This window comes from Sarcophilus harrisii, chromosome 2 (assembly GCF_902635505.1).
Source record: "Sarcophilus harrisii chromosome 2, mSarHar1.11, whole genome shotgun sequence".
NCBI lineage: Eukaryota > Metazoa > Chordata > Mammalia > Dasyuromorphia > Dasyuridae > Sarcophilus > Sarcophilus harrisii.
In genome coordinates this window covers 617,314,208-617,595,196 of record NC_045427.1, presented here as the reverse complement: position 1 = coordinate 617,595,196, position 280,989 = coordinate 617,314,208, and the positions used below count along the sequence as shown (strand labels likewise).

General features: G+C 45.5%; 7 protein-coding genes across 12 annotated transcripts; 3 read left to right on the top strand and 4 right to left on the bottom strand.

Annotated features, from left to right (window-relative positions):
* Window positions 1-37,464: 37,464 nt before the first annotated feature.
* On the bottom strand, window positions 37,465-57,259 carry UBL7 (ubiquitin like 7). 3 transcript variants are annotated; one of them, XM_023500765.2, is made up of 11 exons: window positions 56,898-57,259; window positions 55,912-56,124; window positions 54,980-55,099; window positions 51,309-51,391; window positions 50,419-50,503; window positions 48,644-48,701; window positions 44,371-44,504; window positions 44,054-44,103; window positions 43,561-43,728; window positions 42,788-42,910; window positions 37,465-39,115 (listed from the first exon to the last, which is right to left on the bottom strand). In XM_023500765.2, the coding sequence occupies exons 2-11, from the start codon at window positions 56,093-56,095 to the stop codon at window positions 38,978-38,980; spliced, it is 1,143 nt and encodes a 380-aa protein (XP_023356533.1). In that variant the 5' UTR covers window positions 56,096-56,124; window positions 56,898-57,259; the 3' UTR covers window positions 37,465-38,977. The 3 variants fall into 3 exon arrangements, with proteins under 3 accessions (XP_023356533.1, XP_003755020.1, XP_012401482.1); XM_003754972.4 differs by lacking the exon at window positions 56,898-57,259 and adding an exon at window positions 56,713-56,891; XM_012546028.3 differs by lacking the exon at window positions 56,898-57,259 and adding an exon at window positions 56,662-56,874.
* An 18,393-nt stretch (window positions 57,260-75,652) lies between these two features.
* LOC100923807 (actin, cytoplasmic type 5) lies at window positions 75,653-77,763 on the bottom strand. Its single transcript, XM_031956618.1, has 2 exons — window positions 77,617-77,763; window positions 75,653-77,176 (listed from the first exon to the last, which is right to left on the bottom strand). The coding sequence occupies exon 2, from the start codon at window positions 77,154-77,156 to the stop codon at window positions 76,026-76,028; it is 1,131 nt and encodes a 376-aa protein (XP_031812478.1). The 5' UTR covers window positions 77,157-77,176; window positions 77,617-77,763; the 3' UTR covers window positions 75,653-76,025.
* A 339-nt stretch (window positions 77,764-78,102) lies between these two features.
* ARID3B (AT-rich interaction domain 3B) lies at window positions 78,103-127,700 on the top strand. Its single transcript, XM_031956617.1, has 9 exons — window positions 78,103-78,213; window positions 81,809-82,435; window positions 105,469-105,540; window positions 105,765-105,837; window positions 121,765-121,948; window positions 122,078-122,346; window positions 122,479-122,733; window positions 124,654-124,746; window positions 125,370-127,700. Exons 2-9 carry the CDS (start codon window positions 81,893-81,895, stop codon window positions 125,531-125,533), a joined length of 1,653 nt encoding a protein of 550 aa, XP_031812477.1. The 5' UTR covers window positions 78,103-78,213; window positions 81,809-81,892; the 3' UTR covers window positions 125,534-127,700.
* LOC105750130 lies at window positions 127,322-141,360 on the top strand. Its single transcript, XM_031949377.1, is given in 11 exon segments — window positions 127,322-127,407; window positions 127,699-127,981; window positions 128,112-128,250; window positions 128,364-128,538; window positions 129,472-129,551; window positions 131,868-132,188; window positions 137,289-138,037; window positions 139,249-139,417; window positions 140,339-140,505; window positions 141,130-141,288; window positions 141,290-141,360. Coding segments are annotated over 11 exon segments (2,373 nt in total). The 3' UTR covers window positions 141,335-141,360.
* A 1,496-nt stretch (window positions 141,361-142,856) lies between these two features.
* On the bottom strand, window positions 142,857-171,260 carry LOC100927448. Its single transcript, XM_031949376.1, has 18 exons — window positions 170,988-171,260; window positions 170,282-170,417; window positions 169,848-170,160; window positions 160,003-160,100; window positions 159,778-159,903; window positions 159,131-159,248; window positions 157,854-158,119; window positions 157,174-157,368; window positions 154,425-154,664; window positions 154,063-154,242; window positions 151,020-151,308; window positions 150,341-150,558; window positions 149,532-149,565; window positions 149,057-149,204; window positions 148,602-148,672; window positions 148,022-148,120; window positions 147,482-147,598; window positions 142,857-144,758 (listed from the first exon to the last, which is right to left on the bottom strand). Exons 1-18 carry the CDS (start codon window positions 171,199-171,201, stop codon window positions 144,750-144,752), a joined length of 2,871 nt encoding a protein of 956 aa, XP_031805236.1. The 5' UTR covers window positions 171,202-171,260; the 3' UTR covers window positions 142,857-144,749.
* Window positions 171,261-191,813: 20,553 nt separating this feature from the next.
* On the top strand, window positions 191,814-216,465 carry CLK3 (CDC like kinase 3). Of its 2 annotated transcripts, XM_031956602.1 has the most exons (14): window positions 191,814-191,922; window positions 197,157-197,311; window positions 203,703-203,916; window positions 206,160-206,256; window positions 206,538-206,604; window positions 209,436-209,552; window positions 210,185-210,351; window positions 210,968-211,062; window positions 211,173-211,302; window positions 212,322-212,404; window positions 214,470-214,549; window positions 215,629-215,719; window positions 216,062-216,241; window positions 216,362-216,465. In XM_031956602.1, the coding sequence occupies exons 2-13, from the start codon at window positions 197,157-197,159 to the stop codon at window positions 216,236-216,238; spliced, it is 1,473 nt and encodes a 490-aa protein (XP_031812462.1). In that variant the 5' UTR covers window positions 191,814-191,922; the 3' UTR covers window positions 216,239-216,241; window positions 216,362-216,465. The 2 variants fall into 2 exon arrangements, with proteins under 2 accessions (XP_031812462.1, XP_031812461.1); XM_031956601.1 differs by having other exon boundaries at window positions 216,062-216,465.
* Window positions 216,466-217,404: 939 nt separating this feature from the next.
* On the bottom strand, window positions 217,405-274,522 carry EDC3 (enhancer of mRNA decapping 3). Of its 3 annotated transcripts, XM_031956598.1 has the most exons (8): window positions 274,439-274,520; window positions 268,375-268,556; window positions 261,762-262,075; window positions 249,882-250,217; window positions 224,886-225,039; window positions 222,288-222,505; window positions 220,440-220,711; window positions 217,405-217,575 (listed from the first exon to the last, which is right to left on the bottom strand). In XM_031956598.1, the coding sequence occupies exons 2-8, from the start codon at window positions 268,536-268,538 to the stop codon at window positions 217,492-217,494; spliced, it is 1,542 nt and encodes a 513-aa protein (XP_031812458.1). In that variant the 5' UTR covers window positions 268,539-268,556; window positions 274,439-274,520; the 3' UTR covers window positions 217,405-217,491. The 3 variants fall into 3 exon arrangements, with proteins under 3 accessions (XP_031812458.1, XP_031812459.1, XP_031812460.1); XM_031956599.1 differs by having other exon boundaries at window positions 217,405-220,711; XM_031956600.1 differs by lacking the exons at window positions 217,405-217,575; window positions 220,440-220,711 and adding an exon at window positions 221,862-222,155 and having other exon boundaries at window positions 274,439-274,522.
* Between the last annotated feature and the right edge of the window lie 6,467 nt (window positions 274,523-280,989).

The following is a 280,989-nucleotide window of genomic DNA, read 5'->3' as shown; positions in this document are numbered from 1 at the left end:
CCTGCTCCTTCCCCCATCACTGCTCCATGAAAGAGGCCGACTGCTTAGGCTCAGAAAGCAGGGGAGCATTTCCTCTGTTCATTCAGGCTTTCTCCAGCATTTTGACTTTCCTCAAATCCCTATCCATATATAATTTTCTTTGTATGAAACAGATTGTTGCCTTTCTATAAAATGTAAATTCCTTGAGAGCAGAGGTGGTTTCTTTTGTTGTCCCAGACTTAGCAGAGAGCATGTATTTAATAGATCTTTTTAAATGAATTCATTTAATGCAACAAATATTAAGTCCTTGCTGTATGCGATGTATTGTGCTTGGTGATGGGAAAGATCTGACGTGTAGATAAAGCAAGATTCTTATTCTCTTGGAGTTTGTAGTTGAGGAGGGAAGAAAAGCTCCTTGGTGGTAGTTGAAGATAGATGGGAAAGGAATAGTGTATTACAGGATGCAGAATCAAGTAGCCTGGATTTGAGTCTAGGGTCCAACACATAACTAATTATGTGACCTCAGAGAAATCATTTTCTCTTTCTAACCCTCAGTTTCCTCACCAATGGAGCACCAGGGTGGATGGAGAGATGGCCACATAGTCAGGAAGTCCTGGGCTCAGGTACTACCCCTGAGACTTGTTGGCTGTGTGACCAAGGTAAAGTCCCTTAACCTCTCAGGGCCCCAGGCAGCCTCTGAGCCTCTTAATCGCTGAGAAGGTGCTTACCTCTGGTCCAGGGAGATCCTTAGTGGAAGTTCCCAACCCTGATGAAGTGGCATCTGATCTAAATCCATTTAGAGAGAATGATTCTTCCACTAGGCACCTCACAGATTGGCTGTAGGCGATGGGAGTATTTTGAGCTTGCTCCTGATAAGGTCAGACTTAGCTAGTTGCCTGCCACCTATATATACATAGGCCTGGGACCTCGAGAAGGCCCTCTGAGCTGCCACTCCACAATGAAGAGAAATAGTCATCGAATCAGAGGCTTCCATCGAGAAATAAGCTTAAAGGTGAAGGAATCCAACTCTCTCATTTTGTAGATGGGAAAAGTCTAAAAGACGGTATGGGATTGGTCCAGGTCACGCAGCTGGTAGGTATCTGATGTAACAGGATCTAAGTCCAGGTCTTCTGATTAAAAAGACAAAGGAAACGAAGAGTGAGGGTTAAGGCTGTCGAAGGTTTAGGGTTAGGGTTATTGCACCCATCCCGCCACCTAGTGGTCAGTCGGTATCCTGCCTCTCTCCCCAGATTGCTGGGACTTTTCAAAGAGATCTTAGGAAGCCATGCACACACATCGCCTCTCCTGTTCTCTCTCCAGGTCCTCCAATAAACGGGGGACTTGGGAAAGAAGAGGAGGGATCCACTCAACAGAGTCGACGCCTTCCTAACATTTTTCCTGACCTCCCAGGAATTCCACAGAAGCTTACGGATCTCCCAGTGCTCTCCTTTAGAACCACTTCAGAGGGATGAGTTGTTAAGCTCCGAGAACCATCATTTACAAAGGTTGTTGATAAAATAGAAGAAAGCAATCAGAATGACGAAAGGCCTTGACACCATGGTGGGTTGAAGAAACCCAGGGATATCTATCCCTGGAAGGAAGAAAGGACCAGGAGAAGAGAGTGGAAATTGCAAAGGGGATCCATTTAATCTTGATGTCAGGAGATCCTTCCTGGTTGTCCAAAAGTGGAATATTCTGCCTCAGGCTGCGGCAGCCCCACTGGAGGTCTTCAAGCAAATACTGGCTGACCCCTTGTCTATAATGCTCTTTTCTAGGGAAAAAAGGCGGTTGGGGTTGTTTCTAGCTCTGAAGTTCTTTGCTTCATTGAAAAGCTACCCCACACAGGTCAAGCAGAAGGGTGGTTGTTGTTTAAATATATAGCCATGTTTTCTAACCATATTGTTCTAGAAATTTTGCCCAGTCACTCCCCACCACCATATGGAGTTAGAGGGTCAAAAAGGCTAGGAGGCAAATCCTGAAAAGCTAAAGAGCACGGCGCAGGATGGGGCTTTGGATGTGATTTCCCCAACAGACCAAGATCAGAGAAAGGAACCAGTCTGTACATGAGGAGAAAGTCTTAGAATCATAGGCTTCAATCAGAAATAATCTTAAAGGTCATGGAATTCAACTCTCTCATTTTGTAGATGGAAAAACTGAGTCTATAAGAGTTTATGGGATTTGTCCAAGTCACACAGCTGGTAGGTATCCGAAGTAATAGGATAGACTGGTTCCCAATCAAGAATCTCTATTTGAATTTTAGTTAATGTTAGGATATCTGGCTCTTGGAGACTCCTAACTCAGGAGACAGCATGGGGTGTTGGCTAGAAAGTAGGGCTGAGAACTGGGGAAATTTGAATATGACTCCTGCCTGTGATATATCTTAGTTCTGTGAGTGTCTAGGAGAGTGTCAAAGGCAAAAATCTGTTAGGTCCATATTGTACATCATGCAGGCAACTCTCTTAAACTATAAATTACTGAGAAGGCTATGATTTTCTTGGTCAAGGCTATAAGCATTTATTTAGCACTTGCTGTATGCAAGGCACTGCCCTAAACTAAAGATGCAAAAATAATCCCTGCCCTCAAGAAGCTCTCAATCTAATGGAAGAAATAGCATGCAAATAACAACGCTATAAAAAGACAACATCCACACGTATTAATTTGGAAATAGTCTCAGTGGGAAGGCACTACTCAGTGGGAACTTCCTACAAGGATAAAATCAATCAGTCAATGAATACTTTTTAAACAGATCTGATCAAAAAAAGAAGGAAGTTAGTTAATGAAGAGATGAAGGATGCATTTAAGAAAGCTGAAGAAGAGCAGAGGGCTAAAGAAATCTGTTAGGATGCTATTTACAATAATCCAGCAAGCTCTCTAAAACCCTGGATTGGGAAAATGGCAGTGAGAACAGAGAAGAGGGAATAAATGTGGATGATATTACAGAGACAAAAGTAACAGGCCTTGGTGATTGATTGAAGAGGAGAAGAAAAGGAAAAAATCCAAGATAAAATTAAGCCTCAGTTTTAGCCATGAGCGATATAGTGAACAATGTCACCATTGGCAGAAATTTGAAGTTAGAAGGGATAGTAGATCTAAGGGGGGGGAGGGGAGAAATAAACCTAATTTTAGATCTTTTGAGATTGAGATGTCAATTACTGGAAAGCCAGCAATGATCTTTAGCATAGGAAAGTGGTCAAGATCAGATGGATAAAGAGTGGAAAGTAAGCATCACAGAGTGGGAGGTAATAAGTTGCTGAGGGAGAGGGAGGAGAGAAAAGAGACCAGAATCCCAAACTCTAGGGAGTTCTTCATCTTAAAGAAGGAGGAGGCAACAGCAAGATGGTCAATTCTGATGGACGTGGCTCTCGTCAACAATGAGGTGATTTAAACCATTTCCAATGGTCTTGTGCTGAAGAAAGCCATCTGCATCTAGAGAGAAGATGCGTGGGGCCTGAGTGTGGATCACAACATAGTATTTTCACTCTTCTTGTATTTGCCAGCATCTTGTTTTCTTTCCCATTTTTTTTCCCTTTTTGATCTGATTTTTCTTATGCAGCAAGAGAACTGTATAAATATGTATAGACAAATTGCACATGTTCACTTGCCGACTAGGGGAAGAGGTAGGGGGAAGGGAAGGAAAAAATTAGAACACAGGGTTTTGTAGAGGTGAATGTCAAAAAATTATCCATGTATATACTTTGAAAATAAAAAGCTTTGGGGCAGCTAGATAGTGCTTAACACTTCCTAGCTGTGTGACCCTGGGCAAGTCACTTAACCCCAATTGCCTCAGCAAAAAGAAAGAAAGAAAGAAAGAAAGAAAGAAAGAAAGAAAGAAAGAAAGAAAGAAAGAAAGAAAGAGAGAAAGAGAGAAAGAAAGAAAGAAAAAAGAAAAGAAAAGAAAAAGCTTTAATAAGAAAAAGAGTGAGGAGGCAACAAAGAATCCAGGGAAGGAGACAGGAAAGGGAATGTCTCTGCAGGCAAAGAAAAAAAAGAAAATCATACTAAAAGTTCATAAAATTTTATTAATACTTCCTAGGATCATAAAATCATAAGATCCTAAAAGTTATGGAGTTAAACCCTCTCATTTTACAGATGGAGAAACTGAGTCTAAGAAAGGTTAAGTTACTCAGGGTCACACAAATAGCAAGTGTTTTAGATTAGATTTAAAATTGAGATTTCTTGCTATCAAGGTCAACTCTCCAAAATAATTTCCCCAAAAGTACTCAGGTAGTGAGGAAGGAGAAATGCAGAAGGGGGCATGGTGAACTATGGGTTTGACAGCTAGTAGGTCCTTTTTTTTGGACCCAATGGGGTGGTCATGAGGGAAAGAAGACAGCAAGGGGCTAAGGAGAGTCAGAGGTGTGAAGGAGTGGAGAGCTTGGGTACAGACAACTTTTCCAAGAAAATTCCTTGCTCAGGAGAAGAAAGAGGTCGAAGCAGGCTGGATGAGGCAGGAGAGTCGAGGGAAAGCTATTTTGGGCCTGGGGAATCTCAAGCACATAGGCCAATGAGAAGCCAGAGCACCTAAGAAACAGAGATGTTTGAAAGAGAGACCGTGACTGCTGGAGGGTTTGTGTGGCTCAGAGGAAGGGCAGAAGAAGAGGAGAAAGGAGATCCATCTTCCTCTGATACCGGAGAGGTTCTGCGGAGTGGAGGAGGGGACTTGGTGAAATATGCACTGTGGCTTATTCAGAGGGAATTTTTAATCTCAGGCTGGCTTCCTTTCACCAGCCAGCCGGCTCCTGGGCCATCTCCCCCCTCCCCCTCCCCATCCTCAGCCGCCCAGCTGGTGTACACGGAGAGAAGCCCAACTCATTTTAATATCAGTCTAAGACATACTTAGGAAGAGAACTCGAGTGTAAAAAAACCCCACTCAGATTGCTGCAGGCCTTCCCCTGCCCGCCAGAGACTGCTCCTTGGCGTGAGCCAGTGTTTCAGATGGCCTTTGTCCTGCCGCTGGCGGCTACTGCCGAGATCACCCAAGCTGGTAGCACCCGGCCCGCAACAGCCTACTTAGGTAAGCTGGTCACACAGTCCCCCAGCCCTGCCTCCTGAGCATCTTCATTAGCAATGTCACTCTCCATTAGCAGGATCATGGTCATTAGCAGAGATCAAGAGGGCCCTCTTCTGAATCTCTGGTTAACAGGGATCAAGAGCAGCCCTTGCAATTCCTCTCCACAGATAGCTGTGCAATCCTAGAATGTCAAAGATATAGGGGATTTAAATACTCTGTGTCTCTCTGTCTCTGTCTCACACACACTTTCTCTGATGCCCAGAGAAGGGCAACTGCCCATCCAAGGTCACCCAGTCAATGAGTCGTTGGGAAGTAGCTCTAGAACTCATGCCCTCTGACCCCAAGTTCAGCAATCCTTCCCCGGCACATTGTTGCCTCCTGAATGATCCCCGGATAGTCCCAGGACTCTTTTTTGGAGATTAATTCAACGTGAGAATGTTCAGAATCATTCACCATTGTCTGCCCTGTGAACCATACCATGAAGGAGAAAAAAAAAGATCCATCACTGTCTTTTGGGGGTTCCAACCTTAGTTGAGGCGACAAGAAACCGTTTAAAAGCAATAAAAGGAAATGGTTTGGGCAGCTGAAGCAGGAAATGATGATGATGGTGGCGGTGGTGGTGGTGACGATGCTGATAATGATGGTAACCAACATATTTATTAACACAGCAAGGCTTACAAAATGCTTTACTTACACAATCTAATTTGATCTTCAAAACAATCTTATGAGGTAGTTACTATTATCTCCATTTGACAGAAAAGGTTCTGAGGTTCAGAGAAATTAAGTGACTCAGATCACCAAACTAGTAAATGTGTGAGAAAGATTGAACTAAGGTCTTCTTGATCCTAATCCCAGTATTCTATCCATTATTCTGCTCTGTATTATTTCTATAATAAAAATAATTTATATATATATATACATATATGTGATATATGTATAATAAAAAATAATGTATACTCCCCCACTTCCACTGTTTCCTTTCTGTGCACACCCTAAGACAATGAACTAGATTTTGTCCAATCATTCTCTTCCTTGAAAATCTTCAATAACAGCAATTTCATAGAATCTCAGAATTGGAAAGGGTTGTTGAATCCTTTCAATATCTTTTCAAGGATTTCCTCTCTAACATTCCTAACTCAATTTTATACACTCACACAGTTACATATATTAAAAATGGCCACTAACTAGTGGCCATCCAGTCTCTGCCCAAAGACTCCAGGTAAGGAGGATCCCATCACTCTTTGGGCAGCTCATTCCACTCTGGAAGCTCTAATTATTAGCAAGCTTTCCTCTCATGTTGAGCCTAATTCCACCCCTCTACAACTTCCATCCATCACTACGAGTTCTGTTTCAAGTCTAAGCCATTTTTCATGTGACAACCCTTCAAATACTTGAAAATAGGAATCATTTTTCCCTGAGCCTTCTCTTGTAACTAATCATTCAACTGTTCCTCAAATGACATGACCTCCAGTGTCCTGCCCATTCTGGTCCTTTTCTGTGTCCTTGCTAAAATGTAGTGCCCAGAACTCAACTCAATCGCTCAGATGTAGTTTAGTCTGATCAGGTGCTTCCCCCTCATTTGTTCTATTCCTCCTACCATCTCTAATCTAAACACATCAGCTTGGCACTGAAAGCCCTCCACAATTTGGTCCCACTCTACTTATGCAACCTTAACTCCTACTGTCCCTCCAAATGAATAGCTTCCCCACATCAAATGCCTTTCCATTCTCCCTCTGCATAATAAAATCACAACAGCATCTGCACATATTCAAAAGATAATTGATCCATGACGCATCATTCCTTCAGTTGAAAGAAAAGAAGTTTGACTTTTTATGGGTTTATAACTTCTATCTCAATCTCTTCCAGGAACCTCCAATCCACAGAATGAGAAATGCTGCAGTTGACATCTGACTTGGGTTTTAAAGGATGGGTAGGAGTTCTGAAGACCGAGAAGGGCAAAAGAGCATTCCAGATGCAGACAATGGCGTGAGTTAGGATAAGGAGATGAGGATATGATACAACCAGGGGACAAAAACAGGCTTCTTGGAGAAGGTAAATTTGGAAGTCATGAAGAAAGGGGATTTCCATTCTGGGCACGGAGAATAGTGTAAACAAAGGTACACTAAGAGAGGGAAAGACAACAGTAATTTCTAATCTTTTGGCTCAAATTTAGAGAATATGGAAAGGAATAGCATGAGATTAGACCTCAAAGGTAGAGTGGCGCCATATTGTAAAAGAACTTGAATAACAACCCATGGAGGAGAGACTTCATTCAGTAGGGAGCTGGGGAGTGACATGATCAAAGCAGTACATTAAAAAGAGGAATCTAATAGCAATATTTAGAATGAGTTGTTAGGAGGAAACCAATTAGGAGACCAATACAATAATTTAGAGAAAACTAATGAGATCCCATTTTAGGATGGTGGCTCTAAGAGCTATAAAGAACTATATTAGAGATAGAACAGAAGGGACTTGTCAACTTATGGGACATGGTGGGTGATGGAGAAATCTCTTTCACCCAGCATTTGTGGAATACTATATTTAAGGTTTATCCGAACATTTGAAGCCAGAGAGCCAGAGAAATGAGAATTTCTGAGAGTTTTTAGAGGAAGATTATTATTTGTTTTTGTGCTCCAGCCCTGTGCCTTGAGAGTTATTTCAATCAAGGGGAGTTATTTGTGGCAATTCCAATTTAAAATGCAGGCTCTCCATTGCTGTTAAGTCATCAAGATGATGATTACTCAGCTTTCTGCCTGGTGCTTCCAGAATTACTGAGCGTCAGAGCCTGTTGCCAGAGTTTAGGTCTGGGCGCTTCATTTGGAGATGGGACTCTGTGCTTCAAGGAAGAAAAGCTCCAGATAAAGTCATAAGATCTGGGTGAGAATGCTGTGAGTCAGGCAGAGAGCTAGATTAGTAGAATGGATAATATTAGATCTATAGTCAAGAAGAGCAGGGGTCTACTTCCCCTCTGGGCACCCATGGGCAAGTCACTTTACCTCTCAATTTCTTCATCTAGAAAATGGGCATTACAGAATCTGTCATACCTCAAATGAAATAAAGAATCTTACCTTCCATGGGAAACTTTCCTAATCCCTCTTCACTGTTGTACCTACCATTTGTTAATGATTTCCTATTCATTTTACTAAAATTTATCTGTACCTATTTATTTGCATGTCACCTCCCCCACTAGATTGTAAATTCCTTGCAGACAGGGATTGTCTTTTGCCTTTTTTTTTTTTTTTTGAATACCCAGCATTTAGCATAGTTCCTGGCACATAGTAGGCACTTAATAAATGTTTACTAACTGACTAATCTATGTAAGGCAATTTGCAAACTAACAGTGTTACATAAAGATCAGTTATTGCAGCAGTGTCCAAACTGGTTTCCTGCCTCTAACACATCCTATTGTTGGATTCCTCCACCAAATCTGTGTGACTTTAGGCGAGGAACTTGACATCTCTGGGAGGAATTGGGCTAAGTGCTTCAGCATCCTTCCCAACTCTAGAGCTATGATGTTATAAATGAACATTGATGACCATCATGCTGTTAATTTTATGGGCCTGAAGTGGCTGTAGGATCATCAAAAGTTGATTTCCATGTTTTATTAGAAAAAGTGCTTTCATCAGACATCAGATTCCAGGAGTTTGAGAGTGAGGATATGGAGTTGTGGATATGGGTGATCTTTCCTATAAAGTTGGACAATAAAGAGGAGGAAGTGTGATGGAGGGAAGGTTTGGGGGGAATTGGGAAGGCGTTAGGCCACGGGAAACCTGAACTTCCAAGTTTTAAGTCTTGCCCAAATAGTCTGGAAACTGAAAACAACTCTGAAAGCCCTGCATGGAGGTCACTGAGGGCCAACACCGGGAGAGAAGAAAGAAAGAGGCGTGTGAATGTTTAATAGCAATCCAAGAACTATCCCTCATATCTGTACGAGTCTCTATGCTTTCCAAAACATTTTCACACCCATTACCTCATTGGACCCTCCTGACACCCTGGGGAGATAGGCAGGGCCATGATTATTCTCATATTTCCAAGCACAGAAGGGGAATGGCAAAAAAACAAAAAACAAAACAAAATACAGTCGAGTGGACCAGGCAAAGTTGGTGACAGGGCCTGCATTAAAACTTAGCTCTCACCAGCTAGGGAACAGCTAAATAAGTGATATGGTATGGAATATTATTGTTCTGTAAAAAATGATCAGCAGCCTGATTTCAGAAAAGCCTGGAGAGCCTTATATGAACTGATGCTGAGTGAAGTGAGTAGAATCAGAAGAACATTGTACATGACAACAAGAAGATTATACGATGATCAGTTCTGATGGACGTGGCTCTCTTCAACAATGGGATGATTCAAACCAATTCTGATAGACTTGTGATGGAGAGAGCCATCTATACCCAAAGAGAGGCTGTGGGGACCGAGTGTAGATCACAACATAGCATTTTCACTCTTTTTGATGTTTGCTTTTTTTCTTTCTTATTTTTTCCTTTTTGATTTGATTTTTCTTATGCAGCAGGACAAATGTGGAAATACATATAGAAGAATTGCACATGTGTTGGAATACACAGGAGACCTGCTGAAATACACGGGAACCACCTGACAGTGGCTGCTGGAGATCCAACCCAGAAGGGATCTCCTTTTGTGAGAGGATGATACAAGGAGACTGAGAGGCAGTTGCTGTTCTCTGACCTCTCTGACTGAGAGGCTGTTGCATTGTCCGACCTGTCTCCTCCTCCCTCTGCCTCCAATTTATCTCATTCCCACTCCCCAGCACCTGTATCAGCAAAGGATGCCCTGCTACTCTTTTAGATACTGTGGTCCACAGCTGTGGAGGCTCTCGGAGAACTGACCTGCCCCTTAACATACATGTTTGACATATATTGGATTACTTGCCATCTAAGGGGATGGGGGAAAGAGAGGGAGAAAAAAATATGGGGCACAAAGTTTTGCAAGAGTGAATGTTGAAAACTATGCATACATTTTAAAAATAAAAAGCTTTAAAAAATACAAATTTGAATTTAAAAAAAAACAGCTCTTCTTCCTCCCCACAGTTTGGAGGGGAAATTGTAGGAGAGTGCTTCTGGAAAGGCTATCCCTGGAAAAGGATTGGTCCCACGGGGCAGAACCAGAGGCATGGGTGGAAGTTATAGAGAGCTAGATTTAGACTAGGATGTATGGAAGAACTCTTAACAATTAGAGCTATCCAACAGAGAAAAGGTCACTTCTGCAGAGAAGAGTCCTTCCTCCCTAAAAGTCTCCAATGAACCCAGTTGATTATTTACTGGGATTGTGGTAGAGAGAATTTTTGTTCAAACAGGGACTAAATGAAATAACTACTGAATTCTCTTTCTGAAATGAGTGCAGAGAGCACACTCAATGTGGCTTGAGGTACTGAATTTAGAATCTGGGAGACCTGAGTTCAAATCTTCCCTCTAACACTATGTGACCCCAGGAAAAGACCTTGATCTCCTCATGTCTCAGTTTAATGAAAGAATATGAGCAGGAGACTTCCCTTTTACTAGGAGGGCTGGCTCAACAGAAAGGTATCAGGCCTTTGGAGAAACCAGTTACAATGCATTAAACATTCTCTTTCCCAAATACCTTGTAGCCTGAACTTTTCAAGAACTTGATGACCTCATCCATGACCAGGGTGGGGCCCAAAACTCCCAATATTTTCCCAGAAATGAAAAAGTAGAGAGAAAGGAAGTGACCTTGCGACTAATCCACCGGGAGGTATGAGGAATCCAGCCTTGAAAAGATGGGTCAGGAAATCTTTTAAAGATCTTGAAAATCGCTTCCACCAGCACTTGGAGGAAATTGGTGCCCAAAGAAGAGAAGAATTTTGTCATAGCAGTGGCTGCAGTTATGAAAAACTGAAACTTAGTGTAAGAAAATTTAAGATGATAAGAGAAATGAAACTTCCTCTCCCACAAATGTGCTCTCTATGTTCCAATGGTTTGGGTTCCTTCCCAGTTTTCTGCTTCTGATATAGCTTGTGACCTCGAGGAAAGTATCCTTTTTCCTCATGGACCATATATTTCTAGAACAGAAGAAACAAGGAGTCAGAATTGAGGAAAATAGGAGCCTTGTCTTTAGTCGTGTGACCAGTTCTTTGTAACCCCATTTGATGTTCTCTTGGCAAAGACTCCGGAGCAGTTTGCCATTTCCTTCTCCAGCTCATTTTACACATAAGGAAACTTAGGCAAACAGGGTCACACAGTAAGTGTCTGAGGACAGATTTGAACTTAGAAAAATGAGGTATAGAAAAACCCAGGTATAGGGTCCTATTCACTGGGCCATCAATCTACCAGGGGCTTACCTGGATTGCAGATCAGCTGAAAAGGTTTCAAATGTGATCTTCTTGAAGTTTTCTGTTGCCCAAAAAATAGCCAAGCTAAGTTTCTAGAGCAGGACTCTCAATTGGTCTGTGGATAGATTTCAGTGGGCTCATGAACTTGAAAAAAAAAAATCTTTATTATGGCTTCCTTTATAATCACATAGACTTTATTTTATGAATTAAAAAATAATTATTCTGAAAAGAGGTCCATAGATTTTACCAGATCCTGCCAAAGGGGTCCATGACATGGAAAGAGGTAATACCTACCACCAAGCTGTCTCAGCACACTGCCAGCTACAGCAGCCAGGACTGGAGCTCGGAATCAATGAAGAAAGAACAAGAATTTAGCAGTCACTCAATAAGCATATATTAAGCACTAGCTATAAGCTAGGTACTGGGGGGAAAATGAAACCTCCCATTTCTCGGGAAGTTTCCATTGCAAAGCAAAAATAGGTTTGTTTTTTTTGTTTGTTTGTTTGTTTGTTTTTGTGTGAATGTGTCTCATTCCCAGAGCTATAATGAGAGGATTTTGTACCACAAACTAGGCCCAGAGAAAGTGACAGGAAGCAAGCCATCACTTGGTGGGGAAATGAAGCTAAAGAACACCCCCTTGGCCTGAAAACAGAGACCCCAGGACACTGGCTCGAGGCTGTCACTGGGAAGGCTGCCATGTGCATGGGAGAGGCTGGGAAGGTAAAGAGGTAGAATGGGGAAGAGCTCACCTCCAGCCTGCCATCTGGTAGCTTCTCTTTTTAACTAATTATTCTTGCTAATTAGGTGCTAAATTCTGTTGCTTCCACTTAGCTGAAGGACTATTAGCACTCTCCATGTCCTTTAAATGCAGCCTTTGGAGGCGAAACTCCATGTGCCCTGTCCTAGTTACAGCTCGGTCTATTCCCCCATGGAAGTGTGTCCTTCACAAGGGTGTGACTGTGCTTCTCTGAGCTTGGTATGTCACTTAATCCAAGTCACTTAATCCTTCTGGTAAAATAAAAAACCCTTTTGGGACCTAACACGGTCCTACTGACAGGGCCGATGTAGACACCGAAAGTCGGGGTTCGGTCACGTGAAGAATTCCCAAGGGCCGTTCTCCCGGCAAAAAGTAGATTTAGGGGAATAAGTCACAGACCAAATGAAGGGATACAATAGGTACAGGAAAGGTAAATATGAACTAGAGCTGGGAGAGCCCACAAAGGAGTTTTAATAATTAATGATGGAAAGGGCAAGTTTCCTAGTGGAACGTGCCATTTAGCAAGAGAAAGGAACACCCCATGGGGTTGGAGCATGCCCTTAGCTGGCAGGCTGGATCCTGAAAGGGACATAGCAGCCCAGAGCTAAAAGGAGACACCACAAAGCATGGTGGGATTGAAAAGCAGAGTAGGATTAGGGGAGACACCACAAAGATGGAGGGTTTTCGTAGAATTCATCTCCGAGGTCACTGGAGCTGATCCCTAAAGTGGCAGGGGACCTGTTGGGCTGAGAGGAGGGAGTCCAGTGGGGAGGATGAAGGGGGGATGAGAATAGATTAACCAGACCAATGAGAAGGGAATAATGAGAATGGGCAGATAAAGGCTGAGGCCTTCTCTATTCCTCCGGGCTACATCTCTTAACAAAGAGTTAGAACTGCCAAGAACTGGAAACCAGGTGGGTGCCCATTGACTGGAGGAATGTCTAGACAAATGATAGTAAACAAATGTAATGGGGTGTTATTGGGCCCTCAGAAATGCTGCATTGGAACAACTTGGGAAGATGTGCATGAACTAATTCACAGTGACGGGAACAGTACCAGGAAGGCTTAAATGGGATGAATGCAGCAATTTAAACAAAAAGAACAATGAAATGAGAACCTTACTATGAAACTAGAATGACTAATCTCAGCCCCGAGAAGAGATGAGGAAATGCATCTCCCTCCTTTCAATGGAAAAAGAGACCCTGGGTGGGGAATGTTGTCCATGCTGTCAGATTGGGTCATTTTGTTGTTTAACTGCATTCTGCAGAGGAAGGTTCATGGCTGGGGCAGGGAGGAGCATATCTGAAAATGACTGTGATATTTAAAACAAAAGCATCAATGCAACTTTTAAAAATTCAGTTATGATTTCAAAATATTTTTTTTTAATCTGCCCCTCAACAATTCAAAATAGAAACTTGAACAGATGCCTGCGGCTATGTCCTTTCTTTCTTATAAGTTTGGGGACTGCAGAGTTACCCTCCCCCTAATATATTTATTATTCCTCAAGAAGTCTCTCAAGCTCCCTTTTAACTTTGGAATAACCCTTTGGGTTACACTGAGTCTGGGTAAAATAGGGTTCCACAATCTCTCTGGCTTAGGAAGGCTGCCCAGAACTGGCACAATCCTCAAGAAGACTCTGTAGAAATCATCAATTCAGGCCCCATTCACATACAAGTCTTGTTTTCCTGGAATTGAACAATTGAACTCTGTATTGTCCTTCTTTAGGTGATGGGAACTAGATTGTTATTAGAACGATGACTTCATGAAGGTAAAGAGAGATGGGGGGAGGGGAGAGGGAGAGGGAGAGAGAAGAAAAGAGAGAGACAGACAGAGAGAGGGAAGGAAGAGGGAGAGGAAGGGGAGAGGGAAAGGGAGAGAGAGAGAAAGACAGGAAGGAGAGAAGGAAGGGAGGGAAGGAAGGAAGGCAGGAAGGAAAGAAGGGAAAGGAGGGAGGAAAGGAAGAAAAGAGGGGAGAGTGGGAAGGCAGAGAGAGGGAAGGGTAGGAAGAGAAAGAAAGGGAAAGGAAGGAAGGAAGGAAGGAAGGAAGGGAAGATGGGAAGGAAGGGAGGAAAGGAAGAAGAGAGAGAAACAGAGAGGGAAGGAGGGAGGAAAAGAAAGAAGGAAGGAAGGAAAAAGCCTGGTCAATAAATTGCAGTGGCCACAAAATCACTGAACAACTTGAAAGTCATAATCAAAAGGAGGATCTGGAGAGCCTCTTTCAAGAAATTATTAAGGAAAACTTCCCTGATATCCTGGAACCAGAAGGTAAAATAGGTATTAATAGAATCCATTAATCACCTCAGGAAAGAGAACCCCAAATAAAAACTCTAAAGAACATTATTTTCAAATTACAGAACTCTCAGGTAAAGGAAAAAATATTGCAAGTACTGCAGAAAGAAACACAAGTATCAGGGAACCACAATCAGGATTACACAGGACTTAGCAGCTGTGACATTAAAGGATCAGAGGTCATGGAATATAATATTCCAGAAAACAAAGGAGCTAGAACTATAATAAAGAATTGCCTACCCGCGAAATTAAGCATAATACTCCAAGTTGGGGGGGGGGGGGGGGAATGGTCATTCAAATGAAATAGAAGGATTTCAAGCTTTAATTTGATCTCCAATATCAAGACCCAAAAGAAGCCTAAAAAGATAAAAAGAAAATATAAGGGATTCAGTGGAGCGAGTTGTTTACATCTCTGTATCTAAAGATATTTGTAATTCTTAAAAATTTTACTACTAATAGTACAGCTAGAATGAATATTCAGAGAAGAAGGATATGACGTGAATTTGAGGGAATCACATCATTACAATCATTACAGGGTGAGAAACAAGGGTACACTGACTGTAGAAGGAAGGGAGGAGCAAATTATTTCACAAGAAGAGGAGCGGAAAAAGCTATTACAGGGAGGGTGGGCAATGGGCTTGAACTTTAATTTCATCAGTTGAATACAATCAATTGAATATAGAAATCTAGCTTACCTGACAGAAAAGTAGGAACGGAGGAGATTAAATAAAAGGGTGGGGTAGGGACTGACAGAAGAGTAGACAGAAACAAAACACTGTCAATAAGGAGGAAAAGAGTGAAAGGAGAGAAAAGACAAACAGGAAGAAAAATAGGATGGAGGAAAATACACAAAGTAGTAATCATGACTGTGGATGTGAACTAAATAATCTCTCTCCTAATGGAGAAATGGATAGCAGGGTGGATCAAACACTAGAATTCTACAGTATGTTGTGTACAAGAAAATGCAGTGGCCAGCAATGGTGGAGGTCAGGGTTGAGTTAGGGTGATGATGGAGAGGTCCACATCAAAGCCAGGAAAGGGTGGGAGATGTGGACTGAGATTTGGGATGCTTCTAAAAAGCATCAATGGAAAAACCCAGATCAAAGAAGAGGATGCAGAATGAGCAATTGACAGATGACCAGGACAAATCCAGGAAGGTCCAGGAAGAGTAGGATTCCTGGTCTTCTCTAGCCCATGTCCACTCTCCCCTCCAGCCCTGCTTGGAAAGGGTAAGGGATGAGGCTAAAATGCTGCATCACCTTCCCTCCAGGAAGGAGTGGAACAGGGAAGTTGGCTGGGATGGAGTCATTTCCTGAGCTTCCTGAGGGCACAAGATGAGGTATTGAGGGCAAGAAGGGCCCGGAAGAACAGCAGAGTTTGCTAGACATAATCCCTGGGACACCGAGTTGGACAGACCCTCAGAAGGCCCTTCAGACAAGAAGCCCCAGCATGCACAGCATCCCCAGTCAAGGTCAGCCAGCATTGGGAGGAGCTGACTCCATAATACGTGCTCAGGCTCTGGCAAACTTTCAAGGACTGAATAATGGCATTATTATGACCATTACTATCAATATCCCATTTTTCTTTTCTCTTTTCCATAGGATCCTGTGTCTAGAGGAAGAAGGAGCCTCAGAGGCTGTTTAGTCCAAACCCTGAATTTTATAGATGAGGAAACTGAGGTTGAGGGAGGTGAGTTACCTTACCCAAGCTGACACAGGGGCTGAGAGCTAGGGAAAAGGTTCAAGGATAAGTTGTTGTGATCTGTAGCCTTTTGCAGAGTTGGAAAGAAATTCACCATTATTTCTAAATACTAATAAACTAAAAAACAAACACTGGGATGTAAGCTAAAAATAGAAATATGAAGAGGTAAGGAAACATGCATTTATTAAGCACTTACTATATTCCAGGTACCATATTTACAAAAATTATCTACTTTGATCCTCATATAACCCTAGGAGATGATGTTACTATTATCTCTATTTTAAATTTGAGGAAACTCAGTCAAACAGGAATAAGTGACTTGGTACACAACTGGTAAGTGTTTGAGGCTGGATTTGATCCAAGTCCTCTCTGAATGCATCAAAAGTATCCTCAGGGCAGGCAGAAGTACAGAAATGAGATGCATCTTAGCCTGCCCCCATAGGGCTTTGATATCTTCCATTAAGTCTACATGTTTTTAGAGCTTTTCTTTCCCATTTGATTCATGGATTGTAAGCATTCAATATAACATTATTGTTGTTCAATCTTGTCCAACTCTTCATGACCCTACTTGGAGTTTTCTTGGCAGAGATACTGGAGTGGTTTTCCATTTTCTTCTCCAGCTCATTTTGCAGATGAGGAAACTGAGGCAAAAAGGGTGAAGTGACATTCCCAAGGTCATATAGTTGGTTGAGTGTCTGAGGCCAGAATTTAAGAAGATGAATCTTTCTGATTCCAGGTCCAGCCCTCAATCCATTGCATCATAAAGCTGCTTTCAATATGACAACATCTATCAAAAACTTTATTCTTAAATTTTTATATAGCAATGTTATATTCAAGTTGTTGTGGACAACAGTTCTTTCTATAATAATCCTCAGTACAGTTAACTTGCTGAATTCTCAAGGCTTTGTTGGGGATTTATTTATAATTTGAATATAATATTCTACTGTTATGTTCATCTTTTTTTATTGAGACTTGGACAGAAACAATTCCAGGAAAAGTCACTGCCATGGTTTTATTATTTAATATTTAATGTTCCACGGACTATCATCCAGGCAGAAATAACTTCTTTCTGGAGCTGAATAAAAGTTTTAGGGTATAAGCTCTTTGGTAGGATCACTGAAAGTATCTTTAATATAATTCCTGTAGTAGACAGGATAATAGGGATGGCCTGAACCGCTTCTTGTTCCCACATGATTTTAATACAATATTATTGTTATCATTAATCCTCAGAAAATAAATTATATGACCTCTAAGGTCTTTTCTGGCTCAAAATCTATGATCCTATGATTATGATAGTCAACTTCCAATGGATGGGAACTCATTCCCTTCCAAGACAGCCCGGCCTATTTGAATTATGGATAGCTCTAACTGTTGGAAAATGTTTAATTTGGTCAATCCTAAAATTTCCTCTTAATATTTTCAACCCATTACTCCAAATTTTCTTTCCAGGTTCAAACAGAACAAGCTTGATTCCTCTTGCATCTAAGAGCTCTCTTAGTATCTTTATCCCATTACTCCTAATTCTCCTTCATGATTCCTCCTACGTCTAAGAGCTAGCATTTCCTCCAAGTGAGAATCTTCTCTCTGAGGGAGAGTAAGGTCCCCAAGGACGAAACAGTGTTTTCCAGCCCTCAAGAGACCAAGGCCAGATACCAGGCTAATACTCTGGCTCTCAGAAAACCCAACTAATGGGATCTTAATTAAGCAAAAAGCTTGGTGGAGTCGTAGAAAGAATTCTGGGTCCGGAATCAGAGTTGCCCTCAGATCCCAACTCTGCTACTTATTATCTATGTGCTTTTGGGAAAACCATTTCACTTTTCTGGACATCTGTTTTTCTCATCTGAAACTGGGAGCTTCGGGCTCAGTCTCTTCCAGTTCTAAACCTATGATCCTGGGGTCCCTGACACAACCTGAGAAGGCAAGTCGAGAAGATTTGTCTGACCTGGAACCAACTGGTGATAGTGACTCAAGGCTTTGGCTGGCAAGGTCCCACCATAACTGCCCCTTCTCTTCTCCCCTCTCCAGGTCTCCATCACTCTTGCTTTGGCTCTTTTGCCCTATTCCACACCTAGAATGCCCTCCTCTCTTCCTTTTAGCCGAATCCTGTCCGGCTTCAATCCTACCTTTACTCAAAAGCCTTCCCTGATGGCCCATCCACAGAAATTCTTCCCTCCTCCCAAAACCAACAGTCTAGCTTCTGCAATCAGCATTTAGGATTAACATTCACTTCGTATTATGTTTTTCCATATCTAAGTCTTACCTCATTCCCCTCCACCCACAAGCAGTTTTGAAACTCCCAGAAGGAAAGGAAGAATCTTCTTTTGTCTTTCCTTCCAAACTAATAGCTCTTAGAGGGCAAGGAATAAGTATCAACAATAATTGTGAAAGTAGTTGTAGAGGTAGCAGCAGCAGCATTAGTATGAGTAAAAATCTGATATTTATACAGTGACTTACCATTTACAGAGGGCTTCCTCACAAAGGCAGGTGCTACAGGTATGATTCTCCTGTTTTTCAGATGAATAAACAGGCTTAGAGAGCTAGAATTACCTGCTCATTACCCACAGCTAGTAAACGCCTCTGGAAAAATTCCAACTCTGGTCCTCCTGGCTTCAAGACCAGCACTCTAGAATCATAAATCCAGAATCAGGAGATCTTTGGGGGGGGGGGGGCATCTAGCCCAGCTGTGATATTTTATAGATTAAGGAAATGAAAAGTTAAGTCATTCGCCCAGTCCCCAAAATGCTAAGTGGCAAAGGTGGCAATTTGAACCCGGTTCTTGGGACTCTGAGGTCAGGGCTCTTTCCCTTCAGTCCTACTGTCACTAAGGAGTCACTGAGGATATAGTAGGTTGTCCCTTTTTCTTGTTCCAAACCTTGACTCCTAATCTTGGCCACAGAGAGAACTCTATACCAGTTTCTGGCTAACCAAACATTTCCCCAAAATGTCACAAGGGAACAGGGGGAAATTGTGTGGGTAGCTAGATCATCTTCCCAAGTTGAAATTCAGCCCCTGACACTGTCTAGCTGTGTGACCCTGAGCAAAGCACGTCACCCTGTCTGCCTCAGTTTCCTCATCTGTAAAATGGGCTGGAGAAGGAAATGGCAAACCATTTAGTATCTTTGCAGTATCTTGGGCAAAGAAAACCCCAAATGGGGTCAAGACAGAACAACAAAAGGTAATACACTGCAGTGATACAGTCACTCCTCTTGGAGCTCACCTCACAGCCGCCCAAGAGAAAATCAGAGGGCCTCTCACAGCAAAAAGGGCTAAACTCAAATATAAACTGGCAACGAGGGTTCGTTATGGGCCCTTGAACCTAGACCTAGGGCTCCACCTCGTGGCTAGTTCTGAGACTTGCCTAATTTGGACTAATGGGGTAAACTAACTTGAATGAGCCCCATGTTTAAAGGACTGAATTTTGAGTTTCCCATCTGCCTTGCAGCTGAAACCTTTTTTCTGTGTTGTCTCCTCCATTACAATGTGAACTCCCTAAAAGCAGGAACCGCCTGATTTTCTATTTGCATCTCCAGCGCTTAGTGCCAGAAGATGAGTGTTTATAAATGCTCCATCCATCCCATCCATCCTTCCTTCCATCTACCCACTCATCCACCCACCCCTCCACCCATTCAGACTGCTGTGTTTTGCTTGTCTGAGTGCATTACTCCAACTAGATAACAACCAACAAAAAATTGTCCTAACCTGGGCTTCTAAGCAAATCACTTAATTTCTGATTTTCCCATCTGTAAAATGGGAATAATAATAATACCTACCTCCCAGGTTCATTATGAGGATCAAAAGAGATAATAATTGTAAAGTGGTTAGCTCATCCCCTGGCACATACTCGCTTAATAACGTTAAGTATTTGTTAAATGTGAATATTTGTCATTTTTTGGATCTGCTTTAATCAAAAGAAAAGTTACTCAAAGTGGGTAAACAAAAGGTTGTCCTAAGCTGGCTCCTAAGCAAATCACTTAATTTCTGATTTTCCCATCTGTAAAATGGGAATAATAGTAGCTACCTCCCAGGTTTATTGTGAGGATCAAGTGAGATAATAATTGTAAAGCAGTTAGCTCATTCCCCGGCACATACTCGCTTAATAACGTTAAGTATTTGTTAAATGTGAATATTTGTCATTTTTTGGATCTGCTTTAATGAAAAGACAAACATACACATACATGTTATTACACAAACAATTAAGGCTATATATAACCCACAAAAACAATTTCTTGCGTAAGAAGGTGAAACACGCCAAGGAGAATTTGGCTCATACTTTTTATTTACTCTTCTCTGGCTGAGTCAGATTTTCAGAGGAGCAGGGCCCTGTCTGGTCCAGTCTCCTCTGTTTCCTGGGGATTCAGATTCAGATAAAGGAAAAGGCAAGCCCAGGATCACCCAATGAGTCATTGGCTGAGCTGGAAAGCAAAGTCTGATTCCGTCTCTAAGAGTCTCCCACCTTACCCTGTCTTCTCTACCTCACCTCCCACTGTCAAAATTACCTGACTCATAGCGAGTTCTGAATGAATGTGATAGTGAAGGTGAAATCCCAAAACTTGACTCACAGAATCTCAATTTAAGGGGGAATCTGAAATCCCCACACCTGAACAGAAACCCCCCTATAAAGTTACCCATCTTGCAGTCTTTGCTGGAAAATCTCTAGAGAGGGGTAACTCAATACCTCACTGAAGCAGCAGATTAAATATTTAGAAGGTGCCGATTGTGAGGAACATTTTCTTCCTGCTGAAATGAGATTTTAAACTGAATAGCATAAAGAACTCTGAACTTGAGGTCAGGAAATCTGAGTTCAAATCCAACCTCCCTCTTCCTAGTCATTTGGGTAAGTCATTTGACTTTTCTCAGACAGATTTCCTCATCTGTAAAATGGAGGTAATACTAGTACCTGCCTCCCTGATTTACTGCGAAGATAAAATGAGATGCTCTTTGTGAAATTGCAATCCTTAAAGCACTATATAAATGCTCTATAAAAGCACTATATAAATTTATTATTGCTATCTTCTTTCTTGTCAATTCTAATCTTTGTTTCTGAATCTACTTTCGAGGGTCAAGTAGCACAAATTTAATCTCTTTTGGGCCAATATTTCAAATATTTGAAGAGTTATCACGCCCCTTCTGGGTCCTTTTGTCTCCAAACTATAAGCATCTCCTTTTTCTTTCATTAATATTCCTCCTAAAACGTTGCCTCTTGATCTGAAATGCAATATTCCAGATGTGGGCTAATGAGGACAGACTTCATTAGGATTGTCACCATTCCCCAACTCTAGACACTATGGGATTTACTACTGTTGCAAAATCGGAATAACCAAGCCTGGCCCCCAAGAAGAGACACAATTCCCATTTCCTCCTGACCCTTGTACAGAAAGGGTCCCCAAGATTACAGATAAGGAGGGTCTTTTTAAATGTATTGATTAGTCTTACTGAACTTTTTTTCTCCCATATTATAAGAGATGAATCTCCAAGATGGGCACAGCATATAATGGGAAATACAAGTTATGTGGAAATAAAAGCTGTGGAAAGTCATGTGGAAAATAAAAACTCTTTTAAAAATATATAGAATGCTTACATTGAGAGGGAGGATAGAAAGCCAAACTGTGAGTTTGGGACTCAGGACTAGATTCAAGTCAAGCCTTTGGCACATACCGGCTTTGTGACCCTACATGGGCCATTTAACCTTTTATTACCCAAGACAACTCTCTAAGAGTAAATTGCAGAGCAAGTGTTCATCCATCTGCCTCAAAAAATCCCACTGGGGGCTGATTCTTATCAAGTTCCTTACTCACTAAATACTTGCACTCCCACCTCTGACACTTTTCATAAGTTGTCTAGCCCTGTCTCGCCAGCCACTACATCATCTCAGCCAACAAGTATTTATCTGACCGACCTATGGACCATATTTCCCATTTTTGGCCAGTAGGAAATTTTCAGGGTAGGGCCATCTACCCCAGGAAATTGTGGCCAAAAAAAATTTGTTCTTCGCAATCTGCTAAGTTACTACAAAAATATGAATTGTTACTTGGGGATCATTTAGTGACTAGGGATTCTGTGTGTATGTATGTGTGTTTGCTCTCATCATGGTCCCCTTTAGCAGTCTTTGGTACAGCCTAGGGACCCCTTCTCGGAACTATATTTTAAAATGACTAAAATAAAATACAAGGAAAACTAATTCTATTAAAATACAGTCATCAAAAGATTTTTTTAAAAAGTTTCTGAATCCCAGGCTAGAAACCCCAATCTTGTTTAAAATCTTTTTTTATACTTGGGGCAACTGAGGTCCAGAAGGGTTAAGAAAAGTGTTCAAAATTTCACAGCTAGCTAACAGGTGTAGAGATGGGATTAGAACTCCAACCATTCCCCTCCCTGTCTTCTTATTAGGGCTCTTTTCACCATATGAAAACATCTGCTTGTACAAGTCATTTGTCAGATGTTGGAAGGGACAGGCAGGACAAGGAATGTGGAATAAGAAATAGCTCCTTCCCTTGGAAAGCACACAGATCAAAGGTGCATATTCAGTCAACCAACATTCCAACAACAAGCACTTATTAAGCATCTACTATGTGCCAGGCTCTGTTTTAAACACTAGAAATAAAGAAAGGCAAAAGGGGAAAGAGAACAATTAGATAGAAACAAGATATAGACAGGAGATTAGGGGGTGGTCTCAGAGGGAAGCCACTATAACGAATGAAGGACAGATGCTGGAACTTAAGGAAGCCAAATGCTGGAGATGAGGAGGGAGCCATTCACAGACAGAGTTGGGAGGTGGAGGGTCTTGTTTAAGAAAGAGCCAGGAGACCAGTTACTGCATTGCAGAGTGTGTCCGGATGAATAAGGTGGAAAGAACACAGAAAGGGAGAAAAGAGCTAAATTATAAGGGTTTGGACCGCCAAGAAGAGTGGCATATATTTGTATATTTGATCCTGGAGATGAGAGGGGACCACTGCAGTTTATTAAATGGGGAAGAGTGACATGGTCCAGGAGTGATGAGGGCGTGTACCGGGGGTGACAGTGGAAAAGGACAAAGGTGGGGAGCACCTGACAGAAATTTTTATGAAGGACTTGGCAATCAAGGGGATATAGGCTAATAAGAGTGAGAAGCCAAGGAAGACCCCTAGGTTGTGAGTGGATGACCAGGGAAATTAGGAAGGGGGCAGGGAAGAGAACAAGTTTGGTCTTCATGTTTATGTCTATAAATCACCCAGCTGGAGAGATCTGGGCAACTGAACATGGTGGGCTGGAAGTCAGGAGAGAGGTTAGGTTAGATAACAACAGATGGAAGGAACTTTACAGGCCACTAATAGAGAGTGAGTGCAGTGACTTGACCAACATCACACAGAGCATAAGGTAAGTCCAGAATTTGAATCTGGGTAATTCAGAATACAGCGCTCCATTTAATTCACCAGCATTTATTTAGTTTTAACCTTGAATAATACATTGCTAGGCACTAGTGGTATAAAAATGATGTGCCATCCAGCAAGAAGTTTATATCTTCTGAGGGAGAAACCAATGGTGAGATACATCCACAGATAATAAAATACAAATTTTTTTCTTTAAAAAATTTTTAAATTTTTAATAGTGTTTTGTTTTCCCAAATACATACAAAGATAGTTTTCAATATTCATCTTTGCAAAACCTTGTGTTCCAAATTTTTATCCCACCCCACCCCCCTTTTCTTTCCCCTAGACAGCAAGATTAAACATGTGCAATTCTTCTAAATACATTTCCATTTTCATCATGCTGTGCAGGAAAAATCAAATCAAAAGGGAAAAAAAACACAAAAAAGAAAAAAACAAGCAAACTAACAACAATCATAACAAAAAAGTGAAAATACTATCTATATAGTGTTAAATCTTATTATTAAAAAAAAAAAAAAAGTTCCTGAATCCCAGGCTAGAATATTCAATCTCCATAGTTTTTTCTCTCTGGATACAGATGTCATCCATCACAAGTGTATTGGAATTGCCTTGAATCACTGCATAAAATACAAAATATTAAGGAATAAATACCATGTAACTTGTAGAGAAGGGGGAATCAGGAAGGCTCTAGCAGAGTATTAGATTTGGTGTCAAGAAATGAGTTTGAATTCTGCTAACAATATTTATTAGCCTTTTTGATCCCAGGCAGATCATTTAACTTCTATTAAATGGGGGTGATAATGGCACCCACCCACAGGATTGCTATGAACAAGTAAGGTAAGGCTTGGAAACTGCTTGGCAAACTTAAGCACTACATAAATGCTATTATATTTTCCAAAGTTACTCCTGATCTCTTAGCTGCTAGATCCAACGGCCTTTTCTCAATCCTCATTTCTCCTCCACCTCTCTGCAATCTTTTACAATGTTGATCCCTCTCTCTTTCTGGATACTTCTTCTCTGTAGGTTTTGGGGATACTGCTCTCTCCTCATTCTGCTCCTACCTCTCTGACAGCTCCTTCTCTATCTCCTTTGTGGGATCCCCAGCCAGATCTCTAACTGTAAGAGTCCCACAGCTTCTATTCTGGAGCCTCTTCTCTTCTCTCTATACCACTTCCCTGGGTAATCTCATCAACTCCCATGGATTTAATCACCATTTCTATGCTGGCGATTGTCAAATCTACCCATCTTGCCTTAACTCTTCACCAACGGCCAATCTTGTATCTCTAACGGCCTTCCAGATATCTCCAGCTAGATGTCCAGAGACATCTTCAACTCAACATGGCCAAAACAAAACATCTCTTCCCCTAAAACCTCCCTTTCTCTTACTTTCCCTATTACTGCCCTCAAACGTACCACCACCCTCCCAGTTACCCTTGTTTCCCCCTGCCATTCTCAACACTTCCTTCTCTCTCGCCCTCCATATCCAATCTGATTTTTGGTGTATTATTTTCTTTAGTCCCATAACCAATCTGTTGCCAAGGCCTGTCAATCTTAGCAACATAGCCTCCCTTACCTCTGCCCTTCCTCTCCTCTGACATTGTGGCCCTTCTGGTGCAGGCCCTCACCACCTCATATCTGGCTATTGAAATAGCTACGGCTTGGTCTCCCTACCTCAAGACTTTCCCCACTCCTCCAACTTCCACTCAGTTGTCAAGGTGATCTTCCTAAAATGCAGATCTAACCATCATCAACAAACTCCAGTGACTTCCTATCACCTCCTGGGTCAACTATAAAATCTTTTGCCCCTTCCCCTACCCTTTTAGTCTTCTTATAATTCCTCCTACCCCTATCCTACAATGTCCATCCAAGGATACCAGCCTCCATGCTTTCTTCAGATAAGACCCTGATTCTGGGCAATTCCACTGGCCATCCCCCATGCCTGAAATGTCCTCCCTCCTCATCTCTGTCTTCTAGCTTCCTTCAAGTCCTTTCACAGAAATCATTTCCCAATTCTTCTTAATTTCAGTACTTTTCCTTGACTATTCCCTTATATCCCTTGATTAATTATTCCCAATTTATCCTGTAGTCGCTTGTTTGTACATAAATATTTACCCTTTATCTCTTCCATTAGATTATAAATTCTCTGATAGCACAGAATATCTTTTTTTCACCTTTCCTTTTATCCTTAATACTTAACACAGTGCCTAGTATGTAGTAGGTGCTTAATAAATGTTTGATAGTTATAATTTTTGTTCTTATTTTTATAATCATTACTTGGGAGATACTACCTGAGATAAGCCCTGAATGGAGAAAGGGATGTCCTTAGTGACAGGAAAGACAACACTGCAGGGGTAAGGAACAAATTTAAAATGCACAGAGTGAGAATGGCGTATGAGAAACAGCCTCAATAAGCCAGCTTAGCCAGAAGGCAGGATATAGGAGAGAATACTGGGAAATCAAACTAGGAAAATGAATTGAAACAACCAAAGCTAAGTACTTTTGCTGTTCAGTCATATCCAGTTTTTCATGACCCCATCTGGGATTTTCTTGGCAAAGACACTGGTTTGCTATTTCCTTCTCCAAACTATTTTACAGATAAGGAAACTGAGGCAGAGTTAAGTAATTTATCCAGTTTCACAGCTAGCATCTTAAGAGTCTATTTCTGAACTCAAATTTTCCTGACTCCAGGTTTTCCCCCGTGTGTGTGTGTGTGTGTGTGTGTGTGATTAATTAAATTCATTTTTGGTCTGGACCTGATATCATTTATGTGGAAAACTCCTGGTAAGGAAATTCTAGTCACTGATGGAGGTCTGCCACACACGATACTGAGTAGTTAAACAACATACCCAGTTGTATAACTAGTAAATGTCCCAAAAGCAAGATTAAGATCCAGGACTACCCAGACTCCAGATTGAACCCTTTTTTTATTACATAACCAATATCAAAGATTAGAGCTTTACTATTTATGAAGTTAGATCTGGGATTAGCAGACTATAAAAGCTCAAAGCAGCTGATTTCTCTCCCAAAGTAGGCCTGAAAGCTACAGAGATGCAGACAGAAACAGATGGGCAGGAAATTTTTTTTTTTTTTTTGCCTCTTTTTGTATCTCCAGTGCTTAGCATAGCGCCTGGCACATAGTAAGCACAATAAAATGCTTTTTGACTGAGAGTGGGCTGGGGAACCAAACTGAAAGCTGTCTTCTTACTCTGAACAACATAGGATTATCTGAGTTGGGGCTAAGACCCTCCCTTAGACTACTTGGGACCTTGTCTGGATCTTAACTTCTACTCCACTAGTGGCCACTTGGTGTGAGGAACCTCATTTAGTAGTGAGTGAATAGCATGACCTGCTTGGGTACAGATAGTTGATCCAAGCAGAGGACCTGATACTGACTTCTGAAACTTGTGCCCCATCTCCTCAGACCCACATAAATGTGGCAATGAACCCCAGTGAACAGGAAGACCATGCACACATGGGAGAAAGGAAATAGAAGATTATATGCTGACTATCTTCAGTGGCCCAAATAGCCATGACCCATTTATTTGGTACATGAAAGGGTAGAGAGATGGCCAGAATGGAGACATCTAGCCACCTGCAGGCCGGAGTTTTCCCTAGCACAATGACTGAACACTTAACTTTCCTTGATCCGGACTTGTCTCTAGAGACCTCACACATCCTCGTAAAGTGACTGACTAGAATAGCATTCTCTCCCTGCCAGACCTTTCAGTGGCTTCCCAATGGGATAATCAGGGCAAAAATCTAAGCACTCCTCCTGGAATTCAAGGGCAGCAAGGTGGCACAGTGGAGAGAGAATTGAGCCTGGAGTCAAGAAGACTCATCTTCCTGAGTCCAAATCTAACCTTGGATACTTATCAGTCGTGTAACTCTGGGCAAATCATTTCACCCTGTTTGCCTCAGTTTCTTCATTTGTAAAATGAGCTGGAGAAAATGGCAATTCACTAGAGTATCTTTGCCCAAAAAAACCTCGTATGGGATCACAAAGAGTCAGACATGACTAAAAAAACAACTGAACAAAACCTGGAACTCGAGGCCATCCTTTGTCTGATGTGCCCAGTCTTATCTGCTTATTGTTCTCATCTCATACGTAAGCCTTCCTGATTGCCCTTCCCTCCCTGAAGTCCCTTTGGGTTTATTTTACAAATACTTTATGTACGTTTATGTACACACATGTTGCTTCCTCCTCAGGATTCCGGCTCTCTGAGAGCCAGGGTTGTTTACTTTTGTGTTTAGATTCCTGGCATCTGGCATTAAACAAACAAGTGCTTAATGTTTGAGTCACTCCCCTACATCGTTGTGCTTCAGTCGCTTTCGGCTGCATCGGACAAGCAGGGTCACACAGCTGGTCAGTCTGAAGTCAGATTTACAAACTCAGGAACATGAATCTTCCCAAAACTAGGCTTGACACTGACCATTGCCCTATACACCAATGCTCAGTTACAGCTGAGAACTTTGATTCTCTCCTACCCATAAGCCTCTGCTCACTGCTGTTCTCTCTCAGACATACTTCTTTTCTGCCCATCCAAATTCCCTTGCCCTACCCTCCACTCCCCACACACTGCAAAATGAAATCTGATCTCACCAACGATCCTTCTCCCCAGTGAACTCCTATGACACATGGACCATTCATTTGGCACTTAATGAGTTGACAAGATTCGTTTAAATCTTGTCTCTCTTCTCCTTCAGTGCCCTCCCCCTGGACTGAAGACCCCAAAGATGGGGACCATGTCCCAGTTTCTTGTCTAACCGAGTGCTTGGCACATAGAAGCTACCAGGGCGGATGTCCTTGGGAGCTTGTTGGCATTTCCTGTGTGTTTAACCCTTACCTCTGTCTTAGCTTTGAGTAATGACTATTCTATGAATCATGAGCTAATTTAGTGACATTATGGCCTTTCTAATAACTAGCACTTTGTTTGCAAAGCTCTCCAAAAATGTCATCAAGGCTCATCATAAATTTACTCACAACAGCCAATCTTAGGAAATAGGTGCTGATATCCCTATCTTTCAGATGAGGTAACTGAGGTAAGTATCTGTGGTCCCTTCCCCTAGTAGCCTTGCCTAGGTGTGTTTCTGGGTGGGATTAGTCAAGTGTCTAATGCTATCTTCTCTATTTCCCATAGCTAGACTATAAATTACTTCAGGGCAGGACTGCCCTTTCTTTTTTAAATGCATCCTTAGCACAGTATCTTGCTTAATTGTCTGAACTGTGAGACTCTCATTGTAAGAAGCCTAGGGGAAGGTCAGGGCTGGGGAAGAGCTGGGAGCCATTCAGTATCTGGCAAAATGCGCTCAATTCCAGTCCTGTGCCCGGAAAGCCAAGTCAGGGTTTCCCTCTATCTCATTTACCAAACTAGGCAAAGTTGACATTAATAAAGCTTGACTTTGCCTCCACGAACCCTTCTCCTTACCCTTCCCATAGAGCCTGTCCTAGACCATCCTATTAGGAAAACAAGGATGTGCTCTATCTCCACTGAGTCTGAATATGTCCTTGCAGGGATGTGTCTGGAGAAGATAACACTAAGTCCAAGAGTAATAAAGCTCTAAGTGACAGCAGAATTCTAGGTGAGGAAGATAATAGGGTGGAAAGCTCTTCAAATAAATTTATGGCTTTGGTCACCTAGTTGGGAGAACTTAAATCCCAATGTGGCCAAAACAGAACATGGGATCTTTCCCACTAAATCCTCCCCCCAACTTCTGTAGAAGGTAACATCAACCTCCCAGACCTTCAGGTTCCCCCCAGGAGTCATCTTGGATCCCTTACTATCTCTCCCCACTACCCCACCATCTCATATCCCCTTCGTGGCACGGCCTGCTTGTGTCACTTTTTCCACACCTCTCCATTAAGTGCGCTTCTCTCCCCTGCCCATCCCATGGCGCAGGCCCTTACCACCTCAGGCTTGGACTTTGATAACAGCTGCGTAAGGAAGTAGGTCTTCCTCAAGTCTCTTCCCACTCCAATCCAACCATTCTGTCAGCAAAGCAACTTCCCTAAAATGCAGGTCTGGTCATATCATCCCCACCCCACCTCGTGCCCCCTTTAATAAACTCCCCACTTCTTATCACTTCCAGAAGTAAATATAAACTCCTCTAGTTGGCATTCAAAGCCCTTCCTAGCCCAGAGCCCTTCTACCTGGCTTGGTCGGGTACCAGAGATGCCATGCTGGGTCGTTGAAAGTCGCCTTGGCTTTTGTCCTGCCACGCGACGTCAGTATCTTGGGAAGAGAAAGGCTGATGATTTTGTTCCACTCTGCCTCGCTGAAATCCAACACTCACAAATTAAGATACGTTGGTATCATTGTTGAATGATGTCATTGGTCCTCTTTGAAAACGAAGGCCAGACAACCTCACCTTTCCAGGCTCCTCATACCTCACTCCTCACTGGCACCTTTCAGTCCAGTGGCACTGGCCTTATGGCCGCCCATCCCTCAGCATCCCTATGGCACCTTCTCCTAGAATGCTCCTACTACTGACTTCCCCAGCTTCCTTTCATCCCCGACTAAAACACCACTGTGTTCAGGAAATCTTTCCCAAACCTTCTCAATTCTAATGCCTTTCCTCATTATTTCCTATATATAAATTGTTTGTACATATTTATTGCATGTTATCTCCCACATTAGAGTATCAAATCTTCAGAGAAGACCTAGAATAAGATCAAACTGGAAGGAATGGAGTCCCTTATTTTTGCTCTAACCCCCATTCCTTTTCCCTGCCTCCTTCCTTTTTCCTCCAACTGCCATATGATACAAATTGGGGAATTCTCCACTGGTGGATTTAGCAGGACCGGCTGTGGTGACCTCAGGGATAACAAACCTGGAAAAGCTTTTCTCTCCAAGCCAAATTCTCCCAATAAAAAGGAACAGACTTCTTCATTTCTGCTGCTATTTATTTCAGAGGCATAAGTCTAAACTAGATAGTCACATTAAAGTTAAGGCAGCTAGCTATAGCCTCAGCCGTGAGCTCAGCAAATCCTTAGAGAAGCACATCACAGTACCTTAGTTTGAAGCTCATTCTAGGATTTAGCCTCTTCCTGGGAGACTAAACCCTCACCTTAGGCCTGAAACCTCTTTCTCCCATGCCAGTCTTATGATGTATAAAGAATAAAAATGATTTAACTAGCCTAAAATAGCTTGAGTCCTGCACTTTAAGGATAAGAGGTCAACCAAAATATTTATTCTTGTCCTCCCCCAAGATTGGAGAGATATATATGTTATCATGTGTTTTAATTTCATACATATAAATAGGCACTATGAATATCTACATACCTATATGTATAAATATATACATGTATTTTTATATGCACACGTTTATCTATATATACACATGCAAATATATACATATATCTATGTCTGTTATACATATTTTTATAGGACTAGAGGTCTAGGAAATCCGGCAAGCATTATGGCATCAAGTGAGAAGGGCTTCGACAAGCCCTTCGTTCTTTTGGCCTCCATCTTTATCTACAAAAGAAGTTGCATATACACATACCTCATTTTATTGTGCTTTGTGTTATCATGCTTTATAGAAGTTGTGAGGTTTGGGTTTTTTTTGACAAAGTGAATGTTTGAGGCAAACCTGGATCAAGCAAGGCTATGCATGGCATTTTCCCAATAGCACATGTTCACAGCGTGTCTGTGTCACATTCTGATTATTCGAATGAGATTTCAATTTTTTCCATTACTACTGTACCTGTTAGTGACCTGTGACCAGTGGTCTTTGATGTGACCACTATAATTATTTGGGGCACCACAAATCTGCCCCCATAAGACAGAGAACTTAACTGTGTTGTGTGTTCTGACTGCTCCACTGAGCAGCCATTCCCTGTACTTCTCCTTGGGCCTCCCTGTTCTTCTGTTCATCTCAGTTTCCTCATTTGCAAAATGGGGATGATCACATGTACCTCCCAGAGTGAGAATCAGAAGATGTTTGTAAAATGCTTATCACATTGTCTGGCACATATTGGACACAAAACATGTGAAGATTTCCCTAGACAAATGGGCAGACGAGCAGTGTGCTCCAATAGCCATGATGGCAGCAGAAACAGATGCTGTGGAGCACTGAGAGCTTGGTCAGCCTTAAGCTGCCAAGGTCACTGCCACACCCTGGGCCACTGACGATCATCCTGACTTCTGTCCTGCCGCGGGATTTCAATGATTTAAGGAGTGAAGTTGGTGCCTTCTCTTACACTCTGCTTCACTTAAATCCAATTCACGGGTAAGACATGGCATCATACTTATCATCCGTCCTCTCCAAAAACAGGATAAACAACAATGTAAGGGGAAACCAAAAATTTCACGTTACTTGTTTTATTTCAACATTCACTGCCATGGTCTGGAACCAAACCTGCAATATCTCCAACGTATACCTGTAACTATTTAACATGGGAGTGAAAATGAAAAAGTGTTTTTTGATTTTTACTCTGAACTTAGTCCATTTCAAATGAATCAAATTCAAAATGGCATATGAAACCGAGTCCATTTCATACACAATAGGATTACACATATTTCTTTCAAAACTGTGCTGTTCATGTGTGCTTTTATCTGTTCCTATGTCATCTAAAAATATATTTCATTGGCACCTTTTTTTTTTTCATATCACCATTGCACAATAAATCTACATAGTGGCCATGTTTGGAGGGGGGAGTATGTCTCTGCAACTTGAATCTATCACCACATGGAGTTGGCAAACATACTTCATAAATCATTGCACCTCATGAGTTCTTAACGATTTCAAAAAGTCTTGTCTTGAATTGCTATTGATATTTGTATAATTTGTTTCCTGGTTCTACTTACTTCCCTCTGCATCAGTTCATACTTTCCAGGATTCATTGAAATAGTCTCATTTCTTATGGTATATTCCATAGCTCTCAGATTCCAGTTCTTTCCTTTCCCTCCATTATTTTCAAACAATCACCTAATTTAGGTCAAGGGAATTAAACTCATTTAAGGTTTTGGAGGCTTTGACCTAGCCTGGATACACACCCTAAAATGACTGTCCTGTTGGTTGTCAATAGTTTTCTGTATCTCCAAGGGACTCGTCTGCTGTTCTTCTGACCACAAGGGAACACAAAATATAAGAACTTCCTCCTAGCTCTAACTCGGGAAAGAGCCTCATCCCTAGTAGCTCCAAAGAATAAGTCCTTTTCCCCTTTTTTGCCACATTCTATTCTCTAACTTCCTTCAATAGCCCCTCCAGCTTCTTCACATCCTAATTTTCTCCCTTGAAGCACTTTTAAGGAAAGCCAGAACCTTGGCTGATGCTCCTGAAGATGAGCTGCATTTCTTCAGTCTTAATTTGTAAACTGTTGGCCCCTCCATTCTCCAAGTTGATTATCTAAAGATCTTTTAGTTTCTTCAGCTAGGCAGTTAGTAGTGGTCAGCTTTGTGGGATGGCATGAGAGCAACAATCCTTTGTCATTACTACTTTAAAATCACAGGACCATAAATCTATAGAGCTGAAATGGGCTTCGAAGTCACCTATTCTGGCCTACTGATTTGGCAGAGTAGTAAGATGAAGTGATCTGTCCAAAATCATACAAGGAGTTGTGCTGAACACAGGATTTGAACCCAAGTTCTCTTAATTCCAAGCCAGTTTGCACTGGTGGGGGCCATTTGCAGTTGCCCTGATCTATCTGGCCACAACCCTAATGGCTTCAGATGTGACTGTCTCTTTTACATTTCACTTCAATCCCATCACTTGTATATCATGACATCTTCCTGATACCATAATCCTCTTGGAGAACAAAGAACAGCTGCAGCCTCTACTGGGTATCAGAGTATACTTTCTCTGGAACTCATCACCCATAATGGCTACATCCTTGCTATCTCAGGTGATTAGGATGGAACATGTCTGTGTTGGAATGGAGGGGAAAAGAATGAGGACTGGCACCCCCTCCCCCCCGCAGAAGAGAATTAGCCAACTGAGAAGTCTTGAGTAAGATGCAATGCAAAGAATTCTTCAGTGGAAGCCGAGACCTGGGTCCTAGGCACCAATTAGTAACTTTGGACAAGTCATTCGTCTTTATGGGAAAGCAGGTAGAATAGAAAAAGCATTTGCTCGAGTAAAAGAAATTTGGTTCAAATAGTGGCCCTTCTCACCTGTGACAGGGATGGGAAGTCTTCTATAAGGTCCCTTCCAGTCCTAAAACCTAAGATGCCATTTTTTCACATGTAAAATTGGTCAATAATGATTCCATCCTATTATGCCCAAAGGTTGATTGAACTGTGCATACCCTTTGATCCAGCAGTATTTCTATTGGGCCTCTATCCCAAAAAGATCATAGAGGGAAAGGGTCCCACGTGTGCAAAAATGTTTGTGGCAGTTTGTGGCAAAAAATGTAGTGGCGAGAAACTGGAAACAGTGGATGCCCATCAGTTGGGGAATCATTCATATATGAATGATATAGAACATAAAAAATGCTATAAAAAATGATCAGCAGGATGATTTTAGAGAGGCCTAGAGAGACATGAACTGATGCTGAGTGAAATGAGCAGAATCAGATTATTATACACAGCAACAAGATGATCACAAGATCTATTCTGATGGATGTGGCTCTACAAACTATGAGATGATTCAGAACAGTTTCAATGGTCTTGTGAAGTGAGCCATCTACACCCACAGAGAGGACTGTGGGAACTGAGTATGGATCACAACATGGCGTTTTCACTCTTTTTATTGTTGCTTGCCTTTTCTTTTTTCCTTTTTGATCAGATTTTTCTTGTGTAGCATATTTGTGGGAAATATTATGTATAGAAGAAATGCACATGTTTAATATATATTGGATTACTTGCCTTCTAGGGGAGGGGGGGAGGGGAGGGAAAAAATGTGGAACACAGGTTTTTGCAAGGGTGAATGTTGAAAATTATCCATATATTTTGAAAACAAAAAGCCTTAATAATAAAAAAAAAATTCCATGCCCATTTATCCCACAGGACCACTAGAGGGAGGAAAATATAAAAATACAAGGTTAATTCCTAAAAACTCAAAATATATGCAAGAGGCTATTGATGAATTCAACTGTCTTAAATACTCAGGCTCCTACAACTCAACTTTTTGCTATGAAGTCCCCCTTACTATTTTCCTTTCCCATAAACTCGAGGTAAAATGCTCATTTCTCTGTAGTCTACTTGTGGTTAGTAACTTCTAATCTGCTTCCTGAACACAAAACTACATTTATACATATTATAGCTTGTAAGATGCCTCACCTTGAACCTATTGAGTCAATTCTCCTCCTCCCTGGTTTTCTATTACATATGTGTACTGTACATGTATATGTCTTTCTATATATACATATATCATATGCACATGTGTATGAATATGAATTTGAAATCTCACTAGAGAAAATGTATTTTCCCTTTCACTGGTATCATCCTAAATAGTTTTAACTGAGGTGAGGTAACTAACATCTGTCCATTGGCTCTAAAACTTAAGAGGGCAAATTCTAGTGAGAATGTATTGTTTTCCCTTTCACTGATACCATCCTAAATAGTTTAAACTAAGGTGAGGTAACTAACACCTGTCTAAGGACTCTAAAACTTAAGGGAGCACATTCTAACAGATAGAAAACTGAATCTACCACTAGTTCGCAAAAAACAGTTGAAAGTTACTAGTTTCTTCTTCCTTCCCCTGCCCACAATATGAACTCCTCAGTCTATCTTCCCACCCCTCCACTATATAGCAAGCATTCCTACATTGGAATAATAGACTGTTACAGGGTCTCAATCCCTTTCCTCAACCCCAAGTGAATCTATTTCTAAAGGTTTTTGTCCCTTGTCCTAGGAGTGAAAACTTATTGGTGCTTTTTTGTTTTGACTACAAACTTCTTGATCACCAGAGTAACAGATTCCTCAAAGATGAAAATATAATATTAATACCTAGCCCCAGAGATGAGGCTATTGCCATATTGCCAGTTTTGTTCCTCTCATATTGGAAATTCCAGTCAAATGGTATATAAGTGTGGTCATTTAGAGATCCTGTGTGGGGGAATCTCTTCCCCATTATTCCTGACTTCTTCCAAGATACAGGTCTAGTCTGTCAAGTTAGTCAACAATTTAAGTCTCTTGTTGCAATATGGCAGTTAATTTGTCACCATGAGCACCAAAATACTCTCCAGAATTTTAGGTACCTGGGAGGGACAGAGGTGAAGCAGACACTTGGCCCCTTAAGTCAAGCTCTCAGGTTACCCTGCCTCTCCTCTGCCCAGGAAGGCAATGGGTGTACTGATCAGAGAGAGTTGATTTAATTCCTCATTCTCCATCCTAATGACCCGGGCTACAGGAACAGGGAGATCTGCACAAAGTCTAGGGACCTGATTTCTAGCTCCAAGAACATAAACAAGACTCCCTAGGTCCTCAGGAGGATTACTCAGAGTGCAGACTCTGGGGAGCTCCTAATGTGGTTGGGGAAACAAACATTAACTAACAGCCTCTCAGGGGGGAATCAAGGTGGAGTGTGTCCTTGCCCTTGGCTCTGGTCAGACCGTATCTGGAGTAGCGTGTTCGTTTCTGAGTGACATTTTAGGTCACCACCACCCCTAGCCTTCTGAGTCTCCATCACCATCGCCCAACTGGACACCGCCACCTAGAGGCCTAATGTTTCACACTCCCCATGTCCAACGACCTTGTGTCCCCACAAAACTTATCCCTTCCTAAAATTTCCCTATTATTTGATCACCACCCTCCAATGACTGGTGCCATTCTTAATTCCTCACTCTCTATGTGGAAGTCATCTAGCTCCACAGGCACCTTGTTCCCATACTCAGCCACTGCCACCTCAGCACAGGACCTTGTCTCCGTACCCCAAATCGTGCTCCCCACAGCTGCCTAGTCACTCACACATGCCCCCCCAACCTCCACCTCTGCCTTGGTACTGGCTGTGGGCTGCCAAGCTCGGAATGTTCTCCTTCCACGCCTCCCACCTTCTGCTGGTCCCCCCTGCTGCTGATGCTGTCCTCCCTAAGGTTACCTTATGCTACCTCCTTTAGTCTCTCATATGGACCTCTGTATATAAATTATCTCCTAAATAGAATGAAAAACCAGTGGGAGGGAAAAGCCAGTTTTACTTTGTACTTACCTCATAGCACAGTGCCCCCATACTTAATGCTAGTCGATCACTGACAAAGTCAGGAAACGATAGTGGGCATGGGCCTCAAGTCACACCACAGAGACTTTAGGGGGCCAAGGACACTATCTTAGGTATCAGAAAAGCTGTCAAAATTCCTAACCATAAAAATAGAGCAGACCCTTGCCCCTTAAAAAAAACAAAAAACCTTCCAATGAAGGCTGACCAATCACTTATCTGGAAAACAGTATGTATCAGTATCATGACAACTTAATTTGAAACCCAGGTTCTGGTTAAGTAAACTGGAACTTTAGTATGATGTGCTAGCAGGACTGTGGTCTCAATCCTGAAAAACACAAATCAGTTCTGTTATCTTAAGCAAATTTACCTCTATGAGCCTCAGTTTCTCTATTTGCAAAACAAGGGCAATGCGTGCATTAATTACCTCAAAATTACTGGGGATCAAATGAGAACACATGCTAAGCTCTACATAATTATAAAATGCCACATGGACAAAAGCTATGAACAACCTCTTATCTCGGCCTTTGTAACACGTTTAACCAATTCTGGCCAGTTCCAAAAACGCCATTTCTCAAAGTATGAGGTTACAAAAGAAGCTGCCCAAGCCTGCCAAGTATCTTTGCTTAAAGCAGCCTCTGGCGTGAGAGATATGGAATGGAAGTCTTTGATGTATAATCTGCCAAGAAGACAATGAGTCACCTCCTGGTGCTAAGCCAGCATCTGTCCCCACAACAAACAAGCAATTGTTGGGGGAAAAGGGAAATGGACAAACACAGACCTTCCTGCTTTTTTGTTTCCACCACAAAGACATACAGCTTTTCCAATATGACTGCCTTGCCCAGACTACTGAGAGCTCTGGGAATTTCTGTACCTGTTCGCTCCAGCTCAAATACCCTTATGTGTTAACTAAGGGGAGGTGGCAATGGGGGAAATCTACATCACTTCAGCTGTACAACATTAATGAGTTATAGATTTCCTTTAATTGACATAACAAGTAAACCACAATGGACAGAGAAAAGGAGTTTTCATGGCCCTCCTCTTCACAAATCATGCAGGAAACCAAGAACCAGGAAAAGCTGGTAGGCCCATGGAGCATAATCCAAAGTGCATACACAGAGCAGGGAAGCCAGGCTTAGGAAGGGCCTTCAGACAAGAGCCTGTAAGGATCTATAGAAGGGATGCAGGACTCTTAGAAAAAACCATGGTGGACACAAGCTGTTGTCACACATCAAGGGTGATCAAGTCATAAAAGAACTTATTTTGATTGGTCCAGAGTAGGACCTAGAAAAAAGAGACAGTTTTAGGGAGGGAGATTTTGGCTGAGAGCTCTCAAAGTCAAACTGTTCCAAAGTGGAAGGGCCTACTTTGGGAAGCTTTTAAGAAAAGGCCAAATGGCCACATGTTGGGGGTGTTATAGAAGAGCCAACAGCACTCTACTCTGACTGGACACTGGATTTAACCCTGGGTCCCTGAAGCAGATTTGTCTTCCTAATTACAATTTATCTAACATTTTCCATGATCATGTTTGGGCCTTCCAGTCTAGCCTGGCCATTCCTTGAGAAAAAGGCTTCTTGGAAGGCTCAGTGCCTAAGCCATTCAGCACCCCAGAGAGGCTGGCTGACCTTATAGTTAATCCCATTAGCTCCTTATGTAGAGAAGGCTTTTAGGGCCTGATGACCCTGGGGACAGACAGTGTAGGGATGATTCACATTCAGAGAGGTGATATAACTTGGGTGTGGTCTGTGGGCCAGGGTCCAAATCCAGGTTCTGTCATTCAGTCCCCCGACTCTCTCTCATGCTTATGTCTCAGGGTAGAACACAGAAGGGCCCAAGAGTTGTCAGAGGAGGGAGGGGAGCACTAAAGGGGATAAACAGCTGCCAAATTCCGAACCCTTTGTGGGAAAGACCTGGGGAAGTCCTATTCCAATTTTCTTTCCCTGAAACCCCATGAGCAACTCACAAACTGATTAACCTAGAATATTCTGAAGTTGTGATATGTGCTAAATTCACAGGGTAAACTCCTGACTATGGGATTTCCAAATAGCTATAGGACTTAAAAAAAAATTTTCTGTTAAGTGAGAAGAACGCTTCTCCCCCACTGTCAGGTCTGGGGCCTCTTAGGGAATAGATACCTCAGATACTCATCCCTGAACACCTCTGAGGCAATCCCCTCCCCATAAACAGAGAATGGGGCCTGCAGAACTGGCCCATGATGCTCTAGGGGCTCGAGTCCAAAAACTTTCCAGAACCAACGCCAAAGTCCCATTATGTATCCATTATGTCCCAGGGTGGCAGGATCAGGCAGATCGCTCCTGTTTCATGTCACACATTTCCCCCATTCGGACCACGGAGGCTTTACAACATGCAAGCGGGTTTCCACATAAAGTGTATTGGGGAAATATGTTGGTCCCAGGACCTTCACAGCCATCTTATCTTTACAGCATCCCAACTGGCCCGTATACTAAAAACAGGGGTCAAGGAGCCCCTCCGGCAAAGATGAGCTCCAGGGCTGCCTGGATGTCCCCCCCAGTTGCCTGGAGAGCTCGGAGGCTCAGCTCATCATCATGGATGCCCATGTCTCGGAGTTGCTGTAGCTGAGGCTGCCACTGGCTCTGTGGGAAGACAAGATAATTAGCCACTGTAAACAAGTCAACTTTTATTAATTAAGACTTCACTAAGTATTGAAGATAAAAAATGTAACAGGGCTATTTCTGCCTGAAGATATGGAAAGAGAGAAGACAACAAAGCTTTCATAGAGAATGCGGCAAGGCACAAAGTGTGATGGAGACATCCATTTGACATAAAAGCAAAGGAAGAGCCACTGGAACTGAACTTAGAAAGATGGAAAGAAAATGGGAGAAGAAAACACTTCAGATGTCAAGAGGACTTTTCAACAATCTAAATATCCACTAGAAATCATATTTTGCTAAAAACTGAGCTTTTAACAAATTCTTTGTTTTGCTCACAAGTAATCTCTTGAAAGGCAGAACTTTATTCTAATCAACCAAGTTTGTGAAATGAAATCAATGGGAATCACAAAAGAAAGTCACACTAGTCTTAACAACCATCAGAAATGTTAACATCGACATATTCTCTAGAATTGAAACCGATTTTTTAAAAGTTCAAAGAAAAAAACAATGATGATTCTATGGCTTTGGAAAGAATCTAAAAGAGAATGTGGAGGATTTCTAATGATGAAAAAAGCAAATGATCCCAATGAAGACAGAGGAGACAAGAGAATGACTGATGTAACTGAAATCCAATAAAGTCAGATTTCAAAAAGATTTATCTCTGAAAATGGAAATAGAAAAGTATGACTAAGAAAGAAATTGATCAATACGCTTTTATTAAACACCTCCAGTGTACCAGACAAGTGGATTCAGGACTGGGAATATAAAGAGAAAAACAAAGTATTCTATGCCCTCAAGCAGCTTATATTCCAATAAGGGAAACAAATACAAAATATACATTAAATAGAAAAAAAGTAGCCCTGGAGAGAGGGAGCTCACAGAGAAGTAGGACAGGCTTCCTACCCAGAGGAAGAACTTCAGTCTTAGGGAAGTCTAAAAAGAAATCAGAGATTTCAAGAAGCAGGAGTACAGAGGGAGATGGTCTTAGGCATGGGGGATAGTCAGTGCAAAGGTGGGAAGTGGGGCACAATGTGTGAACAGCCAGTTGGCCATAACCATAGAAAAGAATGTTAAAGACTAGAAAGGCAGAAAGGGGCTGAGCAGTGAAGAGCTTTAAGTTACACAGAAGAACATAAAAGAGGAGGATGGACCAAAATGCCTTTAGAAAAACCAGTGATGACAATTTAAGGATTGTATGTGTAGTTTTAAGAATATTTTAAACTAATAACTTGTGTTTTTATACTATCTCCATTTCCAATGACGACTCAGTGCTTATAGACATGCAAAACTCAATTTTGGTTATTTGTTCTTTCCATTTACACTGTTGTGGTCATTATGTACACTGTCTTCTTGGCTGTCTGACTTTACTCTTCATTAATTAACACAAATCCTCCTATGCTTCTCTCTTTCTTTCTTTTTTCCTGAGACAATTGGACTTAAGTGACTTGCCCAGGGTCACACAGCTAGGAAGTGTTAAAGTGTCTGAAACCAGATTTGAACTTAGGTCCTCCTGAATTCAGGGCTGATGCTCTCTAGCTTCCCCCTTCCCATGCTTCTCTAAATGCAGCATGCTCATCATTTCTTTTGGTTCAATAAAATTGCTTTTAATATATTACCCATAAGTTATTTATCCATTCACAAATCAGTGCGCAACTATTTTGTTTCTAATTTTCTGCTATCACAAAAAGTGCTACCATGACTTTGGATAAGGGGTAGGAGTTGATGCCTGGCAGTTGGTTTCATCTTATTTTAAATCTATACTAAGGTCAATAAGAAGACACCAATGCCATTGCTTAAAGAGGATGACTTATATTAATCAACAACTAAAAAGATAGCAAAACTACTCCTTGCCTATTTTGATTTCATCTTTTGTCTACAGTAATTCTCTTTAGTTGAAAAGTATCAAATAGACAGGGCTGAGGAAGTGAAATGCAACGTAAGTAGAACCAAGAAAACTATGTATATACAATGACTCCAACTACAGAAATGGAAAGAACAGCAACAACTCAAATCACATCCTAACAATTAATTAATAAAAATTCAATGTTGCAAAACAGTATCTATCAGCCCTAGCTCTAAAACAGATATGGAACAAGAATCTCCTACCACCACCAGTCCATCTGTCAAGGTGTGAAACTGGGGTGCACATCATGACAAACTGTTCTGATAAGTTAGTTTTGTTGAACTATTTTTTTTTTTTTATCCTTTTGATTGTTTATTGTAAGAGATAGCTCTCTGGGAAGAGAAAAGGGGATAGATATACTGAAAAAGGCAGACAGAAGAACAGAAGATAGTAATTTTTATTTTACTTACTTGGGGGGAGGAAAGGCAATTTGGGTTAAGGGATTTGCCCAAGGGGGTCACACAGCTAGGAAGTGTTAAGTGTCTGAGGCCAGATTTGAATCCAGGTTCCCCTGACTCCACAGTTGGTGCTCTATCCACTACACCATCTAGCTACCCCAAGGTAGCAATTATTTTTTTTTATTAAAGCTTCTTATTTCCAAAACATATGCATAGATAATTTTGAACATTCATCCTTGCAAAACCTTGTGTTCTGAATTTTTTTCCCTTCCTTACCCCCATTGCCCGTCCCTTAGATGGTAAGTCATCCATATATATTAAACATGTGCAATTCTTCTATACATATTTCCACAATTAAGATAGCATTAAAAAAAAAAAATTTAAGAGGAAACTAAAATCAAGAGAGCTAGAGAACATGGAACTGCTCTACCAAACTCGTGTCACTCTGTCGTAAGATCTTCCAGATGATATTACTCTGACTGCTGGTAATCTTTAAAAATCAGATACCAAGACAGAAAACAAGCAGATAAATGAGCTGCCCATGTTTCAAAAGGGAAAGTAGGTAGATTCTTCATGATTACACAAGGAACCATCAGAAGATTACCAAGAACAATGATGGGACACCGATTTCATCTTCTTTGATAGTGGGACTACACTTGGGGGTAAAAGGGAATGCTACTTGTGGATGAAGTTGACTTAAATTTTAGCACAGCATTTACAGTTTCACATGATATTATTATGGACAAAATAGAAAGCTGAAGACAGCATAAATACATAGATTTTTAAATGGATGAACCCAAATGTGCTCAAGTCGCTCTCTAAAATGTAGTGCCATGGAAGAGTATATTTTGACTGGCAAAAATGCCAAAATGGTCTTGGGCTGTAATGTTAAGGATACTAGGGAATTATCCACCAGTCAGGCTATGACAAAGTATTATGTCTCACATTTGGATGAGCACATCTGCAGAAGGATGACCCAGATAATAAATGAACTAAAATAGGTGACACAAACTGCTAAAAGGATTAGGGATATTTATCCCAAAGAAGAAGACTCAACGAAAACTTAAATTCACAAAAGAGATTAGATTTTTTTTTTATGTGTGATCCTGGAGGGCAAAACCAGGAACAGGACATGGACGCTAGAATGAAACAAATTCCAGCTGAGAGGAAGATGCTCTAGGATGCTCTGAAAACAAGCAACCAAAGGCTAGATGGACATGCTTCAGAGAGAATCTGCATCAGCTAAGGTTTCGAAATGATCATCACTAAGGTCCCTTTTCACTCTGAGACGCCACAAGAGGTGCACCCACTAAAAGCTCACCTCTTTAGGTGGGATAGTGCTGAAGGACTTACCTGGAGGTTTGGCTGACCCGAGGCCTGCAGGGCATGCTGGAGTGCCTGACTGAAGAGATCATTAGTAATGGGGGTACCTGACTGGACACTGGTGGACATTGGAGAAGTGCCTGAAGAGTGACCCTGAAAGCAAATCAGTTGTCAGTGACCTCCTTGAAGAAATCTCAACATTTATCTGCTTCCCCAATAAATTGCCTTCTTCCCTAGTCCCCAAATCACCTACTATAATTCTTATCTGCTCTATTGCTCCCCTGCTATCCAACAGGGTATACACATATCTTTGCTCAAAAGGAAGTAGCCCATAATGTTCTCCACCTGGGGGAGAAAGATCCTCTGAATCCCTTCTCACATCTTGGGATCTTGTTGGGCCCTAACTTCTACTTTGAGTCAATACCCTCTCTAGTAAGCTTCTAGAAAAGAAGCTGTCACTAGCAAAGGCTATGTAAGCATCTGTCAAAAACAGTACATTAGTGATCCCAAGAGTAGAAATGGCTGGACAGGACTTCAGAGTCCCTTCCAGCTCTAGGATCCCTTAACTCTATTTTAAAAAGCTGGAGAAATCACAGGAGCATCTTGGGAGTGTGATTTTCTTAGGTTCTTAGTCATTAAAGCAGGATTCATGTGTGAGCAGCAGGAACAATGTGCTACCATTATCAAACCTCAGGAGAGAGGTGGCACACCTCCATCAAGATGAAACTTTCTGGCATCAGCAAATGAAAATGTCCTGCACAGGAGGGCTCCACTTTCCTCAGGGCCTGCCCTTTTGCCCTTACCTGAGTGCCAGGGGTAGGGGTGTGAGAGCTGCTTTCCGGGGTGCTAGCCAGGGCGAGGGCTGTGGCCAGCTCACTCTGTGTGATGGGTCGAGGGCCAGCCGCTCCACTATATCCCAGGGATGCTGGGCGTGAGCTAGATGTGCTGCTGGAGGGCGTGGACCTTGTGCTCTGGTAGAGAAAACAAGAATCAGAATAAGGGTCCGTAGGTAAGCTGAACAAGTGTAATTTATGCCACATAAAACTTTTGGGGGGGAGCTCCCCATTCTGGCAAAAGACACAAGAAGTAGCCCCTAATGCAAAAGCAGGATTTGTCTGAAGGTCTCCTTAGGCAACAGAACTCAAATCTATTAAAGTCAGAAAAAAGGAAAAGGACCTGAGATGAGCCACAGGGCTGTGATAATAAAAGAACCCACTCTCATCTGGGGGGCTCTGTGAAGGGCTTGCTCCCAGAATATGCTATTGTACCTAACAGCAGGCAGCGGGGATAACTTACTGGATGAAAGTCGTCTTCATCATCAGAAAGTCCTTCAAACAGGAAGCCACCTGGTCCAGGGGAGAAGAGATTTCAGTGAGAACAGCAGAGAGCCACAGACTCAGTTCCAAAATTCATTTTAAGTTACTCTCTAGCAGCAAATTTGTACTTCATTCTGTCTCTGGAAAATTACGGGACAGATGCATTTCACTGACTCAAGCTGAGTGTTCCCAAAAGCCACTCCCCCACCCCAGCAACATACAGAAGCCCTGTGGGGTGTCAGTCCCTGTCCCAATAACATGGAAGGCTTCTGATTTCCCAAAAGGCAGCTTGCTCACCTGGCATGTCCCTGTAGGAACTGGAAGGCAGGTTGCGAGAAGAAGCCTCTGCCACTGGGAGTGGAGTGCTACCCGCCACTGAATGCAAAACCAGGATGATGGCATTGACTAGAGCAGGGTGAGCTGGGACCAGCCTGGGATAAGGACATTAAGAAACAGTCAGGTGACCTAGAGGCTGAAGCATGCAAGCTCCTACAGCAAAGTGGCTCGAGTCTTTGGCCAAGGCTCAGTCCAACACAGGCGGTGCCCCTTAAACCACCTGCCATCTGGAGTTTTCGGCAGCAGGTTTGTCCTGCTTATCACCCTCCCTCTTTCTCTATTGCAACGGAGTTTTCTATGGGTCTAAAACAGTATGAAACTCCCCTGACCATACCCCTCAGCACAGCAGAGACCCAAACTGAAACAAACTTTCCTCAGGCACTCATTTACTGCGCTTTCCCTATGTGCCACGCACTGTGCTGAGCAGCAGGGATGCAGAGAACTGCGTCCTCCAGGAGAGACAAACTGCAGCTCCGCACAAACAAGCGCTCACAGGCTAACCTGGAAAGAGGCAAGGAGGGAAGGCATAGGCCTGAGGCGTGCACCTTCTGGCACATGGCGAGGTCGTGGCTGAGACTAAAGGAAGCCAGGGAGGACCGGAGCAGCTCTGTGGAGGGAGCATTCTGGGCAAGGGCAAGAGCTGGAAGAAGCATCCAGAGGACAGAAATGAAGCATTGTGGGCAAGGAGCAGCAAGGAGGCTAGTGTCCCTGGATCCCAGAGGCCAGAACAAGGGGGAGAAGACTGGAAAGGGCTCTAAATGCCAAGCAGAGAATTCTAGATTTGATCCTATGGGAAGGAGCCAAAGGTGTTTACTGAACTGGGGGAAACTATGGTCGGACCTGTTCGTTGGGAAGATCAATGTCAGTTAAATGGAGGTTGGACTGGAGTGAGCAAACACTTGGAGGAGGGAGGCCAAGCAGCAGGGGTCTGCGCCCAGGGAGTGGCCGTGTCAAAGGAGAGAAGGAAGCAGACGCCAAGATAGTGAGAGGAAAAAACCAACGAGGAGCTGAGGAAGACACACAGATGGTGAGCCTGGCTGACGGGGAGGATGCAGTGCTCTTGACATTAATGGAGAAACTAGGAAGGGGGAAGGATTCAAGGCAAAAAATAACGTGTTTAGTTTTGGAATGTAGAGTTTAAGATGTCTACCGGACATCCGGTTTGAGAGATCTAAAGGGCACTGGAGACTGAACAACAAGGGAGAAGTTACAGTCGGATAAGGAGATTTCAGAATTGCAACTATCGAGACAACAGTTGGGACGCGGCAAGATCACCAATAAGTGAAACAGCATATGGAGAAAGAAGCATACAGAACAGAGCCCCACCCCCCCCCCACCCCCCGGGACAGTCACCAAGAGTTGCTGTTAGACAGACAGGGGGAGAAGCCGATAAAGTAGTGCCACAGACACTCAGAGAAAAGCCAAAGTGGAGGACTGACAGCGTCAACGACTGCAAAGAGATCAAGGGTGAAGACTAAGAAAAGGCCTAGGATTGAGCCATGGTTTATAGAGATCATCAATAACTGTGGAGAGGTCTTTTCTGGCTGAATGAATTCAGAAACAAGACTATTTAAAAAAAAAAAAAAAAAGTGAAAAGAAGGGGAGTCAGCCAGTACAGTTAATCTTCTCAAGGAGTTTAGTCACAAAAGGAAGAGGGAGGAAAGAAGAAGGAGATAATGGGAGACAAGAGGGATGTGAGATGAGGAAGTTCAGAGAAGGGGGGGGGGGGGGGGGGGGGGGGGGGGGGGGGGGGGGGGGGGGGGGGGGGGGGGGGGGGGGTCAGAGCCAAGATGGGAGAGAATATAGTCCTTGTCTGAGCTCTTCCTGGCTTCCCTCAGATTGACACCAGAGAAGCCTCTGAACGGGTTTTGGAGGGACGGAACCCACAAATATTTGAAGTATAATAAATATCCAGCAGAAGATATTTTGGAAGAACTTCAGGGAAGAACTATCTCAATTGGGCAGTTGGGTTCTTAGTCAAAATACAACAGCATTTGCGACTCCATTCTGGTTCAGAGGAAGGGAGGAGAGGGAGCTCTCGGCAAATGGCTTTAACTTCTTCAGTAAAATGAGGCAAGGTTGTCAGCTAAGAATGAGAGGAGAGAAAATCATGGGAGGGAACAAAAAGGTTTGGAAAAGCTGCTGCTATAAAACAATATCTGTAGACAAGCCAGTCATTTTCTCCAGGTTCATTCAGCAGCACACATGGAAGAGCAAAGGCAGTAAGTAGATGGCGGGAGGGGGATCCAAGGCTGAAGCATGGCAAGGCAATTCAGGCAATATAAGGACCAAGAGTGAAAACCAGGTGAGTTGGGTTACCAAATGCTGTCTATGGAGAAGGAGAGTGTAGCTAATGCAGGGATGACAGCCTGGGGAGAGGGCACGGAGAGGAGGAAGAATAGGCTCTGGGTTTGAGAGGGGGAGGCAGAAGGGCTGCTCTTCTGATGCTCTTCACCCTTCAGACACCCATTTTTCTCCCTCCTCTGTTCTCTCTGAACACTTCCTGGTGTCAGGTGGGTCCAACCAGGGGCATCTGTCACCAAGTGAAGCATTTGCTTCAAATACCCAGGGCAGGGCCGCCTTGCACATCCCTGTGCCTGGCACAGCACCGGACTAACAGACATATAACACCCTGACTAAGCCTCTGCTAACAGATTTCATGAGGACAGACACAATCCACTTTGCTGCCTAATCTAGCCTTAGTTTCCTGCTAGGAGTCCAGCCCAGAGCCCCTGGCAGAAGGAACTTTTGGCAGTCACATTTCACTCCCCCTCACGTTGGGCTGGGACAGACAATCCCAAATCAGAGCTGCCCAGCCCAACTCTGGGGATGACGGATGTGTCCCAAACCCTGGCTTTAGTTGGCCAGTCCACAGGCTGTGAGCTGGGCTGGGAAGACTTCAAGACCTTGGAAAAGACAAGGCTGTTCAGTCTCCTAATACACAGAAGGAGAAGGGAAGGGAGTGAGTACTTAGTGCTTTGGGGGAGCCAGGCCTTGTGCTAAGCACTTTACAAACATCGCCCCATCCAAACCCTTCTGAAAGAGACTGCTTCTGTCCCCCATATGCAGCTAACTAAACAAGGAACAGAATTAAATAACCTAACTCAGGATAACACGGCTCAAGAGTCTGCAGTTAGATTTTAACTCAGGGCTTCCTGACTCTAGGCCTGGCAACTCACCAACTACACCATCAACTAAAACAGTAATTTTATGTAGATTGGGAGGAAAAAATCACCCTTTTCCTGATCAACTAGTCAACAACAAGCACTTGCTAAGTGCCTGCTTTGTGCCAAGCACTCCGCAACAAGCTGCCTATTCTTCAGCCACATCCTTTATCCCTCTATTCCATGGCATTTCACCCTGTCCATTTGGGGGAACTTTTCTCTTCAGAACATGCTAAAATAGAAACTCCCAGTTTATTGGCTGCCTGGTGTCTCCCCCACTATGATCTCGATAATAGCAAAGTAATAAGCCCCCCCTACACAGAACTCCTGCCCACCCTATAAAACATCTTGAACTCCCAAATCTTTGACCTGAAACATGGACCAAAGAATCCTAAATTGTTCTGGTCTGCCTCTCTTTCCTGCTATGGCCCAATTATCACTGAACCCAAGGATGCCCAAAGGCTTCCACAGTAGTATATCTCATTTCCCTTCTCCTCCATCCTCCTGCTGTGAAGGGATCAGTTCCAACCTTATATGCAGGAGACTCAAGAGTTACCCTCATTTTACCGTGTCAGTCCTAGAACTGGTAATAATAACAATAGCTAGCACCTATATAATAATAAATCTTTTTGACCCTCATAACAACTGGGGGACACAGGTATTATAATCCACTTTGCAGCTGAGGAAACTGAGGCTGACTGACTTGCCCAGAGTCACACAGCTACAGAGCATTTGAGAAGGAATTTTAATTCAAGTCTTCCCTGATTCCAAGTCCAAAGCTCCATCCCTCTGCCATCTCATCTTCATGGAGGAATTAAAAAGTCACTGGACTATCCCCAGGACCCTGCCCCTTGTCTCCCTGAGTGTTTCCAAGTTACCTTCCTGGCCTTCCCAGAAATGAGTTTTCAGCACCCACCCCCCACTCCCAGTAGTCCTGACCTTCTCTAGGCCCTTCCCACTCAGAATCTCATCTCTTCTCACCCACTTGCACCCAGAGAAGTTCAAGGGTTTTTCTGCGAGAGAACGGACTTGGAGCAAGTGCTTGGCCACATAGGCCATGGGACACTTACGTATCCAGCATGCTGGGATCAGCGAAGACGGAGAAGAGATCCTTATCCTGAAGCACTCCTGGAAGAGACCCAGAAAATATATCAGAGATCAAGAAGGGAAAGGATGGGAGTTCTAGGGGGTTCTAAGGAAATGGGTTCCCAAACATTCTAAATAGAGAGCCTGGAGGCCTGCAGGCTCCATTCAATAGAGAGCCCTTGGGCACTCACAAGGCATAAGAACCTACATGGCAGAGTAGCTCCCCTCCCAGCAGTTTAATCCTTCACCTTCTTTTCTTTAAGTGATTTGCCCAAAGCTGCACAGCTGGTGTCAAGTGTCCAAGGCCTACAAATCTCAAGGGAACTGAAGAGTTCCAAGAGGAAAAGGGAGGGAAGCACTGCTATCACAGAAGGACCTCTCATACAAAGGCATGTGAGCTGGAAATAGACTGCCATGAACAAGGTTGACCTATACTTCAAGAAGTGGCTCCAGAAAGGATCCATAACTATAACCTACATCAACCTACTAATTATATCTTGGGGAGAAAGAGTAGAAGGAGGAGACATGGAGGGAAAGATTATGGAACTCAATTTTTTAATTGTTTTTACTTATAATTAGGGAGCCAGCAGGGAAAAAAGAATAAAATGTCATTTAAAAAAAATACCAAGAAACAAAAAAAATTGAACACTGACTCTGTGTAAGACCTTGTACTATCAAGCCAAGTCATGTGTCCACACAATCCAGGTCTCATTCTGGGCTGTTACCTCCTCAGGAAAGCCTTTCCCAATAACCTGGGACATTAGAATGAGACATTCTAAAGAATCATAGAACTTCAACATGGAAGACCACACAACCCAAACCCCCAAAAGAACCCTCTGTACAAGAATAACATGTGTTCTCCCACAGCTCACAATATTGATCTTTACCGGTTTTCTGGGTACAACTTCACAGTTGTTTCATTGGTATTTCACTTATTATTTAGTGATCTGGAGCATATGGTTGTGTAATTTATCTTTTAAGAATTATCTGCTCCCATCCTTTGACTATTTGTCCAAACAGTGACCTTGCAGAAAGCAATTTTGGGAAAGGAATGGGAACCAACTAAAGCCAAATTGCAGGGGTTGAAGAATGAGTAGTGAGGAACAAGGAGCATGAAGTGCCTGCGGCTCTCCATATAAAGGCCTGTTAAATGACTGTAGTGAAGGGAAATCAGAAGCCAGAGCTCAAGGGGACAGAGGGATCAAGGAACAGCAGTTTTACTTTATTTTGAAAAGGAGAGAACCCAATGGATTTCTAAGCAGAGAAGGCATTAATAATGAGGAAGATATGAAAAAGTTGATAAACAATGGGGAGCTTCATGAAACAAGACAGTGGAAGAACCCGTAGGGGCAGAAGAGGCGGCAGTTAGCCTTGGCAAGTAGGATTGTCCACCAGTTCCTCTGGACATGAGGACAAGAGACAGTATTTCTGGGATGTGCTGGGGGGAAGACTGTAAGATCACCATCTGCTGGAGAGAGACTTAAGAAGGGTTCTAGCCGCTACAGTAGCCATGAAGACAATGCTGATGATAGCACCAAGGGAGAAAGATGCAAAGGCTCTCCTACCTTTATAAATGAGGACATGGAGGCTCAGAATCCCTCAGAGAGATTTGTGCTAGAGATCACACAGTATGGGTCTGATGTAGCTAGCACATGAATCCAAGTCCCACTCTACCCACTTTGGTCCCATGATAGAGTCAACAGAGATTTAAAAGAACTCTCAATTTTCACAACCATCTGAGGATTTTTACAGCACTTACCCAGTGCAATGGGATCACTGCTGAGGCCTGGGGTGGCTACAATGATCTGATCCAAGGATTCTTTATTCCCTAGCATCTTAAAGACCTGTCAAAAAGAAGACAGCCCAAACTAATCAGCAAACACCACCACCTTGTAGGAGGAGAAACTTCGAGGGATCTTGCTCTTTACAAGTGGGAATTACAATAAAGTATATAATCAAATCATTGGAACAAGGGCCCAGGTAATCCCTTGAATATTAGCTGGAGCTTTCCCTTTTTTCAAAGAGAAACAAAAGGTTGAAGGAGGAGAAACAAACAATAAGGACAGCATGACTATATTGGTTCCTCCATCCCTGCCTCCACACTGATACCTCCCCTCATGATAAGGAAGTCTGAGAACAAGTGCCCAAGGACAAAAGCCTCATGCATACCAGAATTCCTTTTCAACCCATCACCAGCTAAAATTGTCCATTTCTACATATGGTGTAGAACCTTTACATATGGTGAGGTCTTTAGATTTAATTCTGTTAATCTACCTGGCAGGAAGGATTAGAGCTGTTGCACAGATTTTTTAAAAAATGAGTCTCAGAGGGCTGAAGCAATTTATTCAGTCAAAATAATAAAGTAAAGTAAAAAACAAAGACCTGGGCTTTTGTCTTGGAGACACATAGTTGTTTCAATGAATCAAGACTGGCACTATGTCATTAATGCTCTACCTAACTGTACCCAGGCCCCTCTCAGAAATACAAAGGATCCCCTGATGCCCAAAGACATGCCAAGAACACCCCAAGGACGTCTTGGTTGCTATGACAACAGTTCCCAGATAATCCAATCCCTTTCAGACCCTGTCCTATGTTCCTGGTAACCAAACAATAAGAAATGCTAGATTTGGGTCTACACCTCATACTTACTGCATCTCGGTAGGCAGGACTGCTATGCAAGGCAGTGTGCAACACCCGGAACTCCCTCTGGGCAGCCACCTTGTCCACAGGCTCTAGAGGCAAGAGGTTCCAACAGACAGATGAGAGCCAGCAGAAGAGGGCCCACACAAGTTTAGAGAAGGGCATCCTCCCTTGAGAAGAGGGAGGGCCTGGATGAGATGGCTGCCATGTGCTAGTTCCACACCACCTCCCCCAGGTCAGGCTGGGGCTTCAAGGTCTAGTCTCATCCCTGGTTACTTTCTTGCCCTCCTACATGCAAGTCCACATGGTGTTATCCATCTTATGATTCTTGGCCCTCCTGACCTCTGTACAGATGGCTTGGTTCTACAAAGGGAGGGGAGGTGTGGAGATCAGAGTCATTTCCCCATTACCAACCAATAAAGCAGATGCCTCTTTTAAAGAACGAGGAAAACAGTCATCTACTAGCAGCACATAAGAGCCATTTATGACAAAAATCCTTTTAAGATTTGGTAGCTAGGGATATTAAGACAAGAAAAGAGACACTTATCAGAAGACACTCCCCCAACTGCTCAAGGCTTTGTCTCCTCTGCAGCAAGCATAGAAACAATCCCCCAATACAGGCCATTTCAAGCTCTAAGTAATATAACTAATGGTTTAAAAACAATGCTAACTGTTTTTTTTTTTTTTTTTTCCACTTAGAGGGTGAGAAATATTCTACCCTCTAAATATAACATTAGCAAATTCATTAGACCTTTGGCTTTGAGGGCTTGACAAAAAAAGCAAGCATTTTTGCACCTAAGTGCACAACAGGAATGGTTTCCCTCCTAAATGGGGAACTCCATTTGCATTTAAAGAATAAATAAATTTTTTGACCCTAGGCAAATCACTTAACCCCAAATGCCTCATCAAAAATAATAATAATAATAATAAAATAAAATTTATCTTTAATGTCTTAACTTGTGTTTTCCCCCAATTTAAAACAATTTTTACATGTTTTTAAAACTTTTGAGTTCCAGATTTTCTCCCTTATCTTCATTCCCAATTAAGAAAGCACATGTGAAGTTATGCAAAACATTTCCTTAAGTCATATTGTGAAAGAAAACAGATCTCCCATCCTAACACACACACACCCTTCAAGAAAAATAGTTAAAAAAAAAAAAAAAGAGAGAGACAAAGAGAGAAATGCTTCAATTTGTATTCAGATACAATCAGTTTCTTTTCTGGGTATGGATAGCAGTTTTCATCAGAAATTCTTCAGAAAAGTTGTGGATCATTGTACTGCTGAGAACAACAAAGTCATTTATAGCTGGTCATCCCAAAACATTGCTATTACTTTACATACAGTACATTTCACTTTGCTCGAGTTCAGGGAGGACTTGCCAGTTTTTTTCCTGAGAGCACCTTGTTCATTTCTCATAGAACAATAATATTCCATCACAAACACATACCACAATTTATCCAGCCATTCCCCAATTGATGGGCATCTTCTCATTTTCCAATTTTTTGCCCCAAGAGCTGCTATAAATATTTTTTGTAGATATATGTTATTTTCCTTTTTTTTTTTTTAAATCTCTTTTGGTATTCATGCCTGCTAGTGGTATTGTTAGATCAAAGGATATGCATGAATTTATAGATCTTTGGATATAGATCATATCTTTTGATCACTTATCAATTGGGGCATGGAAAAAAATTATTGTTGAGGTATAAAAGTCTACAATCAGGAAAAAAAAAAAAAAAGGATGGGGATCATACTTTAATATAGTCCGTTGAAAGGAGATATGACAAGGAGTTTGTTTTCACAACTTGCTCAATCTGATTTCATACATGTGTTTGTGAAAGCAGAGATTCTCACATTCAGACAGCTCCTTTGGAGTAGGGATTGTTTCATTTTTTGTTCTTGTATCTCCAGGGATCAAAGTGCACAGCATGTGGTATGTGCATCTTAGCTGCTTGTTGAATGTTGGAGGAAATTCAAGGAAAATGGAACCATTAAGGAACACACTGCTACTAGGCCTGTGAAATGGCTCGGCCATTCTGGAGAACAATTCGGATCCATGCCCTTAAACTTATTAAAATGTGTGTATCCCTTGATACAACTATGCCATTATTTAGCCTATACCACAGAGATCAAAAAAAGATAAAATGGATAAATAAGTACAATATCAGCTTCATAATCAAAAACTGGAAACTAAGAAAATGTCCACATATTAGGAAATGGCTAAACAAATGGCAATATATGTATGGAATGGAATATTATTGTACCCTTACGAATGACAAAATAGGTGGTTTTCCAAGGAAGCTGGGACAGCCTCTATAATCTGATGTGCAGGGTTATATAAGACAAATTTAGGTGATGATTTATACCACAGCAACATTAAACAACTTCTAAACTCTAATTAATGCAATCCTTAACCAGCCAAAGGGACTAAAGATGAATCATACCACCCACTTCTTGCCAGAGATGTGATGGACTTAAAATCCAAAATGAGACATTCATTTTTGAAAGAGACGGTATTGAGACTGAGAAATGTTCATAAAAATAAACAAGTTTGCAAAAACAATGTGTATTGATTAACTGCCTGCAGAGAGTAATGATTCACTATAAATTTCAAACTAATAACCATGCACTGCTCTTAGTACTGTGAAACGGTGTCAAAAAGTACCTGTAAAATGTGTTCATTTTTAGACAAAGCCTTCTTGAGGCCCAGGATTTTCTAACCTTAAGGTAAATAAATCCTCAATATATCCTAGTTCTAGTTCTACAGCATCTACAAATCCAATGTCATTGGATTGATAATGTGAATCAACCAGCTCCATCTCTGGCAAGCACAGAATGGACTTGGGGGCCAAAGGCTGGTCGGCCAACTTCACCATGAGGTGCCAGTCCAAGGGACATCCTCTCTCTTTCTCGCTCTCTCTTCCTCCCTTGAAGACAGTAAACTCTGCCACTCAAAAGCCAATGAGGCTGACAGATGTAGTCTCTAGGCAAATTATGTTTATCAATACTTTTTTTAAAAAAGCATAGTTATTTAAGAGTTCAAAAAATGTGTCAATATTTTCTTTTTTTTTTGTAATGAGCACCAAACACAAAAACACTAAATCAGAAATAAATTCCTGTCAAACTAATCTACTTGTTCTCCATCCACGGTATGCCTTTTCCCACTTGTGTGTTTCTGCACAAGCTGTTTCACATGCCTGGAACTTGCTCCCTCCTCACTGCCACTTCAAGTCCCCAGGTCCATTCAAGCTCAGCTCAAGCACCATCTCCTCCAAGAGACCTGTCCTGATCCCCTCCCCCCACCCCAGATGTTGGTAATTCCCTTCTAATCCCGCCCCCCCATTACTTTGAATATGTTTTTCCTGACTTGTAATTTTTCGTGTATCCCCAGCACTTATCACATAGCAGGCATTTAAAATTTTGTAAATTGATTTAAAATGTCAAGTACATTCTTATCCAAGAGGCTAGAAATGATAGAAATGCAAAAAGGGACTGATGTTACAAAAAGAAAAAGTCAATGCTGTCTTATTCAGTGATGGGAAATTCAGAAGTAAATAATAGATAATTCTTGTAACAATTTCATTAAGTGATATCCCTAGGTCTTGACCCCATCAACTCATAGCATTTTCCTTCCCTTGAAAGATACAATTTCTGTCTAAATGAGACCACCAACCACTCTCACCTGCTTTCTGATCTGGTTCCGGCCATGACTTTCGCAAAACATGGACTGTGGACCCAGGCTGGATACCATAGAAATCAAGAGTCTGTTCATCCTTTAACTTTCGCCCACAATAGATTAGATCTGAAACAGAAGGATCCGTGGTTTTCACTTAAAAGATCAGAATTTAAGATACTTCCAAACAAGCTACATCAGCTGACACTACTTCATTTTATCCACATGGCAAAGAAAAGAGGGATAGGATGAAAATTTCAATTTCAAAATGAAATGTTAATAAAGTGTTCGCCCGTCAGCTGACATGCCTGGTCCTTTAAGAGGTGTGCTTGTTGACTATTTCTCTGCCTACAAATTCTTTAACTGACTTATGACTGAGATCCCAAAAGGAACAACATGCTGTTATGAAAATGGGCTCTGGATTTGTATTTGAAATTGGAATTAGCCAAAATACGACAGTTCGAATTCTGGCTCTGCTGCTTTCTACCCAGGTGACGGTGGACAAGTCCCTGCCCCGTCTGAGCTTCACTTCGCTCACCTATCAAATTAAGGCCCCGGAACACTCTCTGCTCCAAATCTCGAGACTCTAACTGTGCCTGGGTCTGGGTTTACAAAGCGACACCCTAAGTCTTACTGTTCATAAGTGCGTTTGGGTGGCCTGGGCAGCGTGTATGACCTTTGTCCACCGCACCGAGAGGGATGCCTTGCAGACCCTGGCTCTGGCTCTTGACCAAAGCACAAACCCAATGCGATGCCGGCACAGGCACGGAGGCTGCCCGCCCTTCCCGTTAAGGGAGGATAAAGCTCCGCGGGGCTGACGCTTCCTTTGCGGGACTGCGGACAAAGGCCGCCGATCTCCAGTTCTCCCCGCGCCGCGGGGCCTCGGCCCCCATGCTCTCCTCTGACGTTCCGAGAGGCCCGCACAGCTGCCCGGGGCTCACCGATCAGCTCCGGGTCCGGGACCGACTCCTGCAGCTTGCCGGCAATGAGCTGCTTCAGGAAGGAGATGCTGTAGGCGCCGAGCGAGTAGTCGCCCAGCTCCGTCTCCGGCAAGCGCAGAATGGACTTGGGGGCCAGGGGCTGGTCGGCCAGCTTCACCGCGAGGTGCCAGTCCGAGAGAGACATCCTCTCTCTTTCTCGTTCTCTCTTCCTCCCTGGAAGAGAGCAAACTCTGCCACTCACGAGCCTCCGAGGCCCGAGGGAGCCTCCAACCTGCCCCCGGAGGCGTCCCCGCGTCAGCCCACCGGACCGGCATTATGACGTCACTTCCAGGACCCGCCGCCCTGAGTCGGGACACCTGGCCCGCACGTGGTCAGAGCAAAGCCGGGCCGACCTTTGCACCTTCCCCCGTGCTCGGCACACAGCAGGGGCTTAATGAGTGGTGACCTCGGGACAGAACAGCCTGCAAAGGGCACCTCTTTCTTATTGAGATCCCGCCCTGGGGGACGGGATTCTGGGCTGGGCGAGGCCCAGAGGTCATGCCGGGGCCCCGGGCCTCTCTTCCCGCCCCAGGCCCGGCTCCATCCTCCGTCCCGGGAATCGAGGTCAAAGACTCCCCCGCGACGTAGGCCCTACGCCCCGGAAGCCAAACGGGGTGAGAGCGGAGAAGTATGGGAACTGTCATCCGTGTCACGGCGGAAAATGGGCCCCAAAGCGCAGGGCCCGAACCCACCCGGGGCCCGTCCCCTCACCCGTCCCGCGGAAAGATCCCGGCCCGCAGAGCCGCCGGGGTAAACACTCACTCTGCCCCTCACACCGGAAGCCGGAAGCTCCGCGTTGCATGCTGGGAATTGCAGTTTTCTACGTCCCCGTCTCTCCTCCCATTCCCCCCAATTTTTCTGCTTATCCTACTTATGCCAGCGTCCATCCACCCACCCCTCCGCTCTCCCAGCCAGCCCGCTCAAGAATACGTTGTACGCATGCTCACTCGGATTCGGGGCTCCTCCTCCTCTCTCTCCTCCTCTTCTTCTGGGTCACCCGCGCGCAGTCTGGGGCACGAGCACGGCCGCGAGCGTGGTCGCTCCCAGAGGGTGGGGCCGGGATGGCCCCTACGCGCGTCCGTTTGAAGCTGGCAGGCTCGAGGGCCTGGAGAAGGGCTGAGGGGGGGGAAGGCGAAGGGAGAAACCGGGGAGGAAAGGCAGGACGAGGAGACGGGCCCCAACTGGGTCGCACTGAGCCGGGTTGAGGATCGAGACGCCGTCCGCGGGTCCTCGCGTAGCTCGAAGGCCCAGAGCAAGGGCGAGGAGGAAATGGAGAGGAGTGGGAGCGGGGGAGGGGAAGAGGAGGGAAAGGAGGGTCTCACGTAACCTTCGCCCGGGTTCTCGCGAGATCAGCGCCTGGGTGGTCCTAACTCAGAGGGGGCGAGGCGCCCCCTGGAGATGGGGAGGGAATATTGCAGGTCCTCGTGACCTGCAGCCAGTGCCCGGCCCTCAGTTTCATCATCTGTGAAATGGGGACTTTGGAATAAATGGCCTCTGATGCCCCTTCCATCTCTAGAGACAGACAGACACAGAGACACAGAGAGAGAGACAGACAGAGACAGAGACAGAGAGAGACAGACAGACAGAGAGAGAGACAGAAAGAGAGAGAGAGAGGCTTCTTGGAGGCTTTGGGCCACTCTGCTTCACTTAAATCCAAGCCACCCACAAGCCGGTGCCCACGATGTCCTTGGTCCTCTTGGAAAGGGAAGGCGGCAGTAACCATGGTATAAGCTCCATTAGCGCCTTCTCCTACCTCCTGGGTGCAAACCCCTAAGGGCTCTCTTTAGGACGTTTGTTTGGTTCTCTCCACCCCAGAACCTCTGAGGAACAGAGCCCACTAGAGACCTTGTCATCCTAGTGGCCTTTTGGTGATACCATCAATCGCCTTTGAAAATGAAAAACAAGGCTTTTGTCAACAACCCGAAACAAATCCGGGGAGGACTCCCACCCCCATCCCATACGTTTTCTTTGTTTTTTAATACACATTTCTTTATGAATCTGTTGGTTGAGAAAAATGAGAACAAAAGGGAAACACCCCAAAGAAAATGAATGTACCACTAGTTAACTGATTGACGTTCAGTCTCCATAGTTCTTTCTCTGGACACAAATGGCGGTTTTCTATCCAAAGTTTATTGGAAATACCTTGGATCATGGAACCGCCGAGAAGAACCAAGTCTTTCACTAATCACTGCACAATCTTGCTGTTACTGTGTACGATGTATTCCTGGTTCTGCTTGTTTCACTCAGCATTAGTTTGTGTAAATCTCTCCAGGACTTTCTAAATTAGCTTGTTCATCTTTTTTTATAGAATAATAACATTCTGTTACTTTCATATGCCATAACTTATTGAGCTATTCCCCAATTGATGGACATCTACTCATTTTCCAATTCTTTGCCCCATATATTCTTTAAACATGGAAAATGTAGCATAGGAAAATCTGAAAATAGTGGGTGCCCTGTTGATACCCAGAACAAACAGGTGAGTTGTGATATGTTAACAAAAAAATAGTTTTGCCCTGTTAAGGAAAGAAGACCAAAGAATTCAGAGAAACATGGGAAGACTTGTATGAGATGGTATAGTAAAGAAAACCCAGAATGACATATAGAATCAATCAGCATTAACAAAGAAGCCATGACCATTCTTAGTTTCAGGGCATGGGTGTTAAAACAGACAAGTGAGGAGCAGTGGGTGCAGAATATAATACACACTTGTGACGGAGTCACTGTAGTCACTGTTTTGTTTAATAGTTTTTCTGTGTCACAAAGAATATAAGAGGTAGAACAGAAACTAAATCTTGAAAAAAAAAGTATCTCCTAAACTTGTAGGGACAACCTATATAATAAAATGGAGGCAAAAACAGTTAGCAATTAGGGGTAAGGAAATAGGTCAATTTTAACTGGAAAGAGGAGTGCATGTAGGGAAGTAATGTGAAATTAGTCTGGAAAGATAGGTTGGAGCCAAACCACCAAACTGTGGTGGTCTTTAAATACCAACCTGAATAAGGAGTTTATATTTTGTCCTGAAGGCAACAGGCCAACCCTTAAAATTCTTAAGCTGGGGAGTGATGACACGCTATGCTTTAGGAGTGTTATGTTGGCAGCTATGTAGAAGACAGATTGGAGAATAGATTGGAAGTATGTCAATTAAGAGGCTATTTAAGTTTTCCAGGCAAAAGGTGTTGAAAGTGTGAACCAAAGGTGGTAGCTGTGTAAGTAAAAAGAAGAGGATAGATACAAGATATGTTTAGCTGAGGAAATGAGTTTTAACAGTCAAGAAATTTATCTAAGATCACAGTAAATATTAGAGGGCTTATTGTGACCCAGGTCCTCTACCTCCAGTCCAAAGTTCTGTACCACATGGTACAGCATCAGGAAAGAGAATCACCAGACATTTTCCTTGCTCCATTTCCACTGCTGTTATCACTTCAGTTCCAGTTCTTGTCCTCACATTGGGGTGGTGCCTCTTAACTGACTCTCCTGCCTCCAGATCCATCTCTTCTGATCCATCCTGCAGAGTCATCTTTCTAAAAGATCAGTTTTATGAGGTCACTTCCCCTTCTCACTGATGTAGCTCCTCAGTCATAGGAAATCTTTAAATCTTTAAATCTTCCTGTCCCACCCTCATAGTCTATTTCCAATCTGTATCTCCAATTTTACATTCTATTACTCAGAAGAGGTATATCCCACTATATAGCCCAGTTGATCTTCTCAATGTCCTCCAAACCTACAAACACTCCTTTCTCAGTGTTCTTGTTCCTTTATCTCATGTATTATTTCAACTTCTGTCTGACTCTGCAATCTGAAGCCTTTTTTTTTTTTTTTTTTTTTTTTTTTTTTTTGGCTAAGGCAAGTGGGGTTAAGTGCCCATACCTAGGAAGTGTTAAGTGTCTGAGGCTGGATTTGAACTCAGATCCTCCTGACTTCAGGGCTGGTGCTCTATCCATGGCACCACCTACCTGCCCCAATCTGAAGCCTTTTAAGGGAGAAAACTGTCATTTTAACCAATAGAAGGTCTTAAAGAGCTACATTGTATTTATATAACATTGCATAGTGATACAAATAAATTTTCCATTAATCTCTTCTTTTTCATGTCCGTATATTTTATTCACACAAATTCTTGTTGTTTGTCCTTTGCTCTTAAAGAGGACCATGATATCAGGAAGGTGATGTTATGACTAGAAAGTGAATTGGGGATTTAAGTTGGTGCAATCACCAACCTCATTCTCTTCCAGAGCCATCTAAGTCCAACTGGCAAAATATAGCTCAGGACACCTGGAGATGACTCTGGATGCAGTGGGAGACCTTGACTTTTTTTGTTGTTATTGAGGCAATTGGGATTAAGTGGCTTGCCCAGGGTCACACAGCTAGAAAGTGTTGTGTCCAAGATCAGATTTGAATCAGGTCCTCCTGCCTTCAGGGCTGGTGCTCTATCCACTACACTACCTAGCTGCCCCAACACCTTAACCTTTTTTATTTTTTTAAGTTCTTTTCCATGTCTCAGTTTGACTAAGACAGATGCCTCACTTAGTAATTAAGGCTAGGTAAGAAATGAGAGAATGGTTTTTATCTACTCAAAAAAAAAAAAAAAAATCAGTCTGGAAGTGGAAGACTCAGGATTTCTGGCCAAAACAGAAGCAACTGCTATTTACCCACAAGTTATTACAATGTTATAGAAATATCAAGTATTTTATTTAATCTCCAGAATGTAATTTTTTAGGCCTTTCTGTAACTTAGGAACTAGTAGAGGGCTTTGAAGATTTCCTGTTGCCTTCTTTCAGAGTACATTCTTAGAATAAATCATAAAATCTCAGCAGAGGTCATCTAGCCCAACTCTTATTTCAATAGAAACGAAAACATCCAGTAATGGAGAACTCATTATACTAGAGGTCTGTTTTAATTTTTGAAATGCTGTAATTGTTAGGAAGCTTTTCTTTATGTCAATTTGGAATTTGTCTATAACTTCCGCCCTGAGTTCCTGGTTCTGCCCTCTGGGGCTAAGATAAACAAATCCAATCTCTTTTACAAGACACAGAATTAATATAATATTCCAGATATGTTCTAATGGGGAGAGTACTATGATAATATCAGGGGATCCTGGGTTTCTTTAGATCTGGAAGGTTTTCTAGATTAGTGATGTCCAACTAAAATGGGAAATGTGATCACTAAACCGTACATCAACATTCCCACAAGCTGCATATTAAATTAGAAAACCAATATTGACTATAAGAAATGACAAGCATGATGAATTCAGAAAAACCTAGAAAGACTTAATATGAACTAAAACAAAGTGAAGTGGGCAGAACCAAGAAAATATTGTATACAGTAACAGCAATATTTTATAACAAAGAACAGTGAATGACTTCGCCATCAGCAATACAATGATGCAAGATTATTCCAAAGGACTCATAATGAAAAATGCTATCCATCTCCAGAGAAAGAACTGATAGGAGACTGAATGCAGATAGAAACATATTATTTTTCACTTTATTTTTTTCATGATAGGCTTTTTTTTGGGGGGGGGGAGGCTGGTATTTTCTTTATAACAAGAATAATTTGGAAATTTGTTTTACATGATTGTACATGTATAACCAATATCAAATTGCTTACAATTTGGGGGAGGGGAATGGGAAAGGAAGATAATTTGGAACTCATTTTTAAATGAATGCTTAAAATTGTTTTTACATGTAATTGGGGAAAAATAAAATATTCAAAAAGAAAACCACATATAACCTTATCTATGTTCTATTGTTACACACCAGGTTCCTCATCTTAGAAAATCCAGAATTGTATAAGACAGTTAAATTACTTGTCCTCAGTCACACAGATAGTAGTAGTAAGTGATAAAGACTAGCTAAATATAGAAGACCTGAGTTTAAATCTAGCCTCTAAACACAGCTGTGTGACCCTAGGCTAGTGGCTTAACTTCTGTCTTAGTTTTCTTAGCTTTAAAATAGGAATAGCAATGCTTACCTCACAGGGTTGTAGTGATAATCAATGAGATAACTTGTAAAGTACTTAGTAAAGTTCCAGAAACTTAGCTATTTAATAAGTGCTTGTTTCCTTTTTTCCTTTTTTTCCTTTTGGAGTAATCAGACTCCAAATTCATCACTCTTTCCACTATATCACATTACTTCTGAATATTGTGTTTCTATTGATACAGCCTAAAATCATATTAGCATTTTTGGCTGCCATATTATATTCTTGACTCATATTTAATTTGTGTTCCAGGCCTTACATATGGACTGTTGTTTAGCCAGGACTCCCCCATCTTGTTCTTGTGCGGTTGAATTTCTGAACCTAAAAATGGATGTTGAATGTATCCCTAAATGCTGAGGATAACAAAAAAATTTTAAAAAAGCAAAAGAGTCTCTGCTATCAAGGAGTTGATAACCTAATGGAGGAAACAACATGCAAACAACTATGTACAAACAAGATATATACAGAATAAGTTGGAGATAATTTCAGAAAGAACGTGTTAGAATTAAAAAGGACAGAGAAAAACTTTGTGCAAATGAAGATTTCAGTGAGATTCTAAAGAAGTTAAACTAGGAGGTAGAGACGTGGAGACAAAAGAATTCTGGCCATGGAGGAGAGCCAGTAAAAATGTTCAAGGAAATGGAGTATCATGTGTGAGGAATAGCAAGGTGCAGAGTCACTGGATTGCAGAGTTCATGAAGGTGAATACAGTGTAAGAAGACTGGAGGACCGATCCTGGAAATAAGAGGGAGCCATTACTTTATTAAAGGGAAGGGGAGGTGACATGGTCAGACTTGTTCTTTAGGAAGATCAATTTGGCAGGTGAGAGGAGAATATATTGGAGTAAGGAAAGATTTGAAACAGGGAAACCAACCAGCAATTTACCGCAATAGTCCAGGTGTGGGGTAATGAGGACCTACACCTGGGTGATGGTAGTTTGAGAGGAAGAAAGAGGACATTATTCAAGAGATGTTGTGAAGAACTTGGCAATAGATAGAATATGGGGTGAAAAAAAATGAGAAGTCAAAGATAACATTTAGATTTTGAGCCTGAGTGACTAGGAAAATAGTAATAAAGAATATTAGAAATAGGAAAATTAGGAAGAAGGAAGATGTTATATGGAGGAATAATGAATTTCATTTTGCATATAATAAGTTTAAGATGTCTACAGAAAGTCCAGTTCAAGATGCTCCAGAGCCAATTGGAAAGATTTAAGAATGAAGGTCAGGAGAAAGATTACAAGCATGCCCTGCTCTACTTCCAGTAAATTAAGGCACTATAGAGATACTTTGTATTTCTTGTATTTGTATTTGTATAAAGCATGTCAGGCTTTTAAAAAGGGCCCTGAAATCTAACCAAATAAGGCCACAGAGGAAGAAACTGAGACCTGAGAGTTGACTGGATAAGGTTTTAATGATTACTCCCGAGCTATCTACAGTGAAAATGTGAGTCAGTACAGAGTAGCAATCTAGAAACTGAGCACTCATGATTTTCAGGTTCTGAAATCACCATATTTGCTGTTGCTCAGCAGGTTAGGCTAGGTTCAATGGCTCACCTCTTTCCTAAATACCAAGTGATTTTTTCTTTCATCCTTTAAAGGAAAATTCTATTTCCTCCTTGACGATTATAATGGCCATAAAAGTTGATTTAAGATTAATGTGATTATATAACTTGTCTAGACTTAATTGTTCCAATCTGGCTACAGTTGATTTCACTTTGGAAAGAAATATAACCAGTCCCTGGAATGTAACACATCCCAAATTCCACATTCTGGCTGGCATTTTCTCTGCAAACTAAAAAAGAATTTGGTTTTCTTCCTTGGCATTAAAGTTAATCTACTCATCACCAGCTGCAGTCTAATACCACTTACTTCCCCCTTATTAAATGAAATCACAGTTGCCAAGAATTTTAAGGTTGGAAGGGTCATTAGTGGCAATCAATCAAATCTAAGAGAGGTGAAGAGGGAATATATTTTGTATATCACATCATCTAGCCTTTACCCCCATAAATAAGGAAAACCTCTTGCCACACAGTTCATGTTTAGTACATGTTTAAATGTTAGTCAATTGATTGACTACAACATATAAGGATCATTGAGCCTCTGCTCAAAGACCTCACAAACTCACTATTTCTATTTGAAAAAAAAACGCCTACAAATCCACTTTATTTAACTAGGTCCAGATAGTGGTTTATATAAATATATCTCCAACCTGGATATTCCCTGGGGTCTTCTCTTCTCTACCTCATTATACATTTGCTCTGGAAATGGTGATCAAATCAAAACTAGCATTGAAAAAAGAATGACAGTCCCCAAAACTTTCATCAACATTCTTGTGACTTGAAAGACTTGAAAAACCCTCCCCTCTGACCACCAGTCCTTTACAGATATGTATCCCTTCCACCCTTATTTAGAATGTAAACCCCTTGAAGGCAATTCACGGTAAGCATTTAATAAATGTTTGAGTCTCCTCCCCCCAACTTTGCTTTGCATCCCCCTATTTCTTCAAAAGAGCCAAGTTGTGAAAGGCTTTCAATGCCAAAAAAGAAATTATATTTGATCCAGAATCTCTGGAGTTTCTTGAGCCAGAAAGTGCCATGGGCATAGCTGTACTTTGGGTGTATCACTTGATATGCATAGAGATTTAATTCAGTGCCTGGCACATAGTAGGCATCATTGATAAATATTGATTGATTGGTTGATTGGAGAATGGAGAGAATAGAAATAATGACCAAAAAGCTTCCATGCTTTTGCAATAGTTTGGGGATGAGAGAAATGATAAAAAAAAAAAAAAAGTGGAATTAAGCAATAATTTGGGGATGAGGGAAATGACAAAAAAGGAGAAATTCAGGAAAACATGGGATGATTTATATTAACTAATGTAGAGAGAAGTAAGCATCACTAAGAGAATAATATAAACATTTACATTCAATGTAAATATAAAGATCATTAAAAGGAAGATGAATTCTGAATAACTAATAATGTTTTCAGGAAACAAATAATGAAAAATGCCTTCTCCTCATGGCAGAGAAGTAGAGGATTGTTATTGTTTGTTGAATCATTTTAGTCCAGTTCTGCCTTTTTGTGACCCCATTTGAGTTTTCTGTTTTGTTTTGCTTTGTTTTTGGCAAAGTTTTTGGAGTGGCTGGCCATTTCCTTCACCAGCTTATTTTACAGATGAGGAAACTGAAGCAAATAGGCTTTAGTGACTTGCCCAGAGTCACACATTCAGTGAGTGTCTAAGGACAGATTGGAACTCTAAAAGATGAGTCTTCAGTCCTACTAAATCCATCACCTGCTGCCCCTATTTGACAAACATTACCTTACAGAAGAAAAGTAAAATTTCTTATCTATGTGTATTCGAGTGCCTCCGGGGTACGAGGAAATGCATAAGAATTGAAATTCTATAGATCATAGTGGAACTTCAGGGACTGCTCTAAGTGAGAATTAGCACCCTGCCAGCTGACTCCGGTCATGCATTTCTCTTTTCCCCTGAGGCAGCTGAATTTCACTGGCATTGACATTTGCCTCCATTCTGCCCTTAGGCTACTCCCAGCTTTGTTTTCCGCCAATCTATCTACCAGCCCTCTGCCTCAGCCTGCCAGGTCTGCTAACAGAACCCTGAATAGACAGTGCTCATTGCTATAACTTGGTCTTTGTTCACCTCCCTACTGCTGTCACCCCTAGAAGTTATATTCCATCATTATCACCCCTAAACCTGCCTGTAAGCCATAAAATTTGCAAATAAGTAACATGAAGCTCTGGTCTTTCTAACTTACTCCTATAAATCTATCTTCTTTCTCCTAGTCTTTGCTAAATCCTTTTGGACCTTATCCCCACTTCAATTGAACTTACAATTACAATAAATTTTGCCTCTTGACTTAGAGATGGATTCAAGCCTGGAAATTCTTTTGAGATACTTTGCGACACTGATCTGTGACCCCAAACTTTTGGAGTATCCTTCTGACTATCTTTCTGAACCTCAACAGCTTTATTAGGAGAAGAGGTTACAGATAAAATGAAGAAATACAATAGACACCAGAACTGGCAAATATGAAATAGAGTGGGAGAGAACATAGCAAGAAAAGGAGACAAGTTCCCTAATGGAGTTTGCAATTAGCCAGGAAAAGGGAAACATCCCATGAGGTTGGAGTGTGCCCTTAGCTGGCAGGCTAAATCCTAAAAGGGATTTAGCTCTTCAAAAGGGTTAGTTAGCTATAAGGAATGTTGGAATCTTTACAAATTGTTAAGCCATTAGAGTTGATAGAGACAATAATTATCTAATTTAGTATGGTTCAGTATGATTGATTTGATCTTAGAAGGAGATATTTTGGGCCAGAACTTGAAACAAGGTACTAAGTACAAGTGATAGACAATAATGCTTGTATTCACACCTTTAGAGAGCTCATAGAAGCAAGAAATATTTAAGTACTCATTGGAGTTCACATGTTTGGGAGATTTCAGGGTTTAGAAAGAGATATCTGAATTTATACCTCCCTTAAGCCCTGCCTCCAGAAGGAGGAGTTAACCTTTGGGAGATCATATATATGGAAGAAGCTCTTAGAGCTTGAAGGAATTTCTCCATAACATTGACTGGGGTAGGAGAGGAGCACTCTGGGAGGAAGCCCACAAGCCCTCTCTTCGAGGCAAGAGAGATTCATTGCATCTTCCACCTTGGTGCTGGCTGGAGGCTGAAGAAAGCAGAGGCAAAGGACAAAGCTGCAAGAGCTCTTGGAACCAAGCAGAGAGATAGACTTCTGAGCTAACTGGGCTATATTGAAGGACACAATAAAAGATCTGAACTTTTATCAGTTGGCTGCGATTTTGGGTGATTATTTACTTGTAACTGAAACTAAAGCTGCCTCCAGAAAATCTCCCCGAGAAACCTGCTCTCCCCCAGAAAGAACCATTATATTATAAAGAACAAAAACACCAATAAAGGAGGAGAAGCAGGTCTGAGAGACACCTTGAGACATATTGGGATTAGGAGAGATAATATGAGTATGGGTGAGGGACAAGGAAAAAGACCCCAAAGAGATAGATAGACTGACCCAAAGGAGGTTCAGCAAAGATGGCATGGGCCATAAGCAGATTTATAGGGAAATTTTAACCTCAGGGACATGACAGGGATTTCTAACAGGACGTACCTGGACGCCCCACAAAATGTGGGCCGCAGGGGCTTGACATAGCTTGGATTTCTTGGTTGGGCACAGCAAGATGGGGCCAGAGGAGAAGGGGAACCTCCAGAGAGGGTGGGACCAGTAAGCTAAACTGATCTCTCTCAAAGCCTTTTCCTTGCCTGCCCCAGGGAACAATTCCATTAATGCTTCAGCTTCTCTTTGCCACCCTCCCTCCAGGACCTCATCAAGAAATCTCACAACAGGTATCTAGATACCTGTCTAGATACAGATTTGACTGTCCCCATATACTTCACATTTTCAATTTTTTTTTAATCCTAGTTTATTCACATAGATATAGAGTGTGGCATGGTAGAAAAAGCACTGGACTTGCAACCAGAAAGACCTCAGTTCAATTCTTACTTGAATACTAGTTTTGTAATTACAGGAGATATTTTTATGACATTGGTTTTTCTTCCTTTACACATTTAGTAGATGCTTTCTGCTCCTAGTCATTCATTCATTTATTCAGCAGCTAGATAGCACTGAGGATAGAACAGTAGGTCTAGTTAGAAAAACCTGAGTTCAAATCCAGCCTCAAAATACTAGCTGTATAACCATGGGAAAAATCACTTAACCCCTGTCTGCCTCAGTTTCCTCAGCTGTGAAACAAAGATTATAATAGCATCTCCCTTGCAGTGTTGTTGTGAGGATTACATGAAATAATATTTGAGTTTTTTTGTTTTTAATAATGATAATAGAAAAATTAATCATTGTTGTCAGTCCTTCATTCTTTTTAAAATTAAAGCTTTTTATTTTCAAAATACATGCATAGATCATTTTCAACATTCACCCTTGCAAAGCCTTGTGTTCTAAAACATTTTTCCTCTCTCCTCCCAACTCCTCCCCTAGATGGCAAGTAATCCAATATATGTTATACACATGCAATTCTTCTCTATATATTTTCAAAATTGAGATATTGGTAAAGCAACTAGCACAGAGTCTGTTACACAGTAAGTACTTAATGCTTCTTCATTTCACCCATTCATTCTCCTACATATCCAAGCACTTCTCATTTTCCTTTAATTGATCATCACCTCAATTATTACTCTTAACTGTGGGTAATAATAATAATTGTAGCAGCCAGCATTTATATACTGCCTACTTTATGTGTTTGAGTATATGCCAAGGTTCTGTCCTTGACCTTCTCCTCTCTACATTTTCTTTTGATGACCTCATCAACTTATATGGTTTAATTAATCATTGCTATACTGATTTCTCAGAATTAATTCTCAGAATCTTATATACTTTAACATGTTTAACATTTATGAGTCTGCCTGTCATCTAGGAGAGGAGGTGGAGCGAAGGAAGAGAAAAGTTGGAGCAGAAGTGATTGCAAGGGTCAGTGTTGAAAAATTACCCATGCATATGTTCTATCAATAAAAAGCTATAATAAAAAAATTATGTATCTTAGTCCTAGTCTTTCCCCTGAGCCCTAGTCTCCATATGAATAATTTAATATTGAACATTCTGAATTGATGTTTCATACGCATCTGAATTTAAACATATACAAAATCTAATTCATTATCAACCTTTACCCCCAAACCCTGTTTTCAAAAAAAAAAACCCCAAAAAACTCCAAAATGCAAAAAAATAAAAAAATAAAAACAAAAACTCCTCTCTTTTGAGTTTTCCTATTTCTATTCAGAACACTATCATTCTTTCAACAACCCAAGTTTACAACCTTGTTGTAATCTTAAACTCCTCACTATCACTCACTTTTCATATCCGATCTGTTGCCAAATCTAATTATTTGTTTCCACATCTCATATCCAATCTTTCTGCGGAGAAAATACATATGAGGTGTTGTGGAAGTCAATATGGTAAGATTGGAAACTGATTAGACATAAGAAGAGGAAGAGATTGAGGAGCAAAAATAATGCTGAGTTTATAAACCTGGATATGCAGAGGTTGAGGTAGGTATTCATTGAAATATTCATTAGGCAGTTAGTGAAATGAGCCAGAAATCAGGGGGGAGGGATTAGACTTGTTCTGTTTGGCACAAGAAAGCAGGACTCAATATGAATGTTATAGAATATTATTGTTCTGTAAGAAACAGATTTCAGAGAGACCTGGAGAGACTTACATGAACTGATGCTGAGTGAAATGAGCAGGACCAGGAGATCATTGTACACACCAACAAGAAGACTATGTTACAATCAATTCTGATGGATGTGACTCTATTCAACAATGAGATGATTCAAACCAGTTCCAATTGTTTAGTGATGAAGAGAATCATCTACACCCAGAGACAGAACAGTGGGAACAGAGTGTGAGCCACAACATAGCATTCTCACTCTCTCTATTGTTGTTTGCTTGCATTTTGTTTTCTTTCCCAGTTTTTTTTTCATTCTTGATCCAATTTTTCTTGTGCAGCAAGATAACTGTATAAATACGTATACATATATGTATATATATATATGCATATATACATACACATATATGTATAAATATACATGCATATTTATATATACATATATTGCATTTAACATATTTTTTAAAAAAAGAAAGTAGGACCTAGAGAAATAGGTAGAAGTTTCTAAGAGGCAAATGTAGGCTATATGTAGAGAAAAACCTCTTGATGAAGCCATCCCAGAATGTTACAGGTTGCCTTGGAAGTCTTCCAAGCAGGGGCTGAGTGATCACTTGATGAACATGGCAGTAGGGATGCTTAAATGGTATGTTAGAGATTCATTTCATGTATAAGTTGGACTAGCTGGCTGTTGAGGTCTTTTCCAACTCTCAAATTCAGTGGTTCTATGAACATAGGAGACTGAAGGGGTGGTGGTTGTTTTCAACAGTAATGGAAAAGTTTGGAAGAGTGATGAGTAGATCAAGAATTCTGTTTTGGCCGTATTGAATTTGAGATGTCTGTGGAATATCCAATGTAGTTCAAAATAATTGATAAGCAAGTTATTCTTTTTTCTGTTTTTTCTTTCTGTATGCTTCCCATAAACTGAAATATGATCACCCTAGTCACTGTTGTTTCAGAATCTTACCTGCCTTCTTTATGTAAAAATTTTAATATTCCTGCAACTAAAGAGTTCTGAAATATATATGTGTATATATATTTATATATCATTTTATCTATTTTGTTCTTTTACCTGTCTTCTCAAAATCCTTACAGGTTTATCCCTTAAATTCGGGTTCACCATTATCTGCAGTTTATAGATTCTACCCCCTTCTCCCATTTTGAGGAATAGTGACTTTTCTATGACTCATAAGTGACATCTACAGGAGAAAATATAAACTGCTTAGTCTGGCATACAAATTGCCTCAAGAATTGATTCAAATCTACTTCTGGTTTTATCTCCCACTGTTCTCTAATCCAAATCTTTTACTTAAGCCAAATTAGGGTGACTCATGATCTCCACTTTCATTTCTTTGCTCATGATTGACCCTCCCCAGTCATAGGATTAGTCACAAATTCATGGATTGGGAGACACGTTAGAAGTCATCCAGTATACCCTCCTCATTTTAAAGTCATAGAAACTAAAGCCCCAGAGGTCTAAATCCAGAACTGTGTTCGCTACATCCATTAATTCACTGATCCATTTATTCAAAAAGTATTGATTGAACATTTAATAGATGATAACATTGTACTGACAAAGATAAATAAGACATAATCCCTGCTCTCAAGGCTGTTATGGTCTAATGCATCTGTGAATGCATTAGGTGTGAAATTGGTATAAAGTTCTATAGGTGTTTAGAGGAGAGGAAAATCGTACCTGCGCAGGATCACAGAAGAATTCATGAAGTAGGTGACAACCGGGGTAAGCCTTAAAATATGGATATGAACGATTTCAATAGACACAAAAAGGGTAGAAGCCACTCTAGGCAAAGGAAACAACACAAGCAAAGGTGTAGAGTTGAAGGAGAATAAATTGTATTTGGAGACAGGGAACAGACCAATTTGGCTTGAGCACAGGTGACTAAGGGAGAGGTTAAATCTTGAAAGGTATATCCTCTCTCACCATCTAGATTATAAATTCTTTGATTGGCAAGGACTCTATCTTCAATTTTTATTGCCTCAAATGACCTAGCACAAGTCTTAAGCACATAAAAAAATATTTGTTGAAAGCATCTGTCCTTGTATATGGACTGAAATATATTTTTGTTGTCTCCATATTGAGTCAATGAGCTAAATTGTACTTTCTGTAATAAACATTTTTGAGGGGGATTAAAGGAGTATCATCTGAAAAGTTTACTTATATTTAGTTTGGAGAAGTTTAAGGGCAGACTCAGACAATTAAGTATCAGTTTCCCTTTCTGTAAAATGAAGAGTTTCAAATCCCTTCCAGCTCCAAGTTCCACAATTCTATTTTCCTAAAATTGCTGGAGCAAAAAGGGACTTTAGAAAGTTGTAGAGAAGGGTGAATGTTGAAAACTATCTTTGTATGTATTTTAAAAATAAAAAGCTATTATTATGAAATAAAGTTTTCCAAAGCAGAAAAAAAGAGAAACTTGTAGAGAGAGTAGATGTAGTCATAGGATCAGAGTTAGACCTGGAAGATGACCTACAGGTCAATCCTTTCATTTTACAGATGAGGAAACAGGCTTAGAGAGGTTGTGGCTTACCCATAAAGTACACACTGTCTGAAATAGTGTTCAAACTCTAGTCTCCTGACTCTCAGTTCATCCCTTACAGACTCATCATCCAACCCTGCCTCAGAAAAGGAAGTGGAGACTGGGGAGAAAGGTGATTTGATTTATCCACTGTCCTGCAGCTATTCAGAAAACAAGATAGCTTTTTTTTCAAATGTGGGGCTATTATTTGGAAGAGGGAATTCTATGTTGTCTGTCACAGTAACAGAACTATGACTAATGAGTAAAAGGGAAAAAGAAGTAGATTGTGACAATACAAATATTGTAAAAGACTCTTGACTTGCTCTTCCATCAATTCAAGTAGTAGCATGTTGGATCCCCAAGGGGGGGTTGGCTACAGCTCCCTGTTGGACATTGAAGGAAAACAATTTTCTAAGATTTAAGGCTGCCACATAAGATAATAGATTCTCTCACTGAAAATGTTCAAGCAAAGGCTGAATAAACTCCCAATTAAGGAAATCATGGGATTTTTGCATTAGGTGAGAAGTTAGACTTCCCTATCAGAAATGTTATAGAGAGAATTTACTGGGAAGTGGAAATAGACTATCTATTTCTATATAATTCTAGACTATAGGATTTGTGTATTTAATAAGTGAGAGATTTGGCTTTTTTACCTTTCTTCTCTTATCTGGTGATCTATCCCTCAGTTTCTGATTTCATTCCATAAGCAAAAAGGCCAATCTCAAAATGACTCATTCCCTTTTATAACTTTCAACTGGTTCATTTTTCCAACACTTATTTGAAAGATGTCTTTATAATCATCCGAATTTGTGTGATCCAAATTCTGTCTCAATAGAAGAATAGTCCCCTAATCTTCCAAAGAGCAAGAGAGATGGTTTGGGCCATCTGCTCCAGGACAGCACAGCTGAGTTTGTAAATGCTCTATTTATTGGGGGCCTCTTAAAGGCCATCTGGATCTCTCTACCAGGAAAGTTGTCATTAGCCATATGATTTCAAGTTTTCATGAGGCCACAGAGCAGAAGCCCAAGCAGAAGTACATCTGTGTTTAGGCTTGCTCAAGTAGACTTTCTTGATTCTCTAGGAATCACAAAGCCATCCAATCTTTTTTTTTTTCCATTATGCATATTTTATACAAATCCAAAAACATGCCATGCTATTCACCTTTGCATTTGCCAAATATTTCTATTACACTTTTCAATTTACCTTTTTCAACTGAAGCTCAGCCCTTAAAGTTGAGTTGTTGGGAAACAGGATTGTAAATATTCCATCATTGAATTTTCATCCTTCTAGGGTGTGTCAAGTCTCCCTGTTCTTACTTTTACAGGTTCTTTGTGGATAGGACAGCTGTATATTCTAGCAGAAGAGGAAGAACATGGAGCTTAAATCATTTCGGACACCAAGAGACTAATTTGGAAGTGGGGGAGTTAAGAGTTCAGAACTTTGGGCATTGGAGAGGGTAGAGATTATAACTTCCTAAGATTTTGGGATTTTAGAAATTGCTTCAATGTTGGATTTTTATAATTATATACATATTTATTTATAAAATTTATATTATATAAATTTAAATTATATTTGTATATAAATTATAATTTACAATTAATAATTTTATAATAATTCCCTGGCTTTATGACATTGGACTTTTAAGTCCTGATACACTGCATTAAATACTTGGACTGATCTGTTGAATTCAAATTACCCAAAGCCAAGTTGTGTTTCCTATTGCAACTATAGAGAAGAGAGAACTTCACTTATGGAGGGTTAAGACTCAAAAAGTCTCCCATTTGAGAATTATGAGATCGGTCTTAAGTCTCTCCAGTTAGAGTTTGAACTAGACAGCTCTAATAAAAATCTTCGGGGTTCTGGAGTATTATCATTAATAGTAACAGGAAGATAGATAACCAACCTCAGGATTTGTAAATTCTTCCTTCCTCAATTTGAATTTTTCATTATTAAGTAACTAAAAGGCCTTTGCAAATGATATTTAGCCATTAGGAAGTGTGGGGGGGGGGGGAAATCTAGTCAACCATTTACATCAGTGAACATAGCAACTGTTTACTATACTACAAACTTTTTAATGATTATTATCAAGGAACTTACTAAGCATTATCTGTCCTGTGATCTATTCAAAAAACCAGGGGAAAGGGGCACATAGTTTTCGTGATTTCTTCAAGTAAATCAGTGAGAGGCTAGAACTAAGTTCCTGGCCAATATTCAGTACAAGGGGTCAGGCAATCTCTTTTTGAATTCATTCTTTCAGAGTACTGGCTATGGCATTTCAATAAAAAGAACAGCTTAGTTCAATGCTTCAACTAAATTAAGATCTACAGTGCAGAGGTTACACAGAGTAAAGAGCAATGCAAAATCTAAACTTTAACTGACCAATGATACACTATCTTCCAGGCCCACAGGAAAGTCAAAAGTGCTTACCCCATTCCTCTAGTCATGAAATAATAAGTTATTATGGACATAAAATATTCATTTGTTTTTGGAAAAAAAATGCTGGGCGAATATACTTGTAGAAGGAGCCTCTAGCTTTTACAAACTTCTCATATCCCCCACATCAATTAATATTGCATTGTGACTACACAAGAAGCAGCATGCTATAGTGGAAGATAGGAGGAGTTGGAATCAGGGGACTTGCCTTTGAATAATTCCTTCCTGTTTGATCACTGGCAAAGTTAGTCTCTCTGTTTAAGAATAAAAATGATTAGGATTCAGAAAGGTGAATTATTATTTACTTTGCCAATTAATGCAAATATAGTATGTTCCAGAGGAAGATGCCCTCTTAATACAATTTCACTTAACACCAGAAATGGGGCAGATCTTGTTTTTTTATCTATTAAAATGGGAAGGAGAGACTTGAAGGTTAGGCTAATTGACACTTAAGATCTCTTCCAGCTCTAAGTCTTAAAACATTGTATGTTTAATCTTACTCTGCATGCTGTCCTATGCTTAGACTTCTCTTAACTAAATTCCCGTGTCCCCTAAAGTCAGGGTGATAAATGAATATTGGTGGCTTTGGAGTCATAAAGATTTGGCACTTAAGCCCCACCTGGCATGCTTTAAAACTGAAATGTGGGAGTGTCAATTTGCATTGGTACAAGATGTCCCAAGAGTGCCCTATAATCATGCCTATGGACACTGTCCCCTTAAAACTCAACTCAAATCTTCTGTCATACATAAAGCTTTTTTTTAACTTTTTCTCCTTTGGAATTCAACTAAAACTTGGTTCTACCTTTTTTAGTGAATTTATCATGTAACTCTTAATCTACCTAAATGACTGAATTTGAGGATAGCAAACACTTTGTTCCATTTACTTGGTGTCAATGTTATTGCCTAGTTCAAAAGCAACCTGCATACAATAGGCACTGAAATGTTTGTTGGAGACATGATACATTTTATTCCTTTTACATTTATTTGGAAAACTTAGATGTAAGCTAGAACTCATAATTTATAACTAGGGCAGTTTCCTTTGTGAAAATTAATCATACATCCTAGAGTTGAAGGAAAAGGACAATCTGGAGGAGTCCTTTTAGCCTTAGGCTTGGTCCTAATTTCATATCAAGATTAGCATATTGCTTATTAGAAGTACTGTTCAATATTTTAAAACCCTTTTACAGATTCTCAAAAAATTTCTCTTTAAAATGACTTGATTTTTATGTAATAAACTTTCTTATAGGAAAAAGAAAGTCTGACTCCTTGCGATAAAGGCAAATGTAGGCTGAACAGTACTTGGATTAATATAAATTGATTTAGGAATTGATTGGCAAGACAGCAGGTTAAGGAGTTAAAATTTACTAGCTCCTTGCTTGCATTTATAGGCAAGCAGCTGCACAAGTAAATAAGTGTAATACCTAGAAAGGAATAGCTTCTGTTATCACATTCTGGGCACTTTCAGAGTAACAGGTACCAATTTTGTTTTGGCACTCTCTTTATAAAGAAATTAAAGCAGAAACTTCAAGGTTTAAGGTAGACCATGCAAAACTGGGATTTTTAATTGCAGAATTTTTATTTTGCATGAATAGAACAATGCTAATTACAGTTCTACTTAGAGTAATATCTACCACAATCAAATCTAAGTCCCTTAAACTTCAGTTTGCCAGGAGCAATATCACAAGCACACAACTAATTATTAACAATTTATCAACAAGACACAAAAGCAAAAGTAAATAATTCACCTGAACTGATGTACTAAATGTACTTAAATATCACAATCCAAATAAATAAAAAACAAAAAATTAACGGAACAAGCTTTCCATGGGCATTTTCACAAATGTTTGGTCCATTTGTGGTCTATGTAAACATCTGACCTGGCATTTACACCTGCAAGTAACAAGGATTAGCCCACCAATAATCAATTAAAAGCATTTCCGGTGGACAATAGAAGGACCAGATTCATCATATTCCTGCTTGCTGATCCACATCTGCTGGAAGGTAGAGAGAGAGGCCAGGATGGAACCTCCAATCCAGACGGAGTATTTGCGTTCAGGTGGGGCAATGATTTTTATTTTCATTGTGCTTGGAGCCAGGGCTGTGATCTCCTTCTGCATTCTGTCAGCAATGCCAGGATACATGGTGGTACCGCCAGACAACACCGTATTAGCGTAGAGATCCTTCCGGATGTCCACATCACACTTCATAATGGAATTGTAGGTGGTCTCGTGGATCCCGCAGGACTCCATTCCCAGGAAAGAAGGCTGGAAGATAGATTCTGGGCATCGGAACCTCTCATTGCCGATGGTGATGACTTGACCATCAGGGAGCTCGTAGCTCTTCTCCAGGGAGGAGGAAGAAGCCGCGGTGGCCATCTCTTGCTCGAAGTCCAGGGCAACATAACACAGCTTCTCTTTGACATCCCTCACGATCTCCCTCTCGGCCGTGGTGGTGAAGCTGTAGCCTCTTTCGGTCAAAATCTTCATGAGGTAGTCGGTGAGGTCGCGCCCGGCCAGGTCAAGCCGCAGGATGGCGTGGGGGAGAGCGTACCCTTCGTAGATGGGAACGGTGTGGGTGACGCCGTCCCCGGAGTCCATCACGATCCCCGTGGTGCGGCCAGAAGCGTAGAGAGACAGCACGGCCTGGATGGCCACGTACATGGCGGGGGTGTTGAAGGTCTCGAACATGATCTGGGTCATCTTCTCCCTGTTGGCCTTGGGATTCAGAGGCGCCTCGGTCAGCAGCACAGGGTGCTCCTCGGGGGCCACTCGGAGCTCGTTGTAGAAGGTGTGGTGCCAGATCTTCTCCATGTCGTCCCAGTTGGTGACGATGCCGTGCTCGATGGGGTACTTGAGGGTCAGGATGCCCCTTTTGCTCTGGGCCTCGTCGCCCACGTAGCTGTCCTTCTGGCCCATGCCCACCATGACGCCCTGGTGCCGGGGGCGGCCCACGATGGAAGGGAACACGGCCCGCGGCGCGTCGTCTCCGGCGAAGCCGGCCTTGCACATGCCCGAGCCGTTGTCCACCACCAGCGCCGCGATTTCTTCATCAGCCATCGTGGAGTTCACCTGGAAAGCTGGGGCAGAGACGCGGAGAGCGCGTCAGACGCAAGGCCGGAGCCGCTCACCTCCCGCCGCCCCCCCTCCCGCGCGGCCCTGCGGAGTCCGGGCGGCCCTGCGGAGTCCCGGCGGCCCTGCGGAGTCCCGGCGGCCCTGCGGAGTCCCAGCGGCCTTGGCCGAGGCAGCCGCGGAGGGTGCGGGGCCGGGCCGAGGCATTGCCGCGGGCCAAGCGGCCTAGGACGCCAGGGCCCCGAGAGGAGGAGCAGAACGCAGGCCGCGGCTCCGCGAGACTGATGAGTCACCGGCGGCGGCGGCAGAGAGCGCCGCGCCGGACGGACCGGGCTGCCCCGCCCCGCCCCGCCCTCCCTCGGCTTTTCCTGCATCTTTCTCCCCGGCGCATCTCCCTCCCCCGCCTCCCCGGCCCGGCCGCGGCTCAGCGGGCCCCGATGAGACTCACGCTGAGAAAGCTCCCGCTCCCCGGATGCTGTCCCACCGAGACTGCCACTGGTGTGTCACTCAGCGAAGGCGCGCGCCCGGCTTTTAAACTCACCGCCGGGCGCGCTCACACCGGAACCGGAATGTCACCGTATTCTGGGCTCCCATTGGCCCAATACTTTACCGTCTGTTTCCTCCCCCAGACCCCGCCCCCGTTTTGCCCCTTCCCTCCCTTTTTTCTTCTACTCCCTCCGGAGGAGGAGTCACTTCCGGCCAGGCCTCCCTCGGCCTCCCCTTCCGGCCTCGGCCCCTACCTCGCCCTCGCCCCGCCCCTCCCATTTCCTCCCTCCAGGCCCCTCCCCTTTCCCCACCCCCATTCCTGTTCCCCAGCCTCCCTCCCCCGCCTCCTGCCGGCCCCGCCCCGGCTCCCGGCGCGGCTTCCGGTGCGGGCCCCGCCTCGCTGCCCCCGCCGCCGCTGCCGCCTGCGGGCTGGAGGAGGAGGCGGAGGAGGTGGAGGAGGCGGAGGCAGAGCCGGGGCCGCAGCGGCAGCGGCGGCCGGACGGGGGACCAGAGCGCGGCAGGAGCGGATCGTGTCGGGCCGAGGCCGAAGCCGCAGAAGGTAACAGCGCCCTCCCGGCCCCCCGCTCCCCAGGACTCAGTTTCCCCGCCTGTAAAATAAGAAATTTGGAGGAAATCAGCCTCAGCGCCCCCATCCCGCTGCGATGAAGAAGGAAGGGAGGGAAAGGAAGGGGTTCAGGAGACCGTGATGGGGGCGAGGGAGGGGAGAACCGGGGGACTCAGCGGGGAGGGGGCTAGTTGGAAAGCAGCGATGTGGGAGAGCGCGGCGGGGCCCGGGGGGGGGGGCGGGAGGGGTCAGTGGGGCGGGGGCGAAATGGGGGGAACCAGAGGGGAGGGGGATGAGAGGGAGAGATGAGGAGGGGGAGGCGGCGAACTGGGAGAGGGGAGAAGGGTCTGGGAACAGGAGAGATGAGGAGAAGACCAAAGAGGTCAGTGGGGAGGGGGCGCGATGGAAGGGAGGATGAGAGGGAGAGGAGAATGGGGAGACGTGAGATCAGTGGGGAGGGGGTGAAACCCTTGGGTGGAAAGGGGGAGGGGAGCACAAGACTGGCTAAGGGTGTGGACGAGTGTTGGGGGGGGGAAACAGGTAAATTGCTGAGTCAGGTTAAGTGGGGGGTGGGGGGAAGAAGATGTAAATTGGAGATGAGGGGAAGAAGAGGGGAATGAGGAGGTAAATGGAGAAGGAAAATGAGCTGGGTTAAAGGGGAGGTTAGGGCAAGTTGTGAAAGCCTTGTGGGGGGCCAGGGGAGTAAATGACGGTGAGTAAGGCTGGTTAAAACCTTAGTTCTTAGAGTGTGGTCCCAGAGGCAGGACTTGGGGGAAAAACTTTTCCTGATACCACTGAAACATTAATTTTTAATATAGCGAATCTCCGTTGATGTAAACCAACAGACAGTAGTTCTTTGGAGGGGTCCTCAGTAATTTTAAGAACCTAAGAGCCCTAAGGCCAAAAAGTTTTAGAACCATCAGATTAAAAATTGGAGTGTGTGTTGGGGGGGTATATTGTATGAGCATTTAGAGGTGGCCCGGAAGGCCTGAAGATGAGTAGAGAGGAGAGGGCCAGATGAAAATGAAAAGTAAAGCTAAATTAAAATGTTTTAACTGTAAGAAGGAAGATGGGAGGAGGTATGGTTAAAGGTAGGGCAGGGAAGGGTGTTAAATGTGGGGAATCACAGTGGGGTCAAGATAAGGCTGAGAGAGTCAAAGGAGGGGGATAGGCAAAGTTGGGGTTCTGAGGTCAGAGTTAAGATGGGATGAGAGTATTAAAATAGGGCAGGGCTAAAGAAGGTGGGCAAGATGTGGAGGTTCCAGAAATGTTGGGGTCTCCCAGGAGGTGAGCAAAGCAAGAACAGAAAATGGCTTAAGATGGGGGCTTCCAAACTGGGTTTGAGGAGCTTTAAGGGAGCAAAAGAATACAGGTGGCACTGGGTAAGAGAATGTAGGTGAGATATAAATAGGGGAAGTAGTGGTGAGGAGTTGGAGAGTTATAAAGGGTTGGAAGGGCTTGACTAGGAAGGACAAGAAGAGTTGGGGAGGAGAGGCTTGCAATGCAAAGAAAACTCAGGGAGTGGACAGATGAGGTGGGGAAATCACAGGCTAAAGAATGAAGTGCAAAGAGCAGAGTCAAAAATTAGTGTGTGTAGGGTGGGAGTTAGGGGTAAGGGGAGATTATGTGAAAATAGGAGTAGTCTGTGATATAGGAATATATATAAAGAGGGGTTGTTTTTGTTTTTTAAGATTTTAAGTTTTTAGAGCAGAATGAATTCCTTAAATACAAGCAATACTATTTTTCTGACTAACCTGGTTGTTTTCATTGTGAGGACTGGTAAAGCCTTCAGGCATCACAAGGCAACTAATTTTTTTGTAATGTGAAGTCCCCATCCATGGTGCCACACTTTGTAACTGGGATTTGCTAAACCCTTAGTAAGAAGGAATAATTGGGTGGCAAATGAGGGCACTTGCTTAAGGGGCAATTCACTTGTAATTTTCTACTGGTATTAAAAGGAAATTTGAAGCACAGCAATCTCATAATTCTTTTTTGCTGTTGTTGAAGTTGCTGTATTTTAAAGATTTAAATGTCTCAAATTCTTTTTATCTTCCATATTCTGAGGGGAATAGGATGTTTCTCATGATTAATTTTTTTTTTAAGTGAGAAATGAAATGAAAACTATCTGCAACTTCTTGCTTTTTAAATACCCTAATCAATGACGGCAGTGAGAAGCCACTTGGAATTTAAACGTTCCATAGAATGTTAGCAGCAAAGGCGCTTTTCGTAAAATAAACATAGAAAATGAGGATTCTTAATCCATCTCTAATCTTTTGCTTAGCTTTAAACATCCCCTTTCTCATTCTAATCCATGAAGAATGTTCAGTGTCCATGCAGGCTTCTCCCTGAGGGTCTTTCTTCCCAGGATTTTTGGGGGTTCTAAAGTCGTTTATTTGCGTTTCAGCCCTCAAACATTACTACTTATCAGTCATGTTCTGTCCCATGGTAACATACATGTGGAAGCAACAGTGTGCCATTGTGGGAACTTTACTTTGCCTGAAATGTACATTATGTGGTCTAGTCACTTACCAAGGCTTGGGGGAAACATTATTCTATCGGAGGCACATGAGCTTTTGTGTATCACCTCTGTAACCCATACCCTGTTTGTTGTGGGGATTGGCTTGGGGAACAGAGGGCGTGAAAGGGGGTGTGTGTGTTTGAAGAATGATTTGTAAGAGGAAGAATGCTGCTAAACCTGCCCCAGAATACTTTCCTCCTGAAAGGGCCCTTCATTTTTGTGCTGGTCCTTCAGCATCAGAATGGATGCCGTGATTCTTAAAGAAAGGGAATGTGGTGAAGATCACCTGGCAGTTACCAAAAAAAATAATAAAAATAAAAAAGGAGGAGAAATTAGCTTTGCTGTTTATAGACAATGTGGATATTTGCTTCGGATTAATTAACTTTAGAATCTCCAGAGGAATTTCCTCTTGTTTGTTTGAATGATGATTGCAATTTGAGACTCCTGCATGTTTCTTTCATGCTGTTGAAATTGGATTCTTTTTAAGGACTTAGTGTCCAGTTAACATTGCTCAGTCCACTGAACAAGCCAGCCGTCAGATTGGCATTTTGAAAAGCTTAACCCCAAAGAGCAGCTTTCTGGGTTTTTCTTTCTTTCCAAAGGTGGGGGAGGCAAGGGGAGGGAGCAGAGTTCTCTCTGCTCCATTTCTATATATGTCCAACTTGGCTGAGACATTCCTGAGGTTCTTGCAATTCTCTCTTCTTCACTCTGACCCCCTCTTGCCTTCAAGGCTCTGGTTTTAAGAGTCACAGACTGTATAATACAAATCTAGGTACATTCTTGCCAGTGAAAAAATATTAATAATGGAAAATGTTGGGGGGGAAAGATCAGAACCCAGACAGTTGGAGAATAGGACCTTTCTAAATTTCTTTTTAAATGTTTAGAAAGGAACAACTGCACTTCCTCCTCATTCTCCTTCCCACCAATTAAGGGCATAATCTGAAAGCTCAGCATGAGAAGCATTTACATTTAGTGGGAGGTCAGATATCAGATCAGGCTTGGGTTGCTCTGGCCCTTTGCTGGGGAAAGCCTGTCAGAACATGTTTTATGTGACTGTTTTTTCCTTTGTAGCTGTGGTTGGGACCTGAAGGATCCACCGTGGATCCCGTGTGCCTCCTTGGCAGGGCCCACCTTCCCAGCCATGCCAACCGGCGGATGAGGCTGGAGGCTCTGATGGAGCAGCTGCAAAAGCAGCAGCAGCCGCCGCCGCCGCCCGCTCCTCTGCAGATGGATTCCCGGGAAAGGCAGGAGCGGCAGATGCGAGAAGCCCAGCTGCTGTACGCCCAGCAGCTGGCAGCCCAGCAGGCCGGCCTCACCTCCCCGGCTCCCAAGGCTTCTGGGAGTCCCGCTCTGGGGCCCCTGGCCAGAATGCCGCTGGCCGCAGCAGCCGCCCGGCTCGGGAGCTCGGAGCCCGATGAGGAAGAGGAAGGGGGGCTGGAAGAAGAGGAAGGGGATGGGGAAGACTCCGAGATCCCCGAGAAGGAGGCCCAGCGTTCTTCCAAGTATTTCCACGTGCAGAAAGTGACTCGTCACGACTCCCGAGCCACCCCCATGGCAAATCCTCCTCTTCCTCTAGCACCAGGGCTGCAGAGGGGGCTGCACATCAAAGAGGACCATACCAGAGAGGCTCCAAAAGCCCCCCCCTCAGTCGCAGCATCCAGCCACCCAAACTGGAATCTGGAGGAGCCGCTTCCGCAGGTCAGTGTTCTGGGGAGGCTGCCTATGTCCCTTTACAGAAAGGGGCCCGAGACAGACTGATCTGGGGGCTTTCTTTCGTTCAGCCTTGCTTTCAGGCCCATTTTCTCTCTCTTCTCCTTCACCCTTAGAGGAAGTAAGAACTAAAGCTTTAGGGAGCCTTCTGAGGCAGGAGCAGCCACGCCGATTTTTCTCGGCCCTGGTGAGCAGAAGTCTGGATGTGACGGGGCTAAGAGGGGAGAACCATAAGCTGTAAATTAAATGGCTTGGTAGTGCTAAAGGGGGAAGGGGATTGAATGAGCTCAGCACTGGGCTGAGCACTTTACAGATTGTGTCTCATTTGACCCTCATGGAGGTAGGTGCTATTATTGTCATTCCCATTTTACAGTTGAAGAAACAGGTGGGTAAATGTCTTTGGGTCCCAGGTAGAACTTGTCTGAGGGGGGATTTGGACTCGTCTTTCTCTGACTCTTGGCCCTCCATCCCCCTAGCAGCTTCTAACAAAGGCTTCCATGATGAAACTAGTAATGTTAGTCAGGTCCCCATTTTACTGCTTTGTTCTTTTATGTGTATTTAGAGAAACAAAGTCAGAGCTAGAAGGAACCTCAGTAACTATCTCACCAACCCCTTTTATTTGAAAGGTGGGGAACTCAGCCTGTGGAGGCTAGATGACTTGCCCAAGGTCATACTGTAGGAATCAGAGGCAGGATTTGAGTCCAGCTCCTCTGATTCTAGAACCCTGGCTCACTCTGCTGGACCACAGGAGCCTTCTCAGAGCATAGGGGGTGTTTTTACATGGATAAGGAAGACTGTCTTTGCAGGGGCAGGGATGGAGCACAGGAGTTCATGAAGTTGTCTCCTCAATCTCAGGCTCTCCCAGCCTTGGAGATGACTTCTTTTCCTGTCTCAGTATCCATGCTAGTCCACAGGATAATAGAATTAGGTGATCTTCTTGTCTACCAACCTCATCTTTGGAGGTCCGCAGAAATGATGGGCCCTGGGTAGTAAAGGGTAAAGTGGAGATTCTAATCCAAAAGTCCGGAGCTGGCGTTCTTAACCCAGCGCTTGCGGGGCCAGCTTTTGCTTTCCTTCCCCCTACGCCATGTCGGTGAAATAAGGAAGGAACCGAGGTGCAGAGAGGCAGCCTCAAATCACCAAGTGATTCAGTAGCAGAGCTGGGCCCAGGGCCAGGGAGTCTCAGTTCCCACCACAGCACCTTGGCCGCAAAGCCAGGCCCTCCCAGATGATTTAAATGTGATTGAGCTCTCCGCGCCTGTGGATTGCCAGCAGCCCCTCCATTACCATGTGGTTGGCAGAGGTCCATGTTGAGTCAGCATGAAAGAGGGATCCCTGACAGCAGTGGGGGAGTTCGGGCAGCAGGCAGCGGGGCCTTGGCGGCTGGCCAGCCTCTGCACACGAGTCCTGATTCCTCGAAAGTGAAGCCGCGTGTGAAGAGGGAGTGGAGCTTCCCGTCCTGGCTTGCCTGCAGGAAACCAGGCAGGTGTTGGGGTCAGGCCTCTGGGGGGTTAGAACGAGGCTCTCCAGGCTCCTGCTGGCAGGGAGGGATTAGTCAGGTGCTCCTGTGACAGGCCCCCCGGGCCCCCAGGAGCTGAGGCCTAAGTATTCTTTAGGCTCCCACGTTTCTGAGCCTAAGTCAGTTCGTTCTTTGCATATTTGATCGCTTTTTTAATTAGACAGCCTAGCAGGATGAGTTCCTTAGACTAAACTTCTTTTGGGCAGGAGTAGAATCAGGGAACAACAGAAGTAGAAACAGGAGCCAAATCAGGAAATGAAGTGACTTTGAAAAACCTTGGTGTGTAGGTGTAGCCCAGATATAAAATCCACTTGTTGTCACATCCTTTCCCCTGCTCATTTCTGGTGATCTGAATAAGAAGTTGATTTGAATGGTATTGTCACTTGTACCCTGCCAAGACTGAAGAGAGAGAGAGAGTGAGTCAGAGAGCGAAAGAGAAAGAGAGAAACAGAAATGGAAAGAGAAAGAGAGAGTGAGTTAGTATGAGTTTGGGGATGTTTAGAAAAGAGAAGCATTTCTCTTGTAAATCATACAGGAAAAAAAAAACACAAAACTTTTTCTAAAGTTGCTATGACAAAGGTCAGTCTTTTCTACAGTATTGTTAATAATCTATTGGCGATTGGATGAAATGGGGTGAGGGGGTAACTATTTGACCTAAATACTCACCCTCTAAACTTGTTTCCTCTTTGTACACTGGGGAGAATAATGATCGTGTCACCTACTGGACACGATTGCTGGGCTCATCGTTCAAATAAAAGAATGTATGGAAAGTGACTGGAAGATTTTAAAATCCTGGAGAATTGTCAGTTATGTTTATGTTGTTGTTATTTCCTGGCTTTCAGCCAGAATGTTTTTTTTCCCCAAATTTAGCTCACTTTGTGGTGTACCAGCCTAACTTATTTTTCAGGTAGGAGGACAAACATTATAAAATCAACTTTTGTTTAAAAAACATGAAAACTGATCTCCTGACTAGCTACTTGTATCTGGAACATTGAATGATTTGGTAAACAAATAGACATATCTGAAAAAACATTTTGAAAAGCAAGGTGGCTATCATTCAGCACTGGAAAAACATTTGGAAAGACTTTAGGGCTCTAGAGAATGTGATTGAAAGCGGCTGCTGTAGAACATGGATAGCCATACTTATTTTTTTTTTTTTTTTTCAGATTCTCTTTACTTCTCTACTCCTGGACAATAATTCGTTTCTGCAAAGCTGGGATGTTTTTAGGGTACGGTGTGGGGGAGGTTAGTGGTGATTGTTATTGTTATTCCCAATAACAATGATAGGAAGATGGATGATGCCATTGAGCCTGGCTTTCTGAACCCCACTGGGCTTGGATAGCTGAGTAAATAATCGTAAAACTAGGCAACAGTTTTTGACAACCAGAGGGAAAAACCTCAACACACAGCAACTCGGGAGGTGTGAACCATTTGGAGAGAGGTTGCTTCAGTGTATAGAGGGGAAAGAAAAAGCTTAAGTGAGCTAGTTATGATTAATAACTAGATTATTGTTAATAATCTATTGGAGGTTGGAAGAAATGGGGTGAGGGAGTAAACTATTTGACCTAAATTATTACCCTCTAAACTTGTTTCTTCTTTGTACACTGGAGAGAATAATGATGGTGTCATCTACTGGACACGATTGCTGGGCAGTTCAAATAAAATAACGTATGGAAAGTGACTGGAAGTTATGATTAAGGCATTTGCCACCATAGGGCCAATGTGGAAAGATAGGAGGTGCCAAAAAAGAACAAAAGAGAAATGAGATTTTCAGATTAAATGTAGTAATTGAAACCCTGGGTGAGCATGAGTGTCTGTGTCTAGCGTTCTGCGTACTTGGACGATCCCTTCAGTTACTGAGTGAGGAATGGGCAGTGGCAGATGATGATGATGGCTAGCCTTTCCCACCTAAATATCCCTGGTTTAGGATTCTGTGAGATAAACAGACTTAAGGACCTGGCAGGGGGGGCAACATTTGTTCCTTACACAACATGTCATGCTTGTTGTGGTGCTCTTTAAGATAAGCAGAGAGCTCTCTCCACCACAGTTACTACTGAGGTTTACCCAAGGCTCAGAGCTGTGGCAGAGCAAGTTACTTGGTCCTCTTGGCAAGTCCATAACCCAGGTGTTTATAGTGTCCATATTTGTGTTTTGCTTTGCAAAATAGTATAGAGAAAAAAACCAAAGCTACCAGAGGCCTTTTCTTTGTCTGTCCATGCGCGGGAAAGCGTGGCAGTCCCCTGGTTTCTGCACTGACCTGGAAGAAGGCTTTGAAAGCTCTGAGATGGATGGTTGGATAGTTAGATGGTCAAAAAGTGAGCTAAAGCATGTGTTAAGTAAGCATTTACTATGTGCCAAGTGCTGTGTTAAGTGTTGGGGATACAAAAATCAAAAAACAAAATGGTCTTGAGTTTTAAGGAACTTACATTCTACAGGGGGAAGACGATTCATAAATGGCAGATGTGGAGGGGATTGGAAAAGGGGGGAAGGGAGCCTCATAGGCTGCTGGGGGTATGGCAGGTCTGGGTCAGAACTCCCTGATCCTCTAATCAGCCCCAAGGTGAAATAATCCTCCAGGGGCCAGAGAGTGTGAAGGGGAGGGAGCAAGTCAGATCAGAGAGTGAACTTAAATTATTATTATTTTTTTGAAATGTTTTGGAGATGTGTGGCTCCCTGTGTTTTATATATAGTGTCTGATAGTTTACAGTCATGAATGGATCAGGCTAAGCTTCCTGCATCATTGGCCCCTGAGTGGCTGCTTTGGGCCGCCAGCATCCTGCCCTCCCACCTTGCCCAAGCTTTTGCTTCCAGGACATGGATCTCAGGAACAGTTGGATAGGCTTGTCTGGATCCTGCTGTTGCTGATTCTCTCCTTGAATTCCCACACTCTTCAGCAGCTTTCTAAGTGAACAAGGGAGTAGAAAGAGCAGAGATGTGGAGCCTCAGAGATGCGATGTGGCGGCACACCAGTGACCTTCTGGTCCCCACGCTCGGTCTCTGACGGCGTCCCCAGAGATGGTTTGGGAAAGAGCCCTTTTGTGTCCCCCCACACACACCTAGGCCAAGCCACAGTGCCTCTCTTCTGTGAGAAGGGGATGGGAGCGCTTGTTCAGGGGGACTTTCTGCCTCTGCACCCGCAGTCCCACAGTCTCTGCCACATGGCAGTGTTTCTGTTCACACCTGCCCCCCTTTTCTGACCGCGGCCATCCTCTCGGACCACCGGCCTGTCCTCCTGGCTCTCCAATCATCCCTTACTCTCCTTGCTTGGGACATGGAGCTCTTTTTTACTGTCCAAGGACGGGTGCCCCCAATCCTGGGGCTGGGCCATTGAAGCCTTTTCCAGGCTCCTGTTAGCGGCTCTTTTCAAAAGAGCCTGTCTTTTATAGACTGGCCCTGCATCTGCAGCTAAAGGCTGAGATCCTCTGCACTCCAGACTTAGCGCACGGAAGTAAACGAGATCTAAATGGAGAAGAGGAGCCAGGAAGCTTTTGGTAGAGATGCCTCCTTAGGCTGTTGAACTTTAGCAGATGCAGCTTTAAGAATACAGGTGATAGTTAAAGGCCTGAGAGTGAATGAGATCGCCAAGAAGGTTCAGCACAACCTGGCAGGGAGGGGGTGACAGGGACAGTGTCTGTGTCTGTGTGTCTGCACACCTGCCACTGCTTGCCTGAAGGAGCTCTTCCCATAACAGACTCAGAGCGAAAGGAGGTAAAAGAAGAGAATGAGATAAGGCTGAAATGAAGGGAAAAGAGAGGGTCCATGCTTGCTTTGCTGCTGAGTGTTGTACAGGGCTCTACTTTAGATCTCCTAACTAGAAGGGAAGGAGGCTGAGCACTGAAAGCAGGCTGTTGGAGATATTGATTGTCTTCCATTGGCTATTGATCAAGGGGGAATTGGTGACCTTTGAGAAAGCAGCTTCGATGTAGGGGGAGGAAAGGAAGCTGGATTGCAAAGAATTAGAGACAGACAGAGGCCATAGTGACTCATTCCTTTGTAAATTTATGTAAACTTTTTTTTTTACATTTTTGGCCCTTCTTGCTTCTGAATGACAGGTTTCATATCATACCCTGGGAGGTTGCATCAAATGATAGAGCATTTGATTTAGATGTGGGTTTGAATGCCAGGTTTGCTGTTTTATGCACTTCCATTCCTTCTTTTATAAAATGAGACCAATGAAGTGAATAATCTTGAAGATATTTTTCATAAGCAAGTGGTGCTTAAACCAAGTAATACATTTTGTTGTGGAATCTGGGAATTTCGTGGACATGTTCCCTTCAACCTAGCCATACGTGTCACAGTTGTATAAACTGTCTTTTCAGGACTGATAAATAATTGAACTCACTCTTCAAACTATATTAGCTATATAAATTCAGCTATATTTGAAAATATACCTTACTATTTATAAGTACTCTGTTAGAACTGTGGTCTATTTGGTACAAGGAAATATGATGAGGAAATTTCCTTGTCAACCCAGCTCACAGTTTAGAGACTTAAAGACTTGCCAGGAATCCTGAAAGGTAAAGTCACCTACTTGGGATCACCCAGCTAGACTGTCAGAAGTGATACTTAGCTCTGGTCTTCCTGATTTTAAAGCCCATTCACAAGCCACTAACCTGCTGTTTCTCCCTCTCTTCCCTTCCTTCCCTCCATCACTTACTGAGCCCCTTCTTCCTCCCTCTCCCTGCTCATCCACACCTTTAAAAAAGTTTTATTGAGGCTTTCACAGAGATCATAGTTGTTGCTGGAAATAGCCCTGCCTCCACTCCCACACACACAGTTCAAACCTTCCCTTGTAACAAAGAAAATTAGTTACAGGCCCATCGTGCAGTGACCACATGTGACACTGCCTCATTACACCCTTATTGTCTCCCTTCTCTCTGTCAAGAGGAAGTCAGTATGTTTCAGGATCAATATGGGCCCTTTAGTTATTCTGTGTTCACTTTACTTTTAGTGGGATCGTTTGATTTATGTTGTTGTAGTTATGTGTATATTGCCTCATTTCCTTTCTTTGTGCTGTATCAGTTCATACAATTCTTATGGTTCTCTGAATTTTTCATGTTATTTTTATTCATATACATTCAGCCATTCTTCAGATCTAAAAGAAAAGTAAATATCATTTGTTTTTATATAAAATTTTCTCTTCTATCCAGAAAGCTTCCCCTCATAACAAAGAAGAGGCTCTGGGATGGGGTTGTGGAACATCTTTTCTTTATATTGTTGTCATTGTGGACATTGTTGTTTGTTTGTTTTTTTAATTAAAGCTTTTTATTTTCGAAATATATACATAGATAATTTTCAACATTCACCCCTACAAAACCCTGTGTTCTAATTTTTTCCCTCCCTTCCCCTACCTACTCCCCCAGTCTGCAAGCGATCTAATATATATTGAACATGTGCAATGCTTCTATACATATTTCCACAATTATCATGCTGCTCCTGAAAAATCAGATCAAAAAGGGAAAAAAATAGAAAGAAAACAAAATGCAAGCAAACAACAGAAAGAGTGAAAATGCTATGCTGTGAACCACACTCAGTTCCCACAATCTTTCTCTGGGTGCAGATGGCTCTATTCCTCACAAGATCATTGGAACTGGTCTGAATCACCTCATTGTTGATGATAGTCATGTCCATCAGAATTGATTCTTGTATAATCTTGGTGTTGCCGTGTATAACGATTTCCTGGTTCTGTTCATTTCACTCAGCATCAGTTCATGTAAGTCTCTCCAGGCCTTTCTGAAATCATCCTTCTGATTGTTTCTTACAGAACATATACCATTCATGTACCATAACTTATTCAGCAATTCTCCAACTGATGGGCATCCACGCAGTTTTCAATTTTTTTGCCACTACAAAAAGGGCTGGATGTTGTTTTTCTCTTTCTGTTTACTTCATTAGTTCATGTAAATCATCTCTTGCTTTTCTAAATTCTTTATAGTTATCTTTTTTACTATATAGTAAATATCCCATTACATTCGTGTGCTGCCTTTTGTTTAGCTGGTTCCCAATCAATAGATATTTACTTTGTTATAATTCTTAGCTACTGAAGAAAAGGCCTACTATTGATTTATATGGGACCTTTCTGTGTTTGACCTCCTGGGGATATATTCCTAGCAGAAGGGATCTGGACATTTTAATCAGTTCCTTAGCATAATTCCAAATTGCTTTCCAGAACAGGTGAGCTGTTTCACAGCTCCACTAACAGTTTATCAGTGCTCCTATCTTTTTGCAGCCCCTCCAGCTCTGACTGCGGTAGTTTTTTGTTATCTTTGTGAATTTACCATGGGGCAGGAAGACCAATTAATGTGAGCACTTTCCCCAAAAATTGTTGTCTGAATTTATGTAGATTGTCCGGCTCCCAAATAACGATCAAGTGAGAGACCTCCAGTAAGGGTCTTATTCTACTTCTGAACTGCACAAATGGTCAGCAGAAGCCTATGAGCAAGAGGAAAGGAGTCTTCAGCAGGGCCCGCACAGGCAAACTCGCTGTCTCCCTGCAGGGCTTCTGGCTTTGCAGGCCAGAGGACCCCGGTGTGTGGTCTTGGAAACCACGAGAGCAGCTGTGACCAGTGTAGAAGGCCACACTTAGACCAGGACTGAGAACCTGGGTGCAGGGGAATCCCTCTTGTTCCAAGGTCCTTCAGAGATCCAGGGAGGCCTAATCTCAAGGGGTGCAGGGCAGGACTCCTCAGCCAGAGCAGGTCCCAGCACTGAGCCCCAATTCAGGTGCTAAAGCTGGAGATATGACCGAAGCAGCATAAGTAATTATTGTAGATCTAGAGCTGCCCCATGATCCAGTTTAGCCAAGACTCCAGGGAAGCGTGTCTCTTCAGCAACCCAGTGGTGAGAGCACCAGGCCTGAGGGGGGAGGAGCTGCTGGCTTCCTTCAACCCCCTCCCCCCTCAAATCCCAGCTTCCTGGTGTTCTCCTCAGGACCCTCTTCCCTCCGTCAGTGGTCTCCACTTTACCTCCTACAGAGCTAGTCTGTTCATGGTAGTTTTCATGTTTTCTCCCTCATCAGATGATGAGCTCCCAAGGGAAGCAAATGCCCTTTCCAGCATTAAATGCCGAGTGATTAATTGGCCAATCTGCCCAACTTCTTACCTGGAACAGAGGAAGAAAGCTAAATACACACTCTGTTTGGTGTAGAAAGAAATTGAATTCCAAGAGTATGATAAGGAAGGTGTGCTTTACCTGGAAGGAGATGTCAGAAGCAACACAAACTCCCTGATCTCCCAGGGGGAATGAAGGAGGGAAAATAAAGAAAAACGTAAAAAAAAAAAAAAAAAAAGTACTATATCCTAACTTGTTGCCCATCAAGTAGAGACAGACTGAACAAATTAAGTTATGTGAACGTAATTCAACATTTGTGCACAATAAACAGGAAAAAAAGAGGAATACAGAGAATCTTGGGTCTCATGACCTGATGCAAGAGAAAAGGAGCAGAACCAAAGCAATTTTCTAAGACAATACTATTGTCCAGAAAAAAACAGCTTTGAAAGTCTTGAGAAAGATCTCTGATGAATACAGTGATCAGCCCTGTTTCCACAAGACCCAGGATGAAGGAGATCACCCCTCTCCTAACAGGGAATGGGTGAATTCGAGGTACAGAAAAGGTGCACATAGCCACTGTGCCTAATTATTATTTCCTTTTTAGGTTCTTTTGGGGGGTGGGGGGTGGGAGAGAGGACGTTAGCCAGATTTAAAGGGGGATGGGGAGATCTTGAAACATTTTTTTTTTTTAAGCACAGAAGAGAGATGAAGTTAGTTAAGAAGGAAGCCCAGACAATAAGTAGGATAATTTTGGAAATAATGTGCAAAATGTATTATATACTCTTTGCATGAAGCGAGTAGTATGAAAGGAGATTTATGGTTTCATATAGTCTTCTTTTGTATTTTGCTTTTGTGGAAATATTATTTTCCAGAACATTTAATTTCAGAGTTAAAAATAAAAAGTGGAAAAGAATTTTGATCCAATCAAAAAATATTTATTAAGTACCTGTTCTATGCTAGGCACTAGGCCAAGTTCTAGAGATCCAAGAAACCACACCAAAGGAACTTAGGTTCTAACAGGGAGATGTTCTTCTGGGTATGTGTAAAACACAGAGCAGCAATGAGGTATCCAATAACACTAGTTCCTTGGCAGGGTGGGGACCAGGTTTAGGAGAGAAAGGAAGCCAGAGATTCTAAGCAGAGCAGGAAGGCATTCCAGGCCCGGGGGAGAGTCAGTGCAGAGGTGGGAGCATAGAATGTAGGAGAAACTGGTCGGGCAGCGTGATTGTGCCAGAGGGCAGAGAAGGGGAAGAAGAAGGGGACAGGTTGGGAAAGCTCTACCTGCCAAACAGAGGATGATGTGACTCTAGGAGTAATGGGGCTTCCTCTGGGTCTGAGTAGGTGTGACCTGCACTTTAGGAGAGACTTTGGTGCTTGTGTGAAAGGTGGTGTGAAGTAGGTGAAGTTGAAGTTTTTAGGTTTGTCAGTGAGACCAGTTCAGAAAATACTGTAATTGGGCTAGTTAAGAGGTGATGAGGGCCTGATTAAGGTGGTGACTGTGAGGGGGGAGACTTTAGAAACAAGATCTGGTGATTAATTGGACGGAGGATGACTGGGATTGTAAACCTGTATGAGTAAGAGAATGATGAGACTCTTGACATAATAGGGAAGCTCAGAAGAGGGATGAGTTTTGGGGAAAGATAATGAATTCTGGTTTAAATAGTTTGAGATGCCTCTAGGACATGGCAAATAGACAATTGGCACTTTGAAAATGGAGAGAGACAGAAAGAGACTGACTTTAGGGCTATGTACGTGTCTTGGAGTCATCCAAATGAGAGAAGAGAAGAATAGAGGATCCAAGACAAAGCCTTGAGGTCCATCCATGATTAGTGGCCATGATGTGGATAAAGATCCAACAGAAATGCAAGGAGGAGCAGATAGGTAGGAAAGCTAAGAAAAAGCACTGATACAGAAGCCTCTTCTACCTCTATTGAGAGAATTTAGGAGGAGAAGGGAGTTCAGTGTCAGGTGCTGCTGAATCCAGAAGAATGGGGATGGAGAAAAGGCCATTCGGCTTGACAATAAGGAGAAGGGCAGGAAATTGGAAGAGAGAAGTTTGTTTGGCAATAGAGTTGGGAGCCAAATTACAGAGGGTTTAGAAGAGAGCGAAAGGATAGCCAATGGTGTGGAGTGGATAGCTTTTTTCACATCAGTAGTTCCTTGTCAAATTAAGGTGATTTCCTTCAATTCTCCCAAATCTTCCAATATTAAATAGCTGTTTTTTATATAAGGGAAAGGGTTTGGACCTGTGATTTCCTCAGTGTAGGGAACTACCAAATGAAAAAACTATCAGTGAAGAGTCACCACTTTTTCTGTAGTTTAGAATCTTAGGAAGTTACTTGAAGGACTGAAAAGTTACGGGACTTTCCCAGGATCACTTAGTCTGTATAAGAGGGTCTTGGACTCTGCTCTTTCTAGCTCCAAGGGTAGATTGATATCTGCTCTGCCATGTTGCCATTCTTAACCAACTATATTTGTTCTCAGAAGTCTTCCATTTTGTTAGTCTTTTTGTTTTGGGGGGAGAGGGAAGAGGGGAGAAGAGAGTGGTGGCAGCGGTGGAGTCGCTTTCTCCTTATTTTTACAGTTACTAAAATTTCATGAAGCAATTCAGGCGCAAATACACTGAGTTGTCTTGTGTTTCCTAATGTTGCCTGGAATTTCATTTGCTTTCTTGGTCATCCCACTGGACTAGTATCCTTAGGGAGTAATTTATGGTGCCTTCTAGATCTCTTTCCTTGCCACTTGACTCTCTTGACTGTTCATAGAGCTTCCAAAGGTTTATTTACATGCATCATTAGTCATTTGGCATTTGATTCCTGGCCATACCATTGGTTCATTCAGTTGGTTTTTTTTTTTTTCTTTTTAAATTTTTATTTTGAATTCCATATTCTCTTCCTCCAGCCTTTCCTCCACCTATTGAGAAGGCAAGAAATATGATACCATGAAATCTTGCAAAACTGCATTAGCTAAATCTATGTTAGCCATGAGCAACAGTGTCTTTTCAATGACTTGCAGTATTTAACCTCTTATTCCGTCTGTGAAATGAAGAGAATATATTCAATGGATTCTGAGATCTGCTTTCAGTCTATAATCTTGTGATCTCTAAGATTTTTTTGCCTCTTAGATACAAAGAGGATCTTTATTGTATTAAGTGTCATATGCACACGTAGTACTTGTGATTGGTAACTAAAGGAGCATGTGAGCTCTGTTTTGTGGCATACATGTGTGATTTTCCTGGCTATATGTGGAAGAGTGACTTGTTGCTTCTTTAGTTTCCATGCACTGCCTCCATGTACTGATTCATTTCTTGGCATGTGGTGTTAGCTCCAACTTTTTCTCTAATTCTTAAACTCAAATTCAGGGGAAGCCCCTCATTGCAGTTCCTACATCCATGAAATCCCAGGTCCAAGCCCTTTCCCTCTTTGCTTCTAGGGATGATTGAAGAAAGGGAGAAGGGTCAGGGAGGATGTGACGGCTGAATCCAAGGATTCGAGGGGTTGCTGTGTGGAAGAGGAAATAGATTGGTTTGATTTACTATAGTGAATGGAACCAGAAGCTAAAGGGGGTAGCAAGTGCAGAGAAACAAATTTAGGTTGGATGTAAGGAAAACAAATGCTTATCAATTAGAGATGTCCAAGAGAGGGACAGAGTGGAGGAGCAATTTCCAGGGGGATTCCTTTGCGATGCGTGTTGGCCCAGTTGAGCAGTGTGGTGATTGTGTGGATGCACTTAATGTAGTGATTTGTCCTAAGCTAAGTTCCAGGGATCGTGTCTCATCCGAACAGCTTCTCTACTCTTGTACTGGTCTAAGCCTCTGCACATGGGAGGTAATTAAAAGTGTTCAAAGTGTTCATCACTGCTGTTGATTTTCTTCCAGTAAAACGGAAGTGTTTTAGAAAGGCTGTTATCATGTAATCAAAATACAGGTTGTTTGAGCTGCAGGCTTTCCCTTCCCCCACCCCCACCTGCTCATTTCTACCCTTCAATTCGAGTGGTATTTTCCAAGCCACAGACTCTGAATTGATCTCTTGCTGGTCAAAGGTGGGCTGGATTGTTGCTAGTTCCTGCTTAGGTTACCTGACAAAGGAAGGTGTGCATCTGTTAATTATGATTCCAGTCCTCCTCTGCTTCAGCGCCTGCAGCAGAGCACTAAATCCCGATCTTATCTGAGGCTTTTGGAGTCCCACAGATCAGGATATCAGCATCTGTTTCACTTCCTGGGCCTCCACTCCACCTACAGAAGGAATTTCTGCTGATTCTCCCCTAATCCCTGTCCTGGCCCCTTTATGCATCTCATTTAACTCCAACTGGTTTGTGGTTGAAGCTGGTGGGAGTGCAAAGAGCATTCTTGTTTTTCTCTTCATACTAAGATTTGGAAAATGGACTTTTGACATTGCAACATCAGACTAAGCTTGGAAAGACTGTAATAAGTTAAAAATGAAGAACTATGTGCCTGGCTAAAGGCAAGCTAGTCTCTGAGTATTTATAAATCCAGACAGTCATTTAAAATACTAGTGAAATTTGAATTTCAGAGTTCATCTTTCTAAACGTATAAAGCATCTCAGCTTGACAGAAACCCAGAAATGCTTTCTCTTCCTCTTTCTCTCTAAGGGGAAAACTGTCCTATAACTGTGAGGTTTAATGCCCATGGAAGCTTGTAGTTGCATCTCTCACGGTTTGAAAACTTTGTCTGAAGGGGATAGAAAAGTAAACTTCATATAAGTTTTCCAACTAAAAGGAGAAAACAGAAGGCACAAACACCATGACTTGGTGGCCTGTTCCTTTCATTTTCATTGAATTCTAGATCTGGAAGAAACCATAGGCTACATAGTACTCCCATACATAGGCTACATAGGCTACGGCTCTTTTTAGAGGAAAAATCACCCTCTATAGTGACCTCTCCAGGAAATGGGCATCTTGCTTCAACTTGAACACCTTCAATGAGAGGAAAGTCACTTGCTAAGGAGTTAGCCCCTTCTATTCATTCTTAGACTAATCCTTAGCATTTTTATTCTTATAAGGACCCCCAAAGCTATCTTATTGTCATCCCTTGTTCAGAGTTCAAATAGAAAAATAGTAACTGTGCTTTCAAATGCCAGCCTTTCTACTTGGAGAAGTATTGTGTTACCTCTGACTTTTCTTCTCCAAATCAAACATCCTTTTTAGGAAAGGGTTAACTCTGGCCTTGGAGAGAGGGGGTGAATGGGAAGCACAACTTACTTTGGACATCTGAGCTCTGCTTTAATAAGATATTCCAGGTGGTCAGAGGGTAATCCTAAAATAGCCTGGATTCTTAATTGCTTTTTAAAGTCAGGCTCTCTTGTCTCTCGGGAAAGACAGCTCTAAGGAATACTGATCTAGCTCCTGAGACTCTCAGAGGTATGGGGAGAATGTTGTAGGGGAGGAGGGGGAAGAGTTTGGGGGGTGTTATTTTTAAATCACAGTAAAGATCAAGAACTGGAAAAACATTTAAAGTTACATGACTGGTAGATTTACTGCCAGCAGAAATCTCAATAGTCTGGTCCAGCTTCTTAGAAATCATCGTTCAGAAAGGTGGAGTGACTTGTCCATAGTCATGAAGGAAAGTGCATTAAAGAGCTGAGATTGAAACCCAGGGCCACTAGGCCCAGCACTCTTTCCATTATACCAAGCTGTTTTTCTGGGGGAAAGATATTAAAGCAAGGACTCCCCCTTTATCACCCTTTTCACACCTTTGGAAAGTTAACACAATTAAGTTTTTTAAGATTCTCCTGCCAGACCCTTTCCAGAGCTAGATCTTGACTTCCTTTAGAGCTATGGAATTAGCTTTATTATTATCAGACAAGCACTGAATTGTGAATCCATACATTCTTTTCTACCAAAGGCTTCCTGGGTGAACCTTTTCTTAGTTTTCCTGTTTTGATCAGCATCTTTTCCCAAGGCTCTGAACCTAAAGTTATGATTTATTCTTCCCTGTTCTTCATCCTCCTTCCTTCAGAATGCTTCATCTCCTTTTCTTTTCCCTGTTGTCCAGATGATAACCTTTTTTCGGACTACCCTCCTGATTAGTATCACTGTCCTCCTTCCTCTTCCTCCTACCACCACAAAATCTACCAGCCCCACCACATTCATTTTTCAATAGCAGTTATTTCACCCCGTCATCTATACATACCTCTTCCTTTAGAAATCTCCATAGTACTCCCAGTTTCCCCCAAACACTAGTGTCCTGGTGAACGTGCCATGTTTTTCTCCAATTCAAGCTTACTCATTGAGTCCTGTCCATCCTTAGCCCCTCCACCCTCAAATGATAACCCAAGCCCACCCCAAGAAGAAGCTGCTGTGGCTCTTGAGCTCTCAGCATCTGTGCCCTCTTCTAGAACACGGGATAGTAGACTTCTCAGAGGCCATCCATTCCAGTTTCTGACTGAGTGGGAATTTCCTCAACAATAGGTTCATCCATTTGAGATTCAGAGTTCTCTCTCCCTTTCCCTTTCCCTCTCCCTCTTCCCCCCCCCTTCCCTCCTTCTCCCTTTCCCCCTCTCTCTCCTTCTCTCTCTCCTCTCTCTTTTTTTTTTTTTTTTGGTCAAGATAACACAGGGCTTAGCATTTGAAAATCTGAGTTCTACACCAGATCTGTTCATTCCTTTTTGTGTAACTTTGAGTGTGTCATCCTCTTCTCATCTATACAGTGAGACAAACAAAGGACATTCCTTCATTTCCTCTCCAACATTCTGTAATTCTGTGAATAAGGTGTACGTAAAATTGAAATCTTTGAAATAAGGCATAAAAATTCTAGAAAAACAATTTTAAAAATAATACATTTTATTGATAGTTTTGGTATTTAAATTACCTAAATTGTTCCCAGTATCTTTTCCCCTCCCTGTTCCCAGAGAGCTATTCCTTAAAGACTTAAAAAAAAAATTTTTTTTTAAAGAGGAGGAAGCAGGGAAAATCAGAATCAGTCAGTACATTGAAGAAATGAAAATATTTGCAGTGTTGTGCCATTGTGTGAAGGGCTTAGAAGAGCTGTTTTCTCTTCCTTGGGCTGGGCTGTTTCGAGGGCTTTTGTGGCATTTATATTTTCACTCGCTGCACAGTGTGAGTTCTTTGTAGTAACATTACTGTCACCCCGACAGCTCTATTGTTTTCACTGCTCTTCCTCACTTCGTGCAGGTTTTCCAGGCTTAGAAGACTGGTTTTAATCAGGAGCCTTATTCTCCTTGAGGATTCTCTTGACTAACTGTAGAAACAACCGTTTGTACTTGTCATGTGTACTTTAAACACATTTCTAACATGGCTTCTCAAACCGGGCCTCTCCTTGCTTGGTCGGGGTGGGGTGGGGGGAAGGGGGGGAGGAAGCATTGATTTCTCCAGTTCTGGCCGCTAATACAGAAACATTCTCCCAGCTGGTGCAATGGAATAATTGGACTTTCTTCCAGCAAAGTGAATTTCCCCACCTCCCCCGTAAAGCACAGTCTCATGATTTCATTCTCCCCAGACAAGAGTATTTGTCTTGTTGGAGTCTGGCAGAGGGGATTAAGGTTGGGTGATGCCGAGGTAGCTCTTGACCACTAGTCTTTCTTCACTAATGTTTGAGTAAGAACCTTATTCCTGAAAGAATCTAGAAATTCAAAGAGCATTCCGGAATTGTAAATAAAAGAAACTGGCCTCCTCTGGATCTGGCCTGAGATCCACGGCCCTTCTGGTTTCTAGTGAAGAGGGCTGACCAAGGGTCATTCATTCGCCTTTCTCCATTGGGGCTTTGAGATTCTCACTCACAGCTCTCTGCTTGGTTTGAATATTTATTTTGTGGGGAAAGCTGTTGATTCTGACTCCTTTCAGAATACATAGAGTTTGCCCAAAATCATCCATGCACGAGTGTGCACACACACACACACACACACACTTTCCTTTGCCACAAAGCCTTTTTTTTTTCTCCCTGAACCACTTTGGAAAACAGTTCATATCTCTCTAAAAAAAATAACTCTTAGTGGCAGTTGAGCTGAATGGGAATACAGAAGCCAGGCCCAAGTGCAGCTGGGGCCTGGGTAGGTATTTAGTGACAAACTGTCAGTTTCCTGTGGACCCCTGGTGAGATCAAAGATTTAGGAAGGGAGTTCTCAGGGAGGAAAGACTGAAGGGGTTGTAAATGGCAATAAGAGACCAGTCGGTGCTGTTATTGGCTTCCCTCGTGCATTTCTAGGGTAATTCAATACTGTTGCTGACAGTGCATCAAAGACTCTTCCCTGGACAGGTTATACCTTGTGCTTAGTGGCCAATTCGGCTACACTCTCCTTTTAGACCCCTTGATCTTTAACATGTCCAGAGTCTCCTTTAGGTTGCTTTTTCCAGCAGCCTGAGAGCAAGAAATTTTACTTCCTCTGCCTCCTCCACTACCCACCCACCTCAGTCAGGCACATTATTTAGCATTTTTCTGAGTCTGTAACTTTCCTGTAATAGAACCTGCACCTCAGCCCCTGTCATGGATTCCTCTTGCTTGTAAATCTGCATTGCATAAGTGGACCAGCTCTTGTAAAAGTTGATCAGGGTGAAGAGCCAAGTGAATACTTGCTAAAACCAGTCATCCAGAAGTGTGGGGGAGGGATGGGTAACAGTCCTAGAGAAGCTTGGGTGGTGAGAGGATCCCAAGCCTTGTCTTTGCTCTCGGATGTCACTATTAATCCTGTCCTAGAAAATAGCAGATATTTCACCTAGAGTCAAAATTGATCCATCTATCTAGTCACCTGTGAAGAAGTTATCCCCTTCCCCTCCAGGCAGCTTCCACTCTCTAACCACAAAATTGATACAGGGTGAGGATTTTCCCATTATTTGCATTGATGGTATTTGGAATTTTATAATGGAATTTTATAACACTATAGTGTTAGGCTGTCAGCTGTCCATAGCTGTGAGCAATTACTCATCCATTTTACTCTAAGCAAGTAGAGGGCTGTTTTTACATTTTCTGGATGGGGCAAACTGTGAGGCCCCACCTCCCATTTCTTTGCAGTTGTTCTCTGGGTTTTGATAGACTGATTCCTAGAGCTTATGGCATTTCAGATCACAATCTCATCGCTAAACAGATTTTTAAGGCCCACAAGCAATTTTTTTTTTTTTAGCTTTTTATTTTCAAAATACATGCATAGTTTTCAACATTCACTTCTGCAAAACCTTTTATTCCAAAACTTTTTCTCCCTCTCTTCTCTCCAACCCCTTCCTCCCCCAGACAGCAAGTAATCCAATAAAACAATTGGCTCTTAGTGACATATAACCAGGGACAAGACCCATTTAACAACTGAGGCCATTTTAGGCTTGGGTGGAGGGGGGGAAGCTATTGACTCTTGAGGGTGCAAGTGTCCCCCCCCCCCCCCCCCCCCCCCCCCCCCCCCCCCCCACCCACCCCGTAGGATCTTTCCTTTCTTTCCCTCCTCTGCCAATCCCTTTCACAAAGGCATACAGCTCTCAGTCACACGTGAATGTTTGTTTTTATACCCAGTCTCCTGCTGTTGAAAGCTAGGTAGAAATATTCCAGTTTGTGTGTTCTGGCCCCTCAACCCAGCAGAGTATTAAATGGTTTTTAAGTGGGCATTTTAGAGCAGCTGGAAGTTACTGTAATTAGCAAAAAGCTGTTTTAATCTCTCTCAGTGACAGCTACACAGAAGAATTCTCCTGTGGACAAAACCAGCGTTCAGATCTCTTGCTAGAGTGAGTTAGGAATTGACCGGCCATAATAAACAGCTGACATAGGAGAAACTGCAGTAATCCCCCATTAAATGTCTCTCAGCTGACGGGCTCACGGGGTAATTGACTTTCCAGCAGGAATTACCAGCTCAACCGAAATTACTGGGCACCCGAGCAGCCCCCTGCCCTCCTGTGAAAGGAGCACCGCGCACCCGCTTTTGCTGATGCGAGTTGTCTTTATTATTCATTGTATTTGTTACTACCAGATGACACCAGAATGCTGGGATGAGGGGTGTTTTGGGGTGTCTTCTTGCTTAGTAATTGTCTTTGCTGAGCCGCTAGTGCTACAGTGCGGCTTATCCGTGGGCCTGGCCAACCTGATGAGTGTGGTCAGCACTGACTGAGCGTTGAGGCACATGCCCTCGGCTGGTAAGGTCAGGGGACCAGGCCCTCGAGCACATTTCATTCTAGTAAGGGTGGTGTTTGGGGGACTTTCTGTCTCACCACCATTCCCCTGCCAGACTCTCAATCAGTCTCTGTCTCTCTCTCTCTCTCTCTCTCTCTCTCTCTCTCTCTCTCTCTCTATATATACTGATTCAGTCATTGAATATATATATATATATATATATATATATATTCACTTTCTTTAAGGAGGCTATGCTGAGAAAGTCACTGAGGCAGAGCCAGGTTCTACTGAAATAAAATCTGAATGCCTGTTTAACATCTTTTTCTTCTCACTTCTCACCTCATGTACCCAGTCTATTGTCAAACCATGTTTCTATCTTTCTGCCCTTCATTCACATGGATGCTCTCAGCTTCAGGCCCTTTTCTCCTTCACTTGGACTTTTATATTATAAATAGCCTTCTAATTAATTAGACATCCCAAGCTTCCCCCAGTCATACGTCCTTTTCAAAGCTGCTAAAATTGTTTCCCAGCAGTGGAGATCAGGCTTTGCACCCTTCCTTCCCCCTACTGGGCAAACTCCAATGGCTCCCTGTTTTCTCCAGAATAAAATATAAAGTATAGTCTGCCTAGGATTCAAAGCTCTTTACAACCCAACTTTCCCCTGTATTCTTACACATTTATTCCCTCTGGAGTAGTCATATGGAGTTCAGCCCTATGGGCTTACTTGTTATTCCTCACACATGACACCATTCCGTGTCTTTTGACTGGCTGTGTCCATGACTGGAGTTCTTTCTCTTCTAACCTCTGCCTCTTAGAATCCCTGATTCCTTTAAAACTGTGCTCAAGCACCACCAACTGCAGAAGGCTTTTTCTGACTATGTTCTTCCCATCCCCAGCTGCTAGTTCTTTCCTCCCAAGGTTACCCTGGGCTCTTTATTATCACTTTATCTAGATATTTTCTCCTCCATTAGAATGTAAGCTTTTTGAGGACGGTATTTTTTTGTTTTGTGTTTGTTTTTTCTTGGTGTCTGTAGGACACAGTACTTGACACATAGCAAGCACTTATTAACTGATGTGGTATTTATATTGGGGTTGTGGGTCTGATCCTGCTTATGGGATATTTAGCTTCTCCCAGAAAATTCTGCTTCTTAAATACAGATTTTATTAGAGGCATCAGCAGCAGTCTTTTTTTTCCCCAGTTAATTTTTAATTTTCTCTAGTTGCACATAAAAAACAATATTTTTTGATTATATACATACAATTTTTTAAAAAAACATATTTCCTTACGAATCATGTTGGGACAGAAAAGTCAACAAAAGAGAAAACCTATGAGAGAAAAAAAACAGAAGAAAAAGGAAAAAAAAGTGAACATGGCATATGTTGAATTCCATTCAGCCTCCTTACTACTCTCTCTGGATGGGGAATGGCATTTTCCATCCAAAGTTTATTGGGATTGCCTTGGATCACTAAACTGCTGAGAAGAACCAAGCCTTTCATAGTTGATCATAGCACAATCTTGTTATTACTGTGTACAGTGTAGTCCTGGTTCTGCTTGTTTCGCTCAGCATCAGTTTGTGTAAACCTTTCTAGGCCTTTCTAAACTCAGCTTGTTCATCATTTTTTATAGAACAATAATATATCATTACTTTTGCATACCATAACTTATTCAGCCATTCTCCAATTGATGGGCACCTACTCATTTCCCAATTCTTTGCCCCATACACAAAGATGTCGATCTCACTTTCTCTCCCAGAGCCATTGAAATTACAGGGCAGTGGCATAGTGTACCTCAGTCTCGTCACAGACGAAGCAAAGCCCAGGTTGCTTGGGCACTCCACTGGAAAACTCTTTGCCTGGGACTAAGAGTATTCCATTGAACCGTTCAAGACTATTCCAGATCTGGCTCTTCAACCAGTTCCTGTCTGGCTCACATTTCTCTCTTTTCTTTAAAAATAGCATGAGAGATCGTATCAGCTTCTTTGCTAAATGTCAGTAAAAGAACATGTCTAACATCCTGATCGGCTAGTCTAGAACGCCATGAAAAATGGAGGCAGTGGTGGCCAGCACCATCTGTTCTAATTATCCCGGGCTGGTTCTTTTTGAGTGCTCACTTTTCTAGATGGATTTGATTTTTTAAAATCAGCCAGATGCTCTCATACCGGGGCCTCCCTTCTCCTAGGCATCAGCTCTCAGCCCAGAGAGCAGTCTTCTTCTGGTAGAGAAATGAGAAGCAAAATAAACATGAAACCTCCCTGTTTTGTCTCACTGAGTTCAGAGTTCTCCTCATCTCATCTCCCCTAAGCATCGATCCTGCCCCTTCTTTGATTATCAGCATTTTAAATAATAGAAACAAAATTACCTCTATTTAGTTTTCTTTCAACTGCAACGAACAGTTTGCACAGTAAATAGCATATGGATTTTAGCCCTACAGGTCACAAACAGATGATTGAAAAATGTAACCACCGTCTATTTAAATACTGACTGTTTGAAGGATAGATCACAACCCCTGAAATAGCCAGTGGTTTTTCCCTTCAATAACCATTCTGCTTCTGTGGCCGCTTCCATGATTCCCTCTTTTTTCTCTGTAAGTGTCCCCTGGGGTCTCTTTTCCTCCTTTGCAGATACATTGTAGCCTCCTCCGTCAGGTCCACTGTAATAACCCTGAATTTCTGTATCCTCTACTTCCACATCTTCTTCTGGATGAATTGAATTTGTTAATTGATCACATCAACTAATAATGCAGTTTTACTTTCCCTGTCCTTTTAACAATGATATCTATAGATATGTATCACATTGGAAGGTGCTTCAGAGTGATTTGTTCTCAATACTGAGAAGGAATCCACTCCCTGGTAGTTGGCTAGACAGCTTCAACTTAGCTTTGAAATGATCTCGAGACAACTCTTTCTTACTTTTGGACAGCTTAGCATTAGAAACATTTTCTTTTTAATGGAAGGAAATTGATGCTCCGTAGTATCAACTCTTGTGTTCTCTGAGGCTAAGTAGAGTGAGTCTTATGCCTTTTCGACATCAGTAGCCCTTCAGAACTCTGAGGACAACTATCTTGTCTCCCTGTAATATTCTTTTCATCTCTAGTTCCTTCATCTTTTCTTTCAGTGGCCCAGCCTGTCAACTTTCTGGTTGACTTCCTTTAGCCTTATTCCATCTTATCAAAGACCTTCCTAAAGTTTGGTGCCCAGGACAGAACCAGAACAGCAGCTGTGGGTCTGTGATGCCCTGTCTTCAGGATAACCAGTACACTGCCTGAGATCCTGGTTTGGGGGCTGCCACAGCACTCTGTTGATTCAGCTCAAACTAGTACTTGATCAAAACCCAGGGCTTTGGAGGTTTTGTTTTGGTTTGGTTTTTTTATTTTTTTTTTTTTAATTTTTTTAAAGCATTTTATTACCCAATTCCTGGAAAGATAGTTTTCAACATTCAGTCTTGCAAAATCTGTGTTCCAACTTTTTCTCCCTTCTCCCCTCTCATAGAGAGCAATCCAGTATAGGAAACCTGGCTTTTTTGGTCATCAGCTTTTATCTATTTGTGTCTTTTTTATCCAATACCCGTGTGCTTGGATCTTTTCAACCCAAGTATGCCATTTTACAATTGTCTGTTTTAAACATCAGCCTATTAAATTTAGCCCGAGGCGTTTTTAGAGCTTCCAAGCCTCCCTTTGTTACATCAGCTGTTTTCTTACTATTTAGTTGAGAGTGACAAATGGCTTTTCTGAATTATAGCTATTTTAATTAAATTAAACTTTTCACTTTAGCAGCAAAGACCACTCTCTTCTTTTAGGTAATGTCACCAGAAACTTCGTACTTCCTAGAAATCTGGGATCCTGATTTGATCCTGAAGTCTGACAGACCCAGTTTGAAGAGAGATGCCAGTTCCAGGTTCCTTTTATCCCTCTTGCCTTTTCTTTCCCATCTTTGCTCATTTACAGAGCTGGGTAGGAGGCCAAAGTGTATATTTCCTCCCTTTCCACCTATGATGATAGTATTATTGTGATGGTGATGGGGAGAAGTACTTGAAGATGTCTGACTTCTCCCATACATTTCTCCACCATTTCTTGCCTTTGTCTTTGAGAAGCCCCAAGCCCTTTGAAGAAGTCACCTATTACTGCACCATCCCACTGCATTCTTTTCACCTTACTCCTTCCTATTTTTTTTTTTAAATCATGTGATGAAAAATAAAATGACCTCAATATCAGACTTGAATGAAGGACTATTTGTTTTGATTGTTTTCTGACCAGTATTTCACATCCAGAATAATTGAATTGCAAATCTTTTTATCCTCATCTTAAATTATACCCTAGACCACTTGCTTATTTTTCCTTCCCTTTTCCTCCCTTTCCCCTTGTAAACTTTTTTCCTCTTTGTTCCTTTACAGAATGGTGGCTTGACCTGGAGTGATGATACTGATGGAGGACGGGGAAGAGAGATCTCTCGAGATTTTGCTAAGGTCTGTACTATTTTGTATGGTGGCAAAAATCCTTGGGTTTAGAAAAGGAAGTTTATTTTCATAGATAGTTTCTCTAGTATCTCTCCTAATTCTCTGAGGATAAGGGTAGGAGTGGATCATGATTCCTATTTAGGAGAATAGGTAACTTTTTGTATCTATGGATTATTTCACCAATAGGATGACATTTGACATCATTTTTTTTTTCCTTGGGGTGGGGTTTGCAGTTGTATGAATTGGACAATGACCCCGAACGGAAAGAATTCCTGGATGACCTTTTCATCTTCATGCAGAAGAGGGGTGAGTACTCATATATTTTGCCCAGCCTTCTTCCAGTCAGAGCTCCAAAGACCCTACTTGAAGGTCTTACTGATCAAATCTGGGTGTAGGAGCAAAACCAGCCACCAGAATGCTAGAAGAGGAGTTCTGGAGGCATCTGGGTGGAATGGTCATACAGAGCCTTCCCTGGCTCAGTTTTTACTCCAATTAACTGGTCCCAAGAGCCATTCAAAATCCAACGTTACCTCCATTTTATCATCCCAGCTGCTCTGGTGTTCATTCCAACTTTTGCCAGGGCCAGCAGCAGGGTCTCTCTTATATCCTGGAGAGTGAGAAAAGTAAATGGAAGAATAAGAGCCCCTTAGGATTTGTAGCAAAGACCTGAAATAATCCCATGGGAAAGAGGCCAAGCCTCTTCTCTTTTCTCAAATGGGTCTTTGATCCTTATTTCCATTATCTTGGTTAGCACATTGTTACAGTTCAGTTGTGAAATGTGCCAGACTCTCCCTGATTCTTTCTTCCTCCTTGCTCTCCATCCCTCCCCACCCCCTGCCACTAGGGACCATTGCGTGACTGCGCCTTATGTGTTTCCTTCCTGCTTTACATCCTGTTATAGGAGCTGGGTCACTAACAAGGTCAGCTCTCAGGAAACATGGGCAGGAATCATGAACTCCATACTGTAGAGCTTCTCAGTTCCCCTCGCACTGTCATCCTCAGGGGCTCAAAGCCACAGGAAAGACTGGTGCCAACTGTGTTTCTTCGCAGCCCCTGTTTCAGTTCATACATCAGCCCTTTTGTGGACAGAGGATTCAACATTTCCTGAAAACAATTAAGATATTCTGGTTTAGCCTGGACTAAGCTGTGTTGGCCACCCTCCCCAGCCAGCGACCCAGAGCCACTCTGTTCCCCATCTTTTTGCTTACAGGGGCCTTAACAACTGCCTAGCTAGTACGTGTGTGACTACAGAATTGTTCAGGAGGGCATTTGAATGCTTCGAGCCCATTTCTCCCAGCCATCAATTTCTACAAAGACAGGTCTAGGAAGGCTAACTGGTTTACACATATAACTGTTATCTGGAGCTACACATGTCAGCATAAGTGAAGAAAGAGGGCTATAATCCTGAAAATGTATGTGACTGCCAGTAGAAAACCTGCTTACCCGGGGAGAGAGAGAAATCCACTTAATACTTTGGTCTCTCCTTCCAATTACCTTTTAATTATTTACAAGCTCCACAAGCCCAGCTGGTGCAAGCCAGGAGCTGATCCTGGCTCGGAGGGGCTGCCATAGCAATATAGATTTTAATCAGCAGTGTATTTCCACTGTTTTATTTTCTTCTTTATTGCTGTGCTCATTTCCCAGAAGGATTTTAAAGGGAAATGGAAGAGTGGTATTGGGCCTGCCAAGCCAGAAAAACAGTCAAGTTAGCCTTACTGGGCTACAGAGCAGCTAAGTGGGGAGACGGGAGACCTTTGTCGTGGGGGCCTGGCTTGAGCTAGTTGTCTCCTCATCAGAAGGCATCAGTGAAGAGGGAGGATTGGAGTTTGCTGGGTTTCAGCTATCACTTGGCAGACAAAGTTAAGCTATTTGGGTTTAGTTTAGTCAGATTCTGTGATTCTGAGGGAGATAGTGAACCTGTGGGAGCTGTTCAAGAAAAGTGGGCCTGCTGGGAGGGCAGACAGGAGAAAACACTGGCACAAAAAGCCAGGAGGCAGAGTATTGAGGCAAGGAAGGTGGGGGGCACAGGCATTATCCTGAGAAGCTCAGCTCCCTTGGGAGGCCTCCGGTAACTCTCCCAGACAAGTAACATAATCTCCGCATCTGAACTTTATCTGTACAAGGCATATGGAACTTGGCCAACGAGGCAAGAGATTATTCTGTTCTGCAGGGCCCTGCCTTTGACCAGGTGGGGATGTGCCCCCACCAGCCAGCCCAGTGCCAACCTGAGAGTGGCTGGCACAGTGCTGCGGGACCCAGGGCAAGGCATCTGATGGCGCTCCCTGCCTAGCTCTGTCCTCCGCTCCTGCCCCGCTGCGGCCTTCACGTTGATGTTGTCTCCAGCACTAATCTCACAGGCCCTCGGTATCTTCTATTTGTTGGGTATCAGATGAGAAAGTGTTATCTAGAATCCTTGTCAGAAGCCTCGTATAAACGGGAGCTCTCATTTCCAAGGGCAGCACGGCTGTATGGGAAAATCCGTAAGGCTTGGATTCTGATCTGACCCATGTCACCTACTCGCCGCTTGAAAGTGGGCAAGGTTACTTATCTGAGGCCTTCTCTGTTAAATGGGAATAACAAGGCCTGAGGCCGTTTGGAGGACAGTACTTGGTGAATGGGAAAGCTGAGCTGCTGTAGCTTATGGTCTCATTGATGCCTTTGTTTTTAAACTCACCTGTGACTCCTTTGGCATAGAGAACTCGTGAAGAAGTGCCTTCTACCCAGGCAGATTGTCAACTGTTCCTCAGATTGGATTTTAGAGAATTGTCTGAAATGCTGAGAAATTAAGGTCCGCACTCAGGCTCACCCGGGAGGAGAGAGGAGCAGGAGGGCGCACAGGATCTTTTTGGCCCCAGGCTGGCTCTGGTCCACTCGGCCAAGCAGCTTCTTGCACCTTCCTAGCCCAGATGGCTGTTCCCACTTGTTGCACGCTTGTGACCCCACATCAGAACTCTCTTATTTCAAGTCAAGTAGTGTGACTCGTCTTAAAGAAGACATTTCTGTGGAGGAATCTGCAGCTCCTTGGTCTTTTCCCAGTCTCATATGGGAGGAAGACAGTGATTACCTTTATTCTTCTTGTGCAGACAGGGACAGTGAGGGTCAGTTCTAGAACTAGAAGAGGAGGAGGGGCACACCTTGAGCAGATATTTCTTGACTCTTGCTACGGTGCCTACAAAGGCTCTCTGGGGGAGAGGGACAAAAGACAGATAAACACGCAAAGATCCTTTAGTTGATTCTTTGGGAGATGAGGTCAGTGGCTTGAGACTTGGAGCAGGAAGGATTGAGTTCCAAATTCTCACTAACCAACAGCGGGTATTTAACCTCCAGAGAAGTTGCCTCGCCTATAAATAGGGCTGCACCTTGCCTAGGCTGGTCTCTGATGCTTGGTTGAGTTCCATATGAGGGCATTTTGTCTGTGGGTGGGGGTGTCTGATACCTCTGCTAGACTGTAAAGCCCATAAGGAGAGACGTGATGTTCTATCTAAATTTGTAGCTTCCCCAGTGCCTCACACAGTCCTTGGCACACAATATGGGCTTAGTATATGTTTTGTGGGTGGGTTTTTTTTGGAAAGGGAAAGGGGTCTTCTATTTAAAGAGTAGTAAGAAGGGAGGCTGGAAAGGTAGGTTGGCCCACAGTTAGTAGTAGTCCTAAATAACAGGCCAAGGGCTTATTTCATTGATAGGCAGTCTGAACCATTAGAAAATCTGGACCAGATTGACGTGATCGATCAGCTCTCATTTCTCTAACACTTTAAAGTTTAATTTCCGCTTCCCCCTCCCCCCCCCATAACAACTCTATAGGTCAAGTAGTAGAATTCTCATTTTAAAAATAAGGAATTTGAAAATAAGAGCTTGAATGAGAAAGTCCTCGAGGAAGGCAGCACTTGAGGGAAAATAACGAACAGGAGTGTAAAGGGTGAATTTGAGTGGTGAGAGGCCAGAGGATGGAAGCCGAATTGTGAGGCCATTTCCATTATGTTTACAATACCCATTTTCCGGAAGCTACTCTCATTCTGAAAGCCTGTAGAGGAGACTGAAGATTGATTGTCTGTCTTAGGAGTGTAAAGCCTGGAGTCTTTCCAGTTCACATGGGAGTGAGAAGAAGGGCCCCTGGCATTTGTGACTGACTTGTCAGGTTTAAACGTTCCAAGGCCCATGGGATAATGCCAGCTCTTGGTGGCTGGGGTGGGAGGACAGCTGGCCCGGTGACTCATGCCCTCAGGCCCGGTGTGAAGAATAAGTGGCCGATTTCACAAGGGGCTTCCAAACATGCCCTGAGCCTGAAAGGTCGCAGGGCCCAGGCCCTGGCGCCAAGAATGGTCTTAACCCAGGTTGAATGGCTGAGGTTTATTTGTGGCAGGAGCACAGCAGGCAGCCCCTGAATGATTGCAGCTGCAAGTGATAAAATGGCTTTCCCGTGGCCATAATGCCTGGGGAGGTAGCGAGGGCTCTAACTGCCTTTTTGTGTTCCTGTGTAGCTCTCTCCCTCTTTTAATTGTTTGGGTGATCTCCCGGCCTGTAATCATTACCTTTGATTTCTAAGACAGACTCGTTCCTGCTTGTTTTTTCTTGCCCTCATGCTGCTGGTCAGTTTTCTTTACCACCCTGGCAGCCAGCTTTAACACTTTGGAAACTGGGTAGGGAGCTCCCAGGCTGCGGACCCTGCAGTGGTCTTTGAGCTGTTGACCCTTCTGGGGAGACCACATGTCTCCTGTTCCCAGCAACTAAGCTGTGTGTGGGGGAGTCAGTATGACAAAGTTTGGGGAGTTGAATTAGATTGAAAAGCAGTGGATCCAGGAGCCCAGGATGGCCTGGAGTGAGGAGAGATTTGTGCAGGAAGGACCACCAGCAGGCTTGATGGGACTTGTGGAGTGGAGCAACACAGTGGGAGAAGAAAAGGGGGTGTATATGAGAGCTGTTACAAAGGTACACCCAACAGGCCTTGGTAATCACATTTATGCGGGAGACAGTGTGAGCAGTGGGGGATGCAATGTTAGCTGGGGGTGGTAGTGCCCTAAACAGTAAGTACTAGGGAAGTTGAGAATGGGAGAGGGATGAAGGGGAATGGTCATGAATTCTGGGTATATTTACTGGACATCTAGTTCAAGATTTCTTTTTTTTAGTACTATTTTATTTTCATCCCAACTACATGTTAAAAACAATTCTTAATCTTTTTAAAAGTTTTAAGTTCCAAATTCTCTTTCCCTCCTCCCCTTTGCCTGAAATGGCAAGCAATCTAATAATGTGCAATCATGTGAAACATTTACATTTTACTCATTTTGTACAAAAAGACTCAAACCAAAGAAAAAGAGAGAAAGAAAAAGTAAAAATAGCATGCTTCAGTTTGTATTCAGACAATATCAGTCCTTTTTCTGGAGGCAGATAGCATGGATCCTTTGGGATTGTCTTGGATCATTGGCTGAGAAGAGTTAAGTCAATCACTGTTCTTCATCATTCAGTATTTCTATTATCGTGTATAATATTCTCCTGGATCTTTTTGATTTGCTTTGTATTGGTTCACATAAGTCTTTTCAGGTTTTTCTGAGAATATCATGATCATCCTTTCTTAGAGCAAAAATAATATTCCATGACAGCTGTATACCACAGCTTGTTCAGCCATTCCCCAGTAAATGGGCATCTTCTTGATTTCCAATTCTTTGCCACCACAAGAAAGAGCTACTATAAGTATTGTTTTAAAGTAGGTCATTTCCTTTTTTTTTTTTTTTTTTTTTTTTTTGCTCACCTTGGGATTACTTCAGAATGTCTTAATAGGCATTTAAAGATGTGAGAGGGAAGGTCAGCAGAGAGGTTAGGACTGGATAAATAGATGTGAGAATCAGCAGCTTAGAAGTGATAATTGAAGCCATGGAAGTTGATCATTCAGTAAAATAGGATAAAAGCAGAAGGGAAAGGGGCCAGGACCAAACCTGTGGGACATCCCTGTTTAGCAGCTGTGACCTGAATGAAGATCCAGCAAAGAAGAATGACAAGGAGTCTGAGGGAAGAAGAGAATCAGGAGAGATTGGGGGCCAAAAAGCCATGGCAGAGACTGCAGAGAGACTGACAAGGAGGATGGGAGAAGTCCAAGAGGGAATGGTGACTTCGGAGAGACTAGTTTACCCTGAATGATGAAGTTTAAAAGAAAGATGGTAGAGATGTCAGGAGTAAAGGAAATGGAGGCACCAATTGTAGAAGGCCTTCTCAAGGAGTTTGGCTGCAATAGGTAGAAATGATTGGGGGGCGCGGGGATAGGGATGGATGGATAAAGTGAGGGAGAAAAAAGGGCATGTTGTTAGGCAGTAGGGAGGCAGCTAATCAATAAACACGTATTAAGTGCTTACTAAGTGCCAGGCAATCTAAATGCCACTAGATAGGGAGAAATTGAAGATAAGGGAGAGGGGATGATGGAGGGAGCAGTCTGTGGGAAAGAATAAATGGAATGGGGTTGCTTGTAAGTTTAGAGGGGAGTTGCCATAGTAAGAAGGGCCAACTCATTATGTGAAACAGGGTGAAAGAGGAGATTGTGGCCAAAGCACACAGTGATAGATGAGGAAGGAGCTCTAGGCAAGTTGCCTCAAAAAAATTTTTTTTCCAGAGTATGAGTAGGTTCTCAGCTAAGAAGTTATAGCGAGAGGGAGCCATGGGAGGTTTGAGGATAGATAAAAAAGTTTGGAAAAGCTGCTGTGGCAAACAAAACAATGAGTCAATTAGGGAGATATAAAAGGATTTCCTTGCAGCAATGAGGGCCCAGTTGAAGTCAAGCAAATTGGATGGTCTGTTCTGGTGGTATCGGGGGCAAGTTGTGTTTGTACTTAAAATTAAAACAAGTTGGTCCAAGACCAAAACTGAGCATATTACCTCTTCCCTACTAGCTGAGGTTATATTTCAGGCTGTCTAGTCTACAGATGTTTTTCCAGGTGGGGAGAAATGGGATGGCAGCATGGTGAGGAAGAAACTGGAAGCTGCATGAGGGATGGAAAAAGCCTAATGTGCTCCAGTGTGCATAGGTCTGTGTCCTCATCAGCCCTGTCTCTGTGGGAGCGGGTTAATGTCACTAGTAAAACATGTTCTGGGCACAGGATGCCAAAGCTGAGGCTCCCGCCATTGCCCAACAGTATCTTCTTCCTCAGTCACTGAAAGCCAAAGTGAATTAAACAATCCAGTCTTGGTGAATTATTTAGGAAGATCGGTACAGGTTTTAGAAGTCTTTACCTTCTCAACCCCGCCCAACATACATGTGTACATACATACACCCACAGATGGGTATAAATTATTGGCTAAGCAGCTCTAGTTAAGAGTCCTCTGACTAATTTAACTCCCTAGTGGTTGTTTGTAAATTATTCCCTAATGAACATTGAATCTCAGAACCACCCAGTGTTCTCATGTCCACTGAGGAGGCCTAACACACACAGTCTCTTCACCTCCTCAGGGTATTCAGGAAGCCTGAACTAGGGATGTGACAAGCCCCAGTGGCTTTCCTAGGTAAATGATCTGTAGGGACTTGGCCCCTTACAAAGACCTGGAGGCCCAGCCTGGCGCTCTGTGACTGTTAGCCCCATCTTTCCCACTTTTCAGGGAGAAGCCGCCCTAGGGAAGTCTGGGGAAGAACCCCAAAGAGCATAGTGAGGACCGTGCTATTGCACTTTATAATTGAGTTTCACTGCATTTAAAGAAAAATGTGCCCGTTGCCAAAGGTCAGAGCAGAAACATCAGAGGCCGCAGCCCCCTGTGCTCGTGAGAAAGACCAGCGGAACTCTCTGAACGCCAGGAAGCTCGGGTGTGATTCGTGTTTGACCAGTGCACTCTCTGTACACACCTCAGAGGGCCCCGGAGAGGGTCCCCTCATTCTGTTCAAGGTTGCAGGCTGACCTTGGTTTTCCCAAAAGACTGCAGGATCTGCTTTTACTGTGTGTAGACTCAGGATTTATTGTAGGAAAGGGTGTTTCCTTGCGTTGTACGCTTATCTGCCCTCCACAGCCCAGGAAATGCTTTCACGGCTGTGGCTTTGTCCCTTGGCCAGGCGGTAAAGCCCTGGTGGTATGTTCTTGTGGCCTGGAGGCTCCTCGGGACGGCCCTGGAGGGAGCATCCCTGGGACAAGTCCCTGTCCTGGTCTGTTCTGCTCTGGCTTCTGAAAGTCAAAGAGCCGGCCTCAGCCGCCTCAGGACCGGCCACTTTTCTGAGGCCATAAAGATCGAACCTCTTGACTTTCTGCCATTCTTCAGGCTACACGGCTGCTACTGACATGTCACAGCTGTATTTAGCAGTCACTTGATACTCTGCAGCTAGCTGTGACTTATCCTCAATAATGGAAGAATACGGGCCATTGAAAAGCACAGATAATCCAAACGATTCACTTCAGCCCTCAGAGCCAGCCTTCTCTCCTTTCAGAGCTTTTCCCGGGGCTCGTGGCAAGCAGCGGAATGGGTCCTCTTGCGTTTCCTCCATCTTTGCCAGTAATCTGGCCCAAGCAAGGAGGAGGGAGGCGAGCTTAGCGGCATGTCTGACTGTGTGTGAGTCGGGGCCAGCGTGCTTCTGGAAGCTTTAATTGGAAAATGCTTGGAAGGAGGATGTGCTGCGGCGGGTGGGAACATTGGGGAAAGCAGAAAGCCGCTGCGGCACGCAGACTCCAGCAGAGAGCTGCAGCCCCTGCCATCCTGTGACTTTGGGTCAAAGTGATTAGGGAGCTCTCTGGCTCCGATTGGCAGCTGGGACAGAATGGACGGAGCTTTAGATTTGGAATCGGGAAACTGAACTTGAAGGCTACTGTGATGCTTTATTAGCTGCGTTACTGTCCTTTGCAGCCTATTTCCTCATCTGTAAGATGGCGTTGCCCCTATCCCCAGGGTGGTGGTGAGGATTAAAGGAGATCTTGTCTCCCGGGGGCTTGGCAAATGTAAAGATGCTTTATCTAGGCTTGCTGGTCATCTCATCTGTAATCGGAGGTGATATCCACTAACCTGTGTCACCAAGTGTATGACTCTCCTAGATAATGGATATGGGATACTTTGAACTTGGAAAGCACCACATACTTTGTCAGCCCTCTCGGCCAGAGACCAGCGGCTCCCAGAGTAGGGAGGAGGGCGAGCATTACTTGGGACTTGGCCTTCTGCTGAATTCCGCCTTCCCTCTCTTACAGAGGGCGTGTGAACCCTTTTGAGGTCAGGGAGACTTAGCTAGATCCAGAATGACCATTGGTCCCCTCAGAGGATGCTGTGTGGGCTGGAGGTAATACCTTGTATTGATGAAACACTTCCTCCCAGAGACCCTCGGAGGCAGGCGGTGGGAGCGGCACTGGACAGCCTTATTTGAAAATGAAGAAATGCAGGGTCCCAGGAGAAAAGGGACTGGCTGGTCAGTCTTCAGACTTCTGTAGGGCAGGACCATTGTTTTCCGTTTTTTTTTTCTTCCTTTGTGTTCCCATGTCTGAATCAGACATGGATCTAGCATTCTCCCCACAGCACCACACTGTGGCAAAGAGGGGTGCAGTCCCAGACAACCTCCCCCACTTTGAGGTGATGATTCAGGGTGCGAGGTATCAGTGCTAGAAGGCTGTTGATTTTTGGAGTTGGGGCCTGGGATGCTGGCCAGACCTGGGGGGAAGAAGTGGCTTCAAGCAGCACATTTAGCACTGTAGAAATGTTCTGTTGGACAGGTGCAGCTTCATTACATGCCCTGTCTTGTGGAACAGTCCACCTGGAATTTGTTCTGAAGAGCACCTGGCCCTGCACTCCAGTTACTTTCAGAAAGTATTTTCTACAAAAACAGTTCCTAAGAATGTCCTGGGTTACTTCCCTCTCTGTAGTGGAAGGGTTAATCTGCAGAGCCATGGCCAGAAATAAGGGCTGCCTTGGATGGGCTGTGTTCCTCCCTCACCTTCTGGCCTACTCGACAGTTTTTCTGCCAAAATGATTAATGATCCGTTCTGAGCCAAGGAAAAGCAGTAAGGGTCTCTAACAGGGCCGTGCCATAGGTCCAAGACCCCAGCCCTTTAGTAGTTGTCATGAAGACCTACATTGGAATCCATTTGTGTTCTCTGCTTCCGGGTTGCTTCCATAGTCCCTGGACTATGGAGACTCTGGGGATGGAGGGAGATAGGCTTCCTCTCAACATACTGCTCTTGTCTCACTCTCAGTTCTTTCCCTTGGGCAAAAGGGGATCATCTCCTTTCCTTCCCCCATCCCCACCCAACAGAGCTATTTTTCCAGACTTTTTATCAGGCCATTGCCATTTCAGAGCATCCCTTTTACAGCAACAGCTATGCCAGTCCTGGTTGTGTACCTTGTTTGCACTGGCCTCCAGTGGCTTTCCTAACAACAAGGGTTAAAGAATCCCAGCTTCTTTCAGTAGATCGTGGTCTCCATAAAAGCCTTTTACATGGCTGCCTCAGGCTGCCTCCAACTTCCAGGCTGAAATCTGATAAGGGGCTGCTTTGTTGGACCTGTCAGTCTCCTTTATTGAGGAGGGAACCCGAGACCAGTGGCATTTCTCGGGGTGCAGATAAGGCCCAGGACTCCTGTCAAAAAGAACATGATTAATTACCCTCGATTCCAGCTCCCGCTTTGAGTGCAGTGACTGACAGTCCACAGGCTTACACATCAGGTGCTGACGTCCCCCTCTGGGAGGTGTTCTGGGGCAGTAGTAGTGACCCACAAGAGCCCTCTGGATTTTTGTTTATTTTTTTCCCAATACCTACACCTAGCAGATTAACATCAATCTTAAAGGAATAAAGCCGGCCAAGTGGCAAGCGCTGTAGGAAAAGGCCCTCGTGAGGAGGAATTAGGGGGGCCCGCTGAGGTCCCTCTAACTCAGATGCTGTGATTGGGGCCTCACAACTCGTATGGGCCTAAGGCAGAAGCTTTTAGCCTTTGTTCAGCAAATGACACCTTTACTACTGCCTCTCTTAAGCTAGCACATAAGTCCCCTCACCCCCTGCTTCTCATCTCTCTGATTTATTCTCCCTAACCTCGGTTTCCTCATTTTTAAGTTGGCTAAAATAGCCTTCTGCCCTTTGGCCTTTCTGCTTGATAGTGAGTTTGTATTTTGCTATAATGTCAGGATAGTTTGTGGTTGAAGGTGCTTTTGCTTATCAACAAAAGACATAATAATATAAGACTATTAGCTGTCTTCTTTTGGCTCCAACAAGCAAAAGGGAGACATGCCCCAGATCCAGCCTCTCTATAAGCCTTTTCCATGATCTGAGTTATTGTCAAAAGCTCCCATGTCCAGCCAGCCACAATTATGTAGAGTTTTGGTCATTGTGGTACAGCAAGCCTGGGACAGGTACTCCTCCTTGCTTTTCAGAGGAGCCCAAGAAAAGACCCATGTGTCTTCTACTGACTCTTCTAGAATTGTGTTAATTAATCTGGAAGTGGATGAAATCAAGGAAGATCAAGATAAGGGAAACAGAGTAAAGCTGAACCTGAGAACCTGATACTGGAGTTTCAGTAGCTGACTTTGAAACAAAAAGGGATTTCTCCTGTTCTCTAGTACAGGATGGTATCACAGAGTGAAAGCATATCACAGCTGGAAGAGTCACTTCCAGGTAATTTATGGGTTTTATTAGTTGTTTTGAATAGAATCTTATTATTCTATAGAAATGCTGTTGGTTTGTGGGCTTATTTTGTAGTTAGCAGTTGCTCAACTTATTTTCTCACTTGGTTTCTTTGCTAATTCCCTGGGGGTTTCTAGATAACATGTCAATTCCTTATCATCTGGGCATCATTTTGTCTCTGTTCTGCCGAGGTTTGAGCCTTTAATTTTTCTTTTGGCTTGTTGCTGCTGCCAACATTTCTAGAACAGCGTCATGTAGAAGTGGGAAGCGGAGGCATCCTTGCTGTGCACTTGAGCGGGATCTTCCTTCTATAGCATCCCTGCTGGGCGGTTTCCCACCCTCAGCCTCAGCCCTGCAGGGCTGAGGAGCACTCGCCAGGCTCTTAGGCAGCGCAAGCATCTCCTGCTTTCTCTAGCTTCCAGGTGCCCCCTCTCCCTCTCCCCCTTCCTGGCTTGGGGCGGCCGGGAGACAAGGGGAGGGAAACGGAGGCAGAGCCTGAGGCCCAGAGAAGCGTTGGGAGTGACTGCAGGGAGTGGGGACTAGAACGTTCCTAGAGCCACTGAGCCCTTCTATGATCGGCTCATTCACAAGACCTGATCCCTGATGAGCTGTTTGTGGAAGTCCAGCTCGAGCTCAGGGGCCGATAGTGCCCCCCGGGTGCTCGGAAGAGCTGCAAAGAGAGCCGTTCATTCCCCCTCACACCCCCTCGTGCCAGGGAGCAGGAGCATGGAAATCACGTTGATTCTCAGACAGAAGCACCTTGTCCGGGGCACACTGATGGCCACTGTGGCCCGTTTCCCATTGTCCCAGGGGAGAGAACAGGGACGGCTGTACGGCACTAGAGCCCCATAGGAGTGGGGACCCTCAGGCAGGAGCTTCCTTGAAACAAATGATGCCGTTCGGTCCCGCTGAGGAGGAGGATTCTCTTCCTGCGCAGTTGTTCCCAACCCCCCAACGGCAGTTACCAGAGAGCTCCCTCCCACCCAACCTCCCAATTTTCCCGCATTGTCACGCATGTATTCCTGCCCTGCCCAGCCGGGCATAGTGTTCTCCTTCAGGCCTCCTTGTCTTCTCCATCCTCAGTCACCGCGGGGGCCCTGCCCAGGCCCAGCCTCACAGCTCCCTCCTTGCTTGTTCCCCACGCCAGCGCCCCTTCCTACAGGCGGCTGCTTGGGGGAAAGTGGCAGCCCGCAGCCCCTCGGAGCGGCTGCCGTGTACAAGCAGCCATCTCCTGCCAGAGCCTGCCCGGCCCCCCGGGGCTTCCTCCCCTGTGGAAGTGCTGAGCCGGGGCACCAGGCAGCCGGGACAGGGAGCGGGCAGAGAAGACTCGGGGGGAGGAGGAACGGCCTCCTGGAGGAGGCTGAGCTTGGTCTGGGAGGATGGACCGAGGGTACACTGAGGTCTCGGGGGGACAGCCCAAGTTTGAGATGCTAGTGGGACCCCGAGGTTCCTGTTGGGACAGAGTCTGGGGAGAGGAGGGCCTGGTTACAGGTAGGTTTGAGAGCCGGAGCTGGGTCGAGCCTGGAGTTGGAGAGACCCGAGTTTGGTCGTGGACTCTGACTCTTAGGGGGGTGATCTGGGCTGCTTGGTCAAGGGCTCCCTGCGGGGAGTTTGTGCTCCATCGCTCGGCCCACTTTGCTCCCGTTCCCTCTGGGTCTGAGGCACTTGCCATTGCGGGAGGTGTCAGGTGTGGGAAGTCTCTGGGCAGCTGGCAGCCCGTGGGTGACGGTGGCCACTGACAGGGCAGCAGCTGCAGAGACCGGGGCGCCTCTCAGCTGGCACTGCCCTGGGCCCCAGGCAGTGCGGCCGCGTTGTCCTCCCGGCTTTGTTGGCACTCGTGGAAAGGGAGGGAAAGTCCTGAAGGGACGTGGGCTTGGCCCTGCCCTCGGTAAGAGGAAGGTCTCTTCTCAAGCCGGGGCTGCCCGGAAGGACGGGACAGAGACGGGGGCAGACCCTGGGCCCAGGAGAGGGTTTGCAGTTGGACGGACCTGTCACTTGGAGCCGATGAAGAAAGGGAGCAGGGGAGATGCCAGGCCTCAGCACAGAGAAAGCGTGGAGAGGGATGACACAGAGAGAGAAGGCAGGCAGTGAGAAGAGCGCCGGTCCTCTCCGAGCCTGGCACGTGGACTTCCCGATCAAAATCGTTTTCTGTTTTTGTTTTGACCTTCCAAAGAAACGACTCTTGGTGTGGGGCTCCCGCAGCAGCTCTTTACTGTCCCCCTTTTCCTTCAAATGTCTGAGACCTCCATCTGATTTGGATTAACCTGTTTAAAAAAAAACCCCAACCCCTCAGCACCAGCTCGAGTCGGTGGGGCTGAGATTCCAGGACGTAGAAGGAAAAAGCCCTGATGGTAGAATGTGGGGGAGGAAAGGCAGAGTGGAGGCTGGCTCCCCTTATCTGATCGGAGCAGGGCCTCCAGCCCACAGGGCAGCTGAATAAGAGATCTCAGAGATTGGGGTGGGGGAGGGTCCAGCGAGAGGTCGGCTTGTGTACAGTAAAATGAATTTGCCATCAAAAGGCAACAAGTCTCCTACCCTGACCTGGGCGCTGACCTTTCCCTCTGGAATTCTCCCCTCTGACCTCTGAATCATTAATCCCGGGGCTGCCAGATGACAGTAATCCATCATGCGCTCTGACAGGCCTGGGCCTGGCCCTGAAAGGACCAGGGTCCGGGCCCCTGCCCCCCTCCTCCCGCCCCGTCCCCTGGTGCTCATTAGCAGCCCTTCCTGCCTGGTGCCAGGTTTCCTAATAAAGTCCCCGGCTCCGCTCCCTTCCCGTCATGGCCAGTTGGCGGAAGCTCGTCCAGCCCTTCCCCCCAGGGGCCCACGGGGCAGAGATCCAGAAGGGGGGACCTTTCCGCTGCCCCCCGGCCTATCGAGACCTGGGTCAGGCGGCTTCTCAGCCATGGTGCCCAGGGAGCTGGGAGCAAGCTGCAGCCACGCCAGGGTGGGCAAGGGCAGGGCGGGGAGAGGACGCAGCGGGCGGGAAAGCCCGGCGCTCCTTCGGACAGAGAGTCTCCGAACCTTCCGAATTGTTACTTGGAGTCACACAATGGGGAAGGGGGGAGCGACCCCGTGCTCTTACTGAGGGGGAAAGTGCAGCCGGAGAGGGAAAGGCCCTTCTGGGGGGGACGTTTATTAGGCTTTCCCGGGGCAGAATACTGAGAGACACGAGACAGCTTGACACGACCCAGGCTTCCACGTGAGGAGTTTACAGGCTCGTTAAGGAGATGATGGACACTCAGATCACTGTGGCCCTGCCCGTTCGGCCGGGCAGAGAGGGAGCCCAGGGAGAGGCTCCGCAGGGGAGCGATTAGCACCGGCCACAGGGAGGCTTCCTGGGGGAAGGTCCGCTGGAGCAGCTGCCGAAGGAGCCAGACAAAGGCAGAGCAGGGAAGGGCCCAGATGTGTGGGAGAATGCGGCCTTTCCAGCTCGGTGGGAGCCGGAGCAGGTCCGGTGGGAGTGGGGGCGGCCCCAGGCCAAGGGGCTGCAGGAGGGCCGATGCTCGTTTCTCCCTCATCTTAACTGAGCATCTCCTGGGGGCCTGTGAGGCCCCGACTCTGCTCTCAGCTCTAATCCCTGGAGGCCAAGGGGGCCGCACGTGGGTGGGCGGGACGCGCTCTCTTACTTGTTGAGGTCTGGGCTGCCCAGGATGCTCCCTCTGCAGCCGCCCAGGCTTCTGGTGGGGGGACAACTTGTGTTCGCAGAAAGTGGGGAGAGCCAGGTCCTTGTGGACAGCTGTGTGGTTCTCTCAGAATCCCGGGGCAGCGTCCAATCCGTCTTGTCAGGCCCCAGAAGCTGCCCGGCTCGTCTGCTTCACCAGCCGTCGGTCGTGTTGGAGGGGGGCCAGAGCGATTGCTGAGCTAGGAAGGGTGGTGATCCCATGCACATCTGGCCTGGGGGAGAGGGTGGCAGACATCGGTCTGACCGGCTGCCACGCGGCTCTCAGCCTCGTCTCCTCTTGTGGGGATTACTGTCCTCGTCCTCCACTTGTCCTCCCCCTTTCCATCCTCCACACAGTCTTCCTGACACAAGCATCTGACCACACCAATCCCCAGCTCACAAGTCCGCGCTGGCTCCCGACTCCCTCTGGGGCTCTGGCCGTGGATGCGCCGTTCCCCTGCTCCCTGCCGTGCGCCCAGGGCGTTCCTCTTGGAAGCTCGGGCCCTGCCTTCTCCGTGTGGCCGGCCACAGGCCGCTAGCCCTGGGCTCCGGAGAACGTGGATTTGAATCCTCACTCCCAGATACACACGGGGGGACCGGACAACGGCGTCCTCCCTCTGGCCTCGGTATCCTCCTCTCTTAAATGAGGGAATTGGACGCTGCCTCTCATGGTCCCGGTCGGTGCTGAGCCCTTTTCTGAGCCCTTTGGCTCTTAGTGTTTCCTCCCTTCCCCTCACTTGGTATTCGCTCACCCGGGCCCCCAGGAGAAGGCCTGGCGTCTCAGGAGCCGCTGGTAACTCCCTTGTCTTTGTGTCCCGAGGGCATTGCCCGTGACTGGTGCGTAATAAGTGCCCAGCCAACGTGAGGTCCAGCGCGCTGATGGGAGGCTCCCGGAGAAACAGGATTTGGGACCCTGGGAGGGGCAGACGCATCGGACTCATTCCCAGTTCATTGAAAGCCTCCTCGCATGGTCTGATGTTGTGCTTCCTCTCTTTGTTGTCCTTTGGACAATTTTAGGGACTCCCATCAACCGGATCCCCATCATGGCCAAGCAGATCCTGGACCTCTACATGCTGTATAAGCTGGTTACCGAGAAGGGGGGCCTGGTGGAGATCATCAACAAGAAGATCTGGAGGGAGATCACCAAGGGCCTCAACCTGCCCACGTCCATCACCAGCGCGGCCTTCACCCTGCGCACCCAGTGAGTGCCCGGGCCCTCGGGAAGGGAGCCTGACCCTGGAGCATCCGGGCCCAAGGCCGGCTCCTCTGCGGGGCCTGGGGACTAGGGGAGGGGGGCTGTGCGACTTGATCCTCTGCCCCTTTCCCCCAGGTACATGAAGTATTTGTATGCTTATGAATGTGAGAAGAAGGCTCTGAGCTCCCCAGCCGAGCTCCAGGCTGCCATCGATGGCAACCGGCGGGAGGGCCGGCGGCCCAGCTACAGCTCCTCCCTCTTCAGCTACTCCCCTGGCACCCCCGCTGGGCCTGCCTCCCTGCTCTCCCCTCCGAAGATCCGATTCCCCATCCTCGGGCTCACCCCCAGCGGCGGCGGTGGGACTAGCAGCCCCCGGCTGCCCCCAGCAGCGGCTCTCAGGAAAGGTCAGAGACAGCGGGGGCCTGGAGGAAGGGGACGGGAGGGAACAGCCCGGAGAGGCGTCGGGCCGGGGGCCGTGGGGGCCGTCCGGGTGTTGCTCCGGGAGCCCCTCACCCTCCTTCTGACCCCGTCGGCAGGTGACGGGGTTGCCATGACAGTGCCCATGCCCAACCGGCTGGCTGTGCCAGTGACCTTGGCAGGGGGCCAGCAGGCCGGCCCCCGCACCGCCACCCTGGAGCAGCTGCGGGAGCGGCTGGAGGCCGGGGAGCCTCCTGAGAAGAAGGCCTCGAGGATGACCGAGGAGGAGCAGCGCTTTGTGCAGCAGGCTTTCCACCGGAACCTGCTGAGTGTGGCCCGGCAGCTCCCCATGAAAGTCAAGATCAACGGCAGGGGTGAGGAACCGAGAGTCGGGGCGTCCTGCCCGTGCGTCGGGGGTCCGGGGACAGGGCTGCTGACCGCAGGGGGAAGGGCCTGGAGAGAGCCCCGGGAGGGGAAGCAGCCCCTGCTCCCCTCCCGGCCGGTCCCCGGCTCATCCTGCCCACCCTCCCCCCACTCCTCGCACACCTGGAAGCAGGGGCTGCAGACCTTCAGAGGCAACATCTGGGACGACCGGCCCCCTACCCTTTTGATCCGGTTAAATTAGAGGGTTCAGCCTTCATCCCAGATGTAGGCAAGGCCAGGGCAGGAGGAAGGGGCGACCGTCATTATGGGGGCCCAGCTCAGGGCTGGGGCAGGGAGTCCCTTCCTCCGCAAAGGCGAGCCCCCGCGCGTCTGCCCAGGCGGCGGGAAGGAGGAAGTATGAGGTTGGTGGCGGGCTCAACGTCCTCCCCTGCTTTTACCTCCCCCTCCCCAGGGTCCCCTCCCTCCCTTTGCTCCTCTTCCTGCTTGTTTCAGGATTTAGTCAGCGTGTGCCGGGGCCTCTGGGGGGAAGGCTGGGCCTGAAGGGACTCTTCCCTTCTGCCTCCCGAGGCGGGGGCTGGAGGCCTGGGCCCTTAAGGCTCTTGCTTCTGCACAGCCAGTTGTGCAGCTTCTGAGCCCCTCTCTCTGCTCCATGGCCTCTCTTCCCCTTCTGAGGCAGCTCTCCTGGGCCTGGAGAAGTCGGGGAAGCTGGTTTGGAGGAAGGTGGAGATGAGGCTTGGGGGATTGGAGAGAGACAGGCCTGCCCCCCGGGGGAGCTCGGAGGGACAAACCTGGGACCCGGTCCCCAGGGACCCACGCCCAGAGCGGGGGGGCAGCCCTGCGAGCTCAGCCGGGCTGCTGGACACTGACTGGGAAAGCGCCGACCGGCCCCCTCTGGGCTGCATTTCATTCTGTTAAAGCGCGTCCTGACCATGTCCTCATCTGGCCGGGGCGGGAGCCTCGGCTCCGGAGCCACCTCCGGGGTCTCACAGCCGAACGTGGGGAGTCACACAACGTGGCTTATGCCCAGTGACCGTTTGAGTTGTATGTTCAGACGCCCACAGGCGGGGGGTCACGGAAAAGCTTCTCAGGCAAAAGGTTGCAAGCGGGAAACGGTTAAGCGGTGCTGGGGCTGGGCCCCAGGGTGGGCCCCGGCGGGCAGACCTCGAGCCAGGGTCCGAGGCCCAGGAGGCGGCTTGGAGACCGAAGAGGGAGTCGGGGACAGCCCCTGGTCAGGGCCCTGAGGCCGCAGAGACACCAGAGACGCTCCTGCCTCGGGAGAGCCTGGCTGCCCTGGGGAGGGGAGGCCTGTGTGGGCATCAGAGGGGGCGCTGGCGGGAGCCGGGCCGGTGGGGGGATGAGAGGGCCGGTCACGGGGAGAGAGGCCGCAGGGGGCTCCAGGGGGTGGGGAGCTCCGGGAGGGGAGGGGCCACTGGCGCTGACGGTCAGCTCTGTCTGCCGGGCTCACACACAAAGGAGATTCCTGGGAAAGACTGAAATAAAACCTCCTGAGGGTTCTTCGCCACTGAAGGTCCCGCCGACCCCCCTTTTGGAACCCATGGGAACCCTGCTCCCCGCGCTTGGGGAGAGCCCCCTGACTAGGGCACCGGGGCAAGCCCGGCTCTCCTCGGCTATAGCTCCTTCCAGAGACGCGAGGCCAGGCGCTGGCCCAGCGGGAATGGGTGGGAGTGGGCGCCCCGGAAGGGTGAGGGAGGTGGGAGCTGTGGCGGCAGCCGCGGCCTCTGATTCAAGGCCGTCCTGGAGGCCGGGGGCTGGTCCCCGTGACTGCTGCCGGACGCTGCTCCCCCCGGGCCCCCAGGCAGCATGGAAGCCGTGCCCCCCGGAGGCAGGAAGGTGGCGGGAGGGGAAGCTGCAGCCTGACCCAGCCCCGCTTTTTCCCTCTCTCCCAGCAGAAGATCGCTCGGAGGCGGCGGCGCTGAACTTGTCCACTGGCGGCATTGGCAGCATTAACATGTCTGTGGAGATCAATGGCACCATCTATGCAGGTGAGGGCAGCCCCGCCCCCGCATCCGGCCGCTCTCCCCGGGCACTGGAGGGGCCTGCGGCCCTGGGGGCTGGTGGGGAGAGGTCCCGAGACCGGCCTGCGCTGGGAGGCTTCGGTTTCCTCGGGCCTTACGTGGAGGCGACGTTCGGATCACGAGACGAGGGTTGGAGGCGACGGGCGGCCGGGCTGACCCTCCCAGCAGCGCCAGGTCCCCTTTAGAGCAGAAACTTCGTCGGCACGGAAGCCGTTCATGTGTTGTCGGGGCCTGTAGGGCAGCAGGAACGGGCCAGGCTTCTTAGAACGCTCGGTGTTTGCCCACCACTGGTCCCCAGCCCCTGAGGGGCCGCCCTGGAGGGCCCGCGGCCTGTTGTGGCAGGATGGGAGGAGGGCGAGTGCCAGGGGAGACCCCGGGCATTGGGGCCACCAGGGAAGGTGGGAGCCTGCGGTGGGTGGTCTGGGAACCTAGGGAACGAGTCGGGACGTTTGGGTTCTTGGCTTTGATGTCACTTCTGTTAGCTTGAAGCTCCCCCTCCCCCCCACCCCCCACCCCACCCCCACTCCGCCAGAATGGGATTGAAAAGGTGGCAAACGCCGGCTCTTCCCAATGTCTGCTCCTTGCCCCAGGTGTGCTGTTCGCCCAGAAGCCCGTGGTCCACCTCATCGCCAGCCCGGCCCCCCAGAGCACCTGTAGCAGCAGCAGCAGCAGTGTCAGCTCCCACTGCTCCCCAAGTCCTACCTCATCACGGGGCACCCCCAGCGCAGAGCCCTCAACCAGCTGGGCCCTCTGATGGGTCGGAAGGCCCAGCTTCCCACCTCAAGAGCCAGGAAAGGAGTTGAACAGTTTTTACCTCATCACTCAGCACCCATTTCCAAGACCATCCAGCTGGATGGCAAGGGCCCAGGCTGGCCCATCTGTCTGGCCCCATTCAAGTCCTGCTGCATCCCTGGGAGGGGAGAGGCTGGAGGGGAGGGAGGGGCAGTGCTGTCCAATCAGCCGTTGTCTTAGTTGATGGGGAGGGGGTGGTCTCTAAGTGACTGGTGTCTCCCGACCCGGAGCAGCACAGTGTATCGACAATCTGAGAGCCGGCAGGGGGATTGAATCCCCCTCCATAAGCCTTCCCCTTTATTTATTTCCCTCCCAACTTGCCCATCATCATCACCCCATTGTCACTGACTCATCCTGCCAGCTCTGTCCTTAAGCTTCATCCCTCCCTCGAATCAAATGGGAGAGATGATCTCTTCTCACGTCCCCCCTCTCCTCCTCCTGAGGGTGAGGGGTGGGTGTCTCCTTTACAACCATCCCACCCACCCTGCCCCCTGGAAGTCTTGGGGTGCCGGGAGGGGATCCCCTTCCCGGTGAGACCCAGGGCTCTCCCTGCTCCATTTTTAACTGCCGCACAGAATGGGGCCTGGGGCCTGAATGTAGCCTTGGGGAGCCCCAAAGCACTGCTGAATTGTCTACTGAGGGAAGGGGATCACTGCTTCTCAGGGTCTTGTCTAGTCCAAGGTCACCCAAGGGTACTCGGCCCAGCCCATCCCTTCCGCGTCCCTGTTCCCCCAACCCTTAAATCCCCACGGCCTACACTCCGCTGGCCAGGCAGCCCCTCGGCTTCCCCTCGGCCCTCCCACCCCCCTTTCCATCCGTCTCCAGGGGCCGCCTCAGCACCCACCCGGGTCCCCAACCTGCCTGCATCGGGTTCTTTGAAATACCTCAGATTTGTAATTGTTGATGTTTGATTCTTCAGGAAGTATTTGCATCTCTGAAATCTTTTTATATGTGTTTTGCTGACTTTGTTTTTTTATTTTTATTATAATAATTATAATTATTATTATTATTGTAGCACCAAAGACGAAAAAAGCACCCCGCCCCCACAGCTAAGCAGAGAGCTTAGTCTCCCAGTCCTAATGGCCCTTCCCTGGACCTCGGAGACGGGGCGGGGAAGGCACGAGGCAGATGACTCAGGGATAGGAGCCAGAGAGGAGAGGGCGGCTTGGCTCATTCCTCGTGCCAGCTTGGGTTTCTCGCTTCCCCCGGGAGAGCAAGGACCCTTCCTGCCAAAGTGGGGCTCGCCGCCGCTCGGACTCCGACCCGCTGTCCCGCGTCGGGGGGCAGCGCTTGCCCCTGCCTGGCGAGGGCGAGGCCTCGGGGCCTCCGGGCAGGGTTTTCCAGCTGCCCCGGCCCCGGAGAGAGACCTCCCGCCGGCTTCCTCCTCTCTGGCCCCGTGGTCTGGAGCCTGTTGTTTGAATGTTGTGACCGGAGGCACTTCTTGCACAGAGACCTGTGGTCGCTTGTCCCGTAGGGAGGAGAGGGAGCACCTCCCATCCCAGCGCGGCGCGGTCAGCCCGGCTCGGGGGAGGAAGGAAAACCACTAAGCACGACACGTCCAAGTAGCCTCGCCTCCTTCCCTGGGCCGGGGACCCCCCTGGCGCTCGGAGAGCCCACCCTCGGGTCGGCCCTGGCAGGACGGAAGCGGCAGCTCTGGAAACCTGCCTCCCTCGGATGGGAGCTGGGCCTCCCCCTCTCCCGTCCCGGGCCCGTGCTTGGCGTGCAGTTCTCAGGGGTTCGGTCACGCAGGATGGACTTTCCACCTGGAGGAAGCAGAAGCAGCCCCCGACGTCTGCGGTGCCGGCCTCCCCCCGCCCAGCGGCCTCCAGCCCGAAGGTGACGTGGGGGGCACGGAGGGGAGGACCCAGCAGAGGGCCCGGCTCCAGGATCTGCTTCCCCAGAAAGGACCTTTTTTTAACCAAACAGTGAGGGCAGCCGCGGCTCCCTCCGCCCCTTCCCCATATCTATTCTAACAGAAGAAAATGTGATAGCACCTGGGTAGCCTAGGCGGTGGATGAATACCTCAGATGTCTTCTTACAGCAAGGGTCTGTATATGTTGTTGTTATTTTCTATCTTACACGGTCTCTGAATGTTTATATTCCAATAAACTTCTACCTCTTCACAAGAACCGGCCATTGCTGCCATTGCTGCGTGAGCGCTTTGTCGCCTGGAGAGCGGGTGGCCGGGGCTGAGGGTAGCAGTCCAGGAGCGAACGGGAGACGGAACCTGGGGGGGTGGGGGGGAGACTCCTCCAGCTTGGGCTTGGAGCCAGGGGCTGACCCCCCCTCCCCCCCATCTGGACCTCCCGGTTCTGAGCTGAGGGATGCTCTGCCGGACGGGTCAGGGAGTCCGGCCACCAACCGGCCAGGACCAGGAGGGACTTCTCAGAGCCCCAGAACATTGCTGCAGGTGAGTGTTCTCACAGTCATCGGGTCCTTGGGCCCCCCATAAGCTGGGGCTCAACGGGACCCTGAAATGTGGTTACTTGGAAACAGCAAATCGTCTGAGCGCACGTTCTGGGGATTAAGGGGCCGTTCAGAAGCAGCGAGCAGAAGGCCGCGAGCCCCAGCCCCAAGGCCCTCGGGATGTCTGGGATGTCCCCTCTCCAGGGGCCTGGGAGCCAGAGGCTGCTCGTGGTGAGGGTGCGGAAGCCCAGCCTCGGGGCCCAGACTCGGGACGTGAGTCCTGCCTGAGCGGGAGTCTCCCCCATCCAGGGGACGCCAAGCAGAGATTTGGGACAGAGGGACTGGTCATCCCTTCCAGCCCCCTAGGCTTGCCTCTGAGGGGACAGGTCTAGGGAAGTTAGAGGCCCCTCCCCCAGCCGTCGCCTTACGGAACTCCCTGGGCAGTGGCAGCCATGAGCACGTTCCCACCTTGTCGGACAGTGCCACAGGGCCCCCATCACGGCAGCCCGGACCCTTGGCTTATGGAGCCTGGGAGGCGGCACCTCTGGCCGCCAGGGGGCAGTAAGAAGGGTCCTGTAGGAAGCCCCCCTTCCCGGAGTGTGTCTGGGTTCTAGGCCTGCTGAGCCAGGAAAGTCGGGGGGGTAGGAGAGCTTCCCCCTTCCCACTGCCAGGGCCCGGCCCAGGGCCTAGGGACCTCAGCTGCCCCCTGAAGCTCTCCAGTGAGCTCCAAAGTCATCAGCTCCAACCACACCCATCTTAGATGTGAGATTTTTTTTTTTAACACATTGAGAAACTGAGGCCCAGATGTGAAAAGTATATTCAAGGTCATATAGACAGTCCCAGAGGATTTGAACTCTTCTGACTCCAGAAGTTCTTTTCCACTGCAGCCTCTCACTCTTCGGTTCCCGGATCCACTAGTTCATACTTGAAGGTGGATGCAATTGTAAGGGGGTTTACATGAAGCATTATGGCTCAGGAGTCTCCCACTTGCCAGACTTTTTTTCCCCTGAGGCAACTGGGGTTAAGTGACTTGCCCAGGGTCACACAGCCAGGAAGTGTGAAGTGTCTGAGGTTGGATTTGAACTCGGGTCCTCCTGACTTCAGGGCGGGCGCTCTATCCAACGAGCCACCTGGCTGCCCCCGACTTTTATTTTTTTTAAAAAGATAGTTTTCATCATTACCCTCACAAGTAGCCTTGTGTTTCAGTTTTTTCTCCCTGTCCCCTCTTCTCCTAGACAAGTAATCCCATAAAGGTTAAACATGTGCCATTCCTCTGAATATAGTTCCACATTTGTCATGTTGCACAAAAAAATCAGATTAAAAGGGGGAAAAATAGAGAAAGGGAAACAAACAAGCAAACAAACAACAAAGGAGAAAATAACGATGCTTTAATCCACATTCAGCCTCCAGCTTTCTCTGTGGATGCAGAGGCACTTTCCGGCACAGGTCTTTTGGAAATGGCCTTGAATCACTTGCCAGACCTTTTCTACTCAGGCAGTGTAGCCTAAATCCTAAACAAAGAGATTTCAGGTTTGCTGAAAGTGAGACCGACTCCGAGGATAAGGGGAAGAAATGTGAGCAGGAAGGGAAACGAAGACCAAAGAGGTCAAATGTCTACTAGTTCCCCACCAGTGCTGGGCAATATGGGTGAGACACAGGTGCTGACCTTGCCGGGGAAGAGCACACCTAGGATTAGAGGGACACGAGGCCCGTAGTGTCGGGCAGGCTTTCCTAACCTGCTCAAGAAGCTCAGTGGCAGGGAAGGCCGCAGGTGAGAGGCAGCTGAGTGGTTCAGTGGACAGGGCCTGGATTTGAAGTCGGGAAGAACTGAATCAGAGACCCGCCTCAGACACTAACTGAGTGATCTTGGGCAAGCCACTGAACCTTTTATTAGCTTCATTTTCCTCCTCTGTAAAATAGGGCTCAGGAGTGCTAGAGCCTGGAGAGCGCATTTACTCGAGCTTCTCCTTAAAACCCAGGAGAGGAAAAAGCCTCTGCTGGGCTTAGCCGGGTAGTAAGAGGCTGAGCTAAGATTTGAATCCAGAGCATCCCAGTGTCCTTGCTAGACTTGTCCTTGTACAGTTTAGCCCCCGGAGGGAAAAAAAGCCAGGATTGTCATGAGACTCAATGAGGTAATTTTTGTAATTTTGTAATTTATCAATGCTAGGAACAGTTATTAGAATGATTTGGAGCCAGGAAGCTTGGATTCCAATCTTGGGAATTTTAAAATTTACTAACTATGTGACCGCAAGACAGTTCAGTCATCATTTATCTCAGTTTCCTCATCCAGAAAATGGAGCAACATGATTTGCACTACTTGCCTCTCAGTTTTGTAGTCTGAGAAAACAGCCTAAAAATGACATTTTTGTGATTAGGTTTTGTGATATATTTGTGAGTAGAATCAAAGAGCATATGGGAGAACTATATAAGTGTGGGTTATTATAATAAAAGTATTAGAATATATTGGTCTCCTAGTCAGATAACCTGGGTACCATTTACTATATGATTTGGGCGAGTTACCTCTCTCTACACCTCCATTTCCCCATCTCTAACATGAAAGGATTGGGTCCCTTTCAGTTCCCTAGGGATGCTTCTGGGTGTCTTAGGAAACCAAGATACTGCAACACCTTATAGCCCAGGGGACCTCACTGTCGTGCCTTGAGGCTTAGAAACATGTCCCAGAGCTCCCTTAGGAAGAGAGCTTTTCTTCTCTGACCTTTTCATCTTCCCTGAAGGGAAGCTCACAAAATTAGCGGACATGGCTTGGAAGGCAAGACCCGAGATGTTCAGAGACCCTGAAGCCCAGAGATAAGATAGATGACTAGGAAGTCTCAGATCTGACTCATGTTTTGATCACCTCAGCCTTCCCAAGAAAAGACCCGGTCCTTGGCTTCTTCAGGGCTTGCTTCAGGAACTGGGCTGACTGGTTGGCATTGGCACCCGCGAGGATCATTTCATCCAAGTAGGAAGTCTTCCTTCCTGGTCTCTGCCAACCCCATGATCGTCCCAGTGACCACAGCAGGGGGCCGGCCCCAGGCTTCTGGGCTCTTGGTAACCCCTTCCATGAGAGAATGAGGAGAAGGGAGATGCCCTGAATCCTTCCCTGGGTCATGTCACAGTCCAACTGGGAACGTGACACTCAAATGCATGGAAAAAGTTAAAAAAAAAAAAAACAAAAACCAGGACAGATGTTGATGATGATGATGATGATGATGAGCAAATGGGATATGTTGGTGTTTCTCCACCTAAAGGGAAACTGAGTAAGAGCTGGAATGGCTAAAGATGCTCCCCGGAGGGTGTGGGGACTTGAGTTTGGCTTTGAAAGATGATTTGAATGGATGGTGAGGAATGAAGATGAGACTGTAGGAAGGGAGAAGCATCCTGGTACAGGGAAAAGAGCATTGGTCTAAAGGACTGAACCCTGCTTTGTAGTCCTTTCTAGTCCTGGTCACTTTAATCTCCGGGTTCCAGGTTCCTCATCTGGAACTTGAGGGGGTTGGACTGGATCAGTCTCTAAGGTCTCCCCCAGCCCTACATTATCTGAAATCTCTGATCGCAGAGGGTAAAAGCTACAGCCCCCTCCTACTTTCTGCTGAAGGGAGGATCAGAGCTGGCCTCCCACCTCCCTGTGCCCCGGGGTCTCCCGAAACGGACTCAGGGGTGCTACAGCCTGGAGAGCGCGTTTACTTGAGCTTCTCCTTAAAACCTAGGAGAGGAAAAAGTCTCTGCTGGGCTTAGCCGGGTAGTAAGAGGCTGAGCTAAGATTTGAATCCAGATCATCCGAGTGATGTTTTACCCGCTAGACTTGTCCTTGCACAATTTAGCCCCGGGGGGAAAAAAGCCAAAAACCAAAGGGGGGGGGGAACTTTGGCAACCCCGCCTCTAAGCAGCCTCCGCCCCGACCAGGCGTGGAATTGAGCAGCAGCAACGGTCTCTGCTCATTCTCCAAATACACTTCCCTGGTTTGTCTCAAACTGGCGCCAGGGGCTCCTATTCTCTATCTGTCACCGGCCCGAGGCCACTGAGGTCCCGGAGCTCTGGCTGGCCAGGCGCTAGGAAGCCCCGGACCACCCCCGGAAATCTTTCTCAGTGCCTGGGGCCTCAGCTGGTCCTTGGCCTGTCTCCTCTGGGGGACGTGTCCATGCCTGTGGTGGGGGGCTGGCCTCGGAGCCCCCAGGCTCTTGGCAGTCCCTTCCATGAACAGGAAGCAGGTAATCCTTGGGACTGGGGATGGGGTGGGGAGGGTGGTCAGCACCCGGCCAGGGTGGACAGCGATTCCCTTGGGCTTAGAGCGGACCAGAAACTCTGGAAGACTGAGGCCAGGATGGGGGTGGGCAGCTGTAGGGGGTGAGGGAGGGGCTTCTAATACTGATGGTTCCTAGGTTTCTTCCTAATAACTCACATTTTAAAAACGTTTATTCTGAACTTTAAAAATCAAATGAAATGGGCCTTTCTCTTTAGAATTTGGAAACTTGAACCCCAATTCCCTCAGGAAAAAAAAAATTGGAGAATTGCACACGAAAAAGTAACTCTCCCTTATGCACATCTTGCTTTTCTTTCTGAGTTCCACCAGTAGCTTTCAAAGATGCTTCTTTCTGTTCTTCGCAAAAACAAGCAAAAACAAAAAACTTGCAATAACCTTCTCTTTCTTCATTTTCTTCTTTTTGCTACTCTATCCCTGTCCCCTGGGGGAGGAAAAAAGGAAGAAGAAAAACAAAGTTTGGTGATAAATAGCCATAATCAAGCAAACCAATCTAATCTATTGACAGCATCTGGAGTCCATCACCCAAAGGGGTGAATGGATAAGATGCTCTTCAAGGTTACAAGTTGCCTTCCTTGTGCAGTAGAGAGTGCAAGTATTAATGGCTCTATTTCACAGCAGTGGAAGCAGAGGCTCATAAAGATCTCGGCGTTTGTTCCTAGGTTCAAAGCTAGGAAGTGTCAGAGTCAAGATTTGAATCCAGCTCCCTTCTGACTCTTAAGTCCATGCTGTTTTCTATCTCCCCTTCCTGTTCCTTCCAATAGTGAAGAAATCTGCCGTATACAAACATATTTATCTACACAAACATGTTTACATAGATACCAAGACTCCCGGGAGCCAGCAGACAGGTTTATTTCCAGGTTAGTTTCTGTTCTACCTGGAGAGTCCCCTCTCACTGAGGGGACAACCAGCATTTTGATGGTGCTTTTGAAAGTCTCGTCTTAACCACACTTTCTCATGTGATTCTTATGACAACTCCAAGAAGTAAATAGCCGTGAATTATCCCCATTTTAGAGATGAAGAAGCTGAGAGAGTTTTGCAGTGATTTACTCAAGATCACAAAGTGCTCAAGAGCTTGAGGTGGCCTCAGTTTTCTTTGCCTGCAGAGTGGGGGACAATTCCTTCTCTTGCTATTGTCTATGCAAAATAAGTGACGATAGCCAGGAAGGGAGGGAATAGGCAATAGGACTTGTTAGGAGACCCCATGAAAATGGGGTTCCTGGTTTCTTTCTGTTCAATCCTTGAAGGGACAAGTCTACAAGTCAGACTCCAAAAGGCAAGTATCTTCCCAGAAAGTCCTTTCCTCTAGCCCCTTGCCTTCCTTGTGCCTTAATCTGCAAGAGACTCCCTCCCCCCCATTTCTAGGACATCTACCCTATGACCGACCTTCCACCCTTTCGGTCACCACTATCTCTTCTCTTCAGGTCCGGACTTTGACTGTTCTGTTTGTACTTCTTCCTGCTGGTGAAATTCTGGAGATTTGGAATCTTATTTCTAAATAGTCTAAATAGAAGGATTTAAAGTCTGAGAAACCAAGTCCTCACCTATACTTGCCCCACAGACCTCTCACTGGTTAACAATCATTTAAAATCCCTCAGTCTTCAGTTAAATATCTGGAAGCAGGTGAGAGAAGCTGAAGAAAACTAAAAATACTCGCAGTATTCGTGGGAAACTTTGTCCTGCTGACAGAACTCCTGGTCCAGCTCTTGGGGCTAAGATTTTGGTCTCTGGGGACTGGGCAGAGCTTGCTGCGGTCCCTTCCTTTTGCTGGGCTCCTCGCTCCCCCATCCTGTGACCAGGATGAGCAGGAATTAAGGTAAAAATTCGGACACAATGACCTTCAGTCATCCTTTTTCCCAGCCTCCCCACTCCCGTGGCAGACAAGATTAGGTGGCAGTTGCTAAAAGCCAAATGCAAATCACATTCAAACCACATGTAAATACCTTGCCAGCCCAGGCTCCTTCCCCTACCCCAAGGTCTTCCTCTGGACTCCCTTCACCCCTTGTGCTAAGGGCTCGTCTCCCCCGCTCCGACTTCAGTTCTCCCCACCTCCACCTCCCACACTCGGCCAAGACAAGGTCCCTACTGTTCAGTCCAGGTGTCAGGCCTGGCGCAGTCTCCTAAGCAGGAGGTAAGAACAGCCTCGAACAGGTAAAAGCTGCCGAAACCCCAACAACCCTGATTTTCTCTAGGCCTGTGGCCAGCCCTCTGCGGCCTTGGGACCTGGGGAAGCCCTGGGACGGATGCCGCAGGTAGTTCTGCCCATCACTCGGCAGGGTGGGGCAAGGAAGCTAGGGAGAGTACAGGAAGCTAGGGATCACTGAAGTACTTTGGTTCAAGCTAGGAGGAGCTGGGAGCCCAGCTCCTTCACTTTATTTTTTTTTTCATCAAAAAGTTTTTTTTATAAATTTTATTTTTTTTATCATAGTCTTATAGCAACAACCCAAACCCCTCCCTACTCTCCTTTGTAACCAAGAACTACAGGTAAGCAAAACAAACAGAAACACAGACCGTGTCTGATGGCATGTTTCCTCTGCAGCTGTTAAGGAGAGGTTAACGAGAGACCACGGGGACAACCTGGGGGGAAATCTAGGTGGTGCAGTGATTAGAGTGCTGAGCCGGCACTAGGAAGTCCTGAGTTCTAATAGTTATGTGACTCTGTTCTAGTCACTTCATTTCTGTTGACCTCAGTTTCCTCATCTGTAAAATGGGGACAGTAATAGCACCTAGCTCCCAGAGTTGTCATGGGGATTAAATTAATATTATAAATATATATATATATATATATATATATATATATATATATATATATATATTAGCCATTATTATTAAAAGGACAGGGGAATAGCAAAGAGCATCATAGTACAAGGAACTAGGAGAAAATTGACACTTATCTGGTCTAGGGGCCAGCAAACAATGATTTAAGGTCCACCTCTGACAGTCTCTTTTTTGCATGAGTTAAGGATGGTTTCCACATTTTAAAATACAATAGGATGTTATTTATTGGTCTAGATCCTAGTCTTATTTTTTGGAGAAACCGAGGTCCACACAGGGAAAATGACTAGAGAATGGTAGCAGAGCTAGGAAGATTCAAGTTCAAATGATGTCTCAGATACTTGCAAGCCGTATGACTCTGGTCAAGTCATCTGCCTGCCTCGGTTTCCTCATCTGCAAAATGGGGATAATAATAGTATCCACTTCACAGGATTGTTGTAAAGACAGATTGAGAAAATATTTCTCTTCAAAGCATTATATAAATGGTAACTCTTCTTCAACATCATCATCATCATTATTACCAAATCCAGTCTATGAAGTTAATAAGAGCAGAAGAATCCAAAATGGCCCCCTAGCCAGGACCCAGTTTCACTGGTCTGGGCCACTAAGATTCCTCTTTGAGCTAATTCCATTCTCACCTGACCACCTACACCTCTAAGTATAGCCCGCCTGCCTGCCAGCAGCCCTCCCCAGGCTCCTTCCTAATTATCTTTGTGGAAGCCTGGCTGCCACCCTGTCCCAACTTCCAGGGAAGAACCCATAATGATCACTGCAGCCCAAGGGTTGCCAAAGGACGCTGAGGGTAGGAACTGTCTACCAGAAATCAAAGGAAGCTAACGTTTGCGTTCACAAGGGTCCCAACTCTCCATATTGTACCCCCAAACCTCATGGCAGAGAATAATGTACTTTGCTGTGAACCAAAACATTCTGAGACCCACTGCCGATGTCCAGACTATTCTTCTGGCTTGAATCCAAACCCAAGGTTGGGAAGAGGAAGTCTGCCCTGAATGGATGAAATGGGAGGACTCGGGAGGGGGAAAGGACAGGACACTTCTCCCCTTCACTGCTTCAGGAGATGGGCACACAATAGAAAGGACACTGGCTCTCAAGTCAAAGGTCCTGGGTCCAAATCCTTCCATTTCCTCATCTGTAAAATAGGAAGAAAGTGGACTTGAGGAACTCAAAGGTTCCTTCTGGCTTTAAATCTGCACTCCTGCTGGGTCCTACTGTTCTTTGCCCCTTTCTCTCTCCTTCCCCTGTCCCTGTCCAGTTTGGGGGAGAGAACTGTAAACAGACATTTCTGAAACAAGAGAAGACGAGGAAGTTGGGTGAGATCCAACCGTTTGAGAGAAGGAAGCTTCCTGATGTGGCTGGTGTGGAAAGAATGTTGACTGGGAGCCATCATCGGGCTTGAGTTGTAGTTCCTTCTGTCACCCACCACATGCAGCCACGTTCCTCGTCTTCTCATCCACAAAATGAGCATAACAAACCCTACCTCCCTCATCCACTGCATTGGTGGGAATCCGGCGGAATAATGCAATCACTTTGAACATATTAAAAAATGTTCCGCCCACAGAGGCCTTATTACTCAGGGAGTTCTCATTATTCACATCCCTAAAAAATTGTTTATCCAGCTGCTCAGTTCCTTATATATTCCCCCTCCTCCCAGAATCCCCCCCTGGGGACGGCCCAGCCGGTCAAATCCAGAAGCGAGGATAGGTTAGGAAAGAGACCCAGCTCCCCCCAAGCCTGCTGCGGAGGAGCAGGAAAAGGCCAGGGGCTGAGAGGCTGGGGTCCCAAGTGGGTAGTGCTGTGGGCTCAGGACTGCAATGCTGAGATCATTTACAGAAAATACTTTGTAACCTTAAATTGTTATGATTGTTATTGTTATCTTTCAAGGAAGCCATACTAGAAGAGGGACCTAAAGGATGGGGTTTAGGAGAGAGAGTTTGCCCTTAGAAGAAAAAGGGGAGAGGAGAGAGACAGAGAGAGTGAGAGATAGAGACAGAGAGACAAAAACAGAGACAGAAAGACAGAGTCAGAGAGAGACAGAGATAGGAACAGAGAGACAAAAACACAGACAGAAACAGAGACAGAGATAGGCATAAGGGAAGCAGAGACAGAGAGATAGAGACAGATAAGGAGAGAGACGGATGGACAGAGAGACACAGCGAGATGTGGGGAGGCAGGGAAGGCAGAGACAGACAGGCTGGGGCAGGGTAGGGATGCAGGATGGCCCCTTCCTCTCCCCTTCCCTGACTCCCGTCTCTTCCAGCTCCTGCACAGATCTTCCTGGGAGCCGGCTGCGCCTTTCTCTTGTCCAGTTTTCTCCTGGGCTGCGGATTCTGCTGGCGCCGGAGACCATGGCGGGCCCCGCCGACCCCTCCCGCCGTGGAGACCGCAGCCCCCACGGTCCCGCTGGCCGCATGTGTCCGGTCTCGATACCAGTCCCTCCAGCCCCGGGCGCCTCCTTCCCGGGCCCCCGGGGCCCCGCTGCCCCCCGCTCCCCGGCACCCTCCTGATTCCTCGTCCACATCCAAGAAGCGGCCGAGCAGGGCCCGAGGCAGGGCCAGCTCCCCGGCGGGGCTCGCGACCCCCGCGGCCCCCCGCGGTCCCCTCCGGCCTCGCCTCAGCTTCTCCCTGGGCTACTCGCCGCTGCGGGAGGAGCTGACTCTGACGGCCCTCGGCGCGTGGGAGCTGCCCCGGGGCTCCCCGCCCGGCCGGGGGACCTACGTCAGGCTGCGCCTGGTCCCGAGCAGGGCCCGGCGCCAGCAGACAGCCCCGCAGCCCCCCGGCCCGTCCGCCGCGTTCCCCGAGAGCTTCTGCTTCCGCGGCTGCTCCCCGCGGGCGCTGAGGGCCCAGAGCCTGCGCATGGCCGTGTACAGCCGGGACTTCCCCGGGCTCGGAAGCAGCCTTGTGGGCGAGGTGGTCTTTCCCTGTGCCCGGGTGGTCTCAGATTCTGTCTCCGGCTGCCTGGTGGGCTACACCCGGGAGCTGTCCGCCAGCGAGAGCAAGCTGCCCAAGGTCAGGGGCCCGGCCAATAGCTTGGGGGGGGGGGGGAGAAAGAACAGTGTGCCTGGGGCTATTTTGGAGTCACCCTCCGGCGCTAGGAGTCCCTCCCCCACCCACTCCTTGGAGATCTCCTCCATGGCCTGGATTTGCTCCCAGGAACCTGCTACTGACCTTCCTCCATTCCCAGAACTCACCCCCTCTCCGATATTCAAAGAAGTCTGCACTGACAATACTTACTCTTCTCTCTTCAACGAGACTCCCCTTCCTGGCCCTCATTGCCGGCCCTGACCTGCACCCCCACTATCCCTGGTGCTCCTCCCTGCCCCTCCATCTCTGGCATTCAGACCCACCTCCCTTCCCCACCCATCCCTGATCCTTTGGTCTATGGCACTCTGCTCCCAGAATTCACCTCTCTCCTGTTACTCTGATAAAAGTTCTCCATCTTAGTACTCACCCCCATTCCTGATTTTCACCTTCTGGCTCTCAGTTCCTTGCCCCTCATCCCTGACATTCGAATTTACCCCCTTTCTCCCATCACTGATATTTACTCCCCACCCATCACTCACCTGCTCATTTCTGATTCTCCACCTAGGATCTTACAACTCTGGCCCTCATTCCCCATAACCGATGATGAGGTGAGGAAAAAACTCCTCCCATCCGTGAGCATCCATCCTTAGCCTTAGGAGTGACCCCTGCCTCCCCTCGGGAATCTTTAAAAATGTTTTCAGTCAAGTGCTAGAGAAGGCGCATTGGGCCCATCCCCAGAGGCCGCTCAGAGCTGCACTGCCCTCCCCCCTTCTTACATGACTCACCTGTGATCACTCACCCTCTGCATTCTTCTCGACTGGCCTTGCCCCCTGAACGCCTCCATCTCCCCCACTCCCTGGGCATATGGCATTCTCCCATTCTCCCATTGCTTCCTCACAAGGCTTCCCCCCGAGAGGTTTCCACCTCCCTGCTCCCAAAGGATGCAGGGTCTTATTGGGGGGAAGAGATAAGGGGGAAAGTGAAGGACTTCAGTAGGGTGGCCCCCAGGCTATGGACTGAAGGGGCTGAGCCGCGAGAGGCAGTGAGGGAGGGTGGCCACAGGACCGAGGGGAAAGAGTGAAAAGTTCGGACCTGTGGTGAGACGGCTTAAAGCAGAGGCAAGGCTGGGCGTAGGTGGGACAGTCCTTAGTCCTACATGAATGTGACTCAAAATAGAAATTCTGTGCCTCTTACAGAGCCTGAGCTGCCAGAAGCTGCCGGCCCCAGGCCCTCAGGCTCCCAGGATGGGCTCCCCAGGCCGGCTCTTCCTCCTTCTTCAGTTTCAAGCTGCTGCCAGCCGGATCAAGGTGCTGGTCCGCAGGGCAGAAAACTTGCACAGCTTGGGCCGGCTACCGGGACACCGGGGTATGAAGAAACTGGGAATGGGGGCGGAAGGACTAGGATCGAGGGTGGTGAAAGTGGGGCTATGAATTAACTGACCTCGATCCCACCTCCGTCCGGGCCCATGATATCAAGGGTTTGAAGAGGAATGAGCTAGCTAGCTACTACTGCAGCTAGAAGCCATTTGTTCAGTCTAACAGATCATGTTTAAGCACCTACTGTATACTAAACATTCTTCATCAGTGATGGCTGAGCTAAATGTGTCCACAGAAACCATCTGCTCTAACCTCAGGTAACTGAGGTCCAGAGAAATGACTTGCCCACTGCCAGGAGAGGAGCCCAAGAGTTCTCCTTATACCAAGAAATCTTTTCTTTCTGGGCAATGACCCTCCTTACTCAGGGGTCTCCAAGCTGGATGTAGGAGGCCTTCTTCATCTCTTCTCTCTGCTATCCAGACTCCTATCAGCGGTTCTGTGGAAAGATATGATATGATGATGATGGTGATGGTGATGGTGATGGTGATAGGCTAAGAAGCCGGGCATTTCCCCTACTTTACTGATTGTGGGGGAAACTCTATGTAAATGATGAGATAGAACTTAACACCCTTATAAATCCCTCCTTCCACAAATATTTAGGGGGTTTCTGACTGGGATTCTGAAGACCATTTAAAGGGGGACATGTCTAAGGTTGCTGGTACGCTCCTTCAGTTGAGAACCCATAAAACGACTGTGTAGATGACAGAGATTTGCTCTGCTAACTTTGAAAAGGCTAGGACCAATGAGGGGAATTAACAAGCAGGCTGATTTTGGTGTCTGCGGAGAACTTTCCAACAAGTAGATTTGTTCAGCGATGGAGCATTTTGCCTCAGGAGGAAGTGAGTTTTTTTGTCACTGAAGGTATTCACAAGGAAGACTCTTCATCTCTGTTTTCCATCCTTCTCCTCAGAGCATTCTGTGGTGATTGGCCTGTACCAGGCTGGCCAGCTGCTGGACTCCCGGGAAACTCGGAGGGTAGTGGGATGCAGCCCAGTGTGGAATGCCCCCTTCCTCTTCAGCCTCCCTCCCAAAGACCTTCGGGAGCAGAATCTCTTCCTGCAGTTTACTGTCAGGCAGGTAGGGCTGGGAGTGCGGTTGGGGTACATGGGGAGAGGCGGCTCCAACTTCAAGCCTAGACCTCTTATGGCTTATACTGTCCAGGGTTTGGGGTGCTTCCTGAAGATGGGGGCTCCTGCTGCCCAGCTATTATTCCTTGGGAATCCAAGCTCTCCAGGAAGGGATTTGTCCCTGGGTTCCATATTTTACGCATTTAAAATATGATCCTGAGGAGTCCCTAGGCAGCCAAAGGGACCATAAAAAAGTCAGGAACTCTTGTTTGAGAGAGAGTATGCATGGGCTAGTGGGAAAAGCCTCAGACTTAATGTTTTCTGATCCTCAAATCTAATATTGAACTATAGGATGTTGAACAAACCGATTTCCCTCTGGGAGTCAATGTCCTCACTAGTAAATGGGATGATCTGCCTGGGGACGGGTAAAGATCCCATGGGAAGATGCTCTGGTAAACTGCTGGGAATGATGGGAAACTCCTCTAGAATGCAGGGAGATGCTTGTGCCGGACCCCGGGAGATGTTATTAAGGCTTCTTGCACATCTCTCCCTCTCCCAGCATTTCTTCCTTGGATGCAAGTAACTAGTAGCCAGAGCTGGTCTCCCTAACTCCGCTTTCTGTACTCGTTCTCAGAGTCACCTGCTAACCCGAACTGTCACCCTGGGCTGGGTCCGAATCGGTCCGGAAGCCTCAGCAGCTGGCCGGGCACACTGGCAGGACATGTACCAGCATAGCCTCCGGGAATCTTCTCAGTGGCACCCCCTCTGCCCAGGCAAGCCAGAGGCCCCCCCCCCCCCCAGGGGCAGCAGCTTCTGGAACTGGAACAAGAAACAGCTGATGCTGAAGAAGGCCTTCGGGTAGAAGGGGCTGGCAGAAGTATCCAGAAACAAAGGACAGATTAGGAAGGGCTCCTTTGAGCTTCTGATCGCTGCCTCAATTGTTTTGCCTGTTTAATGGGATTATCATTTCCTTCCCTGCTTTGTCTATCTCACTGGAACTGAGGATGCAGTGGGGAAATGAATGTTGAGACACAGTCCTAGGCACATATAAATCCTTCAGAATTGATAGGCTTTCTTCTGCTCTTTGGACCAGAGGGCTAAGAAGCTGGGCATTTCCCCGACTTTACTGATTGTCGGGAAAACTCTATAAATGATGAGATAGAACTTACACCCTTATAAATCCCTCCTTCCACAAAACGCCTTTCTGGGTCCCTTTGCTTCTGTCTCCCCCTTCCTTTGCCCTACTTCCATCCGGAGACCATCCTCTCCCTCATTTCTTACCAAGTCTTAACCCTTGGATGGGCATTGCCTCAAAGTGAGACCTGTTAAAGACCTGAGCTTCAAAAGCCCGAGCATCCAGGACCACCTCCAGCTGGCCCCATCTAGTCTGGGCACTGACCCAGAGGATTCTGGAGGGGAGAGTAAGGCAGGTGACCCGGCCCAGCCCCCCTCACCTGGCAGCCCTCCCTGCCGGCACGGTCCTATTCGAGAAGGAAGGACAGACCCCCAGAGTCTCCTCTGTGCGGCTTCACACTTAGGTACAAAACAACTTAGGTTGTTTCCAACGTTAGACTATAAGCTCCTTGAAGGAAGGGAACATGTTTTTGCCTTTCTTCTTACCCCCAGAATTTAGCATAGTGACTGGCACTTTGTAAGTGGTTATTAAATGCTTGTTGACTGAATAAATAATTGTAAATCTGAAACCACTTCAAAAATCTTAAAATGTTGATCCCTATTAACTTTCCATACCCCATGCAGACATTATCTTGTTTCCTTCTATCTTCACTTCTCCAAGTTAAACAGCCAATCTCCTTCCTTCAATGAATCCTCCATCCTCCTGACCTTCAGTACAATATTTGGAGGAATGGAAAAGGGATCGGCTTCTCTCCATTGCCCAAAGGGTACCATTAGGCTTTGTGGATGGGATGTGCCAACAGGCAGATTTGAACTCATCTCCTAGGAAAACTTCCTTACCCCCAGAGCATTCCAAAGTGGAATGGGCTGCCTCCAGAGGAAAGGCCTTTCCCTATCACTGGGGATTTGCCAATAGACTGGCTCCTTGTCTAACCTGAGATGGCGTCAATCTGAGCTGGAAATAGATCCTTGCCAATCTGCAGATTGACTTAGTCAACCATAAATCAACATTATCTCTGTTGTATTGTTTTCCAATTTATTTTGTTACACATTTCTCAATTATGTTTTAATCTTAACAATTTAATAAATTTAAATTTAAAGTTTGGGCCCCCCTGGGGAATTTTGCAGGCTGAGGTTGTGGGGAGGAGTTTTGGGGCACCGATTGGCCAGTGAGGTACCTTCCAATTCTGGTACACTGTGCTTCCAGAGACCAGATTTCTTTCAGGCTTTCTCACATCCTCCCAGGGTGGAAGGTAGCCAGAGAGGTCGGTGGAGGGAGACAGAGAGATGTTGGTCTCCAAAAAAATCTTGGCCTGGTAAGAGGGGCAATGGATAAGAGCACTGGCCCCGAAGTCACAAGACAGAAATTGAAATGCGATCTCGGACACTAGTTAGTTGCTATGTGACTTTGGATAAATCATTTTATCTCTGATTGCTTCTCTTACAATCTCTGTAAAAATGGGAATGGTTATAGTGCCATTCTGCCAAAGTGGCTGTGACAATAAAATGAGATGATGTTTGCAAAGCACATTGTAAATCTTGAAGTGCTATATAAGTGCTAACTATTAGCATGATTTATTAGTATAACATAAAATGAAAGCATATTATTATTAGGATGGAGGAAGAAGAGATGTCAGGAAGAAAGGATAGAGGAGGGTGGGGGGATAAATAAATCTCCATTCCTTGGGACTGCACCTTGAGGAGGACAGCCCAGACAAATCTGGAAGCTGTCAGTCAATCTTCTCCACAGGACTCATTCTGCCCCATCCTGGCCAGAGGGCTTCTCACCACCCCCAAGGCTCGAGTACCACCTCTCCTTACTTCCATTCATATCAAACCCCTTCCCCAAGGCAGCAGGTAGTCAGGGCTCTGCCAAACCCATGAATGCCTATGAAGGGAGCCAGAGTTGCTAACTTCCCTGGCACTTTGGGGGTGCATTACTCTATTGGCAGTTTCCCCACCCCCACCCCCAGCATCCCCCTCCTCTGTAGAGGAAGGGGGAAGTGTTTTTTCCCAGCTTTTCTCTCTCCCAGAGACTTCTTTGCCCCTAATTCCCAGCGTCCCCTTGTTTCCTTTGGGGGCTACTTCCCACTTCCATCATTGTAGCTGTTGAGGACAAGATTTCCTCATGGGAATCAGCTGAGTCCTCCCATTCTCCTGACTCTGAAGGGTTCTCCAGAAGGATCATCTCCTTTCCCTTGGGAAGTCCCTGTGGTTGGGATAGCTTAAGGAAAGGAAAGGGCCATCTTGTCCCAGCGTCAGCAGAAGAGGGGACCCAGCGGGTCCAAGCAGGCCCAAGGATGGAGAAGGGGCCTGGATGGGGACCTGTGCTCCCCCCCCTGGGATGGAAGACTCTCCAGGACAGACGCTTCCTGATTGCTTCTTGATCAGTTGCTGGTAGTGGAAAGTTGACTTAGAGACCAGGGTTCTAAGACTGCCCCTTCCACTTGCCCTTCAGGAGACCTCGCACCACTCACTGGCCCTATGACACCTCAGCTTTCTCAGCTGCAAAATGAGGGGGTGGGTCTTGCAGAGGAGCCTCCCTTCCAGCTCTTAACTTATTTTCTATGATCCTTGAGCAGGGATGAAGGATCAGAAAACTTTAGAAAGCAGCATGGAGTCATGGAAAGAGCTCTGGCCTGGGATCAGACCAGCTGGGCTCCAGTCCTGCCTCAGACATTTACTGAATCACATCCCTCTGCCTCAGTTTCCTTATCCGTAAAATAGGGATATTATCTCCCCTCAGCTGCAGTGAAGAAAGTGCTTAGTAAATATAAGATGGCAAACAGGTACTGTTATGTTCATGGGGATTAGCAAAGGAAAAAGTCTTGGGGCTGCAGGCAAAGCATCCTTGGACCGTTTCTGAGGAAGACCATGGAGTCCTGGAAACTGAAGTGACTTGGAACCCGGGGCCAGACTCCTGACCAAGCCCCAGCTGCTGTCTGCCAGTTCCACCCCAGTAAGATCCCTACACTCAGGGAAGGAAAAACTGCTCAGAAACAAGGGTCTTTGGCCGGCTGTCCGGTCTGTCTTGGAGGTGGGAGAGTCAGACTGAGCCCTTTCTGCAGCACACACTGTAGCTGAGGAAGGCTGCAGGCTCCTGGGTTTGCCAGCGGAACCTCAGTTTACCTGCAGAGAGAATGGGAGCAGGAATGTCACCAAGCAGGGATAGCCACAGCTCCCTGTCCCCATCCACTCCCCCCACTCTGGGAACCTGATACTGCTTCACCCCAAGGTGAGAGCTGAGGCTCTGGGGAGGGAACAGAGACAAGAACGTCTGAGCGAAGGTTCTTAACCCAGAGTCCATGAACTTAAAAACAGTTTTTGTACCTATTTCAATATAATTTGTTTCCTCTGTAACTCCATGTGTTTTATTTAATGCATTCAAAGCCCTAATTCTGAGAAGGAGTCACGATAGGCTTCCCTAGACTTGCCCAAAGAGTCCATGACATAAAAAAGGTTGAGAATCCCTTTCCCTATCCCGGGTGGGAGATGGATCCCAGAGAGCCCCCGGAGGTTCTGATGAGGGAGGGAGGGAGACACAGAACAGAGTCCTGGTGGCCTGGGGGGAGGGAAGGGAAAATCAAGGAGCAGAGAAAGAGGTGCCCCCCAATCTCAGCTTCCCAGTGGGCCTTTGGAGCTGAAGGCTGTTTCTTGCTGGGTGTTCTCACTGATCAATTTGGGCAGAACCCCCTTCCTACCCCGCTCCCAGCTCTCTATGGCATGAGGAGGACATTTAGTGTTTCGCAACAATGTTCCTTGGGGTTTTCCTTGTGGGATCTCTTTCCAGAGGTGATCAGTGATTCTTTCAGTGAGTGTTTCCCACTCAGTTTGTAGAATATTGGGGTGGTTTTCCTTAATTCCTGCAGAATGCTCTCCAGGCGGTTTTTGGTCCTGGCTTTCAGGCAGGCCGATGATTTTTAAACCGTCTCTTCTGGATCTATTTTCCAGGGCGGCTGTGTCCTAAGGGGGCCTTCTACACGCCATCATTTCCTGCCTCCCAGAAGCTCAACGCTGGATTGAACTTCTGACATCTCTTATTTGGAGACTCCTCTTTTCTCTATAGACCATCCCTGAAACACCTTCTGCCCATAGAGTGGGGACCTTCACAGCAGGATCAACCCAGGGAGCAGCCGAGGGCTGGAACCATCTCCTACCGAGAGGTGCCCAGAAAGGGGGCCCCCAGAGGCAGAGCAGGGGGACCCCACAGGGGGCCCTGCCCTTGCACATCTGTCCAGCCCGCAGTGGGAGGGCGCAGCTGCTGACAGTCCCAGGATGAGCACTATTTCTCACTCCCCCATATCGAGTCCTTGCCAAGGCTCTTCACTAGCGCAGACCCTCATCACTCAGCCCTGGACCACTGCAGCGGCTGCTGATGTGTCTACCTGCCTGAGAGTCTCCTCCCTCTGATCCATCTTCTACTCAGCCACCAAAGGGATTTTCCTAAACACAGACGCAACTATGTCACTCCCCTACTCAATAAACTCTAATGGCTCCCTATGGCCTCCAGGACCACATACAGCATCTCTCTGGCATTCAGAGCGCCCCATAAGGTGATCTCCCTTCTACGTTTCCAGACTTCTTGCATCTTGGTCCCCAACCAGTGTCACCGGCTCCTGGCTGTCCTAGGGTCTCTAGCCCTTGGCCCTGTCCTCCCCCAGGCCCGGAATGCGCTCTCTCCTGCTTCTTTCACATCCCAACCCAAATCCCACCTTCTACAGGAAGCCTTTCCCAGAGCCTGCTGATTCTTCTGGCTTCCCTCCCTTAACTCCTCCTATTTATTTTGTCCATCTTGTTCATATAAATGTATTTGCCTCTTGTTTCCCTCTTGAGACCAGGACTGACTTTTGCCACTTTGTGTCCCTTAGCACAGTGCCCGACATAGTAGGTGTTTAATAAATGAGCTGCTGGACCCCCTATGGGGGAGTGAGGAATAGTGCTCATCCTGGGACTGTCAGCAGCTGTGCCCCCACTGCAGGCTGGACACATGTGCCGGGGGGGGGGATCAGGGCCTCCTCGAGGGTCCCCCTGCTCTGTCCCTGGGGGCCCCCATTCTGGGCACCTCTCAGTAGGAGATGGTTCCAGCCCTCAGCTGCTCCCTGGGCTGATCCTGCTGTGAAGGTCCCCACTCTGGGCAGAAGGTGTTCCAGGGACGGTCTATAGAGGAAAGGGGGGGTCTCCAAATAACAGCCCATGCCCTCTCTGCTCCAGACTTTCCTCCTAGCTCTACTGCTGAGAGAAGCAGCTGTGAACAGTGGGTGTGGACCCAGGGACGGTAGGAAGCCACCTGAGAGGCCTCTGGTCCAACCCTCTCACAGCAGGTGAACGGGGACCCCGCAAGTTCCAGAACTTGTCCCTAGCCACCTGACAGCCGAGCAGGGTTTGAGGCCCAGCCAGCCGTGTGACTGGGAGCCACTTGGTCACTCTGGGCTCGGTTTCCCCACCCACAAAATGGGATCCCCCCTTGGGCTGTTGTGAGCTGCTGGTGGGCCAACGTGCAACGAGACGGAGCAGGGAGCCCTTTGTTCAGTCACCATGGAACCGGGCCCGTGCTCCGCCATTTCCCCAGTCCGGGTATCTGCGGTCTCACCCACCTCATGTCAGGGACGGACCCAATCCTCTGTAAGGTCCCTTTTCACCCCAAATCCCCTTTGTAGCCGATGACCGTCTTGTTGCCCCAAACTGCGTTATAACTTGGCTTTCTGGGTGCCTTGGGACAGGTACCCCCCTCCCCACGCCAAACCAGTGGGTCTGGGTCTCAGACCCTGGAGTAGGGGTGGGAACAGCCTCCAGCAGGAGTGTGGCAGTGCCAGGGACTGGCCAGGGGTTTGGGGGGAGTGACCGGCTCTTACCTGCTCCACAGGGGGCTTCTTGGCCCCCGGATCCCCAGAGCTTCCCTCTGGCCACTCCCTGGGGGGCTGGGCAGCCCTGACGGTCCTCTCCCGCTTCTCACCAAACAGATCCTGCAGCTGGTTGTGAGAGGAGAGAGTGAGGGGGCCGGCTGGGAGGGGTGGGAGCACCCCCCCCCAGGCAGGGGGCCATCATGTCCCCTCCGTCTGCCCCACTGCAGAGCGATTGGCGAGCCACTTTTCTTTCTGGAACGGGGGAGACCTGCTCTCCTAATCTTTTCCTGGGCCGGCTATCTTTCAGTGCCCCACAGCCAGGGAGGCCCTAGGAGGCGGGAGGGGCCCTCAGGGGTCTGCAAGAGCAATGCTGAGCTGGGAAGGGGAAGCTCTTATGGAGGCACTTCAGGCACTGACCAGGCTCCTGGAGAAGGAACCCAGGATGCGTGGAAGGGGTCCTGATGGGCAAGGCTGGCAGTCTCTCCCAGACGAACCCCTTCCTTGGGGGCCCAGCCCCCCAGCCCCGCCACCGCCAAGCAGGGCCCCTACCTCCTCAGTCACCAGCCGGTGCTGCTGTCTCACCCGCTCCATGTCCTTCAGGTCGTTCCGGGGAGCTCGGGCCCCCTTGGGGACATGCTTGTTGGGGCCCTGGGATGCAGGATTGAGAGCTGGGAGAATCCTCAGGGGCCACTAAGTTTCTCCCACCCCCTCATTATACGGATGAGGAAACCCTGACTAACATCAAATGATCCGTCCCGTGAGACAGCTGGGTGGTGAAAGGGAGCCCTCAGACTGTACTGACTGCGTCCCCAGGTAAGACATTTAACTCCTCAACCTCAGTGTTCTCATCTGTAAAATGGGAGTGACAGGGCCGCCACCACGGGGCTGCTGTGAGGAGGAGGATGCAGGTAAAACCGCACATGGTCATTGCGAGGCCACTGATGCTCTATCTATCACGGCCACCTCCTGGGGAGGAGGCCGGAGAAGCCCGTGAACCAGGGGCGGGGTCACTAAAGGCACTTCGACCCTCCCTGGACCCTGGAAGGTAACAGGAGACCTTCCTTGGTCTGGGAGGGGGGAGCCTGGGAAATGGAGGAAAGCGGGCGGGGGAGAGCCGGGGCTCACTCACCTCCAGGACTTTCTGCAGCTGCCTCAGCGGCTGCGGCTTCTCCTCCGGTGGTTTTGAAGATGGTTCCCAACCTGAAGGCAGCCCACGGCCCAAAGCTAGACGCTCCCCGCCCCTCATCCCTGGCCCTCATCCCACCCTGGCCCTGACACCCTGGGGGAGACTCGGCCCAGGGAAGAGGCCCTGGAGACACCCACCCCAGAGAAGTGAGCATCCCGTTATCTCGGGAGGAGGATAGGGACCTGCACGAGGATCTGGGGCCCAGTGGCAGCTCAGGAGCCAGGCTCCTCCTCCTTGGGGCCCACCTTTCGGAGCCATCTTAGACAAGTCTCAGCCTCTTAAAAAGCAGAATGCCCTCTCCAGGGCCAACTTGCTTCAGCTCTGTGGGACCGTTTCCCCCCAGACTCTCCTGACCCCGTCTCTTCCTCGGGCCCCGGCGGAGGCTGAGGGGGACTCACCTTGAAGCACTTTGCGCAGTTGTTCCAAGAAGGCATTGCAATGAGAGCAGTGGCCCTGGGGGACGCCCTCCCAGCCAGCCTGGGGTCCCCTCCTCAGCTCTTCTGAGAGCAGCCAGCTGAAGCCGGACCGGGAGGGAGGAGGCAGCTTCTAGAGAGGATGTTCCCATTATCCCATCAGGGCCGCTTTGGGTCCCTTTGTCAGTAACTTGTGAATTTGAGCTTGGGACTCAAGATCAAAGGATCTTTCTGAAAATCCCCCTCTTTCTCCTGGTTAGGGCCTTCATCCCTGTCCCCATTCCTGGCCCTTAGGCCAGTCCTCCCATTCCTGTCCCTCCAGCCCCCCCCCCCTCCCACCCCTCCAGGTCCCCCACTCCTGTCCCTCCAGGCACCCCCCTCCTGTCTGCTCCAGGGCCTCCCCCCCATCCTCCCCAGGCCCGGGCCCTGCCCCTCCCTGATGCTCGGGTCCTTGCACTACCTTGAGCAGGGCGGAGGGCATCAGCTCTGTCTCCCTGGGGCCCGGGGCTCAGCTTTTAAGGCCTCCTGTGGAACGATTTTTGGGTTTCGGGGTTCCCCATCCTCCGGCCTGGGTCTCGACGGGAACCAGAGGCCAGGAACAAGCGGCCCTCATTGTCCCGCCAGGCTGTGAGCCTTGGCTGGATTGGGACCTCCCGCCCCTCCGCCCCCACCCCTTGCAGGACCCCACCCGGGCCAGGTGTCCTTGGGATTGTCTCCTGGGGGGGCCGCCAGGCCCCTTAACTGGTCTTGACTTTACAGCTGAGGAGGTTGGAATGGGGGGGCCCCGGGGCCTGGACCCTAGGTCCACTTCCACCAGCTGGCTCCTTCTGAAAGGAGGGAAGGGAGCTCCCCAGCGGGCCCAAGGAGGGCCCCAAACGGGCCAGGAAAGGGGCCGGGAGGGGGGCGGGGTTTGGGGTCTCTGGGGGCGAGGGCCCAGGGAAGCCTCAGGGAAGACTGAACCAGAAACTGCACACTGGCTCCTGAGCTACCTGGCCCCCAAGCTCATGGGAAAAGGCTGCACAGGCCCAGGGGCACTGGGAGGGGATTTGGAGGGGAGGGTGGGCCTGTTGAACTGAGAAGTCTGGGCCACGGTGGGAAAGGAGGAGGGGAGCTCCCTCCTGCCCCCCTGCCATGGGTGCCAGCTATGTGACCCCTGGGGCCAGTGTGGGCAAGGCTGCCAGAGCCGGTTCTAGGTCTGGGGAAGGCGGACAGTTCTTCCTCCTGCCTGGTACCCCTGTGCCCCCCCTCCCAGGAGCACTTGGGACTTGCCAACTTGGCTGGAAAATGCCCGTTCTGTCCCCACGAGTCAGGAGAGCCCTTGGGGGCAGGGAGAGGGCGAAGCCTGTTCTGCAGCTTCCCAAGAGGGCAAAGGCCAAGTCTTCGGGCCCACGGTCTCTGGAGCCAGGGCCGGGGTCCCCAATGGCTGATCCCAGCCCCAGGTCCGGCCCCAGACACCCTCCCCACCTGCGCTGCTTCTCCACCTGGTGCTTCCAGAGAGACCAGGCCCTCCCAGCCTCAGGTGCGGGTGAAGCTGGCAATGGCTGGGGGGGTCTGGGTGTGTGTCTGTGGGGAGTCTGTCTGTCTGTGCCTGCAGGGCATGGGGTGGGTCTGGGTCCCTGCACATGCGCCCCAGGGATGTAAAGGCCCGTGGGGGGCGGAGCAGCACATTGGCTGCTTTCCATGCTCTGGGGGTCCGAAAAAGATGGGGTTGTTTAGTGCCGAGTGAGGGGAATCAGACTTGACCAGGAGGGCCTGAGCAGGAGCGGCTCCTCCCCCTGGCTCCTTCTCCGAGGGCCCAGAGAGCCCGGCCCTGCCGGGACAGTGAGGGCCCCGCGGAGGCTGGAGGGAGAGGGTCTGGCAGGGGCAGGCCGGGGAGCACTGCCCAAGGGGGAAGCCATCTCTTGTTGTCTCCCCTCCCTCCTCCCTCAGAAAGCCGGGCGGCTCCTTACTTCTCCTCCAGCTTCTGTCGCAGGGAAGTCACCAGCAGCTCCAGACTGAGGTTCTCCTTTCTGCTCTCCCGGAGCTGGGGAGAGGAAGGCTCATGAGGTGGGGAGGACGGACAGGGGGCCCATGAGGGAGAGAGGGAGGCGGGGAGGACGGACAGGGGGCCCATGAGGGAGAGAGGCAGGGAGGACCAAACCCAAGGGAAAACACAGGAAAAAAAAAAGAAAAAAAAACCCCATAAAACAAAACACCCAAAAACAGGGGGAAACACCCAAAAAAAGGGGAAAACACCCCTAAAAACAACAAAAAAAAAAAAAAAACAAAACCCAAAAAAAACAAAACACAACAAACCTCACTTACCCCCCAATTTTCCCTCCCCCCCAAAACCTCCCTCCATAAACCCTCCCTTCTTTTTTTTTCCTTTAAAATGGGCCCCTCCCCTCCCTGGGCTCCAGGGGCCCTCCCCCCCCCACCCCCCCTCCCCAACCTCTTCCCCCCCCCTCCCCCCTCAGGGATCTCCCACACCCACCCCCTTTGACCCAGGGCCTTTAATCACCTTCACCCCCCCTGACTCAAAACCCCTTAACCTTGGGTCCTCAGATCCCCCCAAAATGGGAAAAAAAATCCATCAAAACAATTAAGCCCTTCTTTACTTATTTTTTCTCTTCCCAAAAACCCCTTCCCCCCTCCCCACCTCCCCCCCGGGTTTCCCCCCTAAACCTTCCCAGCAAATCCCACACCCGGGGACAAGAAACACCCCCTGGCCCGGGAAAAACTTCAAAAAAACCCTTTCATAAGGAAAACAAAAGGGAAAAATTTGGGGATTCCCCCCCAAAAAAGGGCCCCACCCTACCCCAAACCTCTTCACTAATTTTCCGGGGCCAAAGGCACAGCTTCCAAACGCAAATTTTTTACTCTTCCCCCCACTCCCCCCCCCGGGCCCCCTTCCTTTTCCACCCCCCCGACCCCACGCCCCCACCCCCAACCCCCCAAACCCCTCTCCACCCCCCTAGCAGGGCCCCCTCACCCCACCCCTCCCTCCTCCGGGAACCGGAACGAACACCCCCCCCAAAAGGACCCCTTCCCCCCCCCTCCGGGATCCCAACCACCCTTTCTCCTCTCTTCCTCCTTCCTTCACTCCTCACTCCTCACTCCCAAAGCCCCAAACTTCTCTGCGGGACAGGGAAACCCCCCAACCCTTCCCCCCCCCATCCCCCACCCCCACCCCATCCCCCAAACCCCTCCCCCACTCCCCCACCCCCCCTTCCCCACCTCTCCCGGCGGGACCAGCCCCCCAGGGTTAAAAAAACCCCAAGCCCCCCCCCAAAACTCCCACATCCCCTTCCCACCCCCTCACTCTCCTCCCTCCCTTTCCCCGGGGCCTCCCCCCACCCCCCACTCCCCCCCGGGCATTTCCCAAACCCCGGCCCCCCGGGGCTAAAGGGGCAAGGGCCCTCCCTTGCCGGGCCCCCAAACCAACCCCCAAAAGGACCCAACCACGGGGCAAAGGGGCCCAAACAAACCCCCCCCCTCTCTCCCCCCCCGGGAAAAAGGGCAACCCCCAAATCCCAACCCCCCCTAAAGGGCCAAACACAAATGGGGCGGGGCAAATTGCCCCTGTTTCAAGGGCCAAGGGAAAAAAAACCCCCCCAAAACTCCCCAACTTCCACCCCCCCCATTCCCCTAACTCCTTTGGCCGGGGTTTTAAGGGGGGAAACCCATCCGCTGCAACAAAACAAAACCCCGGGCAGGGGGCCGCCCCACCCCATTTCTCAGGGGGCCAATCCCACCCCCACCCCACTTGGGGACCCCTCAAATCCCTAGGAAAACAGCCTTTTCCTCCCAAAGCAAACCCCTCCCCCATTCCCAAGGGGAAAGGGAAAAGGGAAAAAACCTCCACCCCTCCTCAATCCTTTCTACTGGGAACCCAGGAAACACACCCCCCCCCAACCCCAAAGGGAAAAACTTTGAAGGGAAACCCTCCAAAACCCCTCCCCCCTCCCTCCCCTTCTCGGGAGGGCCTCACTTTCCCACCCCCGCCTCCCACCCCCTTGGTACAGTTTCCCCCTCATTTCCTTCGGTAAAAAAAACCCCCGGGCTCCCCACTCTCCCCCCCCCATAAAGCCCCCCCCCCCAACGCCCCCTGGCCCCCCCCTCGAACGGTCCATCCCAACAATCCTCAGGGCCCCGCTTCCCCAAATTTACGGGCAAAACGGGGGGGAAAGGGAGAGGGGACAAAAAAAACCCCTCTTAGGTTCTCCCCGCCCTCCCTCCACCCCACCTTCCCATCCCCCACCCGGGGCTCCGGGCCCTTCTAACGGCCCCTCCCGGGCCCGCCCCCCTCCCACGGTCCTTCCCTTTTAAACGCCCTCCTCTGTCCTAAACCCACCCGGGCTACCCAAACCCATCCAAACGGGAGACCAAACCCCCCCCTAAACTCCTCCCACTTATGTTTCCATTCCTTTTTTATTCCCAAACTCCGGGATGGGGCAAACTTTTTCCCATTTGAAATAAACATCCCAAACAGGCAAAAATTCCCCACAAACCCCAAGGGAAAAATTTTGTATCCAAAATTGAATTTACCCAACCAAATTTTCTTTATTTCCCAACCTCCGCCTATCCCCAAACCTTCCCCGCGCCTCCCCCTCCCGCCCGCCCGGGAAACTCGCCCCATGCCTGGGGCTGGCTCTTGGGACTTGCCCGGCCTCCCCCCAAAGCCCCCCGGCCCGGCCCTGCCGGAGCTTTCCCCAGGCCCGGCCCCGGCCACTGGGCCCAGGAAGCCGGGGGGCCGGCCCCGGCGCCCCCGGGGTCCGCCCCTTCCGGTCCCCCCCGAGGGCCTCCCCGCCACTGGGCCCGCGCCCGCCTGGCCCCCGGGGGGGACCGCCCCAGGGGCCCCGCGGCCAGCGGGCGGGACCCCGGTGCCCTCAGGCGGCCCCAAACCGGGTGGCCGTCGTCCCCCGGGGGGCTCCAAGGTTTCGCGGGGAGCGGGGCTTTCCCAGCGGGTCCCTCAGGGCGGAGGGGCCCCGCGGGGGCAAGGGAGGCCTCACCTTCCTGAGGGACGGCGGGCCCTGCAGGGCTGAGGCCCCCTGGGGGGGTCCGGGACCGGGCCCGCCTTGGGGGTCCGACCTCGCACGCCCCCTCTGCAGGCCCCGGGCTGGGCCTGCAGGGACGGGGCCCTCCCCTTCTCTGCCAGGCCTCCAGCCCGCTGAGGGGTGGGGCCCGTCCGTCTGAGGGGCGGAAGGACAGGGGAGGCGCCGGTGTGGAGGGTGTCCCGGCCAGAAGGGGGCCCCGCCCGCCTCGGTGTCCGGGGGAATGGGAGGAGAAACAGCACGTTCAAGTGGGCCCCCAGGGCGGGCCCCTCCCCGGGGGTGAGGGGAGGCCGTGAGGAGGCCGTGGGGGGGAGGGAGGCCGTGGGGGACCCCCCTCATTCCCAAAACAGGTGAGGCCCGGATGGGCGCCCTTGGTGGGACCCCTGGCTGCCGGGAGGTCCCGGACCCCTGTTGGGGCCTCCTGGGCAGGGGTCCGGGGCGGAGGGCCCCCTTCGGTCCAGCCCCCCCGGCTCCCTTCCAACCCCTCGGGGGGCGGGCGGACCGGGCCTCCGATCTCCGGGGCCCCCAGCTCTTCCTGCTCCAGGACCTTCGGCCGGCTCCTGTCACCGAACAGCCAGGGGGAAGGGGATGAGGCTCCCGGGGGGGCAGGGAGCTCCTGAGGGAGAACCAACCCCCCTTCCCTGCCTGCTCCGGCCCCTGCTCACCGGGCCCGGGGCCCCCTCCCCCCCCAGGCCGCCACCCGGAGGCCTTGGGCCCCTCCCCGGAGCTCGGCTGGCAGAAATGGGGAGGGGAAAAGGTGGGAACCCTCCCTCTGGCCCTCCCGCCCGGGGCTCCCCCCTCCCTGCCCCCTCCCTCCCTGTCCCGGGCCCCCTCTGGGGGTTTTCCTCCCCCATTCTTTACTATTTCTTTTTTTCCATCATTTTTTTTTGCGGGGTTGTATATTTAATACATTTGGTTTAACATTTAAATTTAACTTATAATATATTCATTATTATACACATTTATATTATATGATTAAAAAATCCACATATTCTATAATATTATTAACTTGTAAATTTTTCCCATCTGGGAGGGATAGAGGAAAGGAGGGAAATCATTTAATGGTAAAAATTTCCACCTTATTTTAAAATAAAAACAAAACCCTTAAAACACTGTAAAAAACCAAATTAAACACAAATTTCAAAAATCCGTAAAAAAAATCTTGAAAACATAGGGAAAAAATTTTCTTGACCTTTATAGGGATAACCCACCCATCAAGGTCTAAATTGGCCCCCATCATAACCCAATTTCTCACAAAAAAAATTAAAAACGATTGTCAGTAAAAATTTTCCCTCAAATTGTTAAAACTGAAAGAAAGGGGAGGAACCAAAACAAAACAAACAAAAGGAAAGTTAGAGGGGACAAAGGGAAGAAAAAAAAAAACCACTGATACAGAGGAACCAAAAAGTCCCCCTTTACTTCCAGAAAAAGGCCATACATCTTCACCACCATCCCTCCCACTCACTGGTCTCCTTCCCCTGAAAAAAACTTCACTTTCACACACTCCTCTTTCTCTTTTTTTCTTCTTCCCTTCTTCTGGTCCTTTCCTTCCCGGTCAAACCTCCAATTATGGTCCAAACCACGGAACCCAAAAAAGGGGAAAATTCCTTCAAAACCAAACTTCCTCTCCAACTCCCAATTGTCTTCCCCACCTTCCCCTCAAACCACTCTGTCCCAGGGTCCACCTGTCCACCCAAACCACCCCCTTCCTCTTCACCTTAAAACTCTTGGAAAAATCTGGGGAAAAAAGGAAAAAAAAAACAAAATGGAAAATTCTGGAACATGGCCAGTGGGGCACCACGGGAAATTCAATCTGTTTCCCCAAAAGGGGTTATAAAACCAAACCCCCCAAAACCCAAAAACGTAAATCAGGGTAAACACCACCCCAAATCAGAGGACCACAATCTGCCTCCACTTAACTAACCATAAACCACTTTTTCCTCACAAAAAACAAAAAAAACAAAACCCCAAAAAACATGGGCATTCTTTCATATAAAATTATATTTCGCATTAATCTAACCAAACCTCTGAAAATTGACTGGATCCGGGCTCAAATTATTATATATTACCATGAGGGCTACCCAAAATTTATTCTAAAAAAAAATGACATGAGGGAAAAATCTATACCCACTCATGTTTCCTCTATCCTTGAATGTCAAAAAAAAAAGGAGGGTTTATTTCATTGGCGGGAAAAATACATCTCCATCCCTTCCTTAAAAGGGAACTAAAAATAAACAAAACAATGTCATATTGATTATTTTCTAAACCACTTTTTTTTTTTTTTCCATTTTTGGTCATTTTTTATTCTTTTTTAAAAATTCAGGGAACATATTTCAAAAGTGAAGGGATCTAAAAAAAAAAACATTTTTGGATTCTTTTTAAAAAGTAGGAATCCCAAGGACATTAAAAACTTTAAAATTAATGGTATAAACATTGGGTAGGGGAACATTCCCAGGGGAGACACTCTCTAAAACGGGCGTAAAATCTGGGCATAAAATGGTCTGGATAACCAAGGGGCTCCAGGCCCCCACACCTTCTCCTCTGTCTCTGAACCTCATTCCTCCCCTTTATTTCAAACTCTTTACCCCCCCGCCTTTCCAAAACCCCTCCCAGGGGCGGGGGAATTTCCCATTTCCCCATCAGTTTGCGGCTTTGGAACTAGGGTATCTGGGGAAAAAGGGGGTCCCCCCCCACCTCAACCGGGACCCTCCATCTTCCCCTCACCCCATTGGCCACTTTTTTGAACTGCCCATTCCCACCTAAAGGACAAGTCCTTTCCCCAACTCTGGGTCCCACTTCCCTAATTCCCCTCCCCACCCCTGGGCATCTGGGTAGGGCGCCCCTGCCTCCTCCAGGGATCCCCAAAACATCCCTGATGGGGGGTTAAACACCCTTCTAAAATCAACAACAGGGCACTGACCCCAAACCAAACGGACTCTGCCCATTGGCCGGTCAGGATACAAATCGGACCCTTGCCCCCATTCCCCTCACCCCTCTGCAAGTCTCTCACAGAATCAATAACTGGCTTGGGGCGTCCGCAAGGGCCTACCCCCAAAGAAAACCCCTTACCTCCTCACTCCCCTGCCAGGAGGGCCTAGCCACCCGCCCCAGGCCCCTGGAAACCGTAGCAGGGCCATTTTCTCCCACCAGCGGGTGCCCGCCTCCGGGACCTGGGCCCAGCCGTAAACCTTCTCTCCTGCACTGGTGGGCTGGTCCAGGAGGTCCTCAGGGCCCGTTCCCGCTCCTCCAAGGAAACTGCTCCTCCTAGGGGTGACATCCCAGGGTGGTGGGTCACTTCCCTCGTCCCCCCCCCTCCCCATCCCACCTAACCCCGGGCCCGGCTTCAGGAGGGGGCAAATCATTCCTCACCCTCTTGGGAATCCGGTCCCTCAGGCCCTTTGAAACCCCCCTCCCCGGGGCGGACGCTGAAAAGGTCTTTTTGGAATTATTACTCTATTTCCTTAAGAACATTGGAAACACCACAGGATCCTGGGATTGGGGCCGGGAAGTTTCCCTTCTACTCCCGACACTAATGACACTCTCAGCGGTCACTCGGCAGGCTCTGGCACTCTGGGTCTGCACCAAGAGCTGGAAGGACCCCAGATATCCCTTCCTCCCCCCTGCACAGAGCACTGGCGGCTGTCAGAGGCCCCGAGGTTTCGCCAGTCACTCTCCGGGAGACTCTGGGGGAGCATCTACACCTGCCCCCACCCCTGGTCTCTACCTGTCTAGTGAGAGAACTGGGTCACCTGCTCTCTGTGCCTGCTCTGGCTGTGAGGTTCTGGGCTCTGAGTTCTCGGGAAGTCACGTTCCGAGAAGGGCAGGGGGCCCAGGAAGAGGGAGCCAGGCCGGTTACCTCTTTGATGATCGCCAGCTCTTCTTGGAGGAGCATCACATCGAAGGACTTGTGGGGGGTAGAGGCCCTTGGGCCCTCCAGCAGGCCCTCCCCCTCCCCCAGAGCCTCACTGGCATCAGAGTTCCACTCCTGTCCTTGATCACCCGGGCCTGGCTTCTCCTGGAAACAAAAACCAGCCTTAAACGCCCTCAGCCCCCTGTGGGCTAGAGGCTTTTACCCTTTCTCTGTCACGGACCCCGGCTGGTGAAACCTTTGGAGCCCTTCTTGGAACAATTTTTTTAAAAGCATAAAAATGTAAAGTATCAAAAAAGGAAATCAATTATATAGAAGTAAAATTATAAATTATAATAAAAATTATAAATTTTTTCTAAAAAAAAAAACAAAATCAAGGTTATGGCCCCAGGTTGAGAACCCCTGGTCTAGGGCAGCTGGGTGGCGCAATGGGTAGAGCCCCAGCCCCTGAAGTCAGGAGGACCTGAGTGCAAATCTGGCCTCAGACACTTAACACTTCTGGCTGTATGACCCTGGGCAAGTCACTTACCCCAATGGCCTCAAAGAACCCCGGTCACACTGCCCAGAGTGTTAGCCGCGCTCTCTGTGGTGATCTCTCACTCCCTATGGACATTCCCACTTCTGAAGTGCTCACTAAAGTACCCCCCCCCAACGGCTCCCAACAATGGTTTCCGAAGAGGAGTCGGCTGGGCCGGGACGGGGCGTCTCTGTCACCCCCGGTTCCTGGAGGATGGCCTCCTGGCTGCCCCCAGGCCCCCCAGTCCGAGGCTGGGCTCCCCCTGCTCAGAGAGGACAGGAGGAGCCCATCATAGCCTTCCTCGCATTCTGGAGCCCTCCCACAGCCCAGGGACCCCAAAGCTGAGCTCACTTTGCAGAGACCTTGCCAGAATTCTCTCTGGGCCTTGTCCCGTCTGTGATCCCTTGGCTAGATTCCAAGGGCGCCCCTTAGTCACTTAACCTTATCCCCCATCATCCCCCCACAAACGGTCCCCGTTCCAGCCTCTCTGAGCCCTCCGCTCTCTCCCACCCGGCCCGTGTTTGCTTCCAGAACCAGAACTGGGCCGGACACAAGCCCAGGAAGGTTTAGGTCCATCTGGGACACATGGTGGCCGTGTGATCCTGGGCAGGCCAGTCATGTGTGGAGAGATGGAGGCAAACTCTCAGACGACTAGCCCTGCGCCCGGAGAGGCGGCCCCTTTGTTCCAGGGGAATAGACCCCCGGCCCTCGGCTCCTTCTCGGAAAAATCCCTCCCGCAGGACACGCGACGGCTTCCTCCTTCCCCAATAAATCCCGATTTGCGAAGAGCCTCCATGGGCAGCTTTGCTGCCAAGCTCAGCCCCCCCCCCCCAGGCTGTATCCAGGTCCCCCAGAGCTCGAACTTTTCCCAGAAAGCTAACTCGGGATGAGTCCCACGCTCCAAGGGAGCCCGTCTGGTGCCAAAATGGCCAGTTCTGACTCTGCCCTCCCTTCTGCATCTTTCCCTTTGCTGCTGTCCTACGGAAGCCTCCCCTCTCACCTCCTCCAGGGAAGGCTCCCGCTCTGACGCCCTGCCGCATATAACCCTTCATGACTCACACTGACCCTTGAGTTTGTGCCTCCCCCTGCTCTCTAACCCCTGGGTTATCGCCAGTCATTCTGCTGGAAGGAGCAGAGACCGTGCCCTCTGCCTCTGTTGGCCCCGTGCCTAGGGGTGGGCGCTTGGGGTAACCCAGTGACGGCTGAGGGCTGTCCCTTCCCTGTCCTCCCCCATCCAGCCCCTCCAGATGCTCTTGCTGCCCCCCACGGTAGCAGACTCGGGGCTCACGGGCAGGGGGTCTCCCTGCTTCCTCTGGCCCTTCTCACCTCTGGGTCCTCCACAAACAGTGGCTTCTGGCTCATTCTGTCCAAACACAACTTGACTTTGCTCACTTCTGCCTGCAGGTGCAGGATTCTGGGGAAGAGAATGGGGGAAGGGAGGAGGGTCCTTCCTTCCCGCCACCCATCCCCCGACTGCTCCCTCAGCCTTCCCGGCTCAGGGCCCCCCCCTCACTTGCTGTGCAGCTCTCTGTCCTGCTGTTGCTCCTGCCTCCTGGAGCTCTCTAGTTCTCTTCTCTGCCATTGCAGGCAAACGAGGGAGCTCTTCAGCTGCTGCCATGAAAGGAGAGGTGGAAGGAACCAAGGTGGGCTGCTTCCCCGGCAGGGGTTCCTTCCCCTCATCCCTGACCTGGATCCCTGGCAGAGGGAGGTCAAAGGCTCGGCCGAGGGTTCCGGGGTGCTACGGGGGTCACTGAGGAGAGGGGGACCGCTGCCCAGGGTCCCTGCCATCAGGGTCACTGAGGAGAGGGGGGCCCCTCTTTCTGATCCCAGACCCAGCGTTCAGAGGTTCGTCGTCCTGGCAGCCAGAAGCACATTCCCAGCTACAGAGATTCAGCCTCATCACAGGTACGTCTCGCAGACCCTCAGCCCAGGTATGTCTCGCAGACCCCCACCCACGCTGCCCCTGCCCGGCGCCTTTCACTTGCCTCCTTAGTTCTCCAGTGCGTCCTGACCGTAGGTCTGGGGGGAGGTCCCCAACCTGGGACAAGGGACTTCCAAAGGGCAAGGGAGCATGAGGTGCGAGTCCCACAGTAGGGACCCGCTGTCTAACGACAGGTGCTCCCGCCATCACTGGAACGTGGCCGCGGAGCCGTTCTGAGAATCACTTTAGACATAGGGGAGTGGCTGGCGCAGAGAGCCGGTGAGCACCGAGGCCCAGGCCTGACCTTTGCAGCTCTGCAGCTGGGACCTCGGGCACGGGGAGTGGGCAGCCGGGGTCCAGAAAAGGGGACTTTGGAAGGCCAGAGACAGAACCAGGACCAAGGCTGGGCCCCAGAGACCAGAACCAGGACTCAAGGCTAGGCCCCAGAGACCAGAACCAGGAGCACGTGGGGCAAGAGCCTCCATGGGAGAGTGGCTGGAACAGGGACCATTGGTGGGGGAGTGAGGACAGAGGTTAAGTGGTTAGAGGGGTGCCCTTGAAATCTAGCCAAGGGATTGCAGGCTCTGGACAACTGTAGACTCCCCTTGCAATGAAAGGGAAGGAAGAACAGGGGACCAGGGACCAGGGGGTGGAAAGTGCCTGCAGTTCAGAGCACGGAAGTGGTCTGGCCCCCAGAGTAAACACCCCGTCCTTTATAAGGGAGGGGTATAGGTCCCAGAAGAGACAAGGAGCCTGGCAGAGGAGTGGCCCAAGACTGGTCACTCGTGGCTCAGGGCCACAGGCTTCAAGCAGAAGCCATGTTCTGCCCCTCAAAATACTGGTACATGGGAGAAATCCTCAGCTACCTCCTTCCTCTGCCTCCCTCCCACCAGCTCCAGGAAGATCAAACAGCCTGCCTTGGGAGGGCAAGCACCCCCTTCCTGGATTTTTGGAGCAAGGGCCCCTCACTGAGTCTGAAGAGGGGGGATGCAGGATGGCTGCTAAGGTCTGCGCCTTCTCTGGGCTCTGGGATTGAGGGAAGCTGCGCAGCTATTTCAGGCAGTGCAGGGGATGAGAAATGGGTTGGGGTGGAGAAGCTGAGACCTTCCAGGAGGAGGACCAGCCTGGGCCAGGCCAGGCAGGAGTCATGGCGACTGGTCAAGGAGGGATGGCTGAACTGATCCCTTTCCCAGCCTCCCATTCACCTCCCAGTTGTGGGCAATCTGGTGGCCAGTTTTAGCTCTAAATTTCCCAACCAGCTTTTAATTCCAAGAGGCTTTTTTCAGGCTTCATCCTCCTTGACCACCTTCTGATGCTGCTGACTATCCCTTCCTTCTGCACACGTTCTCTTGCCTTGGCTTTTGTGACATAATTCTTCCACGGCTCTCCTCCTGGCTCCTTCTCTACTTCCCTCGTGGATCCCTTGATCACCAAGAGTCAATTCCTTAGGCTTCTGTCCTAGGCTCTCTTCCCCCGCCTCTGTAACTTTTTAGTGAGGGTTCACTTATCATTCCTAGGTTCCCAGATCTACAGATTTATTCACCTTTAATATCTCTCTGAGTCTCTGTCTCTGTCTCTCTCTCATTGTCTGGCTGTCTCTGCTCTTTCTGTCTGTGTTTCTCTTATTCTCTGTCTCAGTCTGCTTCTGTTTGTCTGTCTCTGTATTTTTGTCTTTGTCTCTGTCTCTTTCTCTGCCTGTGTTTCTCTTTTTCACTGACTTGGTCTGTCTTTGTGTGTGTGTGTGTGTGTGTGTGTTTCTTTTTTATTCTCCTCTGTCTTTGTCTTTCTGGGTATTTTCCTCTTTTTCTCTGTCTCAGTCTCTCTCTCTCTCTCTCTCTCTCTCTCTCTCTCTCTCTCTCTCTCTTTCTCTCTCTCTCTCTTTTGTCTTTGTCTCTGTTTCTTTTTTTTTGTCTCAATTTATCTCTTTCTCTGTATGTGTTTCTTTTTTCCCTCTCTGTCTTTGTGTATTTTTCTCTTTTTCTCTATCTCTCTCTGTCTCTTTGTATGTGAATTTCTCCTTTTTCTCTGTCTTTATCTCTGTCTCTTTCCCTGTTTCTGTTTCTCTCTGTCTCCCATCAGGACTTCTAGATGTCACACAGGCTGCTCAAACTCAGCATGTCCAAAACCGTATTCTTATCTTCCCACCCTAATCCATGAGCTCTAAACTTGTCCAACTGTCTCAAGGGCACTCCAATCTTTCCAGTTCCTCCGCTTCTCCTTGTTAACTCTTCTCACTTTTTCATCTCCCCATCAAATCGGTTTCCAAGTTTTGTCAACTCTAACTTCATGGCACATCTGGTACATCTCCTTCTCTTCATTCACAAATTTACTGCCTTTTTTTCAAGCCTTCATTATCTCTCACCAGGATTACTTAATTAGCCTCCTAATTGATCTCCCTTCAAATCTTTTTTCTTTATATTACAAGCTTCTGAAGCTGCAAGAAGACCCTTTCTATCTCTATTCATGTCAATCCACTACTCAAGAATCTTTAATAGCTCCATGTTCCTTTAGTTTAAAAAAAAATCTCTTAGTTTAATATTTAAAGCTCTCCACAGTGTAGCCCCCATCTACCTTTATAGTCTTGTTTCACATTATTCTCCTTTACAAATGCTGCATTCTAACTAAACAGGTTTACAACTTTCCCCTTGAATTTGATATTCCATTTCCCATCTCCATGCATTTTCACAAACTCTTCCCTTTTCCTGAAATACATTCATAGAATGATATGATCACATATAAATAAATGAAAAAATGGAAGATTGGGGCCCTGAGCCACTACATGACTTTCTCCCTGCTCATTTCTAAGAAGGCTTGTCTTCCAGCCAGGTCCAACTCAGGTATCACCTCCTCCTCTATGAAGCCTTCCTTGACTCTCCTGCCCAAGTTATTAACTCTCCCACCCTCCCTCCTCAATTTTCCTTGTATTCATTAAATTAAAATTTTTTTGCACAAACAAAACCAATGTAGCCAAGATTAGAAGGAAAGCAGAAAGCTTACAGCCAGTCTTTTTGATAAAGGCCTTATTCCTAAGATATGTAGAGAACTGAGTCAAATTTGTAAGAATACAAGTCATTCCCCAATTGATAAAGGGTCAAAGGATACGAACAGACAATTTTCAGATGAAAAAATTAACATTATCTATTGTCATATAAAAATCCTCTAAATTACTATTGATTAGAAAAATGCAAATTAAAACAGCTCTGAGGTATTACTTCACAATTGATATTGGCTAAGATAGGACAGGATAGGACAAACAATACATGTTAGAGGGAATATGGGAAAACTGGAACACTAATACATTGTTGGTGGAATTGAGAACTGATCTAATCATTCTGGAGAGCAATTTGGAATTATGTCCAAAGGGCTACAGAACCACATATCTTTTGACCGAGCAGTGTCTAATTGGTCTGTATCCCAAAGAGATCATAAAAGAGGAGAAAGGACTCATATGTGCAAAAGTGGTTGTAGCAGCTCTTTTTGTGGTGGCAAGGAATTAGAAATTAGGTGGATGTCCATCAATTGGGTAGGTTACCATATATGTTGTAATGGAATATTCTTGTTCTATGAGAAATGACAAGCAGCAGACTGATTTCTGAAAATCCTGGATTTACATGAACTGATGCTGAGTGAAGTGAGCACAACTAGGAGAATATTGCATATAGTAACAGTAAGATTGTGTGATGATCAGCTATGATAGACTTAGCTCTTCTCAGCAATATTGTGATCCAAGACAATTCTAATAGACTTGGGATAAAAAGTCCCATCTGTATCTAGAGAGAAAACTATGAAGATTGAATGCAAATTGAAACATACTATTTTCACCTTTTTTTTCCTGTCTGCTTTTTCTTTGTCTTTTCCATTTTGTTCTGATTTTTCTTTTACAACATGACAAACATGGAAATATGTTTAAAATAAATGTACATCTATAATCTATATCAGATTGTTTGCTGTCTTGGGGAGGGGAGCAGTATGGGGAAGGAGGGAGAAAAATTTGGAATTCAAAATTTTATAAAAATAAATGTTGAAAACTATCTTTACATGTAATTGGAAAAAATAAAATATTATTGAGAAAAAAATTAATTCCTTGCATTCTCCTTGTGTCCATAGCCCCCGTAGAATGTAAGCTCTCCGAGGGCAGCGACTACAGTATTTCCTATTTTTCCTTTGAATTCTCAGTGTTGGAGGGCATATGGGAAAACTGGAACATTAATGCATTGTTGGTGGACTTGGGACTGGAGAGCAGTTTGGAACCATGTCCAAAGGCTATAAAACTGTGTATACCCTTTGATCAGCAGGGTCTTTAATGGGTCTGTATCCCAAAGAGATCATAAAAGAGGGGAGAAATGTGTGTAGCAGCTCTCTAGGACAGTGCCTTAAACAGAGTAAATGCTTAACGAGTGTTTGACGAATAGAATTAACACGAAAGGATTCAAATGTGCTGTTTTTTCCAATCACAGGAAGGTAAAGGCAAAGTCTGTTCTCCCCTGCCAGATCTAAGAGTCAGAGGCAGGGTCTCCATGCCAACATAAGGCCTAGAAGACCCAGTGCCGACAGGGCCAGGCTCACATTCATCTGGATCTTCAGGGAGAATCCTTCACAGAGATGGGCTCCTGCGGGGATGGGGCTTTGCATAAACTGTCAGAACTGAAGGTGTGTTTTACTGAACTGCCTTTTTCAGATGTTTCTTTTTTTTAGTTCTTGGCTCTCTGAGTGGGAGCAGGGAGATAATTGGAAACGAAGGTAACATAAAAACAAAAGATATCAAACATCCTTTCCAAGCTGCCTCTCTTATCTCACTAGCCTGGTTCCCACTGTTTGCCATCTGGCTTCCATCACTACGGGTCCCCTGAAACTGCTCTCCCTGAAGTCACCAGTGGCCCTCTCATCTGCAGACGCAATGGCCTCCTCCTCCTCCATCTCTCTGTGAAGTTGTTGTCCGGCCCCCCCTTTTTCATGCCTCATTTTCCTGCTTCAGGGATGTCACCCTCTCTGGGCCTGCTCCCGCCTTTTCAGGGAGCCTCGTTCTGCCTGCATTGCCGGCTCCCTTTCTTCCCAGCTCTTAAACGTGCCATTCTCCCGGATTCTGTTCCTTGCTCTCTCCCCTCTTCTCTTTGGCAAAGCCCCTGGCGCCCACCCCTTTAGCCCCCCCTCCCTCCAGGTGTTTCCCAAATCTCTGTCTCTAGTCCTGCCCTTGACACAAGTTTCTGGGATCCTAAAAAGATCTCCAGATATTTCCAGACCTCACAAAATGAGAATGTGGAACTAAATGGCCCTGGGGTCCTTTTTCTCTTGGATCTATGACCTCAGATCCTGTGATCTCTCCGCCTCGATGTCTCAGAGATATCTACAATTCGGTATGAACCCAAACCAGATTTTTATCTTTTTCACCCAAACCTTGGTCCTATTTCTGATTTCATGGTTTCTGTAAGGATCACGGGCGTTAGATTCAAACTCTTGTGCAAGAGGACAACCCTTCACTCAGGAGAACAGGACAGCTAGGTTCCCACAGTGCTCTGCTTCCTCTACGACTCTTCCCTCTCCTTCCCTTCTCATGGATAACCTCCGTGGATCCTATTTCTTCAAAGTCTCTTTTGCTGGATTCTTCCTTTCTATTCCTCCTGCCACACCCAAGACATGTCACCATCACTGCTGACCCCAACTTCTAGATTCCCATTCCCATTCCTATGACTAATCTCTTCACAACAACCCAGTGGGGCAACCAGTACATTATTATCTCCTATTTTTAACAGGCGAGGAAACTGAGTTTCTGAGAAGTTAAATACTACATTCTGATCATGTAGCAAGTAAACGTTTGACATGGAATTCAAACCCAGATCTCTTTACTATGACACACACTAAATCTTTTAACTGTGCCCTCTGGCCCCTTAACTTCATCCTTCAAGCCATTGTTAGTCTAATCTTTGTTAAGCAAACTCTGCCAAACTACTTCTCTGCTCAGAGCCTGTCAGTTGAGAAAATTCAAGCTCCTGTATAATGTTTTGTTACCCTATATTTCCAGGCTTTTGGAATACTTGCTCACCTTCTCCTACTCATTTACTCACGTAAATGTAAGTAAAAAAAATTAAAAGAAAAACCTTCAGAAATTAATGGAATAATTTAGTCAAACTGAAATCTCCCACAAGCCCCTTCCTCTGCCAAGTCTTTTCTCTTTCAATCTTGGTACCAAAATTTAGGAAAGACATTAAAGGTTATCATTGGAGAGTGTCCAGAGGAAGGCAAGCAGGAGCATGAGAGCAAATTGAGGTTTGGTTGAAAACAGGACGGTTAGCTTGGTCCGTGACAGTGGTCTACATGTATTTAATGGATTGTAACATAAAAGAAGTGTCAGATTTGTTCTGTTTGACTTCAGAGAGCAGGACCAGGAGCAGTCAGAAGAGAATACTGAGATGAAAGTTTCCTAACAATTAACGATGTCCCCAAATGGCAAGTACTATGGGTATGAACTGAAGATCTCCAGTTGAGGTTAGAAGGACTTCTTAATGGGGATGTTGTTGAGCAACTGGGATCTGGATCAGGAAGTCTTGGGAATTTCATCAAATTCAGAAATTTTACTGTCCTACATAGATCTGTTCTTACAACAGTCTCTCCAATGACAAGGTTTCCAGATCCTTTCACCATTTTGCTCACTACCTCCCAAGGCAGCCATCCTTAACTCAAATTTCTAGGAAATCCTGGGTCATATTAACTGTAACTTCTACCTGTGGGTCCTGATCCTGCTTGTTCAAGTTAGATAGAACGCATCTCATCACTTTTCCCCATGATGATGTTTCCATTCCTTCAATGACAGTCATTGCCAACGTAATATTTGCCAAGTGCTATGCGTCTATAGCAGTGGGCTGTGAGAAACACTTCACATGGCTCTCCCAACAATACTATTAGATAAATAGAAGAAATATTGCTGTTCTTTAAAAATAGAGAAAATGAGCCTCAGGGACTTGCATAAAGTCACACAGCCAGTGTTGGAAGTGAGGCTCTCTCCTGGCTCATGCTTCCCCCTTCCTGGCTCTTGTGGTTTCCATCAAGCATCCCCACTTACTGCCACTTTCTTAAGTGTGAGGGATGCTTCAATTGGTCAATAATGAATGTGTCTCTTTTTTTTTTTTTTCCCAGTGCATTTTTTTTCTTTTTTTTTATTTTTTTATTTTTATTTTTATTTAATAGCCTTTTATTTACAGGATATATACATGGGTAACTTTACAGCATTAACAATTGCCAAACCTCTTGTTCCAATTTTTCACCTCTTACCCCCCCACCCCCTCCCCTAGATGGCAGGATGACCAGTAGATGTTAAATATATAAAAATATAACTTAGATACACAATAAGTATACATGACCAAAACATTATTTTGCTGTACAAAAAGAATCAGACTCTGAATTATTGTACAATTAGCTTGTGAAGGAAATCAAAAATGCATGTGTGCATAAATATAGGGATTGGGAATTTAATGTAATGGTTTTTAGTCATCTCCCAGAGTTATTTTTCTGGGCATAGCTAGTTCAGTTCATTACTGCTCCATTAGAAATGATTTGGTTGATCTTGTTGCAGAGGATGGCCAGGTCCATCAGAACTGGTCATCATCTAGTATTGTTGTTGAAGTATATAATGATCTCCTGGTCCTGCTCATTTCACTCAGCATCAGTTCGTGTAAGTCTCTCCAGGCCTTTCTGAAATCATCCTGTTGGTCATTTCTTACAGAACAGTAATATTCCATAATTTAATGAATGTGTCTCTTAACAACATCACCCTGAATTGTACGTGATGACCCAGGGACATACTGTATTCCGGGGAAAGCTAGATGCAGAATGAGGGGAGGAGCTGGAAAAGGAGGATCCAGGCTCTGGTTCAGGGAAATTCCCGGACCTGGGATCAGACCGTGGCAGGCAAAGACCTGCTCAGTGCGCAGTAGATATCTCTGAGTGACTTTGGCCTGAACTCAAGGTCTGGAATACCGGCCGGGAAGATTTGACCCATTACTACCTCTTAGGAAGGAGGGATGAAGAAGGAAAAGAAAACCCAGCATTTTCCAGAAGCCAGACAAGAAAAAACCAAAATGAAAATCGCCCCTGGCCGGGAAAGAGCAGACTCTGTGACCAAGAAGAGCACAGATAACGTGCTGATGAGAGAGTCTGTGCCCTTCACGGTCGGCTGAGCGTGAGGCTATTGGTGATTTCCTTGGAGGGTGGGATGCAGGAGAATTCAGCAGAGCAATCCTGGAGGGGGCTCCTGAGGCAATCATTGGGAGAGAAAGATTTGGGGCAAAACCCCGAAGAAGGCTCGAGACCCGAGTTCTAGTCCTTCCCATCCTGTTGCACTGCTCTGGCTCTGTATGATCTCGGGCAGCTAGACCAGCCTCTGACACTTATTCGCTGTGATGCTCTGGCAAGACATTCAACCTATCTGGGGCTCAGTTTCTTAATCTATAAATAGGGGGTTAGGTTAAACTGCACATGGACTCCATGGATGCCAATGAATCTGAAGGGGGAAAAAGACCCGGTACATTGATTTTCACTGATCTCTACTAAAATTGAGCATTTGACTTCAACAACAACACTATATGATGATCAATTCTGATGGATCTGGCCATCTCCAGCAATGAGATGAACCAAACCAGTTCCAATGGAGCAGTAATGAATTGAACCAGCTACACCCAGCAAAAGAACTCTGGGAGATGACTATGAACCACTACATAGAATTGCCAATCCTTCTATTTTTGCCCGCCTGCATTTTTTATTTCCTTCACAGGCTAATTATACACTATTTCAAACTCCGACTCTTTTTGTACAGCAAGATAACTGTTAGGACTTGTATAAATATTTTGTATTTAATTTATACTTTAACATATTTAACATGTATTGGCCAATCTGCCATCTGGGGGAGAGGGTGGGGGGAAGGAGGGGGAAAATTGGAACAAAAGGTTTTGCCATCGTCAGTGCTGAAAAATTCCCCATGCATATATCTTGTGAATAAAAAGCTATTAAAAAATAAAAATAAATAAAATTGAGCATTTGCTTCAATAACTTTTTTAAAAAGATTCGGAGAAACGGGTCCATAGACTTCATCACCCTGTCAAACCGGGGCCATCACACAGTCACACAAAGGAAAGAATTCCATGGTCTAGATGGATTTAAAAGTCCCTTCCAGCTCTAAATCTGGTCAAGTGAAAGGATGGCTGAGAAAGTGCTTTGGAAAACTGAGAAGTAAACAGCAGAGATTCCTGTCAAAAGGCTGGCTCTGGAAGCCTCCAGGGGGAGGCCCTCCCTGAGTGAGCTCTTGCTGCCTTCCCTTCCTCAGATCTCCCCCCTCTGGCCCTCTCGGTCGCATGGATCCCCCGCAGAGGGGCTGGACTTAGGCTCGGGCCGGGGACGGATGGGAGAGATTGCCGTCCCACTGGGAGACACACGCTGTGGAATCCTACCTTCTGCCTCAGGTCTAGCAGCTCACATTTGATCTGACTGAGCTCCAGAGCCTTCTCCAGTCTCTGCGTCTCCTGGGCCCGCTCCTTTGGGGTCCCACGGGCCGACTGCAGCTGGCCCACCAGCTCCACCCGCTGAGGGACACCGTCCAGCAAAGATGGCGGCCGAACATCTTGTTCCGACCGGCTCCAGCTCTGGAGGGCCAGGGGCCTGCCGGGGACCCCACTGCCCGCCCAGTCCAGGAGGTGGGGCAGGGAAGTCCGCCGTCCGAGGAGTGGATCTGAGCTTTTGCCGAAGAGGTCCCAGGACAACGGGCTGCAGGGGAGAAAGGAGGTAAATGGGGAGAGGAAGCAACTCTGGAGTGGGAGTGGGACTTCTGGGTTTGGGTCCCCTTGTCCCCCCTTCCCCTAGCCATAACTGCTCTGACAACACTCACCTGGGCTCGGTGGGATGGATGTCTCTCAGCAGGCTGGGGGATGGCGATCTGTCTAGGGGTCTGGGGCTTTGGGGACACCACAGGAAGGAGGAGGTCCCCGAATCCAGAAATTCAGAGGTGGCCCTCAATGGGCCCTGAGGGAGGGGAAGGAGAGCAAACATCACTGCCATTCATCAGCTTCACTACCACAGGCCCTTACCTACATACTCCGGAGGAATTCAGGAGGGAATTATGCCCATTTCACAGATGAGGAAACTAGGGGCCAGAGAGTTTAAATAATTCACTCATCATCACGCAGCAAGTCAGAGCCAAGTCCCCGGGCATCCTGAGCCTCAGACGCAGGCCTCCCTTAGGGAGAGGAGCCTGGCAGGGCTGAGGTAGGGCGAGTCCAGGGCCTTAGCAGTGATCCTGGTCCCTTGGAAAGGACAACCGAGAACTAACAAGGGTAGAAAGGAGGGAGAGGAAAAGAGAGAAGGAAAGTCACGCGTGGTGACACGCACTGGGATTTTAGTCACAAGTGCCAAGGATAGAGACAGCCCCGGGCTGAGATGGTGAGGCTGGGGGGCCCCGCACTTTCCTGCCCCGGCTCTTCTGGGGACTCCCTCTGGGGGTTACAGTGCCAAGGGATGGGTGTGGTGGGCCAGTGGGCCAGGAGACCCCCCCACCCCTCGGGGCAGCCCTTCTGAAAAGTGGAACTGGCCCTTCTCTTCCTCCTGAGGGTCCCTGGAAGGAGGGCAGACCTTGGGGGGGCCGCCAGGCAGCTCCATAGACCTTGCCCTCGGGCGGCATTGAAGCCTCCCCAGGAAGGAAGGACCCTTGGCCAGGCCCTGGAGAAAGCCTCTGTCCCGGGAGGGCGAGCTGGAATAGGGGGCCCAGCCTTGGGAGGACATGCTGCAGGGGAAGCTGGCGCCGGGGAGCATGAGGTCTCTGAGGTAGCCGGGCCCCAGTTATCTGGTCTAGCTCCAACTCACGCACGGTCCCACCTGCTAGGAGGAAAACAAATAAAACAGACTTCGCTCTGACCGGGCTGGTGCGGGCAGCTGTGAGCAGCGGGTCCCTTCCCCCTCCCAGCCTGGCCCAGGGGGCCCTGGGCCCGTGGTTCTGCCCGGCCCCCGAAGGACACGGCCACCTCTGTCTTCCACAGGTTCGGGGGCACAAAGAACTTCCTATGGGGAGGCTCTGCCAACACAGATCAGCTCTGTGGCAACAGTCTTGGGGAGGCGCCTGGGTCAGCCAATAAGCATTTATGAAGCCCCTACTGCGTGCCAGGCATTGGGCTAAACTCAGGAGGTAAAAAAAAATGGGGGCTTTCAAGGTGCCCAGAACCTAAAGGTTATGTCCAAAGGGGCTGTTCGAGAGAGTTTCTGCCCCCAGGTCCCCCGGCACCAAGGCTGCCTCTCTATGACTGCCCCAAGCCACTTCTCAGGTGTGCCCAGGACAGATATGGGCATCTGAGAGGAGGCAAGGCCCCAGAACTCACAGCCAAGGAGAGTTTGGGGGACACAGGGAGGAGGATTAGAAACCCCATTAGTAAATGGGGTCTGGGAGGGAGTCCTGGGGAAAATTGGGGGGGATCAGAGAATGTGATGAAAACCCCCAAACTTGGAGGGCAGGGATGCCTCAGGTCTCTCCCAGAAGCCCTGAGGGACCAATTCCCAGAGCTTTAGTGAGCAGAGTCCAAACCTGGGCTGGAGTGACCGCGAGGAACAGCGTGGTCATCTGGAATCAAGAAGCAACGATCTCCTGGGGCTCAGAGCCGCTGTTGCTAATAGTGATGAGCTGGAACAAAAGTGAGGGTCCGTCGATGGGGGTGGTTCCACATAAAAGCACTTTGTAAACCTTAAGGTTCCGCAGGAAGTCCAGTTATCGCTGTTATTGAACAAATTCTGGTCCTTGATGGGCGGCTGGGTGGCCCAGTGGGTGCAGTGTCAGCCCTGAAGTCAGGAGGATCCCAGTTCTAATCTCATCTCAGCTTCCTGGCTGTGTGACCCTGGGCAGGTCACTTATCCCCGATTGCCTCAGGGAAACAAACAAACAAACAAAAAATTGTGATCTTTGAATAAAAAGTGACATATCACAGGAAACAAGGAATGAAAAGAAGCGCGGGGAGATTTGTATGAACTGATGCAGAACAAAGTCTGAAGAACCAAGAAAACATAACAATGTAACAAAGGGGACAAAAAAAGCCATGGTATTATAAAGCCGAGCGTTGTCCCCAGAGAAGAAAGGAGGGGCCGGATCTCCCTCCCTTCTGGGGAAAGGTTGGGGATCAGGCTGTGAAATCCTGTATGTGACGTCAGACACGGTCCACGCCAACGTTAGTTTTGCCCCTGAGAAAGGGGGGAGGTTGACCTTGGGAAGGGGGAAGAGGTTACTCACAAACTACTGTGATATAAAAGTCCAAAGCATCAATACAACTTTTGTTAACAAAAGAAACAGCTTTCAGCCGTGAAGGGAGGGCAGAGGGGCCCCAAATACCCGCTTCAGACAAAGCGGGCCCACCTGGAGCACTGAGTGGGGATATTTGGAGGTAATTCTGGCTCCCAGTCTTCTGGGAATTGCCTCACTCACTGTGAGGGAGCTGATACAAGTGAATTTTCTCTCCACTTTGCAGAGAGGTTAAGTGATTTGTCCAGGGTCGCCCCGCTGGGAATTAGGAAAGTTAGGGTTAGAATCCAGCTCTTTCTCTCACTCTCCTCTGGTCCCCAGGCTCTGCAAGGTTTCCAGGTGATCCAGCAGATGGGACACTGCCCCCTATCCACAAGCTATTCTGGGGCTGGGGGCTAATAGCACAAAGCGTGCCCTCAAAGTCAACTGTTGGAGACAAATCCCACTAAAGGAGAGACCCCAGGATGAAAGTCCCCAGGCTGGAAAGTTCCTCAAAGGCACTGGTGGGAGTGGGTAGAGGAGAGAGAGCCGAGCCCAGCCAAAGAGCAACTCACCCAGAAGCATCCATCTGTTAGATTCTGTTCTAAATGAATTGTTCTCACTAAGAAGGGATCAAATGGAGTTCCTTCCTCCTTATTGAAAGTGTATGAAATCAAAAAACTCCAGATATTGGTGCCCTGGGACAAGACCCCTGTTGTACCCCCTTAGTTACAATTTATATGTAAAGTATGTGCCTTCAAAGTCAAGCCTCTCTCCCCCAGTCTTGCAGCCCACCAGGGTATGGGGAGTGTGAAGGGGGGTGGATGGATTAAAGTAGTCTGTGTTTACACATCCGGCTCTCTGTCTTTATAGGTCCTATGGGAAAAGTGATGGGATTGAGAGAGAATGGACTAAATATCCTTTATGGTACCTTCCTGTTCTAGATCCGAGATCCTAATCTCTGGAGGAAAAAAAAAAAGTAAGGTCTGTAATCAATATTTAGAGAAATTCCTCTCGTGGAGGCAGTGAGTAAAGAATTGGGCCTAGACCCAGGGAGACCTGAGTTCAAATCTCATGTGACCGTGGACAAAATCATTTAACCTCTGCCTCGGTTTCCTCAACTATAGAATGAGGATCATGACAGCACTTGTTGTGAGGATTAACTGAGATATCTGTAATTTGCTTGATGTGGTACCTGGTACACAGCAGGCACTTAATAAATGGGTATTCCCTTCCTTTTCCTCTTCTTCCATCTCTAACAGAGGCAGTGGAAAGGAGGCTAGCCAGCTAGACTCACGTGTAAGTGGGACAATGAGCTGCTTAACGGTGTGATCCACTCAGTCCCCACCCCATTCGGAGCCCCCATTACAGCCTGTCAGAGCTTGGGAGGAGCTCAGAGATCATGCAGTCCAATCATGACAGGAACTAAGGCTCAGAAAGGGGAGGGGACCTAGTACCCCAAATCTAGAATCAGGAAGGACCTGCGGCTGGCTACTTTGATCCTCTGATTTAACAATCAGGAAACTGAGGCTCAGGAAGGCTCCCTGCTTCCAAGGTCACACAGGCAGTGACTGGCTGAGCTGAATCTCAAATCCAGATCTCCTGCCTTGAAGTCAAGGGTATTTTTCACCATGAGACGCTCTCTCCCCCCTCAGCTGCCTGGTACCACCTTGGGGCTTCTTCCCCAGGGCCCCTGAGATGCTAGGCAAGGTCCCACTTGAACCTGCTCTCTCCAAGTGAAGGATCTTTGCAGCAGGAATCACTAGTTCAAGTGTAGGAGTGGGGGATGCCTGTGGGGGGATCCACTCCAAAGGCTCAGCAGCCTGAAAGCCCAGGGAGAAAAGCCAGGTTCCAGCTGCCCACTGACCTGGGAGAATCCAGGCTTGAGGGAAGCCCAGGACAATGGCCTCCATGGGGAAAAGAGGAGGGCTTGGGAACTGGCTTTCTGCCCCAGCCCCATTTCCTTCTGGCCCTGTGTCTCTGCCATTTTCTTGACTCCATTTGGGTCCACGAGGCCTGTATTTCCCTGCTGCCCTCCCTAGCACCCAGCCCTGCTCTCAGAAAACACTTTAACCTCCGTTATTGTAGTTTCTCTATAGAATATTGTGCTTGGTTTCGGGAAAACCTTGGGTTCATATCCCAGAATCAATACTTACTAGCTGTGCTAACTTAGGAAAATCACAACCTTTTGGAGCCTATTTCTTTGTCTGAAAAAATGGGACACGATTCTTTGTTACACTCTACCTGTTGAACAGGTTTGTTATAAGGCAAGGACTTGGTAGGGCAGCTAAGTTGGCAACAGATAGAGCCTGGAAGGAAAACCTAAATTCAAATCTAGCCTTAGACACTTACTAACTGTGTGACCCTAGGCAAGTCACTTAATCCTGTTTGCCTCAGTTTCCTTATCTATAAAATGACCTGGAGAAGGAAACGGCCACCTCTCCAAGATCTTTGCCAAGAAAATTCCAAGAAGAGTCATGGAGAAATGACTGAGAAGGGCTTTGTAAAGTAAAATGAATTACTAGTCAATCTTGTGTGACTCACTTGTCCCACCATCTCAGGGTCTGCTAAATCCTAACCCTGAGCTTCCCTCAAGGAAGAAAAGTGCCTTTCTGAGGCAAGGGGAGAGATTTGGGAAACAGCCCTCCCCACCTCATCACTCTATGGAAGCTTTTGCTCTTGTCAGTCCCTTCTGAGCTAAGGTTCCATCCCTTTCAAAGGCTGGGATGGTAAAAGAGGGATTTAAAAGGTCTAAAGGAACGAAGCTCTAATATTGGCATCCCAGCAACATCTTAAACCCAGAGAAGAGATCTTTGAATCACAGAATCTCTAAATCAGAAGGTAACTCGGGGACCCTTCGATCACACATCCAACAAATCTCACTCAGCTTTTGCTTGAAACCCTTCATGATGAGGAGCTCATTACCATCCGAGGCAGCCTGTTCCATTTTTGCCCCGCTCTAATTGTTAGCTCTAATCTTTTCCTCCTGTCTGCCTGAATCTGCCTCTATTCCCGGTTCTGTCCTCAGCGGCCAAGCTTTTCCATGTGACAGCATTTCAGACGCAGGAAGGAGGTTCTCCCAGATTCCCTCTAAGTCTTTTCTTCATTGGGGTAAATGTTTCTAGTTCCTTCAAACTGACCTTAAAGGGCTTGGTCTCCAGCCCTCCCACCCTGCCGCTGCCCTTTCCTGGGCATGCTGTAGCTTGCCAGTACTCTTCCTTAAAAAGTGGCACCTAGAGCTGAACCCAAGCACACTCTACCAGGGCAAAGAGCAGTGGGACCACGGTCTCCCATGTTCTCAACCCTATGACTCTCTCTGTGGAGAGATTATGGGAGTGGGGACCCTGATATCATGCCATATAGCCCTCTACTTGCTGCAAGCTGACATGACTAGGAGAAAAGTTCATTTGGAACTGGACCATGGAGTTTTTCAGCTTTTTTTATGGGTCTTTCCCAAGCTCCCAGTCATCGATCATGGCTATTCCAGGGCGAGAGAATGGTACGGACTCGGGCTTACCTTCTCCTGGATTTAGCTCCTTGGGGTTAGAAGGTTCAGGTCTCTCAGAGTGCAAACTCCTGAGCCTTCCCAGCTCTCATAACGCTCAGACTTTCAGGGAGCCATAGTAACCCCAGGCAACAAACTTCAAGGCAACTGTCCTCTCCCATTGGGATGATGAAACTACAGCAGAGGGGGAGGAACGGGGGAGGAGGAAGAAGAGAGAGAGAGAAAAAGACAATAAGCCAAGGAGCAGTTCCTGCCCTGCCACAACCTGAGTCTCTGACTTGTTTACACTAATTTTTGTTGCCATTTATTTAGTGCTTGTCAAGGTTATACTGAGAATGAAGCTGGTGTGGCCCTGTTCGGAGGCGAAATCTGAGACAGAGCTGGGAAATTTCCTCTATACCTGAAGATTTAAAAGTTGTATGGAAGAATGTGACTGGATTCAGTCATATCCCGGATCCAAATCCCCGTTCCAGCCATCACCACGAGTGAGCTTGTGGACAAAACATTCCCTCTGTCCAGACCCCAATCTATTATTTATTTATTTATTTTATTTGTCTAAATTCTTTTTTTTCCTTTTTTAAAATTATAGCTTTTTATTTACAAGAAATATACATAGGTAACTTTTCAGCATTGACAGTTGCAAATCCTTTTGTTCCAACTTTTCCCCTCCTTCCTCCCACCCACCCCATCCCTCAGATGGCAGGTTGACCAATACATGTTGAATATGTTAAAGTATAAGTTAAATATATGTATATTTCAGACCCCAATTGACTTATTTGTGAAATGAAGGGACTAGTCCAGGTGATCTCTTCCAGATCTAAATTCTGTGGTGGGTGATCCATGATTTATCCTGAACTTTTAATTTATTTTAGAGATGGGTCACTCTTTGAATGAATTGGGGAAAATTTGTCCCATACAAATGAAGATTTAGGGGAATATAATAACTGTCTTTTTATCTGAAAAATTGTCAGTGTGGAGGAAGGACGGGACTTTTTCTGCTTCGTCCCAGAAAGGCAGAATTAGGAGCAATTAGTGGGAACTATGAGAGAGCAGGGGGCTTTAGGATGGAATCGGGATAATGATGGTAACAAGGGTACGTTCCCTTTGATTAAAAGGGATTCGAGAGGTCTTCCATTGCAAACTCCTCAGCTGGCAGAGATCTGTGGTCCAAATAGATCCGATGGTCACACGGGGATACTGTGGCAGAGCCAGAATTAGAAATCAGGTCTCTGGAGTCCCAAGAAGGATTTACTTTAGTCACCCGGAGTTAACTGATTATATCCATGGCCAGAGTTAGGTCAGAAAGCTGAGGCAAGCTCCTAGAACTGCTGCAAAGAGCGCTGTCCGGAGAGTCCGAGTCCTGACTTCCAGCCTGTCTCTCACAAGAGCTTGGGCTCTTCTCCCATGTCTGGGCACCTGCGCAGGAGATGGTTCCTCTCCCCTTTATATTCACCTGGCTGCGGCCGAGTGTCAGACCCAGACTAATCGCCTTCATCCCTGCCCCAGTCCTCTCCCGAGCTCACCCTACCCAGCTGCCACATGGATATTCCTAAAGCCGGGCTGACTCAGTCAGACCCTGCTGGAACGCCTCGCGCTGCTGGGAGGAAACGCCAGCTTGTCGGTTTGCTATTTGAAGCCTTTCACAATCTGGCTCCGGCCTGCCTTGGCAGGCTCAGTGCCCGGTACTTTGCTGCATGTATTTGTTCTTCCAGGAGAACTGACCTCATTTCCTCAGACCAACCATCCCATCCCCACCCACCTGGATGCTGTTGTTACCCCATGCGAGGAAAGCGGTCCTCCCTCTCTTCTCAGAGCCTCCTTGGGGGCTCAGCTTAAGGGCCATCTCCTCCAGAGAAGGGAGAAGGCGAGCCTTCCCCGCCTCTACCCCTCACCCCTGGAAATCTCCAGGATTTCATTCCCCTCCTCTTCCTGAAAAGAACAGGAGCTTTCCATCCTCAGTGCCCAGCACAGGGACGGGCTCGGCGGGAGCTTGTGGTAAATACAGAACACTGAAGGTTGGATTATGCACTTTCTATGGCCTCATGTTCTAAGGAATAAGTGCACCAAGAAGCTTCCAACTTAAGAAAGAGACAAGAGAATCTCTGTTCTCTCTGCAGATCTAAGTTAGAGTAACAAATCCCCTTAAACTGGAGGCATGCATTCCAGCTGGGAGACAGGAGGGCCACGGTGCAAGGAAAGGACTCTGGGGAAGGAGACCCCGGGACTGGGAGAGAGAGCAGCAGCCACAACTAAGGTTATGCATCATGTTTCCTTCTAAACTGCCACAAGAATGGGCTGAGCAGTAATTACCTCTGCTCAGCCCTTCTGTTGAATTCTTCTCCCAGCCTAGGGGGTAATGAGAGAGAAATAGGGAGGGAGGGAGAGGAGAATGTGTCATCTTTTTGTACATCCTTTCTCCATGCTTTAAAGAAATATTTTTATATCTTTTAACTAGATTTCCTTCTGTGTCCTTGCCACCTTCCTCTTCTCAGAGGGTCATTTCTCTATGTAGAGAGGAAAGAAGGAAGAGAGAGAGAGAAGGAGGAAGAGAGAAGGAGAGACGGAGGGAGAGAAATAGGAAGGGAGAGAGAAAGAGAAAGAAAGAAAGAAAGAAAGAAAAAGGAAAGGAAAGGAAAGGAAAGAAGGAAAGAAGAGAAAGACAGAAAGAAAGAAAGAAGGAAGGAAAGAAAGAAAGAATAAGGAAAAGGAAAGGAAAGAAGGAAGAAGGAAGGAAAGAAGAAAGGAAGAAGGGAGTGAGGGAAGAAAAGACAGAAGAAAGAAATCTTAGAAAAGCCAATCAAGGTGGCAGCTAGGTGGTGCAATGAATAGAGCACCAGCCCTGAAGTCAGGAGGACCCGAGTTCAAATTTTACCTCGGACACTTAACACTTCCTAGCTGTGTGACCCTAGCAAGTCACTTAACCCCAATTGCCTCAGAGAAAAAAAAAAAGCCAGTTGACATATGGAAAGACCCTGACATTGTGGGCCCTGCTCTGTATCCATGATTCCTGCCCTGGGGAGTTAGGGGTGAGGAGGGGGTCTGTGATATTTTTCCTTTGGGGCCAAGCTTGTTCTTTGTGACTGCAGCACTTATCTCCATCACTTGGCCCCAGCTGCTCCTTCTGCTTTCTCTGTTGCAGTCCTTGTACCTCTTCTTTCCTGATCTCTGCTTCAGTGTGTATCGGCTCACGTAAGGCTTTCCATGCTTCTCTACATCCTTCTAGCAGAGTCATATTCAACTACATACAACTTCCTCCTCCTTAATCTGGAGAAAGAAGGTTCAAGGGGCCATGATCCGTGTCTGCGGGAGCTGTCACTGAAGAGGGGCTGGATGTGTTCCCCTTGAGTCCATAGAACAAAGCTTGGGGGGGATGGGGTAGAACTTGGAAAAGCTTAAACTTAGGTTTGATGCTGGAAGTGCATCCTCCTCCCCAACTTCCTAAAAATTAGAGATTTAGCAATTAATCGATTACAAAAGTTGAGTTGAGGGAAAGGGACCAGATGGAGAAGCTTGTGAATCTGGACCAATAACAGCTAATATTTCTTCAGCACATTCAAGTTTGGAAATCCCTCTATGGGCATTGTCTCATTCACACCCTATCAATCTGAGGTCAAGAAGAATCAAGGGGCTTGCCCAGGGTCCTGCAGCCAGCCTGTATATAAGACAGAATTTGAAGGGGGTTTTTCTAACCCCACGCTCAGCGCTCTCCCCTTTGTGCTCCTGTGATGGTTGTTGGTCCTTCACTCTTAAGGAGGATCAGTGACACTAAGATGGGGCAGCCTTCACAGAGAGAAGGGAGTTTGGAAGAGGGGTAGGTCTGGGGGAAGATAATGAATTTTATTTAGGATGTGGTAAGTTTGAGTTGCCTATGGAACATTCTGTTTGAAACATCTATTGGATGGTTGGTGATGGGGGAATGGAAGGCCAAGGGGGACTGGGTACCTAGGGGCTCATCTTCAGAGGGAAGATAAGTGAGTCTGTGGAAGCTGATGAGGTCACAAAGAGACCGAAGAGACACAGGACACAGAGTCGAACCCACCACTGTTGGGGAAGGGTAGGACATGGATAGTGATTGACAGAGGAGACTAAGAAGCAATGATCAGAGAGGGAGGAGAACAATCAAGTGAGTTCAGTGTGACAAAAAACCCAGAAAAGTGTCCAAAAGGAGAGAGTCTTAGGATCTCAAAACTGGAAAGACCCCCAGGGGCCATCAACCTTATCCAAGCAGAGATCATTTCTGTATTCCTGACTATTCTTCAGACAGCTTCTGGCCCATAGTAGGCACTTAGTAGAGTTTAGTGACTGATTGACTCACTGACAGGAGCAAATGCACCACCTTCCGAGGCAATCCTATCTGTTTTGAAACAACTCTAATTATTAGGAAGTTATCCTTTCATTGAACTTAAATCTATCTTTCTGAAGCTTCTAATCATGCACTTTGTTCTATCCTCTGGGGCCAAGCAGAATGAGTTCAATCCATCTTCCACATGACAGAGTCTTAAATAATTGAAAACAATTATGATGCCCTTCTCAAAGCTGTTCTCTGAGTTAAACATTCCCAGTTCTTTCGTCGGATCCTCACATGGCATGATTTCCAATGTCTTTTCCATCTTGTTTGTGATGATCTCTCCAGTTTACCAATGTCTTTTCTAAAATACAGTGACCCAAATTAAACATAGTCTCCATATGCATTGTGACCAGGGTACGGTGGGATGGAGTATAGAGACTACACTTTTTCATTCAGGATGCCATACTTATATTAGTGTTGCTGAAAATACATTATTAGTTTTTGGGGGAGCTGCCATGTTGCCTCCCACTGTGCTTTAGTTCCCTTGAAACTGGTCTATTTTTTACATAACCAGTTTTTTAGTTATATCTCCCCCACTATGGGAAGTGAGGGATAATCTTATCATGGAAAAAGAGCAGTCTCAGGAAACCTGGTTTCACGTCTCATCTTTAACACTCAGTAGATGTGTGATTCCAAGCAAATCATACTTAAGCTTGTTTTTTCTCAATGGAAAATGAGATGATCACACTGGTATTACTGTACATATCTCTGTGAAACAAGTACTTAGTAAGCCTTAAGGTGATATCGTATCATAAAACATATAAAGTTGTACATTTTAGTTTACCAATCCATTCCACAAGCACAGGATCTGAAAAAATAAAAATGGAGGCCACTTATAAAGAACTCCTTCTTTTTCCTACCTCCTCACCTAATATCACTCAAACATCTTCCCCACTATCTCCCTCCTTTGCCTATCACGTAAATAAGGACTTTTTCTTTGTGAGGGCCAGCCTTCTACAAGTATCCTGTCTGGTACTACTCCACTTATTGCAATGATTCTAAGGGAGTCCTTTCCCACCTCCCCTAACAGTTACTGGACCTTCCCTCTGAGATTGCCTTTCTATTGCACTACACCTTTTTGTTTCTAGTTGTTTGCATGTTTGGTCCCCCAGAAGGGTAAAGACTGGTTTTTGCTTTTCTTTTAATCTCTAGGACTAACAGTTTCTGGCATGTAGTAAGCCTTTAATAAATGCTTATTGAGTGACTGACTGGTAGGGAACTCCCAGGTTCAGAAACTGCCTATACCAATATGGGTTGTAATTTTCTTCCCACCAAGTGGCAAGCCAGTTTAGTTGAAGTCACCCTGAGGGAGAGACCAGATGCAGTAAATAGCATGGAAATAAGACCCCCCCCCCACTTGACTCCCATCTTCCCTCAGACACTGACAGTAACTGCCCAAGAACCCAAGAATAGCAGCAATCCAGCCTGCACATAGGTCTCATCCCAGGACTATACAATTAATGAAATGTAACTTTCCTCTCTTCCTCCTTCTTCTTCTTTCCCCCTTCTTTTCTTACCTACCTTTTCCTTTCCCTCCCTCCCTTTCTTACTTTTCTCCTTCCTTCTTTCCTTCCTTCCTTCTTTCCTTCCTTCTTCCCTTCCTTCCTTCCTTCCTTCCTTCCTTCCTTCCTTCCTTCCTTCCTTCCATCCTTCCTTCTTTTTGTTCCAAATTCTCTCCCTCCCTTACCCAATGAAAAGGGAAGTAAAACAAAACACAAGTATGTATACTCATGCAAAACAAATTTCCTAATTATCTACTGAAAGAAAGAGGAAGGGAGGCAGGGAGGAAAAGAAAAAGAAAAACATATGCTTCATCAGCACTCTGAACTGATGAGCATTCTATCTGGAGATAGATAGCACATTTTGTCATGATTCCTAGTGGTTGGTCATAGTGTTAATCAGAGTTCCTAAGTCTTTCATAATTGCTCATCTTTCCAATGTTATTACTATATGAGTTGTTCTCCTGGTTCTGCTCACTTAATTCTGCATCAGTTCAAACAAGTCTTCCCAAGTTTTTCTGAAATCACCACCTTCATTATTTCTTCTAATACAAGTGTATTTCATATATTTATTTACCAAAACTTGTTCAGTCATTCCCCAAATGATGGGCATCCCCTCAGTTTCTAATTCATTGCTACCACAAAAAAGAGCAACTATTAATGTTTTTGTACATGTGTTCTTTTCTTCTTTCTTTGATCTCTTTAGGATATAGCCCTAGTAGGTATTTCTGGGCCAAAGTTAGTAGTCTTTTGGGGCATAGTTCCAAATTGTTTTCCAGAATGACTAGACTAGTTTACAGATATATCCACTGTGTATGAGCATACTAATGTCTCTCCATGATTTGCCATTTTCCTTTCTTGTCATCTTAGTCATTTTAGTCAATCTGATGCATGAGGTGGTAACTCAGGGTTGTTGTGATTTGCATTTCTCTAATTATTAGCAATTTATAGCATTTTCATATAATTATTGATAGCTTTACTGTCCTCCTCTGAAACCTACCTGCTTATATACCTTAACCATTTGTCAATTGGGAAATGGCTATAATTCTTATAAATCTGGCTTGATTCCTTGTATATTTTAGAAATGATACTGTTATTAAAGAAATTTGTTGAAAAATTTTTTTCTTCTAACATACTCTTTGAGTCAGCCCTATCTCTAATGGGTCTGTATCCCAAAGAGATCATAAAAGAGGGAAAAGGACCAACATGTGCAAAAAATGTTTGTAACAATTCTTTTTGTAGTGATAAGGATCTGGAAAGTGAGTAGATGCCCATCAATTGGGGAATGGCTGAATGTATGGTATATTATTGTTTTATAAGAAATTGTGAACAGGCTGATTTTAGAAAAGCCTGAATTGATGCTGTGTGAAATGAGTAGAACCAAGAGAACATTGTACACACTAACAAGATTATGTGATGATCAACTGTGATGGACTTGGTTCTTTTAACAAAGTGATGGTGATTCGAGGTAATTCCTATGGTTTTGGGATGGAAAATGTCATATACATTCAGAGAGAGACCCACAGAGACAAAATGTAGATCAAAGCATAGTATTTTCACCTTTTTTGTTGCTGTATTTGCTTGTTTTTTGTTTTTTCCCTTTTGATTTGATTTTTCTTGTACAACATGACAAATATGAAAATATTTTTAAAAGAATTGCATATATTAAACCTATATTAGATTGCTTGCTGTCTTGGGAAGGAGGGGAGGGGAGGGAGGAAAGAAGAAAAATTTGGAACACAAAGTTTTACAAAAATAAATATTGAGGGGCAGCTAAGTGGCACAGTGGATAGAGCACCAGTCCTGAAGTCAGGAGGATCTGAATTCAAATCTGGTCTCAGACACTAAACACTTCCTGGCTGTGTGATCCTGGGCAACTCACTTAACCCCAACTGCCTCAGCAAAAATAAATAAATAAATAAATGTTGAAAAATATCTTTACATGTAGTTGGAAAAATAAAACACTATTGGAAAAAGTTGGAAAAATAAAATGTTATTGGCAAAATAAGTTTAGTTGCATTGGTTTTGTTTATGGAGAATATTTTAATCTCATATGATAAAAATTATCCACTTTATCTCCCATGAACTTTCTGTCTCTTCTAGCTGTCTATATAATTATTAATATTATTATTTGTGGTGTTCTTGTTCTTTTCTAAAATATATGATGGTTCTCTGTGGGAGCAGGTTTCTTGGGGAGGTTTTTCTGGAGACAGCCTGTTCCAAGTAATAATCACTTCAAATGCAGCCAGCTGATAAAATCCAAAAGTTTATTTTCTCCTTCCAAGTCTTGTCTCTTTCCTTGGGCCCGTTAGCTTTAATAGAGACTTATCTCTCTTCTTGGTTCTAAGAGCTCCCTCCGAATGTCTCCAAATCCAAAGGTTTGTCCTTCAGCCTCCAGCCAGCACAAAGGTGAAAAATGGAATGAATCAGACTTCGCCTCCAAGAGAGGGCTTGTGGGCTTCTGTATCTCCCAGAGTGCCCTGTGGCCCTGAGAGCTTCTTGCTTATATTCTGTGCACTGAGTACACACCAATCATTATATCACTGGGAAACCATTATTTGTTGTAGGATTAAATCAGTTCTAAACTAGATTTAACCACTGTCTCCTCAATTCCACTTAGTACCTTGTTTCAGGTTCTGGCCCATAACATCTTGTAGGATCAATCATACTGAACCATGCTAAATTAGATAATTATTGTCTCTATCAACTCTAATAACTTAACACTTTGTAACGATTTGCTCTAATGTGTGAACCAATAAGCATTGTATCAATTCTATTGAGTTAATACTAGGATTCTAACAATTATTAATAATAATATTCATCTATTATTTATCTATCCCCATTGAACTAGGTAACTCTCCAAAACTATAAGCTACAGTTGACAAATGAATAAGGTAACAAGAAGTAACAAACATTTGTTAAGTGTTCACTATGTGCCAGGCACTGTCCTTTGCTCTGGGGATGCAAATTAATAGAAAGATAGTCCTTAGCATCAAGGAGTTAACATTGTAAAGAGAGAAGGAGCTGAAAAGCTGAGAGCTGAGCTCTTGTCTCCTTAGTAGTCACAATTAATGAAGTTCTATCCCCCCCCCAATTTTTTTTTGTTTTCATAATAGAAGTTATTACATGATTCAAGATCTGGGGTAATTTTTTGTCAGTGGAAATAAAAGTAAATGCATTATCGTTTGATTTGTTCCCATGCCCCAAGATCCATTAGACCTTTACATCTGAATTTTCCTATATGAGTAGTCTCCCCTCAAAATGTGAACCTTTTGAAGGAAAGAGCTATCTTGCTTCTCTATTTATGTTCCTAATGCTTAGCACCTGGCACGCACCAAGCTCTTCATAATTTTTCACTCCTCCATTCCTTCATTACTCTGATTCTGACTCTCTGAATGTCGCTGCCCTAATAGTTGCGTTCTCATCCTGGAACTTCTCTCCACCATGGTGGGTTCCTTCCAAGGCTTCCATTTTGGAAAGCAGCTCAGATCTGCCATGTTTCATTTCCCTTCTGGCTGTGCTCTGATCTGAGTGTCCCCACCAGGTTTCCTTCTTGCCTGGCTCAGCTCAGCTTTTCAGAGTCTTCTTGCATGTGTCTTCTGCCATTAGAATGTAACCTCCTTGAGACTAAGGATTATCTTTCTATTTATTTGCATCCCCAGAACTAAGCACAGTACCTGGCACACAGTGAATGCTTAATAAATGTTTGTCATCTCTTGTACCTTGTCCATTTGTCAACTGGAGCTTATAGTTTTAAAGAGTTGCCTAGATCAATAGTGTTAAGTAGAACTATCCCTGCAGGCCACATATTGACAGTTTTAAAATCCAATATTATCAATGTTTTATTGTATTTTTACTTATTTTGTTAAATATTTTCTAATTAAAATGAAAAAATTATATTTTAATCAGGCTCTCACCATATTCAAGTATTTTGGTCACACAGGGCCAGCAGCCCATATTTGACACTCAGGTCTAGAACGTTTGGAAGTTACCCAATTTGTGTGACTTGAACTCAGGTTTTTCTCATCTGAGGCTGATGAGTCATCTATAACTTGCTGCCTCTCACATATATAAAATAGAAATAAGAATCCTGATTTTGGAGCCAGAGGTCTGGGTTCAAATCTTAATTCTGAATGATCTTAGGTAGGTCATTTAATTAATCTGTACCGAAGTACTTCCAGCCCAGAAGACTTCTAATGCTCCTTCTAGCACTAAATCTAAAATCCCCTCTTCTGTTTGTTCTAATGCCAATCACATCTTGAGAAATTTTGCCTCTAGGTCACCATTGCCATCATCCATCTTTTCTACTCATACTTGCATGCTGCTGGAGAATGCCACACTATAGTGTCTACCAGGTCTATTACAAATATATGTTATCTATTCTTTTCTGCCTCCCACTCTTTGTAAATGCAATTTTTTTGGTTCTTCCATGATTGTCTCCTTCTAAAGCTCATTACAGCAACTATTCCATTTTCCTTTCCTTCCCCAAATCCACAATAATGACTCCTCTTCCTCTCTGCAAATGACCCAATCTCTACAAGACTTCCAAATTTCTCCCTAATCATGCCTTAAGATCTTTTTAACCTATTCCCCATTATCATTTGAGAAGTAGAGAGCTCCCTTACTTTTGCTCTTGGTTCTATCCCTTGCATCTCCACCGGGAGCTTGCCACCTTGATTTCTCTCTCTCTCTCTCTCTCTCTCTCTCTCTCTCTCTCTCTCACACACACACACACACACACACACACACACACACACACACACACACACATCCACTGGCTCCTTTCTTACCACCTACAAAGAATCTTAGGTCCCTCCATCCCATCCTTAATATTTTGTCACTTGACCTTGTCCTCCTCTCAAGCTTTACTCATCTGTCTCTATTCCCTTTCATAGTCAAACTCTTTGCTGCAATTATTATTTCCCACTCCTAGTGACTTGTCAACTGCCTTATAATCTGGCTTCAGATCCCATTCTTCAACAAAAATTGTCTCTTTAAAGTTTTATTTTTTGTTGCCATCTTTTTTTTAAGTATCACCTTCATTTCCAAATATGTCCCTCCCTTTTCACCCTTTCTCCACAGAGCCATATTTTATAACAAAGTACAAAAGAAAAAAAAAAAGAATTCACCAAAATTAACAATACAGGAAGCTACATCGATAGTAAACATGTTCCAGCCACAATCCTTCACCTTTCCAAAGGGTGATATATTTTCTCATCATTTTTTGGAAACTCTGTTGGTCACAGAATTCCATCTTTTTGGAGGGTTGTCCAATTTACATTGTTACAGTCAGTACCGATGCTCTCTTAAGCCTTAACTCTGGTTCTCATTTTATTTGACTTCTGCAGCTTCTGACATAGTCAGTGCCCTTCCCCTCCTCCTGGATCCTTTCCTCTCTTGGCTTTTGGAATCTGCTCTGTATTTATTTTCTCCTACCTGTTTAAGGGTTCCTTCTTAATCGCCTTTGTGGTACCATCATCCATCTGCCACTGACAAGCTCCAGTGTCCCTGAGGATTCTGCCTTCTGCCCTTTTCTCTTCTCTCTTTATACACACTTTCTCTTTCTCTTGATGACCTCATCAACTCCCGTGGGCTCAATTATTATCTCCATGCAGATAACTCTCAGATCTCTTTGTTCAGCTCTCATCTGTCTCCTGAGCCTCAGTCCCACATTGCCAGTTATAGTGGGGAGGAAGACTGGTACAGTGGAGAACACATCAACTCCAGATTCAAAAGACCTGGGTTCAAATCTTACCTCTTGTATTTACTATGTGATCTTGGGTCCATCATTTTAACTCCATAGGCCTCAGTTTCTTTCATTTATACAACAGGAGTTGGACTAAATTGTGTCTAAGGTTCCTTGCAACTGTACGTTTATGAATGTAAGGTGACCACAGCTAGACCACCCATCACCATTTCAAATTCCATATGTCCAAAATGGAGCTCATGATAGATCACTCCCAAACTGTCCTTCCTCTACACTTCTGCTAAGGACACCGTCAGCCATCCAGCCATCCTGCCTTCTATCTCTGTATTCCCAAATCAAACACAGGGATTGACAAGTATTAATCACTAATAAACACTGTTGGATGCTCTCCTAGAGTGCCCCCTGGCTGTCCCTCTTGGCATCGTGCTTCGTATTGCAGAGCAAGCTCTGGGCAAGGGGAGCATACTCTACCAGCCTTCCCCACTTGCTCCCAACCCCAAAATATACTCTGGGTGAAAAAGCGTGAATAAGTTAAAACTTGGCAGGTCATCTCTAAAAGGGTGATGGCCGCAGTGTTTCTCCTGGGTCTATATCCCAAAGAGATCTTAAAGGAGGGAAGGGGACCCATATGAGCAAGAATGTTTGTGGCAGCCCTTTTTGTAGTAGCAAGAAACTGGAAACTGAGTGGAAGCCCATCCATTGGGGAATGGCTGAATAAATTGTGGTATATGAATGTTATGGAATATTATTGTTCGGTAAGAAACAACCAGCAGGAGGATTTCAGAGAGGCCTGGAGAGACATGAACTGATGCTGAGTGAAATGAGCTGAACCTGGAGATCATTATACATGGCAAGATCAGTTGTGATGGACGCGGCTCTCTTGAACAATGAGATGATTGAGGCCAGTTCCAATTGTTCAGTGATGAAGAAAGCCATCTACGCCTAGTGAGAAGACTGTGGGAACTGAGTGTGGATCACAATAGCATTCTCACTCTTTCTGTTGTTTGCTTGCAATTTGTTTTCTTTCCCAATTTTTTTTCTTCTTGATCCAATTTTTCTTGTGCAGCAAAATAACTGTATAAATATGTATACATATATTGGATTTAACATATATTTTAACATATTTAACATGTATTGGACTACCTGTCGTCTAGGGGAGAGGGTAGGGTGGAGCGGAAAATTTGGAACAGAAACTTTTGCAAGGATCAATGTTGAAAAATTACACGCATATGTTTTGTAAATAAAAAGCTTTAATAAAATTTTTAAAAAGAAAAAAAATTAAAAATAGAAGGGTGCTGGCCCATTATTTCAGCCTTGTTAGTCCCCCAAGGGAATGGTCCAGGTCTATTTTTAACCCCTACCTCAGGCTCTCTGGCAAATAAAACCCAAACATGAATTTTTACATGACAATAAAAATATTGTTATTGCTGATGAATGGGATGCTTGTCTTGGCTATTTGCATAGGAACTTAAAACTCAAGAAACATCTTCACATCTTTTCTCCTAAGAAAATAGCCCTTTGAACTTGAAGAACTGGGATGATGTAGCGCCCCTTGCCAGAGAAGGGGATGGCCTTGAACTGCAGAATGAGACATTGATTTTTGGATTCCAGTGTGGGAATTTGTTTTGTTTAATCACGCATATATGTCATGAAAATTTTCTTTTTCTTTATTGTTCAGTGGGTGGGGATGGGAGGGAGAGAAGATGTAGCCTTATTAATAAGAAAAAAACAAAGGGAGAATTTTAAATTTTAAATTAGAGCAACCTCATTTTATCAGACCCATTTGATAAATGAGGAAATTGGTCTGACCCAGGGCACGTACCCAGAAAATGATGGAATAAAAGTTCATATCTCCGCCTTCTGATCCCTAAGCCAGGGGTTTGTGAAAAGAAAGTCTGTCCTGGGAAGACAGAATTTCAGTTCCAGCAGAACAGGGTCTGAGCATGGGAAGCTGTCTGGGTACCAGGAGGCGGAGCCTTTCTCTGGCTCTTGTGGCCCCCCAGGAGACCCTCCCACGGGGGCCAGGCACTGTGCCACACACAGAAGCCGCGGGGCCGCTGCGTCACCTCAGCCCGGAGAAGCCTTTGCCTCCGCCTGAGAGGGCCGAGCGAGCCTCCTCCCCGCGCAGCCTAACTTGGGAGAGGGATGACTCCCCGAGGAGGGACGGGCCAAGGAGGGGACACGAGCGGGGCCGGAGGGATTCTGGGAGACAAGCGAGGGCAGCGGCCCCCACCCTCGCGGCTCTGGTGACTCAGAGGACGGACTTGGCCAGTCCCGCACGTGGTGGTGGCGGAAGCCCACGAAGGGTCGGCCGGGCAGGAAAGCCCATTTCTCAGACGGCAGCCGAGGCCCGTGGGGGTGACCGGCTCCGCCGGCCCAGCGCGCTGCTGCGGCAGGGGTGAGAGGGCGTTGGTGGGAGGGGAGAGGGGAGTCTGGTTTTACACTTTCCTCCTTTCACCTGCTCTTCGGACCCAGGGGAGGGTCCTCCTCCCGCACCCCCAGCCCGGCGCCAGATGGGGCACAAGGGGGGTGTCTTGCACAGGGTGACACAGGGCTGGGCGGCTGGGCCCGGCTCGGGATGAGGAGGCTACTAGCCGCGGGCAGGGCGGCGCAGCGTCAGGACGTGCCCACGGGCGGGCGGATAAGCCGTGGGAGGAGGGTGAGGGAGGACCTGCCGGGCCCGGCTCGGATGAGGCGGCTACTAGCCGCGGGCAGGGCGGCGCAGCGTCAGGACGTGCCCACGGGGAGTGGGGCGGGGGGCGGATAAGCCGTGGGAGGAGGAGAGGGAGGACCTGCCGGGCCCGGCTCGGGATGAGGAGGCTACTAGCCGCGGGCAGGGCGGCGCAGCAGTCAGGACGTGCCCACGGGAGTGGGGGGGCGGATAAGCCGTGGGAGGAGGAGAGGGAGGATCTGCCGGGCCCGGCTCGGGATGAGGAGGCTACTAGCCAGGGCAGGGCGGCGCAGCGTCAGGACGTGCCCACGGGGAGTGGGGGGGCGGATAAGCCGTGGGAGGAGGGTGAGGGAGGACCTGCCGGGCCCGGCTCCGGGATGAGGAGGCTACTAGCCGCGGGCTGGGCGGCGCAGCGTCAGGACGTGCCCACGGGGAGTGGGGGGGGCGGATAAGCCGTGGGAGGAGGGTGAGGGAGGACCTGCAGGGGCCAGCTCGGGATGAGGAGGCTACTAGCCGCGGGCAGGGCGGCGCAGCGTCAGGACGTGCCCACGGGGGGTAAGCCGTGGGAGGAGGGTGAGGGAGGACCTGCTCCCCCAAGGCCACAGCGTCCGTGGCACCGAGCGCCGCCGGCTGCTGCCGCTGGCCCCCAGGAGGGGCCCCCAAAGGGCCGCCCGCGGCCTTAGCCGCCGGCCCCGACCAGCACAGCCCTCGGGCTCTGCAGAGACAGGGGTGCGGGGCTCCCAAAGCTCCGGCCTTGTCTCGGGGGTGGAGCCGCGCCGTGACAGGTAATGAGCTCCGCGTCCCTGCAAGTATCCAACCACTAGCTGGACGCCCACCCGCAGGGGGAGAGGACTGATTCCTGTCAAATTAGGAAGGAATCCTCCCGGGGTCTTCGTGTTCTGAGGTTTGGTGACCCGGCGGGACGGGGAAGGGCTCCTATCGCGACAAGAGCCGCGCCTAGCCCCACCCCAGGAGGGGCTGGGGCTGTCGCGACAGAGCCCGCATGGGGGGTTCCCAGGGGGGGGGGGGCATGTCGCGACAGAGCTGCCGCAGAGCGGAAGTCGCACGGCCCCGTCCAGGCATGTCGCCACGTGGCGCCGAGAGGGGGAGGGCCCGGAGGCGGGCCCGGCAGCGGACGTTTGGGGAGAGTAGCCTGCCGCCAGAGGACCGGCCAGTCCTCCAGGGACACAGAGCGCCGGGATAGAGCGGCACCGAGGAAGTGCTGGGGAGCCGCTCTAGGGTCGGGGGCGGGGAGGAGCCGAGAAGGGGTGTGTACCGGGCCGCGGCGTCGGCACGCAGGGCGGGGCAGGAAAGGGAGGGGGCGGGGCCGCGGGGGCCGCACGAAGGGACGGAGGGGGCGGGGCCGCGGCGGCGGCACGTCGGGCCAGGCGGGGCGGGGCCGCAGCTGCGGAGGGGGGAGGGGAGCCCAGGGCAGGGGAGGGGCGGGGCCGCCGCGGGCGGAGGCCGCAGCCCGGAGCCGGAAGCGGAAGAGGCGCCAGGAGCTGGGAGCGGGGCCTAGCTGGAGCTGGAGCGCCCGGGAGACGGTGAGACCCCCCCGCCGTCACTGTCAGCCCCCTCCCCTGCCCTGCCCTTCCCTCCGGCTGGGTGCGTGGGGTGCGGGCTGGGACTGCGGATGGCCGCCGAGGCTGCTCCTCCCCCTCCGGGCGCCCTTCCTCACTCCGCGCTGACCTCTCACCCCTGACCCCGCCAACCCCCATTGGGCCCTTCAGCCCCACCCCGACCCGACCTTCCCGGGCTCCTTGGCTCGGGCCTGAGGGCGGTGGGAGGTCCGGCCCTCGGCTGCCCCTAAAGCGCTCCCCCTCCCCTCCTCGAAGTCCCTCCCTCTTAAAATAGCCCCCGACTCTTAAAATCCCCCCGCGCTGCTCTTACCCGATTCCCTTCTCCCCCTAGACCCGCCCTGCTCTTAAATTGACCCCTGCCCCTTCGGGCTTCTCCCCTCAGTCCCCCGCCCTCCCTGCTGCCGCTGCCGTTAGTCAAGCTCTCACTCCTTCCCCCCTTCAGTCATTGCTGCTTTTAAAAGCCCACTCGCCCCCAAAGCCGCGATCTTCCTTTGTGACTCCTCCCCAGGATGACAGGCCCTCGGCGTCCCCGCTGTACGGCCCCCTCCCCCGTGACGGGCGCCCTGAAAACCCCCGTCCGCTCTTCCCTAAAACCTCCCTTCCCCGCCCCTGCCCCCTCCCTTGCAGCCCCCCGCGCCTCCCCGCTCCCGAAGCCCCTGTCTCCGCCGGAACCTCCGGCGGAGGAGTTTGTTCCCAAAGCGTCGGACTCCCTGCCTGCAAACCCCCCGAAAATCCCCCCGAGCGACCCCGTGACCCCCCCAGTCAGACTTTAGCCTCCTTCCCCGCCCCCCGCCAGCCCCGCTGCTCCCGAAATCCCTGGTAGATTCCACCCTCGAAATAGCTCCCGAACCCTCCGTGTTGGAAAGATGGGCGCCCCACAGATGCCATCCTCCCACTGCCCGGCCCCTGCCGGGGGGGCCAGGTCCCGCCTCACTGCCCCCCCCCGGGTACCACGCGGCTCCCCTTGGAAACCGGGACCGGGCCGAGGGAGGGGCGGAGGGGGGTGAGCTGCAGAGCCCGGGGACGGCCCGGGGTGGGGAGTCCCCGAAGGGCGACCGGTGCTCACAGCTGCGCCCCGGCCGGGGGAGGGAGCGTGTTTTGTTGTGATAATGCCAGCCCTGGAAATGAAAGAGGCGCTGGAGCCCGCGGTAGGGCCGCCTTTCCTTGGCGGGTGTGGGAGCGCCCCAGATCTTTGCCTTTGTGGGTTTTCTCGCCTTTGGGCCCGCGGTTTGACCCCCCCTCGTGCTGCCCGGCCAGGACTTGACAGCGACGGCCCCCTGGCAAGGCACAGCTGGCTGCCTTCCACCTTCCTTCCTCAGCCCGACTCCAGTGCCCTTGAAAAGAAACATTTTCCCCCTGTGTGGTGTCGGCCTGAGAGGCGGCCCAGAATAACTCTGGGGGCCGCGGTTGGCGGGCCCAGGGAGAGAGCAGGTGCCAGCCACGGCCGGGCTTGACGGTCTTGTTAGCCCAGTTTTCCTCCTGCCAGCAACATGTGAGAGCTGACAGAGGCTGTGCCCTGAGCACCTCTGGGCAGACAGCTGGGGCTCGGCAGCGGCATCTGGGCCTGGTCTGGCAGGTTTGGAAGGCTGTTTTTTAAAGCTGTTCTGTTCCGCGGCTCACCTCAGAAACTTGTGTCTGAGGCCTCGGCCCTCCTGGGCTGTCAGCGAGTCTGGGAAGTGGCCCTAGGACTCGGAAGGAGCTGGACCTGGAAATAGTGTTTGATGTTGAGTTGGGCCATGGGCCGCTTTTCACCCAAGTGAGTTTTAGAGTTCTGTGTTGGTATGAATGAGGCTGCCCCTGAAGGTAGGTTTCATCTCTGAAATAAAATCTTCTTGAGAGGAGTATACATTGATAGGAAAACACGTTCTCTGTGTGCTTTATGTATATGTGTATGCATGTACACACATGGTATTGTGCATGTGTAATTATTTTCCATTTTTCTTTTTTGGAAACAGTACTTGGGCCCTAAGATTTCAGCGGGCTTCTGTGTGTGGGTTGCCAACAGGAAGCTAACAGGCTTTATATACTGGCCATATGGTTTCTGCCCTGTCCGCTTCTCGGTTCTGTGACATTCATTCCATGGAGCCACTTTGAGTTGAAAGCGGCAGAATGGGTTTTAGTTGCCTGCAGGTGGGCAGTTGTGGGACAAATTGCTGTGTTTTGGGCGAGGTGGAATCTCCTCTCCCACCTGACTCTCCTTCCCTCTCAGTGGTCCAGCCTGGGCGGTGGGAAGAAGGACAAGAAAGTCATTGGACTTTGCAGTGAGAATCTCTCTTTTTAAGGAGTCAGGGCTGGGCTGCAAATGAAAACTTTCAAGGGATTCTGCTGCCCTTCCATTTTCAGAAGCATCCATTGAGATTCCTTTAGCTCTTAATGCCATCTGGAAAGGTTTAAACTGATTGTATGGAACAAAGAATATTATTACAAGCCACATAAGTTTGATATAAACTAGATTTTGGGGGCAATATGGTTTAGATTTGAAGCAATATGATACCCTTGGTTAGTTTAACGTAACCCGGCAGTATTATTGAAAAAAATCATCATGTACTTAGGCATAAAGCTGGCCATTGGTCTGATAGATCTGGTAGACTGCACAGAGTGTCATCTTGGAATCGGTGAGACATATTTCTGTGAAAGCGCCATCTTGGACACAGCTAGGTAGCTCAGTTGATAGAATGCTACATTTAGAGTCAAAACTCTGCTTCAGTCACTATATGTGGGATTCTGGGCAATACAGTTTATCCTCAGTTTCCTAATCAGTAAGATAATGATAATAACACTCACTTTCAAGAGTTGACGATAAAATGAAATGAAATTTGTAAAGCACCTTACAAACCTTAAAGTGATATAAAAATGCAAATTATATCATCATCATTATTTAAGAACTCTGCTGATATCTTGCTGTGACCTGGAGCTGATTCAGGTCCTTCAAAGCTGTGCACATGAAATCCAAACTCTGGCAAGGTCTTCCCAAGTTGGAGGGCCTTCAAGGACAAGGACAAGGATTTATGTTGGAGGACTGGCCTGGTTAAATATGAAGAGACTCGTCATCAGGGTTGCCATACATAGGGTGAAAAATGTTCTTTGGCAATGGGTGAGAAGGAGCCCACAGAACCTTGCTAAGAGAGGTTATGATCAGTATGGTAATCGGGATTACTCATATCAATGAATTCAGAGTTTTTTTTTGTTTTGTTTTGTTTTTTTTTCTCTCCTGAGGCAGTTGGAGTTAAGTGCCCAGGATCACACAGCTAGGAAGGGTTAGTGTCTGAGTCTGGATTTGAACTCGTATCTTCCTGACTTCAGGACTGGTGTTCTATCCACTACGCCACCTAGGTATCCCTAATGAAACCAGATTTTTAAAAGCACTGAAGAAATACTGTAAAGTTTACCTGGATGTTTACATGTAGATGATATTAGGGACTCAGAAAGTAATCTTTGTCTTAAAGATCCTGAATCATTTCATAAACCCTGTGATTGAGGATGAGAACCTGCATTGAAATGTCAAATTGAATCAGGCCTGGCCCCCTACTTCAGCCACAGTGAAACATTTTTGGTGGCTATTAGATACTTATTTTTATTCCCCAGCTTGGGTGCTTAGCCTTCAGGATAATTACAGGAAACTAATGTAACATTAGTCAGCTGATCTTAAAAGGCTTTTTTAAACATAAAGATTAATCCAAATTCAATCTGAAATGGTTAGCAGTGCCTCTATGCTATGGAATATTTATTCCTCTGGAGCTTTACTTTGTAGGTACCTCTTCAGTCTTATAAGGTAGGAGTTATGAAGGGGATGGGAAATTGCCAGTCATATGGGAAGTCTGAGCAGTCAGCCAGGCTAGAATTTCATTTATTCACTGCCCTATTTAGTAAGCAATGCAGTAAGTCCAGAATTGACCAGCCAAGTGGAGAATCATTCTACCTAAGTGGTGATGTGAGGGAGTGAGAGTTAAGGGATGGGTGTGGATGGAGTGAATCAAGCTAACAGAAAGGCATTGGGGGGGGGGGAGGTTCCACATTCAATGCTTTGGATATTGGTGGAATAGGGAACCTGGAGTCCATCTTGTTTGGGAGGATCAGGGGAATCATGTGGTGATGTCATCAGAATAGTAGAAATCTCAGTGAGGATCATCCCACCCTGCTGCTCCTTCACCTAGGAGAGAGAGATTGGGGACTTCCTCTCCTAGACAAGGTTTGAAGGTGGATGGGACCAGAGCTTTGAAGTCCAGTTTGGGCCTAAAGAGCCCTTCTGGTTGGCACACTTTGGGACACTGATGTTTCCAAGCTGTGAAGGCAGAGTGAGGTGCTGGAGGCAGCTGCTGTGGCCAGGCCAGGCTAAATTGGCTTTTCAGATACAGATACCTAATGCAGAAAAGACACTGGGAAAGGTCATTAGGATCAGGACCATGCAAAGGTCAGTAGGACCAGTTTTTTGGATTCCTATCCAGATTCCTATCCAATGTCTAACCTGACTGGCTAAGTTAACCTTTTGTGTACTGAGGTGCCCAGACTAGGTGGTGTTTGCCTTCATCTTTCTTCATAATTAACTCAAAGTTCGTCACCATTCATTGCTCCTCCATGTCCTTTTTCTATACATAAACTTTTGCTTTAGAAGAAGTAATGGAGTCTAGGTTTGGAACAGCAGAGAATTAATGCAGGGAAATGTTTCCTTGCCATCATCAGTGATGCTGATGTACCCCTATCTCCCTGCTCTCTTTGGATCTTACTTAGATGATACCTATTGAGGTATCTTTCATACCTCTTCAGACTGGGCTACTTGGGATATGCCCCCTATTCCTGGAGTGGAGCCAGAGCTGCAGAATCTGTTTACCCTGCTAAAGACTTTTCCAAGTCAGACCAGGAGGTATTTAGGCCTAGGTTATCTGCAACCAGCCTTTTAATGGAAGAAGTCTGTTGTTCTTTATTAGGAAAGTGTTACTCATTAGCTGCGGCACACAGGAGGTTTGTCCTGTTTGTCCAGAACAACCTCAGTTTTTTTCTTGATTAATAGCTATGCTTGGGGAGAAGGGAGCTTGTTCTCAAAGCTAGAACAATGGGCCCCTCTTTAGTATTCCCTCTGACATGACAAGTTTCCCAGGCTCCACATTGGATAGATTGGGAACCCAGTCCCTGGAGCCAGCTGCCTGTGTCCCAGATGGAACCTGCTGACATTTCTATCAAGTCTTTCTGTTGTGTCCTAGATGCACCACTGCAAAAGATACCGCTCCCCCGAGCAGGACTCTTACCTAAGTCACAGATGGAAGAGGAGGAGGTCTTACAGCCGGGAACACGAGGGGAGACTTCGATACCCGTCTCGAAGGGAACCACTTCCCCCCAGAAGATCTCGATCCAGAAGGTGAGAGCTTATCAGGAATAAGAAGGGTAGGTAGAGTAGTGGGCAGCATTTTGTTGTGACACTTAACAGTGAAGTGGAAGATGGTTCCAGGAGGATGGCCCTGATATCTCCACTCTTATTCAGCTCCTCCACTGGCCCTTCCTTTCTTTCTGTGGAGAATTTAAGTGCCTTATCCTTAGTTTCCAGATCTTGTTTTACTATTCTTTGATTACCTTGGAGGGCCAGGCTTATTGCCATGACTCCATTTTGTTCCCACTTCCTTTCCTTTCCTTTTTTTCCTTTGCTAAATTATTTTATGTCACATCTTTGTCTACCCATTATGGCTAGAAGAGAGTTCTTAACTAGATAAGGAACAGAGAAAATCACAAAAGATAAAATTAAAAAAAAAGAATAAAATTCTGATTACTTGAATTTGAAAAAAAATTTGTGTAAATCAGTTCAGTGTAGTTAGATGAGAAGGTAAGTTGTTGATTGGGAAAAAATATTTGTATCAGTTCTTACTAATATTTGAGATCCTCACATATTTATGTGGGAATTAACAAAAATATATAAGACCCAAGAGCTATTCCTAATTGCCAAAAGAAGAATTGCACATTATAAAAAGAAGTGAAAGATTTCTTTGTTTCACTGATAGAGGAAATGCAAATCAAAACCACTTACATCTCACACTCAACAAATTGACCAAGATAACAGAGGATTGAAATAATCTCTGTTGGAAGAACTTAAGAAATATAGGAGCACCAATAATACGCCTGTGGGTGCAGCTGTTAGTGGGTGCAGCTGTTCTGGAAGTGAGAAAAAGCCTGGTCCTTTGGTTCAGAGATTCCTCTTTTGGGCCCATACCCCAAGAAGGTAAAAAAAAAAACCCAAAAATAGAAAGAGGGAATCTCTATTCATCCAAATAGTCCTAGCAACTCCTTCTGTGCTAGGAGAACTGGGAACAGAGTCAAAAGGGCCATGGCTTCTTTGGACATATTATAGTGCATTCATAGACTGGAGCATTACTCTGCCTTAGGAATGATGAATGCAGAGAGTTCAGAGAAGCAAGCAGAGAATTCGGCCTGATGTAGAGAGATGAGCAGAGCCAGGAAAGCAGGGCACATGGCGGGGGTGACCATGTAACTGGAAACAATAAGCTAGAGAGCTGTAACGCTGTGGTCATTGTTAGCATGAAGCTCCAGAAGTCCCAGGCACTGCTGGATGTGTTGGAGCACTGTTGGGCTGCCCTTTGTGTGCCTCTCTCTTAGTTGTGCTGTAAGAAGTGGTCTGGCAGGCTGAGGGAGCAGGGATACATTTGGAAATGAGCAAGATACAAAAACAAGATAGTGATATTTTAAAATCCATCTCTTTCTGTGACATGTTCCTTACTACAAACCACAGTTACTTGTTTTGTACATTTTTTTAAGTGTTACCAATACTTTTTGTTTTTGCATCGTAGTTGTTTTAGGATGATCTTCACCCTACCTTTGACTACTTTTATAACAGAAACAATTAAACACAATCAACTGCTAACATGTTGAATTCTGCATAGTCCCTCACCTCCAAACAAAAGGGGTGCATTTTTTCATTTCTCCCTTAATGATCCAAGAATGACTATCACTTTTGTTTTACTGGTCTTGGTAGGCCTTGTCAAATTGGTTCCTGGCTTGCTTTCTTTATTTTGTATCAGTTCAAACAAGTCTTCTCTGAATTCTGCATTTTTATGCTTTTTACTGTGTAATGCTCCAATCTGTTGTTAATGTGTATTCTGTTATGTTCCCATAATTTGTTCAGCCATTTCTCAACCTATGGATGGTTTGTTCTTGTTTTTGTTTATTTATAGTTTTTTGCTGCCATACATACATACAAATGCTGCCATGAATATATTCCTATGTTTTGGGGCCTTTTTTTTTTTTTTTTTATCATCCTTGGGGTATATTGCCAGCAAAAGTAGAACAAAAGTCAATCAAACTTTTTTTAATTAACAGAAATCTATTTTACTTTCTTTCTGTCTCCCTTCTTGATTTTTTAAAAAAATTAATTTTTATTTTTTTCAGTTAGCAAAAAATCTGTCTTCTCTCTCCCCAACTTCCCCACCACCACCTGGGCGGCGGGTTGGGGGGGGAGAGGTACAGGAAACAAACCTCCTCTTACAAATTATATGTATAATATAAATAAGCAAATAAGTAAATTCCTACATTAAACATACCTCCCCCCCAAAAAAATAAACCCCACTCTTCACTCCTGAATCCTTCACACCTAGAAATCACATTGGATCATTATGCTGATCAGAGTCATAAGTCTTTCACAGTTGCTTGTCATAAATTGCTCCCCTGACTCTGCTCGTTTCACTCTGTATCAGTTCCTACAAGTTTTAGCAGATTATCAAAACTTCTCCTTTGTCATTCCTTATAACAATAGCACTCTATCACCTTTACATACCACAGCTTGCTTAACCATTCCAGATTGAATGGGAAGCCTCTCAGTTTCTAGTTCTTTGCCACCACAAAAAGAGCATCTGGAGTTTTCACATCCCCAGGTAGAGTTTATTTTGCTTAGGACTAATCCCTCATTTAATGTATCATTCCTTTTATTCCCTCACCTTCTTTCCCTTTTTTCTCTACAGTTTTTCTTTTTCTGTTTAGTGAAATGTATTTCTACACCCAATTCTGTGCATGTGTATTCATTCCTTTGAACAATTCAGAAGATAACGAAGTTCAAGTATCATTCTCCCCTACCTTTTCCTCCTTATTTGATTTTTAGTTGTGTACCCCATGAAATAATTTTCCCCATCTTTCCATTCCCTTTCCCTCCTTAAGGTGTTCTTCTTCTTCTCCCTTTCCATGCTGCTTTGAAGATCTTCAAAACAACAGAACTACTCCCAAGCTCTCTAATTAGACTTCCTATTATGACCTGGTAATGATAGGGTTTGGAGGGGATCTATGTATCATCTCTGCATATTAGAATGTAAACAGTTTACCTTTGCTCTTTTGAATTGTTCACTTTTGTCTACTCTTGGATTTCTCTTGACTTCTGTATTTGTATTTCGATGCAGCTCTGGTCATTTTACTAGGAATGTTTAGAAATCCTCTTTCATTAAAGTTCTCTCTTTTCCCTGTGAGCATTAGATTTTTTTGCTATTGTTCTTGATCATATGCTTTGCTTTGTATTCTAAGCCCTCTACTTCTTTATAGTGACAGCTGCTGAATCTTGTGTGGTCCCGACTGTGGCTCCTTGATCCTTTAATTCTTTCTTTCTGGCTACTTGCAATATTTTTTCTTTGATCTGGAAACTGAATTTTGGTCCTGACTTTGATTGCTTGATACTTTAATCCTTTCTTTCTGACTACTTGCAGTATTTTTTTCTTTGATATGGCAACTGAATTTTAGGAAGAATTTTAGGAGGTTTCTGACGGATCCTTTCCTTTTCTGCATTGCCTTCTGGTTCTAAGACATGTGGGCAATAGTTAATGATTTTTAAAAATATTATGTCTAGTTTTGTTTTTTGGTTATGACTTTCAGGTAGACCAATAATTCTTTCATTGCTCTCTCCTTGATCTTTTTTCAGTTCATTTATTTTTGTTATTTAATACCTTATGTTTTCTTCTATATTTTCAATTTTTTTACTTTGTTTTTATATTTCTTGCTGTTTGGTAGAAGATTAGCTTCTGTTTAGTTCATTCTAATTTTCTGGGAGTTTATTGCTTGGGCAAAATTTTGTACCTCATTTCTTTTCTAATTTTTTTCCTCTCAATTCATCTATAGAAGCAATTTTAACTCTTTTTTTTTTTTTTTTTTAAAGAGGTTTATTATTGAGTTTAGAAGTAGGAGATAGGTGAAGGTAGAGATAAGGAGGGCACTGGACAGAGGGTCCAGTGGACAGAGGGTCCTCACATGGCTACCATGTTTGGAATCTCTGCCAATTTTAACTCTTAAAAAAAAAAAACACCTTGCTTCTTCTCTCCCAGGAATTTTAATTGAACCTTGTAAAAGCTTGGTTTAGATTTTTTGTTTGTTTTGAGGTTTTGCTTTTAGATATATTGGGAGTCATGCTTTTCTTCTGGGTCTGTGTTTTCAGTGTCTCTATCACTATAATAGCTTTTTATGGTGGAATTCTTTCTTTTTTCTTTTGTCCGTTTCTTTGTTCATTCTTCTATCTTCTTGATTTTGGACACTATAGGACTATATTTGGTGCTTTTTTAGAAGAAATGCCTGGGTCAGTTCCATTATTGCTTTCTTGGGGGTATTGAGTTTTGTATTATTCCAGTACAGAAACATCTCATGTTGGGGACCTGTAAGGTTTCAGTAAGCCCAAAGTGGTCTGATCCAGGGCAAAGCCTGATTTCTGACCTCTTGGCCTGTGTTTGGACTTGCCACATCTAGAGTACCCTCTATCAGAGAGCTGGAGAGCTCTGCTTGTTCTGAGGCACAGAACTAGAGGTACCTTTCTGGTCTCACATTCCTGTCCTCGTCAGACTTGACTGCCCACTCTGCTTATGAGTTTCCAGACTCATAGCTTTCATTTGCTTCTGAGACTCTTTTTAACTTTGTCCTCACTCTCCCAGGGCCTGTGGCCACTTTTTTTTTTTTTTAATTCAGTAGGCAGATATTTATTTTTTTTATGTGTAAACATATTTATACAATTCTCTTGCACAAGGAAAATCAGATCAAAAAGAAAAGTAAATGAGTAAGAAAACAAAACGCAAGTGAACAACAAGAAAAAGAGTGAGAATGCCATGTTGTGATCCACCCTCAATCCCCACAGTGCTTTCAGTGGGTGTAGATGAATCTCTTTGTCACAAGATCATTGGAACTGGTCTGAATCATCTCATTGTTGAAGAGGGCCAAGTCCATCAGAAAACATCCTCATACAGTATAGTTGAGGTATATAATGATCTCCTGGTCCTGGTCATTTCACTCAGTATCAGTTCATATAAGTCTTTCCAGTCTTTTCTGAAATTATCCTGCTAGTCATTTCTTACAGAACAATAATACTCCATAATGTTCATATATCATAGCTTATTCAGTCATTCTCCAATTGATGGGCATCCACTCAGTTTCCAGTTTTTGGTCACTACAAACAGGGCTGCCACAAACATTTTTGCACATGTGGGTCCCTTTCCTTTCTTTAGTATCTCTCTGGGATATAAGCCCAATAGTAGCACTACTGGGTCAAAGGGTATGCACAGTTTGGTAGCTTTTTGAGCAGAGTTTGTGGCCACTCCTTACAGCCCTCCCCCACCTCCTTGCATCCCACTGTGATCTGTGACTGTGAGCAGTGAGCTCAGGACTGCCTCAGCCCAACCTGATTCAGGCCTCTTTGTACTGGCTCTAGGGCCCAGCTTTCTCTGTATCCACAGGCCTCTTTTTGGATCTCTGTGCTGGACAAAGGATCCTTTTTCAATTTTTTCTTGGGTTTTCCAATCTGGATTTTGGCCTGGTCTGGATCTCTCTTTGGAGGAGTCGTGAGGGGAGCTCATAGCTTCCAGCTGCTTTGCCATCTTGGCCAGTAGTTTTTCTTATGTGTTTCCAGATCATTTTCTAGAATGGTTGGAGTAGCCCACAGGCACCACAAGGGTGCTGACAGTACACTGGTGCGCTCGTCTTACCACATTCAGTCTCCCGTCACCTATCAACTATCTCATCTTTCCTCTTGCCCTTTGGTACCTCCCGTTTGGTTCTGAAGTTGTTGTGGGTGATCTGAGCTGTCTTCCACATGGTTGCTGATAGTTCATGTTTCTTTTAGAAACTCTTTTCTTATTTCTTGACCATTAAGCTCTTCTTTCTCCTCTCGGGTAACGTCCTTCCTCACTTGCCAGATCATTTCTTCCATCCTTTGGCTCCCTTCCCTCTCTGTGGTTCTTATTAACTGTCTAACTTAGGAGAATGCTCAGGTCCTTTCTTGCTCTGCAGGCCTGGTGCTGTCCAGCCAGTTTTAGCTAGGACATCCTGGTCACCCATTCTCTGAGAGATGGATGATGATGGAGTCATTCCTCCAGGTCTCTGTTTGTCCTTTGTCCCAAGGATACATCTTGCTGTCCTCCCTGTGTTTTGCATGAGAGTGATATTTCCTAGGCAGTAGCTGTGAGTTACAGAGGAAAGCCTGGAAACTTTTCTCCGCTAATACTAGAACCTTCAGCCTTTGCAGTGGGCAGGACGTGCTTATGGTTAAGAGACTTCCCTCCCTTTGGAAGGCCCTTGAGGAAGCTGATGCAGCTGCCTCCTTGCTAAGGAGGATTTAGGCTTCCTGACTGGCTCGCCTTTGATTTAGTAGTGATCCCATTTCACAGCAGTGGACAGCAAGGGCTGCGTCAAGCTTGCCAGGTTTCAGATTATTTTTCTGGGCCCTTGGCATAGAGGGGAACTCAGCAGTGGTCCTCCTTTGCTCACCCTGACCTTTCCCCATCATGCAGCCATGACCGCCTGCCCTACCAAAGGAGATACCGGGAGCGTCGGGACAGTGACAACTACAGGTTTGAGGAGCGAAGCCCTTCCTTTGGAGAGGATTATTACTCAGCTCGCTCACACCATCGCAGGAGGTCACGGGAGAGGGACCAGCATCGTACCCGCAAGCACCCACATCACTGCCGCAAACGCCGCACCAGGTCTTGTAGCAGCGCCTCCTCGGTGAGTAGTGGCCAGAGCGAGCTGGCCATTGTTTGGTGCCCTCACCTTTCTTTAGCCTCCTTTCAGGTGTATTTGACCTGGGTGAGTACCTCTGAACCCTCCTGTGTGTCTTGTTTGTTCGCTCCTTCGCCGACTTAGCAGGCATCAGCCTGACACTCCGGCCCTCTCAAGGGACAGCAGCAGCACCTGTCGCGACCTCTGGCTCCGGCACCCGGTTTGGCACCCAGGCCTATGTCTGTATCCGAGTTCTGATCTGGGCATTGGGGGTGCCCAGTGAAATCAAACCAGGGAGGCTTTTTGCGATCTGGGTCGGCATCACCAGACAGAGTATCTGGAGTTGGTTTCTCTTTTCCTTTGCTCCCAGGTGTTGAACAGGATCTGTTTGGTTTATACCTCATCTGTCCTTGGGTCTGATTTTTGCCTCCACTCCACAAAATCACTCCCTTTTCCTAAGCCCCAATCCTTGAAGATGGAGAATGTTGGTACCTGAGAGACAGGGACTTTCTCCATGTGTGGACAAGGATTTGGCTGTCTCCACAGCCATCCCAATTGAGAATCATTCCCTCCGACCTTAAACCCCAGGAGATTTTTTTCTGCTCTTGCTTCTTGTCAATGAGCAAGAGGTCGGAGTTATTTGTATCATGCTGGGGTTTTAAAGTGGAAATGACAGGGAAGGGGCAAATCACACAGTTTGGAAATAATTTGTAAAAATGAATGATTTGATAGCAAAGACTATCAGGATTTACCTCTGCTGGTGGCAACACATAACCCCAGCAAGTCAAGACTCATGAGTGAAATGGCTTCAGGGTTGGCTCCTTTCCTCCTCTTCTTCCTCCTCCCCCTCTCTTTGCTAATCCACTTCTCTTTACCTCAGTCTGTAAGTACCTTGAGAAGTGATTGTTTCAATGGAGGGGATGAAATCCCTTGTCTGCCTCATGTGTAAATGTAGGAACTATTGAATAACCATATGTGTGCACGTGTGTGTGTGTGTGTGTGTGTGTGTTGTATGTGTGCATGTGTGTGCAAAACATTAAATGAGGATTGTGAAATCCATGGTGTGGTCTTGCAACCTGTCTGGTATTCTTCTGTAGGACAGTTTCTAGGGTCTGCGACTTCATTTTTGACGTTCCCATGGCACATATGCCTCCCTTTCCCTTCCTTGCGTTGTGGGGGGAGGGGATCAGGGACGTCACCCCTGTACCTTCTGGCCCACAGCCAGCATGGGAAGTGAGTGCCCCGTGACTGTTTCTTGGACCTCACGTGAGTCCCGTGGCTTCTTTTGTCCTTGGGAAGGGCAGCAGCTGGAGCAGGACCAGCGTGGGTCAGCTTGGCATTGGAAGGCCCTCTGGTTAGCCCGGAGGGACTAGATACCAGGAGGATTAGGGTTGCTTTTGAACCGTGGTCTCTTGATAGCAGAGGTAGAGCGTGGCAGAAGGAGCACCCGTGTTGGAAATCGTCCCGCTGTAGTTTTGGACGCTCAGGCTCAGAGAGCAGCTCAGGGAGGAAGGGCCTGTGCCGGCTGTGATTGGTAGTCTGGGCTTGAAGAGCTCTCGATCGGGAGCAAGCGAGGCAGGAAGGGCAGAGCCAAAGCAGGTGAGGGGCAGGACGGGAACCCCGGGGAGCACATCAGTAGTGAAGACTCCCCCTCTCCCGCCCCCGCGGCGGGCAGGCGGGGTGGCCCTCTGCTTCTGAGGAGCCGGACGGGGCTCCACGCCCGGGGCAGCCAGCGAGGCCGAGCTCCTTTCCTGCGTCGCTCTCCAGGCGTGTCATCACCCCGGGGTGATGGTCTGGAGGAGGCTAAGCTGCCGCCTGGCCCCCCAGGGGCAAAGATGGTGGGGCACGGTGGGAGGAAGCGTGGTGGTGGGAACCCTGGGGCCGTGGACCTTCCACGCTCTGGCCCCGTCAGGAGCAGAGGCCGGTTTTTCCTTCCATTCAGCTGCGACGTCCCACTTATAGATAATGCCAGTTTTCTTTACATACCTGTAGCTGTTTTTTACTTTTCTGTTTTTGAAGTCAGTTTGTGTCTTGACGTGTCCCTTGCAATATCCCTATCGTTATATATGCTGTGTGCCTTATGAAATGCTGGGATCTGGAAAATCCAACCAACCAACCAACCACCGGCCGCCGTCTCCTCATCGCCTCGGCCCGCCTCTGCCTCTGACCGACGCCTCCAACTGCCACTCGGAACCGCCCGCCATGCAATTGGTCGGATGGCGTTTCGTTTCGGGGGGCGGTGCTCACAGAGAAGCCAACAGAGCAGTAAGCGCAGCAGCAGGAGTGTGGAAGATGACAAGGAGGGCCACCTGGTGTGCCGGATCGGCGATTGGCTCCAAGAGCGATGTACAGCCACCTTTCGTAAAACTTTACCTCTCTACTTTCTTACCCCCCCGTTAGACGAGGCCTCTCTTGTTGTCCCGGAGGGGCCGCTAGTGCTTGTGGCTCGCTAGCGGGCCGACCAGTAATTGCCTGAATGAAGCAGACACTAGCAACTTCTGTTTTTAAAGAGTGTAGCAGTGAGAGAGAAACCTTTTTTGTTTTTGAGAATTGAATGCTGTGATCTTGCAGGAGCTGCCAGCCCCTCGCACTCAGGGTCCTCATGCTCGGCTTCTTTTCTCTCCTAGATGAGATCGTGGGAAGCCTCGGGGAAGGCACCTTTGGCAAGGTGGTGGAGTGCCTGGACCATGCCAGGTGAGCGGGCAGGGAGGGCCGGACCTTGGGGCTGGCCTCGGGGAGGTGCTCATAGACGGGCCATAGACTGACGGCTCTGCCCACGGGCTGTGACCTGCCAGGCCGAGGCACAGAGCGCTTCTGGCCCTGACACGGCGTGCACAGGAGAGCTTAGTTGTCCCTGGGGCCCTGCCGCTGCCACGGACCCCCCTCACTCCACAGTACTTGAGCTCTGGACAAGCCAGAGGGGGAAACCCCTCCCCAGAGCCTGAAGAAATGCGCAGCCGGGGCCCTGGGTTACCTTCTTACTTCTTCCTGAAAGCATCTTTGCTTGTGGCTGGGTTCTTTAAGGCTTATTTGTCTGCTGTCAGTGCCACGCGCTTTACTTACTCTCGGATTCCTGGGAACCAGGGCCACAAAAGGCAAACAACTTCTTCCACTCTGTGTATAAGTAAATGCCCTATGGCAAGGGTAGGCAACAAATCCTGCAAGTTGGGCCACGATATGTGTTATCTCTGGGGTCTTTTTAATCACCCGCAGTCTCGGACTGGCTGCGTCTTCCCTGTGGTGGAAGCGCCTACTCTCCATGCTGCTAGTGAGCCTCATGGTGTTGGAGAGTACAGAGGAGGCTGTCTTCTGCCCCTGGCCCCAAGAGCTCCTTCTTACTTCCCTGGCCCCTCCATCAGGCCCTTGCCTCTTCCTTCCTCCTCCTGTTCCTTAATGGCTGTCAGGGGAGCTTCCCTTTGGGAAACTGAGGCACAGGCTCCCAGGAAGGGAGCCATCCAGAGGAATGTGGATTTCTGGAGCCAAGGTCTTAATACTGACGAGCCCGTAGTGAGTGGGAGGTGGAAGCCTTTGGCACCATTCCCTAAGAAAGGCCCAGCGTGAGAGAATTTGGGGGTGGGGCAGCCCTCAAATCAGGGAAGCCGGCCTCAGCCATCTCCTGGATCCCAAACACTGGCGATAATGACTGCCCTTTGACTTAGTTCTGTTAGGGCACCCAGGGGAGGAAGCCAAGGTCCAGGCCAGTTACTGCTTGTCCAGGCACAGGCCTGGCCGCCCCCAGGTCTTGACTCAGAGCCTCTCACTCTGTATGCTAGAGCAGGTTCTAGAGCACATCTGGTACCAAAGGTGAGCAGACACGTGATCACTGGTTGGAATCCTGTGGAAGGCATCTCTGCACTGGGAGGGAGGCGTTATCTAGAGGAGCCTTTTAACATCATCAGTTTAGAACTGATGGCGACCTTGGAGGCCGTCTGGTGCAGCCCATCTGCCTTGTTCTCCAGATGAGGGAGCCCAGCCCCAGGGGCTTATGTGATGTGCCTTAAAGCACACACGTTTTGTATGGTGGAGCCTGGCCTCCATCCCAGGCTCTGCCTCCTTCCAGCTTGGAGAAGGGCAGTGACGAGCATGAGGACCCGGCTAAATGGCTGTGGCTGTGTCAGACCTTCACTCATCCCCTCCAGGGGCCTCATCCCTTGGTTCACAGCCCAACCTCAGGGCCTCTGTTCCATATGGAGGCTCAGAGCCCAGGGCCTGGCTCCCTTTGGTGATTCCCACTATCCTTTGGCACTGACCATGGTTGCTTGAAGGCCCTAAGCCTCCCCCCATGGCTCATGGCACCCAGCGGGGGCTTAGCGGCTTGTTGGATAAGAACCCCCGGCCATGGGTAGAGCAGCCTTGTGAGGGAGAGGTGCTCGGTCTAAAGCCGGAAGGGCCTGTCCCCGACCTCATTGGAGTGCCCTTCTTTTGGGGGATTAGGGGAGTGCCTGTGGTGGCCAAAGTCTCCCCTTCAGTAAGTCTCTGACCCAGCCACCACTGACCCCTCTCTCGTTCATGTCGGCTCATGTGACAGGCAAGGAAATGGAGGTCAAATGTTCCATTTAAGAGGAGATGCCAAGATGGAACTTGGGATCTGACTCCAGACCTAGGACTCTTCCCACCACCTTTCTTTTCTTTTTTTGACAGACAGCCCAGTAGGGTGGAAAGGGTGGTCAGGGTGCTCTGGGGCGCGCCTCAGCTCAGGCCTCATCTCTTTATACTCCAAGTGTGGCTTGAATGACAGTCTGATTTCCACTTAACTCTGTGACCTTTGTTGTTATTATTATTTATTTTTGCAAAGTGGAATTAGTTCACTTTTCTGACCCCAAATCAGAGCTGGAAGAGGCCTCACACCTGCACTGTGCAGTGTCTTATCTGAGCTGAGTGGGCTGGTGGGAAGGGAGAATCTCAGGGTCTTATTGCGGAGGGAACTGAGACCTGCAGAGAGGGGCTCTGAAGGGCTGAAGCCGAGACTTGAATCCTGGCCTCCCCCCGAATCCTCTTAATGTTCCAGACTGCGTTTCCTCTGGCTTGGGACAGATAGAAAAGAAAGTGTTCAGTGATAAATGCTGTGCTAGTGATTCTTAGCTGGAACTGAGCTTTTCCAGCAAAGATTAGGTCTTTGCTAATGCTCTTGGACTTGGGCCTAAGGGTGGAGGACCAGGCCGGGATAATTGTTTGCAAGGCTGGATTAGCCAGTGCCCGAGAGCCATAGGTGAGCCTTCTAAAGGAGGAGCTGGTTTAGCCGCCCCTTCTGATTGTCATTTCTTAATAATTCAACTTTAGGCTGGGCAGGTGAAGAAAGATCAAACGCTTTAGGGCATCCCTGCCCATAAAGAGCAGGGTGTGGCCAAGGCTGGAGTGGGGGGTGCTGTGGAAACTCATGGCCGTCAAATTGGCATCTCACAGGAACCTAGAGAGGGTCAAGTGATAGTTGGGTAGGGCCCCAGAGTGCTCCTGGAGCTGGGAGGGGGCGGGGGGAAGGGAGGGCAGGGCACGCCCTAGAGCCTGACCTCTCCCTGTGCCCACAGAGGCAAGTCACAGGTCGCCCTGAAGATCATCCGAAACGTGGGCAAGTACCGGGAGGCGGCCCGGCTGGAAATCAATGTGCTCAAGAAAATCAAAGAGAAGGACAAAGAGAACAAATTGTGAGTGTTCCTCGAAGCCCAGGGAAGGAGAGGCAGTGATGGGCAGCCCCCCTTCAGGCCGATCTCTGGGGCCCGTGCCAGACCTCACGGACGTGCACACAGGGCCAGGCTGCCCTTTCCCCACCCCCATAGAGCCTTAACCCAAACGGGAACCCCAAGAGCTGAGTCTTCCCCTTGTTCCAGTTGCCGCCAGAGAATTCTCTCTGTGGGAAACCTTGGTAGAAATGAAATCTGGGGGCTCACTGAAGAGCTCCCTTAGTGCTCCTGTGCACATACAAGGGGTGTTCCCTAAGCATTGGGTCGGAGGTTGTGTAAAAAGCGTTGGGATTCTCCTCCAGACTTCACTGTTGCACCCATGTCTTCTTGGTCCCAGGGAGGGGAGAATCCCCATCAGCCCTCCATCCGCTGGCCATAGAGAGGAGACCAAATGCCAAATGAGAAAATGCTTTGGAGCTCTGGATATCGGGAAACCCCCGTGGTCGGAAAATAGTCATTTAGCTTGTTTGGGAGTCATTGAGCTGGTGGATTTTGGTGTCACAAATGGAGGTCCCGGCTCTCTTCTCTGTCCCATGAGGGAAGGAGGTTGGGCCAGGGAGGCCCCGGACGAATGTTCTCTCCCCTCTCTCTCCCAGCCTGTGTGTTCTGATGTCCGACTGGTTCAACTTCCATGGCCACATGTGCATTGCCTTTGAGCTCCTGGGCAAGAATACTTTTGAGTTCCTGAAGGAGAACAACTTCCAGCCCTACCCTCTGCCTCACGTGCGGCACATGGCGTACCAGCTCTGTCATGCCTTACGATGTAAGTTGGCGCCTGCCTTGGGGGCCCCGTGTCCAGCTTTGGAATCCCAAGGAGTGGCCCAGCCTCGGCCGTTTGTTGTTGAGTTGATGGGCCAGAAGGGGCTTTTTAAGGTGTTTTAGCATTTCTTGCTAATAATGGTGAGAAGAAGCCGGCATTTCCCAAGCTTTGGGAGCCCCAGAAGCTGCCCAGAAAGCAGTTAGACGCAGCTTACCTAACGCTCTTCTGGCCAGTTTAAGTATCACGGTGTCCGAGGGGCAGAACCCTCAGGGAGAGAGCCAGGCTGCAGACTTGGGCTTAGCCTGGTAGGCCTTGGAGGCAGGACGTGGATTGGGCCACCTCCGAGCCTCTCCCTTGCCGAGAGATGGTGGCACGTCCCTGAAATCCTATCTTCAGAGTCCCCCGGAGGTTTCCTCCTGTGGATTCAGAAGCGTGTGGCCACGGGTCCCTCGATGGCAGCTTGTCCCAGGCAGCCCGTGGTGGGGGAATACGCTAGGGTGGGGTTTCTCCCCTGGAGAGGGAGCGGGACTGGAATCAGAATCGGGCACCGGGCGCCTCCTCTCTGCCCCCCGTCTCTCCCCTTTCCTCATGGTGCCCTCTCCACGCTTCCCCTCCTCAGTTCTGCATGAGAACCAGCTGACCCACACTGACCTCAAGCCCGAGAACATCTTGTTTGTGAATTCTGACTTTGATACCCTGTACAACGAGAACAAGGTACAGTAGGGGAACAAGAAACCCTCAGGGAGCAGGGCAGGGTGGCGAGGACGGGTGACGTGCCCCAGGGGCCAAAGGAGGCCCCTGACGGTGGGGTCTGTGCCTCCCAGAGCTGTGAGGAGAAGTCGGTGAAGAATACCAGCATCCGCGTCGCTGACTTTGGTAGCGCCACCTTTGACCATGAACACCACACCACCATCGTGGCCACCCGCCATTATCGCCCGCCCGAGGTGATCCTGGGTGAGTGGCCCTAGGATTCCCACTTCCCTGGCCACCCTGGTGTTGTGGGAGATGCGGGGGGGTGGAGACTGGCAGAAGCGTGCGCATGCACCGTGGGTCACTCGGGCCGCCCAGCATCAGGGTGGATGCCCCAGCGAGAGGCACTCGACTTAGCGCTGACCTCCACGAACAGCCCCCGGAGAGCCACCCTTGTCCCCGGCCCCGGAAGGCCGTCCACTTAGGTCGTTCCGGCAGTGGGCTTGTGGACTATCATGCAAAAGCCAAAATGGGACCCAGCCAGGCGCTTAGTGGCGGCCTGCTGCCGCCGAGCAGGCTTGTTTCTGAAAAGCAAGTTCCTGTCCGGACGCGCCTTTTGTTAAGAAGATGGCTGGGACAGTGGAGCGCCCAGCAGTGTGGGCCCCTGACCCCAAGAACAACATGTCACAAAGGAGTTAGGTGTGAGGCTCCGGCACAGCTGGAAGCGGCTGTCAGACGCCGCCCCCCCCCGCCCCGAAGGGGACCTGTGAGCCAGGCAAGGGCTTCTGGGGATGCCAGATCTCCCCCCCTCCCCCCTAGCTTGGTCATCAGGGCCACTATAGGGACATTTTGTGGGGAATTTCTTGTGGTGTTCTAGGACTGCAGAGTTCCCAGGTGCTGCGGACAGCTCTGGGGCTTCTTGGGGGGCCTGGGCAGGGAGAGGGCGGGCAAGGGAGCATGGGGCACAAATGCGCACATTGTGCCACCACTTACTAAGCACTTGGGGTGGAGGCTCCTGCTGGACGCCGAGGAAGAGGCAGAGACAGTGTCTCGGCTCCTGGGGATAGGACAGGTGCGGAGAGCCCGGCCCCAGAGCCAGAGGGCTCCACCACGTGGGACCTGGGGCAAGGCCTGACCCCGCCAGCCCCCTCTGCCGCTTTGTCACACAGGAGGCTGATTCCTCTGACCTCCGAGGTGGCAGTTGGAGACTCCATGCGGACCACGTGGGACAGCCGCAGGGGAGCCGTGGAGGGTCTCACAGCCTCTCTGCTTTGTCATTTCAGAGCTGGGCTGGGCACAGCCGTGCGACGTCTGGAGCATCGGCTGCATCCTCTTCGAGTACTATCGGGGCTTCACCCTCTTCCAGGTACTGCCCGCCCCTGCCGACCTCCCCCAGCCCACCCGGCCTCGTCAGTCACCAGACCCAGGCCGCCGCCAGGGGCTGAGGGGAACCAGAGGAGACCCTTGTCCCTCCCAAAGAAACTCTTGATCTGGTCGGGGAGATTAGACTGATTCAGACCGCAAAGGGCTGTAGGAAATCAGAAGAGACTCTGTGGCTGAGGACAGATAGGAGGGGGGACCAGAGGGGAACAGGGGTCCAGGGGCTTCCTGGAATCAGGGCAGTACAGAGAGGGCAGGACTGTTGGGCTTAGTGTGGGTGTCCCCCTTCCTCTGAGGCTGTGGAGGAGCAGTGTTTTAATAAGGGAGGAGGGAGTAAACTTGGTGTTAGCTCTGACCTGTTCTCACTTTGGAGGGGTCCCACACAGCCCCCAAGTCCTGCTGAGTCTCAGGGAGTTTTAAGGAAATCACAGGTGGAGTCAGCAAAAGGTTTGAAACATTCAGGAGCAGAGCATGTGCTCCATTTTGTGGGGATAGAAAACACATGACCGCCACTGGCCCAGGCAGGTGACCAGTAGGCCCTGCCCAAGGGCGAACTCGGTACTGGGGGCCACGGAGGGTCCTGATCAAACTAGAAGGTCTGAGGGCCGCCTGTAGGGGCCTTGAGTGCCATGGTGGCTGAGGAGTTTGAACTTGGTTTGAGGTGAGGAGGATCCTTTGAAGCTTTCCAAGGAAATGAGTGATTTGATGAAAGTGGTACTTAGGGAAGATTAATCTGGTGGGGCCTGGTGTGCAGGGAGAGCTTGGAGAAAGAAGAGGGAGGGGCTTGTCCAGTGGGTTAGGGTTAAGTCCCAGGGCTCCCTGCTTTTCCTGCTGCTGACAGTCCCGTCTCTGGGCTTCACACTAAAGCTCACCAGTTCCTTTGCTCATCATTCCTATGACCTTGAGTCCCTGGGGTCCCTTCTCAGAGGGCCCTGTTCCCGGCCCAGAAGTGGCCTGAAGATTACAGAATTGTCCCATTGTCCTGGCGCCCTCCTGCTCTCCATTCTGGGTGGGTCGCACTAGTTTTCTGAACAGCTCTCACACTGTTGGCTTCAGAACCCCCTCTCCCCCATTTATATGAATGCCTACGCTTCGTTTATTTTTAACCAATGTGCAGGATTTTTATATTTGATCTTTTTTTGGATTTCATCTGGTTGATTTTTGGCTCATCAGCCCCATCTCAGTGAATCCTGACTGCCGTTCATTATTGTAGCCGAGCCTTCCTGCGGCTCGAACCCACATGCGCAAAGGGAGGAGGCCGGGGGTACAGCTGGGAGTGCTGGGTTTGGGGTCTTGGGATCCAGTTTTAGCCATCTAACCTCTAGACTTCATTATCCTCAAGTGCAAAACAAGCAGCTTGGATTAGATGATTTTGAAAGGCCCTTTTGTCGACATCCAAGATGCTGACAAAACGCCAGACAGGACGGGCCTTCGGTGTGCCCTTCAAAGCCCCTTGGTGTTCTTTGGGTGCGGGCGTTCGGTCTGTCAGGAGAATGTCAGACATTTGGCTGAGAGCTAGGCGTAATGTCGTGGCATTTCCCTGGTTTGTCAGTTAAATGACCCTGTTAACAAAGGAGAGGGGAAGGTGGTGTGATGGGAGCGGCGCTGGCATTTCAGAACCCTGACACCCTGAAGAATGTCAGCACTTGCCACCAGATTGGCCGCTGAGAGCACTGGGGAGGAGTTTGGGGGGTGTGGGACTTGGTGGCTGCTGGAGGATGCTGGGGCAGAAATGGGGAAGTCTGGGGAAAGGATTTGAGGCCATCTTGCTAGCAACTAGCAGTGCCTCCATTAGGCAGGTCCTCCTGCTGTCCCTTCTCTTGGGTCACTAATGGGTCGCCAGGGGGTCTCATCTGGGTCTGTGTACCGCTCCCCTTGGAAGCCAGAGGGGCCGGCCGGGCATTTAGGAACACAGAAAGCCCTCACACCCATCTGTCTGGTGGGATGCCCTTCCTAAAAGGGAAAGGGACTGTCAGCACTCCATCTCTTCCACTGCCTGGGGGGAAGAAGCTAACCTGGCTCTTCTGCTCTGACGCCCCCTCTCCTTCCAGACCCATGAAAACCGGGAGCACCTTGTGATGATGGAGAAGATTCTGGGGCCCATCCCCTCTCATATGATCCATCGGACCAGGTGAGAATTCCCCGGCAGAGGCCGAAGGCATTGCTGCTCTGCAGGGAGAGATTGGGGTTTGAATCTCGGTTTGGATACAGGCCGCGTGACTGGGGCACCCCCTCTCAGGCTGCTTCACTCTTCGCTTCCCCTCCCCCGGGAACCAGGGGCCACAAGGGTGAGGATAGTGGTTTGGCTCAGGGCTCTCTGAAGATGGAATAAGAGTTTTTGTTGAGTCTCTTGGAAGAGACCTCAGCAGCCTTGTCCTCTTGCCCACAAAATATAAATGGGAAACTTCCTCAATGGTCGTCCCTCAGTGTCGCTGTTTAGATATCACTTGACTCCTCTGCCTGGTGTCAAGCCCCCCAGAATGAGCCTCATCTCTCTTCCCCGTGACGCCCCCCAAGCCTTTGCCAGGCTGAGCACGATAAGGCCCTTGCCCGTCCTGAGCGCCTTCCTCTGGACACTTCCAGCCTGCCCATGGCCTCTTTCGAGTGGGGTGCCCAGATGTACATGTAGTGGTGTAACCAGGGCAGGACCCCTCCCCCCCCCAACACAGGGCGGCCCCCACAGACTGACTTCCCCTGCTGTCTTATCCACGTGCAAAGACTTTTAAAGATACTGACCCCTGTAGACATGGACACTACTGGGCAGAGCCTCGCCCTCTACTAGTGGTTGGAGGATGGGAGGTGGACAGCGGAGAACACCCTGATCCTCTGCACTTCCAGATTAGGCTCCCAAATGGACCCTCTGCTCCCGGCCCAGCTCCCTTGAGTCATACTTGGTTCATAGTGTCTGAACCGGTGCTCAGGGGCGCCCTCTGCCCACCCCCATTTTCCCTTCAGTGCCAGTGCCCGACACTGCGAGGTGCTGCTGATCCTGATAGGGGGCAGTTAAGGTTCTCAGTGAGCCACCTTGGCCCAGGCTCCTCGGGGGGCTCCCGGCCTCTTGCCTGCCTTTTCCCAGGAGAGCAAGTTGGCGCAGTGGGGAACCATGCTGAGAATTAGGGAGACTGGGGCTGAATCTTTCATGTGAATTTGTACGCATGCGTCCTTATCAGCAAGAGGGGAGGGATGACACACGTTATCATTATGTTCCAGGAAACAAAAGTACTTCTATAAGGGAGGCTTGGTTTGGGATGAAAACACCTCTGATGGCAGATACGTGAAGGAGAACTGCAAACCTCTGAGGGTGAGTGGCCTTGTCCCAACTAAGGCCCAGAGAAGTCGGGGCAGAGGTGTGTGCCAGCAGTGGGCAGGCAGGGATGGCAGCCTCCGGGTCAGAGCCAGTTCTGGAGCTCGCTGACCGCGTGACTTAGGGCAAGTCCCTCTCTGGTCCAAGTCCTCATTTGCTTGTTTGAGGAGTGGGTTTGGCCGGGAGGTGGGTGGTCAGGAAAGAGAGTGCGCTATTAAAAGGGCCAAGTTTCTGGAAGGACACCCCCTCTCCCCCCAAAGGGGCTGGCAGGGAGGACAGCTGGCTGGGGGTGCTGTTCGGGTGCTGACCGGGGGCTGGTCCTCCTTTGCCTCCTCTCAGAGTTACATGCTCCATGACTCCCTGGAGCACGTCCAGCTGTTTGACTTGATGAGGAGGATGCTAGAGTTTGATCCCGCCCAGAGGATCACATTGGCTGAAGCCCTGCTCCACCCATTCTTTGCCGGCCTGACACCCGAGGAGAGGACCTTTCGATGTAGCCGAAACCTGAGCAGATGACAGGTGTCCGGCCCCTCGGCCTAGGGATGGGGGGAGGGCAACGAAGGGAGGGGGCCCGGGGCCCAAGGGGATGTCTGTACCTCCCCTCCATCCTTTGTCATCAGGGCTTCCTTGTGCTTGCAGAGCCCCAGAGGGGAGGAAGAGCAGAGCTTACCAGAAAGCACAGATTTGACCCAAGATATTTATATGTTGTAAAGTTAAATAAAGTGTTTCTTACTGTTTGATAACTTCCTGGTACATGTGTCTGTTTTCTGGGGCTCGGGAGCCCCACACAGGGCTGGGAGGGAGCCTCAGAGGCTCCACTCCCCATCCCTTCCTTTCACAGGCCAGCCGGCTCACCCCAAGTCCTGGAGGCTGAGGGTTCACTGGCACCCCGATTTCTTGGTGCCACGGGGGCAGTTCCTCCTGCACTGTCTATGCTAGCAGAAATTCTTCTGGGGCAGCCATTGATACCAACGTAGACATGGTAGTTCTACCACTTTCTAATCTAAAAAACAGGGTGACTTTCAGGTCTTAGTAATAAGTTTCCTAGCAAACAAAACAGTCATTAGAAGAGAACTGGAATCTTCCCTCTCCTAAGATTCCTTCCATCTCGGAGTCAGGAAGGCATATCTGGGGTGCACATTTCTTCCTAATGGGAAGCCCCCTGTTTGCTTGGGGATACGTATCCTTGGCTGCCCTATATGGCCCTGCTTTGGCCCCAAGGGGCAGAATTAAGAAATGGGTACAAATTTCAGCTTGAAATTAGGAAAAACTCCCTAATGATGAGAGCTGCCATTGTGGCAGGCAACGGACCATATGGGGAGGGAATCCTCCACGCAGGAGTTAGACGAGGAAGGGGGTGGGGCCAGTACTGAGAGCTCCGTCAGATGGCTCTGCAGCAGGTAAAGGCTGTTCATGTCACACACGCGGAGTTTGACTGGAGGCTCCTGAGAATGGATCAGGCCTTGAAGAAATATCTAAGTATTCCCCAGAGTTTGCTTAACCACTTGTCTCGCGGCCCACTGAGTGCAGCAGGGTTTGCTTTCTCATTCCCATCCGTGTCCAGCAGACCCGGGAAATGTCTGGTTGAGGTCAGAGGAGGCTCTGGTCGGCGGTCGGGGCTTCTGTGAAGCTCCTCTGGGGCCTGGCCCACAGCAGTACACCACACACAGCAGCCCCCAGGCTCAGTCAATTCCGCTTTATTTGAGTGCTGGTTTTCCGTCATCCCCTGCCCCATCTCAACAGCTGCACTAGTGATAGTCTCGACAGTTTTACAAGGTCTCCTCTCCCAGGAGCTCCATAGTGCGGGGCCAACGACACAGCCAGGGCCAGGTGGCACAAGCGAGGGCCTTCAGCTGCCAGGGGAGAGGAAGAAAGGCCTCTGAAGAACGACTATTTGTTTTTAATAGTCAAATTCTCTTGGGGCAAAAGGAGAAATCAAGGGCCACTTGCCTTTGAACAAATTATGACAGGTGACAACCTAAGCAGGACTGAGGAGGAACAGGAAAGGATTATATTCCTCAAGCTGCCAAGGATGAAGTAAAAAATGCTAAAAAAACAAGGCTGTCCCCCCACTCCCATCCCCACCCCCAAGAAGCCATGCTGGTCCTGTGGATTGCCACCTCAGCTTTCTGACTGAGCACCAAGAGGGGGCCAGACCCCCCACTTTTCCTCAGGAGGAAGAGCAGGCAGTCAGGAGATGCTCCCCCATCCTTCTCAGACTCAACGCTTCCTTGCCTGGGTTCCTTCCCAACCCTTCCTTTATCTCACTATCTGTTCTAGATGCTTCAAAGGGCTGCCCATCCTCAGACTTCGACACCATCCTAGAAAAATGCCAAAGAAACCCAGACTTTCACTTCTCACGCACAGAACAGTTAAAAGCACTTCCTGGGAGGGACTGTCGTGTCCTAAGGGGTCTGCATCAGTCCTGAAGCTTCCGTGCAGGCCCCCTTCTCCACACGGGATGGGGACAGGCCATGTGGAAGCTAGGTTTGCTATGCCATAAAGTAGGAGCTTAGGACAGGGGAAGGAACTCTGGAACCCTGAGCAGGAAGGGAAGGGAGAGACCAGGCTGACGGTGCACAGTCCTGTCTCCATTAGTGCCGTTTGCCAGGGAGAGAGTCTCTCCCTGTCAGAGTATCGCTATCTCTTGGGTCTTCCAGGAAAGAGATAAGCATTTCTCCATAATCTATACTAAGGCCTCTACTCTGCCCACAGTATGGACCAGGGACTGGAAAAACCAAAACCAAAACCAAGAGCCAGAGGGGCACAGCCTACCCTGAAGACCGAAAAGTGGAGTTTAGACCAAAACGACAACCGAATGTCTGGCTCTGTGACGTCTCACTCTCCTCCAAAGGCACCAAGGATCAAGCTCTTTGGGACTTTCCCCCCAGCTGCTGGGATGGGACACAAGGGGCTGGAAGAGCTCACAGGCTGCCATTAGAGGAGATTAAGACGGAGCTGGTGCCTCAAGTCTCCCTCAGAAGTGCGCACCAAAGGTGGGAGAGGCCCTTGCTAGAATATCCATGGAATCCTTGGTAAGCCCTGCCAGGCAAGAAGCCCCTGCAGACTTCCTCTAGTGGACTTCCTTTGGCACCTCTGAGACAACCGGCAGGCCCGAAAGGGCCAAGGACACCGAGGGCATCCTCTCACACCAAGTGTCGCAGTCTACCAGACAGACAGGCCACTTGGCAAAGGTGAAAGTTGGGGCAGCTCCAGGCTGGCCCCGGAAGCTCCCCCCAACTGGTTGGGGGTCCCCGTCTTCTCCCAAATAAAACAGCTGCTGGCTTTGCCCCAGGGGAGGACTCAAGAGAGGCACATGCTGAAGGGTGGGCAACTGGGAAATGGAGGGTGGAGAAACCCCCAAAACTGGGATCAGGAATGGGGCTTTCACCAAAAGCCTCGACTGTCCTCAGGCCCCTCTGAACATACCTTCCTATATTGAAGTCAAGATGGGGACCTCGTCAGAGGCTCAGCCCCGTGTTTCTCACTGGGCAAGTCCCAATACTGAGCAAGAACTGGGCCCCTTCTCTGCCTGTGTACTAAGGTCCTTTGGGGGATTGGGGGAAGGGGGTGAAGGCCTCATCCACCCACCACCACAGCACTGCAGCCACAGGGCAGGGGGAGAAGGGACCCCAGCGACACGGCAGCGGAGGACTGGCTCGCTTCAGTCTTTTGTCCCGGGCGAACGATGATGGCACTGTCGAAGGAACCCATGGGCACTTGGGGGCGAGAGGGGCTACTGCTGGCAGGGCGGGCACTGCGGCTCTACAGTGGAACGTCCCAAAGCTACTTGGGCTGAGAATCAAAGGGTCAAACCAAATAGGAAACATGGGCCTGACAGGGACACACAACAGCCCCTTCCCCAAAACAGGTGGCTTGGGAAGGGGAAAATGAAAGCTGGGGCTGATCCCTTGAGGAAAGACAGTCTGCTGGGTGCCCAGGTCAGATCAAGAGAAAATGAAAACGTTATAGCAAAAGAACAAGCCCGAACCCCAGAGGCGGGTGCCGGCTGCTACTCGGGCAGACAGACAGACAGGAGCTGGCCGGGCTCCTCCTGCACGCCCGCTTTCTGCATGGGCCACGTGGCTCAGGATGAGGGAGGCAGAAAGAAAAATCAACTCTGGTCACCATCATGAGCATCCAAGCAACAGGAAACGAGACCGGCCCCCAACAAGGACAACTGGGTCCCAGCGTATCTGACATGATTAAGGGAAGGACCGCTTATTTAAAAAGAATAAAGGGCTGGGGTGAGAAGGGGAGCAAAGGGAGAATCTGAGGAGAAAGAAGAAAGCCAAGAAAGGAAAAGGGAACCCCCTGCTCCCCTTGGGGCTGTGGCTGTAAACCTCAAACCCAGTCCGACAGCTGCCTGTGTCTGTAAACAAAAACCCTCCACCAAGAGGCGAGCCAGCTAGCCAGAGGGGGTGGCCAGGCCCCCCAAACTGCCCCTGCCCCTGCCCCCCTCGGCCCTAGGGACAGCCTGACAGAAGGGGTTCTCCCCTTCAAAGGGCAGTTACTTTTCAGTTTTAAATACTTTGTTTCTCACAGAAGAAACAAACCTCAAAGGAAACAAAAGAAACAAAACACAACAGACACTGTCCGTGGAGCTTCACATCCTTAAGGCGTTCTCTTAAGTCACGTGTCAGCCTCGGGGCCTCTACGTGGAGTGCAGCGGGATGACAAATTTGCAGCCAAAGGGCGAGCGGTAGTTGATGCCCACCTCCTGGAACACCTGCTGAGGGATGCCAATGTCGCACAGGTAAACGCGTCCCGCACGCTCACCGAGGGGCAGGGGCAGGCCCAGGGCCAGGGACCACTTGGCATCGATGCCCAGCTCAGCCTCGCCCATGGGCGGGTCGATGCTGAGGACGGGCGCCCGGTTCTGGTTGGCCCAGTCCACTGCCGCTTTGTACCAGGGCTGGTCGCGGAGGAAGGCGTTCTCGTGACAATCCAGGCAATTGATCACCAGGTCCACGGGGCTGGTGGGGAGATCTGCAAGTGAAAATGAACGAGTCTCATTTTGGCTGCAAAGACCACCCTGAGCGGGCCCTTGCCACCCCCTGCCCTCAGGCTTTCTTGTGCCAGCCTCCGTGTGTGCCCTCCCCAGCCAGAGGCTTCCCGGCTTGCCATCCCTACTTCCATCGTGGAGAGCTGCATTCACCCAGAAAGAGCAAAAGCCCAAGGTCTGCCTCTGGAAGGTAACCTTTGGGGAGCACCTCCTCCCCTCTTCCCCCCCCCCCCGCAAAAAAGGCGTCTGCTGAGAGCAGCTGTGAGCCCCTGAGTCGGTCAGCACTGGGTCTTGGTCTGTAGGAGAGGGGGGGAGATCTGAGCTCTGAACTCTTGTAGAGTGACAGGATTGATGACAATGTGATACGGGCAAGCATTAACTAAATGGGCTAGACCCTAAGTCTTTATTTTTCCTCAACAGTATTTTATTTTTCCAAACACATGTAAAGATAGTTTTCAGCATTCATTTCTGTAAGACTTTGTGCTCCAAATAATTTCTCCCTCCCTCTTACCTCCCCTTTCCCTGAGACGGCAAGCAAGATGATAGAGATTATACATGTACAACCTTTTAAAACATATTTCCATATTTTAGATTTTAAGTCTTACAACCCAAAAGCACTCCCCCCCTCACTAAAGTACTTTCTTCTGCTGTAAAAGCTCTGTGTGAAGTATCGACAAAACAATAACACAAGCCCAAGTCTCCTGACTGCAAGCTCCCTGTTATCGCCTCCTGGGAGGGGGTGTCTGTTCTCAGTTGCACTGCTCCAGGCAATGGGGCTCACAGAGATACCTTCCGAATGCCCTCAGCTTCCCAGATGTTAGGGATGTGCTGGCCTTGGGAGGAAGGCCAGCCTCCTTTGAGGCACCCCTCATCCCTCTGGATAGGGGCAAGCATTCTCTTGTTAGAACACGAGTCTGCCTTTCCACGCGGGCTGAACTTTGTACATCTCTGGATATCCACGGTTGCTGAAATACCTGAGGTTGTTGATGACAGTTCCTAAGTCGGCTCCTGATTTGCTGGCAGAGGCTTCCCCCTTGGAGCCTTAGTTTCCTCCAGGAGCTGGAGGTGCCCTCACCAGTAACATGCTATAGCTGTATATGTATGTGGGAGGGAGGGGGGAGCGAGGGGGAAAAGAGTACATCTATATAGAAGTGGCCATCCTACCTATGATGCTTGCTTTCTAGAACCACTGTTCCTACTTCCTGCCACTAGATGGCAGAAATCGACTGCAGAAGTCAGCTCCGAGGAGGAGACCATTCTCATGGAGATACCTTCCAAATGCCCTCAGCTTCCCAGATGTCAGGGATGTGCTGGCCTTGGGAGGAAGGCCAGCCTCCTTTGAGGCACCCCTCATCTCTCTGGATAGCGGCAAGCATTCTCTTGTTAGAACACGAGTCTGCTCATTCTCCCGGCTGGGAATGTCCCTTGCTAGGTCACACAGGGAGAAAGAAGCAGGGCTGGGACCACGAACCATCAATCTACAGCAGAGTGACGTGGTAAGGGGTGGGGAGGGGAATGGGAACCTCACCCACCTCCGTGCTGCCCCACCATCTCACTCACCTTTGAGACTGGACACCTGCTGGCCCTGTGTCTTGTTAAAAAGGGACAGTTCATTGGTGATAGACTCTAACATCTTGACAAAGTTAGGCAGGAAGAGGATGACATGGACATCGTGGTTGGCAAGGTGTCGCCCACAACTTATACCCTGAGCCCCCTTCACATGGGGACCACAAAGTAGGGCTACTGTGGGCCTTTGGTGGACATTCTTGGGATTCAACCTGCAAAGGAGGGAGAGTAACATATAAGCTCCTACTTCTTCAGACCAAGCCACTGGGCATGAGTCAAGCATCCTGAGAAAGAACCATCTCCCACCCCCTTCTCCTTAGACTGCTCCTCCACATAGCGGCAGCTAGCCACATTTATGCTACCAAACACACCTAGACCAAAAGACTACATTCCCATTCACCCCCACCTCGATGCTGTGCCATCCAGACTAATACCTCATATGACCCAAGAACCCTCCATGATTATCTAATTGGTTACAGTAGCAAATCCTTGCTTCCCATTCCCGGTCCCCACTTATTTCTCGGCCTCCCCCCTCCTTGGCATACAACAGGACTCCAGCGAGGTCGCCTCCTCATTATCCCTGCCCATGACCCACTGATCCTGACCCCGTTCTTGCCAAGCCTCTACCTAAGACCTGCCCTTTCGGCAAGGCCCAGTTCAAGCCTGCCTTCTTCAGGCTCTTTCCAGCCATCGTAATTGCTCTTTGCAGTCAATGTCATTCCATTTAGCATTTGTTTCACGTGTATTTTCTCACTTCAATAAAAAAGCATAACCTTGAGAGGGAGGAGGAGGCAACCTAGACATTTCTATAATTTATTTGAAAACTGAGAAGCGCCTAAGGCTGGGGTTATTCAACAAATGCCTCTTTGGGCCTTTGGATCACAAAACATTCATGTTGTCATGGGATCCCAGACTTAAGAGCTGCAAGGAACCTCAAGAGACAATGCAATCAATGAAAGCCAAGGAGAGGAAGAGCCTGTCTGAGACCACCAAATGTCAAAGCTGAGACTCCAGACATGTTTTCTAGCCTCCACATCCAATGCTTTCCCCAAGACCCACCACTAGAAGAGTTTCCTAATCCAAACTAGACTAAAGCTACCTCCTCAGCAGGCTGAGGGCAGTGGTTCTTGGGAGATGCAGGAATGAGGACAACAAAGACAGAGACCATAGCAGACACCAGCTGGAGAGATGGTGAGGATGAACAAAAGTTAGGAAGTGGGGGAAAGCAGCTTAGGGAGGGACAAACAAGAAGGGGGCACCAGACATGGGGGTAAATAGTGGGGGCCCCTCAGGAATAATGTGTTAGACTCTCCCCAGGAGATGCTCTAGGTAAAGAGTTCTACGTGGGTTCTAAGAAGATACTTAACCTCAAAACCTCTCCCAGGATGCTCTCTTTGTGGGACTGGGGGAGGAATTCGTGGTTAGCAGGAGGACAGAGGTTTCTCGGATGGCCCTAACTTCCTTTTTCAGGAGCTTACTGACCCCAGAACATCACCAAAGGTTCAGGGGTGAACTCTGTTCCCCAGATGGCCTGACAGACCTGAAACAGTGATTGTACCATATCAGGGTTGGCACAATTAGGCAGAGGAATTACTGGGCATGGCCATACCCATTCTATGAGAAAGGGTTGTGAGACCTCAGTTCTCTGAGCCTTAATCTGAGGCCCTTTTAAGTGCTCTTCTAACTCTTGTGTCCTACACAATCACACTCAAAAGAGACCTCGAGTCACCCAGCCGTCATTCTTTACTTCTTCAGGACACTGATGCTTCTTTTGATTAAATCAAGTCTCACTAGATCCCTGATAACGGTGGGAAGATCTGGAAACACTAGGGGACACGAGTAAAGGAGACCTCCTGGGTCATCAGGAAGGAAGGCTTCCAAGCCCATCTAGAGCCTGCCTTTTGTTTCTCAGTGAAAGAAGGTCCCTGGGTGAGGCCTTTCCAAGTGGCTCAGCAGGTGCCTCTTGGACTCTGAGGGAGTGGAACCATTTTTATGTTAAGTCTCTGAGCTTATGGATTTTTTCTGAGGAAGTGGGCATCCTTCTTCTCCCTCAAAGTCAGTGATGTCCTTCATGAATTCTCAGAAACGGTGTGTTGCTTATGACAGGACAAGGAAAAGAAAGCAGTTTATGGCCACTTGATATTATCTTTCACTTAGAACAGGGAGGACGGAGGTAGCCAAGTCTGGTGGGCATGATTTTAGGGAATCCTGAGTGACTAACTTGGGACAAGATCACAAACAGAACTTCACTATGTTTTAAAGAGTGACCTTGGAGCTGCAGATTTCAGTCATGATAGCACAGGTTGAAGGAATGACAACTGGGTTATGGAGAGGCGAGATGAGAGCAGACAGGAGAAAGGGCCTTGGCAATACTATAAAGGAAATGTAACTCTAATCATGGAACACAAGGAGGAAACAAACTAATTCTCCAGCTGCAAAGTATGGTAACTATTTATTCTAGTCATTCAACAGGCTGTTACTAAGCAGGAGTGTCTCTCCTGTGTAAGGCACTAACATTAAAGATGCTGATCTGCTTCCAAACCTCAAGGCCCAGCCTTACCTTAGTCCCCAAGTTCACACCCAGGGACTCACCTGTTAGGTCCTCCCAGCAGGGTGAGGGCCATTTGGCTGGCACAAACTCCAGTCATCTCCAGCCTCCGTTCCAGTGTGAGACCATGCTTCTCGGCTACTGATAATAGCTTCTTGTGCAGCTCATAGGAGACACTCGGGACAACCAGCCCAGAGTCTGTGACTCAGAAAGGAAGTGAAGGAGAAAGAAATGAATAAGGGCAAAGGGTCCAAAATAGGCCTTGAATATTCAGGTACAATCTTCTCCTCTTCTGAACTTTGGAATAAGTTATGTTTTCATATTTTCTGAAAGCTCAAGAAACTAAAATAGAATTGACTTTCATCTTTGGCTGCTAAAGTGAATATAATTGAAAATGATAACTTAGAGGTCCAAAATACATACCCCCTCCTCCGATTAAGATGTCTTAGAAAGTGGAGATATAGTTATAATTATACACAGAGAGATAGCTTCTGAAAAATTATACCAAAGTGTTATGTAAATAAACATGTGTGAAAGACTCTCTTTTTAACATTTACTCCAACTTACCATGGATATTTTTTCACTTTCATCATTTGTGCTCATTTTGCTCATTTCTATAGCACTTCAATAACAAGTATGAACACACAAGTTTTAGACAAGCCTGATTTAGAAAAGAAGTTCAGTCTACTTGTACCAAAAGAGGATGATGAGGAATAACAATACATATTTGCACAGTGACTGGTGGTTTACAAGATTTTTTTCTCATGGTAACTTTGTGTTGGTAAAAGTACAACCAACCTCATATTATAGATGATAAGTGGAGACACAAGGACTCCAAGCCAAATACTTTCCCACAATGCACAAACCAAAGATTAAAAACAAGCCATGAGGAAATCAAGATGTCGATGAATGTGGAGGTCCACTTCATACTCAAATTCATTGCTGAGGTTGTCAACTTCTCACAACTAACAACTTCCAGGGTTACAGTCTGACAGTCAGAAGTAGAGAGACTTTTCCACTGAGAAATTAAGGTAAGTCTACTTTATCAGTGTTATTTTTCTAAATACTGGTCCTTCTCCGTTTTTGAGGCCTCCTTTTCCAGAAACCTTATCTTAAACCGTTAAAAGGGAGCAGCTAGGTGGTATAGTGGACAGAGAACCACACCTGAAGTCAGGAAGATCTGAGTCCAAATCTGGCCTCAGACACTTAACACATCCTAGCTGTGTGACCCTGGGCAAGTCACTTAACCCCAATTGCCATACTTAAATATCTTCCATTCCTTTGCCACTTAATGGCAATGCTAGATCATTTGTTCATCTTTCTCTCATTCTTCCATGTCCTACTCCATGGATTTTTTTTCCCTAAATAAGAAACTAAGCTAGAAGAAACATTTTCAAGTACTTTTTCAAATTTGCTTTTTCTAAGGTAGTGCAGATTAGAATTAGAATTTAATGTTGCTATTAAATATATAATTTTCTCTAGTAAAAATGGAAACGTGCAAAAAACTAGTCGGATGGTATTCCTGTAATAGGAAAGCAAAACATTAATTTCAATCTTTTTATTCAACAAGTATTATGTACTTACAGTGAGAAGTACACTATTCTGGGAAGATAAAAAGGAAAATAATACCATGATACCCACTACCTTCCAGGAGAGAAGGGTGGGGGACAGTGCTTACTCCATACACACAAATACATAAGAGTAAAATATAATAAATCTGTAAGACTTTAAAATGATGAATGATGAGGTTGAAAAAAATTTCCAGCCATGGGAATTAGGAAAGACTTCATGAAGGAGAATTGGCCATTAAAGGATGAGTATATAAACGTCTGGACATGGTCAAGACAGTAATTATTTGATTTTACTATACATATTTGCTATAAAGATTTTCTTTCTTTCAGAGACAGGAGGAGGCTGTGGGAGACAATGTGAAGAGGAAAAAAAATTAATTTAGAAAAATTACTTTTAAAAAGTTCTCAAGTAAAAAAAAAAAAAAAAAAAAAAAAAAGTTCTCAAGTCTTATCTTCTCTAAGTCTTTGCTAGTCTGTTCCACCTCCACTCCTAGTATCTTCCATCTCAGATTATGTCTCATTTACACTACTATCTTGTGTGTACTTAGATATCTGCATTTTGTATTCCTTACTTGAACGAGTTTCTTGAGAACAAGGATGACATTTTGCCTTTCTATTTATTCCCAGAATTTGATACATAGTAAGCACTTAAATATTATCTTATATGATCCTCATAATAATTCTGAGAGGCAGGTACTATTATTATTTGTTTTACAGATGAGGAAACTGAGATCCAAAGAAGTTAAATGACTTGCCCACAATTACACAACTAGGATGTGCTAAGGCAAAATTTGAACTTGTCTTCCTGATTTTAGGGGCAGAATTGGAAAGCAAGAAGTCTAAAGGAAGATTGGGAATGAGAGGTGAACAAATGAATACCTTAAATAAAGCCATGGAACTGAAACAATGTGGGGGAACACTGAAGGGAAAGTAAATCATCACTTTCTAGATGGCGATAATACAGAATAAAAGGGAAGAATAATGAGAGAGATGGTAGGAAATTTAATATTCCTTTACCTCCTTTTATTTTGAAACATCAAAAAATAGCCATCAAAAAAATTGAAGACCCAGACTTTCTTAGGTACCAAAGGTAAGAATGATAACATTAAAAGTATATGGTCTGAATTCTAGATGTGTCATACACTAGTTTCCAATTACTAGAACTGGATCCTGAGCAATTAAGAGAAGAAAGAAACTAGCAGATGTATGTCAGGTTCTGTAAGTAACTTTAACTGCTTAGTCATCTGAAGTCCTTTATATCCCACTAGAGGCCAATACCACTTTAAAAATATTAGAGCATGCCTGGTGGCAGCAGAGTAACAGTCAAAAAAAATCAATATAGACTAATAAAAGCAAGAGGGATTTCACTGGATGTAGGATCACATTGGTATGCCATTCATTTGCAAATGAAACTAGGAGAACAACAAACATGAAATAGACCAGATCAACAGGAATTTTTATGGAGATCTATTTTCATCAACGGTGACAAGGGAACCTCCATATTTAGACATCACTTATTTATCAGTTGCATTAGCCCTTATGATAAAGTTGGCAAAAGCAGCTGGACATAAAAAGATACAGAGAAATCTAAACTCAAAGCAACATGATTTACAAAAGTAAATTGTTTTGGATGTTGTGTATGAATACTTAATTGTTTTTCTGATTCAATTTATCTCTCAGCATTTTTTTCTAGAAATCTTCTCATGCTTCTCTGAATTCCACTTATCTACTTCATGTTCCAGGCAATCAACATTCATCTTGTTTCCAATTATTTGCTACTGTGTTCATTAATAGAACTTTGTTTCTGTCTTTAATCTCCTTAAGAGAAAAATACATGCCTAACAGAAGCACTGGTTTCTTTTCTTGCATATTTACAAATTGTTTACTAAGTAGTAGACTAACCAAAAGTGTATTAATGTAAGATGTAAGACTTCTCAGGAATCAATTTTCAAGCAATCTCAAAGAGAAGAAGATTCAAAGAACTTGGGGGGGGGGGGGAATCACAGGTGGTACTATTACCCTGCAAAAACAGATTGAGAAGACATCAACAACAATCAAACAAATCATCTGTCTACTCTCATCTGGATAAAATTCTCTTAAAGATAGTCTATGAATATATGACACATTCTTGATGAAAACACAATTTTCTACAGTGTATCACATCTTCAACGAAAGATGTAAACAGGAAAACCGTCCACCACCTCTATATCTTGTTTGCTGATTACAAAGAAGCAACTGAGGCTATAAAACAAAATGCAAGGCTCTGTTAGAATAAGCCACTCCCTAGCATACATTATCATACATTATTTCATAACAAACCTATGGAGAAAAACCTTGTTTAGTGGCTCAATCTTGACATCCAGCAATGATCCTCAGAATCTTCAACAATATAACAAAGATGCCCTGCCCCAAGTTCATATAGAAGGAGTCTCTATTAGATAGAGGTGGTACAGGTGTTCTTATTTGTAGCAGGCATTTTGCTGACTATATTGGGTGTGGGAACAGCAGGACATTCCAATGAAATTGGAAATTCAAAAGAAATCCACAAAAGAAACAAGTGGATGAGAACACATATTATGCAAATTATGTAAATGAGTTGAACAGACAACCTATCGGGAATCCGTCAATAAAGATATATTTTTGGGCCCACAACTGAATAGGAAGTCTTATCATATTAGGAAAACTATGCATAACTTTCTGTAATTTTAAATAGCTGAATTTTTAACACCAATATTATCCCTATGATATAATATGACTGCAACATAGAACACCATGACTGCAGAAGTGTTACAATGTAGGTGATGCAAAAAGCAATGGAAGCATGGCTACCATGTTCTCTGAGGCATCTAAGAAAACTAAATGCATCTTCTCACCAGGAGCAAGGTGTGTGTGCAAAAGGGCACAAAGGAAGCCGTTGCCAAGGACAACTGTGATTATGTGAGACTGAAAAGCTTCTGCACCAACAAAATTAAAATAGCTAAAATTGGAAGTGAAACAATTAACTAGCAGAATTCTTTGCAGTAAGTTTGTCTGATAAAGATTTGATTCTCATTCTCTCTCTCTCTCTCTCTCTCTTTCACACACACACACACTCTCTCTCTCTCTCTCTCTCTCTCTCTCTCTCTCTCTCTCTCTCTCTCTCTCTCATAAATACATTTATAAAAATGACAGCCATTCCCTAAAAGGTAAATGAGTAGAGGAAATAAATAGGTTGTCCTCAAAGGAAGAAATTCGATATCAATAGGCATATAAAAATGCTCCAAATAATAATTAGAGAAACACAAATTAAAATAACTCTGAGGTTTTACTTCATACTTATCGGACTGGCAAAGATAATAAAAAAGGAAAATGAGAATTGTTAAAAAAAAGCTGTGGGAAGAAAGGCAAATTGGTACATTGTTGGTGGAGCTATAATTGGTCCAGTCATTCTGGAAGGCAAGCTAAAATGACATCCCAAAAGTTAGTAAATTATCATATCACCTTGACCTAGTGATATCATTACTAGACAATACTCCAAAGAGATCAAAGAAAAGGGAATATCTCTACATATATATAGCCATTCTTTTTTTTTTTTTTGGGTAGTGCTGAAGAACTGAAAACAAAGGGGGATACCCATCAATTAGAAAATAGCTGAACAAATTATGGTATGTAACAGGCTATGTGAGAAATGACAAAAGGAGTGGACTTCAAAGAAAGTTAAAAAAGTTTTGTATTAACTCCTGTAGAATGAAATGAGCAGAACCAGGAGAACAATTTATATGGTAAAAACAAAAATGTAAGAAAAAACAACTTTGAAATAACAATAATGAAAATTGATACAGCACTTTGAGGTTAGCAAAGCAATTTAGAACAATACTGGGAAGTGGGTATCATTATTATTCCCATTTTACAAATGAGGAATTTGAGGCAGAAAGAGGTTAAGTGACTTACCCAAGTCACTCAGCTAGTAAAACCCGAAGCAGAATTCAAACTCAGTTCCTTCTTGACTCCAAGTTCAGCACTCTATTGACTGCAGTCAGTTGCTGCCCTCAATCTTCAAGGACAGCTACTGAATTCCTCACTTCAGAGGGCTAGTAATGAAGCTACCTCCTGACAGAAAAGTGATGGATTTGAGAGGCAGAACAAGACATACATTTTTTAGGCATAGCTAAGGCATGGTTTTAGGCATAGCTAAAGCAAGGTTTATTTGTATTTACAAGGACTGTTTTACTTTTAGTCAGTGGATGAGAATATTTGGGGAGAAAAGGAAACGTAGTCATAATGTTACCCAAAAAAAGGAAGGGGTGGGTGAAAAAAATTTTTTAAGTCATAAAATATATTTGTTGTTGTTGAGGCAATTGGGGTTAAGTAACATGAAACATCTTTTTAAAAAAAAATTACTGAAGGGGGCAGCATGAATTTAAGTATTAAGAAATATGTGGAATTCAGAGAAGCATGGTAAGATTAAATGCAGGGGGTGAGAAGATGGAGGGGATAATTTGGAACAGAAGGTTTTGCAAGAGTCAATGCTGAAAAATTACCCATGCATGTGTTTTGTAAATAAAAAACTTTAATAAAAAAAAAAAGGAGGTGATCTAGTCATATGATAGTACAAGTGAGAAAGAACACATGGACAATTTGAATAGAACACAGTTCTTAAATTTTTTCCACTCAGAACTCCTTTTTACCCAAGAAATTTTTATGTGACTTCAAGTATATCAATATGTAAAATAGGTATACAAATCAAATATTTACTGGTAATAAATCATAATTTTGTGACTACCAGATTCAGTTACATGATCCCATGGAAGTGGTGACAATGTAAGAAGCTTTGTAATAGAGCAATGTTATAGACTGAGTATTAGATGAAACAAAGAATGTCTTCAATCTATTAAGTAGCTCCTCCATGGAAGATTGACACAAAAACCTACACATAAAATACAGGACAAATGGGAGGTAAAAGTATGACCCCTTTTCCACTGCCTTCACACATACATTTATGAAAAACACAGCCATTCCCGAATAGGAAATAAATAGGTTGTCCTCAAAGGAAAACATTCAAAATATCAATAGGCATATAAAAATGCTCCAAATAATAATTAGAGAGACACAAATTTAAACAATTCTGAGGTTTTACCTCATACTTATCAGACTGGTTCCTCCATGGAACATTCAAACAAAGACCTGCACACAAAACACAGAAGATGTAGGACTAAACAGGAGGTGAAAGTATGACCCTTTTCCATTGCATTCCTCCTTATCTATTGGTATTCTAACAAAGAGTGGAACACACAGTATATGGTCCATAAATATCTGGGAACTGATTCACAAAGGGGACTCTTTTTGGAGGTATTCCTGCTCAGAGTGAACTTTAGCATACAATTCCTAGCTCCTCAATATTTACTGGACAACCACAGTGCGCAAAGTGATAGGGAAAATCTTCAGTTTCAACTGACAATGGGATAGAAAAAGACAACTCTGAAAAGACCTAGATTATAATTTTCACCTTTAATTTCCAGGAGAGCCAAATATTCTAGCCTCTCTACTGAAGCTACTATTAATGGTGCAGCAGGTGTAGCCCAACCTTGCATGTTAACAGCTGATTAAAATCATCTTTTTATAGCAGGCCCTATACGTGCACACATGTAACACATTATCAGGACTAATTAGTAACTGTTGAATGGTGTGTGAAAAAGCTGAATGAATGCTTCCAGTCACAAGGCGACCTCTAAACCTGCCAGACGAGTCACGCACCTGCTGGTCTCTTCCTGGGAAGTCACGCAAGGTTCAGCTTTCACTCAGTTCCATTCATTTTTTCCCTCTTTTAGTGGGAAGTGGGTGGGTTCAAGATCTCTGACTGGGGCAGTCTAGATTTCCACAGCTCTGGAATTTGCACCATCCCCCTGAGACTCCCTGCTTCTTCTGCTGGCCAAAACTTAAGTGCTCTTTTTACTCCCAAAGATCTCAAAGAACAAGAATTCAAGGCTGATCCAAAGACCTGCTATTAGGTGTACTTGGTGTGTCACAGCTCCTTCCGCTGACCCAGGGAAGAAGATGGCACTGCCCATTGTGGAATCCTACAGATCCAAGTTGCACACTTGTCACTAACTCATTCTTCTGTATTTGTTTAAAAGACTCCTAATTTCGACAAACTCAGGGAGGGGGTGATAACACACAGGGCATGTTCACATAGCCTAGAGAAAGATAAGGCAAACACCCCCCCACCCCCCAGTCTCATAGCATGCAAACTCCAGGCCCATACTGACCTAACCCTAAGTGTTCTACGCCAGGAATGTACAAGCACCCAAAATGCTTCTCTTTCCAATCCCACACGCAAGGCCCAACCAGTCAGACGGGCTTATCCCAATCAGGCCAAGGGAGTAAGATCTACTCTAACAGTGCCAGCAATCAAGGGCCTAGGAGGTACAACTTACCAACAATAATGCCACCAAAACAAAAAAGAGCTTAAGACTAACCAAGCCTAATTTATGGTGGTGCTGGAATTCCAGTGGATCTTCATTTTATTGTCTGGAAATCAGAGTAGATCCCATGGCTTTTGTTAATATCAACACATATTTTGCAGCTGCCTGAGAAACAAAGGCAACAATTACAATAATTTCAGACTTGCCCAGCATTTTTGGAGATCTGATTAACCCGCAGATATCACAAACATTTCCTAAAAGCTCTTCAACACGAATAGTTCTATCTGTGCAGGTCATTCCCATAATGTGAATCAAGGACCTTACTGATTCATGACAAACCACCACCTTTGCCACTAGACATGCCCAAACATCATTTCCTGCCACGTACAATTCTTCATGAAACTTTTCTCACACCTTTTCCTCCATCCCAGAAGGAGCCTGCACCGTCTCACACCCTTCTATTTTACATCCTCGCTCTTCAGCTGCTTCTCTTGCTCCTATGGAACACAAGTTACTACAATGTCCTCTCCATCCCACCTAGTATCATTCATCAAGCTGCCCATCACAAAGTGCCTGCTCAGACTCCACAACCACCAAGTCAGCTCAGCCCACTCTCCCCATAGTACAATAACAGAAGGCGGGTCAGTCCTAAGTTGCATTTGAGGATATTTAACTCCAAAAAAACACAAAAGGACATGGCTGGAATGCCGAGGGTCCTGTAGACAACATATCAAGGCCCTTGAGTTTTTTCTATTCTGCAATGAGGTTAAGAGACAGCGTACCAACAACCAACCTAGCTGAAGCTGTAGCTCCCTGACGGGCAGATAAGAGGCAGCATGTGCCAGGCCAGTCTAACCACCAACTTGATCATTATCTCCCCTGAGATCTGAAGGAGAACAGCCTAGGAACCTGAGCCCAAGACTGGGAATAGCATTTCTTCCAGCCAGCTCCCTTAGCCATCATGCTGGGAGGCAACCTTATGAACATGTAACCTGGCAATAGCCACAGCTCCTGAAGAGCCAGAAAGGAAAGTTCTTGCCACCAAATTCCTCTGCATTGTCAAATAGGTTCAACATTAGGGAATGATATGATCTTATCATGGAATTAACATTTGCTTTGCTACTACACCATAAGAGTCATTGGCCCTCATCTGATGCAGCTGAAAAGCTTCCAGATGTGTTGTCTCCTTCATTAGAATGGCAGCAGGAACGGTCTTATTTTGCTATGTGTGTCCCCCACTGCTTAGCACATAGTAACCAATTAATAAATTTTTTTTTCATTCATTCATTCATTCATTCAACAATGGAATTAACAAAGATGAAGTTCGAAAGTATAGCTATGACATTCTTCTTTCTGTAATTATATTAACTAAACTAAACCTCTACCAAATTCAGAGAGTTCTACTTAAACAGGTAGTGTGCTACAGATAGGATTGAGGTACATTATGGAGGCTTGACTGTGAAACAGAAAAGTCTCAAAATGGTAGAAAGGATGGACTGGAAAGAAAATTATCAAGGAAGAGAAAGCAGCTAATACAATACTGAAATGCTGAAATTACCCAGAAGTAAAGTAATCAGGGTCAGACTGGGGTAATAGGAATCCATGATGAATTCTGAAGGAAGAAACAGAAAAGGATTTGGTAAGCCAATTACATAAGATAAATGAAAAGTATTAAAGGTTTTAAGACTGTAAGCCGGAGGCACAGTAGCAGTATCATGACCAAGAAGTATATCCTAAGCATAGTTACTACTAATTGGAACCATTGAGAAAAAAGAGTAGTTGAGAAGGAGAAGTATTTAGGGCTGTTAAGGAAAACTAAGATGACAATGAGGCTCAATTGAGTTTAGTGATGAACAACAATTAAATCAAATTCCTTTTCTATTCTCTCTGGCTTGTTCCTGAACTTCTGTGCTGCCTAGTTACATCACCACTCATCTTGACCTATGTCCTGTCACTGGACTCTGATGACTAGAAGACAGAGTGAGCTGGTGACTTTGTCCAGCTCTGCCTCAACTTAAATCCAATTCACTTGCTAGGCAAGATCTCACCCTCCTAATATCATTGGTCCTCTTTGAGAAAGAAGGACAAACATAAAACTGAAGAGGGTCACAGATTCCTGAAGCAGTTATCATCAGCAGAAAACGTTCTTCCCCTTTATTAAGGAACACTCATAGAATGCAAGACACCAGACATCTTACATTTTAGGGCTGAATTACTGAATGGAAAATATATCAATAATTTTGTCAACAACATCACAAAGACTCTTTTAGTTAAAAATTATGGGGAGAGTGTAGAAAGAATGCAATTACTTAAACTAGACTCTAAACCAAGATACTTGCTTTAATAACTCTCCTTTTATCCAAAAAATACAATGAAATTTAATGATGTAGTCAGGACTTTCAGCTTTCTGTCTTTTAAAAATATTTCTTTCTGCAAGGTAATCAGGGCTTAGTGACTTGCCTAGGGTCACACAGAAAGTAAGTGTCAAATGTCTGATACCGGATTTGAAATCAGGTCCTCCTGACTCCAGGAGTGGTACTCTATCCACTGTACCACCTACCTGTCCCTTTTTTGGGTTATGAAAATGATGTATTCATTCCACTAAACATAGTTAACTATATGTCCTTAGAAATAAATTCTTTGACATATAAGTATACAAAAAAATTCATCATAAAATATGATTAAAAATAAAATTGCTTTGCTTTCTATTTAATAAGTGAATAAAATTTGTGTGTGTGTGTGTGGGGGGGGAAATTGCTGAATGTGTAAAAAGTCCTGACATGAATTTCAAATGCACATTTTATTATATAATCAAGGTATTTAAAAGCTCCAGGAATTCACCATTATTTTATTCTGTACATGCAGCCCACTCACTTGCATTTTTCAAATATGGAATAGAGATTTTAAAAAACAATTTTAGTGACAGTAGCAGTCAAGTTGATACAGGAAGTTCTAAGTACTAGGAAGCAAGGACAGGCACTATGTGAAGAAGAAGAATCCAAAGCTCAGTTTTATAGGAAGAAGGGTCAAACTCCAAACTACAAAGCCAGAGACTGTACTAAAGCATGGGGAGACTCTGTTTTTTTCTTTTTATTCTAAAGAGCCCTCTCCAGCATCAGGGCCACCTTGCAATGTGGCCCAATTTTACCTACAGGGAAAAGAAGGCCAGGGAGGTCAAGGTGAGGAGGTCAAACTTGAATAAAGACAGGAAACAGCAATTAGACAAGCCAGAGCAACCCCACTTTTTCATGCCCTCTTCCCCCAACCCCCATCTACTAAACATTTCAGAAGCTTCCTTGGTCCCTGACTTTATAATCCTTTACCTTTCTGTCCCTTAGCCTGGGAATGATTATTCAAGTAGTTAAAGTAAGCAATAGGGAGCAAGAAAAAAAAAAAAAAAAGAAGAAGAAGCACTGATAGAATTCATAAGTACAAAATTAAAGGGCTTAGTTCAATCTGTCATCTACTTTTCCTGGTTTGTTGATTTTTATATTCTCTAAATAGGATAAGCATTCATTCACCAATAAGCGGTGCTTTATCTTCTAGAATTCAGTCAAGATAATCCGTGTTCTAGAAGAGCGCCTCTGTTTCCATATTTTCATCTGTTGAGGCTCTAGAAGTAACAGAATCTGAAGGAAATTTTGTTAATGAAGTTGAAGAAGAATCTTCAGATGGTATTTGTTAGTCAGGAGCAAGATTTCTCCAACATGAGCAAGTGACTGAGCGTTTCTTCTAAATACTCTGAGAGCTGTTGTGGCTATCTCAGCTTCAAAATCCATATCTACCAACTTGATTGTCCTTCTTTCTTACCTTCATTCTGTTCTTTGTATTTAAAAATACTCTTTAAATGAGCCCTCTTCCCTTTTTATTTTGCTATCCTCTCCTGCCCATGTCCCCACTATTTTAAAGAAAGCAAAACAAACTCTAACATTGGCTGTGTCCAAAAATGTGTGTCTTGCTGTGCATCATGACTTCTCTGTTAAGAGATGATGGTCAGTTTACACTGTCCTCAGGCATCTTTGGTTGGTCACTGAATTGATAGTTCTTCCTCAAGTATTTCAAAGTTGGTTTTCTTTACAACTTTAACAGTTATTTATTTTTCTAGTATTTGATACTGCTGCACTCCCTTCAACCTCTCTCCCTCACAAGACTGTATCCAGAAGACTACTCTTCTGCTGGTCAGATGTACAAGATGATCTCCCAATGAAGTTGTCCATAAAGGCAAACTTTCAGAATTGGCAGCATTAAAATTTGCAAGACTCTTCATGCAAGAGAAGGGTGTGGATTAACACAGGTGTTCTGGCTAAACCCCAACTCCTGAACATTTTGTTCATCTGATCCTCCTGACTTCCAAGTCTCAAACAATTGAGTTTATCTTCTCCCAAATTATGTAATTGATAAAGAATAACAGACAATCTATTTCTTCCAGAAGCAATACTTTAGCCATGCCTGTGGGAGGAGAATCAATTCAAAAGAAAAAGTGACATACTTTCTGAAATGGTACCTTAAAAGATATCAGAATAAAAAGTGATTGTCCTGAGGTTTAAAAAAATAATCTGGATCCTGAAAAATCCCATTGTATTAGCTAATCGTTTTTCTGAATGAGAAGAATCTAATTGAGAAGCATCTAATAAGTTCTTACCGAATAAAACCTTGCTGACAAAAAAGTAAAATTCTTCAACAGTCATTTTCAAGCTAAAAGGTTTTATTTCTTCCAAAAATGGCCCTGTGCATATATATGTAGATATGAAAAGAAAAAAGAAGGTTTTAAAGGCACTACTTTAATTCAGAGAATTCTCTGAATACCTGTTCTAGAAATAAAGTACCTACTGGTCTTAAATATAACTAAAGAGTTGCTTGGGAGAATTTACTCTAGATCCTGCCAGAAGACTAGAGTAGGAAGGTAAGAATAGGGAAAGAAAAATTGCTGACTCCCTCCCATCTTGGCACAAAGAGGAAAGAGCTGTCAAAAGTCAGAGTAAAGGGACACAATGATTCTGTAAACTTGGCCACCTACACTATTAAAAGACAAGTATCCTATATTATACAGTGGAGAACAAAAGGAGGAAGATAAACAGAAGCCTGCCAAAAGGAGTGAAGAATAATTACATACTCATGAAACAATTCACATGAAAAGCCTGGTTAGGAAATTCAAGTAACTTTCAAGTACCTCAAGATCAACAGCTTTAGCCTTCTTTTCACTTTGGAACAGCTCCAAACGTAAAGCTTTTCCAGCTTTACCCCCACTGAAAGTACTAATATTTGCTCCAATCTTCTAAGGTACCCCTCATAGCTATTTTGCTACTACAACATTGTTACTTCCTTGAAACAAATTCCTCATTTCTTTATTTCTTTATTTTTTTATTTTTTTTATTTTTTATTCTCATTTCTTTATAAAGACATCCAGGGCCAAGTCTAAATTACCACCAATTACCAAAAAGCTCCTCAGACATCTGATGTTTCAGTTCTTAATGAAATAAGAGAATTTAGAATCAGGACTTCAGGGAAAGATTACAGAATCCCCACTTCTTCCCAACTTCCATTTTGGCTAAGAAAACTGAAGCTAAGAAGTGTTTCTTCCCTAGTCTATCCAGAACTGGTTGGAAATGACATCACTATGTTAGAGTCAAGTAACAGTGTATCCAACTATGGCTGATCAGATCAATATGAGCTGGGGGATGCTCTGTCATAAGTCAGACAGAAACAGACCCTATGATATGAATATTTGGGGGAGGAGCTTCTTTAACTTTTCACATCTCAAGTTTCTTTTGGGCTAAATCAATTCAGTTTTGCTCAATAGAGCACAGCACCTTCCTGATGAGGACATGCCGTGCTGAGAGGGGGGGGGGGGGGGGGGGGGGGGGGGGGGGGGGGGGGGGGGGGGGGGGGGGGTCCTGTATCAGTGTCTCTCATCAATTCTACAATTCTTGAGACCTTGAGGATGTCCTTGTATCGCTTTTTTTTTTTGACCACCTTGTGAGAGCTTCACCTGTTTGTATTCTCCATGAAATAATCTTTTTGGCTAGCATACATTTGGCATTTGAACAATGGAATTGTGCTCTCTATAGTAGAGTTGGAATACTTGGCAATTTAGTTAGAAAAAGGATCAGTGGAAATGGCCAAAGGGTATGAACAGATAATTTTTGGGTGAAGAAATTGAAACTATTTCTAGTCATACAAAAAGGTGCTCCAAATCATTATTGATCAGAGAAATGCAAATTAAGACAACTCTGAGATACCACTATACACCTGTCAGATTGGCTAAAATGACAAGAATAGATAATGACAAATGTTGGAGGAGATGTGGAAAACTGGGACACTGATACATTGCTGGTGGAATTGTGAACCAATCCAGCCATTCTGGAGAGCAATTTGGAAATATGCTCAAAAAGTTATCAAACTGTGCATACTCTTGATCCAGCAGTGTTTCTACTGGGCTTATATCCCAAAGAAATCTTAAAGAAGGGAAATGTGCAAGAATGTTTGTGGCAGGTCTCTTTGTAGTGGCCAGAAACTGGAAACTGAGTAGATGTCCATCAATTGGAGAATGGCTGAATAAGTTATAAATGTTATGGAATATTATTGTTTGGTAAGAATCAACCAGCAGGATGATTTCAGAGAGGCCTGGAGAGACTTATACGAACTGATGCTGAGTGAAGCAGAACCAGGAGATCATTGTACACGGCAATAAGAAGATTATATGATGATCAATTCTGATGGACGTGGCTCTCCTCAACAATGAGATGATTCAGGACAATTCCAATTGTTCAGTAATGAAGAGAATTGGCTACACCCAGAGACAGAACTATAGGAAATGAGTGTGGACCACAACATATGCATTTCCACTCTTTCTGTCATTGTTTGCTTGCGTTTTTCATTTCCTTCTCAGGTTTTTTTTTACCTTCTTTCCAGTTCTGATTTTTCTTGAGCAGCAAGATATATGTATACATATATTGTATTTAACACATACTTTAACACATTTAACATGTATTGTACTACCTGCCATCTAGGGAAGGGGGTGGGGAGGAAGGAGGGGAAAAGTTGGAACAGAAGGTTTTGCAAGGGTTAATGTTAAAAAAAATTACCCATGCATATAATTTTTAAATAAAAAGTTATTAAAAAAAAAAAAGGATCAGAGGGCAGCTAGGTGGCACAGTGGATAGAGTACCAGCCCTGAAGTCAGGAGGACCTGAGTTCAAATCTGGCCTCAGACACTTGATACTTCCTAATTGTATGACCCTGGACAAGTCACTTAACCCTAATTGTCTCAGTAAAAACAAACAAACAAAAAAGAACTTTACCCAAAACTACAGCAGCTAATTCAATGGTGAGATCCAGAACCTGAGGTCAAACTCCATTCTACCATGAAGTATTCACTGGTTTTGAGGTAAGTTACAACTTGGTTTTCTCAACCATAAACTGGGGAAGTTCAACTAGATGAATTGATATACTCAATTAAGTTATAAGGACATGGAGTTAGGTGAGAGGGGAGGAATCACAGGTAAAGGTGGAAAAGTCAGGCACTAGAAGGAAAAAGTAGCTACTCTCCAGCTTCTTAAACTATGGGTTGTAACCTCCATATGGGGTCACAAACTGAATGGGGGTTGTGAAAATATGATTTATTATCAGTAACTGTTTGATTTGCATGCTTATTTTCCATACTTGGGTGAAAAAGGGTCTTGAGTGGAAAAAGTTTAAGAAGCCCTACCCTACTCTATAGCAAGCCACATCTCCCTTCTGTTCCCAATGTCTTCAATTTCCCTCACAGCAAAAATGCACAGGATACAAAGAACGAAAAATTCAAAGGATATGAACAAATAAAACTTAGAATTGTAAATTATTAGTAATCATTACAAATCACAGATAATGCTGAAGTTTCATCTAACACTCACCAAACTGGCAAAGATAACAAAAAAAAAAATGCTGGAGGTACTACAGAAAGAAGAACACATTAATACACTTGTGGAAGAGCTGTGAATTGTGCTAACCATTTGGATTATATAAAGTACTTAAAAGTACCCATGCCCTTTCACTCAAATATTCCATTGGAATATTTGGTTAAAACCCACTCCAAGGAGGTCAGTGATAGAAAAGTTCCTTTATTCACTAAAAGATTGACAGCATCACTTCTTACAGTAGCAAAGAACAAAGTAGATGCCCATCATCTAGGGAATGGTTAGTCAAGGTGTGTCACATAAATGTAATCAAATGATATAAAAGAAGTCAAGCACTTTGCGACTCTTCAAACTCAATATAAACATTAAGTATTATCACTTTTATTAGTGGAATACAATTGTTCTGTAAAGAAAAATATGATTGATATAAAGAAGCACATGAAGTCGTATATAAATTAATGCAAAATTGAAATAAGCAAAACCAAGAAAATCTTCAAATAAATTTACAAATGGAAGGAACAACAATAAAACAATCAAAACTGAATGATGTGACATTACGTCAAAATTCTAAAGCGATATGGGAAGGCACCTTTCCCCTTCCTTTGCTAAACACTTTTCCTTTCCTTTTTTTAATTCTTTGTTACAGGATGTGGCTCTCTGGAAGGGAGGGATAGATTAGAAAATATGGGGGATGTAAAAAAAAAAAAAAAAGCCATATTAAAATGTATTTGGAAAAAAAATGTTAAAGCACTAATTTCCCCTCTTTTGTTTTTATTTTAATTTAAACACTCGAAAAAGAACATTTCCAAAACCACAGAACAACAACAAAAAAAGAAGATAGCTTTTTAAAAAGCACACAAAAATTTTTGTATCAGCTTAGATTCTAGTTCTTTTCTTACATCCACTTTAGGATTAGGAAGCTTATTTTGCTGGTAGCTATTCCCTCCCTAGTTATCCTCTCTCTCTCTCTTACACCATTACTTCCCACCTCTCCCCCATTCCTATAGATTTCTCTTTTGAATTTCATGCATTTGTATACCAAACTCTGTGTATTTATGTGTATGTACTCAAGCTTCCTTTGCATCTTTCAGATATGAGTTGGGATTTATCAGAAGCCCATTCCTTCCATCTCTTCCTCTTAAGATTGTAGCATCCCAACAATGAGAAGTATCAAGTTGCAATCTGCTCCTTCTTCCTTTCTACCTTAGCATATTCCAGCTTTTATTTTCTCTTCTCTTTCCTCTCTTCAAATCTTTAGAACAGAACCAATTCAGACACTCTACCCTCTGTTTTTGTTTTTTTTTTTTTTTTGATTCCTTGAATACTCTTTGAAGATTAGGGTTCTGAAAAGACACTTGTTTTAAGAAATACCCTATTATAGCATACCATTATCAGCTCCTCTGGTTATCAAATACAAATAAATTTATCTAAGTTTCTCTGGACTCTCATGTTTATTTCAAAATTTCACTTGGCAGATGTCCATTAATTGGGGAATCGCTGAACAAATTATGGTACATGAATGTTATGGGATATTACTATTCTATAACAAACGATCAGCAAGATGATTTCAGAAAGATTTAAAGAGACTTACATGAAGTGATGCTAAGTGAAGTGAATAGAACCAAGAGAACATTATACACAGCAACAACCAGATTATGTGGTAATCAACTGTGATGAACTTGACTCTTTTCAAAAAAAATGGGATGACTCAGGCCAACTCCAATAGAGAGAGCCATCTGCATCCAGAAAGAGGACTATGGGGACTGAATGACAACATAGTATTTTCACGTTTTTTGTTGTTGTTTGCTTGCTTCTCCTCCCCCCAACCCTTTTTGATCTGATTTTTCTTGTGCAGCATGATAAATGTGAAAATATGTTTAGAAGAATTGCATGTGTTTAACCCATATTGGATTACTTGCTATTTGGGGGAGGAGATGGAGAAAGGCAGGGAGAAAAATTTGAAACAAAGTTTTGAGAAAGTGAATGCTGAAAACTATCTTTGCATGTATTTTGAAGATAATTTTTTTAAAAAAATTCTACTCACTTTTGATCTTTTCATTCAAAATACATGAAAATTTCTGCTCTTTTAAAGATCAATTTTCCTCTCTGTGAAATTTCATTCAGTTTTGCTGTATAAGCTATTTTTGATTTTAAGGCTATTTTTTTTGTCTTTTGCAATATATTCCCAAGATCTCCTTTCATTTTTAGTAGAAGCCGCCAGGGCTTGTGTGAGCCTGGTTGTAGTTCCTTGGTAATTGATTTTCATTCTTCTGATTGCTTGAATTATTTTCTTTATGTTGAGTCTCTGAATTTTGGCCTTGACATTCTTGGGAATCTCCTTTCTGGGTTTCTTTTAGGAGGGGAATGATAAGATTCTTTCTAACTTTGCTCTCTGTCTCTAATAATTCTGGTCAGTTTACATTTATGATGTCTAGAAATATAATATCCATGATTTTTTTTTTCTTCTCAGGATGAGCCTGTGATTATTTCAAAAGGTGGAAGGAATTATCTTTATTCAATTTTTCACAAGTGTTTTTCTCTTCTTCCCACTTGCCCTTCTCCCAACTGAACAATAACAAGAGAAAAACCCTCACAACAAATATACATAGCCAAGCAAAATAAATCTGGCCATATCTAAAGATGCATGTCTCATTTTAAGTTTATCAGCTCTTTCAGAAAGTGGGTAGCATGCTTCATCTTCAGTCCTAAGCAATCATGCTGTCACTGCCCTAATGAAAATTATAGTCTTTCAAAGTGTGTTTTTTTTTTCTTTATAATGTTGTTAGTACATAAATTGTTCTGGTTCTTTCACTGTCATCAATTCACAAAAGTCTTCCCCTTTTGCTTATTGTGCAATAACAGGTCTTGTCTCTGATTATATTGACTAACTTTGCTTGAGTTCCCCTGCCCCTTCCTTCCCCTACAGCTCTGGGAAGAAGATGTCACTGTAGTTTCTCATTGGGCTTCTTATTTATTGTTTGATCCAGGGCAAACTTCCAGGTTTTACTAAGTCAGTGAAGGTTAGCCATCTTGGTGGGAAGTCAGTCTTTCCTCTTTTGAAAAAATCTTGGGCTAGCTTGATGGTGCAGTGGATAGAGCACCAGCCCTGAAGTTGGAAAGACCTGAGTTCAAATCCAGCCTCAGACATTTTACCCTGGGCAAGTCATTAACCCCAATTACCCCCCTACATTTCCCCTCCAAAATCTTTATTGAGATTATTGTCCCCTCTAATGACTCTCTGGCTTTTCCCTTTCCTTTCTCCCACTTCTAAACCATTCCAACAATTAATTTATATCAATGGCTTCTATTTCCTGATTCTTTAACCAGGCTCCAGAGACACAGGATCTGGGTTGAAATCGCATCTCTGAAGCTCACTCCTATGTAGCCTTGGGTTCTTTCTTGAGTCTCAGTTTCTTTCATATACAAAATGAGTAAAGTAGATTAGATGCTGAGATCCATTTCTATAGGTTTCTAAAACCTCTTACAATCTGGTATCTGCCTCTTCCATTTTCATGAAGCTGTACTCTTGAGGATTATCAATGACTTCTTGGTCACCACACCCAATGGCCTTTTCTTAATCCTCCTTTAAAAAACATAGAATGCAGGGCATCTAGGTGGCGCAGTGGATAGAGCACCAGCCCTGAAGTCAGGAGGACCTGAGTTCAAATCTAACCTCAGACACTTAACACTGTGTTAAGGCTGTGTGACCCTGGGCAAGTCACTTAACCCCAATTGCCTCACCAAAAAAAAAAGAAATTCTACTTTCTGCTCACATTTTGATGTGTGACTTTAGAGGAGTCACTGTTTCTTAATTTGTAAAACTTAATTTGTAAAACAAAGGGCAAGGTTCTCAGGCTTATTGCACTTAAGTTAAGTGTCTTGGGGCCACATTTGAACTCAGGTCCTCCTGATTTCAGGGCTGGTGCTCTATCCACTACACCAACTGGCTGCCCCCGAAAGTAGAATTTCAACCCAGACCTGCTCCTCTAGTTTCCTTCCCACTATACTATGATTTCTCTGTGACAATAATGACCACCTTTTTAAAAACTCTGCTTTTGGCTTCGCTGATAGCCCTGGTTTTCTCCTACACTTTGGCCCATTCCCTGACTCCTTTCTTGATTCTTTGGTGTTCAGTCCTTTATTCTTCTAGGAGATATCACTCACTGCTATAGCTTTATAGAGTACCTAACACTCATTCTTGAAGTTCCCCTGTTCCCATCGTCACTTTAAATTCCATATTATCTCCTATCCCAAACCAGTAATCCCTCCTGACCTCAATATTTCTGTCAGTTACCCCCAGCCTTCCTAGAGTAGCACAGGTTTCATCAAAATTTGGGAGCAAACTCTGTCCGTTTCTTCCTCTAAATAACAAGAGTATCTGGTCTCTAAAAGTCATCTTTCAAATCCATTCTTTCTTTCCCATTCTGAAAATCACTATGAAAACTATGTCTTAATACCTCATTCTAGTCTAGTATAAATAATAGCCACTAGTTTCCCTGTTTCCAGTTTCTCTCTACCTCCAATTCATTCTTTATAACTCTGCCAGATTAATTCCAAGTCCTAAAATACTCTGCAAATAGCTTTCCATATGGATAATAGCTCATTAATGTTTAAAGTTTGCAGGATTTAGACTGAATTCATTCTGAACTATGGAGTTTAGAGCTCATTCAGTCTAATTACTCTTTTTACAAAGAAGTTAATTCTAAATAAATAATTTAGAGCAAAGGTACAAAGGAACAGCATTGATTTAGACATGTTCTTTCTTTCTTAGAAGCTGAGGCAGAACTGACCCAGTGGAAAGAGAGGAATATGGAGTTAGAAGACTATCACCTACGGCTCTTTTCTACCACCCATCCTCTAGAAGAACTCAAGACAATCTTTTCACTTTTCTGGGATTCTTAAAAGAAAGAGGCTCTCTCCAGTTTAGACATTTTCTGAGTCTGTATTGATTCTTTAAACATTCCATTTGACGGGCTGATTTTCAACTATTCCAATAGTTGTGAATCAAGTTGGATATGAAATCCTATCAGGAAGTTTTTATCCCTAGGCTCTGACCTTTGCTCATTTTCCCCTCAGAATGGGCAGGAATTCATTGTGCCATCAGGTGACTCAACAATAAAAACCAAATATTTCTTTGGGTTTTGAGCAGAGAAGACATTTTTCTTAGAAGCAGCATGCAAGCAAGATATTTGCTTCCTGACATCAAACACTGCTACCAGAGGTTCTGACTATCAAACAGTATTTCCTTCCAGCTCTGCTGATAATCAAGCAGAAAAACCATAGTAGCCAAGTAAGTAAATATGTTATTTGCATCATCTTGTGCCTTCTAGGCACAAGTATTCATGGGAAGCTAACTCAAGCCTATGGATATTGTTCTCATGATGCATACTCACAGTTGGCTCAATGCAAACACCAACACTCTCCTCCCTCTTTCCCCCAGCTCTTCAGATAGATAATGGATGGTGTCCAAAATATCTGTATTTTAATATGTTTATTGATAGCAACTCTGGCTAATGAGCTTCATGGGAGAGGAGAGGACTGAAAACCCTGTCAAAAGATTTTTTTTTTAATTAGGCAAATGAAAAGGGTAGGAAAATATGGAGAAAGAACTAGAACTTGCCCACCTCTCCTCTTTTGGGGAGAAAATATCAAATAACACATGCTATTTGATGGCAAAATCCCTCCCCTACCTTCTCCAACAGTTCTCACCCACTAAACCACTCATTCCATGTCAAGGCTGTGTTTTTCACATGCGGAAAATATTCCTGCCACTTTCTTGAAAAACTTCCATTTTCATGAAGCTGTACTCTTGAGGATTGTCAATGACTTCTTGGTCACCACACCCAATGGCCTTTTCTTAATCCTCCTTTAAAAATCATAGAATGCAGGGCAGCTAGGTGGCGCAGTGGATAGCGCACCAGCCCTGAAGTGAGGAGGACCTAAGTTCAAATCTAGCCTCAGACACTTAACACTTCCTTGGCTGTGTGACCCTGTGTACCATCCCACAAACATGAATTTTTAGTTACTACTCAAAGCATTTTATCTTGAAACAGGGGGGAAGAAAAGCTAAACACACTTGTATTTTAAAAATCAACTTCAAAAGTACAGGAGTGAAGAAAATAGAAAATAGCAGTTTATACAAGGAAAGCTATAGGTATTTTTAGTGGGCCACAATTTCAATGAGTGAAAAAGAGCAACAAAGCTGCCCTACCAACATAAGGGAAGGACAAAGTCAAGAACCAGGGGCTCTGCCATGGGCTCCAGAGATTCTCACCAAAGGTGACTGGAATTACCAAAGGAAGCCCAGTCAAATAAACTCTCCAGTTCTTGAAGTTCTGGGTGTCTATGACTAGAGAAGAGAGGACTTCTGAGATGTTAAAACTAAGGTATCACACTAAAGTCTGAGAAAAACAACGGTACAGTTGGTGGCTCAGGGCACAGAAAACTGGGCCCAGAATCAGGCGCTCAAATCCAGTGCAGACCCTGACAAGCTGAGTGACTCTGGCCAAGTCACTTAATCTCTGCCTGCCCCAGACTATAAAACGGGGACAATAGGAGCATCTCCCTTGCAAAACTATTGTGACATCAAATGAGATATCTGTGAAGTGTCCAGCACCAGGGCCTGGCACATAGCTGATGCCATATAAATGCTTGTTCCTTTTCCTGTTTCTCACCTATAACTTTAAGCTGTGGTATAGGATTTTATTCAGGATCAAAGACTTCAGGGGGACACATAGCAAGCTATATGTTGTGCCCCTTAAAGAAATAATTGCGTTCTTTCTTCTTCTAGCACAAGAATAACCCAGGCTAACTCCACAGATGACAACAATTGTCATAATTTATCATAAAAATACTTCTATTGTGTTAATTTGTATTATATTTATTAACACTAGTAAAATGCATATCAACAAAAATAAACAATGTATTAACAATCCCAAACTGTAATCCTAGGCAAAATGTTTTTGCCTGAGCTACTGAATAACTAACAAAACAGAATGATGAGTCTGATATCCTAGGTCTCTCTTTTGATAAAACAAGCAAAGGTCAGGCAATTACTCATTCATTGCAACAAGTATTTATAAGTGACGACTCTGCCAGATGCTGCACTTTTCATGCTGATAATCCCCCAGGCATCTCAAATTCAAAAGAACTCATAATCCTTCCCTCAAACCCAACTCTCCTGCTCAGTTTCCCATTTTCAGTTGAGGGGCTACCATCCTTTCAATCACTCAGCTCTGCAAGCTCAAAACCTCAACTCTATCATTTTTATGCAGCCCGTATTCAATGAGCTATTACATCATCTTTTTCACACCTGCTTCCATCTCCTTTCTCACAGGACCACTACCCTTCCCACCTCTCCTCCAGATGACCATAAGAACCTAGTCTCCCAACATCCAGTCTCTCCCTTTCTGGGCTACCTTCCACAAAACTGCCATATTGATGCTTTGAAAGCCCAGGTATAATCATAATCATCAACTCAAGAAGCTTCGGTAGCTGCCTCTGGCTTGGCATTTAAAGCCAATTTACAATTGGTCTAGTCTATCTTTCCAGGCTTAATTAGTTATTACACTCTCTTATTCTATATCTCAGCCAAACTGGCCCACTTGTTGCTCCCCATTCACTATGTTCCATCTCCCATCTCCACTCCTTTGCCCAGACTGATCCCTATGGAGGGAATGCACCGCCTTCCTCACCTTGCCTCATAAAATCCTTGTATTCCTTCAAGGCTCCAGCTTATAATTCTATATAGGTAGAATACAGAATATAAAGGAAATCAGAATATAAGCATGCTCTATGAATACACAATGGTGATCTGATATTAGAAGAGGGAGAAATGAGAAAACTGGGTCTGAATAAATGTCTCTGCATGACTTACTTAAATTCAAAGATAGTAAGGCAGCACAGCAGACAGAGCACTGGACCCAGAGTTAGGAAGTCCTGAATTCAAATCCAGCCACTCAGACATTTATTAGCTAAGTGACTCTGGGCAAATTGCTTAACCTGTTTGCCTCAGATTCCCCAATTGTAAAAAGCAGATATTTATAGCACCTATCCTCCAAGGTTATTGCAATGTTTGTAAAGTGTTTAACACAGAGCCTGGCAGATAACAGGTGCTTAATAAATGCTTGTTTCCTTCCTTCCAGTGCTGATGCTAAATTCAAGTTACTCCAATACTTAAAGGATGTGATCTCATCAATATAAGTTCTCCCTCAAACAAAATAGATGAACCTTCCATTACACAATGGTCCAGAGTTGAATGGCCTAAAAATTTATCTGTGTGCAAGTAGTGTGAGCAAGGAAAGCCTACAGCTAGACAGCTAATGCAGCCCTGGGGCCTTAGCACAAATCTTTCCAGCACTGGCCACACTTAGAGCAGCCCCGAGCTGTCACTCACATGACTTCCCTTTCAGAAACCCAGAGAAGCCTTCATTCTGTGACATGGCAGTGGAGTCTGACTTTAATGAAGGGAATTTATAATGACTACAATAAAGAGGGAGCCAAAGGCTGTTAGGCAACCTATTCCAGGTATATAAAGGAATTAACTTCTTGAAATCAGCACATGGCAGCCATGGAATAGTGGAAAGAACAATGGATTCAGTTAGAGGGTCTAGATTAGAGGCCTAGCTCTGTTATTGATTATCTGAGTGATCCTGAGGAAATCAATTTGTAATAAACACCTCAAGGAGCTATTATGAAGGAATTCCATCTCCTCATATACAACAGGAAAATAATAACGTTTGCATAAAATATTACATAGGATTGTTCTGATGACCAGATGAAATTATAAAAGATTAATTCTCTCACCTGTAAAATACAGAGATTAAAAGGCCTCTCCTCTATGGTTCTTTTTCGAATTCTAAATGCTAAGATCCTATATAGAAGTAAAGTATGTGTAAACTAAAAACATCAGTCATTTCCATTTTTATATAATGCAACAATACTCTGATTATTTGGCAAGAATAAACAAATATACCACAAAATCTCTTCTAAATAAACTACCTTGCAGAAAAATAAGCTATTTTTGAAGGATCCGGTCAATCCTATAGTCTTCATGGAAAGAATTTCAAATAAATAGTTTACTATTTCATATATACCAAGGAAGGAAAGTTACTCAACAAAATCCAGGAAATTAGAGAACCTGAACTGAATAGTAGAAGAAGTGATTGACTCACCAGTACAGAATTCTTTGCTTGTATTCTGGGGCACCATAATCCGTCGGTAGACGATTGGTTCAGATTCTAATATGTTTTCATCATGACGGTATCGAGCGGGTCTTTCATTTGGGGTGCCTCGGGAACGGGTACCACTCCTTCTCTCATAAGTATCAATCTCTTCAAATACAGCTGCTTTGTCAAAAAGGGCCAGGTTCCCTTCAAAGTCAAAATCTGTGTCTGGGATCTCTTCAATATCATCCCCAAAACATTCATCATCTTTATTCTTCATCTGGCCATTCTTTATGCCACTTTTCTTTGGAGTTGCTTGATTTGGATGTCGACTGCTAGATGACCCTAGAGTAAAAACAAAAACCATCAAATCCATGTGGTTGGTTAATTGGCCAAATAGTCTTCTGGCCTAGCCTTTAAATTTGACCACAAATGGAATCCAAGAAACAACTAATCAGAACAAACAATTCTCACTTTACATAAAATTCATATTATGAAAATTTGATATTACTTAAGGAATTTGGAAAGAAATCTACATTAAAAAAAAAAAAAGCTACTTATGTTATCTTTACAGTACAGTATTGTACTTTCTTTCACCAGTCTTGTTTCCCAGTTCAGCAGTTCATGGCCTCTCAACACTGCCACACCATCATCACCACCACCAAAAAACCAAACCATAACCTTCCAGTAAAAGCAGAAGAATGGACATGGGAGAGACTAGCATGGCTGATGGACTCCCCACCCCCCAACTTGACTTGAGACCTCATGTGCTAAGAGACCTTTGCCTTGCTTCCCCCAACATGTATTAGAGCTTGGGTATTAGAAGTCTATCCCTCTCTCCCATGTCACCTATCCTCTCTTATCTGTGTCTGGGTTATACCCCAATACGTCTGCTCTGATATGTTCTTCCTCTTAGTTCTGGACAAGACCCCATATGGTTAGCCCCAGCCCTGTCCCCTCATATTCCTCCTCCTGCTCTCAATTCTCTGTCTGCATCCTTGGAATCCCCTCCACGGGGCACAGGGTCCCCCTTGCCACCTCTTTCTCTTCCTCATGAATGTGAGCTAATCCACATTACATAAAAATTTCTTTTAAGTAGAAGTCTGCAGAATGGTCGGTCCACTTACTTAAAAGTAAGAACTATCTGGATAGCCAAGTATTATGTTAACTTTCCAATGCAGGTTTCTACTTAGCAGAGAATCTGTATGGAGTGTGGAGCAGGAGAGCCTAGGACAACAGTAACTAAGTAACAAAATGTGAAACAAGAGGAACCTTCTTTCATTGTTACTGCTCTGGGTTCTGCCCTCGGGAGCCAAGCAGTTCAGCTACCTGATGACTGTCCTTCAAAAACTTAAAGGCAATTATCCCACTCCATTCTTCCCCCTAAATGTTCTCCTTTCAGGCTAACATCCTCTGTTTCTCCAATTGATGGACACATCCCCCCCCCCCTTATCCCCTGCCTTAGTCTCTTCTATTGAAGCTGCAGAGCACAGCAGCTAGCCTTAGACTGCCATATCACATAAAGCAATCACTCACATACTAGATCTTGCTCAGAGCAGCAACAGCACTGTCCAGCCTCACCTTTCCCATCTGGTCCTTGGAAAGCTGACTTTTTGAACCCCAGTGTCAGACTGTAGAGTAATCCCTATTACACATTATCTTCGTTCATTCATTCAACAAGAATTTATTAAGTGCTGACTAAATGCCAGGCCCTGTGTTAGGCACTGCAGATACAAGGACAAAACAAAACCAGTCCTCAAAGACATTCTATTGAGGGAAAAAAACCCATGGGAATAGATACAGGAAATTAAGTAGAAAATATATGAAAAGTAGATACAAAGCATTCCTAGGGGGCCCTAAAAAGGTAGAACTAGATAATGAGGGACATGATGGGGAGAACTTAATTTGGCTTCTTATAGGAGGTAGAGGTTCAGCTGAGCTCTGAAGGAATCTAGGCATTTTATGAGGCAGACATGAGGAAGGCAGTATATTCTAAGTCCAGGGATCAGCCTGGGCAAAGGAACGGAGCTATCTCCAAAGGAGAAACTATATTCGTCAATTTATAAAGATTGTTTTAAAACACATTGGTAGTAAGCTAAAGACTGTCTACATCTAGAGCCCTATCATAAATAACAGTACAAAACTGGTGATAAGCCAACAAGGTCAGAAAAATAATTTCATTAAGGCATTTCTTAACCCAAGGACTGGTCAATATGTCCTTAAAGAGATATGGTAACAATTTGGGGTTGAATTCAAAGAAATTATAGCACACAGAAATAGCAAGATAATAATAACTTCACTGTATTGTGCTTGTTACATCACATGTTCAGAACATGGCATTCAGTCACGTGTGCCACATTTGAAGATAATTTTATCAAAATATGTCCAGATGACTGAATGACTGAGACTGCTGATAGAGGATTAACCTATGTTTTCTTTTAAATAGTTGGGAGAAACTGGGAATGTCTGACCAGAAAAGAAGATCTAAGGGAACTGTCATTTGAAGAGTTGCTATGTGGAAGAAAGACTAGATTTATCCTATGTAGTAAACAACTCTTCTTTACTCTCCACTCTGTCCCTGCCAAAAACCAAATAGGAACAATCACTAGAAATAAGTCTGATTTTAGCTTACCACAAGGAGGTACTTTCTATTAGGACTGATAGACAATGGAAATGTAAACCTTATGAAATAAAGAGGTTCCATAACAGAAATGGTGACTTTCCAGAGTATCATATATGTAAGACGTATATCAGATGGGATGTCAGGTTAGATACTTTGAGAATCCCTTCCCACTCTAAAACAGGAGGGAAACAAAAAGGGAGAGAGAGGAGGAAAGGAAGAGAGAGAGAAGGGAAAGAGATGGGAGAAGGGAAGGAGAGAGAGAAGGGAAGATCACGGAGTTGGAAATATGCAGGATTCCCTCCCATTTCTGCCATTTAACCTCTTAGGGATTCAATGAACTCTCCAGGACAATCCTATCAGGTCACAGGTTCACTGTCTAGAAAGTTCACAATCACAAGCTAAAATAGCAAAATACTCATCTTTTTTCGTCCTATAGCAAGTCAAGTCCATAAGCACTGATTAAGCACCATTATTTGCCAGTCACTACACTAAAACAGTGCCTGCTCTCTTAGAGCTCACAGTCTATGGAAACAACAACATGAAAACAAGATATAAACAGAAGAAATTGAAAATAATCAACAAAAAATAGTGCATTAAATGCATTAGGGGAAACGGGAAAGACTTCCTATAGAAGGCAGAATTTTGGCGGGGCCACAAATTAAAGATGAGGAAATAGAGAATTCTAGACTTAGAATAAGTGTCCTGTGTATGAAATAGCTAGGTGGTCTGTGTCACTGGATTGTAGTGCATGGTTGGACAGGGGGAGGGAGAGAGTCAGGTTATAAAGAACGTTAACAGCAAACAATAGAGCCACTGGAGCTGACTGAATGGGGGGTGTCAGAGTCAGACCTTCCCTTTAGGAAGATCGATATGACAGCAGGATAGAGGTAGAGAGCTGTCTGGAACAAAGAAAGCACCTGAGGCAGGCAGACACCCTCCACACACACACTGCCTCCCAACAGCTGCTACAACAATCCAAGTGTGAAGAGAAGTGGGCCTACACCAGGGGTTGTCTCTGTCAGAGCAGAGAAGTAGTGAACACAGAATTAGTATAAATCTATGCAGAATGCCAGAATTTGACAATGGATAAGCTATGGCAATATAGTGGATTGGAGGGAAAAGATGATAGAGTGGGGAGTTGCAGATAACACATAGGTTGTAATCCTAGATGACTTGGAAGTGGCAATGTCCTCGATAATAAAAGGAATAGGAAGAGTGAAAGAGCTTAGAAGGGAAGATAAAAGCTTAGTTTGGAATGTGCTGACTTTAAGATAATGGGAGAAGTTCCAACGATCTTTTGATGGAGAGAGCCATCTGCACCCAGAGAGAGGATTGTGGGGACTGAGTATGAACCACAACATAGTGTTTTCACTTTTGTTGTTGTTGTTTGCTTGCTTTTTGTTTTCTTTCTCATTTTTTTCCTTTTTGATCATATTTTTCTTGTACAGCATGATAAATGTGGAAATAGGTATAGCAGAATTGCACATGTTTAACATATTGGATTACTTGTCATCTAGGGGAGGGAAAAAAATTTTGGAACACGAGTTCCAAAGCAAGAGTGAATATTGAAAACTATCTGTGCGTTTGTTTTAAAAATAAAAAGCTTTATAAAAAATAAATATATAGAATCCATTTTTGGGGGGGAAAAAAGGTCATGGGATATTTAGTTTGAGATCTATCTCTGGCTCAAGTGCTACATCTTTTCTGGACCTTTTTTATCAGTCAGTCTTGACTTATGCTTATGTTATCATCAAATTGTACTGTACATTATCCTAAATTACCCAATGTATTTTCATAAAAGATGCAATATCTTATTAAATCATTATTAATCTAGAAATAACACACATAATAGTGTTAAAAATGGGGCAGTTAGGCACAGAGGATGCACCAGCATGGAGTCATAAATTCAAAATGGGCCTCAGAAACTTGTTCTGTCACCTTAGGTAACTCACTTAACCCTGTTTTCCTCAGTCTCCTCATCTGTAAAATGAGTTGGAGGAAATGGCAAACCAGTATCTTTGCCAAGAAAATCCTAAATGGGGTCATGAAGAGTTGGATAAGACCAAAACAAGTCAACAACAAATGTGTTAAAAGTTTATTTCTGGGAAGCAAAACCCACACTTCCCAAAGCATTCTATTACAAAGACATACTTGGGTGGGTGGGTTCTCATTACTACATGAAACTTGCCACTGACAAATCTAACTGACTGAAATCAGTCTGTTTGACTTAGCTCATAATGACAAGAAAAGAGAAAGTCACTCAAAGGAGTCTCCTTATCCTTCCATTCTGAAATTCCTCATTGTGATCCAGACAGTATAAACAGGTTTTAGAATAATCTGAGGTATTTCAAAGCCATACATACTAATAAGCTTGCCAAGCTTATTCACTTCCTAACCTGCTGATAAATTTCTGAATTGACCACACCTTTCCTTACACTTAGAGCTGAGAGAACTTCCCACCATTACTGCAGCACAAAACAGTCCTGGGAAAGTTACTAACACTCACCCAACTTTCAGGAAGCTCGGAATTTGCTTTTCTGTTATAAGCAACAATAGAGGAAACCGGGAATTTCTGGAAGAATGAGAGGGCCAGAAAGCCACAAAGAGTTATTCCCCCCATTACCTCAAGAAAGCAAAAGCAATATTCCATCAGTATTTGTAAAAGGAGATAATCATGCCTGCCTGCCAACCTTAGTGTTTTAGGAAAGCAAATCGAATAATGCAAGTAAAAGGAATTTATAAATCAAAAATTATGAAAAAAGTGAACAAATTAGGAAAATATAAAGACGTTTGACTCCTACAGAAAAATGGTACAGGAAAGAAAGGCAGAGATCAGGTTTATGCTCCTGGAAAGAATAAGCCTGACCACAATGACAGAAGAAAAAAAACAATAATTACTAGATTTCACTAAGAGTCAATGGATAAAAAACTGTCTATTATACGTTTATCTAATAAAACTTCCCACAGTTCCTGAAATTGAGCTGAGTTCTCTAGGAACCTTAATTCATCTGAAGTCCACATACTCCCCCAGCACATGGAAAATACTTAATAAATGTTTGTGAAATCAAATGGTTTCTCCTGAAATCATGTGCTCCCAGATCTGCCTGATTAGCAGAAGGAAATAAGTTACTTATTAATTGCCTATAATATACCAGGCAGTGAGATAAGTGCTTTACAAATATGTTGTGATGCACATAATAACCTTGTGAATGATACTGCTGATCCTAGACAGCATTGGAAATGAAGGTTACCAGGTAATCTGAAGAAGGAAGTCCATCATTTAGACCACTCATCTGGTACTAATATACTGCTTCATATTGTAGTTTTTCATATATATGCTTTATCTTTACTGCTGCAATGTAAGCTGAGTAAAAACCATGTCATATATACTTTTAGAGCTCCTCACAGAATCTTGAATATTACAGACATTCAATAAACATGTATGGAAATGAAGTCAAATGTGGAAAAAGAAAGGAAAGACTAAAGCTTAAAAGCCTAAAGAAGTTTAAAGGAAGAAAAAGTAAATAGATTCAATTCCTTAGTGGGACGAGTCAAAAATTGTGCTTAATTAAGAGGTGATATGAGAGGTAAGAGTTCTGACCATTAACTGAAGAGATGATGTAAAGTAAAGGCTTGAGAAATGATGAAATGAAAGCATGAACTAGAAACAAGGACATCTTGTGAAAATGTTGGAGAATGAAGAGGTGCTTCAGAGCACAGGACAGTGCCTAGCAGGTAAAAAGTTTCAATAAATGTTAAATTGAACTGAACTGAAATAGAGGACACAAGTGGGAAGGTAATCTAGGAAGTTGCCAATGTATAAATGAAAATTGAAACTATAAGAGTGTGAGAATAAGCAATTACCCTCCTAAGGAAATGGTACATGAGAAAAGGATGAAGATCATAAAGAACAAATGGAAGCAAATCAAATACAAGAGGAGATAAAAATGAAAACCACATGAATTCTCTGTAGATAACTAAGGCTCCCCAAAACTGTGAAAAAACTCCAAGTGATAAAGTGGAAATCCCAGTTCCACTGGTTTCAAAAGTCTAGTCTATAATTAACAAATTCAACAAATGTTATTCTTTTTAACATAAACAATTATCAAGCTGTTCTTCAAATCAGATAAAGGTTTTCAAAACCATGGAAGCAGCTGATTAATGGATTCAGAAAAACAGACCCTGGACAATCAGGTGTCCTGCATCCCTAAAGACTTTTTTCAGGACATAACACCTATGAAAATAATTGCCGGCAGTATAGAAAAGCAGCAGAAAAGCAAAAGAACCATATCTGGAAAGCATTCTTCCCAGAGCCAAATCTTTGTCCCAGCAATGGTTTAAAAAAAAAAAACAAAAAAACAAAAAGAAACAAACCTGAGGTTTGAATGAGAGCCCTTTAAATGGGCCTCCAAAGACAGCCAGGCCAGAAGTAGTTTTGGTATAGGGCTCAGCAAACAAAACTCTCCTATGTTGTGGTCCTGGTGCCATAGATGCTCACTTTGTGAGCATGGTGCCATAGATTCTCAGCCATTCCAATCTCTCTCAGAAGATAGGCTCTAAAGAAACAGGCGTACACTGTACATAGTAACATTAAGATTATGTGATGATCAAATGCGATGGACGTGGCTCTTTTCAACAATGAGATGACTCAAGGAAATTCCAATAGACTTGGATGGTAAATGCCACCTGCATACAGAGAACTATGGAGACTGAAAATGGATTGAAGCACAGGGTTTTCACCTTTTTGTTTGTTTTTTTCTTCTTGATACAATTTTGCAAAGCACAACATGATAAATATGAAAATATGTTTAAAAGGATAGTACATATTTAACTTATATCAGATTGCTTACTGTATTGGAGAAGGGAGAGGTGAAGGAGGGAGAGAGAAAATTTTGGAACACAAAAGTTTTACAAAGATGAAGTTGAAAACTATCTTAACACGTATTTTAAAAATAAAATACTATGGAGAGGAAAAAAACCAGGCTCTATACTCTTAGGAAACACAGATATCTAAGAAATTTTGCTGAAAACAAAAGGCAAAATTGAAGGGTAAGAGAGAGATAAGGAGTCAAGAGATCACTAAGAGAAGGATCAGTGGAATAAAAAAGATGGTAGTCAATATTTTCATCTCTTTCTTCACCTCCTCCCAACTTAACAAAACACAGGACAGTCCTAGCTCAGCTGATGTTCCTGTTTTTAGCTAATTTAGCAGAATGAAGCCTGGCTCTGCACCAATTTGGCTGAGTGCCATAGGATAAGAAAGAGTATACAATGCTTTCCAGTGCACTTTTAAATTACATGAGTTAAGCATCTATAAAGCTGTAGAGGACTAGTTTTCCTGTGCCCATTCCTTACCAAGATCTCCTTGTCAGTCATTGACACCAATGACCACTCTGCCAGAGGCAACCCATTGTTGTTAGCTGTTTATTGATTTGTCACACTGTTCTAGGCTTTAGCATGCTAAAGGGCATCTGAAAATCAAATAGTTACTGTCTTAACTCTGGCTGCAATAATTTTCATTTAAAAATGCCTGATAACATTTGGGATATTATTTAACAAGCTGCTGCACTCCATCTCCTATAATCTGCCAATTTCTTAGATCTCTGCTGCTGAGATCCTAGCTCTATTTACCTGAAGCAAATCCAAGGGAGGTAAGAAGTTCATAAGATTAGAAAAGAAGTTCTTAAGTTAAGGGAAGCCCATAAGATTTGCAAAAATCAACCCCAGACCCAGGAAGATTAAAAACCATTGTTACATAGAAAGTCAAATCACACTGAAACAGGAAAATGACCAGTACCTCTTCAATTTATGAAAATATAAATTCTTTCCATATTTGTTAGCTGGGAGAAAGAGAACCAAAGAGTAAAGCAAATATAAATAATACAAAGTCTTTGGGATCACCTAATCCTAGACTCCTGCTCATAAGGCAGTCTAAGGCCAGACTTCCCTTTGTCAAACTCCACAGATAAAAGTGCCCTATATTTCACCTTTGTTTATATAAATGCACTGAGTAATTGTCTTCAATTAGATAACAATAGATGAAATTGGTTCAGTACCTGGGCTCTTAGTACTTTTCAGTTCCAACCCTCTAGCAAAGAGGCTCAAAATTTTATAGGAAGACTTCCTTCTGAGTAGGCTGCACAGGATAGGAAAAACAGCACCTGATAAGGAAGTTAGACTGCCTTGGTTCAAGGCCTGGCTCACTTACTGATGGCAATTCACTTCAGATCCCTGAGGCTGAGATTGCTGTCTGTAAAATGAAGGGGTTAGGGGAAAAGAAAAAAAGATCTCCAAGGACTATTCCAGCTCTAAGATCCTATGCTTCTATGTATAACCATCATAAATGAATCACTATCACCTCAATCCCTCCATTTCATAGTTCTTCCTAGGTCCTAGGCTAACCTGCAGATGGGCAGGACCATGGAAAATTTTACATCTACCCACTACATACCTGTACATATCTATACATACCTATATAAATTTATATGTAGAGATATAAACATAGGAACTGACATGTGAAATAAACGTGTGTATAATACACACAACACATATCTACATACATAAACGTAGAGGTACATTTATACAGAGAAAACTGTCCATCATGAAAGCATCTCTTATTATTGAAATGAGAAGAAAATAACCTTCTGGAGCACCATTAAGATTCTAAAATAGTGAATACACTTTGTTATTCCCAATATAATGATGGCTTGCCTGGCTTTGCTACTCACTGGTCATTACAGAGAATCATGACAACAGCTTGGGTCAGGGGGTAACTTAGAAGTTACATAATTTATATCCCTTTACCAACTAATCCATCAGATCCCAAATATTTTCCACCGACATTTATAGTCACAGGTGGTAAAAAGAAAATAGAGCTCCCCAAAAAGAACATTTTACTCTCTCAAACTCTGCCCTGATTATATCTGTCATTATCTAGAACAAAGGTATCAAACATGCAGCCCACAATATTACTGTGTGGCCCAAATCAGATTTAAATGTAACTGGAAAATATTTAACAAAATAAATTAATGAATTTTTAAAAAGACATATGTAAACCTGTTTGGTTTTCTAAGTCAACAAGCAGCCTGCATGGATTCTCATTGATAGGAGAATGGCCTCTGCTTCTATCTGAGTTTGACACCCCTGATCTAGAGCACTAGTTCAGCTGACTTCCATGACCTCTCCCTTACCTGGTTTTGTAGCACTCAACCCCTCTTTCCTGTATTACCAACAGGCAATGTAGAAGGCAGGTCGGGCTCTGTTCCACATAACGGTTAACGAGTAATAGGAGCAATAGAAATAGATAAGTGGCCTGCCTGTGGTCATAAAGCTAGCTTCAGAGAGGCTGAATCTCAGTTCAAATCTCGCCAGGATAATTCTGGGTTTTTTCTACTACACTCCAACTTAATAAGTCATTAAAGGTGATAGATTACGGCAATTAAAAGAACAACTCTCTGGCACTATTTACTTAGTGTGACAGTGTCCACTAGGAGCCCAACTTAGATGAAATTCTTCATTTTAGCAGAGAATACCTTAATTTGGTTCTTTTACACTGTTGCACAATATTACTTAAAATTAGTAGAAAATTCTCTAGTATGGTCCTGGAATACAAAACAAGGACCAAAATAAAATGACTTGTCCTATAAGAAAAGCTGAAGAATGACCATGAGAAATAAAGAATGTCTTTAAAATGTTTTTTAACAACCAGTAGAAGAAAAGCAATCTGTAAATGCATTAGCCAAATTGGATAACAGGCAGCTAGGTGGCCCAGGGGATAGAGTGCAGGGCTAGGAATCACAAAGACACAGCCTCCTAAGTTTAAATCTGGCCTCAGACACTAGCTGTCTGATCCTGGGTCAGTCACTTTATTATCTGCCTCAATTTCTTCATCTGTAAAATGAGCTGGAGAAAGAAACTCCAGTATCTTTTCTAAGAAAATCCAAAATGTGTCACATTGGGTCAGTCATTGGGTCAGTCATGACAAACAAGCTGAATACCTAAAATATACCCCTCCCAATACATGTATTGCTATTCTTTCAGGGATATTGTAAATTGGAAGTTTAACAGCACAGCAAATAAGCATTTACTTGTATCTATTACTAACTCACATTTAAACAGGACTTCACAGCTGACATTTACAGAGATTTTTGAAGTTTACAAAACACTTTATATACATTACTTCATTTAATTCTCACAATCCTGTGACCTAAACTCTATTATTATCATAATTTTCCAGATGAGGAAATTAAGTTTCAGAGAGGTTTAAGTGACTGACTTACCACAGATCACACAGAAAGTATCAGAGGAGTCTTTCTGACTCCAAGTCAAGCACCCTACCCACTGACCCATACCACCTTTGCCTTACTTTTCATATAGTAGTTGGTACTATTCCAATTCCCACTTCGTTGTGCTGTCTCTTCTCTGCTGTGTTGTTCTAGTTCGACACAGGATGGCCTCTGATCCCAACTGGCTGGATGACACAGGGTGAGTCACAATCTCCTAAGGTTGTAGGCAATATTGTAAAGACTATCCACTGCACACAAGGTGATGCTCTGCCTTGGTTGGTGGAGTGATTTTCCTCACCCAGGAGGTTTACTCATTAATAAAATCTTATTTTACACACAATCCCCATCCTGTCCCTAAACTAGCTGAAGAATACACCAGTGTAGCTGCTGGAACAAAAGTAATCCCTGAAGCTCCGGTAATCAATATCCAAAAAGTCATGGCAAGTCTCTGTGACCATTTATTTCCAACTAGTCTTCAATGTACAAGACACAAAATACTTAAATTTCCAGAAAAGTCAGATTTCTTGGGCAGAAGGTAAGTGTGACTATAGGTAAATGGGAAGATCAGAGGAAGTGTGTAATGGAACACATCTGAAGTCTTAGGCTGCAGACCAGCTCACTGCCATGCTACTTTGGGCCCAAGAGTCCTCATCCTCATCTAAAAAACAAGTGAATCAAACTAGATTATCACTAAGGTGTCTTCCAACTTTTAACACTGGGTAAACTCCAGGGAAGACTGGAGGGAACAATTGAAGTGATGCAGGGATGGGGATGTATATAATAGCTGATTCCTTTTCCCTTAAGATCTTGAAAGAAGGTGAGGAAATAGGAAGGAAAGCCGAAACAAAAGAATCCTTCTAAGTTGTGTGAAGTTCTTTCTGCCAGCTGTGATAAAAGTCTTCTTTTAGGGAAGGGGTGGCTAAAACTTCACAGCCCAGGGTCATCAGGTTAAAAAGAAAATGGCAACAGGATAACACTTACAAGAGTTGTGTCGCCGACGAAAACTTCTGGACTGACTCAAAGATTCCATATGCCTGTCCACATAGCTCTTTGAGCACGGCTGCTGTGGTGAAATAGCAACATCCTGAGTCTTCATCTCTGCTCTCTTGGGGATATTCTGGGGAGCACTGGAGGATGTGGATTTCTTGAGCAGTTTGCCTGTGCCATTCTGACTGATTCCCACCTGACAGCCAACACCAGGTAGGCCTAATTCTGTCTGCTGTGAGTCTCCACATTGCTGATTGTCCCCAGAACCTGGTATCTCCAGAATTTTCAACTCTGTAATGTCACCTGCCCTGAAACAGAAAAAAGGAATCCCAATCTCAAAACCAAAATCCTGATAAATAGCAATGAAAAGCTAGGATCAGACAAAAGCACCCACTGATCTCACTGAAACTCAGGAGCAAAAGAACTAGGGCCCTTAAGAAATAGGACTCAGTCTGCAATATAATATTCAGCTGAACTGTACCCTGTTGGAAAGAGAAAACTAATTTGCTTATTTGCAGCTATCTTAAAAGCAGAGTAGGGGAAAAAACCAAGTAAAATGCTAGAAGCCACATTTTAAAATTCTCACATTCAGTAAACAAAAAATTACTGAAAATTTGCTATGTGCACAGCCTTGTGCTAGAACCAGTGGAGTGCATATAGAGGGACCTCATGAGCTAGCTCAGAGCTTCTCCGGCTCTCCATTTTCTTCACATGGCAGTCTCTACTAGGAGAAGAGCACAAGAATCATATTTTGGGCTCAAGGAGCTGACAACATGAGAACAAAATGGGCATTGAGCAGCTCAGAGTAGGTGGGAAGAAGGTGAAGTCTTCCCTTTCAGAACTCTGAAAAGGTTTCTGGAAACTTTGGACCAACAAGAAAGGCAGGCATAATGACCAAAGGAAAAAAAATTAAGTTAATTCGGAAGCTATAGACTGCATCCATTCTTCCTTCAGAGTTCCATTTTTTCCTGTACAAATAAATCTTGGAAGCAAGAGGAACACAGAGGTGATATGCCTCTGTAATGGCATCATTGGTAGAAATTCTAGCATACTTCTAATCACATACAGGGATTTTTACTATGACACAAAATCTAATTTTAAGTGGTCAGGAATACACACAGAGAAAAGACACATAATGAAACCCTAGGAGAGTCTGGCTAATGGAGGATAAAGCTGGCTTTGCTATTGTAGATGAAAACAATTCCAACTTTTCAAAAGCTAATATAAATATATTTTTTTAAATGATTAATTTTTTGGTACTCATTGCTTTATTAATCTTGTTGAGAGAGAAAAATCAGAGCAAAAGGGAAAAACCATGGGAGAGATTAAAAAACAGAAAAAAATAAGTGAACATAGCACATATTGATTTACATTCACTTTTGTTCATTCTCTTTTTGCTTGCAGATAGCATTTCCCATCCAAAGTCTATTGGGATTGCTTTGGATCACTGAATCATTGAAAAGAACCAATTCTTTCATAGTTGATCATCACACATTCTTGCTGTTATTGTGTACTATGTATTCTTGGTTCTGCTTATTTCTCTCAGCATCAGCTTGTTCATCATTTTTTGTAGAACAATAATATTACCTTCATATACCACAACTTGTTTAGCCATTCCCCAATTGATGGGCATTAGTCATTTTCCAATTCTTTGCTACTACAAAAAGCTGCTACAAACATTTTTCACATGTGGGTCCTTTTCCCTCCTTTATGATCTCCTTGAGATACAGACCCAGTAGTAGCACTTCTGGGTCAAAGGATATGCATTGTTTGATACATATGATATATGTTATGATATACAGTTTGAGTATAGTTCCATATTGCTCTTCAGAATGGTTGGATCATTTCACAATTTCATAAACAAAGTATTAGTGTCTCAGTTTTCCCACATTCCCTCCAACATTTATCATTATCTTTTCCTGTCACCTTAGCCAGTCTGAGAGGTATGAAATGGTATCTCCAAGTTGTTTTAATTTGCATTTCTCTAATCAATAGTGATTTAGAGTATTTTTTCATATAACTATAGATGGCTTTTATTTCATCATCTGAGTGGATAGAGTACCAGCCTTGAAGTCAGGAGGATCTGAGTTCAAATCTGGTCTCAAACACTTTATACTTCCTAGCTGTGTGACCCTGGGCAAGTCACTTAACCTCAATTGCCTCAGACAAAAAATAAATAAATAAATAAGAACAATTTCATCATCTGAAAATTGTTCATATCTTTTGACCATTTATCAATTGGGGAATGACCTGTATTTTTATAAATTTCAGAAATCAGACCTTTATCAGAAATACTGGCTGTAAAGATTTTTCCCAGTTTTGTACTTCCCTTTTAATCTTGTTTCTGTTGGTTTTGTTTGTACAAAACAACTCTGAGTTCATTTTATCTTTCATAATGTTTTCCAGTTCTTTGTTCATAAATTCCTCCAGAAATCTGATAGGTAAATTATCCTTCGTTCTCATAATTTGTTTATGATATCATCCTTTATGCCCAAGTCATGTATCCATTTTGACCTTATTTTGGTATGGGTGTGAGATGTAGGTCTATGCCAAGTTTCTGACATATTATTTTCTAGTTTTCTTAGCAATTTTTGTGTGAGTTCTTATTCCAGAAGCTGAAGTTTGGGGGTTTATCAAATACTAGATTGTTACAGGTCTTATTGTGTCATGTATGTTTAATTCATTCCACTGACCCATCACTCTATTTCTTAACCAGTATGAAATGGTTTTGATGATTGCTGTTTTATAATACAGTTTTAGATATGGTACTGCTAAGCCATCAATTTTTTAGGCAAAATTGTCATTTTTATTATATTAGCTTGGCTTAGCCATGAACAATTGATATTTTTCCAACTGTTTAGATCTGACTCTGTGTGAGAAATGTTTTGTAATTGTGTTCATATAGTTCTTGGGTTTGTCTTGGCAGATAGACCTCCAAGTATTTATTTTGTCTACTGTAATTCTGAATGGAATTTCTCTATTTCCTGCTGATGGGCTTTGGCAATAATATATAGAAATGTTATTGATTTGTGTGAATTTATTTTATGTCCTGCAACTTTATTAAAGCTGTGAATTGTTTCCAGTAGATTTTTGAATGATTTTCCAGAATTCTCTTAAGTACATCACCATATCATTCATAAAGTGATAGTTTTATTTTCTCATTGCCTATTCTAATTCCTTTAATTTCTTTTTTCTTTTCTTATCATTAAAGCCAGCATTTCTAGTACAATGTTGAATAACAGTGATGATAATGGGCATCCTTGTTTCATTCCTGATCTTACTGGGAATGCATCCAGCTTCTCTCCATTACAAAGAATGATTCCTGTAGGTTTTAGATAGATACTGATTATTATTTTAAGGAAAAGTCCCTTTATCCCCATGCTCTTCTAGTGTTAATAGGAATGGATGCTGTATTTTGTCAAAAGTTTTTTCTGTATATATTGAGATTATCATATCATTTCTGTTGGTTTTGTTATTGATATGGTTGATTATGGTAATAATTTTCCTGATATTGAACTAGTCCTGCATTCCGGGTATAAATTCCACTTTGTCATATTACCCTGTTGATAAATTGCTGTAGTCTCTTTGCTAATAATTCATTTTAAATTTTTGCATCAATATTCATTAGGGAGATTGGTCTGTAATTTCTTTCTTTGTTTTGGCTCTTCCTGGTTTAGGCATCAATGCCATATACTATTTTAAGGATGACAATATAAAAAAGAAAACTTATTAGTGATTAGTGATTGATCATACCTTAATACATATTACTAAGGACAAAGAGTTTAATGCATCTTTTTTTTTTTTAAGTAAAATTATATTTCATGGACTGAAATGAATATAAAAACTGTATATTGTGAGTTTGGGAGGTCCCTATCATAAAAATTTATGCAAATTATTAAAAACAGTAACAACAAAAAAACTAGTGTACAAGGATGCTGCCTTATTTGTAAAAAGGTTCTCAGTAACTTGACTGAATGTCAGACTTCTGATATGTATTCTTCTGTATTCTGGCTCAAATTCCTTTTCTTCTTAAAATAAAATATATGGAATTGAAATGTTTATGTAATAAACAGTTCTATACCTTTGCCTGGAGGTTAGTTCCAACCAATCCAAATTGAATAAAACAAATACCTTGAGATGACTCATCAAAGCAAAGAGGCTAATGGTCACAACCACAGTTCATGTTGCCAGCCATGCTTAGGCAAAGAAGCACATGGGGTGGCAACATCTAGTTCAGAGATATAGTGAAAGACAGATGCCAATCAACTGAATAAGAATTCCTGACCAATTTAGAAGGTTCAAAAATGAAAAATTACAACAACTTGTATATAAGCAACTATAGCCCTTTATCAAAAGTGTGAACTCAATTAAGATTTTAGTGGCAATTATATTCCAGATCCCAGGTGGTTTTCCCTCTTTCCTCAGGAAATTCTTCATCTGGTACACCATTTTCCTTTCCTTCCCAGTTTCTGCTCTTTTACTAAAAGATTTCAGCATCCATGAAGATGCTACTCCCTCCTCTGCTACACATAAGGAGGGTTTTTACTCACAAGAGTTCTATTTTCCCTGATGAACTGTGTATTTTTGCCTTGTTCCACCTGTATTGTCCAGGCATCAAGCACTATAAAACTATGGCCTGGGAGGAAGTAGATATCTCAAATTGTGAGGAAGATCTGAGGTCCATTTCATTGGAAGGGGTCATGGACCTTTTAATAAAGTGCCATTATCTGCCTCTGCCTCAGTGTTTTTTCCTTCCAGATTCTACTCTTTCCAATTTTCCTCTTTCTAACAGAAGGCATCACACTCCCTCAGTAACCGAGGCTCACAACCTTAGCATCATCTTAATAATCATATTACCCCATATATCCAATTTATTGTCAAATCTTGGCCTGTCAACCTTTACGACATCCTCATATGTACCTCCCTTCTCTACAAGAACAGCCACCATCATAGCACAGCCTTTACCACCTCACACTTGGCCTACTTACTGTACAATAGCCTTCTGGTTGGTCTCTCTGACTCAAGCCTTTCCCTATTCCAATCCAATTCAATCTCCACTTACCTACCAAAGTGATTTTCCTAAAGTGCTAAACCAATCATGTCTTCCTGCCTCCAATTTAACAAACTCTAGAGCTTCTTATTATCTCTGGTCAAATATAAAATTCAGCCTGCCTTTCACAATGTGGCCCCTTTCTACCTTTCCACTCTTCTTACAATTTATTCCCTTCTAAGTATTCTGTGATTCAGCCCCAATGGCTTTCTGGCTTGTTCCTCACACACAGTATTTTTCTCCAAACTCCGGGTTTTTACACAGGTTGTCCTCCCCAACTACAGGGTTCTTCTGTCTCACTTCTGCTTCCTGGCTTTCCTGGATTCTTTTAAGACTCAACTCAGTGATAAATGTGGAAATATGTTTAGAAGAATTGCACATATTTAACCTATATTGGATTGCTTTCTAGCCAGGGGAGGAGGAAGGGGGTAAGGAGGAAGAAAAATATAGAACACAAAGTTTTGTAAAGGTGAATGTTAAAAACCATATTTGTATGTAGTTTGAAAAACTAAAAAGCTATTATTAAAAAAAAAAAAAAAAAAAGGAAGAAAGACTTCTGCAAACAACTTTTCCTACCAGGCGAACTCCTTACCCTGGTGCATTGTCTCTGAGATTTTCTTTTATTTACAACTTTCTATCTTGGTATCCCCCAACCAGCATAGTATCTGGAATGTAGCAGTTATTTTATAAATACTTGCTAAGTTGCAATAACTCAGAGAGTAAGGTACCACAATTTATAGATGAGGACAGGCTCAGAGAGTTTAAGATATTTGCTCACAGTCACAAAGCTAGCAAGTGGTGAAGTCAGGGAACAAATCCAAGTCAAATAATCTTTTGTCCACATTTTACTCAACTTGAAAAAGTTGAAAAACAAGAAAAAAATGGTAGACTGAAAATGGGAAAGAAAACTTCTGAAATATACTCATTTTAACTGTACCAATCAAAACAGTCTACTGGGTAAATATATTTTAACTATGCCATTTGTCTTTTGTTAATAAGCGTAGTGTAGTTCCTTGTATAAGATACATAATTTTCAAGTAGAATGACAATTCACAGCTTTAACATCCTGGTCTTTGGGGATAAACTGCAGCAATAGCCCACATATTTAAAATACACTAAACTGTGCAAATAGAAGAAGAAATTTCACTCAAAAATCAACAAGAACCACATCTGGGAAAGAAAAGGAAAAGTGGACATATATAATATGTACAAGAGATGGAAAGAAAAATTCTAAAGGCAAGAAATAAAGATTATTTTGAAACAAATACATTGGAATAACCTCTTATACTACTTGTATTACCAAAAGTCAAATAATGCACTGCCAGTAAACATTTCAATTTTGTATCACATGTATGGAAACCAAAAAAGAGGCAAATCCTATATACAGTATGAGAAGAAAACACACTGAAAGCTCTTGTCCCTAGAAGGACCTTATTAAGTATTTGTTGAACTGAATGGCTTTTGGCACAGAAGCAATCCAAAGGCACAAATTCAAGTTCAAGTTCTGTGTTACACTGTGGTGACCAAGAAAGGGAGTGTCCTTGTAAAGACACTTACCTGAAGGTGACTTCTGGCACTAAACATTTCACACCATTGTGGAAAGGTCGGGTCAAGGAGATGGTCTGGCTGACCTGGTCCACGGCTGATACTCTTCCCTGATAGACTCCCAGGCTGTCCCCACAGTTGATAGATACAATGCTGCCCAGCCAATCAGAAGCCATGTTTCTGATATAGGATCACTATAACAAAAAAGAGACAAAGAATTTTTAAAGAAATTCAATAAGTATTCCAGAAGGCTGCACATTGGGCAAATATTAACTTTTAATAAATGGGTCCCTCCATTCTTTAAGGGAGCTAATGGATAAGTCATCATTAAAAACATCTGGGTTGGTTTTTTTTCAAATGACACCTATAAATAGCTGAAAGAAACTTGAACTTAAAAATCAGGAAGAGAGCTTGTTTTCAACAGGGCTGTAACTAACTTTGATAAATAATGCCAGGCAAGTCATTTTATCTTTTGGGGCTTCACTTTCTCATTTATAAAATAAAGGAGGTGGACTAGATCAGAGGTGTCAAAACACATGGCCTATGGACTGCATGTAGTCTACTATACTCAGAAGTAAGGTTCAAATCATATTACATTGTAACTGGAAAATATCTATCAAAAATACAACAGAGATAATATTCAATTTTAAAAATAAATTCACATGCATCTGCATAGATTCTTAGCAGTCCCCACTTCTATTTAGTTTTAAACCACTAGGCTAGGTCATCGCTCAAGTACCTGAAAGAAAGCAATAGAATCTTCCTCTATAATCTTAAATCAAATCAACAACAGAATAGTAAACAAATTATAAGTCATTATTCAGGAAGAGTTCACTAGATAAAGTTTATTTGTGTACCAGGTTATAAGCAAGCAATTCTAATATAGCTAATATAACTATTACAAGTCTATCTCAAAGACAATTCATAAAGAAAAATCTATCTTTTACAACTCCATGAGAATGATCAACTTGGGATCAAGTTTTTCTTAAAGAAAAAGTTACAATTTCCCCAAAAAGGTTTTTCAATAAAGAAACACATCCTTTGTCAGGACATAATAAATTTTCCATAAGTCCAAAAGTATTTTAGATCTTTTTTGGGAAGTTTTTATACTGCTATTTAATACAATCTTTATATGTTTGTTTGTTTATTTTCTATGAAAGATATTAAACACAGAAACAATGCATTTGATAGATATTTAAAGTTTGTTAAATGGTAACAAGAAAAATGTCAGGAACTTAAAGACTGGTTTGGCATTTCCCACACAATGGGCAACACATGGAAACACAAATGGGGTGAAAGATAATCTCACTGTTTAAATCATTATTTTGGAGGAGTCTATATAAAGAAAATATAGAAAAAGTGGCAAGAAAGTGAGTCCAAGAACTCTAAAAACCTCCTGTGATACAATTACCATAAAGCAAGTGAAAAGGCCTCTAGTAAAAGCCAAAAATCCATTGACTTGTACTAGTCACAAACTAAGTAATTATAACCTTCATTCTTGGCCTTGGAGAAGAGATGAAGAAGGCACCTTCTTTCTTTCAGCTGGGGTAGGAAACCAGAAGTGGAAGATGTTGTCAAAGTTGGTCACTTTGTCAACTGGTTTTGTTTATCTACTTTGGTTATAAATGAAAGCATATCAGGAAATGACTATGATAGGAAAACAAAAGACATTAAAACTTTTGGAAAATTTTAATGTTAACAAAAACCCTAGAGAGCTTCTTAATCTTTGCTTAGAGGCATAAGAGATTTTCACTTTGATAGGAGAGAGAGAATTCTAAGGATGAAGAGAACAATGTTATTCAGCAGCTTCTCAAACTAAGCAAGTGCCGAGAACTAGGAGGGAAGGAAGAAAAATAAAGGGATAATAAAATAATTTAATCCAAGGCCCTTATTTGAAGGTGAGGAAACAGCTCTAGAAGAAAGGAGAAAGTGGCCAGTCTCCATTGGAGTCCAAACTCTCAATACTCCTGATTATATACTTTGAGCATATGGCAGTTCTTGGATAGGCCAGCAAATGCTACAAAAGGGAGTTACCAAAATAGAAATGATGGTCTAAGATATTTTGGCAGAAAGTGGAAGGAATACATACTAGACTTATATCATTCCCTATTCATTTTTCTTTGTTTTGAAGACACAAAACTAAGATTTCCTGCTCTTATTTGTGGTCTATCATACTTCTTCCCGTCTTACCCCACAACACTTTCTTGACAAGCTTATTTTGATACTTCCACAGGCAAAACTATGACATACTATAGTAAAATATAAAGAATAACAATTGGGAAATTCAAAAATGTAAGGTATTCATTTCTTTTTTATTTTATTTTTTGCTGAGGCAATTGGAGTTAAGTGACTTGCCCAGGATCACACAGCCAAGGAAATGTTAAGTGTCTGAGACCCATCATTTCTTTTTTAAAAGAAAATCTGTTTTATAGCCTTTTAAAGTGTTAAATGTTTTTATCATTTACACAATGAAAATTGATTTTATGTAGAGTGATAGTAAATAACACTGAGAAATTCTTATTATGGGAAGGAAAAAGTTTTTCTTCCCTTCCTATTTTCCTCTAAATATGAAGACCAATACCTTATTTTATCCTGGTATTCAGCTTTTTTTTTTCTTGTCTCTAATCCTCTAATTTCTTTTAAGAAAAAGCCACCTCTATTTATGATGAGGTAGATTGAAGTACACTTTTTTTCACTTTCTTTTTCTTGCTTTTTTTGTGTTTTTTGTTGCATTGATGAAACATTTTACATGACTTCACATTTTTAATAACTGATATCATCACTTGCCTTCTGGGGGAAAGGAATAGACAGGAGAGAATTTGGGGCTCAAATTTAAAACAAATGAATGTTATTTAAATATATAATTGGCAAGTGTTTAATGAAATAAGTAAAAATAAACAATTGCTTTTTTAAAAAGAAAAAACAAACCACCTCAAAATCTGATCAGTCTAGGCAGATTTTAGTCCAATTGTTTAAATTATACTTTCAAATATCGACTTTATGATCTCTACTAAAGCATTCTCTTTTCTGCAAATCCCTGTTTCCAGTGCTTCAATCACATTAATAAGCATTCATAAAGCACCTTTCATGTACCACTCACCATGCTAACTACTAGAGATACAAAGTCTGTGAGTTCTTGGAGAGGAGGGGCTGTTTCGATGCCAGAACTTGGAAAGATATGATGAACCACAATTAGTCCAACTCCCTCACTCTACAGATGAGAACTGAGATCCATGGAGACTAAATGTCTCTAGTCACTTACTAATTGGAAGAGTTGGGGTTTGAACCTGGATCCTGACAGCCAGCTAAGCACTCCTTCCACCAGACTCTGTGGTCAGTCAGACAGCAATCTAGCACTTATCAAGGCCATCAGCACCAACTCTACTCCAGTATGTCAGTTGGGATTTGAACTTTCCCCACTCTTTCTCTCCCTCCCCTAACACACTTGCTAAAGGACATGCATCCCAGGAATGGCATTACTTGTAAATACTACAGGAATCAAAAAGAAAGATTCCTGTAAACTTCAGGAGTCATAAAAGGCTGAACAGAAAAAGTAGGTGAATTTCAGTTTGAAAATTAAGTTGACTTGGAAGGAGGGTCAAATTCCAAGGAAGGGAGAAAACATGTGCAAAGCTAGAGGTGGAAAATAGAAAAACGAAGCCCATGTTACTTGGTAAAGTATTATTACACTGATATGGACTTGACTCTACAGGATGGTTGCATTCACCTGTTGTACACACAAGTGGAAAGAAAGAAGTCAATAATTTAACATAAACCTTGAATGGTAAAGAATAAGGTCTTAGTCCTGATACAGATAAGTTCTAGCTCAATATTGATAGAGGGGATCTGAGTATAAATTAAATATAAGAAATCACATTCCAAATCTTCCATTATTGTATCCACTGGTGAAACAAAACAAAGCATATGGAATACTTTGTTGTTTATTTTAAAGTAGTCCCATTCTTCCCTAATCTAAGACACAACTTCAAAAGCTACAAAGTACTCAAGAGTCCTAACCCTACTTTTTAGCAGGAGTAATTTTAGAAAAGATGTTACAAACAGTAACAGAAACAGTAAACCCAAAAAGGACCTAAGGGTGGAGGCCCCTAGTACTTGTGTAGTCCATTCAAAGATCATACAAGTCACAATTCGTTTCCTCATCAAAACTAGGACAAATATTTGACCATGTGACTTTTGTTTTCAAAAATTTTCAGGGGCTCCCACTATCCAAATGGAAAAGCACAATCTCCTCACTAGGCATTTGTGCCTTCCAGTCTTGCTTCTACCTGCCTTCTCAGCTTTATTTCTACAAGAAATCTACATTCTTGGGGCAGCTAGGAGGACTTGAGTTCAAATTTGACTCCAGACACTTAAGAATTCTTGGTTGTATGACCCTGGGCAAGTCACTTGACCCCAACTGCCTCAGCAAAAAAAAAAAAAAAAAAAAAAAAAAAGAAATCTACATTCCAGCCAGACCATTGTTGTTTCCTTCACTTGACCCTCCCTCTCTTCTTCAATGCAGAATCTAGCTTCCTCCAAGATTTTGTTTATGTGCCATTTCTCCAAAAAGCTTTCCACAATGTTTCTACTCCCAGGATTCCCTTGCCCCCTCAAGTTGCCACTGTATTTATTTGTGTACACATGCAGTAAGTAACTTATTGAGGACAGGGACTGTTTCATTTTCTTGAACATACTAGGCTCTTCAGGTTTATTGAACTGAACAAGCAGCAACATAATTAGCTGCATCATCTTGAATCACCAAGGATTAGAGACCAGAGACTTGCTCCTGTGTTTACAATATATAGCATATAGTGGTCTTCTTTGGGAAAAGTTATGAATTTTCCCCTCATCTGGGAATGTGTTTCTAGCTAAGAAAAAGATGACATAGTCAAACTTCATTGCTTCAGCTTTCATAGATTCACAAACTATCCACGGCTGGACAGCTGGTTATCTGTAAATCTTTTCTTCCGATGGGCCGATATCTGACTGAGATGCTTCAGAAATCACTTTAAGTCCCACATTTCTCCCCTCTGAGGGCCAGTTAACTTTTTCCCCCAAAAAGGAAATCTCATTCCCACTACAAATTGAGGAAACCTAAAATAAGGAACTGACTTTTAACGATGCTTAAAGCCATCGCGTATAGAACAAGAAGGACAAGCTACAGATGGGCACGCTACGGATTTTCTTTAGGAGTAAGTGCCTACAAGTACAGCAGGCCAGGGTCCGGGGCTGGGGGAAGGACCCAATCTGAACGGCCCCGTCAGATCCAAACCCAGGTCTGAGGAGTATCAATCTCCACCACGACCACAGTCAGCGCCCAGTTTAGTCACGATTTTAATGCTAGAAGCAGCTTTCTAAGAAACCCGGAAACGTGTCTTTCGTGATTTATTTCACTCCCGAGGGGACACGAAAGAAAACACAAGGACCCCCTCCCCCCCCAGATTTGGAGAGGCGTCACCCCTGAGAGGTCAAGGAGAAAGGGGGAAGGGAACGGAGGCTCCGCCCCCCGCCCCTCCACAGGTGCTAATTTCACAACTTTTGCTTCCAGGTCGGGGACCAGCCCATCCACACAATGGGGAGGCCTCCGAGGTAGGAGGGAAGGGGGTTCTGAGAAGTCCGCGTGGCTCAAGGTGGGAGGCACCGGGCCCTGGCGGGTCTCCGGCTGCCCTTCCAGCCTCCAGGCCCCTTAGCCCCAGGCAACCCTGCTCAGCCCGCGGGGGCGGAGACAGAAACTTAGCAGCCCGAGCCCCTCCCTCCCAGGGAGAAGAGAAGACTGACGGTCACAGAAGGCGGCCGCCCCCCCCCCCATCTCCCACGGAGCCCAAGACTCCGGAGCTGCGCCCCTCCCCCCGCAGCCCGGCCCGCGCCCCCCCGAGGCCTCGGCGGGAGGCAGGTTTGGGTCGGTACAGTCGGTGGCGCCCGCGCGGCCCGCCCGCGCCTCGGGCCCCGCCGCGGCGCCGGGCTGGGCCGGGCCTGGGGCCCGGGCGGGGGGAGCCCGCAGGGCAGGGAGGGAGGGAGGGCTGGAGGGAGAGCGAGCGGAGGGGGCCGCTGCCTCCGCGCCGCCCCACACACTTACAGACCCCAGCGCCGCCGCCGCCCGCCGCCGGCCGGAAGTGTCCTGGCGTCCCCACGCCGGCGTCATGTCGTCACATCCTCCGCGTCGCCGGAGCAACCGGGATCAACGGCTGCCCGGGAGCGGGCGAGGCGGGCAGCCACGTGGGAAGCCGGGGGCGGGCCCGGCTCTCCTCCGTCACTCTTCCCGTGCCTCAGCTTCTTAGTCCGTCCAAAGGGCGCCGGAACTTCCCGTCATAACTGTGGGGATCGGTGGGAGACGATTGTGAAGGAACTCCCTGCTCCCTCGCACCAGCGGGACTCGTGGGACTGAGGAGCCTTGGGCACGGGGATGAGGGAGGCGTCTCCGGGGAAGGAAGGGCATCCGGCCGGAGCCCGTCTGGGCCTAGGACCTGAAACGGAACCACCGTAATAAGGGCCCCACGTTCAAATCCAGCTCCGAGCTGTGGAAGGGGGAGGGGCTGAATGGCTGGTTGAAGGCGGCCCCCTTCTGTTCGGCTCCGATGCTTTTCCTTGTACCTATTCCAATTCATAGATAGAAACATATATTAATTAATATAGAATATGCAAACATGCTCATTGCCTTTATTCTAATTCATATATATGCACATATATTAATATAGAATATGTATGTGTGTCTTGGAATATGCAAATATGCTCATTGCCTCTATTCTAATTCATATATATATGCACATGTATTAATATAGAATATGTATGTGTGTCTTGGAATATGCAAATATGCTCATTGCCTCTATTCTAATTCATATATATATGCACATATATTAATATAGAATATGTATGTGTGTCTTGGAATATGCAAATATTGCCTCTAGCAGACCAGATTCTCCCCCATGGCAGTCCTTCGGGTGGAGATTAAGGCGGCATGCTCTCGTGCCGGCTACTGACCATTATGAAAAGTTCTGATGAGCAAGGTGCATGGAGTCGGGGAGACGCATCTTTAATTCGTGCCTCAGACTCTGGCTGCGACCCTGGCAAGTTAGGGACCTTGCCTCCTTCATTTTTCTCATCCGTTAAGTGAGCAGGGGGAGAAGATGAAAAATTGCTCCACAGTAGCTTTGCCAAGGAAACTTCAAGCAGGGCCGTGGAGAGCGGGCTCTGGGCAGAACAACCAAACAACAAAATGGACAAGATGAAAAGGAATGGGGTTGGTGACTTTTTACTCTGGCGTTTTCAAGCTTTCTGTTCCCTTTGCGGGTATGATCTTGGTCTAGAGGAAGGAACATTCAATTAGGCAGTTGGAAGAATCAGTCTTAGAAATTGTGCTAAATCTGAAGTTCAAAGAAACTTAAAAATTATGAAGTAATTTTGGTCATTCTCTCCATTCCTCCTTTTCCAGGAATGGGACAATGAGAATCTAAAAAGGGAATGATGAAGACTTGAGGTTTGAGATTCATGTTTGTTTTTTTCCACCTAGGCACTGAGAGGTTTCCCATTCAAATTATCCAGAAAGCCTAATTTAGTTAAGTTTCTACCCACTTAGTTAAGAAGTCCCAGTTATTTCTCCCCCATTCATTTTCAGAAAAAATGGACAAACTATTTCTCTCCTTTAGGTAAAGCCTTGTTAATGTCTCTCTTTACTTCAGATTAGATGAAGTCCCAGATTCCATTTAATCCAATCTCTTCCTGACCAAGAATTCCCTCCATATCAGGCCTAACAAGTCTCAAGCTTGAGCTTGAAAATTTCCAGCGAGGGGGAACACTTTTCCTCCTGAAGCAAACTGTTCTTTCCTTCCTTGTCCCTTTTTGCATAGCCCTAATGGTGAGGAAACTTTTCTTTATATTTGCCTTAATTTACCTCTTTGAATTTTCTATCCATTCCTGGGGAAAAGAAAAGTCAAATTCTTATTCCCGGAGATAGCCCCTTCTAGTACTCTAAGATAGTCATCATACCCTATTTCACTCCTACTATTCTGGAACCTAAACACCCCTAATACCTTCAATCTATCTTCCTAAGGCTTGATCCTTTAAAAAATTCTTTAAATTGTTTTAGATATGCTTTTAAAATTTTTTTGAGTTGCAAATTGTCTCCTTCCTACTACCTCTATCAATCAAAGAGAAGACACAGATATCAGTTATATGAATGAAATTATGCAAATCTTTCCATATTGGCCTTATCACAAAAGGAGAGGGGAAAACAAAAGAAAGCAAGAAACTTACATTTCAAATTTTGTCTTGGATAAAAGGGAAATGTGGTCCAGGACAGTAGGGATCCCAGCAAGCCCCACCTCAGTAAACCAGAGGGAGATCCTAAGTCCGACTGACTGATAGGGAAATATGTTCTATATGCTTACCCTTGCATTATCAAATTGCTTGCCATTTTCAAGAGAGGGAAGGAAAAAAAAAATTGGAACTCAAAATCTTGTAAAATGAATGTTAAAAATTGTCTTGATGTAATTGGGGAAAAACACTATTAAAAAGAAAACTATATAAATTTGTACCACGTAGGAAGCATCCTGATGTAGTAGAAAGAACTCTCGCTCTGGAGTCAGAGGACCTGGGTTTGAGTTCTCTTTCTGACACTACCTTTGTAACCATAGGAAAATCATGTCTCTTTCCAAGACTCAAATGTTCTCATTTGTATAAGTAGAGAAGCCTCTGTGGTCACTTGCAACTCTTATGTTCCTATGCACAGCTGCTCTCCAAACCCTTCCCTGATTAGTCCCTTCAAAGACTGGATGTACACCATCCATCCTTCTTGCTTTGTGCTACAGGGATACTCTTGTAAAGTTTGTGTGCATGTCTCTGTTGCTGAAATTTCACATGGCAATTTAAAACTTGCAATTCAATTCAGCAAGCATTTATTGAGTATGTTAGGCACTATTAGGTCCTGGGATACATCTCCAGAAACTCATATATCTTATCTGAAAACTGGATCAGTACTAGTCAATAAATTATTGTTTCCAGATAATGTAAAGAAGTCTTCTTTTTCTGATATCCGGAAAATGCATGTGTTCACTCTTCCCCTCCCAACTTGAAAAGTCACTAATCTTTCCTCCAGTTAGAAATCAGATTCCTGAATTTTGTAATTCTGATTGTTTTAATTAGTTGGTCTTATTTGATCAGTTGTTTTTAATACATAAAAGTCTGTCATCTCCCATCACAGGATCTAATGCAACTGGTTCTGATTTGTTATGCACTTGCGTAATAAATCAATGTGTTCAAAAGCTTGAACCTTTGTTTCCTCATTTCATCTTTCACCTGCCACAAGTGCAAACTCACAAAGGCAGCAGATAATTTGAAGACCTTGAAGTAGGCCAATTTAGCTAAATCATAGAAGATGTGAAATCTGAAGGCAGGAAACAGCCAGCTTATAAAAAACTTTAAGTGGCAAACAAGGGGCTTTTTATTTGATCCTGAAGGGAACAGGAAGCAAATGGAGCTCATTAAACAAGAAGATGTTGTGATCTTCCCTCCATTGGCAGCCAGGTGGAAGCTACTTAGGAGTGAATCAGTCAGACGAGTTAGCAAGCTATCAAAGTAGTCCAAGCTAGAAGTGATGAAAAAGTGTGAACTTTTGTAGAGTTAAGAGAATGAGTTTTGTTTTGGACATGTTGAATTTGAGTTGCCTAAAATATGTGTGACTCAAGATGTCCAAGAAACAACTGGTTAATAGGAAAACCAAGCTTTTTCTTATTTCTTGTCCAAAGTTCTCATGGAAGAAACCTCTCTTGCTCCTACCTGTAGAGTCTTCGTGCTAGCAAAAGTTTATATTGCCTTCCAGTGAAAAAGGGGCCAAGAACATGAAGCTGAGAGGCCACCCACTGAAGAACAGAAGTGAGGAAAGGTAGTTGAGAAATTATTCGTGACTTTTGGAGATGGATAATAGTTTCGGTTGAATGCGAAGGTGGAAATAGAGATTGCAAAGGGAAGGTAATTATTGTTGGATGAAAAGGAAGAAATAATATAAGACAGCTAATGGATGATTGGATCAAATGAGAGTATTTTTTAAAGAATGTGGGAGACTTAAAGGGTATTTGTAGGTAGTAGGGAAGGAGTCAATAGATAGTATTTTAGAGAATTCTGGAGGGTGGGATCAAAGGTACATTTTTAGGGTTTTCCTTGGCAAAAAGAAGGATCACCCTTTCATCTGAAACAAGGGTGAAATAGTGGAGGAAAATGTTTGAGTGATATCAAATAAAGAGAGGCAGAAAAGAGAGAGTTTTCAGGAACAGTCTTGGATTTTTCGTTGAATTATGAAGCAACATATTTAGCTGAAGGTGTAGAAGAAGGGGAGATTGTGGGAGGCTGGGGATGAGACCAGAAGGTGTGGAGCAACCATTGTGGAAAGTGGAATATCCAATCAGTCACAAAGGAACAGAATATTTATCTTATTGCAATGAAGTCCCATTTGAAATTAGATAACTCAAATTTGTGTTAGACCCAATCTATGTGATTCAATGATTTCCTTCAGCCCATTCAGCAGGAAATAAATAGGAACTGCAGAGGCAGATATTCAGAGTAATCCTGGGCTGAGGCCTGGTAAGGCATGATCTGCGTTAGGATAAGGAGTCAAGGAAAGAATGTAGAGATGATTTGTAATATTGAGGTGATTCTTTAAGGAAATGAGATATGAAAGAGAGGAGTTCAAGCTGATTATCTGGAAATAACTAGAGGGCAGAAAGAATAGAGAACATGTTAAGGGCTGTAAAGTCTGAGGAAAGATGGAATGATAATATAATCAGATAAGGAATTTGCATGTTCGTGAGCATTGCTGTAGAACACTTGTGGAGGATGGTAGCATCAAGGGGTTGACTATGAATAGCTGAGGTGGAGTAAAGGAACAGATCATGGTGATAGAAAGACTAAGGAACTGGAAAGTTAGGGAATTAAAGGGAGAGTCAAAATACATGTTGAGATCCTCTAGATGAGGAACAGAGAAAGATATCAGGTTCTTAATTCACAAAGAAAGGAAAGTGTTCCTGAGGGCCTATAGTTAACAGTCACCAGAAATTGGTTTGGGTAACAATTGGATATTATAAATTTGAAAAGAAAAGAGGTTGCTTAGTGAGAGTTCTCAAGGGAAGGTCTGGAAATGATAAAGAGGAACAAGCAGTAGTCCAACAAACTCCCCCCACCTAAGGCCAATGAGTGAAAGGTGTGTGAGAGAGTGTAGCCAGTACTGAAAGAATAGTGAAGAAAATGGTGTCATCAAAAGAGCACTTTGTTTCAGCAAGGTCAAAGGAAGAACAAAGGGCTTAGAATGAAGAGAAGTTTAATGATTTTGAAGCCAAGATTTCAGGAAAACTCTTAAGGAAGGGGTAGCAGATCCTGAGTAGAACATTGGGAAACAAGGTTGAGGTGAATAACCATAAAGGAGCAGCAAGTAGAAGATGAGGAACTGGGTTTGTCATTCCAGTATTTGGCCAGGAAGAGATGCAGAATCCTTGGGATGGGATGAGTATAAGGAGGTAGAAATCAGTCACCACCAAGCCTAAAATTGGGCAGCTATCAGTAGTAGTGCCTTGGTTGTTGGACTGAGTTCCTGGAAAGAAGCCAGCAAATTCAAGAGGTTGGAAAAGGAAGGAGACGTGAACAGAAACATTGCATACAACAAACCAGAACACCTTCTTTTGGGATCAAAAATAATGTAAAGGAAAAGATACTGGATCTGGGGCAGCTAGATGGTGCAGTGTATAGAGCACCAGCCCTTTAGTCAGGAGGACCTGAGTTCAAATCTAACCTCAGACACTTAACACTTCCTGGCTGTGTGACCCTGGGCAAGTCACTTAATCCCAATTGCCTCAGCAAAAAAAAGAAAGATATTGGATCTGATGAAGATACAGGCACAGATCTTGAGAGGTGAAGCCTATGTTCCCACTCTCCAGAAGGAGCTAGTGCACAACAGGCACAGAAGAGGGCCTGCATTTTCAGTGGTGGTCAGTGTTATTGTTCAGTTTTGTCTGACCCTGAAGATCATAGCAGCTCACAGCTGTCCATGGGGTTTTCTTGGCAAAGATAATGGAGTAATTTGCCATTCCTTCTTCAGCTTGTTTTACAGATAAGGAAAGTTAAAATAAACAGGTTAAGTGACTTGTCTAGAACCACACAGGTAGTAAATGTGTGAGGCCAAATTTGGACTCGGGTCTTTTCAATTGGCTCAGTGTCCTACCCATTGAGCCATCTAGCTGCCTTTGCTTGGTTGTATTTACTTGCTATTGGCTAGATGGATGGGGAGTTGTTGAGAAGAGGCAATGACATTTTTAAAAAGGAAAAGGGAATAAAACTTTTTAAAAGAAAAGCAGAGGGAAAGGGAGATGAAAATTACTTGATCCCTCCTATGCTTTGATATGAAACCTCAACATTCTGCAATCTCCTCCTTTCTCCCATCACATCCTGAATACAACATTTGTTCTATCTTTATGAAGTAGGCAAAGCTAGTCAGGAACTAGAAAGGATAAGAAGTTTATTTTTTCTTAATTTTTAAAGCTTTTTCCTTTCAAAATATATGCATGGATAATTTGACATAATTGACCTTTGCATAGCCTTGTGTTTCAGATTTTTTCCTCCTTCCCTCACCCCCTCTCCTAGATGGCA

Excerpts from the sequence above, each read along its gene's own strand:
- UBL7 (XM_012546028.3), bottom strand. The coding sequence starts at position 56,752 with ATGCAACGCGGAGCTTCCGGCTTCCGGTGTGAGGGGCAGAGTGAGTGT. Across the intron at positions 56,125-56,661 it reads GGGATCTTTCCGCGGGACGG|GGAGGAAGAGAGAACGAGAA; the intron begins GTGAGGGGACGG and ends GCTCTCTTCCAG. Across the intron at positions 39,116-42,787 it reads CGGGTCAGCCAAACCTCCAG|AGCCAGTGGCAGCCTCAGCT; the intron begins GTAAGTCCTTCA and ends GTCTTCCCACAG.
- LOC100923807 (XM_031956618.1), bottom strand. The coding sequence starts at position 77,156 with ATGGCTGATGAAGAAATCGCGGCGCTGGTGGTGGACAACGGCTCGGGC.
- ARID3B (XM_031956617.1), top strand. The coding sequence starts at position 81,893 with ATGAGGCTGGAGGCTCTGATGGAGCAGCTGCAAAAGCAGCAGCAGCCG. Across the intron at positions 105,838-121,764 it reads CATCTTCATGCAGAAGAGGG|GGACTCCCATCAACCGGATC; the intron begins GTGAGTACTCAT and ends GGACAATTTTAG. Across the intron at positions 124,747-125,369 it reads CAATGGCACCATCTATGCAG|GTGTGCTGTTCGCCCAGAAG; the intron begins GTGAGGGCAGCC and ends TCCTTGCCCCAG.
- LOC100927448 (XM_031949376.1), bottom strand. The coding sequence starts at position 171,201 with ATGCTCCCCGGCGCCAGCTTCCCCTGCAGCATGTCCTCCCAAGGCTGG. Across the intron at positions 159,249-159,777 it reads AGCAGGGAGACCCCCTGCCC|GAGGAAGCCGTCGCGTGTCC; the intron begins GTGAGCCCCGAG and ends TTATTGGGGAAG. Across the intron at positions 148,121-148,601 it reads AGCTGCAGAAAGTCCTGGAG|GGCCCCAACAAGCATGTCCC; the intron begins GTGAGTGAGCCC and ends CCTGCATCCCAG.
- CLK3 (XM_031956602.1), top strand. The coding sequence starts at position 197,157 with ATGCACCACTGCAAAAGATACCGCTCCCCCGAGCAGGACTCTTACCTA. Across the intron at positions 206,257-206,537 it reads CGATTGGCTCCAAGAGCGAT|ATGAGATCGTGGGAAGCCTC; the intron begins GTACAGCCACCT and ends TTTCTCTCCTAG. Across the intron at positions 210,352-210,967 it reads GCTCTGTCATGCCTTACGAT|TTCTGCATGAGAACCAGCTG; the intron begins GTAAGTTGGCGC and ends TCCCCTCCTCAG.
- EDC3 (XM_031956598.1), bottom strand. The coding sequence starts at position 268,538 with ATGGCTTCTGATTGGCTGGGCAGCATTGTATCTATCAACTGTGGGGAC. Across the intron at positions 225,040-249,881 it reads AAGCAAAGAATTCTGTACTG|ACTCTGGGCTGGTTGTCCCG; the intron begins GTGAGTCAATCA and ends TCTGAGTCACAG. Across the intron at positions 222,506-224,885 it reads CTGCTGGGAGGACCTAACAG|GTTGAATCCCAAGAATGTCC; the intron begins GTGAGTCCCTGG and ends CCTCCTTTGCAG.